We start from the raw sequence: 288,358 nt of genomic DNA, 5'->3' as shown, positions 1-288,358 counted from the left end.
CCTCTGTGTGTTTTAAAATGAGTGCTGAGACCAGCACCGAGATGCTTATTTACGTTCTAACTGTGAAGCAATCCCATTTTGCTGCTTTTTTCCTTGACTCTGTGTGGTACAAGTGTAATGTAATTTTGGCAATCCCACTCTACACTATTATTGCAGCAGCTGAGGCTTTGCCACAAAAGCACATACTTGTGATCAAATTGGAAGATTTAGCAATACCAATTCTTCTATTTCCTACAATGCAACAGTGACTTTCTTGCTGAAGCCATTTTCCTTGCAAAGTTCTCCCAATGAAACTGCTCCCAGATACCTGAACTTAAACTACAGATTGAGTATGAAGTTGGGTTTCACAAACTGTCCCAGGTGACCTTATTTAAAGATTGTAAATATTTTTCTCCTTTTTTTTTGTTACATGTCAAATTAATTTCATTTGATTTGGTAGGGCTAAAAAGCATAAATTTCTCTGTGGCTGTATTTTAAACATGATATTTAAATGTGCTGTGATGTTGGCCTCAGTATTCCTTGAGAAAAATAAATCTGCCCCTTTGAAAAGAGCTGAGTTTTAGAGACTGCAAATGGGAGGGCTATTTCTTGGTGCAATGCACCAAAAGATTTAAATGCAATGTGTTCCTTTGGTTCTGAGGCACAGCAACTTTTAATTAAGTTGGGTTTGTTTTTCTTTAGTTTGTTTTTTGTTTTATTTTGATTATTTGCTTTTTAAGTAACCACCATTTTGCAGTGCCTGATCCTCTGCCAGGAGGTATCTGTGCAGATTTCACCCCCAGCATTTATAGACTTAATGCACCTGCTACAAGGTTCTTTTTAACATGGATGTATGTCATTTGGAGAAGTGGTTTGGTATCACCTCATTACCTCTTGGTTGTGTAACATAACTTGGGTCACCAGATGTGCTGGGCAAGCTTCAAGCCATGTCTACAATAGGGTTAAATATCTCTGGAAAGTGGCTGAACTGGACTTAGTCCCCTTCCCACGTTTCAAACCTTTTAAAACTCACATTCTCTTTTATTTTGGTTTGGATACAGCTCTTTTCTTTCTTCAATCTGTGCAAAAAGTGTAGATTAGCCCAGTGAACTCAGAGTCAGGTCCCTTCTAGGTTTCAGGTATATGTTATGAGCTTAGCCGGTCTCTGCTTTACGCTCTCTGCAGTTCAGCCACTGGTCAAGCTGCAGTGAGAAGCCCTGGGCTATGTAGGACAAAAAAGCATAGGAGTTTCTTGCAAGGCATGCAAATGGGAGAAAATGCCCAACATCTATGCTTGTCCACCTAATTAGAGCTTGCTTTCATCCCATGAATAAAAATGTTGCTAAGCTATTTGTTTGCAAATGGAGAAAATGAGTTTCCAGAGTTCCAGCAGGTTTAGTGGTGTTTTTCCAGGTTTGTGAGAGGGATTGAGCTGGCATTTCTGTGGCAACTCTCTTAATCCCGACCCTGGACCTTGCTGCTGCCAATGCAGTCCAAGCAGAAGGATAACATGGACACAGCCAATGTGCACTTGATGCCCTGCTTTCACAGCCAAGGTCTCTGATCACTAATAATTTGCATGGAAAATGAAAAGGAGAGGTCTGAGTAGCATAGTGCCTCTAGGATTCCTCCTCTCATCAGTGTGCTAATGCTTCATAAACACAGGAATAGGAAAAGGGGAGAAAGGCAGGGTGTATAGCAGGGTTTAACCCCTTCAGTGTGCTCCTTCGTCCTCCAGGAGCTGGAGGATGTTCCAGGGAATATATCACAGGGTGCTCTCGTGTGACTTGAGCTGCTCTGACCACAGGGAGATCTAAGTTTCCTCTGCATTGAGCATCCTTCCGATCCCCTCATCTCGATCACCTCAATATTGGACATTGCACCATAGGAGAAAGAAGATGGGGATGAAAGATGATATGAGGGTGCTCGTGTGATTGTCTCAGCACCAGTTAGCAACTGATTCCTCTGAAGCACCAGAGAACATGATTGTCTTGGGACAGAGGTACCTAGTCCCTATAGAGGTAATGGCCAGAGTAGGGGCGGACATGGGTGAACTTGTTTCTACAAACACCAGGCAGAGTATGCAATGAACTTTGGAAGCCCTCAGAGGACAAAGAACCTCCTGGGTAGGTTCATCAGAAGTATTGGGAACATAAACCACTTGGAAAGCAAGGTTCGCACATACCCTTGGTGCCCCAGAAATTTGGACCCATGGCTGTAACATACTGCTGTGCTTTATAAAGAAGCATGTCCATTTTAAGCAGATGTTAATGGCAGGTCTTTGCACCTCTCTAAATAATTCAGAACCTCCCCAGTGGCCTCAAATCATCTCCTCACCCACATTGAATGTTTTTCTCTGCTCAGCCCCATTCATCTCATTGAGCTCTATCTGCTCTCACATTGTGTTGTTTATGTTCTTCAAAGAACTGAAAGCCGTTATCATATCTTTGCCTTAGTCATTGTTTGGCCAGGATTTATAGATTTCTCCTATTTTTTTTTCTTTTTCTTCTTTTCTCTCTCTAATCTATCCTCTCAAGTTTCTCCCTTCAGGAGATTGGTCTTATAGGCTGCTTTTCTCTGTTTGTCTTGGCCTGGGAGCAACTTTTTGAAATCCTAACAATGTAGATGTTGCAAAGCTAGCTGTGAAGCAGGAGGCTTTTGCTCTCAACAAGCTCAGGGGTGGCAACGTGCCATGGGACAGCTGTTGAACTAAAAAGGGATTATCAGGACTAAGTGGATACTCTTGAGTTGTGAAGTGCTGGTCCCTTGGGTATGTCTTCTCCAGAGGAGCAAATGATGTGATCTAGGAGGTTCCTCCTTGATCAGAATTAGCTGTCGGGGTCATAGCACGCTGCTCAGCAAGAAACTCCTTTGAAAGATGCTTTGAGAGCACGTCATGGTTCTGAGTGGCACGGGAAGGCTGTGTCCAGTCTCTTGACGCCCAGCTAGAGGAGCAGCAGCTCCCTGAGAAATGCATCCTTTGGTGGGGCTGCATAAGGATGGAATTTAGACAGAAGGCAAACCAGCTGACGGCACACTGCTGTCCTCCCCTTCTCTCATCGCCACGTGCAAACAGGGTGGAGATGACAGCTCAGCCCAATCTGCTGCATCTGCCTGGCTGGGGATCAGAGGGAAATGTGCTCGTTGACAGCAGGAGAGAAGGAGGTGGGAACCAACTCTGCAAATCCCTCACTCGGCATGTGAGACGTGGCAGGCCTAATGGGAGTATAATGATGAAGAGACTCTTCCTTTTCTTACTTTGGAGTAGATTGGATCAGATCCTAGGGGTTTAATGGAGTTAGATTGGTGCAAGAAAGCACGGAGCCACTACAGTCCTGGGGTTTTAACTGCAGTTTTAGATCGGTTAATGGTACTTTCTGTCCATGCAGATCAAACCTGGTTGGTATTCTTTCTATGTTTGCAATATCTTTCACCTTTGCAGACAATTCTACCTCCATCAAGTCTCTAATAGATAAGAAGCTGAATGAGAGTGAATGGTACCCAAAGGTCACCTTTCTCACTGCTCTGCTCCTGCAGAGCAAGGTCTTTTGGTGGCATTAGAACAGGGAAGAGATTGTGCAACCTCTGCATGGTTGTGCAATTTGGGAATACAGTGGTGGCCAGGTCTTCTGGAGAAAGTGTACTCTTCTTGAGTCTGCTTAATCCCACTGAAGAAAAAGAAAAAAGAAACTGGCATTCTTGCAGAGTCTGTTTTTCTCCTAACCTATGGGAAAAGATGCAGGAAGGAGGGGTGTGTGATCCCAGAAAGCATAGTCTTAGGACGTCAGAAATTCTGTTTTTGGCTCATTGCAGACTTACTCTGAGGTATTGACCAACTCCACCTCTCTGTCTTTCCCATTTTTGCCTGCTGCCTGTTGTGTCTTAGACGAGACGTTCCTAGGATGGTTTCTCTGCGGGTGTGCGTGGGTACCCACATGTGTGTGCACCATACTCTGCCCTCTCAGTACAATGGCAATATAAATGATATTGTGTCAGATTCTTGCAGTGATAGAATTGGAAGAATATCCTCCCTCAGTGGCTTTGAAAAATAGCTACCAGTGAAATTAAATTAAACATTGCTTCTCTTGGGGTTTAAACAATATACTCCCTCCAACTTGGACTAAAGTTTCCTTTTCACTGTATTACTTTCATAGATTAATATTGTGCAGGAAATTAATTCTTTTTTTTAATTATTTTTCAGTAAGACTCTGCTTTTCTTGCAGATTCTGGATTTCCAATTTACAAATAAAACTTAATGGGGACCTCAGGGAATTTCACGCATGTAAGGAATGTAACCTTAAGATCTGGTTCCTGGTACCTGGTCTGTTCTGCTCCTCAGATCTGCTCTGCCTCCCCCAGCTGATAAGAGTGTTGCTGGCTCTGCCTGCCACGTTCGTTCAATTATTCTTGACACTGTCTTTTGTCTCCAAGGAGTCCAGCACATACACAAATCAAAGCTGTCAAGCACTGTCAAGCCCTGGTTTTGCCTGGAGTGCAGAGATCTCCAAACTCTGCCTTGTCATGACCATTTGTTACTGACCTGAGAGCAAAAAATCAGATGCTTCCTTTGACTTGTCACCCAAAACAGGCCACAAATCTTGAAGGAAGACGTTTTGCAGCACTACATTGGCTGGAGCTCATTCGGTGGTCCTGGAAGTGCATCTGGGAGAGGAAGAGTGAAGTATGATCAGCATCTGATCACAGCAGCAATTTGAAGGACAGAAAAGTCTTTGTGAATATCCTTTTGGCCTTGTAGATCAGCAAATCTCATACAGAGACCCTTATCCTGAGTAGGTACCTTCTAATTGAGTCATGACACACATATGTATTTAAATCTGTGCATGCATATTTGAAGTTGGATATGAGTGGATGTTTTGAGAGGGAGGGCATCATTTGCTTGCTTTGGTTTTAATGTTCAGTCCTTATTAAAAAAATTGCAAATGGTTCAGGCTTCATACCTTGTGACAAGGTGCTCCAAAGGAGTACATGAGTATACATGACAGTCAAATGTGAGATTTTATACAGAAGTGATGTTAAATACTAGGAGACTGAAAACAGATCTTTTGCAGAGTTTTAAATAAATCTAGGATAAAATAAATTAAAAAATAAACTAAATAAATAAATGTCAAGAGCATTTTAACAGAGGCTGGGGATGGGACCATGAGAATGCAAGTCCTGCCCCACTTCCCCAAGCCCCTTCTCATATGTATCATAGCTTCTTCTATAACCGTTTGCAGGCTTTTGATGCCATTGAAACTAAAGCAAAAAAATCCTTTTGAGGAAAATCCTTCTCTGATCTTCCATCTCAGTTTGCCCACACCTTTTCCATTTCTTCCTCCCCCTGTTATCTACCAACGCTGCAAATCCTTCGGGATCTGCTTGCTCCAAGCTCCGTGCCTGACTCCAGCATCCCGTGACACCAGTCTCTGTGGGCGCGGTGACCTGGACCTTTTAGGGGGAAAAGCGAGTGCTGGCAGAAGGCAGCTCGGCTGGAAATTTGACCAGGGATGGATTTGGCGGCGAAGGGCAGGCAGGTACCACCACGTCCCGGAGGTCACTAAAGCACTGCCAATGTTTCCTGTGCCTATCTGGCTTGGGGAGGATCTTTCTGAAGTGCGGAGGGCAGCAGTTTTATCTGTTGCAGTTGGCTATCTTTTAGACGATTTTAATAAATCAGTGCAGATTAAAAACATTCCTCCCTCCGGCCTTCTCAGAGGTGTTTAACCCCATCAGGCTGTGTGAGGAGGAGGAGGGATTTTGAAAACCAATTACATTAAAATGATGAGCTAGTAGAATTAGCAGCCAAATTATTCCTTGAACAAGTTCTGTGCTAAAGGGATGGTCTCATCTTCAAAAGTATCTGTCGGAGTGGTGCTTATATCAGCATTAGAGTAAATAAAAGTGGCAGAAACAATGTGCAAAAGGAAAGGGGTGCATCTGTCCTGCCCTAATTCCAACATGTGTTATCCCCATTGCATGGTATTAGAGAGATTCCTGTCATTAGTACATGTCATGCTCCTCTAAGGGAGTACCTGCGGGATGAACGTCCAACTTCCAACCTTCTAGGTGCAGTAGGTCTGGTTCCTGCAAAATGTCCTGCAAAGAAAAAGCAAATCCCCCATTAATCACTGCTTCAGGGACAGCTTGTAGGCATCCCAAGTTCAGGCCTTGGAGCCCTTAGCAGAGCATGGTGGAGTCCTTGAGCTTACCACAGCACACTGCAGTTCAAGTGACTTTCCATTGCTAGGGTATTTGCAACACTGATCACCCCCATGTCCCTCCGCAAACCATGACCCTGAGCCTTGACCACCCGCGGGCATTATCTAATCATCCTTTGATACGTTTCCTTAGGGGAATGTCCTTCCTTTCCTAGCAAAGCACTTCCACTGACAGAGATGGAGCACAGCTTTTGCTGAGGACTGGGAGGTGAGGAGAGCTCTCACCTTCCTGGTGAGGTCTATGTGGAGAAAAGCCATTTGACATAGCACCTTATTTGCTCTCACTGAAATTCATTTCTGCCTCTAAAACGTCTGGTTTACAATTACCTAAATGGAGTATATTCTGCTTCCACTTGTTCCAGTGAAGCAACAGAAGGTGAGTTTGACCTTGAGCTGAGGGTTAGGTTTGTGTTAAGATGAAGAATTTCCATCATTTGAAAATGGAGGAAAAGTCTGTCTTTTACCTTTGATTGCTTGTTTTCATTGTCCATTGCACCAGGTTCACACTCACATATTGACCACATGTCTTTGGCAATGGTTACACTCAGCTCTGGTTTGGACTTCTTACTTCTGAGGATGGCAAAATTCTCTGAACCAATGTCACAACCGCCTCTGTGAATGCTGATAAGCTGAGGCAAACGACACATCCCTCCATGTGTGATAAACTGCTTTGAGATCTCTCGAACTCTTGCAAATCCTCGTCTCTGCTGTTGCACAGGATCTGAATGTCATTTGTTTTTTTCCTGGAGACAGGTACTTTGGATGACTCCTCAATGTGCAGCCCAGTGTGACTTTTGTAGATGAAGCTCATATCCTAATTAAATGAAGGAATGAGGAAAAACAACTGCCTTTGTGGAAAGTGACCCTCCTTACGAATCTCGTTTTAAAGGAGGAACAGGAAAATGCCAACAGCTGCATGGAATCACTATAATTAAAAAAAAAAAAAAAAAAGTCCCAGTAAGCAGATAGCTGTAGGCATCCTGCAGCGGGGAAAGGTTAATTCCAGCCTCAGCTCCCAGCTGGATTCATGAGAACAGAGGTTAAAGATGAAGCTGTAACATACACATGTCAACACAGCTCAGATCTCTGGGCACCCAGGCAGCACTCAAGCCTATCCCAATTAAACCTCTCCGTCTGTTTCTTCTTCTTCTTTTTTTTTTTTTTTTTGTTCTTTTTTTTAAACAGAATCCATTTTCCAGAGGGCTACAGTAGGAGTTAAAAAAATAGATGTTATTAAATATGAATGCTTAAAAGGTTTTGTCTACACTTGAGACAGCTGGTCTCATACTCTAGGAGATTAACACCCAAAAGGCAGATCCATTGACCTAATGGCCAGAAAAAAAAAACAATACACTGAAAATAAATAACTAGAAGCTGAGGGAATATCTGGAAGAGATATTACACATGCTTGTTCTATTCGTTCTCCTCCTTGGGGGTCTGCTTGCAGCCACTTTTCTGCTGGCTTTCCTTGTAGGGATGGATTTTAGCAAATGAAGTAGCCCTCCTCAAGAAGCAAAGAAGTTAGGGAGAGAGGATGAAAAAATGGAAGAGAAGAAGTCCAAAGACTGAAAAACGGCAAAGAAAAAGCCAACTCTTCCGAAGATGTCTAAGAAGCTAGTAGCCTCCCTCTGTCTCTATCTTGCCACCACAAGTTTGACAAGTCTTGCTTTGGGGCAAGAAGGAGCAAATTAAAGACTAGTAAGGAGAGCAGCCAGAGCCTTAACGAGAAGGTCTGGAGAAGCCACTGATGTCGGCTGCATTTGCTGCACTGCAGAAAGGACACAGGTCAGAAGATGCACTGAGCTGTGCTGTGAACATCCTCAAATCCGCTGCATGTTGGAGCTTTTCTCCAAATTAAGCACCACCTAGGGTGTTTTCTGGCTGGCTGTGGGCTGACGTGGCCCAGGTAGTTAAATATGACTTCAAGTCCACTCATACAGCTCAGTGATAGCTAAAATATCCTCCACCGTGACTGCCCCTCCTGTCCCTGAGTATGGGCCATGCACTCACTGAAGTGTTTTTTCAAGGTGCAGCACTCTCCCCTATGTCTCCTTGCAATTCCTTTTTCTCACGTTTCAAATTTCTTTATTCCCCACAACACGTGCCTCTTCAGGACCCCAGGATCCAATCCCTACACACTCTTTCCCCCACGCAACCCTTATACAACCTGCCCTTCTCTCCTGCTTCCCCACACCAGAAGGCTGTTGTTAGAGCAGTGATATATCAAAGTAACATTGCTTGGTCCAGGATACCAGAAGGACACATCTTCTCTGTTAGAGATCAGAAAGCAAAACTGTCTGCAAAGCAAGCAAACAAAACAGTCCTTAGACATGCATTTCTTCAAGGCTAGCAGGTACAAGTCAGTGCTGGTTCACAGCCATAGGGCTGGCCATGAGCAGATCATCTGCTCACACTCTGTGGGCTTTTTCCCAGCAAAGTGAGATGGCACCTTCTTTGCAAAAGCTCAAGAAATATAATTAAACTGTGGAGTTTGGAAATTGCTTGTTATAAAAACCTCATCAGACTGCAAAGAATAGTGTCTTCCACTGAGCGGATGGGGAGAGGCATTCACTAAATCCTTGCAACTGTGCAGGGCACCATTAATCTTACACCTACTTGAAATTTGATTCCCTTCATGGGGGGTCTGGGCAGCTATTATCTTTGAAGCTTTCCTGAGGACTTTTAACCTCTTGCATTTTAAGCTTTGGACAGCATTAGCAGAGGAGTAGATTTTATCTTATTCCTGGAACTTTGTCGAAGATAAACCAATATTTTAAGTGACTTTTTCCTTTAAAAAAGTATAGATCTTTTTTTTTACAAATGATCAAACTTCTTTCTTTGGTTCTATAGGGAAAAGGTTTTGTTATGGTGGTTTCAGCAGATTATTTTTCTATGTTTATTCATTTTATAAGGCTTCAGAAGATTAAAAAAAAAGGCTGAATACTCTAAAATAAATTTCCTGAAAAGTTTAGGGAGACAATTTCTGATTAAAAAAAAATCTGAAAAGCTCTGATCATGGTGGATATATCTGTGAATACTTGTACACATGCAAGTATATGTATAAGTGTATTTATAAGCAACCATCCATCTTCCCTAGGCACAACTAAGCTAGTGAATAACATACATAGTGACAAAGCTGTTTGATGGCCAGCAGATAATGTGTGGCATCATCCCACATTTCAAGTCTGCAGAACAAAGTAGTCACACTGGGATGGTCCTCAGACGGTACTAGCTCCCAGTGCAGGCCTTGAAATGGCTCAGGAGAGCAATAGCTGGTCCAGACCAAGACCATTTGTACACTTCATTTAACAGGCTCAGTCATCATGTTCCAGTGCTGGTCCTTCAGGATCAGGTGAGACTGATGATGTCTGCATACCTAGCAACCTAAATTAGAATAAATGGCAATAAACTAAATTGTTACCCCTTTGGGGTCTAACAACATGGGTTGATGAGAGGAGAGAGAAAACTCTCAGAAAGAGAGCAACATATCAAGGTATATAAATACCTCAAGGGAGGAGGTGAGGAGGATGGGACCAGCCTCTTTTCAGTGGTGGCCATGGATAGAACTAGAGGTAATGGCCACAAACTGAAGCACCAAAAGTTCCACAGGAACTTAAGGAAAAATTTCTTAACAGTGAGGGTGCCAGAGCACTGGAACAGGCTGCCCAGAGAGGTTGTGGAGTCTCCTTCTCTGCAGATCTTCAAACCCGCTTGGACGCAGTCCTGTGCCACGTGCTCTAGGTGACCCTGCGTGTGCAGGGGGGTTGAACTGGATGACCTCTAGAGGTCCCTTCCAACCTTAAGGATTCTATAATTCTATGGTTCTATGAAGCCATCTACTTCCGAACCACAGAGAGGAAGACCTTGACCATTCATACACTCTTTAGGACAGCATTTTTATATTTTTTCCAGGGGGATTCCTAGGGTCTCTGTCTCCTTTCTCTCTGCTCCTACACCACCCCTCCAGAACCTTCTTTTGCCTGGTCTGTTGTCTCATTTATTGTTCAGATATTTCAGCACCTCAACAGCTAGACCTGGGCTACAGGTTTTGCAGGGCAGAGATTCACACTGAAATCTTGGTGTCTCAACAGTATCTCCTGAAGGACAAGCCCAGCCTCCTTCCTGGTTACTTGTACAACTCCAGATACTGAGAAGATGCAGTTTTCAGGTCTCATTTCTCTAACACAAGGAGAGGAAGAGACATGGATAGTACACACTGCTCCAGGTTGCATTTAGCTTTTCCTGTATAACTTCCATTTAGATTGTCCAGCAAGAAGATCTAGCCTTCTACCCCTCAGCCTTTTCCCAGATGCTGGGAGTCCTTTGGTCTCAGGGCTATGACAGCAACACAACCTCTTCCCCAAGACCTGTGCTGCTATCAGAGGACAAGAGGGTTGTGGCTACCTTCTCCTTCCTTCCCTCCCCCAGGAAATCTGCCTCTGCCCATCCTTGGGCCACTTTGGGTGGCTTCCTCCATTAAAAAAAAAAAAAAAGAAAGCTACAGCATGAAGCCAGGAATTACAGCACCCTGCTAGAGATATCTGCAGTGTCATATTGAGGCTCAGAAGCAGTGGGCAAGGGCATGCACCCTCTTCTCTCCTATAAGACTCATCTTCATGTGTCTGCAAGGTGCAGTGAGCCAGACTATTGGAAATGAAGTCTGCCATAGTATGGCCAGGAGAGAGGGCAACATGCCTGCAACCTTTCGCTTGCAACTCAACAACGGGATGGTTCAAGAGACTCAGACCCTTCCTGCATCACCCCTATAGATAACTCCAACCCTGTTATACTAAAGCCAATTTCAGGTTTCTCTTCAACTCTGGTACAATGCTGTTGTCTTTATCAATGTAAGAAATATAAGGGATTGTTTTGGTTTGGTTTCTTTTCCTTTTAATTGAGCCTGCATTTGAAACAAAGCAAGAAATGAGACCTCACATCAGACGAGCACAGTAATGCAGAACAATAGCAAAGATCAATAAACAATTCAATCCTTTCTGAGAAAACAAGTCTGAGGTAACCTCCGGGAATCAAATAAAGCACACATACACGAAAACAGCAAAAACTAACCACACTTCATATTAATTCAAGCCAACTACTTTTCCAGGGTAGAATTCAAAAACATAAACAAGTTACTACAAAAACAGAGGAAATTGGCTGGCATTTCCCAGTCTTCCTTTCACAGCTTTTGAAGATATTTGATAAGAGATCCTCTCTGCCTTTTGAAGTCAAAAATGGTCCATTTCCAATGCCAATCGAAAGGCAGAGTCATCATTTTCAAAGGAAATAATGGATTCTATTCCCGCTACATAAAGACCAAATTCCATTTTAGGGATCACAGCTCCTCCTCTGATGGGACAATGCAGATCAGAAAATGTGCAAAAGGTGTCAGGAAGGATGTTTTTGATCAAGGGGACCGACTAAAGAACAAATATCCAGAGGAGATGGAGTCAGGCTCTGAGAAAACGACCTCTTCTGAAGAAAGCCTTCTTATCATGGACATGACATATTCAGTGCTTAAAGTCTTTTTCAACTTTATATCCTGGTGGCAAAAACTCATTTCAAGCAGAAGTCTGACTCCACTACTTGGCTATTTCTATTGATTTTCCTTGACAGATGCATAGATATTCCAGTGAAAAGGCTTAGCTCAGCAGTTCCCAAGTTGTAGGAAAATCTTAAGGTTGTTTAGAGTGGTCTACATGGGGATACACAGGTTTAAGTTTGTTTTCATGGATGTCCCCCATCTCCCAGGGCAGGCAAAGATGGCAGCATCTGTACTTGTCCTTCTTGAAAAGCACCTCAGCGAGGCTAGACAGTAGGCAATTTCTGCAGAAACTGAGAGAAAAAGTCCTTGATGTTGTGAATGTTGCTTCTGCTGGCCCTTGTTAAGCAAGTGATGAATATCCAAAAAAGTGTTAGCCTTGTATTCCAGTCTTTGCTGTTTGCACTTGCACAGTAATTCAAATAGTCCTTCATCAGCTCAGCCCCCATAGACAGCATCTCTGTTTCCCAAGGAGCCTCCGGAGTTAATCATGCCACAAGTAGGTTAGGTTTGGAGACTCCATGAGGTCCTACCAAAGTCAGAAGAAAAAGGTCTCACTCACAGAGCTGCTTTTCCCTGTGGCTTCCCCTGAAATTAATGATAGTGGGGGGATCATATCAACCTCCTGCACAGGACAAAACAGTCAACTGAAAAGCAAAATTCATCTCATACTGCAATATGTAACCAGACTTGAGTGGGTGGCCTTGTTCCTGAAAATGTCTATTTCTACCCATTAATTATTACAGGAACAACGATGATTAGATCAGATATTAGCATCTGAAGTTAATCAGAATAAATCCATCCTTATTGCCTTGCCAAGAATAAAAGTTCATTCACTTCCTAAGGATAATTTGCAAGGTTCTTGTAACAGCACCCACTGGAAATGTCTATCAGGAGAGAATCAAACAGGAGATTTCTTCAGTTTAAAATATTTTCCAATTTAAAGGATGTTTATCCCAGTTGCTGTTGCAAAAAGATGAAACTGTTTGTTCAGCAGATTGGATGGGGAGGTCAAAGCACAAGAGACATAATCAGTGGCAACAAAACTGCTCATACATAGCCACAAATGTTAATCTTGATCAACCTTGATCAATGCTAATCTTGATCTCACCACTGTGATTATGTGAGCGCATAAGAAATTGAGACAGTGAAGAAAACGAGGCTTGCATCCCTTCTGCAATTGGTACTCTGATGAAAGACTGCTGAGATCTGACTTAAAGGAGCTGATATTCTTCATGTGACTGAGACACATGGGAGGTAAGAGAGATGATCTGGGAAAATAAAATGCAGACCAAGACCTTGAGAACTTTTTTTAGAAAGGAAGTTTTGGGAGTCTTTTGAACTGTACTTTAGTACTTTATTGTGAATTTCTTGTCTAACTATTACTATTCATATTGCTGTAGTGTGTAGATGCCCAAAAGAGAACGTATTTTCATTTCATATGTATGTATAATAAAAGCAAAGCTTGTTCCCAGAAAGATTCACTTAATTAGAGAAAACATTTAAATCTGAGGAGAATTATAAAGAAAACCAAGGCATATCCAGGTGAAGGCAAAAGAAAATTGGCAGAGGTAGAAGATGAATCCAGATGTTGTCCAGATAGTCTATTGCTTTATTCACCAGCTTGCACTATCTGGCAGAATTAAAAGCATCAAAACCTGGAGAAAAAGACAGACTGGGACATTAGAAAAATAGGAAGGTGTAATTTTTAGAGCCAGTTTGGAAGAACATCTGTTTGCACATGAGTACCAGATTTCCTTATCTCTTTAAAGCCTGAAAACATATTTTTCAGCTTTTCTTTTACTATTAGTATCAGGAGCAACATAAAACCATTGACCCTTTTTTCTGTATTTCCCATCTCCACGCGTTTTGTCCTGACATTGGCCTTGAATACTGAGTGAGCAATCCCATCAGAAAGGCAATGGCCTGCTGTGATGTATAACATTTCACTCTGTTACAAGTAATATATATGAGTGTGAGTATGTGTTTGTTCTGCCAGAGATACAGGCCTGAATTGGGCAGGTAGCAACAAAGAGCCATAAAGAAGATAATTTATCCTTTTCTCAGACACATTCATGAAAGCAACTTATCTTCCCCTTCATCCACCCAGAGTCAGGATATGGCTCTTATCTGCCTGTAAACCAGACAAAGTGGTGCATATTGCCCTTTAAGGTCACCCTGCTGAAAAAAAAAATAAATAAGAGTGAGAAGGAGAACAAATTTCAGCTTCAGTTTTGTGCTAGCAGCCTGGACTGCTGGATGTTCCTGTTACCAGGGCAATGGCTAGGGAATGGGACTTCTGCATGCCTTTCTTCTTCCTCTTTAGGAGACTACACCAAGTATTTGAGCTCAGTTTGCAGGCAAACCCACCTAACATCAGCATAACACTTGGTGGGACTCAGCTCTCTGAAGGTTGATGTCTACCATGAGTTCACAAACAAGTGAACCACAGTTATGGAGCTGATCTGTACAGTCAGTGCCCAACGAGGCATGAGGCATCATGATGCACAAATATTTGTACTGGGTGAGAAGTATGACATGCTAAGTGCTCCAGATTATCTTTCCATTGACTCCAACTTTGGCACCCAGCTGAGGAGTGGCCCCCAGCATGAAAGATGACCACTTCAAGTGAGATGAATTAACTCTTAAAATTAGGTAAGACAAATCCCGCCCTAGTGATTCAGAGAGAAGGAACTTCATAAATATTATCATGTATGAGGAAGTATGTCCTGCTGTTTGTATTCCAGTTTGACCCCTGGCTGGTTATTGTACTCAGTGATTCCTAGTTCCTACATTATGAGTAATAGTGAGCAACCATTTCCTATTCACCTTCTTCATTCCTCATCTACAGTTCATAATTCTCACATTTGTTTTTTGTTTTGTTTTGTTTTGTTTTAAGAAGCTATAATGACACAATACAAAAGGTAGGGACACACCACTGATTTAGGCAGCCCCAAGCTGCTATTTTCCATTTTGTTCATTATTCCTTTCCAGTAATACCTCACATGCAACTCTCCTGAGGCTGCATCTGACTTTATCCACTCTGATGTTCAGATCTCTTTTCTGAGTGGAAATAGCTGCTCTGGAGACCATCACTGTGTATAAATGGTTTAATTATACATTTCCCACTTGTGCATTACTTCACATTTATGAACACTCACTTTCATCTGCCACTTTTTTGCTGGGTCTTTCAAGAGCGTAAGATACTCCTGCATCTCCAGAAGGGGGTATTAGTTTCAATTACTATGAATAATTCTGTGTTATCAGCAAACTTTATCACCCCTTTACTCGCTATCTTTTGAAAATCATTTTTGTTTCCAAGAACACAGTCCCCATTGGAAACCCCTGCAAGACTTTCCTGGTAATGCTTTCCATTATCAAAACAGAGCAATTCTTTGTTTCTTACCTTTTAATCTATTAGTAATCCACAAAAATAATCCATCTCACAATGATTTAGTTTCTTGAGGCCTTTTTTGAACAACTTGTCTGAAAACTCTTTCAAAGTCTCTGTCCACTACACCAGCTGGATCGTTCCAAACCACATGTTCACAAAATACTTCAAAGAAGTTTGATCTGTGAGGAACGCTTTCTCTGTAATAGCAGTGTTGCCTCTTTCTCCATATCTTATATGTAATCTTGATACTACTAATCTCTTCTCTCATTGCAGATTCTACCAGTGTCTCCAGTACAGGATTCACTAACTAATCTGTAATTTCCCAGATCCTTGCTGAGCTTCTCAAAAAGCCACAATACATTTGCTATTTTCTGTTCCATGTAACCAAGGCTGATTTAAGTGACAGATGGCATGCTATGATTAATAGTACGCTAGTTTTATATCTCCATTTCCTTAGATCTTGCATCCTTGTGCATCATTTCTTTCTTTTTACCGATTTCATTGATTTTATATATATATGATGTATTTGATTTTATACAGATATGTATTTTCTCCAGTTATGTATATGTTACACATATTCCCTGGCAGAGTCTACCACCAGTATGTTTAAGAAAAGTTTTATTACCATTCTATTACCTAAAATAGGTCTCAAAATCTCTTTTTTTTGACATGGTTTCATGTTTTTTTACTGTTTCGCATTAAACTGCCAAACATTAAGCTCTTTTTCCAATTTAAATATTTATAAAGATTTTCATATTACTTCAGATAGTCACTTTTACTTTTGTGTTAACTAACTGATTCACTTATCACAATGTTTGAGGAGTGCCTAAGCGGGAGAAATAATTCACTTTTGTCAAATTAGCTACCTGTTGCTAGTATGACCAACATACAGACAGTTTTCATCATCCTAAAATGCACTGCTGATTCCTCTTTTTCTGCAAAGCTGCTTTCCATCCAGTCAATGTCCATGCCAGTGCCATGGAGTCATGTTTATGCTGGTGTGGGGAGTTAATCCATCCCTGGAATAGGACTTGGCATTTGACTTTGTTGAACCTCATGGGATTCCTGTGAACCTGCTTCTATCATCGGTTGAGGTCCCTCTGAGTAGCAGTCCCCCCTACCCTGGATACCCATCTGTTCCCCAGTGTGATGCCATCTGAGAACTTGAGTGTGGTACATCCCAACATCTTTGTCATTACTAAAGATATACATGGGATCAAGCCTAATATTTTCCGGTGATCCCAATAGCCCAGACAGTTTTCAGCTCACCTCATAGCCCACCCATCCAGTCCGTATCTCTGCAATTTTTATATAATGTGTGAGACCATGCCAGAAATCTTGCTAAAGTCAAGATAAATTATATCCACTGCTGTCTCCTGTCCATGGAGCCAGTCATCTCAGCACTGGCGTCAATGAGATCATCCAATCGCAATCTGCACTCATTACATTCACACTTGTTCAGTCATCTGCCCGTCTCCATGTGCCTGGAAATGTTTGCTCCATCATTTCACTCTTTTTCTTGTCCCTCTGAAGATGGGAATAATGTTTACTTTTTTCTACCAGTTGCCACAGTCTTTCAGAAGGACCTCACAGTGACATTAGTCAGCTCCTAAGGACCCATGGATGCATCCTCTCGTGTCTTATAGCCTTGCAAATCTCTAGATTACCTTCACAGCCCCTAACTTAATCCTCCTTCACTGTGGGCAATAGCTCACTCTCCACAGTACATGATATGTAGACCTGGCAGGCTTGTGACAAGAACTTGCCAGTAAAATCACAGAATCAAAAAATGGTTGAGGTTGGAAGGGACCTTTCAAGATATCCTGTACAACTCCCCTGCGCAAGCAATGTTTTCTACAGCACCTTGCACAAGATTGTGTCCATGCTGAGGCACAGAAGGTGTTGAATGCATCAGTTACTAACATCTAAACAGCTCTACAGAGTTTTGTAGAAACGGAGAGAGCAGCTTAATCTATGACCTTTTCCTGTAGCAATTTCACTGAGACCTGCACTTTTAAGGGCAGTTTTTCTGTGCATCATTGTCATCATTAGAACAGCATTAAGAAATACCTGATGATGATATCAGCTTCTTGTTCTGGAGATAAAATTGTTTTTCTCAACATGTTGTGAAAGGCTCCATGCTCACTAAACCCTAACTTTTCCCACAGATGTAAGAGAGCTAGAAGAGCTCTGTTTATACCAAGCTTTGCTAACAGGCCAGCAGTTGATATGCTGACCAGGAGGAGTACAAGAGCAACCTCTTCTTCACTGCATCAGTAGGAGGATTCTTATTTGTCTGTTACTCCTTCCCCTTTGCTTCAGAATTAAAACCTCAGCAAACATATGTTGTATAGGCAACTGCTAAAACAACTGCAATAGGAAGCCTACCGTGCTCCTTTCCCTTTATCATTTGAGCAGGATCAGATTCTTGTCTAGTTACTTTGGTATAACTCATGCTTTGCTCCTGATTTTTGATGAACCTGGAAGTAGAATCTGCCTCTGTGTTTGGACAGGGTTGGACTGTGAGGAAGGTTAATACTGATCTGCACTGACTAATATGGAGGAAAGCTAATAAGAAGACAGATATCCATCCCTCCTTTCGAAGGGCTGAGCCCCCTCCATTTCCGCAATCTCAGTGCCTTCACTCTTCACTGGACCTGCAAGAGCTCAGCCCTTTCCAGTCAGGGTACTTATTTGAATTCAAAGGGAAATCTGTGTTTCAGCTCTTACTCTCTGCCTTGCTGCATACTTGTCTCCCTCCCCTCCCTCTACTCCCCATAATTTACGTTCTTCTGCTTCATTGACATGGCTGGGATTTTACATTTAAACAATGTTCCACCATGTACCAGTTCCTCCTGATAATAAGTGAAGCTCAGTCTCAGATTGACTCAGCTCCTTGGCATGCAGGTAATTTCTCCAGCTTCCTCCCATGGCATTCCTCTCCATTGCCTGAATTTGAGAGATTTCCATGGCAAGCAATCTGACGCACAGATGCATCTTAGATAGTGGATAGCCTTTATGTGCGGTGAACCTAGCTTAGATAAAATGGACAAATTTAATATATAAGCCTCATGGCAGACTTCTCTTTTTTGAAAATCTCTCATTATCTTTCTTAAAAGTTATGGTCCAAACACATAATTTCCTTGTTGGTCATATTTTAGTCTTAGATGTGAGTTTGTGCCACCCAGGATTCAAACCTCTCTCCTCTTGCAAGACAAGGAAGTGCTACTAGTAATTTTGGCACCTGAAAGGGAGATTTGGAGCCCCAGTTTACAAAAGTTACAGGTCCCATTGTCACAAAGAATCACAGGCAAAAGCTAGAGCATAGAATAAAAATCAGGAAGGTTCCAACAAAGATCATTTTTAGAGGTCATCTATTGGAAGGAGAATCCAAGATTTACATCAGGGCCTGGGTGCTTGTATACTCTTATTTGGCCATGTCTGGACAATGTCTACAGCAAGCTCAATAGGAAAGCCTTGGTCTTCTTGTTCAGTATAGGTATATTCACTGACTTCACTGGATACCCTAACAGAAAACTATACCCTGGCTATTTCTTCATTTCTGGCCCATAGTTCTCTACAAGACCGTTTATGTTGACAAATTTAGAAGATTTCTCTATGGCTGTTTTTGATCCATCTCAGTCCTCACCTTAGCAGTTGAGATGGACTGGAACTATCTGTGGAGGGCACTGCCAACACAGATAGACGTCACTAGAGAGTCAGCTGTCCTAGTTTTTAAATTTGCTTGTTCCAGGTTTTTTTTTTTTCCAAACACGTGTTCCTCTTAATGCCATAGCTAGAGAATCAGCTGTGGAGAGCCAAGCAGAGTGTCCCAGTTAAAATAATAATTCACTCCACAGATCTGACAAGTTTGCGTCAGAATTCTTAAGGCAAATCCAAGATAGTTAAGAATCTACAAAGCAATAACGTGCTGATAAAAGGACTGAGGGAGGAAGATCACATTCCTCACAGCTAGGTAGGCTGATAGTACAAGTGGAAATATATACAGTTCACCCTCTGTTCAGCAAAGTATGTGCAAGCCTTATCAGCTGAACAGGTCTCCTGCATCTGTTGAAAATTTCAGTGAACCCAGGCTACATTTTGGAGATGCTATCCCCAGGCCTGGTTTGCTTCTGCTCTGCAGCAGAACCATTCAGGCTCCCGGCACGGAATCCCCCTATCTCCTTTCTCTCTCTCAGCCTCTTATTTCAACATTAGTGGCAATAAAAGATCAGCATTTCTCAGAGAGAAATCTCTACACCCTGAAAACATGTGAGGGGTTAAATTAGCCTCATTCGTTTCAAAAGAGAATACTTTGGGATTCACCTCCTGACAGAAGTTCTAACAGCTACAACGATGTCCATGTTCTTTCTGCAGTTTCAGTGGGTTAAAAAAGTTCGTTTGTGTATACACATATTTGATTAAATGGAAATATCAACTCAGTGACATGACTCCAGGAGTCTGGGCTTTGGGCACTGACATACTCCTTTTTTAGCCGTTATCAGTGTCACTCTGTATACGGAAAAAGGGACAAGTCTTGTCACAGTGTTATCTGAAGGTTGACAGCTCGCAGTGGTATGATCTATCCACCAAGAGACATCATCTTCCACACTCAGCTCTGTTGGTGAAGGCATTTTTCCAGATCCACTGGGGCTTTCAGTCCCAAATATCTGCTACACCACAAGCTTCATGCTCCATGAGCAGCAGGTTTCATTATCCCATGAGGTGATCATCACCTGAGGCACAAAGCCCTTCCTGTCCAAGGAGATTCCTGCAAAGTTTACGTGGGGACTGAGATGTGGTAGCTTGAACTAAGCTGTGGGAAAAAAAAAAAAAAGAAAAAAAAGAAAAAAAAGAAAAAAAAGAAAAAAAAGAGTGGGAGGCACAGGGCAGCCCAAAAGGTCACATGAAATGAAAGAGAGAAGAACCATGCTGCATTCTTCTGACAGAAAGACATTTTCTAAAAGACACAGGTTAATGGGAAGGGGGAGGCAAAACTATTTATGAATTTGTGCTAGCTGCAGGAAAATGTTTCACCAACACACAAAAAAATACGAGGGAGGTATTTAGAAAAACATGCAAATCATTAATTTTCAAATTGAAAGTTTGAAGTGTTAAGTGTCAAAACAGGCTGTGATTTAAATTGACCTTTCTTAAGAGTTTGCAAGGTGCAAGAAATAAATCCACTCTAGTCTAATGTGAAATGTTAGATTTTAAGTCAAAACAAAAATGATGACTCAATCTGAGCTGATTTTGTTAGTTTGTTTTTCTATTTCTCTGAAGGAAAACATGAAAATAGATAACATTTCATTTTGATTCAACTAATATCAATGTTTTGATTTTGACTCTGAGTTTTTATTTTGTGAATATAGTTTCCAAGGCAAAAAAAAAAAAGTCTCCCAGATGAAGATATAATACTCATTTTTGCCAGTCTGGTCTCTGTTAGATGAGGCAGTCACTATGTTCTCTGCCATTCCATGCGAACTAACAGCATCCTTGATGATGGCATGTTTTTTTTGGTTTCTTGTTTGTTTTGAGGAGGAGGCTGTTACAGAAATTGTTTACATTTAGATAGCTACCATTGACACTGGGATATGAACATGGAGACCCTCCTAGCCCACATCTACAGCAAAATCCTTCCTAAGTTCCTAGTACAAACCCTTGCACTCAGCCTGTCATGGGATGACGCTCTATGGATGCACCAGCCTTACACAGGAGACCTACAAGGTCTTCCAAGGAAGGGTTTTGAAAACAGAGATGAGCCTGTGATTCAGCTAGAGAGACTGACTAAACTCGCAAGCAGCACAAGTCTTGTTTTCTTTATTTCTTTATTCTTTATTTATTTACTTCTCAATTGGCTCTATTTCTTATTGACCTTCCTACTCATTATCAGACCTGATAGGCTAACTCCCTCATGCACGCATGCTTAAGAGTTGTTGGCCGTGTTTGCACTATATTCCAAGAGAGACTCTAGGCCAGTTCTTGAAACAAAAACTCAGTGAGTTAGCTGTGAAGGTGGGGTGATTTTCAGGTCATGACTCACTAAAGAAAAATGGATACCTAAAGAGGAGCTTGAGTCTGGCCTGGTTACCTTCATCATCATATGGATGCAGGGTTCTTCCTGGACAAACACAAGAAGGTATCTCCAAGCACCAGATTGGAAGTGTGAGGGTGAACTTAGAGCATACAAAGCATAAGTTCACCTCCTGGCCAAGCAATCTGGACTAGCTCAGCTACTGAATCCAGCAGACCTAAATTTTCCCAGACCAAGGCCTAGGCGCTTTGCATTCTGTTCACCTCTGCTGTTATTTCATTTCAGTGTAGATTTTTCCTTCATGTTTCACTTCAGTTCTTGTCCTTTGGATACGGCACCACACTCGCTTTTAAGCAGCTAAGCCTGAGCTCTGGGATCATACTTACAAGTTTGTGATCAAATTTCACATTGCAAGCCTATCCAGACATCAGGAATGTCATGCTAGGGCTACCAATCTGCATCCCCAACCCTTGAACCTCCACAGCAAATCACGGGCAAGTCTTTGTCAGGGTCTTTTGTAAACAGAATGGCCTAAATGCATACATAATATTGGATCTATTGTAAAATATGAATTCCTTGGGGTAGAAATGCTGAGTCTGCAACACTACTGGAGAAGATATATTCAACTGTTTGTAAATGTGTTATCTAAGCATTTTCACTCACTGATGCTATTCCATGTCAGAGACTTGGAGCTGAGTGCTATTTGCCTTCAAGAAGCACAGCATCAATGACTATTTGCTTTACTTTCTGGCTTCTTTTAGCATCTGCCTTGCTCCCAAAGTAGACCTAGTCCCTGCCTCATGCGCTGGCAAAGAAACGCTGGTGGTAAGACGTGCTCTGTGACTAACCATGAAGAAATATCGCGGCCCTTGGGGTCTGAGTTCCCCATCTGCTGGCTCAAATCTTGTTCCAGTGAACAGGCAGGCCATTTCAGCCCTTGTGACAATGCTTGGCGGAGCACTGCGATGCTGGATCACACCCTCTTAGCTTCCTGCAGACACTGGCACCAAGCTAGCTGCCCCGTGCCAGGGCAGCACAGCAGCTCCTTTACCCAGGTTTGAATTTTTGCTCTCAAATCCCCCTATTCCCTCACTCCTGCAGATTTCCTTATGTGTGAAGCAGCAGAAGGCTGCCCTGGTTTAGGATTTCTGTTGCCCCATCCCCTTGGGAAGCGGTGAAAGACGACTCCTTGCTGCACAATGTCCACTCCTGAGAACCCATGAGCATTAAAATTCTAATAAAATTTGTTATAAGATAAAGTATCTCAGTTCCAACATTTTGTTATAATTATATATGGATGTATTCACCACCTCAGGCTCGCTAGGTTGCCCCTGTATAATTTTGTCTAGGGACTTCTACATGCACAGCAAAATTTTCGGAGCAAGAATTGTCCATTAGGTGGTCTCCAATGAAACTAATGTTCTCAAGCAGTTAAGCTGCGCAATTCGTGTGGCCTCAGTCCTAAAACTGACTATTTGTTCTGGGATGAGCTAGAGGATTTCCACCTGAAGTCTTCAACTTATATTTGCCTTGTGCTGTTGGATAAGTTTTTATGGGCTTTAAGTTCTGAGAGCTGTTTTGCCCAACTGCAGAAATATGACCCTTAAAATTAAGTGTGCAATGCAAGTACATACGTACACAGGTGCATGGTAACACATAGCACTTTTGACAACACAGCTAGAATTTTCCTTCTGTGAGTAATAGAGACACATATACATCAACAAACAAGTGTTAAGAAAGTTTTGAAGTATGACCTAACCAGCTTGTCAAACTTTCTCACCCATCAGTCTTCTGTTTTGAGATCTTTTAAGACAGAAGTCATTGTAACTGTGAGACATTATTTTATCTCCAGAAGAAGGGTTTGAAAAATAACCTTATTTGCAATAATCCTTCTCTATCACCCAAAATGACTTTCAGCGCCATAAATACTCTGGGAATATCAAAAACTCCTGGCCTGATGTCTATTAATTTCATGGTGTTTCTAATTTAAGCCTACACAGAAAGCACAAAATGACAGTGAGTTACCCAAGTAGAAGCAGATGATTTAAGGGAAATTCAGGGATTTAACTCTCAGAGGTTTCCTTCATCCTTTGTCCTGCCTAGCTGGTGAGCTCAAGGCATCCTACAAGATGCTGGTACATCAACTCTTCCTGAAGCCAGAATCACAACAGCACCTAGAAACCCACTTTTCAAGTGACAGTTCAGTTTAGTTAGGCCTAAATCTTGAGCTATCAATACATAGGCTAATTTTTTATTCAGAATTCAGATACTTTAGACTTCCATTAGGAAAAGGCAATGCAGGCTATTGTTGTAACATAGAGAATATGCTGGTCATAAGCCAGACTAGTGAACATTCAGGAAAATGAGATGTAAGACATCAGAGGCACCTCTAGATACACTCAAGATCCTTCTGGACAGCCCACAGCTCATCCCTGAGTCAGAGTCCTGCCCTGATCAAGACTAACTTTCCTCACTTCCATTGTGAAAGCCATTTCACTCTGTTCCATTAGCTGCTCAACAATTCTAGAAAGTCCCTGTGATTTCTTTCCTTATTTCTCTCCACCATTCCCACTTTTTATCCTTCATTCTAGTACTTGAGTTTCTGGTTTCCTTTTTTTTATTAACTTTACACCACTTGAAGTCAAAGCTCCTTTCTGTAGTGCTCTATAGGCCACTGCCCTTCTCTTGTCCTAAGAGGTTTCCACATCTGTTGAGTTCAAACAATCAGCTATTGTCTTTGGTCTGGGAAGGGTGTGGCAGGGGCTTTGTCCACAGGGTGGGGATACATCCATCGAAATTTTCAGGAAGCAGCAGTTGCAGTAAGAATGGTCTTGTAATGTTAGTCAGATACCAGATCTTCCTCCTCTCGGAAACATATCCCCTGGGTAAAAAATAAAATAAAATAAAATAAAATAAAATAAAATAAAATAAAATAAAATAAAATAAAATAAAATAAAATGCCTAAAACACAGGTACGATTTTATAAGGAGTTATAGGGGTGCGTGCAGCATGACCTCTCAGGTTACCCTCCAACCTTGGCTAAAACATTACTGCACTTTTGGAAGTGCAATTGCATAGGCATGGGATAGGTCTTGTGACTTAGTAGCATCATCTTCTGTAAAGTAGCTAGAATTAGCAAAATTGTGACTTAGAGTGTAAATTTTGAGGAGTATCCATGTGCCAAAATGCAGGTGTTTAGCATAATTTTACCCCGTTGGATATTATGGCTGGTCCCCTGCTGCTTAGCTGAAACTATGGGTCTTCTCTAAACTCTATATTGTAGCTGACAGCCCCATATACCCAGTAGGTCTTGAACACCATGAGGTGGCTCAAATAGGTGCGTTAGGATATCTGAGATACAGGCAGCTTAAAAAGGTACCATCCTATGGAGACAGCTCAGATAGTCTTAGAAATCTGTGTTTAGACTGCTGAATCCCACCTGCTGTAGTATGAGCAGTAGTCCAAAAAAAAGGAGCAGCTTGAAGAATGAGTGAGGTTAAAGACACTGGCCTACCTACACTGGCTGGGAGCATCCTCGTAAAGGGAGCAGAGACGGGTCAGGGATGCCAGACATTAGATGGGATTAGGTTACTTAGACAGAGAGACAGCTCCCAAAACAAAACTGGTCTGAATCTCATAACTTTGCATGGGGCAGGTCCAGGAAGTGACTAAAGGCATCACGGCATATTTGAGAACATGTCCTTGACCCACCATGTCCCAGTCCTGACAATATTCCCATCTCTCATATCCTACCTTCTCCCAACACGGAGGCAGCTCCTAAACCTTAGGATCTGGGCACTCGCTTGGTCGTGTTTTGCTGCTACTCGTTAGGCATCAGCAGACCCCCTGCCAGCAGCGATGGAAACTAAATATAACTGTCTGCAGCTCATGGGTTTCATTATCGAGCTCAGAAAAGGAAACACCTGGAGCGAGGGGAGGAGGGGCTGAGCACAGCTAGCTCTGGTGCTTGGATGGACTACCAGCCCCAAAGGCATTGACGTTCCCATCACGGCCTCATAACAAATAACAAATAGACACTGTTTTCCATTCCTGCGGCACGTCCCTCCAGAGCCACTGTCCGGCTTCAAGGGCTGTGGTGAGAGCTGGCCTACCCAGCAGGACCAGGCTGGCCACAGGCACCGTTAAGCCTCTCATCAGACCTGGGTCTGCAGGAGCAATATCTCCCGGAGGGTCCTGGAGAGGATGAGCAGCTGGTTTTCTGCCAACCTGGCATCTCCTGCCAGCCAGAATATCTCCCAGCCCATGCTCTGACTGGCTCCCCAGTTCCTGCCCCATTCCCTGCTTGCATTCAGCCCCTTCTCCCAGGAAAATTTGCGATGGGGAAGATCAACAGCAAGGAGGATAATGGGAGCCGGAGCCAGCATCCTTCCAGCTGCTCCTGCTCCACAAGTAGCCAATAGTGATTTTTCTTTCCCCTCTCTCTTCTCATGCTAATCACCCAGGAGCGATTGGAGTTGCAGCCGAATACGGAGGGAAAGAAACAGAGCTAGAGGCCAGGAGTTTTTCATGCCACTATAAAGTGGCATAGGGAGGAGGGGAGAAATTAGTGGAGGAAAAGCAAAATGAAGCAGGAAAATCAAAATAAAAAAGAGTGGTACTGAAAAAAAAAATCAAATAAAAAAGCAAGGATTTGAAGAAGACTCATTCTTTATGTTTGGTCACGTTCACTCCTTTCAGCACTTGCCCTCCAAGTGACCAGGGAAGTATCCTATTAAAGAGTGCTGCTTTCTTATTAGTATTCCTCCTTCCCAGCCAGAGGAGGTAGCAAAGAGGGGGGAAAGTGGTATGGAAGCGGGTTTAGGGAGAGTGCTTGGAAATTCCTGGCATTTTTCTGCCTTTGTGTCTGGGGGCTGAACTGAAAGGGAGGGATGCAGTGAGGGGACGACGCTGGGCAGAACTGAGAGCCTTTTTATCCTGTTCACTAGTCAGCTTCTTAAAAAAAAAAAAAAAAAAAAAAAACTTTAAATTTGTTGCCTTTTTTTTTTTTTTTTTTTTTTGGGGAGGGAGAATTAGCCCTCAAGGGAGCAGACTCTGAGGTCTCCCGTCCGTCTGCCCCTGATAACCCTGACTCCTTTGGATTCCCACGGGAAAAGCCCTGATCAGATCTTCTCCCGCCAGCCCTGGAGACCAAATCATACCAGGTTTTTGTCTGGGTTCACTCTAAAATCACCATCTGACCCAGCTGCCCCAGCTCCTCACTTGAAACTATGCCTCCTCTCTTTGCTATCCCCAGCTTTGCTCATTGCATTCCTCAAGGCGTAACAACAACTAGAGCGGGTCAGGGCAAAGCCTTGTCTGAGCCACTGTCTTGTCCCCAGAAATGATTGGAAGAGGGTAAAGATGGAAAGGAGGCAGGGAGGGATATTCCTAGACAAGAGAATAAGTACTGCAGTGTTAAGTGGCTTCAGCAACTTCCAGGGCTTTTTCATGAGGGCTTCCACCTAGAACATCACGCATAGGGCTATCCCCTGGGTTTTTTTTTTTTCTTTAACTCCTTTGTCCATCTCATTTATGTTTCTGGTCTCCACAGCATGCCCTAGCTCCTGAGTTATGTGAAGGAAAGAATAGTCTAACCTATTCCCACTACTCAGGTCTCTTGGGGAGCTGTGGCCTGGGGTTGTCCTGCTCTCTTCTGGGGACAATGGAGCCCTAGCCTATTCCCCAGGTAGTGCTTTCACAGAAATGGCTCTGGGGCTGTCATTGTTCCCAGTGCCCTTACCTTTCCCAGCCCTATTGTGTCCTATGGAGATGGGGGGAGCAGAATTGTATGCACCATTCAAGAGGTCAACGCCCCGGAGACTCATTTGGTGCCACAATTGCTTTATTTTACTTTTGAACATTATTCTTTTCCTAAAAGCTCTAAACTTCTGTTTCACCTTTTTGCCTCTGACTGAGTACATATATGATGTTTCATAGAGCCCTTCCCAGGGACACAAAGGTGCCACCCTGGGAAAGGTTAATTTAAGGCCTGTGTACGGTCAGGCTGCTTTTTATTTTCCCATGTGCAGTACTTTATACTTTTCAGTATCAAATGTGAATTGTGCCACTCATTCAGTTACTCCAGATCAGAAAATCTTTCTGCAGTTTCACCTGCTGAGCTTTCAGTCAGACTATCCCGAATAAATCTGTAGCAGCAGCAGCAGCAAACACATTGAAATCACTATTCACTCCTATTCCAGAGCATCCATGAAAAAAAAAGAGCAGAACAAGACTGGGAGATGCTGGGACTCACCAGCATCACATCTCTGCTGGAAAAAAACAGCATTCCATTCCTGGTTTTTTCTCTCGAGCTTTGAACCTTTAACTAATCCATCGTAAGGACCAGATGAACTGGATCAGACTAATTAGACTGGATCTGACTTATGTGCCGTCTCACCCTTTAACCAGAAAGCCCACAGTAGTGGAGTGGCCTGGCTTCTGATGTTCCTTCTACATCTTACTAAGGCTATGAAGAAGTCCCACATGAGGCCTCCGTAGGGTCCACATGGCCCTTGCAAAGATGTAGGCACGTTGAGTGACTCCCTTGAACTCATAGTCCATCTTTCCCCTCTCCACTTATTCACCTGAAGCCAGGATGGAACATGTCCAGGGCTTTGCTTCCTGGAGAGCTATAAACTCTGTCCAGATTTGTTGCGTGGAAAAAAAATATGATGAGCCAGTGCATCCACAGGCCATCTGATAACTAAAAATAGGGAGTAACAAGATGAAAATTTTGGGCTCCGCCTCGGAGCTCCTGCAGAGTGCCTTGCATGCAAACATTTGTTTGCAACTGTACAACGGAAAAGTGGTCAGTGCTAAATATAGGGAAGCTCTTAAGCATGGGTAGGTGGGGTGGAATATGTGCTGTGCCGGTCGCTCAGCATTTGGCTAATAAATGAGGGAGGACAAGAGCCGAGGAACTGAGGTGGGAAGAAGTTTGTTTATTCATAGCCTCATGCTGTCTTGTGCTTTTTCCTCCTGCCAAGAATGACCTCAAAGCATTCGGGAGCTCCTCACCGGAGCCTGCGCCTCTCTTTCCCTCCTCCCCTTCTTGCTTTTGACTGTTTTGCCAAGGCCAGCTGGCCCCTGCTGTTCACAGTCCTCAAAAGATCCGTACGCATTGTACGGTGAGATCCCCAGAGAATATCTCTCATCAGCGAAATCTCAAATCAAATTCAAAGCACACTGAGGAATGAAAGGCAGCATCTGTGGATGATGGGCTGGTGGAGGTTTCCAGCAATCATTTTCCTTCTCATTATTTACTGTGATTATCCCCTGTGCTATTCAACCAGGAATGGCTGGTCAGCCATTATAGCCTTTACAGTAAGACACACAGCACTTATTATAGAGGGCATTGACCACAACCAAGCCTTTTATCTAATAGACACCAAAGGAATGCAGCATAATATCCCATGTCCAGCCTGTTCTTGGCAAGTTTGGAAGTTCAGATCATGGAGTGGATTGATCAGCCAATGTGCAACCAACCTTCCCTCCTTCTCCCCTGTTGCTTCCATATTTGCCAAGTCCATAAGCCTGATTGTTCACCAGAGTCATGGGATCTATGAAGCTTGGTCATGGTTTGTGGAGGGCTTAGTTCTTCTGTCTGTTTACAAGCCTGAAGGAAAGGATTTTCAGTTTCCCTTTGAGTGGATTTGTCATTCCCCTGTCAGCAGGGGAATCGATCACCCACAACTGGCTACCCAGTGGCCAGTCTTGCATATCCTTTTGCGTCTTTTGCAGATGTTCTCGTAGGTGGACCTTAGCTCACATACAGGATGCAGTGACATGATGAGAACTTCCTCTGGTCCCAGAAATTTCAGCCCATGCTCCCCACGTCAGAGACATTTCTACCATGCTTGCTACTGAGCTAACAAGCAGGCAGGAGTAGATCCAGATAAACCCCCTTTTCTTCCTGGAATTTCCTATTATTGTTAATCTCATCAGGATGAAGCAAAGACCTAAGCCAGAGTGTTCCTCTGGACATTTGCCTTTCTAACCTGCAGCCCTCTGCTCTTGATGCTCACTCCCTTCACTCAAAAGAGATTCAAATCCTCTCCTGGGCTAACTGCTATTTAACTGATTCAGGAAAATACTGGTCTGCTTTGCTGTCCCAGAGGTGATGTTCACCCTTCCAGGTTGCTGCACCCCACTTCTACTTCATGTACCCACAAAGACTCTGCTTCAGAGATGCAGTACATGTACCCTCCTGGAGAAAGGGCACCAGCCCACATTCCACAGATTGTTGTAAGGCATTTGTTGCTTTATTTGCTCGTTTTCTTATTTTCTGCTCCACCCTGACTGTTAACTCCCTTCCCTTTATAATCTTCATGCAGCTGCAGCCCATCATACCACAAACAGGGTGTGGGTGGGTAGGTGAGTGGACACATGTGGCTGGTGCATGTATGGGGTTGCATTTCCAGAGCTACCCCGCTAAGACTTCTCAATCACAGAGGCAAAACTGACATTTTATGACAGAGCAACTCCCCAGACTGCATCTGCAAGGCTGTCCCCAGGCAGCCACAGTCTGCATCTGCAAGGAGAATCCCACCTCGTGTAGGTAGCGGAGACCTTAGTATCACCTGCCATAAAAGCGGTGACATGCAGAGGACCAAAGCATTGCAGTATGATGCAGGATTGCAAAGAAGGAGAATGGGACAAAAAAAAAAAAAGTGCAATTTATCTTCTTTAGCCTCTTTCCTGAGCCAGACCAGGCAACCACTGGGAGCAATCCAGGTACTTAATTGATTACTTGTACCTCTCAAAGACATTGGACCTGGACCTGTTTTCATAGGAAGATGCCCTATGGGATGTCTTCCTTTGATACAATCAGTCTTCAGAGAAGTTTGGGGTCCACTCTCCTGTCTACACCATTATCAAGGTACAAGCAGTCCCTGTTTTCTCCATTTGCTTATGCAAGCTGAATTCAGTTGGCCTCTTGCCATTAATTATGGTGGATTCTGCTACATCTTTTCTTTACAACTGATTTCCAGGGAAAACAGACAGCTACTGGATAGGGCAGTGGATGTCTCACCCTTGCTGATCACAGCCATTCTGGGACAGGACCAGCAATGAATTGGTGAGGTTTCAGATGTCTAAAAGCACTCAGCGTGTTTGTGCTTCTTGCCTAGGGGTCCTAGTAGCTATGACATGTTAGAGAGTTTCAGCTCTTTTCCCAGGTAGCACTAAATACTTGAGTGAGTGATACGGGAACAGGAATTTTCCCATCTCCTCTGTGTTTGTCCAGCAGGGAAATACTAGACTTATATCTCCATGGCTAACAACCTTTTTGGCAATGCTGCATTCATTTAAAACAGTATTAATTTCTTCCCTTGCCTCAGAAAGACACTGCCTCAGCCAGGAGCCACCGGCTACTGCTAAGGACCATGCCAAAGAGTGAGGAAGGATGTCTTGCTGAAGCTGTTTAGTGCTGGGCATAAATCATGCCAAATAAAACTGAAATGTGCTGCGATTTTTACTTATCTTCCTTAGACTGAAGAGTTTCAAGGGGGTTCTCTGTGCAAGCGATGACCATGTGTAATTCCCATTACTGCTGATGAGAACGACGCATTTCCACTAACTGGATAAATGCCCTTTAAATTAATCTTTGCTGAAACATGGGAGTAGGGAAATGAAAGTAAGGCGAACTCTTCTCATTGTAGTGTTTCAATTAGCTTCCAGTTTGGTTTTATTCTTGTCTTTAAAGGCTAAAGAAATCCATATAAAAATAAAAAAGTCAGGAAAAAAGTAACTAATAAGCAAGAAAGAGAAGGGAATTTTCCCAGATTCAGTCGAGTATTTTCTTGTTAATCACAGTGGGATGCAAGATGCAATTTACAATTTGCAGTGGTAAACTGAGGCCCTGGAAAAGAAAAACATTTGTGAAAAAAATAAGCATCAGTGTCATGACTGGGATCCATTCTACATGGCTGGAACAGGTGATTCATCTGGCCCAGATTAGATACCTATCAAAAACCCAACCTTCCTTTACTCTTTGGTTTTCCATCATGTCTGGAAAAGCCGAAAGGGAGCAGGAAGGCATGCCATGAAATACTTGCAATCCAAGGCAGAGCCAGCAGAGCAAAGCAGATGGGGTTTGCCCAAGGCCAGCTGCAAGAAGGTGACTTAGCCAGGCAGTTATCCCACCTGCACCTCCTCATAGTCCTAGTCAACGACTCTCACCATCTCTCCACCACATTATCAACTGATTTTTTTCATGCAAGCCTTATAAAGAAAAAGAAAACACATGCAGCGAACTTCCCCCACCCTTTTCTCCACTCCAGGTTCCAAATGATTTGCCCCCTCTCTAATAATTCAGTGAGCTTTGTTATGACAGGGCAATGCAGCTAATGGAGAGTGAAATTGAAGAAGAATGTGTGGAAGTTGCAGCTTTTATCTCTAAAACAAATAGTGAATTCCTCCGGGCGGCTGCAGTCTCCAATAATGATGAGGCTGCCGGGCCTTCAAGTGTTGCCCTGGTAACTCCCAGGCTGTTCAGGGCAAATCCTTGTCCAAGAGGGAAGAGAAGGCGGCAAAACTTAGGAGAAGTGGAGTTGGGGGAGCACAGTGGGGAGTCTGGGAGATGTTTGAGCTGGTGGGACTTGCTGCATTCATTGCCTAAGCTCAAAGGACCATTCTGTGCTCCCAGGAAATTCTCACTGAATCGGAGGATGCAATCTCTAGGGAGTTCTCCAGCTGGGAGAAGTAAGGTTGATCCATCATTCCTCTAGCTCGGAGATGTCTTCTCTTTCACTGGTGGCCCACAGCCATCTGCAAGAGTTTGTGGGGAGGCTGAACTGGGGATGTTGTAGTAGCAGTGATAAAATTCCCTGCTGACGTTGGGCTTGGAAAAAAAGCATGCCTTTTTAGCTGGGGGCAAGCAGAATGACCAGTTTCCACCCAACCACTATTTGTAGCAGTGGAAAATGTGTCTAGGTGCCTGGCTATCTCTCCTAATGGGTGGTTTGTCTTTCTAATGCCTTTCCTGCATCCCTCTGTCTTCCTTTCGTTAAGATATATATACACACATACATATATAAGCAGTCACACTTGTACTGGGGACAATGTTAGAGAAATACAATATAAAACTTCCACGTATCTCTACGGATGCACCGTAGCCTGGATGGGCAGTTTTGCCTCCCCACTTTGCCCTTCCCAATGCACCTGCTATGCAACAGCCTACATTGCAGCTTCCCAACTCCTCTCCAAACCAGATTGGACCACGAACCTGCTTCTTGACAGCTGGATGTCATCCATGCAATAATGCATCAGGGATCTCCCCAGTCATGGTCTTCATTTCTAATTCAAGCCACAGTGATGTTCTGGCAGATCGTGGTGGTCTCTAGTCACTCCTGCCCTGGGAGATAGATGGTTTTGACCTCTTTCTACTGAAGTACAAAGACTGAGGAAGGGAGGGATTTGGGAGTTCTGTTTGACAATAAGTTAACATGATACTGGTTGATAAAAGGTTAGCCATGAGCCAGCAGTGTGTCCTTGTGGCCAATAAGGCCAACGGGATCCTGGCCTTCATTAGAAGGAGCGTTGCCAGCAGGTTGAGGGAGGTGATCCTGCCCCTCTACTCAGCTCTGGTGAGGATGCACCTGGAGTATTGGGTGCAGTTCTGGGCTCCCCAGTATGAGAAGGATGTAGAACTTCTAGAGATGGTCCAGGCTCGATGCATCTCTCTTCAAGCAGTGTGGTTGTGTCCTCATTTCCAACACCTATCTCACATGGAGACACCTATACTACAGGCATGCAGATGTCTTGGTGCATACCTGAAGCCACCCATGGATGAGTATCTGCATGCATCTGTGCATGATCAAGATGTCAAACAAGCATCTGGAGCATCTGTGCTGAAGCAGTCAACTGCTTGCTGAAAATTAGGTTCCTTGTTTAATACTTTGAAAAAACGAAACCCAAGAGGTCTAGAAATTGCAGTTGTCTGTTCGTCCATATCCAATGCGAAGTGGAGGAACAGAAGAACCACTGACCTTGCTCTTAAACATGAGATCACAAATGAAATCAGGAACTTATGTCAGAGCTGAGCACTGAACCCAAACTATGTAAGTCTCTGTACCTTAATTCTAACAAACAGGGTTGTTATTTCTTCACTGTCAGTAATTTGGAAAACCATCGATAGCGGTGTGACTCTTATCCTGGCTTGCTCTTAGCTTTTCCAAGCAATTCCTGCTCATGAGGCAAGCAGCATTCCAGTTTTGCCTGCAGTGTCAACTACAGGTTAAGGAACAGTCCCCACTCCTGACATTCCATCACCATCATCCATAGTTATTTTTGCCTTTTCTTGGGTTTGAGTGTTTTTCTTTGCTTTCCTTCCTGAAATAGTCACCCCAGTAACACATCTTCTGTCATTCATGCTCTTACGCACAGTCCGTGTCCATCGTCCCGTCTTGACCTCAAATTTGAATTCCAAACATTATTACTGCAGGCCCCATTGCACAAGGAAGAGAGGTGATGACATTCAATAAAATCGGATTACTGGCATGTTAAATGATCCCAAGCTGGATCTCAGCCCAAGATTTGCCATGCTGCACTAGTTTCCTTGGCAGTTCTCTGTGGACGGTGGTAAACACTGTGAGGAACTCTAGAGACATCAGGCAAACATTATGACAAATCTGAACACAGCTGAACAAGAATAACATGGCAAGGAAATGAAAAAACCTTCTTTTAGGGCATTCATCCAAGTCCTGTGAAGTACAAGAACATTTATCTGTGTTACGTTGTGCTCCTTGAACCAATTCTCTTCAAAATGTCAGAAGAAAGGGGGTTTCTACAGTCTCGGAGCTTGAAACCATTCCAATGCCATGTGAAATCTCCCTTCTCCTGAGGTAGTTTCATCCCATCTGTAATAATATGCCTTAAAAACACTGGTTCCCTGTCCTGCATCTTCCCCATGTCGGATAAAGGACCTGGGAAAAAGAGGTTGTTAGGAGCCAGGTGTGTGTGTGCATTAAGGTCAACGTCAAGCTTACAGACAACAGGACTGACTTAAAACCATGAGATTTTAAGTAATCGTAATGCTGGTATTAAATTTTAGTGTGAATTGTCAGCTTTTTTGGTTCCTGTTTCCCAGGTCTATGTGCCCACCATCCTTGCCTGCGTTTCTCTGCACCCATGGAGATGCTGTTTTGGATTCAGGGCTGCAAGTGAATGTACTGATGTAATTTCCTAATCCTGGGATACTGCCACTGAGCAAGACCTCTGGAGCTGGGCGCCTACAATAAAGCTCCTAGGTAGGAATGTTGCAAGAATTTGGGTATAAACCACAGCTTAACCATTTCTGCGAAGTTTTAACCTTCTGATCCAAGCAAATCCATCTCAAAAACTAGAAAACAAAACAAGAAAAAAATAAAAATGACTCCAAAGATTTTCTACCTTTTTGCAGCCACATCATAGCAGAGAGATTAAAATGCAGATTACACATTGCCTGTACCTTTGCTGCACAGACTGCTTGGAGGCTCCATGAACTGAAGCCAGAGCTTCCTCATTGCACAACAGAGATGGAAGGAAAGTGAAATTTTTTATCAGATAACTCTTCTCCAGCTGATTCTTAGGCATTTGCATGGGATAGGTTTAACAGCCATTTAATTAACAGCTTATTTGCTTTTAAGCAATTAAAATAAATAGCTCTTTCTTCTTTCTTTCTTTCTTTCTTTCTTTCTTTCTTTCTTTCTTTCTTTCTTTCTTTCTTTCTTTCTTTCTCTTTCTTTCTTTCTTTCTTTCTTTCTTTCTTTCTTTCTTTCTTTCTTTCTTTCTTTCTTTCTTTCTTTCTTTCTTTCTTTCTTTCTTTCTTTCTTTCTTTCTTTCTTTCTTTCTTTCTTTCTTTCTTTCTTTCTTTCTTTCTTTCTTTCTTTCTTTCTTTTTCCTTCATCTGTTTTTATGCATCACTTTTCAGGGGAGGTTTGGGTGGGCTTGCAAGCAAAGGGCTGATTCCCATGCTTAATTTCTCCTTTTTACTAGGTCTTCCAAGATTATATTTATTTTCAAAGACACTCACAACTGCTTCGGTTTAATTGGTTTAATTCAGGTACTACCAGGGCAGCAGGAGTCCTGGGCTCCCAGATGCTGCTGTCCAAGAGGCCACCGGATATTTCTGCAGTTTATTGGAGCAGTGAGTCCATGGAGCTTGACATTAGCATCCTTGGAAGATAAAGTTGGGGCAAGAACAAAGCACAAAAAGAGCCTCGGACAAGCCAAGCCTCTCCTGAAGTCTTCTCTAGGTGACCTTGCAAAGACATGAAAATCTACCTTTAATGGAAGACACCAAGAAATCCAAATTCTGAGAGTGAGTTTGGGTGAGAAGGTTATTTTTTTGCAACACCTGGGTCCAGAGCATGGGTTGCACTGGATGTGCCAGTGCAGGGAGAAAGAGCAGTGTAAAACTCGGAGCTTATTTTTAGTGCCCTGCTGCCTGCAGTGAGCTCTACTTAGCTGAATGTTAGATTAAAAAAAAAAAAAAAAAAAAACTTCAGCACCTTTCCCTCTCAACACAAGAAAATATATAGATTCTATAATGATTTTGTCCTTGCAAGCTTGGGTGCATTTGCTTCTTTTTGGGTGTTCTCAAGCAGATGCAAACTTTCCTGAGTGAGCCAACAAACCAGAAAATACCCAGTGCAGGTACCTGTTCATGTCATCCAGCAATATTTTCAAACGCAACTTAAAATCTGACCCAGCTGAGCATCCCAAATCAACCTCTATCCAGACAAAAATCCCAAATCATCCCCCATCCAAGCAAAAATCTGAAATCAATGCCCCAAACCTTTATCCGGGTGAGAAGCTCAAATACACATTCATGCAGATGAAAATCCCAAATCCACCTCCCAAACCCCCATGGAAGTGACAATTCCAAACCATGCCCTCATGCAAGTGAGAATCCCAAATCAATCCACATTCAAGCAATAAAAGTCCCAAACACACTGAGGCAAAAAGCCCAAATCCAGCCTCCTGCAAGTGTGAATCCCAAATGCACACCCATGGAAATCCCCAATCCTCCTCCCATGCAGTGAGAACCCCAGATCCCTCTCCCACCAAAATGACAATCCCAAATCCCCCTCTAACATATAAAATGTCAAATCCCCTCCACTAAAATGACCATCCCACACTGCTCATCCAAATGACATTCCCAAATCCCCCTCGGCCACATGAAAATTTCAAATCCCCCTCGATCCACATGACAATCCTAAATCCCTCTCCACTGAGATGACAATCCCCAGTCCTCCCCATCCACATGAAAATCCCCAATCCCACCCCAAGATGGCAATCCCAAATCCCCTCCATTCAGCCCATCCAGATGGCATTCCCAAATCCCTACCATCCACATGAAAATTCCAAATCCCCCTCCATCCAGATGACAATCCCAAATCGCCCCCCACGGAAATGAAAATCCCAAATCCCCCCCAATCCAGATAAAAATCTCAAATCCCCCCCACCAAATGTCAAACTCGAATCCCCTCCATCCAGAAGACCCCCCTGACCCCCCATCCCGGTGCTCCCCCTCCATCCTCTCACCCCCTCCCTGTGTTGGGTGATGGGATGCGGAGGAAGAGGAGGAGGAGGAGGGGGCGGTGCAGCCCCAAGGCGGGGAGGGGATGGAGGGGGAGCCTTCCCCGCCCTCCTCTTCCTCCCCGCCTGGCCAAAAGGGGAGGGAGGCGGCGGGTCGCGCAGGCGGCCGCGGCGAGCGCGGAGAGCGGCGGAGGCTGCGCGGGGGCTGCGCGGGGGCTGCGCGGGGGCAACATGCGGGCGCTGCCGCCGCTGCTGCTGCTGCTGCTGCTCGGCGGTAAGTGCAGGGCGCGGGGAACGGCGCTGCGCACCCCCCGGCTCTCCCTGTTTTCCAGCCCCGTCCCCTCCACGCTCGGGAAGTTTGCAGCGCATTTGGCGGAGCATCCACTCCCCCCAAAAAGAACGAAAAGCTGAGATTTCCCCCCGAAAACCAACTTCGGGCACGGGTCTCTAGCGCGGAAAGCTGCTCGTTTCTTTCTGTACGGTCGATGAGTCTTTTCGCTCTTTCATCTGTCTCCCGTGCCTGTGATTTGGGCTCTTGAATCACACTTTTTTAAAATTATTATCATTTTCTAAAATTATGTTTTTGTTAGTTATTTTGCTAACAGAGCCAAAGGGAACTTCGGCTCCATCCCGAGCGCTCTGCCAGGTGCTCCGCTTCTTGGACCCGAGCAATCGGAGCCGGCGCGGGATGCACAAAACCTGGGGAAACGTTGCAAGCTGGGGGATGGAGTTGGGGAGAGGATAAATCTCCTGGGCCTCTCTGGCGCTGCGGATGCAAGGAGGGATCGGGCTCGTCGTGCGCGGGAATTTTGCGCGGTGCTGTCGCGGTGTTGTACCAATTACAAGGGATTTGGTTCTTCGGTGCCAAGTTTTTCTCAAAAGATGTCTCAAAAAAAGCACCCAAAAGTAGTGGGGAAGAGAAAATGCACCACTTATTTCTTCTGTTTGTTTGTTTTTTTGTGTGTTTCCCCCAAAGTGAAGGCAGACAGGGAGGAGTGCAGCATTTCTGCCAGGTATTCAGGGAAGATGTAGAAGGGGGAAAAATAAAAAGGAAAAAGGTGAAATCTTGCTGTCCTGTCTAGCAGTGGAATTGTGGCTGATGTGAATGTGCTTTTATTCAAGGTAACAAAAGCTCATGAGCTCTCCGGAGGTAAGAAAAAAACACAGTGGAGGCAGGGCCCCTGAGTTTTAACTACGGGTTAAATTCACAGAGATCAGCCTGAAATCTCTGCCAGGGGTTTAATTCCTGTTCTTGATGCCATCCATATATATATGTATGTATATTTTTTTTCCTGCTTTTCTGTCAACTCACATATGTTAGCAACACTGAAGTAAAAGAGGAAAAAATTCATGTTCCTTTGGCTTCATGAACTAGCAGGTGTGGGGTCTTCATCCCTCTCATAATGCTGATATCGGCTTAAAAAAATCACTTTTCATCGAAACCTTAGAAGATAAGGGCAGCCTGAAACTCGTTAACCCTGTATGGAGCAGGAGCTGTCCCTACAATTTTACTTGGTTTATACTGGCCAGAATTTAGCTGAGTAACTTCTCAGAAGGCCTTTTATTTAGTTATTTACTCTTCAAAACTGAGCACTAAATACATGGGGATTTGTATGAAACAGGTTTTTAGCTGTAGGATGGTGCCATGGGAAGCTGATGGGAAGCTGTTTCTATAGCACTCTCAACAGATCCTATTACATCTTTCTGGGAAATTACTTGATTAAATTCTTCAAAAAAAAAGAAAGTGTTTCCTGCCATTAGTTGCTACTTCTAGGTTTTGAAATAAGCTACTTAAAGAGATGGTTTTATGCTGCTCCCTGGGTTCTGGCACTGCGGCTTTTCCTTCTTGGTGGTCAAAAGATGGATCCCTCATTCCTGGTTGCTTTGACTTTGTTACTGCAATATTGCCAAGTTTTACGGCTCGTCATGGCAATGCCCAACCCTAAGCCTAGTATCTGGCTGCTTTTGTCGTTTTGAACTACTGAAATTGCATCTCTTATTTATTTATTTATTTATATTCCCCTCAAAGGGGAAGGAGTTGGTTCTGGATGTGAAAATGTGTGAGTTTTTAAAAGCAGCTGGTTTTGGTGCAGCTATTTCACTTCAAGTTCCCGACTTGCTTCCAGGTCTGTGCGGACTTTATATCACCATAAACCTTTGGTTCTGTAGAGATCTCCTGTATTTAGACCCTTCAAAATCACAAAAATCCCAAAAAGAGCAGCAGAATATGACACTGGGCAGATACTTTAAATTCATCCATCTCTAAAGGGGTTCAGAGTACCCCAGAGCTACCACATTCACAGGACACTTACTTACTTTGCTCCATGTAATAGAAAAAATGCAAAATAGATAATCCTATATCCCACTAGAGGCTATGATGGCAAAATAGCATCAGAAAGAGAAAAACTATACTTGTTTTATCCTCTGGGAGACCAACAAAGGGATGCAACTCCAGCCTGTCCTAGGGGCAGAAGAGGGGAATGGGTCTTAGAGGCGATCCTGCCCTTCAAAAAAATCCCAGATGTCAGGATTTCAAAGCCTTGTTGCCAAAACATCCCTCTTCTTTCCCAAAACTGAAGTCAGGGTTTTTTTTTTTTTTTTTTTTTTTTTTTTTCTTTCTGTCTGCAATGAGCTATCAGAAATGCACATTTTTAAAATTCACTGGATCAGTTCAACAAGCTCCTGATTCTGGCAGGAGTAGGAAAATTGCAGTCATCTCTACATTAGGAGAAAAAAAAAAAAGCTGTTACTCAGCATGTTTGGAAATCTGAACTGAAATAGAGCATGTCTCCATGCACCTCTGCTGTCAGAGGCACTTTTACCGTGGACGTTTTGCAGCCTGTTTTGGGGCTGGCCGCCCTCGATGCAGCATTTCAGCAGCCTTTGATTCCCCTGTGGCAAAACCAGACACTGATGATACCTCGTGGGTCTATTTAGGCAGCTTAATTAAAGAATAGTTTGTGAAGCACTTGAAGAGGTTTGGATGAAAGGAGCTGCCAGGGTGCAATGCTCTGATTTCCTTCCGAGTTGCTTAAAAGACTTAGGGTGATGAGGCTGGTGATAGCTCGTGTCAGCATTGGTGGGAAACAGGATGGAAATGTATCTGCTTGCTCCATGCAGATCAAGGAGCTCCTCAAGTGCCACCACATGTTGCAGGTGGCCAGAATCTGCCCGGGTTCCAACACTATGGGGTGGCTTGAAATCTGCAGGGGCTTTGGTGGCCGTGTGCTTCATGGTGTGCAGATCTTGCCAAGTGCCTCCAAAAGGTTTGCAGGTGCCTCTGTTTGTTGATGGTCAGGTTGCGCGGGCTGCTGTCCTGAGGGGTTTCTTCCATAGTCATCCCCTTCTTCCGGCAAAGATGTTCTTCCTGATTTCTTGTACTACCTCTCCTTCATGAGGGGTTCATGTCCAAACCAACCTGCTTCTTTTCCATTCAGAGTGATGCTTGTTGTCCTCATGGTCTTCTCCATCTCGCCGTGGTCAACCTCTCTGCATTGTCCCAGGGCTAACTTTTAAGACCCCAATTGCAGAGATTCAGGTTTGCTGGGCTCCTAAAATCCACCAAGTCTCTGCCACCCCAGCAAGGCTGGACATGCTTTAGAAGACCCTGAGCCAGATACACCTTCCTGTTTTTAATTCCCACAAAACTGCGGGAGCAGCTGGAGCCAGAACTGATGTTTTGAGCCCAACAGGGCCCAAACTCTGCGTCTGGGTGTCTCTATGATCCTCCTTGTGATAATTTGAGCTTCAGGATCACAAAGCTTCCTTTGCACAGTGTCCAACAGTCCCATCTTCCCTGCAAGTCCTGCTGGACATTACTACTGCTAGTGTTTGATAAGCTTAAACGACCAATATTGGCTACATTCCCATGCCCACCTCATTAAAACAAGGCATGGCTGACTTTAGCTTGCTACGGCAGGGTGAAGTCTAGCAGCCCGTTTGGGGCTGAGCATCCCAGATAACCCTTTACTCTAATGCAAGAGTAAAGGAATATAATTATATATATATATATATATATATATGTACATATATGTATATGTATATATATATATACACATATATATACATATATATAAATACTGAAAATGGTGTTCTTTTTGTTTCCTACAGGGTAGACATTGCTGGGGTGCTGAGCTATCTGTGTAACTCCTTGCCCCAGGATGACTTTGCTAGCAATTTCAGGGAGGATGGAGGCTTTCCATGGTTTCATTAGAAGATAACCATGCTGTATGGTATTAAAGAGCATATTTCTGGTGTTCCCCAATTCCTTATTGCCCAACTGTAGCAATCGTAGCTTATTCTGAAGCACCAGCTGGTCACTGAGTGATAGCATGTAGGACTAGAGGTCTTATCTGGACTGACTGTTCTTGGGGGAAATAAGTGTTTTTCTCCTGCAGGAGGACATTTGAAGGCACAAGCTTTTTTTTTGTGTGGGCTTGGCTGGCTCCATGTTTTCACAGTTCTTCCCCCATGCCTCTGGACACTTGCATTTGCAGAAACAACTTGCTTCCCTATCGCTCTCTCAGCTGGTGATGGACTCGTTGCCATCTCCCACTTCCCCAGGGCCTTCTTAGCCTCCTGCAGCTTATTCTGGCCCTTCCACCCCGAGGAGATTCATGGTGGTCTCTCCTGCTGCCACCGAGCATCTCTCCAAATGCTCTGCCAAATCACAGGACAACCACCGTCGGGATGGAACAGTGGTTTTGAATGGCAACTGCTGTTGGAGCATGTGAAACAGCCAGACTTGACCTCAGTACGGTGTTGGGCAGGTCCCATTGTGTGGTAGGACTGGTGGATATTCCTCTAGTCTCCATAAAAATCCCTTGCACTTGGAAGCTTAGCCAAAGAAATGGCCTGAACTGCCCCGGGAACATGCAAGTCTACGTAAAACAGGGACAAGACAGATGTATTACAGCTAGAGTGTGAACTTCTTCCCAGGTTTTGAGATGACCAAGCACTGGGACTAGTGTTCAAAACATCTATTTTTGAGTGGAATGATCCTTTACGAGAGAGTGGACAGGTGTGGGGAGAGACAGATGAGCTTAACTGCTATTTTACCCAAATCCTATGTGTTCAGCTATGAATGGAAGAGCTAAAATGCTGCTTAAGGGACTGGCTGTGCCTCAGTTTCTCTCTTTAGCATGTGTCTGCTTAGATTATGAGCTGTTTGGTGGAGAGTTTTCTCAGAATGTAGTTAGGGATGGGGAACTGGTCTTGCCTGAAGCCTCCAGGTCCGAATGGTATCCACAGGCTCATGGTGAGCAAGGTGCAATAAGAGCTTCCCACAGCCAGGAGTGCACATGGAGACACTGCAAGGTGGAGAAGCAGCAATCTGCCCTCCAAGGGCTTAGATCATGGCATTTATACATCTGCTCCATGCTGCTGTATGAATGCCCCCTTTGAATCATGGCCACCTGGACCATGCTGATGCACCAGAGCTGTTCTTCTGCTGGGCCTGATGCTCCCAGCTGAGAGGGACCAGTGTCCTCAGCTCCGGGAGGAGAGGGACCAGGTTTCTTCCAGGATGATTTAGATTACTTCAGACGGGCTGCCTGCTTTGAATAGCCAGCAGCACTGGGAATAGTGAGGGTTTGGGGGAGTCCTGCAAAATGCCCATGGTGACACAGCAACCATGAATGGCTTGATGTGGTTAAGGAGGTCTCCAGGGTGTCCATCACCCCAGCATGGTGCACTTACTGGGGCTTAGTTTATAGGCATCTGCAAGAGGAGCAACCTTGCACCTCAAGGGCTCTCCTTCATCTTTGTGCCCAGCATCTTCTAGTCCCAGAGCTGGGAAGATACGAGGGGCCCTGCTGTGATCTTCTTCTGCAGAGGTGGGTCTTTGAATAGAGTCTTTGAGGTGAGATATATGGGTGGCCTTCCTGGAGGTGACCACATGCAGACGTTGCTTTGTCTGAGCCATGGCGTGTCTTGGTCAGCCCTAGCTGCTCAGCATCAACGTTGCACCAATATCCCCCATGTCTCATTTGCTCCAACTCTTTCCCCTGGAGCTTTTCCCATTGCTAAACCTGTCTGCTTTGCAGATATTTGTGCAATGCAAGCTGCTCCAGTGGCAGATACTGTCCCACCCTGTAAATAATGTCCACAGCATGGGCCTCTCGGCCACAGGGTGACAGCAAGGTGACAAAGTACTGCAAGGAGGCAGGAATGATGCAAATGGCTTATTAAAGTGTCCTCTGTGACATTTAGACTGAAAACATGTCTTTGGATTAAAAAATATATGTGTGTGTGAAGCCAGGAGGAGGGCAGCAAACTTAAAAATAAGCAGGGGTGACCTAGGTTAAAAATCTCCTCCAAAATAGAAAAGATGATAAACTCTTTTTTCCCTCCCTTTGATTATTCCCGTTTAGAAGTTGCTTCAAGGACTGGCCCACATTCTCAGCATCCATAATAAATGCTGGTTTAATCCAGCAGCTATTTCTTCTGTCTTGCAAGCTCTGTGTGTGCAAGGAGCTTTGGTCTTGCACCCCATGGATAAGGAGACTGACTGCAAGGGGGGAGGAAGGTCTTTTTGCCGGGGTAGGATAAGGCCCTCGCCATTAATGACAAAGAGAGAAATTTTCTCCTTCTCTGCCCTTAATTGATTTTAGTAAATTCAACTGGAGGAGGAGGTAGAAATTGGCTTAGTGCTATTAGGCTAGGGTACTTAAAGATGTATTAAATCTGCATGCTGGCTACTGTAAGAGAGGAGGAGACAAGCTTGCCAGGCATTTATTCTAAATGCCTTCTGCTAGGCACAGTCAAAGGGAAAACGCCAGTTTTTTAATGTGAACAAAGGCGATTTGAAAGACTCCACAGAAGGGTTTGAGAAAGTCCTTCTTGGAAACATAATAGCAAAGAAGTCTTTTTATTTTATTTTTTCTTTTTCTTTCCCCTTGGCTCTAAAAGCAGGAGGGGAGATAAGACCTTCCACCACATACGCAAATAAGGTGAGGCAGGAGGAGAAGAAAAAGGGAAAAAAATTTAAAAAGCCTTTAGAGGAAGGTAATTGCCAGGAAGGAATAGTTGCAGCAATGCCAGCACGGGGATCTGTCATGAGACCACATACGGTGCTGCCGTGAGGTGATGCTTCCCATCAGCAAGGCATCATCACGTCCCCGTCTGCTTTACCCTACCAAGGAGCCGCTGATATATCTAATGATTTTCAATTTAAGGCCTCCAACCGATTGCATTGGAATTCAGTGTAATTGTATTGAATTGTTTGCATTAAAAAATCACAGCTTGCCTGAGCTGCAGAAGGTTTTGTAAGGGTGGGAGTATGTTAGGTACATGCCTTAGAAGACAGGTTTTGTATGAAGCTAAAGGTGCGTGATCAATAGGAAAAAAATACATGTTTTATGCTTGTTTTATTCTGAGATTTAATTGTATAGTTGTTGGGGTAGCAACACGCTTAGAGCTTCTGAAGTGAGTTCTTTAAATATATATATATATATAAATTATATATAAAATATATATATATAAGTATATATATATATATATTTCAAATAAGCAATTAAATTTGTCCTTGCTGGACACTTCTGATTATTTAAGTAACAGTTAAGGGAAGCAAGTGTTCTAATGGGAATTGCACCAGCTAATATGGAGCATCCTCCAACCAGATTGCAGTTGCACTCCTCTAAAAATAGCATATTCTAGCTGATGCTGCTTTCAGCTGATTTCCCAGCTTGGTAGCTGCTAGTTCAAGGCTGGGTAGCCCCATTTGGTCTTGGCGCCCTCTCTTTTTTGCTCGCATGTGCCTGTCTTTGAAAGGCAGAGAAAGCAGTAATACATGGCATTTTAATCTTTATTAGTATGGTATCTTTAATACTGGTGTAGTTTTCCAGTGGATCAGTTCTCTGATCCAACTCAAAGCACTGCTGCCAAAAGTCAGTGCTGTCACGGGGGAGGTTTCACAGGTCTGTGTTGCATCAAAACAAGACCATAAGTGCACCAAAATCACCTACATCATTAGCTCAAAGTTAGGCAAATGCATCCTGGTTGCCCATATCTCCTCTTCTGGTTTTGCAGAAGATTCTTGGTCAATGCACTCCTGTGGGCTCCTGAGATCCTGTGGGCTCCATCCTGAGATGGTTCCTGCAGGTACCGATAAATCCCCATGGGCTATTTTCCATGGGAAAACTTCCTCTTTTTTCTCTCCCCTTCCCTTATTAAATTCTCAGAAATGGTTCAAAAAGCCATTTTATGGCAGAATGATTTACTTTAAATCGATGCAGTTTAAATTATGAATCATAATTACAGTTTAAAATAAGAAGAAAGTCTTAATTTAAGTGATTTGATTTTAATCGCGTCTTTCATCTACATTTCATAGCTGTGTCCCAAGCTTGGTTCTCCTTGGCTGCTGGCTGAAAAACATGTAGATTTACAGCCAGCTCTTGCATTTTAGTTTTATTTTCTCACTAGGTGGGCACACTATGAAGATACTTGCTTAAGCTGTTAAGCAGCCTGTCACAGCTCTATTTTGATTTCTACCTTATGTATCTTTTAAATGCTTCTTTTGTAATGAATAATAGTAATAATTCAGTGCTCATTGCAGACAATCGCTCTTCACTGATGGATGAAAAACTCTGCCAAACTGATGTAGGCAAAGTGTCATTTATAATTCTTTTAAAATACATTAGCTAATCAATGTCCTTGATACCTAGCATATAAACTTTTCAGTGTAGTTTTGAGTTTGAAACTAGCCAATTTATTGAAGGAATTTTGAGCACTGATCTTCTTAGAGGGAGTTAGTACGTGAATTGTTTCATGTCTCTTGAGGTTTTAGAATAAACAGACATCATTCTCTTAAAACTCCCTTTTAGTGTTTAAAACAGTCAGAGGAAGCAATTTGATTTTTTTTCAGCTGCCAGCTCTCCATTATCTGTAAAGGGAATTAAAATGGTTAGTTTAGATTTACATGCTTACCCTCTGAATGTCTAGCTGAAGGTAGGAGAATATCAGCTTCCAGGTACCCTGAATGTCTTCACCTTGGTGTAGACGGAACAGTGATTAACAAAGAGAAAAACAGATGTTTGTGAGGCTTCCTTTAATTAGCTGCCCAGTTTCTGAGTAGAATTCAGACCATTTTGAGCTGGAAAATCCACGTTCCCTGAGTGCAATGAGTGTCTCAGGTGATTTTAGACCCTGTACAATATTCCTAATTTCATCTTTTATGCTAGACCGTGAATTTGGCATGTCACAGGTTGGGAGGAGACCCATAGTGGTCCATAGCAATGTCCTCCCGTGGAATACAGTTGGCTTAGAGCAATCTATCTTACGTCCCAGGAAAGCAAAGCACACAGAATCACAGAATGCTTGAGATTGGAAGGGACTTCTAGGGATCATCCAGTCCAACCCCCCTGCTCCAGCAGGGACACCCAGAGCACGGGGCACAGGGTGGCATCCAGGCGGGTTTGGAAGATCTCCAGAGAAGGAGCCTCCACAGCCTCTCTGGGCAGCCTGTTCCAGTGCTCTGTCATCCTCATAGTAAAAAAATTCTTCCTCATATGGAGATGGAACTTTCTGTGTTTTAATTTACATCCATCACCCCTTGTCCTGCCACTGGCCACCACCGAGAAGAGTTTGGCCCCATCCTCTTTGCATTCTCCCCTCAGGTATTTATATATATCGATAAGATATCATATATGCATGCATAAATATTGATAAGATATTAGAGCAGCCTGACAAGTGCTTGGTGGACCTCCATCCATCCACACAGCATGCCCGTTATGGGGGTCTGGGGAGTCTGAGAAGCCGTAAACTCAATTCCTCCCGTTCTTTCAAAAGTAAAATGTTATTAATGTACTGTTTTGCAAAGCCTGGTGGAGCCTGAATCTCTTCACCCAGCTGTTCAGATGCATCTCACCACTGCTGCTATAGGAGAACATTTTCTCTGACAGTCCTAACAAATAAAACGTCACTGTTCAAGGCAATGATTGCAAACCCCCCACTATGTCTTGACAACTGTCACATCCTTGCTGCAATATGTTGAGCTCCTCACTGTGGGATGCCCTTTTCAGAGGACATGTCCTCATTAAGCAGGTGGCATCTGAAAGTTGTCTTCGCTGCTGAGATGACCACAAACTTCCTTTGCAATTGCCGGCCTGCCATCTGTGCAGTGTTTGCATCCATTATGGCGCTCAGGGTGTCACCTCCACTGTGTAGCCCTATCTACCTTTGCTAAGACACATCAATTAAGGCTGCCAAAGCTGTCTGATATGTTGCAGTCAGCCCATCTCAAGGTGGAGGATGCACTGACATCTGCCAGCCACTAAATCTGTGTTTAGTCAGAGCAAGTCCCTCCTAGGTTGCTGGCAGGAGCAATATGCTGTGGTGACCATCCTCCAAAGTGGGATCTTGGGTAGGATTTCAAAGTCGAGCCTATAATTTACCATCTTGCCCCAAATCCCTTTTCTGTGGGGTTTTCTAGCAGGGATAAGGTTGGCATGAAGGTGAATTAGATGGGGAAGCAATACCTGTGGTGGCAAGGATGGCCAATATTCTCACTGGTGCAGGCTATAAAGCCACCCATCACCATTCAGACACCAAAATGTACCCCAGCAGACTGATTTTTGCCCAATGGACTTCAAATGGCCTTTTCTTGTGGTGACTGTCTTCCGTCCCAGCCTCTCCCTTCAGGATGGGTGCTCTGCCCATCTTGCTTCTTCTTGGAGGTCTCCTCTGGCTCTGTGTTCCCCGTCTTGCTGTTTCTCTGATACATGGTTTTTGACTGGCGGGAGGTGATTTAGGGTGGCTGAGCTGGGGAAAAAAAAATGTCCTTTGGGAAAAGGAAGAAACACAACAAGAGGAAAGGGTGGACTGGTGGGAGGGAGTTGGCAAAAAGTGGACACTTAAGGTCAGATCTCTCTGCAGAAAGAGAAGTGAAGGAGGACTTCACTGGCAGTATATATTCCATGCGGTTAAATAATGCCCCTTAGGATTTCCAAGGAGAACAGCAAGGCACATCCTGCTCCTGCTCCCCGAGACCTAGCAAAAGCTTTGGGATCCCCCCTTGCAGCCCAGGAGCACCCTGAGAGCTGGAGCAGAAATACTTCTGGGACAGCCATGCTAGAGGAATGCCAGCTATTCCAAGGCCGTATTTGGGTTTGAGCAGGAGAAAGAGGATGTCAGTGCTCTGCTTTGCCCTCCCAAATAGCACCATGCTGCCCACGGCAGGTCCTAAGCTCCTTCACCCCTGGAGCAGGCTCTAGGGCTGCTGGCAAGCATGGACCAGCTGGCTCTTTTAGGCCCTTTTAGGAAGGGTTTCTTTCTAATCCAGCCCAGGAGAGGTGTTTTGGGGGCAGGGGTTTATCTCCGTCTCGGCGGGGAGAATTGGCAGCCCGAGGTGCTGAGGGGCTGGCGGAAGGGCAGCGCTGATAACACTGCGGCCGGAGATGGGCGGCCACCGGGAAACCTCCGAAGGCGGATTGGCTTTGAAGCCAATTTTTTGGAAAATGCTTTTAGGATTCCTTTATTTATTTATTTACCTTTATGTTCCCGTTCTGGGGACTGATTCTTGCCACAGTGGGGAGCAGGTAGAAGGGATCGTGCACACCTGAGATGAGGTGTTTCTGCAGAAACCTCTGCTTGCAAGGGGTAAGATTGAAGAGGGTACCAAGATTTTTCCCGCTACCCAAATTCTGAAGTAGGTGAAGGTACCCCTCCCTCAGAAACTTATATTATAGAGGGGAAAACTGCAGCAGAGGCAGGAGCTCAGGTCTCTCAGCTCCTATTTTAAGCAGCAAGATTGCCCTTCACTGTGATGAATGCATGCATGCAAGGTTCCCACGATTCTTTCTGCAAGGGAAAAAAAAAAAAGGCAGGGAATAGTGAGGCTTGTTCTAATGAATTGCTGTCACCTTGACCCAAAGTCCAGGGGCTGCAGATTGTCCTATCCCTGTTCAACCTATGGCTGTTATTACAAGAGTCGTGAAAGGAGGCTCTTGCTCTCCTTGCTAATTCGGATTAGAGCCGATGCGGCTCTTTCATAGCAGTGAATATCAGCTTTTGGTTCTAGTTGGAGCTGGGAGCGCTCAGCCCTTCCGCAATATCTGAGTCCTTGCTAGAAGAGGAATTCCCCCTGCTTTCACCCTCTTCGCAGTCAGGAGGGTTGATTCACACACAGTATCAAGGGACTTGGCCATCAAAACACTGAAGTGCAAAGTGTCTTTTGGGGTCCACGTCTGGTTTCTTTGGCCTCTCTGCTGTACAGAGACAAAGGATTCAGTGCATCACTTTTTTGAGCAACTCTGCTGCTCTTCCGTGGTACCCTGGACCTTGTGGAGAAACTTGGGTGATGGGAAGAGCCTAGTGACGATTGGACAGAGGTGTCCATCCTCTGGGTGACACCAGCCAAGTCACTGGTCCCAGGGAGTCGTGTTTGGAGGAGACAGTTTGGCCATCGGCTCACAAGCAGGGCTTTTTTTTTCCATATTCCAGAAATTGCAGAGCAATGTGTGGGCCTGGGCTTTATCAGATAGAGTCGGACAAACCAGCTCAGCTACAAGGAAGGGAGACTCAAGCTCCCAACCGCGCCCTGGAGGTCAAGTCCCGGCTTCCGCAGAGCTCCGGGATTGTTTCTCCTCTCCTTCCTCTCGTAGCTACTGGCTGCTTCCAGATGTGAATGGGAGGAAAACAACTGACTTGCTCTGGGAGAGGCCGTTCTCACGATTACAAGTATCCAGCCGCCCACCGCTTGGCTCAGCACGGGACTAGGAGGCAGGAGGATGGACCATGGACCTGCTGTGGCAAGTCACCACCTTATCTCAGTCAACATCATCCTCCTGCTCCGTCCTGGCAAGAGCAATCTCTTCTTCTCTGGGGTCTGCTGCCTTCTGGTTTCTTCAAGTTCTTTTTTTGTCTGCATGGTTAGCACACCAAAAGCCTGATTCCTGGAAGCTGGTTGGATTCAAGGAATGTTTTGCTCAGATGACAATTTCTAGAGACTTCTGCATGGGATGGGGCTCAGGGCAACAGAGACACCTTTCCAGATGTCTGGAGGAGTCTCTCTGAACACGGATCTGGAGTGTGTGGGCATTCTCTAGTTGTCCATACCTTGCCATGCCGTGGTAAGCATGGAAGCTGTACCTCATAAAATAGTTTTTGAAGCAAAGGCATGCTCATATCCAGCAGTGATAATTTGCAAACGTAACATAGCATCAGCCTTTGCTGGTGACCTGTGGCTGCATTTCCTCTCCTGCTCCCTCTGCATATCCACTTCCAAGTCCGGGAGCATGACAGGTAGCACCCACTGAATCCCAGTCTGGTGTCCCCTCTGCCACTCTTCTGCTCTGATAGTGACTATCTGTAGGTCCCATTGTGAACCCAAACTGCAGTTCCTGCCCTCTCCTCCTGCCTCCAACACTAGTGCAATTCCAGGCCTTTATTCTAAAGGAAATGTGCAAGCAGAATGTGTCAGAGTTTCACTGTGGTGCCAAAAATATGCTCTGGAGTAGAATAGTTCAGATATTGTCATGGAGCCCAGCCCTGTGCCCAGCCCTTCTGTGTCCAGCCCGTGTCCCAGAGCTGCTGGTTGCATCCCTGAGCCCCTTCTGAGGTGGTAGCCCAGCGAGAGGTTGGCAGAGCTGCCAAAGGTCTTTCGTGGGAGAAAGATGAGGATGATGATGAATGGCAGGGAGGGGATAGGGCTCTGTCTTCCTTCCTGCTTCCTTTGCTCCCTTCCCCTGGCCCGCCATGGCTTGTTCTGTTGCATGGCTACCAGGCACGACTGTGCCACATCACAGCCAGGAGGGGCAAGGATTTGGAGGGCAGGAAGAGGTCCGTGAAGTTCTGAGCTCCACAGTGGCCACAGACAGAGACCTTTTCCTTCCACACCAGGTGCACGCTGTCAGTGAAACTCTTTTCATGCCCAAACCCAACACTAACTGCATTTTTTTGGGAATTGAACGTCGCCATCGTTGCATGTTATGTTTGTCTAACATTCCTTGCTGAAAGATCTCAGCACAAAGCCATTTAGCCCCACTGCTTGACCGTAGCCTGCTTGCACTGAATAGGAAGACCTGGATCCCTGACCAGGCTACAATGATGTCCCATGCTCTTCTGCTCAGCTCCAACCACTCAGGAATCCCACTCCTTGCTGGGAAGCTGGGAGAGCATCATCCTTCCCCTACTGAGTCATAACAATGAGGTAATTGGGCTGGAAAGACAATGTCATTCAGCAGCCAAGAACCTAGCTTGGTTCTTGGCTGCTTGGTCAGCCCAGATGATTGTGTCTCATCTCTCATGACAAAGCCACCTTTAAGTGACTAATTAAAACCCTTGCATGATCTAGCTTGGAAAGGATAACCAAAATGCTCATCGTCCCTGCTCTGTTAAGCCAAGCCAGTTGGCCAGCTAATTAGTAAACCTCTTTTTCATTTTCATTGCTTGCTGTGTAGACCTAAATTCCTGGCTCTGGTAGTGGAGAAACCTTCACAAAGATGTGGCAGAATGTGTTTCAGAGCAAGATCTTCTAGGTGAACCTTGGGCTTCAGCTCATGCCTGGCTGTGGACCTACAAAATTTTTTTGGTGTCTACCATCTACATAAGGATCATCTTTCCCCTTATGGGATGATGCACCCTTTGGACTGTGAAAGAAAAGTGTCCAATGCATGGCAGAAAACAGGAAAATATCCAAGCACAGTGCCAGAAAACTGTATGTACATGGCAAATCTCTGCTTCCCTCAGGTTAGCGCTTCTGCAGCATAGGGACCAGGAACGCAGCCTTCACTGACCTCTGAATAAAGATGTTTGGAGCCTTGAAACCAGCAGGTACTTCTGCTCTAGGCATTTCTTGCTGTTATTGCAATTCTGACAAAAAAAAGATATCATCCTATAAAGAGTAAATACACCTGCCCTAAGGGACTTCCTGGGATAAATTCTGTTTAGTGCTGTTAGGTTTCCATCTCCATTAAACCCCTATATATATATATTTCTTTTTCCTGCCCATGATGTGTCTGTTTTACAGCAGATTAATCTTCTTTTCACTGCCCGGGCCCAGCAGAGCAGGAACACTGGGCGTATGTTTACCGCCGCTCGTGTCCCAGCCCTAAAGCATAGCAGCCGCTTCTTTTGAAGAACATACAAAGCAAGGAAGAGGAGCGATTGTTTGGGAGGAAACTGACCCATAATGTAGTAGACTCCTGTGGGGATTAGGATTAGTAATTATTTGTATTGTTGTGGCACCTAACCAAGGCTGGGGCCCTGGGTAGCAAGGTGGACCGGCACGTAAATGAAGAAGGCTCCTCTCTGCAAAATCTCTCACCTCCCACGTGGGCAGACGGGGCATAGGGAGATGCTAAGACATTTATCCTATAGGAGCATCCTTCCTCATTGGCAGGGAAAAAAAAAAAGGTCTTCTTTTTTTAAAAAAAAACTTATGCTGCTCAAAACTGCTGCTGGAAAAAATCAGCGAATTGTGTCGAAGAATCCTGCACTGAGACAGCTCATCTCTTACTGTCTGTGCCTTTCATCATCCGTTCCTGCGATTATATGCATTATTTTAAGGAGGAGGAGCACAAGACTGTCTGAATTTGAAGAACAGGAGCTCTTCAAATGGGAATATAGTCCCAAAACTCTTAAAAATGAGAGAGAGACAGAGAGACAGAGAGAGAAAAGGAGCTAAAACTGATACTTTATTTTTTTTCTGCAAAACCTCCCATTTCAGGAGAGTTAAATAATGAGGCAATTATGAATTTGCCAACAATAGGGAAGCCGATCTGATTACGCAGATTTAAAGCCAGATCGTCTCTGGGACCATTTGGTGGGAAAGCAGGTCTGTGCCAGACGGGCTTTAAATAGTTTTGAATAGGAGGGAGGGTTGGCCATGTCCTTCCCTTCCTCGATTCTCCCCACCTAAAGAATAGTACGGAGTCTCCTGCCAAACGCGCTGCGTCCACCCCATGGCTCGGCGCGCCTGCACTGCTGTATGAATATATGTGCGTGCATACGTATATGCATGAGTATATATAGAGCTCAGCCCGATCCGGGAAGCCTCCACCCTGAGCTGTGGATGCGGAGCCAAGGATCAGAAAAAAAATAGAAAAAAAAATAGAAAAAAAAGCAGGACTTGAAATAGCACCGACGCACAAAGGCTCTGCGGAGCGCTCCGTGCCGCGCTAGCAGGAAACCAATGGCCGCGGCGCTACCCGAGGTCACGGGGGAACGAGTCCTCCATCCTGCCCTCCCTCTGGACTGAGGCATGGTGGTGGTGGCTTTCATGTCACTGTGGTGCCTTTTGCCCAAATAGTGCATGTTTTGCAGGTGCCCTGCAATGTACCAACAGAGTTAGAATGAGCAGCGAAAGCAGGTGGCACTAAAAAGTGGCTATTAGGTGGGGAATTGCCCCACGTTTTACTGAGGGATGCTTGAGCTGGTCCCCAACCCCATGGGGACTCCATCACTTGGTGTCATCTGTGGCTTTATGAGCCACTAGACCTTGCAGCATCCTTCACCACCCTAGAGCAGCAATGAACTGAGGAGGATCTTATCAACCAGCCCCAATGTGCGGTGGGTGATGGAGCTGGCGCTGTTGGGTCCGTGGCAGGCAACCTGCTGCAATGCCACCAACGCTGCACTTTCCCGTATAGAAAGGTCCAGACTTGCCTCCCAAGCACAAGGAGGTTAAAGACAAAGTCACCAAGTCACCGGCACCCCTGCAGGCGGACCCATCTCTGCAGCGCTGAGGACGTAAATTTGAGCTGGCCCGTGAGTCATCAAAGGCGCCGGAGCGTACAAAGGAGGGTGAGGCTGCAGGTCTTATCGCCTCCTCTCCATCGCTTTTCCGCTGGCACATGCGCTTCCTTTTGCTTCCTGGGGTGGATTCAAGCATCCTCTGAGTGTTGCCTTCCCCTCCCATGCCAAGCAAGAGCCCTCCAGGGCCACGGTGCTGCCTTGGGCTGTTGCCTTCTTGCCAAAAGCCTTGGAGCTTCCTTGGGTAGAAAGCTACCCCTGTCATGGCTCTTCTCGCTTTTCCCTTGGCCATCCCTGTGAAGGGAAGACTGTACCCAGGAGTGTGATTCCTGCTATAAATCTTGGTGAGGAAGCAAGGAGGAAAGGGAGGTACAAAGAAGCAGACACCAGTTCAGGGGCTGTGGGTTGCAATGCCACGGTGGTGATGTGTGCCAAGGTAAACTGACCTTTCGATTCCCTGTGCCTGTTTTTAATATTATTTTTTTTTCCACTGGAGCTTCCTGCAACTTTTAGGGGGTTTATTTCTTTAGATTTAGGGTCTCCCTTCTCATTTTCTACTTCTCAGGGCTGTAGCTCCAACCTTCAGCTTACTGAGCCTCAAACTCATTCTCTGTGGGCTCCTTTTTGCCCTTTACCACTCTTAATTTATGGGCATCAAGTTGGTGAAGTTTTCTGTGCCGATTAGCAACTCTTCGTTCTCTAAAAGTAAAGTGGAAGTGGGACCTGCCTCCTCTAACTTGAGACATCCAGAAAGTGCAAATTTTCCGCTCTGGATTTGAATGTTAGTGAAAGGACGACACTGACATTTCCAGAGGGCAACTTGCCCTGTCCACAGAGGGATCTGCTTCAAACGAACAGTCATCCTCTGGAGATCCCAATGTCTCTTCACTGACTATAGAGGACGCCTAGGTGACTAGCTGAGGTCCTCAGTTTAGATAGCACAAGTTTGGGGATCTGATCCCTGCTGCTAACTCCAGTCCTAATGCCCTTCTATCTCCCATGGTCCAGTTTGTCAGGCTCTGAGGTCTTGGAGAAGCACAAAGTCCTCACTTCTGTACTTTTTAGAAGAGCTCCCACTGTCAAGGGAGTGATGTGTGGTGAAAACAGGCAGGGAGAGGGGGAGTAAACTAAATACGTCCGTTCCCTCAGAGAGCTAGTGCAGCTCTGCATTCCTTCCTCTCGCCTGGCATTTGGGATGAGGACCAGTGCCAGCAGGCAGGATGCACCCAAGCTGACCTCTGCTCTCCCCTGTGTCAGCGTCACCTTGGCCATGGCTCAAGGTGCCTTGTTGCAAGTGTTAGCACAAGCCTCCTGATAAGTGCAAAGTTTTGCCTGCAAAATCTACCCACCAGGAAGGCTGTGAAGCTGAGACCCTCATGTCTTGTGGAGAGTGTTCAGACACACGGTTGATGCAAGATAACGAGTGATGTTGGATGGGACAACTCTCCCCAGGTGCCGTCATGAGAAGTAGCTCAGGGCCAGCTCCTTCCCCACATTGCGCTGATTGCTCAGAGTATGAACCTGGCCAGCTGGAGGGGAGCAAAAGTGAATTTGGCTTCCAGACGAGATTGAGGCTGCTTCTGCTTCTTGCTAGGGACATGCAAGCCCACCTCCTTGGTGGTGCTGGGCTTAGCAGAAAGGAGCCAGGTCCTGCATGAGGTTGATAACAGCACCAAACGCAAAATCTGGAGGTTTACATGCGGACCATCACCAGCTCCCTCTAAAATTAACTTAGTTAAACTTTACCAGCTTCCCTCCGTTGGTGCTCAGAACTAAGGAGACTTCAATTTGATTTCATCCACTTCATTTCAGCTAAAATGAATAGAGCTGATTTAAAGCCGAATGAGAGTCACCACCTGGCGAGTTGTGTGCACTTCACCTAATCCACTTTGGAATCACACCTTGCGTTAATTTTCCATTAATTTTCCTGAGTACCTCTATATAGACAAGCCATCGGGCTGAATAAAAATCAGCTCCGCACTTGACGGCTCCTATCCTCATGCCTTTTCAAGTTGTCAGTCTTCCAGGGAAAGCTGGGCAGAGATGATTCATCCTCCTGGGCTGAAAAGCATGGAGAGGTGGTGAAGTTAACCATCTCCCTGAGGAGTCAAGGTGACATTACCAACTCTGATAGTCTTATCCAGACTCTAAGTCCTTATTGTGGTCTTGGGATTCCTCTCCAGATTCAGAGAAATCTGGGCTTTTAATATATTTACTTTTTTCTAGGGGAAAAAGCTTATTTAGCACTCATGCTTGTAGACCAAAGCATAAAAGAGTATCTTCATGGCTAATGACCTAGAAGTTATATAAGAAGAATCCCAAATTTTTCTATAAAAATACATATGTATTTATTATATATATTAATATATATCCTGTGGATTTAAGGCATTCTTGTGATTTTCAATGTGATTTTGATTCATGACCTCTGTTTAGACCAAAGGTAGTTGGGCTTTGCCTTGCTGCCAAGACAATTTCATGACCCATTTCTCAAGGTAAAGCTTGAGTTTCTTCCAAAGTCCCTAGATGCCTCTTGCAGAAATAGAGAGTTTTCAGTGCTAAATATGCCAGACATCATGTCCTTCAGCTGCTGGCTTTGTGCGGAAAACTCCTACAGGGCTTGTTTGCAGGGGGGAGATTGATACTAGCTTGGAAAAAGAATATGTTGTACTGCCACAAATTTTACTTCAAAGAAGTGAGGTAGCTACAGGACAACTCCATCTTTGCAAATGGTGTAAAAAAGGACTGAGAAGGATATGAGCATGGCTTAGCACTGAGCTTCGGAGGGTCTGGTCAAGCAGGGAAATGCTTTTCTTTTGGCTTGTGCTCCCAGCATTTCCGCTTCAGCAGCTCCGCTACCGTTTCCTGAGCAATGAGAGGGTTTCTACTTGGGCTGTGAAGAGTCCACGGTTCACTTTGCAGCCTGGGAACGGTGTGGGGTTGGAGGCGGATTGGTTCCAAATCTCATCATCACCCAGCGGAAGAGGATTTTTCCAGGCTTCGTGATGAAAAATAGCCGTGGGTAGAATGGAAAGGGGTGTGCATGTGTGCATGTGTCTGTTCACCTCCTTGACAACACCATGCGAAAGGATTTTAGAGCCTTCATTTTCCACACTGGTCTTCCTGTCTCTTTTTTATTATTTTTCCCCTTTCCCTTCACTTCTTAGATAGCTATGGACTGTACCTGGGAAAAGACAGTCCTTCGTACAATGTCCTATGATATCCATGAGGGAGGCTGGAGTAGAACTTGCTGCCATCACCCGCATCTCTCACCTCTGGCCTGGAGTTGGCCATGCAGATGATGCTGCTTGAGATGGGCCAGTTGTGTCCATAGGGATGAAAGATGTCACAGCCCAATCACAATTTCTTGGCAACAAACAGCCCTCAAGGAAAAAATGGGGAGAAATCCAAGGTTGGCATTAATGATGATTTTTTTGAGAGGAACCCATTTCTGCTTCTCCAAATGGGCCATTTAGAAGGACCAAGGAAGAGAGAGGTTCATGGGTTAGACTGTTGCCACTGCAGATTCACATCAGTGAAAATCTAATTGCTCTGAAGTTTCCAAAAGCCCCAGAAGTTGTAAATCAAAGTGTTCTCCTCCAGAAGAGCAAATATCTCCTTGCATACTGAAGAGGAATGTGTCGAAGCAGGGAGATGTGCTTGGGATGATTATTTTTAATAGTCTGTCATACTTCCAAATGAAACAACAGACAAGCTGAGCTGGCTCAAATACTTGCAGAAAGAGATGATAGGGAATTTGTTAATGAAGCAGGTTTCTCATCAGAAAATGCCAGTTCATCAGAACCTGGATATTGGGGATGAGTGTAGCAATTGTGGCAGGAACAGCATCTCAGGCTTTGCCTGGGTTTCTTGATCAAAGTTTTAACTGTAATAGCTTATCTGCAGTGTGGAATGGTGTTTTCTTCTCCCAAACAGGCTATCGAACTGTACAACCTGCTCCTCATACCCCAAGAAGCTGTCTTAAGTAAAGGAAAATAAAGCGAGGCAGATCTAACAGGAGGGACAGAGCAGCAGAAGCTTGAGATCTGGTTCACACACCCATGCTGTGAGAGCCTGAATCCCTTCCATCAGATGCAACAGAGGCAACTAAAAGAGTGGGGTTTGAATTAAAGTAGGGCAGTTTCTGGCTTATTTGGGGGCATGAGTGCCCATAAAATCCTTCAGTTTGCTAATAGTCCTCACATTAAGGTGCCCCAGTTGAGCCATATCTCCAGGATGGTGATGCACAGTGGGAAGCCCCTGGACACTCCAGTCCATCTGGACAGGCGTGATAAGAGCCAAACCCTTCAGGGCTTGAAGCTCATGGCTGTTTTTCTCTGGTGTGCAGCTTATCAGGTAAGTCCTTCTGGGCAGAGGCTCTGGGCAGGCCGTGGCTCCGGATTCGTTCCGTTTGATAGTGGAGCAAAGGATCCTTGTCGTTATTGTTGCCTCCCTTTCTGCCACCCGCGTGCAAGACCAGCACCAAACTGAAAGTTTTTATCAATCAAGCCTCCTTGCAACAGGGAACAAGGAGGTTCCCTGCGGAAAACAAGCTCAGTGGTTTTAAATCAGGGTCCAGACGTACTCGTTTCCTTCCCAAGAGATATTGTAGCCCTCACTAGATCCAACTGTCAGGTTTTGTCTTTAATATTTTACAGTGCAATTCTCTCAAGACTGTGCTAGAGCAGGATTATGATTATGATTATCATCATTATTTTATTCTGACAGAATGTGGGATGGATAAAGGTGCCTGCATGGGAAAGCTGGGCTGATGGGTGAGGGTTCCCAAAGCCTGATGACACTGAGCATTAGACCTTTCCCCACGTTCTCCCTCTCCTGCAGGAGACCAAGTTTGTCTCTGACCCGTGTGAAACCATTTCCTAACAGTGAAGGTGAGAGTGGCAGTGAAGGTGTTGGGTAATGCTGAGGTGAAGCTGCGATTGCAAGGGTGACAAGTGACGGATGAGTAGCGTGACTTGGTCACGGCCTTTGCCAAAACCTCATCAGGTAGCTCAGGAGGCCGGTGCTGTCTGGACCTGTCTTTCTCTAGACAGGAGGAGATCTGTCCATAAGAGAACTCTGAACACCCCGTGATTGTAGTTGGCTCTGGTATCCCAGCTCCCTTCCAGTATAAATAATTACATTTTGTGCTCTTCTGGTCTGCCAGGTCCTTGTGGTGCACCCTCCAAGTGGCCCCTCGCAAAGGCCTCATCACCCCCATTTTCCCTGTGACAAACTCAACCCCTGGCCCTTTCTGGATTAGGAAAGGCTGCGAATGGGGAGGCGGATAGGAACTGGCTCACATCCCCTCCCCTTCCCTGGGTCACTCAGTCTCCCGAGCTTTCTCATCCCGTTGGGAGCTGGTTTCGAGCCCGGCTTGCTGGCCCGCCGCAGCGGGGTGTGTCACCCGCCGTTTCCGAAGTTATTCTTCTGAGCTTCCTTTTCGCACTATTAATAGATTTTTAGCCAATCTTGAGCTGTTTCAACAAGGTGGTAGGGGCTGGCGGGGGCGTTACAGAAGTAGGAAACAGGAAGTTCTGAGGCAGGGAATTAGTTTAGCAACGGGAGCTGCATGGAGAGGAGGAGCAGGACATGTCCTTTCGTTTTGCCTTCTGCACTGACGCATTTTCTTTCTTTCCGTGCTCAGAGCTGTGGCCTTTCCAAATAACCTCCTCCCCTTTGGGCATCTTCCCTAGCCTGCAAAAACCTCATGTACACAAAGAGTTGTCAAAAGTGGAGCAGTATTGGGTGGCATGCTGGAAACAGTGGTCCTCAACCTCCATTGGCACAAAACACCACATGTTTCCTTGCCCTTTTTGGGTGGACTTTTCACATCAAAGCAGCTCCTCATCATGATGCTCATCCTCCAGTGTTGGCCAAGAGGAGACCCAGGGCAGCAGGGACCAAAAGCAGAATCTCCAGGCTCTCAAACCCTGCCTCCTCTGGGTGAAACCAAGCCGTCTTTGTAGCTAGCAGTCAGGGAAAGTTCTCAGCCCTCCGGGGCTCTCCCCATTGCAGAGACGCTGTATTGCAGATGTAGTCATAGGATGCACACATCAGGAAATGAAATCATGTTTTTGCAGTGTATTCATTTCCTCCCAGCTATTTGCTCTCCGTGTGCATGCATGCATGCGTAGAAGGCTTGCCTGCTTCTCCTGGCGATATACTTATCTGTTTATTTATCTATCTATCTTTCAGGCAGCTCTGCACCACTTCCCACTAAGATATGCAAGGATTTGGAGGTTTGGGGGTGACACATTCATGAGGAGAGGGGCAGACTCTGGTTATTAGACTCATATTAGTGCTAAAAGACTTCCCCACATGCAGTCACAAGAGCAACTTGATGGCAGATGCGTGGTCTCATAACTGTTAGTTTAGGCCATTTTTCCATAACTTGGTGAAATGACGATGGTCCAACAAGGGACCCCCAGTAATGGGTGCTGCCCTGACGAAAGCCAACCAGGAAGGTCAGAGGCAGGTAATTTTATTTCTGCTTTCTTGAAAACCGGGTGAGTGCTCCTGGCTGAAATCCAAGTGAACTTTCTTTTTCAGGCTTATAGAAACAATCTCTTCCTGGTAAGGGAGGGGGTTGACGTTGGTGACTTGGCAGAATTCCCCTCCCTTTTTTTTTCCCTTCACATACCTTAAAACCTTTAATCTTTGGGCTCACAGTGTGAAAGGGTCATTCTCACACTGCTGGAGGAAATACAGCATCTTCTGTGAGCAGTTTGGGTGTTAGCGGGACACTGAGCATCTTCTTGTCCTATCTGCCCCTTCTTACCATTGATCTGTGCTTTGCAGGGTTTTTCTCTTCTTTTCAGACCAAATCCTCCCCAACGGTGCTCGTGACCAGTCGTTAGTACCAGGTCCACCACAGGAATTTGGCCAGGCAGGCAGGGAGAAAATTAAAATAGTCCTACAGCTCGTGGAGAAGGAAAACAGGGACTCCTGGCCTTGCATTGCTCTTGCTCTTTGTTTTGCATGTGTTTCTGCTTTGGAATTGGGTATTTGGTAGGCTGGTGGTTCAAAACAACAGTAATGAGCTTGCCTAAGCCAGGCCTTCTGCTGTGGGTGGCACTATTACTCACCAAAAATGCATTTCATTCTCCTCTAGTCTGAAAAAAAATATTTTCTAAGGCTGTCATGAGACAGAAGCTCTGGATAAACTTTTAATATTAAGCCTGAAAGAATAAGGCTTAATTCTTAAGAAATTAAGTCCAGAGACTGCAGCAAGGTCTGACTCGTTGTGAATGGGAGAATAGTTTAAATCAGCAGTGTCCTGCTATATTTCACCATCAGATGGGTGGCCAGTGACCTGGGGTTCACATCTAGGGATATGATCACAGACTTTCCATGGGAGGACTCAGTCAGCAACTGATCTCTCTCTGTCCTGGCCATGGTCTTCAGGTCAACTTTGGGAAGGGAGATTTTTTTTACCCAAGGTTTCTCAATGGTGCCATCCAGCCCATTGGAGCAAGAGTGGGTTTACAGGGAGAGAGCTGTGTGATAAAGTGTTTTCTGGATGAAATAATTTTTGGTGCTGCTTGCCAGAGAGATGCAGGTCATTACCCACCAAAATTGCTACCACTATAGCATTTAGCATCACCTGACCTAGGCCTGGCCTGTGTCCTACAGTGTCCCACATGTCCGCATGGTTGGCACCCACTGAATGTGTCCATTCATCCAGTCACCACTGTTGATGGTGACTCACCTCTCCCAAATCAGGAGGGTGGATGGGCTCCTCAGGTTGCTCATAGGCCACTTAAATCCCCAGGCATGGTTTAAGAACAAAGAACAAATTCATGTTTTAAGATCTCTCAACCTCAGCAGGAGAGGTGCATGAAGTGAGATGGAAGCAGAATGGAAAGATAAACAAATAGTTAAGTTTTGTGGGCATCAACTCAAAATCTCAGTTCTTCTCCCAGTTGCTTTTTCAGGAGGCCTGCACCCATGTTCCTCAAAGCAGGACCTGCTACCCACCTCAGCTGGAAGATCACTCAGATTTCCTCCACCAGCATAGGGACTCCTTGCATTGGGCATTTTTACCTAATAGTTGCTACAAACAGCCCGGTGCAAAAGCTCTTTGATGGCCCCACAGCTCGCTGGGGTGGGATGGGCGAAGCACTGAGTCTGGGCTGCTCTTTTCTTGGCTCACGGCATCCTGGCTAGCCACTGGCACTGGTCCAGAGACAAGGCATTGACCTTCCTCTTTCTCCTTTAGATCGAGTTGAGTCAAATTGCCTTTTCCACCTCTCCTTTGGTGAACACTTGCTTCCTCCCCTCTGGGCCTGGGCTTTGTGGGATGAAGAGGAAGTGACAGCAGTGGGATATTTCCACCTTCCTTCCTATCTTTTCTTTGTTTAAATTTCTTTTGTCTTTGTTCTACCTTTAGAGGTTGCTTTTTCTTGGTTTAGTTGTTGTCAAGACTCTTGACAAACCTTTACATACCTATTTTTGGATAGCAGTTTTCTGTCTTGCAGCAGCCATCACTGAGGATTTGGGCCATCTAAGGAGAAAGAAGAAGACAACTCGATCCTAACTTTTGTACCTGATAGGTGCCCATGGCTGCTCTTACTCCCATGTTTCACTTCATCACCTCTCCACATTCAGACAGCAATTGATTTAATAAGAAATATGACATCCCTCCACAAATGCTCTTTTCCTACCGATGTGGTGGAGATCTTTTTTTTTTTTCTTACAAATCCAAGGTTTCCTCAAGTAATTCACCATGCTGGTTTTAGTTAAACTCATTAGTCATGGTACCTTTTAGACTATGTATCTCAAAACACAGCAGGTGCCCTCACAGCGTAACGGTGGCCTCAGAAACAGTTAGTAGGGAACCAAAAGTAGAAAATATGTTTGGGAATGAGGGGCTTCATGTCCTTTCTCTCATCTTTGAGTTTTCCTATATGGATGCCTGTCTCTACTGGCACAGATCCAAGCCGTAGCCCTCCAATACCCTCCAAAGCCACCCCACGATCAGGCAGCTTCCAAGGGTCCTCTGGTGACCCCACACATTGCCCAGCCTCCCTGTTGTGAATACTGCTCCTAGGTCTTGTCTCTAACATGTTTCCACCTCCTGGATCCAGGTCTGGCAACGCGGACCCAGGTCAGATTTCTTGAGCTGAAGCCAAGGTGATGGTCTCAGAAATTCTAGCTTGCATCAGATCTTTGAACCGCAACCAGTGTGAATAAAGAGATTCTGTAAGAGCAATGGATAAAAATTATCTCATGGCAAGTGAGGGGGCTCTTCCAATGATCAGAAACAAACAAAAAAGTCCCTGGATTTTATATCCAGTCTGGTAATGAATGCACCTCATTTCATCATTGTGGCATGTTTCTTTTCTCACTCAAGCAGTCCTTTGGCCACTTACCTCACTGAGAAACAGCCTCATAATTTGAGAATTTAAAGTATTCTTCAGAAATCAACTGGCAGGCCCATGGATCTCTTTGTGAATGATAATGTGAGATAACCGAGCAATGGCCAGCCCCGGGCATGGCTCTCTACATTGAGCCCGAGCTCTTTTCCCACTGAGGTAATGTCAGCTCTCAGCAAAAGGCTTCATGGGTTTCCTCAAAAACAAATAAGCTGTGATAAAAGCTGCTTTTCTAAGTGATGTTTTAGGCTCTATGAGCACAGGGTGAAAAGCATGTGGGAATTTTATGGTTAAGGTTGTCCTTTCATAACAGTACTGGGGCTTCGTGTGGGCAGTGTAGATGGAGCCCATTGTTCCCCTGCTTGTCCCTGCATTTCTTACCTAAAGGAATATTTTAACTTTTTTTTCTTTTTTTTTTAAGATTTATCTTTGAAATTGTTCGCTGACTTTGATGATTTTTATGCCATTTCCTCCATCTTTCCTGAACAGTAAAAAGAAAAAAAAATCAGCTAAACAAACAAGGAATCATAATTTGGTGATACTGTTTGCCAAGGACAGTAGATTTGAACATCCTTGAAATTAAAATAACAGAGCTACAAATAAGCATGAAAACCTGTCCAATGTTGACTTGTTATTTTGGAGCAAGTAGAATAAACGTTTCCATAGTTTACCCGGTAAGGAATTTTGGTCTGTAGATTGTTTTGTAAATTTATGCCAATGTGCCTTTTGGTGACGTTTTCCTTAGTTCTGATTTTATTTGGGCTTTTTTGCTTTTCACTAGGTGTCCGCTCTCAGGATGACAGTGCTTCTCCAGCAGTCAGTACCAAGCCAGGGGGTGACGACCAGCCTGTCTCTGCCGCAGCCACCACTACAGCCCAAGCAATCAGTTCTAAAAGCAATGCAGGAAACTCACCTCCTGTCCCCACTTCTGTGGTGCCTCCCACCACAACTCAAGAAGCCGTGTCAAAAAGCAACAAGGGAAGCCCAACATCCAAACCTACTACGCCTCCCAGCACATCTTCAGCCATAAGCCCTTCAAACACTCCAGAAAAGGTACCATCTACCCCTGCTGTGTCTTCCAGCATAGCTCAAACGACCAGTCCTACAAATGCCCCAGGGAAGCCATCGCCCACCCCTACTCTGTCTCCCAGCACAGCTCCCAGGATCAGCCCTACAAGCAAGCCTGGAGACCCACCACCCATCCCAGTGCCATCGCCCAGTGCCAACCCTTCAGCCAGCTCAGGACCATTGGTATCCACCACCGCTGTGACCTCCCGTGTGGCTCAGCACCAGAGCAGCCCTTCAGGCAGCTCAGGAAGCTCACAAGCCACCACTGCCACATCTCCCAGAGCAGCTTCAGGGATCCATCATTTGGAGCGACTGTCCAGCACTACAGCCAGCACAACGGCCCCTGCGGGCAGCCTTTCTCCTGGCCTCAAGGACCACATTTCCACCACCAAATCTGCCTCTCAGCAGCCTCATTCTTCTGCCAGTTCTGAAGTCCAGGGACCAGCCTCTTCCACCAGACCTGGAGGTGTCAGCACTTCTGTTGCTCCTTCTGCTGGATCCATCTCCGCTCCCCACTCCCCCACTAGTAAAACGTCTCAGTCTTTAACACCTGGGAGTGTGGACAAGGTCTCTCTGCCAGTCACGACCACCTTGACTTCTGGTGCAGGTACCAGAAAACCAGAACCTTTATTTTCTGGGATGGGGACTGCTTTTGTGATTTTTTGACTGCTCTAAATCTCTTGTGTCATTAGAGGGTATTTTCACCTTGCCTCACCTGGGGACTTTGCAGTGTAGTTGAGCCCATGTGAACTGGGTGTTTAGGTTCCCGTTGTCCTCAGCTGGTGATCAGTCAATGCAGTTAGTGAAATTCAAGGTGAGATCCTCTGACAAAACATAAACAGCTGCTTTCAGATGGACCAAACTGTGCTCTAAGCACCATCGACTGCAATGACTCAATCTTCAGTGACTGCAAAGGGAGCCTATGGTGAGGAGTTTAGTGGAAGAGTCTGACATTGTAGATTCAGAGAGTCAATGAAATGAATTGACAGCATCCTCTGTGCTGAAGGTGGAAGATACCAGCATGGCTGAAGGTGGAAGACCATGTGGGCTTGCACAGCAAACAAGCTTTTTGTGGCTAAACTCTGAGTCTACAATCTCTAAAGAGTCTAAGCAGTTGGGAAGGTTTTGGTTGTGCCTTAGCAGCATTGTGAGTGTCCTCAGGTTGTTTTGAATCTTGCTGAACACCATTAATATACTTTATACCCTTGGTGACTCAGAGTTCATCACTGAAATAAGTGTCCAAGGGAGTGTCCAAATGCCCTGGTAGAGGCACAGCTTCAGGCTCCCCTTTGGTATTTTTGCCTTGCAGAATTTACAGAGAAGCGGTTGCATAGTGGGACTGTGAAGTCTTCATGGAGCCTTTCAGACTTAGGGGAGATTGTGGACACAGCTCATGTCTGGCCCCGAATAAAAGCTGCTGTGACTCTGAAGCTCATCTGTGCCTTCCTTTGGAGAATAGCTGGTTGATCTTGATGTATTTCCCAGTTGCCTGCAGTGTGGAAGCCACTCGTGAAGCCATAGTCTCTCCCTCAGCCTTACAGCTCCTCGTGTTGTCAGTATTACAAAACAGGCCAATACGAGTCCATCTTTACTGCATCCATCCAGGTTGTGCTTCAGGCATGTTACCAGGCAAGGGAAGGTAAAAGGGATATCCTCACGCAGGATGTTTCTTCCCTTCATGCTCCAGAGGTCTCTTTCCCATTGAAGGATAAAGAACAAAATTGTGTTGATTCAAATTTGACCTCAGGTTTGAATTTGAAGACATCTAAGTAGCATTTTTGGTTTTGAAATACGCTCTCTCCTGGAGCCTTCAAAATGTGTGTGAGAGAGAAATAACCATCATCATGTATCATGGAAGCAGCCGAAATCGCCAAAGCAAACCCCTAAACAGGCTGTAAACAGATTATGGCATTTCAGTTCTCTTTGATTGCCACCTTCAGAGAAACTATTACGAAGACCCAAAGCTGCACATACATTGCTAGATACAGGGAGCTTCAAGGCAGATCCAGAGAGCCAAATAAGTGTCACTGTAAATTTAATTTGCAGTTCACAGATGGAGCTGTATCAGCTCTCTCCTCTCTACTCAATCAGTGTCTTTCTGCTTGCTTTCCGGGGACCCAGGTCAGACCAGCCATGGACAAGGACCTACGACAACCAAACCTGTAATCGCTGACCGGAGCCCAACCAGCACACAGCCACTGTCCCCAATCTCCAGTCACCAGACGACGAGCAGCAGGCCGGGCCCTCAGCACCCTAACGAGACCTTCCAAAATGAGGTAATGACACCTATGGAAGGGGGGCATTTCATGACGGTGTCCAAGAAATGAACCAAAAAGGATGCTCTTTCTTGAATGATCTTTCTGACACTGGGAACATCTTCAAGCTATGCCCTCAAGAGCAGGGGCCAGGCATTCCCTATGCACGTAGCAGTTCTCTGCAGGCTTGTATACTAAAAGCTGGAACTGATACCCCAAACATATTAATTTTTAGCTGGCACTCAATCCACATGTAAAGCCTGCAGCTCTTCTCATCATGTCTGAGTTGGAGAGAGACCTGTCTTTAGAAAATTGTGCATAGACGTGAGCCAGCAACACAAAAACAGACAAATCCATTTCCACTCTAGCTTTCCAGCAAGGGGATGAAGAGACTGGGGGGATGAATGAAGACTCCTTTGTTGTCTTCTCTGCATAAAACAACCCACAGATTTTCCTGAGCTGTTTCCAAAGCTCTGGTTTTCGTCAGCCTGTTGTATTAATGATCAGCTGTCCTTCGATCCATGGCAGTGATTTAAGAGTTGCTTTTCCTCTGTCTTTCTAGGTCATTTGTGAAGACCAGATGCAAAATAGCTGGCCCATCATAAGCCTTAAAGAAGCTAAAACCTGTGTAAGTACCCCCTTTCCTGAGTTTCCCTCTTTTTGGCTGGGCTTCTTTGTAGGAGTAGCAGTTGTGCTGCAGTTAGACATGAGTCTTTAACCCATGGAGCTCCAAGCTCACAAGCCTGCAGACACAATAATTATTTCATGGATCTAAGATGCAATCCCTTTTGAGAGGTAAAACACCGTAAATGCAACCCAACACCCAGCAGACTCACCCGGTGGGGAATATGGTTGGTTTAATGCATATTGAGTATTAATACCAATTTCAAACTTATTTCGTAACGCAGACATGCTGCAAGGCTTTGCTGCGTTTGCCATGATGCACTGCTGAGCCAAGGGGTGGGCAAACCTGGTGGCTTAGCATTAATAGCAAATAATAATGAATAACGAGCCAAAGCCCCATGAACACAGAGTGATGGTGATGTCTGCAATGGTGCATCCTTCTAGCATCGGCCTCCCCGGGTGTCAGCGCACCTCCCACCCGTTAGCTTCCCATTCGGCAAACTCCTGAAAACTGTAGCAAATTTTATGCCTCTTGAGCAGAGCAGATAACAGAGAAATGGCACTATCTGGTTTCCCTACTTTGTAGACCTGGTAAACAAGTCTCTAGCCAAATCTTGACAGCAAAGTGAAAAAAAAATCCTTTGAGTTTTGCAACCCGTGGGAAAACAGGAAAGTGTGAGCTCTAAGGAGAAGTGTTCCAGAAATGGCTCAAATCCTGGCTAGGAATAACGAGCCCAAAGAGGGATTTCATTGTGCTAGGTGCACAAACAGCTTACATACACCAAAGCTCAGTGTTTCAGTGACGAGACAGGTAAAGGGTGGAGAGGGAACACAGAGGACCAAGATGATGGATCCCCAGATGATCCATGGCACATCAGTGGCAGAGGAGACCCCACGTTGCCTTAAGGTTTGTTCAGTGCTTTGCACATCAGGGCAGTGCCTGGAGCAAACTTCTTGGGAATGACTCTGGGAATCGCAGGCAGTGCAACCCACTGCACCTTCATTTTGCCACTTGCAATAAATTTTTTATAACTCAAAATCGTATACTCTAAAAAATGTAAAAAAAACAAATATGTGGCTGTTAGTAACACTTTTTGGACTGACATTCCTTGAAATATTCCTAGGATATTTCCCCTTCAGTTGGCACCTTTAATCAAGTTCATCAATTTGGCCAGGTTCATCTGCTCTCTCTGTTGCCTCTTCTTTCAATTATGGGAGGATCTTAATGAGCATGGTTCCCTAATGAGACGCTATTTAACTAGATTCACTTCAGATAGGATGATTTTCAAGGGTTCAGCTAGCACACTGCTGTCAAGTTGGGTTTTAGTTTGATTTTGTTGTCTCTTTGGGGCTCTCCAGCCTACACAGCTGCCCTTTTTCACATCCCCAGCCTGACATTCCTGAAGAAGGGGGTGATCATGTCAAAAGCCAGGGAGACTGCATGGGCCTCAACTCAGGTGTCCTGGCCTGTCTGGTCACCCTTGCCCATGACACAGAAACTGAGGGCAGCAGGGACCTCTGGAGACCTTCTGGTCCAACCAATTGCTCAAAGCAGGGTCAGCAGAGCAGCGTGGACAGAGCCTTGCCCAGCTGGGTTTTGGATGGCCTCAGAGATGGTGACTCCACAACCACTCTGGACAAACTGGGCCTGCATTCAGTCCAACATTACCCAACACTCTCTACAGAGCAAGAAAACCTTCAGGGACAACTCTGCTTTGCCCAGCAACAAGCGGCATTGCTTGCTGGTTGGTTTCCCACATGCTGGTACTCTCAGGATACTCCTTCCCATTGCTGGGAGAAGAAGAATCTGCAGTGCTGCAGGACACCTCAGCAGCCTCCTTCCCTGTCCCCATCTGCCCTGGGACTGTCCCTGCCCCAGGGACCCTTGTGCAGAGCAGGAGCTCCATCCCCGTGGCCCTGGCCAGCTGGCCAGGGCGGTTTGTTGACTCAAGCGCCGTTACCTCATTTGGGGATGTTAGTTTTAGGTCCCCGCCAGTGTGGGAACCGGATTAGCTCAACGCGCCAGCGCCTCTCAACTGCAGCCAAGGAATGTGGCCGGCTCGGGCGGGAGAGCCGACGGGGCCCAGCATCACCTCCAAAGGGAAAAAAAAAAGGGAAAAAATAGGGAAAACCCTCCCATGGGACAGGACCGTGATGGGCAGAGAGGCTTGGGCACCTCTTGGCAGCAAAGCAGTTAGGCACAAATCCCCCCTCAAAGGCTGATTGTCAGCCCCGGGTCTAAATTCCCACCCCTGGCACCTGCCTTCCTCCAAAATTTAAAGGTTTTGCTTCCACACAGCGCGGTAGGGGAGATGCATGACCTGGAAGTTGCAGTGATCTAGAAGCAGGAGATGCCGGAGCTGGGAGGAGACCCGCAGGTGCGAGGATGCTCGGAGGGAACGAGCTGCTCGTGCATCTCCCGCTGCCCCCTCCTCCTCTCCAGGAGCTTTCCTGCAGTGCAGGCTCTCCCGGTGCCGGTTCCCAGGGCGCCGTGGCCAAGCGCCACCGGGGCTCGGCCTGGGACTAACAATGTGGCCGGCGCCCACCGCAGCCCGGGGCTGTTCCTTCCGCCGCCGGCATGTGCATCCTGTCTCCGCTCGCCGCCTCCAGGGTTGCTTCCCTCATATTTAGATAAGATGGGGCACGATTATGTGCCTTCCTCGCCCAGGCAGCTCGTCCTCCTCCTCCCGGGCAGGCGGTGATGCTCACGGCACTGGAGCATCCCTGTTCCGGGCGGTGGGCACGGACCAGCTCGGATCCGCATCCCTCAGGATGCTGCTGTTCCCATAACAGCACAAGATGCTGCCTGCAGATAAGGGCAGTGCAGGGACCCTGGCGGGAGCCAGGGAGCTGCTTTTAACCTTTCCTGTTTGCTCTGCCCCGTCCGCCTGGGCAGAGGGATGTGGGGGTGGAAAGGAGGCTCCAGCTCTGGTGGCAGCATCCCAGGGAAGGGCTGTGATGCACCTCCATCCTCCTGGGTTTCCTCTGCTGAGAACTGCCCGGCTCATTGCATGAAGCTAGAGGTGCTGGGGCAGTGGGGTTGAATAGGAAATGATGAGGTCTCAGCTCCTGACACCGTATTACCCGCACAGGCTGAGTGGAAGACGCTGACCCTCAACGACTCCTTGTTCAAGACCTTCTGCTCCACGGATCGCTACACCTACGAGCCCAGCAGGGACAAGTGCACGGTGACACTGGCGTCCGCGGAGCCGCGGTCACAGCGGTGGGCCGTGCGGGCCGTCGTGCACCGTGAGTGTGCTCCGATCCCCGCGCGGGGTGGTGGGGGCCGCAGGGACACCAGCTTTGTCCCTCGGAAAGTTCCACTGGAGACCCAGCTGGGACTTGGTATCTACCAGAGCTTCCCTAAGGGTCTCTGGTCCCATGGTCTTCTCCATGGGAGGTTCAGTAAGTTCTGAAGGGAGCTACCTACCCACCAGTGCCTGTTTGTCAGCTGCAGCCTCAACCCACAGAAACCTCCTCTCCATTCCACCATATGTCTAGGTACGAGTCACCAGGACAAAAAAAGGTCCTGTAGGGGAAAAGTAGCTGGGGAGTTTCTTGGCCACTTTGAAGCCTTTCAGTGAAATCCAGCTGTAGTTTCTCACGGGAGGAGGCTGGAGACCCCTCAATCTCATACATCAAGGCAGATGCACATGAAGATGAGCCGCTGCTCCCAAACCTTGGAGCTTGGGACAGAGGTGGGAAATGTAGCCTGGGAATGGGGGTCTTGTACCTCCAGCATCGCCACCACTGATCCCCTGCACCTTCTGATTCTTCCTCATCCTTTTGCAAGGAGCCTCCAGGACCTACTTCGGTCTCTTGTGCTGCCCCCCTGCTGGGAAAAGAAGTCCTGGGTCCTTCTTTGTTTTATTTTTTTATCGTATCTGACAAGTTCTAGCCCCTTGTCATGCAGCACCTTCTTGGAAACGGGCCGTGCTTGAGCCTTCTGCTGGGTGGCCTTCTCCTCCACCCAGGCACTCACCACACCTCCTTTCTTCCCTCAGTTCACCTGGACCCTGAGAAGGTCTTCAAGGAGCTGAAGGAGAAGAGGGATGAATTAGAGGAGGTAAGTGCCCATTTGGGGATGGGGTGTCCAGCTGGGGTCCCCCAGGAGCGTCCCTGAAGGACAGACACTCGCTCTAACCCACCCTTCCCTCAGCAGCTTGGCATCACCAACGTCACCTTCCACGACGAGCAGCAGGAGGAGGAGATCAAGGACCGCTTCAGCACACCTCTCATCATCACCATCGTCACGCTGGCCGGCTCCCTGCTGCTCGTTGCCGCTATCTATGGTTGCTGCCACCAACGCTTCTCTCACAAGAAGGACCAGGTGAGCTCTGTCCGCCGGCATGTGTGAGCCCTGATGGGCAAGGGGGAACTTGGGAGACTTGGAGTTAGAGGAGAGGAGGGGACCAGGATGGTCTGGCTGCAATTGGGAAGGAGCTTTGCCCCAAGGTCTCTTCACCCCAGAGGTGCCTGCAGGAGCTGAGGAGCTTCAGCCTTCCCACTTCTCCTGGCAGGGATGTCCACGCTAAACGCCACCCATGAGGATCTCTTAGGCTCACAGGGAAGGACTGAGCTCATTCCTGGGCACTGCCGGTGCTTCCGAGGGGCAGTAGCTGCCCATGGGGCTGCTGGAGAGAGCAGCAAGAGCAAAGAACGGTGATGGGCTGGTGGTGCTGGGGCATGGACATGAGTGACATGGGCTTGAGGGCACCCAGTTCTGACCAGCATCCTCCAGCCAAACCATAATTCTTATGGGAAAGGCCAAAAGAGGGAGCCCGCAGTATTGTTAGGAAAGTTGCAGAGCTCCTGTCAAATCTAGGGCTTTTTTGGCATGTATCTTCTTAACCCAAAGAGCCCCAAACCCTTCCATTCCCTATTTCATCCCGCCGGGGTGAATCCCAAGCTGACGATGGTTCCTATTGAGAGTTGGGCTCTGGAGCCAGGCGAACACAACTGCCAAAACCAACTTTTCGGGAGGGAGCAGAGGCAGCGTCACCATGGGCAGGAGTGATGCCGGAGCATCACTGCAGCATCTGGAAAGCCCCAGTGATACCCGCATGAGCAGGATGTTTGGGTTTTTGGAGAGAAAAAAAAAAATGCTAAAAATGGCAAATTTGGGAGAAGGAGAAAAAAAAAAAGGAGGAGAAGCAAATGGAGAAGGGAGTCCTTGCTGTTAAAGCTGTGCAAAGAGAGGCATAAGAGGGAAGGGAAGAGGGGGACGAGAAGAGCGAGCAAACCACCCTCCCATGCAAACCACTCATCCCCTTCATGCATTTATTTGGGGGTATTTCTTTTCTTTTTCTTTTAAGTTTTATTTTCTTTCGTTTTCCTGCCTCTTTTCAAAAATGACGTGAAAGTTTTGTTTTTTTGTTTTTTGTTTTTTTTTCTTTCTTTCTTTTTTTCTTTTGTGTTTCCCCTCTCCTCCCCAATTTAAACCTTGGAAATAAGCAGCACCTGCACCCCGATGTCCCCGGGTTTGATGATGGACATGTGGCTCTGATCTTTAATGTGAGTTGTTGCCGCCACAGGGCAGGGAGCGGGTCGGGGCCGGAGCCGTAACCCCTGCAGCTTCTTCCCCATCCTGGCGCTTTTAAGGGTCTCGAGAGCTTTTAACAGGACTAAACCCTACTAAACCAGCCTGGCTTTGTGAGCCTGCGTGTGCGGTTCCCTATGAACCGTTGTGCTTCCCTCCCTGCCGAATTTGATCCCATGCCAGCATCCCACATTGTATTATATTTGCAATGGGCAGGCTGCATTTGGGGCAAAAAACAGGTGGATTGGGCATGGAGGGAATGGGGGTGATTTGCAGAAGGTTTAAATGCAGCGGCCAGCACGATGGGGACAAGTTTGATCCACCTCCACGCAGAAGTAGCACCTGAAAAACTGCAGTTTCTGAGCATCACTGAAAATCTGAAGGCAAAATGAGGTTGTGGAGAGGGGGGCGGAAGGGCACGAGAAAGACACAGTTCTGCTGCGAAGGGAGTCCCTTGCTCCCTATGAAAAGTTTCCTAAAAAGGAGGAAGCCGGACTCCCAGCGGGGTGGAAAGAGCTCACCATGGGGGCACCAGGAACCAGCCCTCCTGAGGGGCAAAACCCACGAGCAGCTCCAGGGAAAGGGGCAGGATGAGGCTCCGGGTTGAGGCAGGGAAAGGGGCCAGGGACATCATTTGTGCGGGTGGGAAAAGGGAATGGAGGATGGAGCTCCCGCCGCCCCCTCGCCGAGCCTTTGCTGTCTGCTGCAAGCTGCTCCAAGCACTGACTGCTCCAACTTTCAAATATCTCTGTATATATAATACATACACTTACGTGCACACACATGCTGGCAGCCGGAGCAAGCGGGGACATGCTGGTGGCTGCAAGGGGTGGTTCCCAAGCGGGATGGGCATCCCTGGTCCCGTCACCTCTCACCGGGATGTCCCCGCTTCCCTCCTGGCAGCAGCGCCTGACCGAGGAGCTGCAGACCATGGAGAACGGCTACCACGACAACCCCACGCTGGAGGTGATGGAGACCTCCTCGGAGATGCAGGAGAAGAAGGTGAACCTCAACGGCGAGCTGGGCGACAGCTGGATCGTGCCCCTGGACACGCTCCTCAAAGATGAGCTGGAGGAAGAGGAGGACACGCATTTATAGAGGGGCGGGCGCCGACGAGGAGAAGACACCCCCCGAGCCAGAGACCATGTCGCCCTCCCCGTACGCACACACACGACCCCAACACAAACAGAATTCCCCTCCCAAGCCCCAGAAAAGCCCCCGTGAGCTCCTCACAGCCAAGGTGGGTGGATGAAAAGGTCCTTCGTGGAGGGGCTGGAGCATCACTGATACCCCCAAATTTTTGGGGAGGCCTCGGGAAGCCCTTGGGCTCCCAGGAGCTCCGCTGCCTTCCCTGCCCACGGAGCGCCCCAGGGCTGGGCTTCAGCGGCTGGCAGAAAGGGCCATTTCTGCCTCATTTTTGAGGCCCAACACTGGAAAAATACCAAATAAAATCAAAGATGTGCCGGGAGATGCCAGCAGCTGCGGAGGAAGCTGCAAGAACCCACCCGGCACGAAGCAGCTCCCAACACCCCCTTCCCTTTCCAGCCCTTTCAGGAAGATCCCAAAGCCACCGGCTCCAACGCACAAGGTCCATGGTTGGACCGGACTTGGGAGCTTCCCAGCAGCTCAAGCTGGGAATGAGACCCCAGGAGCAGCCGAAGCCAAGGGGGGAGCTCGGGGAAACCCAAAACACTTATAGATGAAGGTCAGGGCAGTTGTGTCTCCATCAGGAGATGCCGTTCACAGAGGACAGGGTTTGAACCTTCAAACCCATCTATTTTTTTATGTATATATTAAGTGCCATTCATTAGCCATGTGCACCACACTAAGGGGAAGGAATTTGGGAGGGGGAAACTAAAAATAAACACAAACAAGTAAAAAGAGATACAAACGAGTAAAAAGAGATGAAGAAAAAGCTGAAGGCTTTAGGCATGTGCCTAAAATCCCATCGCCTTTAAAGAATCAGGTCCAAAGACTTTCCCAAAGCCACCCCAAGAGCGGGGACTGGCGCTGGAGCAGCTCCGAGTCTCCAGGAGCAGAGAGCAGGGAAGAGATCGACTGCTCGGCAAAGTGCTTATAACAATTTGTATTTGAATAGGAATTGTACATTTATTTATTTTTCCAGACATCGTATTTTTTAAAAGCGCTGATGTTTTATAGCAGATTTTTTTTTCTCCTTCCCTTATTTAAAGAAATATTGTCTCTGAAAACAAACAAACAAAAAACAACAACAACAAAAGCGAGTTTTTATGTCGATACTGTTCGCAAAATGATCAGGTAGGAAATGCAGCGATGATCATCTCGGGCCTTAGTACTCCCCTGGGTAGACTGTAGCCATCCTTATTAGACCAAAATGAAAAACCTGCCCCGTTATCTCCTTCCTCCTGCCCCTTTCCCCTTCCTTTCTCCACCCTCTTCCCTCCCCATCCCAGAGCAGCTTTAACCCAGGCTCGCTGTACAAGAACTGTTCTTACCTCTGGGTGAGGCTCCCACGAGCAGCTCGGACGTCCTCGTGGAGACTCTCGTCTTTGCGGCATCACGAGGACCGTGCAGAGACGTCCGGATGCGCCCGGCCCGAGTTCCTACCGTGACTTTTCCCTCCGCGCGGGGACACGAGCGCGCGGAGCCGGCGGCGGGAGCGCGGAGCCCCGCTGCCGCCCGCGTCCCTCGGGGACAGGAGTCTGATTTACACTGGAATGGACTGAGAAACTGGATTGCAGAGATTATTCTTGCATTTTCCTACAGCTATATTTTGAAAGCACCATGTATTTCTGTCAATAAAGATTCTTATGTAAAAAATTCATTTTTTTGGCAGACTTAAAAAAAAACAAAAACAAACAAAAAACAAGCTTTTAGTCAAGAGCTGTAACCATAAATTACTTAGATGTCATAACCAGCTATTGTTTGGAGCCACCATCACAGGCTTTGCAGGCTCCTGCTAGGGAGAACATGGAGAGACTTGGCCAAGATGGAGGAAAAGCCATCCAAGACCTTCAGGGGGATCCAGCCATGGAGGACTTTGTGCATCTACTGCATAGCAGTGGAAAAACATCCCATAATCAAAAACATTGTAAAACCACAAGGGTAGGATGCTTGGCTGATGCGGACAAGGGTGGCCTGACCACGGCTGGGGCTAAGAGTGTCTTCAAATGACCCCAAAAGGTCTTGGCCATTGAGCATGAGCCATTCCCCCTGCTCCAACCATGGGCAGAGAGCTTGGCGCTTCCTTGGAGAGCTTGCTCCATGGCTCCATGCCATGGGGACACTGGGCATGCAGGGACAAGAGCCAGGAGGCTGCCATGGAGGTGCCAGGGCTGAGCATCCAAACGTCCTTCATGGGGTGGTTTGGATAGGGGACAAGCTCTGGCTGAACTCAGGACTGGGCTGAAGGCTGCTGTTCCACTGAACCATCGGGTTTCTGCAACTACCTCCAAGCTCTGCTCTTTGGCTTCACCTTGTGGTTGGTCACAGCTAAAACCACCCTACGGAGCAGGGCCATTGCGCAGCAGGATCAGCGTGGGCAGCTCGGCATTGCCATTCCTCTTCACGTGGCCAAAACAAAACATTTTGTTCCAGGTTGCATGGAACAAGTTTCCACTTACGCAAGAAAAGGCGGGGGCGGGTGCGAAAACACTCATCCAGTTTGGTTCAAGTATGAAAAGGCAGCGGTTTGCATCAGCCTATGTTTAGCTCTGTGTTCCTTCCCAATAAAAAGTTCTTACAACACTGGATTTATGGGATGCAGACCCAGCTAATTACCAATTTTGTGGGACAAGACACATTCTTGGCTTTCCTGTAGTGCAAAGGGAGGCTGCAGAGACATCTCGGAAGGAGCTAAGTTTGGGGTCCAGACATCATGCATCACAACTGCCTCCAAGAGACGGTCACAGACTCATCCTCATCCTCAGAAACAAGGTATGGAAAAGTGAACAGACATCAAACAAACACTTCTGCTAGCATATGTATTTTTATTAAGAAAAAAATGAACAAAATACATTCTCTCCTTATGTACATTACATACAACATAACTACATCGGGAGATATTCCTCATATCACTCATTCTTATATTTACACAACGGGGCTTACAAATCGACCCAGAAATTACTAAAGGAAAAGTTATGCCAAGGAAGCAAATCAACATTCCAGGTTGGGAAGAAAAAAAAAAAGATAAAAAAGATAATAATCTGTTTACTTGTAATCCAAGGGTGGGAAGTGCAATCACCACAGGCCACCTTGGTGCAACCTGGACCACATTTCACCACCACGGTGCACAAACGTCCCGTGGGCTCCACGTAGGACAAGCCAATATTCTTCCTGCTAAATAAAACATTTTTGCAGGCCATGGTGCTTGTCCCATGCTCCCCTAGTGCCCAAGACTGTTCTTAACCTCTTATTTCAGCCCAAAACAAACCATTGCAACACATGTGCCAAAACCCACCACTCTGTATAGCACTGGTCTCTTCTTCCAGCATAGCCACTTACAGAAGGAAAAATCCTGCACATCCACACAAGGGGGATGGAGGGAGAAAGGACAGGAATGATATGGAAGAAAGGAAGGAAATATTCCGCTTCCACTGATGGTTTGTCCTTCCAACTAGCACAGCAGACAAGAGGGAAAAATCAAGTAAGCGTCTTTATCCAGTATAAGCTCTCCATGCACTCAAAAATCCCGCTTTTGTCAAATTTTGGATGCAAGGTAATTAATTCAAGGTTTCTCAGCATGGACCATGCTGCAGGCTGTCGTCTTTTGACTAAAACAAATTATTGCAGAATAAACAAACGCAGAAACATCAGCTGCTGTTCAGGCTACACACTTTGCTGTGAAGCAGCTGACTCGTACAGGTTTATAAAACCATTTTCCTCTAGCTAGAGCTCAGCTTTTTATCAAAGCTAAAAAGAAAAAAAATGTCACCCTCACAGTCAGTTATTAAATGGATAAGCCCCTTTTTCAACCCCACAGGTGAGTAGATACCAAGCCAGGACATTTGAAGTATTTTTTCTTATCACAGGTGAGAGAAACCTGTCCGCCAGTGTCTATAGTCTATAACCACTTAATCTTGTTTTCGTCTAGCTCTCTGCCCTCATTAATTAAAAAGTGACTAAAATTCCTTAAAATGCACCCTCCTAACACCACTAGCAATGGTCATTTGAAAGCTTGGAGCATTTTTAGGTTTTAACATAAGGACTGCCAATTCTGGCCTGACAGTTGATTAAGTTGCCCAACCTTTTATGTATTTTGATAGTTTTAAGACCAGTTGCTCTCTTGGCGATTGCAGCAGAGGAAGTGGGGAAAAGAAGTCTTTAAGAGGTGTGCTCAATGTCCTCATGAGCTTTATGGTGGAGAGGCCCAAGGCCCAAGGCAAAGCTCCAGGACTTGAAAACACTGGTCTTGTATCAGTCTTGACTGTAAACGCTGCCGGGGAATCCCCGTCGCATGAGGAAGGCAGCTCTCCATGGCAGAGCTGCTTGAGAGGAGCATTCAGAGCCATTCCACACGAGCAAAGCACATCTTAAACGTGCTCAACCACCTTTTATCAAGTCTATATCTTTTCCCATTTCCTCTGACCCTTTCCAGGGCAGCCCTGAAGAGCCTTGCAAGGAAGTCTAGAGTTTGACAGAGAACCTGATGCCTCATAACCACCATCCAACTTTTGCCACCTTTGGTCCCTGAACAGGTTTTCCCTGAAGCTTCAGGAAGTCCAAAGGTGCAGCCCATTTCAATAGCAAAACCTTCATCAGCAAATTTCTTGGGGAGAGAACAAATCAGCGGGAAGGGGGCAACACGTGGAGCCCATGCTTTGCTCATCACACCACCATAAACACTCGCAGAAGATTGTCCTTGCAGATTAGTAGCAAAGCCACAAATACAGCAAACCTTGAGCTCTTCCCTCACCCTTCTTTTTTTTTTTCCAGGAACTAGAGCCAAATTCAGTCAACTGAATTCTGACAGCACTCAAATACTTACAGCCCCCAGTCTGTCAGCTTAAGCCGCGCTGTCTTACAGCAAACACAGCTGGAAGTGAAGACAACACGTACCTGTGTCTCTGCCACGTCTAAATTAAGATTTCAGGGTACTGAAGTGATGCACTGACAGCAGCTTAAGCAAGTCTGAGGCTGTAAATACTCAGAAGCAGAGCAGTGAATTTGGGTCACAGCAGGTAAAACGTATTCGGAGCTCCCCACATTGACATATTGAGTTTGAACACATGAAAGCAAAGGAGACAGCAGCAATATGTTACTTTTAGGAGCGATACTTGTGGAAGATGATGCCTTGTAAAACTCTAGATCTAAATGGAATTGCATACAGCCCCTCATCCACGAGCACTCCTCAAGTGTGCCATGAGTGGTGACAGTTCCGTATGGGACCCTCTCAGATGACAAATATAACCACTAAAACACAGTGTGGATCCATGACCTGCAGATGGAGGTACCTGGAGTCAGTTTGTCCAAGCACTGGGCCACGTCCTGCTAACATTGCTCCATTGCACTAGACACTTTCCACACTTGAGTTTTCATTATCAGAAGCTTCCAGTCTTTTCATTATCAGAAGCCTTCAGCAAAACGGATTTTGCCTTTAACTCATTACCACAACTTGAACAAATTTCTAGCAAAAGCTTTTCCATGGCAGGATATGGTTAGAAGCTCTACCATACCCATGAGTTTATCAATAACAAAAAGCTTCCAGTTCTTTGTCTGACAGTACATTTATATTCATTTTCACCAGTATTTACAGCTTACATACTATAAGACTACAAGTCACACAACTTTCCTTCAATTTGCCTTTCACAGAATAAGTCCTGTCTTCATACCACCATGACTAAAATTGGCCAAGATCTTCAGAGTTTCTATGATTCTTCCCTTAATAAGAACAATAGATTTTATAACTGGGATCATCTGTTTCTATCATAACTACAGTTATACAACAGCACAAGTACTTTGGGAGATGCACATTAATTTTACCATGCGGATTTCTCTTGACAACAACTAAACATTTCTGAATTCTGAGCCGACTGTAACACGCTAAAATTCAAAGCAAACACAAGGACTCAAGCTTTTGACAAGACATTTTTCAACTTCCAAATACAAGGTACCCACCATCTAGCTAACTATTATTGTCATTTCCCCAAAGCAACCACATCAACAGAACTACTGCATGTACCAAGGTGTAAAAGGATTCCAGTTTTAAGCCCACATTAAAACTTTCATTCAATGAACTCCATAAAAGTATTTCCTTCTCAATTCAGAAACCCAGGCAGCACCAAGAGAATTAACTATTAACGTAATCGGTACCTGCTATAATTCTGTATTTAAAAGAAGTAACATTAATACTAACACTGGATAATTTTTTGTTGTTACAATAACAGAAGGAAACAACATGCATTTTTCTCCTCTCCAAAGTCTGATTGAAGTTTTCTATTCGTTTCCTGCAGCATCCACAACTGCAAGCTTGCAGAGCAGGGCAGGAATGGTGCACGACACTGTGACAAAGGAAACTCCCTTCTAATAAGTAGCACGTTAGGAAAGTAAATAAATTTTAAAAAAGCAGCTGTTCTACAAACCTTCACAGAAAACAGTGGTCCATAATACTCTGCTTTGGATGGAGAATATTGTGGGAGAAGAAAGAGTCAACTGAGGCTGTAACGTTTATGGCTTATGGTTAAAAAACACACACACACCCCCCAAGCTATGGTAATTTCTTGTCACTAGTCCTAGGCATCTGACAAGATGCCACACTCTTCCAAAAAGGTATTTCCCATCCTTTGGATAACTCTAACTCAACCATTCCAGCTTTCAGGGTGGGTTATTATAATTAGTGACCAAAAGATTTCAAGAAGCCAATTTAAGCCTGCAAGTCTGCCACCATCCATACTCCAGTAAGGTCTTCGTGCAGATGAAGCTTTAATTCGTTCTTTAGGAAAGCTTCCTTGATTCACTCTTGCTGCCACTGAACCAAATGAGCATCCTGGAGACAAAAATAGCCCTTTTACAGATGGATTTTTCAAAACGAGAGCACAGCTTGGCCAGGAAGGCCACCAGCAGGAGCACCCTGCTTGACCCAAGGGCTTGACCATGCTCCTGTGCACACCCAGAGCAGTCACAGACGAACAGAATCAAAACCCAGTCAGCTATTTACATGGCTGCTATGACAGACTATATCACACACATGGGAAGCTGCCCAGAGAAAGGGCCAACTAAACTATTTTTTGGGTAAAGTTCTCATTCCTCATTGCACTCAACAAGAGGAGGAGACATCTGCACATAACGTGCATTGCAAGTGTGTCTTTACAAGAGCCAAAATGAACAAAACCCAACTGATTTCACTAATCACTTTGGAGTACCTTCTGGATCTCCCTAAGAGTGCCATTACCAAAAGATATCCTCCAAGAGGAGAGCAAGGCAAGGGCTAGTCTTCTTCGTGAGAACATCTAGGTAGATCCTACTGCCATGTCACACTGAAGCAATGTGACGGGCCCTATTAGCACAGCAGCACTTGCTTGGAGAAAGAAATTTGGAAGAACTCTTAAGGACATCTGCCTCATGACCACCTTGAGGGGCTGTACAAGACAAACACTAAGAAAATCGGACGTGAAGAGCTTTATTTCTCAAGGAAAGCCTGTCACTTCATAGGAACAACATTGTGTACAGCACGCTGTCACATTTCCCAAAAAACTCTTCTATTGAACAATATTGCAAGGTCAACCCCTCTGCTAGTGGCAGTGAAGAGCAGCTCACCAATGTCAGAAGAATTTGAGAGGCTAAATGAGGACTGAATCTTGATACACCCATATGAAATTCATCCCCCTCTACCTTCTTAAAGCTTCATAAAACGTACCGCAAGCTTGTAACTTTGGCTTTAAAGACCCCAGTTACTATAAGGTAATGTCTATTTGACAAGTAATTCTAGCTTTTTTTGCAGTGCCTTATTTACAAGCGAACATACGATCTAAACTATTGCCGTGCAAAGACTATGCAGTGTTAGTTTTGTACAGTCACCCGCAAATATAGTACATGCTAATGCCATCTTTTAAGCTACAATGCAGGCATTACTGCACTTTCCAAGGTATAAGGTGAGGTTTTAATACTTCTCAGGTACAGCCTGTGTATTTACAGCACTGCATGCACTGTGCTTTGACACATTTTTAAGTGGTTGCTTTCAGATCAGGTGGATTCCTTTGCGCTTTGTACTTCAGTATTTCCATGACACTAATACCTAATACATTCCTGGAATATCACCAGTATCTTTGAAGATCATAATGTAATTAAATGCAGCAAACTGTCCTTGTAAGAGCTTGTTAATGGTTTAAAGGAAATTTATACCTCACTGAACAGGATTTTTACTTATTATTTTAAAATCAAACAGCATAAAAAAAATAAAGAAAAATTATTTAATTCTGACCCTTAGCTTTAAGCACAGGGAATGAGTGAATACCCTTGGCAAACCTGCAAGAAGTCTGTCTTTTGGATTAACCTCTCTGGCCACAGGGTGCCTCTGCTGCTCCACAAATGCTCACAAGCAGAGAGCAGCTCCTGCTCGTTAATCAGCGCTCCTAATCCAGGGCCCGGGATCCGAGCCGAGATCAATTCGCTCAGGATGAAGGCAGGTCAATATGCGATCACCCCCAAGTGCTCTCATTAGCCAGGATTCAGTCCTACAGAAGCAAGCTCACCGAGCTCTTAACATAAGCAACTCAGTTATGCTATAAGAACTGGGCCCCTCATGCACACCTAATTCAGAGAAAAGTGTTTTCATCAAATTTCTGTAAGGCAAAACAAACCCCAGGTGATACCCTGCTTGGTAGCAACACTGTCCATAAAGCATTAGTTATTCCTGAACTTCCACTGTTCTCTGCTGCTTCTCAAGCTAGTTGTTTCTTTTGGGATTCAGCCTCATGTAGTCACATAAGTGGTAGGAACAAAACTTCACCAAGAGCTGGGTTGGTTAGAAAGCTGCCATAATAAAAGAATAATAATAATAAAAAATAAATAAAAAAGGGAAAAAGCTTATCATCTGGCTGAAGTTGGAAAGAGTATATAGAGATGGAGCAGTAAGGAAGCACAACAGCGTCGTGAATTTAAAATCTGGAGGGCAGAAGTGTTTTAGGTCGGTTGTGTCTAAAGCACTCAGGCCGATTGTATTGGAAACGCCACCTCAGCTGGATAACCTAAGGTTAGCACCACTGATATCTACATTCATCTTATTAAGCCCTACTTAAGTTAGCAAAGAAAAGCCCGCCATAAAGTCCCACAGTGACGTAAAACTTTCCATGCCCCTGGAAAAGAAATGCAAAGTTTCAGAGAAACAATTCGATCGGACTTCACGTACTCCGTGGATTCCTCTGCACAGAGTGCACTTGCCATCCACTGAAGTATACAATTTCTAAACAGTATTAAGTTACAGGTTACTTAAAAGCACTTTATTTGTATAGTCCTCCCTGAAGGAAAGGCAAAGCCCAACATATTGTTCCCTTCTGGAAGATTAAATGCTAGTCCTAGCTTTTAATTTTATTCTCAACGTACTAGAACTATATATGTTGCACAGAACATGTTAAAAAGGGAACACGATGGAATCGAAGCAAGCAGACACTCAAGCTCTGAGAAAGATGCTTCGCTACCTCTTTTATTTACAAAATCCAATTAATCTTTGCAGACATAAGACTTTCATCAAGTTCAACAGCAGTTGTGTAGCCACAGCAAGTGCAGCAATGATACCCTTACTGGCACGACTGTTTCCGGATAAAAAGCTCTGCAGTTTCATATAAATATTTACACCAGCCAGTTTGTACTGATGCTTGCTGACACCGGAGGCGAGCAGTTGCTAATGTGGAGTTATGCATATTCTTCATTCCACTTCAGTGCAGCACCAAGCTCTTACCTTATTTATAAAGGTTTTCTGTAAGGAAGAATACATATTTATATATATACATATATATGTATATATGCATGAGCTTGCTTTTTAAAGAGGTTTCTGCTAAAAAGGCCTCCCTCAAATGCATTAAAAAAGTGAGCTGTACTACGGAGAAGGGAGACAAGCTGTTTGGAACAATCCTCTTCACATTGACACGTTGACAAACGCACAGGCAGAAGCACACACGTAGGTAAACGGAGACAACCTGCTTCGGAAACCCTACACCCAACGGGGCGTCAGGTTGCAGAGGTTCAGCGTGTGCATGGAAGACCCAGGTCTGCAGAGCTCTGCAAGGACCCGTGGGGTTTCCCACCAGAAGATCACAGCAGCAAAACAAAACAATCCACAAAAACGGGTCTGCGTGGACAACCTGCACTCCCGTTTTCTGAGGGCTTCTCTGAGGTCTCCGCTTGACTGTGAGGTCCAAACAGAAGGCTTCAGAGTGAGGAAGTCAGGCATTTAGGCCTAGGTAATGGTATCAAATGGGTATCAAATGCAGTTACATACCGCTGTCAGCCGGGTTCTCACGCCCGAGGACAATCTGTGACATGTGCTCCCCTTCACACGACACACTGCGGTTACAAGACTCGAGACATATATTATTATTATTATTATTACCTCAACACATGCTGGGGTCCTGCTGCCAAGTTACTCAGCTGCTGAGGGTGAGGTTGTAGGGCAAAGCACTATATCATGACTAGCCACAAATGAGAAAGGAACCACCCCCTTTCCCAACGAACCCAAAATAAAACCCATCCTCTTTAACTGCAGACAACGCACAAAACTCAAAAGTTTCCCTTACGGGCCAAACAGATCATGGTAGGATTGGGTTTTATTCTCTTTTCCCTCCCTCCCCACCAGCCCTATTTATTTCTTGCATTTGCTAACTCAAAAATCAAAGTCAGAAAAAAATATATATATTTAGTCGGAAGTATGTCAGTTACATTTTATTAACCTACTCCAAGGGAAAAGCTTCAGGGATTCACCATACAAGTATAAAACCCCTTTCAAACACCTCGGGGCTACTATATTACTTCATCCCAGCAGTCAATCAATGCAGTAAAAAAATTAAAATACTGAAAACGGATGCTTTTCCCCTCTTCCACATGTCCAGTGATTGCTCCGTCACAGCGTGATGAGGTCTACCAGGTTGCCTTTAGGAGGGGTCATGCTGTCTGGGAAGAAGTTGACTAGTGTATCAAAGAGCTGAGTCCTCTGCGCGTAAGTGTGATCGACGTCGGAAAATCCTGCGGGAGGGTGAGAAGCAAGAGCAAGTCAGGGCTCACTGCTTTGAATGCTCAGCAGCCTGCGGAACACGGGGGCCACCCGTTTGGAACGGGTGTTGACTTGCTATCCATCCTTGTATGCAGTTATGGGCACAACTATTTGCATTTTGCTGCTGGAGAGAGGCCAGCGCAGGGCTACAGGGATGATCAGTTGCCTGGAACATCTGCCCTATGAGGAGAGGCTGAGGGAGCTGGGCCTGTTCAGCCTGGAGAAGAGAAGGCTGAGAGGGGACCTGAGCAGTGTCTAGAAGTACCTCAAGGGAGGCAGTGAGGAGGATGGTGCTGGCCTCTTTTCAGTGGTGGCCACCGACAGAACTAGAGGAAACAGCCACAAACTGAAGCACCAAAAGTTCCACAGGAATTTAATGAAAAAATTCTTAACAGGGAGGGTGACAGAGTGCTGGAACAGGCTGCCCAGAGGGGTTGTGGAGTCTCCTTCTCTGGAGATCTTCAAACCCGCTTGGATGCAGTCCTGTGCCACGTGCTCTAGGTGACCCTGCGTGTGCAGGGGGGTTGGACTAGATGATCTCTAGAGGTCCCTTCCAACCTTAAGCACTCTGTGATTCAGCCAATTGCTGGCTCCCCTTCCCACCATCACATATACACGTGCAGAATTTAATCATCAGGCTGCAGCAAGGGCCCACACTGAGCCTTGGCCCAGGCATCTTGCAGACTCCTTTAGCCAAGCGCCTCTGACTGACAGGGCTTGGATTTACCCTCCCATGGAAGCATGTTTCTCCAGATCCCCACACTATAGTCCTCAATGGCCAAGAACAATAGTCTGGGCATATGAGGATTTCCATTCCTTTGTATTTTATATCGCTTCCATCTCAAAGGAATATTTTTTCATTCAGCAAATGCAGCCTTCAATTAATCAAAGTCAACTAAGTTAATCAAAGCAAGGAATCCTCTTTTTATTTCAGAAGCAACACGATGTATGTACCTTCTATCTGTAAAGCCAGTCTGTAAATACATCTTAATGCATTTCCTTAAAATGCTACTACATCATTTTGCATTCAATAGTTGTCTTGAGATACTGTTAGAGAGCATTTAGAGTGTCAAATCAACGTCTGAAAAAATCAAAAGCTGGAATATTTTAGTGCATAAGATAAATGGAGAAACAGATCTATTAAAGCACAACTGAAATGCTAAATATCTTTGACATTATGGGCAATATCTTTTCAGAAACCTTGTTCTGTGGCTACTATAAAGGGACAGCACAAGCCATTCCTTTAAGTGCTACTGTAGCAAAACTAATCAAATTTTCAGAATATTTAAAACTAGGCTGGGGGAAAAATCAGCTTTCGAACTAAGTTTGCTTCCTTTGGAGGGATAACTGACCAAGAGCATTTGCTAGATATAACAGCAGAATAAATAACGAGCTTGGCTCAATTCTCCTGTTTTCGGACCTACATGGCACTTTCTTCATGGGTCTTGACACGCTGCCCGAAGAACTAGTTGTGCAAAGAACAGAGCGAACCAAACTACTCCAGGAATTGCAGTTATCACAGCAAACAGATCTGTAATCCTGCTGTGAGGCTCCTAAGCGACGTGACAGAAGTTATTTTATTCTAACCAAAGCTTCTGTTTATTTGGATAACACTAAAGCATCAGATGTAACAGGAGACACAAAATGATCCATGGAGACATGGATTTAAAGCCACTGGTGACAGATGTTTTCCATGTGGGCCTTGGGGCATTGGATACTGGTCATTGCAAGTGCTCTCTCTCAATCTAGAGGCACTTTGTGTACTTAAATTTAAAAACTATAGAACATTCCTGTGAGCTGTAGGCTTTTGCTGTCAAAAAGTCAGCAGAAAGAGTAACGATCCTTATTACAGTGAAAATATTTAGTATAATTCTTCTGACACACAATACTCACCAAGAGTGGTGAAATCTGAGCCAGACTTGAACAGAGCCGAGGCAAGAAGCTGGAACTGCAGAAAGACATTGAGGAACAAGGGAAAAAAAAGTGTCATTAACTGAACAAGAGAAAAAATAAAGCTGCTCAGAAGCCCCAGTGGCTTGAGAGGTGCTGGTTTTATTTAGCACAGTCTTTAAAACTACTCTCCGTAGGTTTGATGACAGCAATAACAGCAAAATACACTTTCACACCAGTAGAGTTTGCCCCCTTGGCTGAACAAGTTGGATGATTTCTCCTAGGGGTTGTGAGAGCACTTGACAGAGCCCGAAAAACCCTTTTATTCAGCCTCTTCAGCAGGTATCTTTGCCAAGGAAGGTGAACCTTCTTCCTCACAACAGCAGCGTTCCTAGGGACAAAGGGGATACTGTCTCAATGAGCATTAAACCAGGAAAACTGCTCTTGGGGAGCACGAACCTCTTGAGCACAGAGGGGAAAAAAAGAAAAATAAAAGCTTTAAACAGTAACCTTTTTCTGCTGCCAGAACAGCTCATCTCAAAAGCTTGTTTGGGGCAAGGACTTAGAGAAGGAATAAAAACCTCACCCACGCCCAAACCACACACCAAAAATGTTCTTTGCTCGGGATGATAAAACACTTTTAGGGCGAATTCTCAAGCAGCCTGTCCACAGTATTATTCTCCTTTAACGTCTTACTGATAGACAGTGCACGTGGTATCTTCCTCCACCCTGGCTGCTCTTTTCAGTTATTTGTTCTTTAACAAACCTTAGCCCTTTTTTGAGTTTCTTTAAGAAGTTTTCCAGGCCCTTACAGGCTCCTAATCTCTTATCTCCTGCCTGTCTGTGTCTCTGCAGTGCACTGTCCAACAGAAGAAAAAGCAAAAATAAAAAAAAAAAAAAAAGAAGATAAGCAAATACATTAAGTGAGAGTATGTGTGCACAGGTGGAAAAATGGTCAGGAATTACATTTCTGTCAGCTTAACTTTAATTCCCAGGAGAAAAAGAAAAAAGCAAAACAAAAATAAAGGGGACATAAACAATGTGTAGGCATCTAGGAGCTGGAGAAGGTGACAAAGAGCAGCCAATACAGATCTGGCAGCAAACTGTCACATCAATCTGATTTCTTCTTCAGCAGGGCAGCAGGCCCTAGGGATGGAAATATGAGCAATAATTATTATCTATCTTGGTTTCCATAGGGCTTTTGAGGCTTGTATGGTATTTCCAAGGCAAATCAGGGAAGCATCATGTAGATGAAGGTTGCAAGAAACAGCAAACGGGTCAAAAGGGCAGGATTCACCCATTCAACTACAGGCCTCGGACAGACCAGCCTGCTGGCAGACAGGCTTCAGGCTGCTTTTTCATCTCATCCACGTTAGCATGATGAAACAACATGCAATTTAATAAGGCCGGGTACAAAACACCATTCTCCGAAGGAATAATCAGCTACACAAAGCAGTGCAGGGTTACACAGGCCTTGTGAAAATGTATTGAGGAGCTATAATGGCTCAACATTATCCTATGCCCAAATGCAAATCCATTGAAAGGAGCAGGTCTAAAAATAAATCAGGTATTTCTACTGCTATGAAGGCTCATAGGGTCTAATTTACAGTAAAAGAGCCGCTTCTGGATGTCCTGCACTAATTAGCAGCAAAAAACCCCACTAAAAATATTAAGTGATAGTATAAAAAGGCAAATCTAACTGCAAAAAACCTTGAAAATATTTCAGAAAGGTTAATTTTGACATGGCATCGAGAAAGAGACTGCCTAAAGCACAGGCTGCAGTGTGGTGGAATAAATTTGCAGGCTTTTTGGAAGCTATCACTGGAGACATTTAACAGGTTAGAAAGGAAGGACTGACATGCTGGAAAATAGAGGGGAGAAGTTGATTAAGTAGCTCCTTGAGTAGAGCTGATTATATGAAATTAAAAGGGACCTCAATGCTGCTCATGTATTACATTGCTACCATAGCTAAGAGTTGCTCAGCTCTGACTCAGTAATGCACTGAACCCTAAAAAGTTGCAACCAAACTGGTGGCTGAAGGTGTGCAGGTCCTGGTGGCACGTGCCATGTTCTGGCCATCTTCCCCTGATAACACACCAAGCCAGCAAGGGGCAGACCAGGGGGTGCCACACGCTGCAACGGGCTCCCCTCCTTCTCCAGGAATGCAGACCGAGACGGTGTGCCAAGTATCCTGGTGTCACCTGCACTCGGCACAGCTATTTCCACTGCTAGGAACTTCTTTCCAGCCTCCTCCTCAGCCTTTCTGGAGGCCCGTCCCATCTCGCTGGTGCCACCACAGCTCACTTAACACTGAGCTTTTAAAAAAATGCTGTATTTTACATACTGATGGAAAAGCCAAGTGTGTAAGTTGATAAAAAAAAAAACAATTATGGACAGCAGCGACACTTACACCAGCCCATTCAGCATTTGCATTTCAGTGTCATCTAGGTGTATGACATTCTTCCAGAGAACCTTGCCTTTTTCCAGGGAATGCCGGTTGCACTGTCCAGCAGCCCTGTCCCGTCTGGGACACCTGGAAGATCATATGAGATAGGAACAACCTCCTGCTCCCATAATGTCCATGGGCTGCAAGTGCCCAGATTACAGCAAAGAACAGTTCCCCAGCTTCAACCAACGCTATGGGATGCTGCCTCATGATATAGTTGTGATGAGGTGATTGGAGACTGAAGTTTTCTGAGGAAGGAGCTTTTGGTTTCTTGGGCTGAGGTCTGAATTCTGCCTTTTCAAAAGTTCACTGGCTCCAAAATCTCTGCTCACGCAGCACTCAAACACCGAGGCATTACAAAGAATCACAGCGGGGCATGAAGAGGAGAGACACGCTTCTCTTGGCTTGTTCCTAGAAATATTTTTCTTATTTGAACTTAAATATTCCCAGAAATTTCAGTCTAATGAGACCCAAGCACCACATTTTGTCTCCACTGGCTTTATCTGGCAAATTTAATAAAGAAAAAGTCTAAGAAAGGAAAAGACGAAGCAGCCTTGAAGAGAGTCCTTAAGTCCCAGACTAGAAGCTAGTTAAGGCTCCAAGTCCCTGCTCCCTTCTCCTACCACACTCCAAGAAAAACCAGTTGTTACTTTGACTTCTACTTTGGATCTATTTTAGGAGAGGCAGCACAAGCTCTCTCTCCACCACTAGGCTTGTTTCAGCCTCGCTGTACATAATCATCTCATCTCCTTTCCTTGGGCAGCATTTGTCATCTTTTAACTTCTCAATTTCCCCTAGGCCCCACTAAAGAAACAAATATTCCAGGTAGGATCATGCCAGTCTCCAAGGAACAAAACCTTTAGCTTTACAGGCGATTTACTGATGTTTCCACACTTCAATAGCACCTTTTTTCTCTTTAGCACAAGTACCAAACTTGTAGTTTATTCTCATTTGCTATTTTGATCACCCTTATCTTTGAAGTCCTCTCCTTCCAAATTATCCCCAAATGCACATCTGTGTATGAGACAGGAGTGTGAGTGCCAGCAGATTTTTTGTTTCCAATTAGTAACTGAAAAAGCCAGTTATACAACCCATCTCCCCATGATCCAGAGCGCATGGGGGGACTGCCATTTGCTCTGGAGATCAAGCCTCCTCACATACACGTGAGACCTACTAATCTCCGGCCAGTAAAAAAAGACTCCCTGATCTTAAAACTCCCAAAAGAGGTTTAAGTGATTTCAAACAGAATCATTATCTAAGAGAACTAGATCTGTCTCTGCAGGCAACAGCAGAGCCAGAGCTGGCACATAGACAGTGGCTACTAAAACAAGCATCCATGAGATAGCTGGTGCTTGCAGGCATCTACAGTTTCACTGTAGAAGAATTACAAAAAAAGGAAATGAGACCATAATCCTATAAACATGACTAGAATTCACAACAAAGGAGCAAAAATCTGGAGGTATGCTCCTCCTGCCAATCATTCATGCTACTTTAAACAAAATTAGTTACCAACGCCAAACTAAGTTTCGAGAACAGTCTGTTTATTTTCTTTGGCGTTCAGCTCAAAACAGCTGAGGAGACTTGCCTAACGAAGCTAAAAGTAAAGAAATTATCTCTATTACAAAGCATGCAAGCTTTACGCCAATGTGAAATTCTGCTTGTAACATACAATAATTCACCTAGAGCTCAACACATAAAGCATGAAATTATATAGGCCAGTCTCTAAAACACCCTAAGAGGACTGTAACAAAGTCAGGAACCCATCCATAAAGCTTGGTCCTTTCCAAATTTAAGGGTTGCCTAGGGAGAAAGACAAACAGGCAGAAGGAAACGGATTCCCTTAAAGATTTGTCACGCTGCAAAGCCTTGCAGTGCTGGAAGACTGCAGCTCGCTCCAAGCTCATCCATCAGGTATTGAGCCCTTGATATTATTTAAGGCTGCCCTACAAATAAAGACAGAGCGTGCAGGTGTCCGTGCCGAGGCGCACAATTAAATTGCTGCTTGAAATCGGATATGGGATCAAGAAAGTCTGCGTCGGTCCTCTGGAAAGCACAAGAGCTATGTGAAGATGTAATGCCAGAGCAAAAAGCCAACTCGATGCGATAACCGGAAGGTAAATTGACGTCAACTGGAAATACACCCAGGCAGTACCAACGCGGTGGCTGGCGCGAGGCCAGTGTGCTAGCAGCTCTGTTCCAGTGCAGAAAAAAAAAAAAAAGCTCAGAAAGTTTAAAAATCTCTTTGACCAGAGCACTTTATTTATTTATTTATTTTTCCCCGCTCAAAGTGATTAAAAAGCCCCAAAACAAACAAATACACCCACGCGAAAATCCTTAAAATGATTTTGGGAGACGGATGGAAGTGAAGCTGTAATTCTGAGATGAGCAGGGAAGATGGAAGCTGATGAGTTTGGCCTGGATCAGGCATCAGGCCCACAGGGAAACGATGCTGAACGCATTCGCTCTCTCGGTTCAAGGTACAGAGCAGAGCAGGGGCACGTACAAAACATCAGTGTCTTCCAAGAAAGAGGGCGTTTCTTTCCCCTTCCTCTTCTCTTTTTACTATTCTGCACGATAAAGCTAGTACTTTTTCCCTAAGCCTGAGAAATTTGTGCAGTCAGGTAAATTCTTCAGCCTTATAAGGAAGGGAGGTTAAATACTATGCACTGAAGTATGAATATCAGGTGTCTTTAACATATTAAAAGATTCTCCTTGACAGATACACGCTGTATACAGCCTTTAGGGCAATTTCTTTGGGCTACTGAATACAGGAGGCAGCATAACCCGTCCAGCTTTTGCCACAGTTAGAGCAAAGTCGTAAAACAAGGAATAATTGGGCTGAGTGTCCCTCATTACTTCTCTTTTCTGGGCTATAAAAGGCTGGAAAAGATGTGAAGATGTTCACTCCTCTTCCTCATTTACCTGCTGAGTGTTGAATGGCTGCCTAAAGTTCCCTGCGCAAATTAAGGGCCACGTAAAAGTCAACCACCTTATTTGACACTTGAAACTATTTCTTTAATCCTTTTTGTAAAGTGACACGTACTGCGGTAATGGAATCAAAACAGGAAACAGGAACAAATTCCTGGAACGAATCAAAGAACATGCCCACTGGATAATATTCAAAACGCAGAGAAATTAAGAGTTTTAAGGTTAGCAACCAATGTATATACAGATTAGTTCCAGAAACACAGATGATCTAGAGAAAAGGTCTTTCCCCCTCCCATGGCTATTTGGTATTGACAAGCCATGGGTAGCGTTTTATAAGAGTTTCTATTCACTTTCTGCTGCACAACCAATCACGGACTCATGACATTTAAGAGAGTTTACATTTCAATTAAAGCTCCCAAAATACACAGCAGTACGCTGGAATTAAAACAAAGACCCAGTCTTTATCAGTATGAGCACAAAAGCTATTTTATCTGTGTCTCCAATTGTAAAATCACTGTTTCTAAAGTAGTAGGATCTTTAGCTTGGAAAAAAATGTATCATAACGTGTCATAAGCTGGCCGAGCTTTTTTTAAAAAAATAAATAAATACAAGATTTAAGATGCTTCAAATTTGTGCTGGAACTTCCACATGAGAACAGGATTTACATTTCCTTCTTAACTAAAAATTTGAACATTTTCATCCTTACCTCTTTCGTTTCCTCAGGGTCTGAGTGATCCACAGTTACATACAAATCATTCTGTAGGTACTTCAGTGCACTAAGAGGGTCAGTTTGAGCTTTTTCTTCAAATCTGCACAAAAAGAGGACACAGGCAGTGCAACTCTTCATCACTAAATACAGCCAGCTCCACCCAGAGCAAAACCTATCTTACAAAATGTTCAGCCAAATATTTCCAAATAAATATATGTTCGTGGCAGTTCAGTCTCAGTTTTGCTAGTGTGTGTGCTTTCAGGTCAGTCATGTTGAGTGGATTTAACTAGGTTATCATGTTTTGATTCAGTTTATCCACACTGCTCTTTGTAGTGCATAACCCCAACCATTGCATAGCTACTCTGCACAAGGCCAAATCCAACCACAGTAACTGACAGTTGAGTACAATGATTGCTTGCTGCCTCTGAAGTAAAACATCATTTGTAAAAACCTGACTTCTAACCCTTGGCAGAGCTGAATAAAGAAGGATTCTCACCAAGAATGGAGATAGGGATGTTTATTGACTTCAAATCACATGTTAGATCTTGCAAGGCTCTCTCACTACTACAACTTCATGCTTCAGGCAATAGCATAAGCCTGATTTTGAAAAGCTGTTGCACTGAACAGCAAATAAAAGGAGGCTCTGAAATGTCCACAGTGCAAGCACCACATCGCACAGTGTAGCTGAATTCTGTGTGAGATCTTTAAGCAATTTCAAACAGGAAAGAGCCATGACCCAACTTGGCATGAGTCTCAGATGTGCGAATGAATCCAACCTCCAGGCTTCATTAGCATCCGCGAGAGCTGTTACTATCTCCTAGCACGCTGCTTCGGAAGCATACTCCGCTTCCTTGGGAGGCGACAGCACCAAAGCACATGCTGATGAGCAGCAGAGTGAAAAGGAAACCTAAAAATTCTCCATGACTCCCCACACAACTTCCAGATTTTTCTCACTTGTGAAAAACACAGTTAAACCAGAAAGAAGTCAGTTATTACAAGCCTGTAGTTTAGCCCTGATCCCACTACTATTATCTTAATGAACCAGGAAACCTGCACACAATAAAATAAAGCAGGCACTTTTGAGAAACAAGTTGAAGAATCTCTTTTGTTCTTCTCTACCTGTGCTTTCTTATGAGGTATTTGCAGTGTCTTAGCAGGTATTCCTTCGAAGGTCGACAGAGCTTCAGAGACCAGAAATCATCTAATCTCATCTTTGGAGAGCAGGACTTGCCAGGATTCCCTCCAAACAAGTAATGAACCTAAGTAAATGAGAGACAGATCCAAGTTGATTGTTTAACAAGATGTACATAAACAAAGACTATTTACTAAGTCAATATCTTTGAAGAGGTTTGTTCTGGAAGGAGAACTCTCTTCCTTTTAGACACGCTACATCTTATCAGCCTTACCTTGTCCTCTAGAAGTAGGAAGTTTTCTCAGACTGCTTATATTTAAAGATGGTGAAAACACGTGCACTATTAGAGCTTTACTCTAGCAGATTCCCAAGAAGTCTATAAAAGCATCTACAAAAAGATACAAACCTTTTCCCTACAAATAAAATGTTAATATAGAAAGCCCTCAGTTACACAGATATGTGTAGAAAAGAACTCCTGTTTTCTGTGGTTCAAAATACCTGATACAAACAATTCAGCGAGATAACTGCTCAACCTCTCCCTCACCCTCTTGTCCTCAAAGACTCCAAATTCTGATCATCATGAGACAGGGCTAAACTAAAGAACTTGTATTAACACTCTTTCCTAATTCAGGAATTTGTAGATTATAAACCAATAGTATTACTATGACTTTGGCCAACCTAGTTTATGTTTACAGAAGCAACATCAAAGCTTATAAGGAAGCCTCAGAAAAAGGACTTTGAAGAACATCTGAAATGCAACTGTCTCAAAATACATTCAAAGTTGTTAATTTTTTTATTATTATTATTATTTTAAATATGTATTTATTTATTTTACAATCTCACTCATTAAAACAGCTCCATACAAAGCTCCCTAGGTGAAGACACACTACGAAAGTCCCACAGTGCAGACAAGCAGCCCTTTCCTTGGGTCAGGAAAAATCCTTACACTCCCCAAAGCCTGGCAATACGAATGTGAAGTCCTAAGGATGCTCACGAGTGACCAGTATGTTCAACTAATCCTGTCCTCTAGGCTCACAGAGGAAAATATTTCCATAGTGCCTGGAAGGGCAGATTTATCTCACCTCGCAATACAGCGGTCTAGCTGCAAGACAGTCTATGGGCTACCTGGGCAAAAAGGAATGAGGGAACTGAATAAAGAGGAAAGCAGAAAGCTAAAACTGCAAATAGAAAGATATATGGAAGATAATGTTACTCGTTCACAATCAAGAGTCACAGCATTGCTGTTACTGTCTCCACATGAAGTTCTAGTAATACTGACAAACCAGTCATGGAAAGGAAGAACTAAACAAGGAGTTAGGACAGGAAAACTCATAAATCCATTTAAAAAACAAACACACTTGTGTCTTTGTGCCTGCCTATTTAACCAACATGACCTAACACCTCAGCTTTTTCCGTAAGAAAGTAATACGGAAAGGTGTTATTGCAATTGCAAATTGGCAAAACCTTCATACTGAACATCATGTTGATGCCTTCTTCAATCAGCCTGCCATTTAATATGCATGCGACAAAACTCATTTTTTCTTCAAGGTACCTTACAAGAAAAAAGAAGTCTTTAACATCCTTTTGGATGATTTTAGGATACTCTTCTGAAATATAAGGCTAGGTTTACAAGTCTTAGAGAGGGAAACCTCAAGAAAAGTGGAAGCATGAGAGAGAGAGAAAGTTGTTTATTTCTTCACTTTTTTTTCTCCATATCGCTTGGTATTTCGGGATCTGAACCACTGACACTAAACATGACACACAGGATCTCCAAATACTGAGGTTCAAGCAGTCTCATGGGCTACCTTTCTCCACAGCTTTAAAAATAATCACTCAAAACAATGTATTCTACATCCCACTGATGCAGGCTCTCCTTATTTATATCAGAGGACTTTAGAAAGGTCATTTGAACAGAGCTTTCTAAAAATAAGACTCTTCAAAACAAGCACATCAAACAGCTCTTTAGACAGAGCAAAGCTGGGCAACTGCCATGATTTAGAAGCCCTCGCTATAACCTTAAAAACTCTGTTCTCAGTCTCAGGGTAGTTGAAGCTTAAAAGTGAACAATTAAGGGGTAATATTTACATTTCATCCCTAACGCAAGCAGCAAAGATAAACAATACAAACTCTCCATACGTTAGTGGCATCTATTCTTCCTTAAGCTACCTCAAACTTTTATATTAGTTAGCCTTCCATATTGAATTAACATCCTATGGAATGATAAGCCTCAAATATACTTGCCTTTTTCAGTCTAGACTAAGTTTTGTCCAAAACAAAACAATCTTTAGAAACAGCTGATTTTCATCACAGAACACTGTAGTGACTCTGTAGTATTACTGGAGTAAGGGCAAGTAAATGTGTCACAGTAATTTAAAACCATAGGTTAATAGCATTACAGAATCCTAATCTTTAGATCTGGATTTTATTGGGTAATTCACACAAAGTCCTAACTGAGCAGCTATACATACCATAAACAATTCATTTTAACTATAGTTACTAAGCACAGGTGTGCAGCAGTCAGATAATGCTAAAGGATGAGCTTTGCTTCTGACATACTGTTAGAAAAGATTCTTAACTGGTTGCTTAGTTCAATCAAACATATTTTCTTATAGAAGCGCTGGCAACTATCTGTGACCATTTAGAGGGATGGACTTGAGAGAAGAAATAACCTCAAAGTCACTAAAACAGGTTTTGAGATTAAGTCCCTGAGAATAATGCGCCGAGCTTCAGTTGTTCTCAAGTATAAGAACAGCAACAAGGCAGGCACTTGATAAACTCGATAGAGGTTTAATAAAACCCATTGCCTGCGTTTTGGCTGCACCCAGAAGCTATCGCGCCTACTTTGCACTGATGGGAGAAGCACCTCAGCACTTTAATTCAAAAGGCAGTGACAAGCTAACTGAAATTACCTACCACACAAGCCTAAGCAATAAATAAAGAGCTATATTCACTGTACCATGGTTGATGAAATGGAAGCTGACCTCGTAGAAGTTACTACACTGGAAGAGGGACGAGACAAGAACTGCTGCCCCTGCTCCTGAGGGCTCATACCTTGTGCAACTCGTCGTACACCAGCTGATGGGCAAACCTCGGGCAGGGCTCCTCTTCCTGGAGGCTTTTACCTGGATTCTCTTTTGCTGCTTGGTCATTCTTATAGACGCAAGACCTGAAACACATGGCAGAAAATAACTGTCAGTAGTGTCTAAAGGAAGCAGAAAAAGTTACTGAAAGGCTAAATAAATAAATAATAAATCAATTAGAATCATGTGGCATACAACACTTTTCACTTCTCCATATACTGTCCTCTTTTATCCCATTCCTGTTCTTAGCTTTACAAAGAAAGATACCTAATAAACTGATAAAATGCCATCTTGACTGTACAGACCATGAGCACAAGCCAACATCAGCTGTGTGTATCTAGCACACAGATACACAGGAGAGATCTTTAGATCCTACACTGATCAGCTATTAGGAGAGCACTGTCTGTATGAAGAGTTTTCTTTATGCAGAGCAGCATCAGAGATGCATTAGTGCTATGAGAACCCTGGGCTGCAGCTTCTAACAAAGGTTTTTATTTTTTTCCCCTCCCGAGCTGAAGACTCATTTTAAAAGCCATTCTCACCCTTCAATATAATTCATCCCAGTTTGGAAGAGAGTTTTAACAGAGAAACAGTGCCAGCTCTAGATAGGAACAATGTCAAACAACTACCAAGTACCACGCAGCAGACAAAAGGAGGGACATTTTCTCAGGACACTGGATCTAGCAGTTGCCTGAAATGCTACTGCCTACAGTCTGGAGAAAGCTGACAGAACTGGCATGAACTCTTTTCCAGCATCACTCATACAAACAGCAGAACAGCTTCCTATAAAATACAGGAAAAACACGTGCTTAGAAGGAACTCAGTAGCCTTCAAGGCTGCCACTGCTTGGTCATATGAGGCTATAGAGGTACTTGGGAAACATGATCATGTAGGGCTGCTTCCTAGGGGAAGGCAGCATTCGTGTTAGCAATAATTCACCTCTCATCTACTTACCAGCTGTTCCTCACAATGTCATAAATCCAGAAGGAGTTCCTAACGTTCTCCTCCCGCTTCTCTTTGTCTTTACTGAGCCCTGATAAGACGTGGATTTCATTCAGCTCTGGATCAATGGTAGCCCTTTGAGTGAAACCTGTCATTGGAACTGAAAAGAAAAAAAGATTGTTGCACACAGAAAACAAAAGAAGATGCAGGAAAGGATCCGAGAAATTGATCATACATATTTCTATCCCCCTGCAGACTGGCACGGTTATTAATATCTGTGCTACAAAGCATGTAGTTTTGCACAGCTTTCTTCTCAGCATCCTGGGATAAAAAGCATCTCAAGTCTAACCTTGCTACCTAGTTTCCCTATTTTAGTCTTTTTCAACGTTTCATTAGTTTCCCCTCTTCATCTTTCACACGAAAGAGACAGCAAAGCGCTGAGCGATCCCAAGCCGATATTCCCAAGCTGGAATTCCTCTCCTTCACAGCGCCCTTATTTACCACAACTTAAATGTGAAATGGCACATCTCAAAACAGGAGCTGGGCAGAAATCATGGGGCAATTTGCTTCATCCCCAAGTCCGTGAACAGAGGGGGAAAGGGAAGAGGGGAAGACACAACACCCAGAGACCGACTCCTTCCCTCCCAGGGACAAGTTTTCTGCAAGATTTGATAATTGTCCTGCTGCCAGTGACTCCTGGGAGCTCAAAACCCCTGCTGAGAGCTGCTGCTTCCTGCTGAAAGACATGGGCAGTGCTATTTCAGAGGGTATTTCCTCAGAAAGGCATGGGAGGAGGATTAAATGGCCTTGAGATAGAGCCTGGGGAACCTTGCAAGTGACAGTCATTTTGTTATCATCTCTGCAAAAGGAGGCACCAATCCCTAAATGCTCCATTACAAGAGCTGGAAAGCTCCATAAAAAAGCCAAAGACGAGTCTCAGTTAGGCAGCTCACAGCCCCACGTTCCTTCCTTGAAGTATTTGTGCTAAAGGAAGTCTTCTGTATCCTCCGCAGAGCTGTGGTGCAATTACTAAGCTATTCTCCTGCTCCACCTTCAGACTTAGAAACATGGCGAAATACTGAGGATTCCAGCAGTTTTCATCATAATTCCCTGAAAAAAAGGTCATCAAATTTGCTTGGCAGGCCTCGTTGTTTGTTGTATAATTCCCATTTCCTGTTTCCCTAGGCAACCGAGCTTCCAAAATGTATTTGTGAAGAGCACGTGATCTTTGTTTACAGATCCTGTTTGTCTCATTTCTCTTTCTGGGTCAGTTTACAAAGGCTGGTAGAGGTTGCTGGCCCTTAATCAAGATTTTTGGCATGAAAAATTCTCAGAACTCTCGTATTTTGCAAAGTCTTCCCTGCAATTAACTACAAACTGCACACACGCAGCCTAGGAAACAAGCCCCATGCTAATAAGCCATTTAATATTGACGTTGAAGAGCAGACAAAACAGCGTTTTGCAAGCCTGTGCTGTAATAGGTTTTGGTCTTATGCGTCCCTGTTCTCAGCTGGTAGGCCAGGAAGGCAATAAATGTCAGCTTAAAACTTCTGGGCAGCATCTGCTTTGCTATGGCTGCTGTAAGCCCTTAGCAAAATGTTTATGAAAATTGAAAACAAGTTGTTTTCTAGAAAACACTTGATTCGCACGTAAACGTAAGCAGAAAGTGAAATATATGCAAGTAACGCGTTGTCCGAGCCCCTTCCTGCTTTGAGAGCGCTCAGCCGCGCGCCTGCCCATGCTGACCTTTAATTTGTCCTGAAGTTTCCAAGGAAAACTCGGCCAGTTTATAAGCAAATGGGTGACAGAGCAAAGGGGGGGAAAAAAAACCCACAAAGAAGGGAACAACGCCGGCCCAAGAACTACCCCGGAACTTGTTTTAGTTGCAAGCCACAAGGATGCTGCTAAATCCAAATGAGGTGGCACGGTAGAAGCCACCCAATAAGGAAATTGAGAGGAAAAAAAGAAATAATTCTAGACTAAATATCGATTTTTGAAGAATAGCACGCAACACGGTTGGCCTAAGCACTTCCCCAGAAGGATTAAATTCAAGGCGCATTTGAGAGATTTCTGGCACAAGGATGGCCTGCATTTGATCAGCATTTTTAAGGGAAATAAAACCAATCCTTGCAGCCTTATCTGTCACTTTGCCTGTTAAGGACAATGCCAGGTTTAAAGAAAAAGAGCCTTAAAACCTCACTCTCACTGAAATAAAACTTATGATTAGTTTATTCCTATTGATAGGCCAAGTATGTTTAAATCTTGCCTTCCTCCTGAAACGTTGCTAAATAAATTAGTTTTTATGGAGCTTATGCTCATTTGTCTGAAGTTGAAATTATTCCATAAACAAGAGGAGGAAAAAGTCTCCGGTTGAGCATCTTTTCCCACTTTTGGTAATAAGAACAGGATTTATTTGCAGCAACTATAAGCAAAGCCCAAATCAAATAATATTAGGTCTCCCTCCATTGAGCATCGATCTCTTCTTGCCACTGTTCAAAAACACAGTGCACATCCCTGCACTTTTGGGGTCTAAGATGAGGAACATTTATCATAGAAATTAATTGATCAGAGAGGTTAAAGATTTTATGTAGAGACCTTAGTGCCTTAAAGTAGAAAAAGGTGACATCCATTTTTTTCAAAAGCAGAACAAGAAAGTTAGAGCTAACACAACTTAAAAATAATAATAATAAAATGGCAAACAAGCCCCTGAAAATATGACGAGGAAGAACTGAGAAAACACTGCAGCAGCAACTTATAACCATGTAACGTGCAAGATATTAAGAACAGAAACGTCAGAAAGCTCTTTGGCAAGAAAACCTGATCCTGTGAGAGCAAGAGGGTTGCTAATGAAATCCTGAGGAATGACACGCGGTTCCACTAGGGGGTAAGAGAGCTTCACAATCCGCGCGCCGGCTCGCAGGAATTGCTGCGATGCACGGGGCTGGGGCCACTGGAGCCAGGAAAGGTCCTCAGGATGTTGAGTTAACAAAACGCAAGCGACAAAACCGGACCCTGAGCACACGGAATTAAACTGAACCTGCAACAGCAATCGCTTAGGGGGAAATGTGAAGTTTTAGGATGACTAAAAAGCGATAAACATGGGATGAGGAGTGGTAAGGACGGGAGAGCCACTCCACCTCGATCCTCTTGCTCCTCCCCTTCTTTGCAAAAATAAGGGTAGACGTAAATGGGCTTTGGAGCCGATATCCAGTGACTTCACACCTATTCAAATCATCTCTCGGGACCAGGTATCGCTGAGCTTGGCCTCGGACAGAGAGCTCAAAGGACACGAAACAGCGCCCAGGGACTTAACCCAGTTTGTTTTCAATGCAGCAAGGCAGCCAGTCGCACAGCAGTATTATTTCAGCTCCCAGGACAGCACATTACGTTATTAAGAGAGGAAAAGGAGCACAAAGAAAACGCTGAACACGATTAATCCTGTTAGTAAACCCAGAAAATTGTGACTATCCTTCATGTGGCCCTGCATTTCTTCCCCAAACCTCACTGAGCAGCGCAGTGCAGAAGGGCTGTAACTGAAAATCAGATGTCTGAATCCTCTCCCCAAAACTTTTCACTTCTGTTTACTCTTATGTATCAAAAATATAAAGGTTACAGCTATTTGAAAGCCACATTCAGTCAAGGAGGCCTTTGGTTCTGAACATGCAGCCAGTCACACAAACAGGTAGTCATTTCTGACAAAGCTTTTGCAAGATGTTGCCTTAGCCTCCACAACATAATTCCCATTTACATGTAATGTGTGGCAAAGCTTCTGTAGCAGAGCACACAGCACTTGTAGGATGCCCAACTTAGAGGCATTTGATCATAGCGACTTCAGGACCCAGTCTGCAGGCAACAGAGGAGCATTTGGTAGATCAGTAAGTCTACACCACTACTTGTAAGGCATAATAGTGATGCAGCAGCTCTCCTGAACTTCAATGGAGGGGACTTTGATGAGGGATAAGAGTTCAAGAGCCAGCTGCTGACACAGCAAGATAATGCATGTTTCTCCTCGATTTTCTCAGGATAAGACCACATTTGGAAGTCAGCCATGGTCAGGAAGAACTCAGGAGATCACCTGAATAGTTTGGCTGAAACTGCAAAACCTGATGAGCAATACATGTACAGTCAAGTAACACAGGATTTGGGAAAAAAAAATGGGTCATTTAGTAAATCCAAGGGAAACTCTGTTACCAGGCTATCCCTATAAAGCACTTGGAGAAGGATTTGGCAATTGTTTGCTCTGCAGCTCCCCTGCGTAATTAGGGCAAAGTATTTTGAGAGTGGTGCAGAAAAGCACTTTGCAAGACCAAGAGAAGGAGAAGTGCCTCACAAAAAAGGGCCTCCTTGGCACGGGACACACTGGCCATTGTCAAGGTGAACCTTACACTGGACAAAAGCAAAAAGCACATCAGGTGTTCCAAACCAAGAACTGGGATCTGGTAACTCCACAACACTAGCCTGAGCTGGCTCCTGGCCAGGTCGGGCTAGCCATGCTTTCTATTTTGATCAACATTTTTCTGATATCATCCTGGTTTAAATCAGGATTTCCTGGACTTGACTGCAGTCTCTGTCCGTGGTACTTAGTGAACTCACTAGTGTATCTGGACAGCGCATCTGCTACACCATCACCTACCATCGTCTACCATCTGCTACACCATTTGCCATCGTCTGCAAAGCATCCTAGAACCTCACAGGTAGGTGAAAAAAATATATATATACACACATATATATATATTTGGTGTTTCTCTGCCCATGAGAAACAAGTCTTCCACTAAAAGGAGCTACAAGGATATTTAGGGCTTGTTCTCCTTATCTAACACCAAGGGAAATGAGATCTCCATTCTCCTGCAGAAGGAAATTCCACGCCACGTCACCTGAGTCGGGGCCGGACAGCATTATCGTGGGGACGTCAGGCACAACTGTGCGGATCTGCTGATGCTGCTGGAGCTGGAGCAACTGCCTGTGATTAGTCATGGGTTGGTTGCCTGCTCAGCAAGTCGGGCAAGCTGTCAGTACAGGCTCTTAAAGTTGTCTGGTGTTGGTGGCATCTCTAAAACACATGCATGCTTGAGAAACATGCCCTAGAAATGTGCTCTGGCATATATAAGTTTTTTTTTTTTTTTTTTTTTTTTCTTTTCTTAAAAATAGCATCTATCAGCAGACATACACTGCTACTGTGAGAGGGATGCCCACTAACACACACATTCCTGCCTGTCTTCCAGACACAAGTTCTGTTCTTCAGTTGTGCTTCACACCCTTCCATCTGCGCCACGGCTGCCTCTCTCCATACCTGACTCATCCTGGCAGTTGCATTCACTTCCCTCTGTCCCACTTTGCCTGTTTTCTAGCTGATCTGACAAATTTCATTTTGGGTCCTCAGCTGACAGTGGAGAGGAAGCATCAGATGATTTTTCATGCAGTGAGCTGAAAAAAGCACCAATACTCATGCCGTGGCCATGGCTTGGGACAAAAGGAGCTAAAAGGACCTACACTCAAAGCAAATGGAAAAATCGAGAGATTTTCAGCAGGCAAAAAAATCTTAAAGTACTATTTGCCATATACAATTATAGCGTTACTCCAAAACACAAAACTTTAATTATACTTCTCATCCACTATCCCCTAACACATCATCAATACAAGAAACCGTTACCAGGATCAACAACAAAAGGACAACAAGAATCACTGAAGAGCACAAATAGCCCGAAGAACAGACAGCAGAAAAGCAATTCATCATTGCCATCGTTTTCTAATGTTGCAACAAGTCCATATTATTAATACACCTTACCTATTGATCTCTTTTTTTCTCCTATTTTTTTTTTAATTTTTCTAGCTACTCCAACAGAAATTCTAAACAAACACACAATTAAATTCTCTTAGGGTAAAAATCAAAATAGCTCCACTAAGAATAGAACTGAATGCCACATGTGAGCCAGGAACAAAATGTAATCATGGGACTTCATAGGAACATTCAGGTCAGGCATCCTCGACTTGATTCATCACACCGAACAGTGTGAACCTCACAGCAACCAGAGCCCTGTTCTGCACGGAGAAATCAAACAGTGCATCATCCCCTTGCAACAGTATGATAAAGACCCGCTTTTTGGGGTGAAAGTACTTGCTGCTCTAATGTAACAGGCATTTTGTTCTCTTCTTGTTAAAATGTGAATTAATCCTAACGTTTTCTTTCATAAGGGAAGCGTTCAAATCTGTTTGTTGACTTTCTACGCACAGGAGAACAGTAAACTGAAAATCTACTCGTGAATTATTTCCAATGAGTCATTTTCTTACAAAGCCTGCTATTCACCGTGTCAGAGCCTGTGGGAAAGGAGAGGAGGGCTAAATATTGTATTCTCACTTGTTTCACTGAACCTTGCAGAGAACGCACTGCCCTGAGAAGCAGAGCTCAGGGTCTTCCCCGGTTGAAAGGCAAGCTGGGTTTCTTTAGAACATAAGTCATCACAGGCATCAGCTTAAAGCCACAGGTTTTATAGCTTCTGGCTCCCAAAAAACTCAACTATAAACAGCAAAAGGGCAGAATGCTACCAATTCCAGAAAAAAAAAAAAAACTTCTCAGGACAAGAAACAGTGTGTAGATGCTTGAAGATTGTCATTAGGCTACATGCAGACACCTTAATAACTAAGATGGTAAGTGGTGCAGGCAGTCAATAAGAAATCACTCTTGAGATTAAGAGGCTGGCTACTCTTTGCCCTCAGCAGCATAACTAAACACAAAGAGCAAAAAATATTAATTTTACATATAATTTATATTTTTATATGTATAATATATATAGAAAAAAGTTAGAGAACTATATATAAAAATATATAATGATTTCTACATACAAAATATAATTTGTCTATAATATGTAATCATATGTTTTATATGATTATGTATTATATAATATTATTAAAGAGAAATACTTGAAGTTTCTCTCTCAGTGATACAACGCAACACAATTTTCAACTTCCGAGCTACAGTTTTCCCTCAGTAAAAGATACTCTAGAAAACAAGGTTGAGTTCTTCTTTCCTGATTTAAGGACAGGAAGGCTATTTTTAGTTTTGCTGAAAATGTCTTCCTGAGGGGGGACCATGAGGGCACATATCAATTATTTATGTTGTGCTAAAGACTGGCCACGAAGCAGCTGGAAGGACAACAAAACTGGCAGAAGCATAACCTATATCTTGTGGAGTTTGCTTGCCTACATGGGGTTAGTTAGGGACACTAACCTGAAATGCCAGAACACTAAAGTTGGCCATTCACCTACTTAATATATTTAAATCATCTGCACTGACAGGAACAAATTAATACACAGTGAAGCTCTTACCCATCCCTGAATCTTTCTTCGTGCCATCTGATATAATATCCACGTGGTCGCTGTCTACATCATAACTGAAGAAATCATTCAAATAAGTCTTCGATCTCTGGCCACCAAACACGTACAAGCAGCGATTTTTCTAGAAAAGAAAAAAATAAAGTCATGCATCAAGTCAAGAAAACTTATCGGCCAAATGTGGCCATTCACAAACACATTAACGAGAAAACAGAGATGTTATTCTTGTAAGTTTAAAGTCATTTCATAACTACCAGTTCCGCTAACCTTAATTGGGTAAATATTTTCTCTTTTCATCGTCAAAAAGATTCACGGTGGAATAGTAAGGCCATGGAGTTCATATTATTGTCAAACTCAGTAAAAACCTCAGGAATTCCTGATTTTTCTGTTTCAAGAGCTAAGCACTTACACGCTCACCCAAAAAGCCCCTTACACATGCAACTTCACAGACTTCATTTCCATGATCTGTGTATGAGACCACAGGTTCAGATCCAAGAAAGAACAGCAGCTTTGGGGGTGAAGCTTGCAGATTTCACATACTTTACTGGGACGGTCACACCTGATCACAGTGGCTTTAGCACACATATATGACCATTCATTTGTCGAGTTTCATATTAAAGAACAAACAGTTTCAATGTCAAAAACTCCCAAGATCATAATTTCACCATAAAAAAAAAAACAGGAACAAAAGACCAACTGTAAAAGAAACTGTTCAGATACCAGCAAACTTATTAAACAGAACAGGCAAACAGCAGGCCAAGAATACCAGGTTTATTACTTCTTTCAGTTTTGCCAAGTGGAAAGTCTGCAGAAGACAGATTATTTTTCTTCCAAACAGTAGAGAAAGTTGCAGAGGATCTAAGCTGCTATGAAGTGTGCTATAAAACCCTGCAGTCTCGTGTTCAGAGACATCTCACGTTCTCAGGTACCTATGCAGGTACCTATGCAGAGGGCATCTTTTTGTGCCCTCTCTAATAGATTGCGGAAAACTTAAAAGGCGACCAAAACAGAACTGAAAATGGTAAAAGCACAGTACCCTCTATACAAATTCTAACCTCTCATTTAAAGGAGGACATGAAAAACCTCAGCAAACTGTTAAAGACGAAAATCCGTAGCCAATTTTCAAAGGGCCATGTCAGAAAACATGCGGGTGTCACAGTCTTCAGTTCTCTCCCAAAGCCCTGTTTAAAAGTTCAGGGCCAGCAAAACTCTGAAAACACCCTTTGCTATCAGAAGATGCTACCAAATAGTTTCCACGTGAAACACCCATTGCACGACTATGCAGGCAGCCCTATTTGACTTAAATCCCCTTTGCACTGCTACCCTACTGCAAGTGCCCACATGAAATGCTAGTGTAGAACAGACAAGACACTGACCATCCTCCCTTTCCCTTCATGTAATTCCCATGTTCTGTGAATAAATACTCATGTAATTGATGAGCCCAATTGGACAGGAAAAATTTTTGAAAATACCTAATACTGTCAAGGTGTTAAAATAATAATAATAAAAGAGTAAGAACAAAACAAACCTCAGGTCTGACTTTCCGTTGGGCTCTAGATGAAATGCCTGCAATGTCACCTGTGCCCAGCGCAGGAAAGAGCATCAGGCCGATGCAATTACACACTTGCAATAAGCCCCTGCACTAATAAACTAGCAGATTCCAAGATGCTGTACTAACTTAGAAAAAATTATATATCCCTTTAGCTTAAATTGAACCAGTGGCCTCTGGTCTACTTATGATTAAAATCAACTATTTATTTTTGAAATTATACTCACAGTTAAACTAGGGAATGCTCTGACTAGGACTTGAATTAATACCACCTACATTAACCCAAAAAGGCCTCAGAATGTCAGCGAATATAAAACCAAGCGAGCCGACACACTGATGAGAAGATTAGAAAGCTTCAAGCTTGCAAGGAAATTAAAACCAGATGTTCTCCTTAAGGGCAGGCATCATGAATCAAAGTCTAGCGTGGATACTTACAGAATGGAACAACATACAGTGTCCTATCCGGGACTGGATATCCTCAGGTCCAGCATTACAGGAATCCTCTCGCAAAAGTTTCCACGTCTGACACTGGCAGTCAAAAGCAAACAGCCCGCTGAACTGCGGCTCCGTGGCTCTGCTGTCGTCAACGCTGCCGTTGCAGGTCAGAATTCTGCCCCCAAACGTGTAGATCATGTGCTTTTCGGAATCCATACACATCTGTAGGAACAAGAAAACCACTTTTAACAAGTCAGTACCTCCAGACTTAACACGAAACGTGCCTCTCCTATAAGCGTTACCCAGCAAGTTCAGCAGTGCACTACACATCTCCTAAACCTTTAATTAAAAAGAAAATAGCACAAATGTCTTTACGGCTGACAGGTACTAAAAACACAGACCCTTTAATTTACAACATGAGCCTGATATTATCTTGCCCTTATAATATTTTCGCATCTAAAATCTGCTCTAGTTGCTTTTTCTTTTTTTTCCTTCTTAAAAAAAAGTTTTTCACTAGAATCTGTGGCCAGTTCTTCCAGAAAGTACATTGACTACTGCCCTTGACAGTAACTATGAAAGGGAAAAAAGCAAATTCATTGCTTATTTACTGAATGCCATCCAATCAATCCAGAACAGCATGAGATTTGTTACTTGTATTCCATCTCAGGCATATACTTAATGTTACCCTAATAACTTCAACTTCAATTGGGGTTGTTACACAGACGAGGATTTTTTGGTGATACTTCAAGCAAAAAAAGAGGAAAAAAAAGAAAAAAAATCCGCAAAATATATCTGAATTCAGGTTATGGTAAACAGGATATGCACTGCAGTGCAAATCAAACAAGACTGACTCCACACGATGCTTTCAGACACTGCAGCAAGAGTGTTACAGAGCACGGGGGGATAAAAAAGACCACCAAGATTACAATGAGACAGAGATGCTACTCACCAACATCTATACAACACATTTTTAGTGCAGCACATTTCTGAGAAGGTTAAACACAAACAGCTATCCCAGGGGGTACAGAGAGAGAGGGCTGTAGGCTGATGAAGACTTCAGGAAGGATATTCTTTTAGAAAAGGCAGGTGGAAAAAGGAAAACATTTCAGTCAGGAAAAAAAGGTAGCAAGAACAGCCTTGTTGGCTGATCGTTTTGTTTTGCCTCTTAACAGAACAGAAAAATGGACTGGCTTTTGTTTTGCAGATAACGTGCTGACAATTTCCAGTTGGGCAAAAAAGTCTATTTTGCTGGTAAGACAACAGCACTGGTTACAAAAGGCAACCCATGCTAATAAAAGTAATTCCTAGACTGTTTTATAAAAAAACAGAAAAAAACACCATTGTGATGTTATTTCTTGGCCTTTTTTTAAAATAAAGAATGAAATACCTTTTTTTTTTCTCCAAGTACAAACAAGCCATTTCACCCCATTCAAAGAAAAAAAAATGTTCAATTTAAGTATACGAACAGGTCTTAAAAAATATAGTAGCCACTCCAGAAATGTGTTCAGCCTCTACACGGCATACAGGTTTTACAGCATTTGAAAGGTCAAGATTTTGACCCTGCTGGCCTCATTTCACTGCCCTGCTTATTGCATCCTCCTGAAGGCAGCACAAACAGCTTGGTGACTTGCTCCCCAGCATCCACCAAGCAGGCCGAGCTGCAAAATCTAGTGCAAATGGGTAAATCTGGCTTCAGCTTTAATAGAGCAGTCATCCGAATGAAATGAATTGTTTTGCAAAGTTTTTTTTGACTCAATTTCTTTAGAATACCAGTATTCAATGGCATTAGACAACAGCACTGCCAGAACTTAGCTGATGGGCAAATAGCAACCGTGCCCTTCGCTGCTGCAGTACCAGATGGAGCCAGTAAGTTCTAAGCAGGCTGTGATTGAATGATTGATTCAGATACGGAGGAAAAGGTACAGGATTATCAGCGTGGACTATCAGTGCAGCTGACCTGATGATCAAACACCAGCTTCGGGCCTCCATCCGCCGCAGTGTCCTCGCTGAGCAGCATCCACGTGTTTGTGTCAATGTCATAGCGATAGAAGTCACTTTTCAGAGATTTACTGTTCCTCACGGAGGAATCCAGGTAGCGCCCCAGGGTGTAGATCTGCCTTCGCTGGATGTCGATGCACATCTTGTGGCAAGATCTGGCACTAGGGCCATTCTAATAGGGGAAGCAGCCACAGAAATAGAGAAAACTTTATTAAACATTTAAGATTGTTCCACGTAAACTAACGCACGCTCGCTCAGGGAAAATAGGTACCATCAGCAACTGGAAATTCCCTTATTCAAGAACATCTGCTTATAATCACAAATATAGGACAAACATATATCAACATCTTAATAACAGGATATTCTATATACTATTTGTGTTTTAAAAAGACACCAATATATGTTTTTAAACAAGCTTAGGACATGCAGTCTTTTTGTAAGGTATCTTAGAAGATGGGCAGCTTCTTCCAGAAGTGATTCTCAGAGGCATGTGAAAGCTACTTGATCTTTTAAAATAACAGAAGTTGATGCACATGAGCAGCAAGTTAAGATGTCATAGCCTATAAATAACTACATAGGAAGGAGATTAAGGAGTGCTCTATTACAAGAGGCTCTGTTTTATTAATAGGATGTTTTCTAACAGATCATAACCAGACACTCCCACAAGCAATCAGATCCTCTAATGGGTCTTTGGAGGTAACAAAAGCACTCCCTGTCCTTCACAAATAGATACGGCCATTCCAACCTCCAGCTCCAAGGAAATTTCCCACGGTAAGCACAAGCACCACGGGTTAGGAGCTTTAAAGAGAGACCCAGGGGAGCGCTGCCAAATTATAATGACCTTATCCATGCAGGAGTGCTCGGCTTATAAGGTGTTTTATTCAAGGAAATTAAGATGATGCAACACGGCAAAGTATCCTTTCTGCTTCAGCTGAACCTGCATTTGAGAGCTTCCAAACATTCCCTATGAAGCACACACACATAAAGGTTATGGTCATGTAAAGGTTATGGTCATGTACTCCGAAATACTGCAAGTCGAGAGGTCCAAAGCGTTATTTATAAAAAGAAAATAAAAAATAAAAACGAGATAAATGCGGGGTGTATTCTAGCCATGTCAATGATAAGTTTAATAGGACTTTATTTAATGTTAATTGTGCAATTATGGTGTTCTTTAAGTGACGGTGCCAAGAACAAGGCTGGCTAACGTAGGAGCCTCCCTGAGAGTCTACAAGGCCAGAAAGAACTGCGGAAGCAGAACAAAATGTCAAGCATTAAAGTTCAGTACTGAGAAACTCAAAAAGGTGGTCTGAAAATCAACATTAACACAGAGATTTCAAATACCAAATTAAAAAAGAAAATATCCACGGAAAACTGAAGTATGAGACTAAAAACAAAACATTAAAATCCCCTGAAAAAATAAAGGCTCTGCAAATAGACACAGAGGTAATATATATTATAACTTATTAAAGGTCCTGCACTTAAAGATAGCTATTTATATTACACCAAATAACCAGCATAATGTCTGCTCCATGTGCTAGGAAATACTACCTTCTGTATAAAATCTTGGTATCTGCACTATTTCATGTAATAATATTCCACTGAAACTATGACCAAAACTTAAAAAAGACTACTGGAACATAATTTACTGAGCTGAATCAAATATGGAAGGCAACGTGGCATTTTTGTAATCAAGAGACTTTAATATTCATGTTATAGAATTCAATTTTTTGATTAAAGAAGAGTTACAGGAAACAGTTTACAGTAACTCGAATGGCTAAAATATCTGAAGAGGTATACTGAATTAGTCATATTTTGTAAATATGAAGCAGAATGTCAGCAATGATCACAGTTTTGAGGATTAGTTACTCCATGGCAATTAACATAATTTACTTTTCTTTAAAGGAGACCAAAAGAAGTGAAGCGTTAGCATAAAATTCTGAAATGCAGCAAAAGTTCATTGCCTTTGGTTGCATGGAGGGGGAAGCTGGAAGCAAAGGAAGCAGCAGACTCAGTCTTGTTTCTAAAAAATCCAAGTTAGTAACAGTATTTTCAAAAAACTGCATTTAGAACATATGAGGCAGTCTCTTTGGATGAGTAGCAGTGACTTCTGTATCAAAGGTTGGCCCCGATTCCAAAGAAAGCAACCCCAGCAGACAAAGTCCATCTCCACTTACCTAACTGGGACACTGGAGGATACTCCACTGTTCTCCTGCCAAAGAGCACACATTTGCTTTGGCACTGCCACCTTTTAGAGGAAATGTTAGGATTTTCCTATCTGAAATAGGTGCTTTCAGACATTTCCTTCTCTCATGTCCCTGCATTTTTTTCTAAGCAATATTTTTTTTCTCTGTCTCAAAATGACAGTCTCTCTATGCTACATAAATCTTACCAAACCTGCTCAAATACAATCTTTAGCACATTCGGGAACAAAACTTCCATTTAACCAATTTCTAGACCTGTCTCACCTAGAAGAAAAAAGTCACCTTCAACCGAACACTGTTTGGGCGCAGGGACGAGACTTAGTCACTTCAACATCTACAATACCAATTTCAAGCCACAGGCATCAAAATCAAAGTTATAAGGTTGGGTATGTTTACAACATAGGAACATCATATTGTAAATCATATTGTAAAATGCTGTTAAAAAAAAAAAAGGAAAAAAATCAGGAAAGTGGGGAAATATGGAAGCACCCATTTTTAAAGGTAAGAGCTAGACGTTGGTCATGCCTCGCACAGCAGCATCTACCTTTTAAGGAGCTCCTAAAGACCTCGGCCTGGACCATTTCATCTGTTCAGATTGGAGGCACAGAAATCTCACCGTCTCAAGCTGACTTCAACACTTTTATCTTTAACTTTATTATCTTGCAGAAACTAACTGCATGGTCTCTCTAATACAGAAAGCTTCACCCAATCCACAATCTTGTTTTCAGAAAAACCTTAAGTTATTCCCATATACTGCTTATAAGGTCATGTGAAACCTGGCAAAAGCTTTTAGCCCCATGTTTACCAATTTTGGTAAACAACTTCTTAAAAACAGGGCTACATATTTCTGTCTCAAATGTCAAAGTCGAGTGGAAAAGCCTAAACCTGTATTTAATGTGAGGGCTACTAAATTTTTCAGCAGAAGCCCTTGCAGTATGAATATACTTCAATGGGAGACACAGGGTCCATTTACGAGGACAGATATGTACAGACACTGAAAATGAATCAAACACTTCCAGGAACACATGATTAAATGAATCAAGAGGCTGTGGGCGGTTGCGAATGTTCATCCAAAGAAGTGTACTTCTCACAGCTACAATAGCGAGCCTGTTGTTCAGACACAGAACACACTGGAACAACTTGTTATGGAGAGAGTGACCCACCAAATTCAAGTGGGGAAGAGTTTGTCGATTCCGGAAGCGTTAAAGAACTCAACCGGTTATTAAGCAACAAGAGAGAAAAATTTACCGTGATAGACATGACTTGCCTTGCTTAATTTACAGTGGAAGACATGAAGCATGGGTAGTTTGCCCCCAAAATGCAGACTCAATGCACGAGCCAATGGTCCCCACTGATGGGACTGTGCTACATCTCTACACCTTCTCAGAAATGTAGGTCTTACCACCAAAATAGAAGCCAAGACTTTCAAAGGGCCTCATTTAATGCAGGCTTCACTACTCTACTAACTTGTCATTGACAAACACCTGCAGCTAATTAAGGGTTTCATCATACTTTGGTAGCTACCAAGCAAACAAGTGGCAAGTGGTAACCACCAGGTCTTCAGCTGCATTCTGCTCACAACCACATCTGCTCTGAAAGCAAGAGCTGGCTCAACTGCTTCCTAAGCCACGCAGCTCTCGCTTGGTTATCTGACAAGAGAAGAGTGCCCACCACAAAGAGGAAGAGCACCCAAAAGATGGGACACAAGACTAAGAACATACCAAAAGAGAGCAGCACAATGCAAAGAATAATTCTGACTAGCTTGCTTTATTTGATCTGGTGAGTATCTTAAGTGATAACAAATTAATGCAAGACTCCTCACTGCTAAGTACTTCTTTAGAGCTCTTTTTATTCAATGCTCTTGAAAAGTTGCTAGCACACGGGATCTACATTTTGGCAGATGAAACTTCAAGAACTACTTGGCTGACTTAGCGGAGGTATCACTTCCCAAATAGCACGTCTGGTTAAAACAGGCTCTAGCAAGTCCCATCTACCAACGGTTCTGAAGAAGGACCAACTTTGGGAATTCTTTCGAGTTCTCATTCTGAAGCCTTGGCCTTCAGACTGCAGAAACCACACACGAAAGCAGCTGGTGACTTGGTTAAGCTCTTATTCAGATGGCAAACAGCATATTCCTCCTTTGGCCAGCCCCCTGCATTTATGCCAAGGGGCAGTGGCAGTAATAAAGCATTAGCATATCACATTTCTAATCTACGGGGTGCTGAACAATACCCAACATTACTAAGCATCATGAGGGCTCAATTTCTATGGACTAAACAAGCAGCCACCCGGAGCTAGGACTAACCTGAACAAGATGGCTTTCTGCCACCCAGCACCACTGTACAATTAGCGCAGCATAATAACAGCTAAGGCAGATTAAACACTATGTGCAACGGCCTCCTTTTGAAGCAGCACTGAATACAGAGCTGCTTGGCCCCGCTCACTCGTCTTCAAACACGTTGGTCTTGCTCGTAACTCTTCCAGTCTCCAAAATGGAACTAAACGCCATGAAGAGGATGAAGGGAGGGAAAAGTAGAAAGTACGTAAACTCGGGAGGGCAGAGTATTTTAAGAGAAGCGTTCAATCCCTTAAGGGCCCGGGGGTGACCAAGGGCAAAGAGGATTTTTTTTGGTTTCGTCAGTGCTCCACGACGCTCGGTTGGGCAATGCCAAGTGAATACACAGTATACTTTATGAAAGGCCTTCTCGACATGCTAAGCCACTTTATAAAATCTAATTAGAGCTTTCTTCATTTAACTTGCAAATGCTGAAAGCAATTATCCCACTTAAGGCCTAACTTACAAAACGTTTTCAAAAAGCAACACAAGAGCACCCAGAGACACTGCTGCCTCCACGGAATAACTGATTCATTGGGATACGGAGCAGAAAGGATCGGCACACAGCGCCTTAGGGTAGGGTCTGCTCAAATCATTTATGCCAGCATCACCGTGCATCATCTTTTTTTTTTTTTTTTAAATACACGTCCTGTGAACCTGATTTAATGCGAACAAGACTGAGGTACGCCAGACCCTCCTCCTTGCTCCCCTCAATCAACAAAAATAGGGGGGAGTTTGGTTACTTTTGGTTGTCATAACCTTTAGCAAATAAAGAGTTTTCGGTTGCAAGCAGATCTGTTTTATTCAGACAGATCCAGATGAAAAACCTCAGGAGCGAGCCTGGACCCTGTTCAAGAGCAAGGGAAACAAAAACAACGAACAGCTGACTAATTCTGCCGTCTTCGTGCTCTGAAAGCCTGAATGGAATGTGAGCGCTGCCTCCAGAAGAAAGTTCAGAAATAAGCGTCAGGAGGGAAACGCTCTTGTCCTACAGCGAACTAGGACGAGGACATAAAAACGACACAAACAACCTACTTTGTTGCTGGTTCTCAGAGCCAGCTGTCATGCAACAAACAGGCCCTCCTGCCTACACGCAACTGCAGAGATTAAGTGGTCTCATTTCCCAGTTTCAGGGTGCGTTTCAGCAGATTCAGTGCGAGTTCCTCCCCATCGCTCTTGCAGAAAAAAAATAAAGTTCTCCACAGTCTTGAAAACAAAAGGAAATGCGTATAGTTCTTGGCATGCACCCAGGTCTATAGGCTCTTGAAGATCAGAACTTGTTAGTGCTTTTTTGAGCCTTATACACGCTCCCAAAACGTGTAATCTAAGCAGCAGTTCAAAAAGACTGCGTGTTACAGGCAAGACCTAAAGTCAGCAAGAGAAACATCTACAATCATCCACAAGAAAAACCTCCATCCCACATAAAATGCTTTCTGTGAGCAACTGAAGTTTCTCACAAAGAAGATAACCAGAAAGCTATCAAAAGAACAAGCAATCTAGTACTTCCCAAGGCAGCGCGGGGCATTTGCACTGTCTGTCAGCCAAAAGCACAAACTAAAACGAGCGGATCCGGATAATTTTTAAACACCCAAATGCCAAGTCACGCGATGGAGCGGCATCCAGGACATCCAACCACGCAACAGGAGCCCCGTGCCAGCTCTTGTGACTGGAGGAGGTGAACGCAGACTTCATTACCTTCAGCTACTCCACAGATTTACCTCAAGTTAAGCTTAAAGCAGCATATGCCAGGTCAGCAACCGTATATTTTTAACCCTGCAATGTTCTTGCCGTTATCTCTGAAAGCTACCAGATATTTCAACTTACTTTTACCGCTCCTGCATCAGTTACAGGGAAGAAATTCAGAGAATACACAGGTTAAAATGTGTTCCATCAGTTAATATTTTAGTAAACCTATTAAACAGGTCAGAACCTGGCCAAGAATCATGACATTTAAAGCCCCCAGGATCGTTTTTGAGAAGCAAGGCTCTACACAATTTATCCCACACAGAAGAATCAAGTCTCTTATGACAAATAAGAAGTTCAGCCACCAAAAAGCTTCTCACAAGTATTTGTGAAAAAAAGACCACTAAATGCATCTAGCCACAAGTCAGGACGAAGATATCCTTTCGGTCAAGCAGTTGACACAGTATTTGAGCTCTGGCTAATCTGCTTACAAGCGTCCTCCTATAGCAATGCAACTAAATAGATTTAGTTGCAAAATCCTTTCTGGGCATCTGACTCAGACACGATGGAGCAGATTAAAGCCAGAGGCAGCTTTTAGCACACAGTTCTGATTCAACTGCTCTGCCTGCTTTAGGAAGGAAACAGAGAATTAAACAGGATGAAGCCACATGGCCACGTCTTAGGTGTTTCTGAAAGCGTGTACGTGTTCCAGATGAGCCAAACTTCTCAACGCTGGACACTTCAGCCTCATGCTGAACGCTCATAAAGAAAGGTCTGCCGAGACTAGAAGTCAAAAATAAATGGTCTGGTGTTCTACTTTCAAAAGAAGGTTCAATGAGCTTATAACTCAAATGATTAAGCTCTGAGATCATATGATATGACCTTTATGATAGCAGTGCGCTGGATTTGATAACCTAGGCGGGGTCATCCTCTCCTGTCCTACATGGGAGTTCACTAAGACAGTCTGTTCCAGCCCTCGGGGACCAGCACAGGTTCATTACGGCGTGGATGAGCCTATGCTTCAGCACACGTGAACGCTGCCATGAAAAGGACTGCATGCTTGTGCTCACCTCTCGAGACTACCTGTTAAACATTAGTCTCTCAGCAAGCAGCTTTCCAGAAACAAAACACGGCCTGTGAACTGATTCAGGAACTTACCAAGGCTTCACAATCCCAGAATGGCTGAGGGTAGCAGGGACCTCCAGGGATCCCCCAGTGCAGCCCCTGCTCCAGCAGGGACACCCAGAGCACGGGGCACAGGGTGGCATCCAGGCGGGTTGGAGATCTCCAGAGAAGGAGCCTCCACAGCCTCTCTGGGCAGCCTGTGCCAGAGCTCTGGCACCCTCACACCAAGGAAGTTCTTCCTCACGTGGACATGGAGCTGCCTGGGCTTCAACTTGCACCCATGAGCCCTTGTCCTGTCCTTGGCCACCACCCACAAGAGTTTGGCCACTCTTCACATCTGAGGGGAGAATGTGAAGAAGATTCTCCTCTCAGGCATTTCAATACCCTATTTTTGCACGAGTTTATCTACAGCACAAAAACAGCTCTAGTAACAGAACCCTGAGCTACGGCCAGTGCAGGAAGCCCCATTCCCAGGTCATTTTTGAGCTGCATGTTCTCCCTTGACTCGCTCTCACACCTAGGTACCTTCCAGGCCTTTCAGCACTGCACAAACTTGTGGATCTCATGTCACAGTAAACGAAGTCATCCTATGACCAAGGGACTTTTCTAGACAAGTAAGCGGAAAGTAAAAGACACAAGACTTCAAGTATGCAAAACAATGGGAAATTAATCTTTCGCTTAGGTAAAGTAGGTTACAAGAACGCTACTGAAAGTCTTGGTCAGGCTTTAATTTACAGTCAAAAATAAGTCATCCTGCCTACATGTTTCAGCTTACATATGCAAACAGGAGCAGCAGTAAAGCCATGTCCCAGCACACCACAGAAGGCATTGAAAGAATATTAACACCGTAATACTTTTAAGACAAGACATAATTTACCTGCAAAGCAGACATCATTCATTCACACTGATGAAAAGTGAGTAAGAAGAATTACAGCCTGTTTTATTTAACAAGGAAACACTTTGGTTGCTTTACACGTCAACTGCTCAGCTTTGCTTTCAATAACGCTGATGAAATACAACAGACAACCTACCGCAGACCCAGAGCTTTCAGCAGCTCCAAGACAGGCCCTCGGGACAGAATCCTAGCGAGAGGAGCTTGAATAAACCCATTAACACTGCAGGAGTTGAGCGAGGCCCTTTGGACTCGCATCCTAAATTCACGCTGTCCTCTCACTTCCAGTGCAGTAACTAGGGAAGGTCCAACCACGACAGTTGAGTTTCCACAGATGCCACCTCTTCAGTTTAGCTAGAGCTATACGTGGAGACCAGATAGATGGCAGACTCCTTATCCACAAAGCCATGTGAGATGTGTTATGGTTTCTCCAACTGTGTAACGATATAACAGAGCTCCAGATAGCTAAAGAGTTAGTTTTCCAGGTTTTGATTATTTTTGAAATGCTGGCGATAGATCAATATGGAATTAGAAGCCTTAATGCAGAATATGACAGGCTCTAAGATGCCTCTGTAAAGGTCAGTGTTATAGAGGATAAGGAGTACCTAGAGCTTCTAGAAAGGGACAAAAGTGGCCGTGTACTTTTTTCCCCCCTCTTCAAGCAACTCCACAACTATGGGACTACATCTTAGCACTACAGATATTGTGTGGTCTCACAGGCTTCTGCATGGCAAGAGGGTTGGGGACATGGCATAATGACCACAAACCAAATATTTTCTACGTTGAAAAACACAATGCCGTGGAGTTCATAGGACCTTTCTTCTGAACCAAGCGGCAGTCTGGGCCAGTTGTGGTTTGTGACATGTTTATACCACCTTGCAGCTCCCACTGCAGGAGCTGCGCCAATTGCCACAGGAAGCGCAGCCCAAGGCTAATCTCTGCTGTATCAAAGTTTTAGGACTGAGGCATCTTCAGTTTTGCAGTCATCTACACAGGAAGCCACACGAAAGAAAAATCAACCAAAAAAACAGTGCAAAATATTTTCTATGGTCTTCTCAAAAGTCTATGAAGCATCACGGTAAAGTCCTTCTCTTCCACGTATTAAAGACAAAAGTAAAAATAAAGTAAGTGTGCAGAAAGAAGCTTTTAAAGACAGAGCACTAAAAGCAAAGCACACCCGGGGCACTGCAAGGATCAAGACCTAACAGTTCCTGAATTACAACACGAGAAGGATTTTTGGCCACCTCCAACATCTAACCCGGGCACAAGTACCCTGGAACATTCATCAATTAAGTCCTATCAGGCCTTGTCAGGGCAGAAAACTCACATCAATGTACTTCAGCCAGCATTTCCTCTATGCAGAGCCCTGAAAGCTTAAGCACTAGTTACCTTCAAACTGTGGTGCAAAAATATCCATTCTGAGCAGCAAGAAACCTTGAATAAATCTTCTGGAAATGCTTGAAAGTCTGTTAAGTATTTGTCTATAATACTACTTAAGAGAGCTTTCCCTGTGTTACCATCCTGAGGTAACTGATATTTCTTTGGGACTTTCTGTATTTGTACAGCTTGAGCAGGGCTAGTGTAACGGAAGTCTCTCACTGCCTGCTTGAAATAAGAGACTGCTCCCGAGGCAGAGCTGCCTGCTGCATGAGGCTGTTTTCACCTTGCTGATCAGAAAATAAGCTTTCCTCCCACCTCTCCTAACGCAGCTCCCTCTCCTGTTTCCTTAAAATCACTTCTCCTGTGGTATTTAGTGTACAAAGCACAATTCCAGGAATTCCAGCTGGTTCTTGTCTTACAGGTGCTTATTTAAGTCTTTAAAACCTGAAATGGCATAAATCAGTGTTTCAGCCCTATATACACCTCTTCTCTACATTCTTACCTGAAAGTTTTGTAACCCTTTAAACAGCATGAGAATTTTGCCTTCCCTGCAAGACATTTATAACGAGGACAGCAGTGGGAATGTGCCAGGGAGAGTGTCCTGCCTGATCCTTACTTTATTGAGGATAGGGTGATGCAATGACTTACTAAGAAAATACATGCACAAAAAGCTATATTCCTGATGAAGGACTAGAGCAGTACACCCATCATAAGCTAAAAGTGGTGATTTTTTAATGAGGATATAAAATCTATGAATCAACTACCCATGATATATTGCTAGAAGGTTTAAGAGCAGTTCACAATTTTGTAAGCAATACCCCTTTAAAACAAAAAGCCTTAGGATATTTTGAAACTCTGTTTTATCTGAAGACGGGCACATTCCAGCTCCATCACTGCCAGGGTTCTGCAGCCTTCAGAAGACCAGGGTCACTGCATTTATCTAGCTACTTCTTCCTCTACAAGACCACCTTCAATATCTAAAAGGGATCTACACACATTGGTGTTAAGAATAACAGGAGCCTGGCTCGCTTTCTGCTGTTTTTTTTTTTGTGTTGGAAGCAAGAGCTATGGGTATTAACTGATAGCATCAACGAGCTAAAGATCTACAGCTGTCTTACTGTAAGTATGATATTTTCTTTAGGGAAAATTAAGAGACAAACAAGGATTAGGACAACAGAGTTGCTTGGGCACACAAAGTAGCACAACCAAATAAACAGTCACCTTTTAAAGCTGAATAAGCGTTTTTAAAAATGCTTAGAGTCAAGATAGTTTTCAATGGGGTCTTTTTTAGACTTCCTATGTAGAAATCGATGGAAAAGCGAGTCAAATCCATCTGAAAGCGTCTCTAACATCTTGGACAAAGAATACCAGCTAGAACACTTTAAAAATTATTATGCTATTAAATAAGGAAAAAATTAACACAAGATACTTAAAAACAGTTGAGAATAGTTTCTGTTGGGTTTAATGACATGTATTTGCCCTCTTTGCCTCTCCTTTTGCAGGCATTTGCACTCTCTAGGAAGCTGGCTCAGAGGTACATTTGCAGCATCCAAGTTTCTATTGTAGGTTGCTCAGGACAGCTGCTTTCTCCCCATGGGTTTTTGCAATACCAGGCATCGAGTAAAACTGAACACCTGCACAACCAGTATTTCTGAGAAGTAGAAAATGGCAGATTCACTACACCAGATTTCTAAGGTGCATAAATATCAAAGTATTTGAACCAAAAATAATGCTTGCAAGTTACTTCAGGCATCTTCCAAACTACATGATTTGTAGGAAAGAGTCAATTTTTTAAACTTGTTCAGCTCATAGATACGCTCATATAAAACAGGAACTTCATATATACATATATATCTCTGCCTCTATACACACACACACATATATATATGTTTACATATTTCAGGAACACATCCAAAAACAGCCATACATGTCACAAACGCTTACAAAGCATAAAACACTCATGCAGTAACGTGAGGTTGGAAACTTCGGGTAAGTTAACCCATTTCAACTAATGCAAATCAATGCACAGACCCGCTACGGAAAGTTTAATCAGAAACATATTAGCAGATGAAAAAGCACCCTGCCTTCTCACTAGCTTTCTACGTTCATCAGCTTTTATTTTCAGTACCTCAAAAGAGTGTTAGCAGCCAACCATCTCCTTATAATACACAGCTTTTCCGGACCATTTTGAAGCTACTGAATATCAGACTCTTGTTGACCTAGGCTTTGCTTCTCGTAAGTGAAAATTTACCCATCTAACTGGTTCACCTATGAACAGCCCTTCGCTTCTACCCATGACAGCTTAATTGAGGTGTCTTTGGTGAGAAACACCATCAAAAAGGCTTTAATGGAAAAAAAATAACCCTAGCCTGCTTACCCCATTTCTATATCTCTGATTTGAAAGACAGGATTTCCCTCTGAAAAAAGCCAAGTGGGATGAGTCAACACACCCTATTTATGAATGTGCAGGGCAACAGAATCTACCAGTTTGCACTATGCAGAAGTCAAACTTTTTTCATCTGCTATACTTTGCATCAAGCCTGGAATTCATTTAAAAGAGAAGTGCCAGATGGGAACACCTATAGGTCTACTTGCTCTATTAAGGCTAGCCAGAAGCTTGGCATATACTTAAATCAAGTTCCATGAATTCAATCCTAAAAACCCACATTTACCTTACTGTTCTGTTACCCATCTTGGACCTGCTCCCGAACAAGTCAATTTTCCTATACCCATTTCCAAGTCTCCTGGTTGCATATGTTGCATCCTTCCTCAATCCATTTGTGTCTTTTATATTAAGATGAAAAAAAAAACAGTTTGAGAGGACATCTTATCTGAAAACTACTAAAACAAGTTTCAAAAATACTGCTGACAGAATATACCAACTATCATGTTTCTCACTTATCAAATCTCCAGAGCTAACAACATCCTTCATCCTTTTGAAGGTATTTAAAAGGCCACACAACTATCAATTTACACCAAATGAAAACTTTCTGACCATTACCTACTCATTAAACTGCCCTCCTGTACCAGATTTCACTAAAGTAGCATTTCTAAGAGAAGGTTACTGCTTGGAAGTAGAAATCGTAGAACCCCAAACACACACATTAAGTTCCTCTATCCACTGGCAGTGGCATAAGAATAAAACGCCTGGAGAGTGATAGTGTTTTTTTCCAAAACAAAACCTCAAATCCCAAATCCTCAAAATGTCTCCGAGGTTGATTAGCAGCTGTAGATTGGCAGACAGCAGCACTTGTCAGAACAATTCCCTTGGTTCAGAGTATGAACTCTCAAAGGCTCTTAAAATTCACGTGGCTTGGCCCTGCCTCCTGCCAACTGATCACTTGTAGAGCTGTTGCATACTCAAAAATCAGCATTTCATGGAGGAGACAGCCAGAAGGGCAGCATTTGTGGGCTACCCCATGTTGCATCTCTCCAAGGGATGTAGGCTCAGAGCAAGAAGATCTGACAGGGACTAGAGAAGCGCTTTGGGCTCTGACGACCAAAGGAAGGATGGGGAAGTCTGCTCCACCTGGCCACAGGGGCTGAGATATCTATCCTGGACTGACAATTATATAATGTACATAACTATATAATAGAGTAGAACTCCTGACAGTTAATACTTGTGATCAGCTACCTCAGCAGTGCTGCTGTAGCCCATGGGAAATTTCGAAACCACAGCTGGAACAGCAGAGTTGACCAAAAAGGTCACAAACTTTTCGTAACACAGCGCCGAGGGGAAGACAGTAACAGACTGGCCCTGCACCTTTATCCCACAAGCGGGAATGTGAGCCACCCTTAAGATGGCACAGTAATATGTAACATTTCCTACATCTCGCTCTTGTCCAAGTCTAGTTAAGCAGTGGCTAATTTAATCGGTGTCACCGACTATCTTGGAACAAAACAGCTGGCAGCAGAACAAGCACAACACAGAACAAAACCCAAGACTACATTTCCCTGGAATCTATTTCACATATCTACAGAAATTCCACGTCAACAGACATTTCCTTTTAGCAACTTGTTTGTGAATATTTGATGCTCCTATTAGAGAAACATCTGAAGTCTTTGTTTTTGAATTTACTTCTCCATTTGAGCTTGACCTTTTCATTCCTAAATGGTGGTTTATCCAGAAAAAGCACTATCCCTTCACAAGATCAGCAGCAGGCAGTTCACTGCACTTAGCAGGAAGTTACAGGATTGTGGCCTGTGCCTTGGCACAAGGGTCAATGTAAAGGAGCTCTACTGTCGGCCTACTTGCCGATGCCATCCTAGGCTATATCGGGGGTAGGTCATTCCAGAACCCCATAGGTTTCTTCCCACTCTTCTTCCCTTAGGTATCCTTCTCTTCAAAATCCCCAATCTCCTTTTTTCTCCCCCAAACTTCTCCAAGACTCTTCTCGTCTTTCACTTCCAGCCCTTCCCTGTCCTCATTTTTTTTCCTCCCAAGGTCCCCTGGTAGCCACTTTACTGCATCACCTCACAACTCCTGGACTGTCTCCTCCAGCTGCCCCTTGTGCGTTGCCGCTCTCTCCCACCCCGGCTAGCAAAGGGCACGAGGACCTTCAAGAGAAAACACAGGCCGTTTCTGGCGCAGATCGTTCCCTGTGTCCTGGCCAGGTCTCCCAAGCTGTACGGAAACTCTGCTGGGTAAGACAGGATCTCGTCAGAAAAGGAAATGAATCCCTTTAAGGACAATCCAAGCTCTCCGTGCTTGCCGGTGCGGGAAGACAACGTGGTAACTTCTTTTGGCAGGACGTTGTTACTACGCTGCGTGCTAAACTGGACAAATGTACATACTAAACTGCTACAAAGCAGGAGAAAATTAAACCAGGGACACAGACATTACTCACTGCCCAACATGCATTTGAAGGAAGACAATGCAGAGAGGGTCTAGCTGTTTATCTTGACCATATGAGTTGATAAAAGAGAAGAATCTCAACTAACTCTTGTTATTATGTCACAATCCTCCTTAAGATATGGGCACATACTTATTGGTTATGTCATTACAATGTTTCTTCAAATAAAATCCACAATTCAAGATTTAAAGAGAAGTTATACAAGGCCAGCTACAGAGCATGGGAGGGCAGGTCCTGAAAGCCTAAATTCTACTTCAGCATCACCGAACGCATGAGTAGCTGTCGGTAACACAGAGTGACAAACGCGCGAAGAATAACCAAGAATAAATTAAAAAACCCAAAGATGTCCAACAAAGACACTTTTATACAGTGCCATTAAAATGCTGAAATAATGTGTTCAATTTTTTTTTTGCTATTTTATAAAGGATATTGGAAAAAAGTGCCATGCACCGAGATTTGAAGGGTAAGGGATGTGCCTTACTGACATTTTCACTTTCGTTATTTGCTCTACCTCATCACAATTTCTAAACACCTTTGCCAGGAAAAAACAACAGTACTAAAGTTTTACTTAATCCAGTACAAAAACTTGTAAAATGGGTAGTGGCAAAACACTAGAGAGAAAAAAAAATAAAGATCAAATGGGAACTAGATCTACTCCTCAATTTTGTTGCTACCAAAAGCAGCAACAAAAACTCATATGTTTACTCGCCCGAAGAGGTGAGACAAATTTCCAGAAATTATGCTCTGACAAATCAGAAACCAACTCAAAACACAGTAACCATGTGAAACTAACATTTCACAGCATAGTGATGTGAATTACACAACACAAGGGTCCCGGACTTTTTTGTTACCTCATATAAACCAAGCTGCAGTCATCTCAGAGGTTTTATACGTCAAAAACTGAACAAAATAGGCCAAGCAAGATGGTTCAAGCAAACGCCACAAAAAGCTCTTGGGGACTGTGTGGCCTCTGGCAGCTACCCTTGCTCTCTAGATTTCAATCTGTTAGCTGCCCATCTTGACTAAAGTTAAAAGAACAAACAACTCATTTCTGAATTCCAACAGCAGCATCGGGTCCGAAATGTTTATTAGGCGTCTGGTTGTTCAGTCTCGTCAAATTATTTAACTTTTGCTCTGCTCACTAAACTAATTTTTGGCTGACTAGACTGCTCTTGAGAAATAACCCTTTCGCCTGCAGTAATTGTAACTCTCCAAATTCGCACCTATTTCACATTCTCCCACTGTAAGCAATTCAGAAGACCTTGAACGTCTAAAATCTGCGGCTCTTACGACACGCTACACATCAATACAGGCACTTGAAAAGCACGGCATTTTTCTGTGCAAAAATTCGCATATTAGTAATGTTTGTAGAACATTAATTAATTAATGGATGTTTGTAGCACTTGCCTCTTTCTCGGTATCTCTGGAGATACAGGTCCACTGGTTTTCCTTCACACTGTACGCCCAAAAGTCAGCCAGATCCTGAGTCCCATCCCAGCCACCAAACAAATAAACAGTTTCTATTAAAAAAAGAAAAAAGAATATATTAGTTTTATTATTAAAAAAACATGCCTTTAAACAGGCTAATACATAGAAAAGCCCTGACAAATAGACAGCAGGTCTTAAAGATTACCAAAAGGGAAATTGAAATGGACTCCTCTTTGAATGTTATACCAGCCATAGGAACCAAAAGAAAGACTTTTTGGTTTAGCAATGGAATTTTTCAGGATAGATAAATGTACAGCCAATTCTGAAAGAGTCATTCTCTATTTCTATAGACACACACAAGGCAACTGAATCTATACACGCGTAATCAGGATCTCAGAGAGGAAAATTAACAATATTTACTATTTTGGACATTAGGAATTACTGCTATTTACCGAGATCTTAATTTGTCCCTTGTTTGGTGCAAGATTTATAGATGAGAAAGATTTCCTAGAGAACCATACTCTTGTTTCGTCCATCGCTTATAAAAGAAGATAGATTTCAGTTGCAAAATCTATGAGGGAAATGTTTTGTTAAGAGGATAAAGTAACCTATCCAAGGTGACAAAAGCAGGCAAGTGAAAGAGTAATGGATTAAAGTCAGTATTTCCGGCCCTTCTTTAGAACACGTTACCTTACGCCCATCGCCTCTCCAAACACCGACAGGACGGCAAGTTCAGTCACTCTGATGGAACTGAACTCGGGAAGGGTACAAGGAAGGAGAGGTCTCTGTTCTGCCATGCAGAGGTACCTAAGTTGCTTCCATTCTAGAAAACAACTACTTGTCTAAAACGCCTAAAACAACTTTACTTTTAGACTACATTAAAATGCAACACTATGTCAAGTCCAAGAAGAACAAGCCACTGCAAACTTCCAAAGTTTGGAAAAATGTCCTTAGAGTCCATAAACCGGTTGTATTATGAGGGCAGTGGCCATTTTTTAAGCCAATACCAATTAAAGAGCAGAGTTAGAAGTGTGATTTGAAAACGGGAATAATCCCCGACCCTTACCTACCATCAGGATGGTGGGCATCACCATGGAAAGGTTACCCTGGTTCATTAACTTTAATTACCCTTCCTCCTGGACTCAGGGCTCCCAGTGTTCCCTGCAAAGAGCAGGTCCCTTTGTGCTCATAAATTCTCACAGCTCACAAAACCCACATTACCACAACAGCTTCATTGATAGCTGAGGAAAATAAAAGATTTGGCACTGCCTAAGTATCCTATTGGGTTCTTGCCAAAATGTCATGCCTGCCTGTAAAGGCTTTGTCCGAGATGAAATTTAATAGCAAACCTGAATGAATCTGAGGAAAACTCAGATTTAAAAAAGTTACCTAAATCAAGCTGACAGAATTAGACTGCATGTAAGCACTCCAAAAGAGGCAGAACCATACACTCAATGTGAACTGCATCCCTAGAGTTTCAGAGGAACGACGACTACACAAGTGTACACGAACAGGGTGCCAAGTTTATTTTTAATGCTGGTACCGAACTGTAGCCTAGGTGAAAGATAAAACTCCATCATTATATAGACCTAGAAAAAATAACGTTTTCAATTTTTCAACATTACCATATCTCTATATAAAGTTCCTTTAAAAATACAAAAACTTTTCTCAAAATACTAACGCATCAGTTGCCAATAAAGTCATGAAAATGTCTTTTTCATAGTTCTTCTAAAGCTTGCCATTGTTTTCCCATGGTTTAGGTAAAATTACTCCAATTCCCAGCTCATTTCACATCTCCCGCGTTATTTTTTCCATGTATTTTTTTGGAGGAAGGGCTATTTTTTCCACCCTGCAAGCCAAGCTCCAAGCACAATGGGCTCTGGGGTCCATAACTCCGGCATTCTTGGATATTGCTGCAACAGCTAAACAACATATCAGTAAACAACATGCTCTAAGGAGGCAGCAGACAGAGGGGATGGACTCCCAACTTTCAGGCAGGAGTGGGAAGCTTGAGGGGCACAGGAGCCTCACATTGATATAATTATTTCCATCTTAGCAGAAACAGGGAATTAAGTTCCTTGTTCTCCTTTAGGGGCAGCCAGGAGGAATTTTCAATTCTACCTGTGGGGCAGCAAGACAAACATGAAAGCCCTTCCATTTTTTCCATAGCTTTCACCAGCTGCATTTCGGAAATCAAATTTCTCCCCCAGCCATCTTATCTTCACCTCCACTATGTTTATTTTTGAATGTGTATTCAAAACAATTTGAATATGTTCTATGAATATTTCTAAATTGCTTGCTCAGTCAAAAATGTTTCTATAATGTGAAAACTCTTTTATTCCCTTACTGTCCAAAGGACTAGAAGATGCCACTGCACTCCTCAAAGTATTACAGAGCATACACGGAAAAGAAAAACATTTCTCATCAACCTGAGCCTAGACTGGCATCTAGGACATGTTCTGACATTTTTTCCTGCTCCTGTTAACTCTATGCTCTCTGCACAGTGAAGTCCTTGGTAGCATTCGGGCATTGGTCTACACCAGCAGAATGCAGCACAGCAAACTCGCAACGCTGGGCGGATGAAGGATGTTTGATCTCCTGGGGCATCCCCATGGAAGTCTTCTTCTAACACAACACCGGTGAAATGGATACGTTCCATCTCCAGTGACATATCGAACCAAGCAATTTGGTCAAGTACCAATTTCACGTCTGCTAGAACAAGAGTTAATTTAGCCTCTAGATGATCATCTGGTCCAACAGGCATGCCCATTCCCTCCCCAGCATCTCACAGTGGAGCTAACTTAAGAGCCAGGGCATGTTGCACATCTCAGCTTTGACTGTCTCCCAGGATGGAGAACTCTCCTTCTTCTGAATCCTTGTTTCAATGACTGGCCATCTTCATTACCATTTCTTTTTCTTCATTTCTCACTGGAATCTCCAATTTGTGCTCACTGCCCCTCATCTTTTCCTTCTGGCCCTCCAGGAAGGGCCTGACTCCTCCTTCTCCACACCCCTTGCTATAGAGCTGTAGTATAAGTTCCTCTTGGCCTTTCCTAAGGAATGCACCCTTCTTGAGTGTCTCCTTGAAAAATTACACGCTGCAGCCCTCTGCCCTCTTGGTGGCCCTCCACTGGGACTCGCTTAGTTCAGCAACATCCTTGATGCAGCAGGGAACTGAAAATGGACACAGTATTCCAGATGCGGTCTCAACAAGTACCAGACAGAGGAAATTTCCCTAATCTGCTGGCCATACTGTAGCTAACGCAGCCCAAAATGAGGCCATAAGAGAAGATTCAGACTCCCAAAAAACTTCAGGAGAAAATAAATAAATAAAAACAACTCTTGCAGATAAACGTGAACCCCCAACTCCTTCAAAAGCCAAACAGAGAAACAGGAGTCACTCTTTGCATAAGAATCTACAGCTGCAGATGCTCAGCTTCTTCCACCACCCACATCGCACAGGAGCATGACCAGGTCAAGATCTCCCCGTGACAAGTTCCCAACCCCTGCACGACAGCTCTGCTTCCTCTTGTACTCCTCTTCTTATGCGAGTTCTCTGTTCTTGACAGGAGCTTCAAGAGGTCCTACCTGCTACTGATCCTGCCTATTAAGGTGAGCACTGAGATTCAGGGTCCCTTCACCAGCCTAAGACCACCTTTCTCTCCGAAGCAGAACACCTAGGTGTAAAAGACCTAAAAAGTCTTCTGTGAAAGGGCAGCATCTTGTCATAACCACATTTTAAAGCTATCTCCAAGCTGAAGTTTGCACTTTGCGAAGAGCACTTGGAGCACAGCTACAAAGCCAGACCTCAAATTTGCTTGAAGCATCACCCCACTCAGTTTCCGGATCACAATTCGGCGCAGATGGTGGCTAAATGCAAAGTTGTTCAGGCTGGGGCTGCTCTCGGTAGGCACAGAATGCAGATACGTCTTCCTCCCTAACGTGAAGGCGCTCTAAAGTTGAATAACCTCCAGCATGCAGCAGCTGTTTGCATTTTGGAGCCCTAAAAGCCATCTGTGTTTTGTTTCAGAGATCTCTTCATCTTGTATACAAGTCCTATCTTTGAATAAAATATCTTATGGATAGAAGTGTTTTCCTCAGGCAAAACAGCGACTTGCTTCAAGTCTTTGCTGCTTTCACTCGCTCCATCTTTTTCATCTTAACTCTGCTTCCTCTGAGCCAACTCCAGCATCTCCCCTGTGCCCCCTGCTTTGAATCTCCCACTTCACTCAGCTCCCAGACTTTGTTCTCATCTAATACAATGAATTAAGCAGAATGCCTCACCACAGAAGGAAACACAAAATAACATACCTCCAAAATTACAACTTATTTTCTTTGCTGACTGAACAGAGGTAACACTTTCATGAAGACCACTGCACTAATATTTCCTTTAGAAAAATATTTCACTTGCCGTGGCTGAGAAATTCAGACAAAAGCCGTAAGGTTGCTCGGCCATTACTAACAGATTCCCCACAAAAATCTCAGGGGACCTACGCAAATATGTAGCAGTATAGTAAATACGTAAGTAGTATAGTTTTTTTCATGACTGATGTTTAGAGCACTTAATATCCTCATGTACCTTTTGAGATGTTTTCACTATTGGCATTTTGAGGGCTTGTTTTTTGTTTGTTTGTTTAATCTGTGCTTTTTTGTTAGAACTACCTAAAAATATTTCCTCCTACTTCCCTCCTCCTAAACAAGGGCAGAAAATATTCTTGCTTCCCATGCAGAAAGCTACATAAGATATGCTCAACTTGCAGGAAAAGGGGGAAATAATCTAAGTATTTGATTTTTATTTAGAATATAAAAGACTAAGTACATAACAGTGGTATCCCAATTGATACTAAGAAAGCCTCTTAAGTATTTCTCTACGTGCACAGTAAATTCTGCAACTCAACAGTCATTCCAGTTGGAGCATCAATATGATTAAAAACGAGGAAGATATTTTGAGAATTAGTAATTCTCAAATTCTTCAAGTTTTTGATTTGGGAAGATCTCTGGCTATATTCCCAGCGTTGTATCCCCAAAGGTTTATACCTCCCCTTCAACACACTCAAGCACTCCAAAGTCCATAAAGATACTACACTTAGATGTTAGGTCAAGTGCAGTAACTACAGAGCACGTGAATGTGATCAGATGGAAATGAGCTACCCCACAGGTCACTGTTTGGCAAAGAAGCCATAATGGTTCTTTTGGTTACTCTAAACCGACCCTCATTAGAAGATAAGACATATTGAGAAGTAGCTTGGACCAAATTAAACCACGTTGTATCTGACACTGAAACACAGAGCCAGTCACTCAGCTCACTATTAGTGATAAGCAGTTCAACTACTTACCAACCCAAAGCCTCTCTTCTGACACTGAACACATGCACCCAGCAGGCTTAGTACTATTACCAAATTTAGTAAAAATGAACTCACCTTCTTGAAACTAGTAATAATTGGTTATCATTTACTGGAAGTCAATCAAAAAGCAGAAGTGCTTATAATTACATCTACAGCACATTTGCACACTGAATATTAACTTGCTTCCAAGAGTATTCTATACAATACAGAACTTCAGGACTTCTCAACAACTCCAATTATGGAGTTCTACTTCTTCTCTAAAACATGGAATTTGAGGAAAATACTCATTTTTGAGAGGACTTCACCCTTTCAAAAAGAGATGCAAAATGAACTAGTTTTTCTTCAGCTTCCAGAGACTTCTGAGAAAACAAGAAGCGTGTGGGTAAAGAAGGGAATTGCCTTTGGGAAAACTGTACACTGCTGTTCTTTTTTTTTTCCATTAACACTGGATTTGCTCAAAGCTAGCCAGGAAGACTAGCTCCAATTTGTAAAACACATACTCACACAACTGGCCAGATTCCTCGTCTCATTAAGTGATACCTACACTTGAAAGGAAAATTCAAGCTGTCAGCAACAGCAAGTTTCAAGAACACAAACAGTTCGAGGAACTGTCCTGGCTGGCTCATAAGCCAAATCAAATAGCAAGAACAAATCTCAGAAATATATGGGCTTTTACAGGCCTCAGTGGGCTTGGAAGCAAAACTACGTACAACTCTCCAAACACTCCAGAGCAAAACCTCTCTTCGGGTTATTCTGTTACCAGTGGGTAACTCTGCAGCAAGAAAGAGGTGATTTGACAGAGGGAAATCCAGCTCTCAGAATATGACTCTGCATCCATAGGTGCACTCCAGCCAATTCTGTGCAAGGAGAAGATGGTGCTTTTTATTGCCGTGTTGAAAGCAGTGAACTTAAGTCAAAATAATCAGCTTACTCGGGCTTCAGAGATCAAGTGGAATGGAAATGAAGACTCACGCTACCATGAACATATTACACTCAGCAAGTCCAAAGGAATCTCATTCTGAAGTTGGGAAGCCTCTTCTCTCTCCAGAACACCTGTGAAACAACCAACCTTTCTCTTTATTCTCTAGGGTGCCACTAGGGTGCGTTTCATGGCTTCTTTTGTACACAAACACCAGCAATCCCATGACAGCACTCGATTCTAGCAAATCTCAAAATTCTGCCATTAAGAAAAAGTTTCCTTTCATATACAACATAACTTGAGCGCTTTCTCTAAAGTAGTCACTCCAGTCTGGGCAAAGGCCAAAAACTAAACTTCTCCTGGGGAATTTTTGCTTGTTCACTATGACTTAGCAAATTACCCTTAAACGTAATATCTTGTCACATGCTTCAGTCCTGGTCCATATGACCACAGTAGGAAAAAGTAAAGGTTTAACCCTCTCAATGTTACCCTCTCCTCTTCTTTGCTACGCACAGCCCTGATTCTTTCTTCTTTTTGCCCCCCCCCCCCCTTTTTTTTTTTGGTAAATTCCATTATTTATAGAAGCCATTTGTGTTCCAGAGAAGATATCAGCAAGGAAATAGAACAGTAAGGAATGAAGGACCAGAGAAATCTGACACGCAAAAGACAGATAAAACTATAGAAAATAATGAGGTACGATGATCGAAACAGACTGTTACTTCTGCCTCCCTTTGCTTTTCTCCACAGGCTCTCTGGAAGAAAAGCTGAACCATCCTTTTAACTGCTATAGAAAACATTTTTGTAAGAGGAGTCAAATAAATTATACTTAAATACAGCTTGTTGCACATTTATTTCGAAAGTTAGAAGCCACTCCAGCCAAAACAGAGGGAATGTTTTAACACATCAGGTCTATTGCTTGAGCACTACCCCAAAACACAGAGCAAGCAGCAGAAGGGAAAAAATGTCTGTAACTTCTGTAGTCTAAGGATCTGCTCAGAAACAAATAAAAAAGCAACTGTTTTAAGTCTCCTTCTTTGGCTATTAAGACACTAGAGTCTAAAGTAGAACTAATAGGAAAGAAAGGAGTAAAAAGGTCAGTTGAAGCATAGTTCCAGATACTGAGAGCAAAATACTTAATTCAGCTCTATTAAAAAGTAGAGTTTTTACCCCAGAAATTAGTTAAGACACTCTGTGAAGTTAGAACACCCTTGCAAATTCCACTATGCTGTGTGTTCATTAAGGAATTTAGCAACTGCTACTCACCTGTCTGAACATCTATGACCATCTGGTGACCACCTCTCATCCCTGGTCGGCTGTCTTCTCCATCACCTTTGAAGAAACAGAGAGTTTTCTATTAAAACCAAGCAAATATGCAACCCCTGAATATTACAGAGAAGCTATCAACTTAAGAGCTCAACATTCTTTACGACACTGACAAAATACCTTCTCTACACAATATTCTTATTTTGTCTATGCGTTATAAAACTGCACAGCTATTATAGCTAACTAGAGCAAATGCAGTATTATACTGCTATTCTGAGAGACTTCTAAAAGGAACTTAAGAGTTCCTGAAACATCCAGGTCAGCTCAAATGTCAACCATTCTTATGATCTGTGCCTCCCCCATGCTGGGCACACAGATAATCTTTACTTTCCCTTTCCATCTATCCCCACCTTCCAAATTGCCTGAAGAGAGAGGAGTCAGAAAGGATGTTCAACTGAAACAGCAACCTACCCACAAGATAGAAGCAAAGAGCTAGCAGTATGGACACAGCACAGCCAGCACTGCACCAATTATTTCTTCTTCTGTATAAGGAGAATTCCAACTCCCCAATTAAAACAGCTTTCCAGACACCTTCCATTTTTTTAAGCATTCAGGACAGGTCTCATCCATGGGAAACGCATTAGAAAGGCAACACTTATTCTGCTGGGAAGAGTAGTCTGCCTCTACTCATAAATTACACTTCCCAAGGGATGTGGGGTATGTACTTGACACATTCATTAATTTCCACCTTGAATCCCAGACATGCTGTATGACTAATATTGCACTGCATAGTCAAAGCTGTTGTTACGGGATTTCTTTAAGGTAGAAAGTATAGAAAGTATTGAAAATAGATTCTACTATTTGGATTCATAGTATGATAGACCAAAACAGCATAGCTGCTTGTCATTCTGAACTGCAGATTTCCAGATGTAAGTTTATTCCATGCATTAAATGCAGTTTTACGAGTAATTGAGCTTAGTTTCCAGATCTTAGACTTGTTATTGAACTGATTAGCTATGCCTGAAGTTACAGCTAGTGTTCCCATGAAATGTTCCTTCCTCAACTATAGATCAATCTACATTTCATTATTTTTGAAGATGAATATAAGTTTCTCACTGACTACAGAAAAATTGTCCTGCAGGAGGCTTTCTTGCACCACTCTCTTGCTCTATGTTCACAAAGCAGCATCACAGCACTAGCAGTATCTTCAGACACTTTAGGGCTGTATCTTTATAAATAGCCTTACCTTTGGTGCTTTTGGGGATAATCTGCCCCCAGCGAGGTTTGTATTCTTGCTGACTGATGTACTGATTGAATAACCCATCTGCAAAACAAAAATTAGGTTGTTTATACCTCCATTACTGCAAAATCACTCAGAGAGGGTTACTTCAGTCTAACTCAATACTGAATTCTTCTCCAGAGCTTTCATTTTAAGTAAATTCTCTGTATATGTCAGTTATTTTGTTCAACTTGCTAATGAACTAAATGTGCGAGCACTGAAATAAAAAGGAATATTCATTACTAGATCAATCAAGAATTACTCTGCTTGCCTGCCAGGTCATGCCAATTGTCTATAAATCCCCAGTGAGATGTATTTAATTAAGAATGAAACCCCTCCTCCTTATTTAAGCCAAAGAATAAAGTTGCTAGTGCATGTAAAATTCAACCATTTTAGTACATGCTAAGTTTAAACTAGGCCAGATAGTATCTCTACGGCTTCATCTAAAAAGAAAAGGGAAAAATGGCAGATTGTTCAAGTATTAGGATACAGAAGAACCAAGTTCTGGATGGAAGACAAAATAATAGTCTATGTTCTCCTCAGAGCTGAGAAACAGAAGAAACACAGTATTAGGTCACTGACCAGATACGCCAACCGCAGCATTTCTGTAAGTAAGAAGCATTAACTCCAGTTAATGCTCTGCTCAGGGTCCTCACGTGCTTTCCTAGCTTCCTCTGTAAACCTATGGCACAATCTGCTCAGCATCAAGAAGTTCATTTCAAATTCTAATCAATGTGTGTTATCAGTGTGTCACAGAAAGGTTCATTTTTGGAAGAGGAAATTTATACTCCCCTTGACTGCCCACATCAGTTTGGAAGGATTTAGCAAACGTCTTCTCAAACTACCACCTAATTTTTCACGTAAGTAAGAAACTGTTCGACTACTCATGTCATGACACACTTGACTTTTTTTTTTTTTTTTTAAATAAAACAGTACATTGCACATACACTGTTCAGTCAAAAGGAGGATATAGGATGTGTTCAGCAATCCCCAATCATATAACACTTGCACAGCTTTGCATTTTTAATAGAAGTGAAAAAGTAGAAGTGAAGCTAAGTAATATTTATATACTTCTTGCTTCTCCCAGCCACGGTAATAGTGGCTTTGAGGTATGAATTCAACAGATTACAAACACCTCTGTTCATACAAAATCCCCTGCTTGGCACACAGACAGAAGAGGAGGGCTTCTTACCGCGTATGTCCCTGTTTATCCACAAAAAGCTAAAAACTGTTACACATGACACAGAAAACACTCAGAGTAGATTTTAAAGCATTTCCTGCTGTCTTATAGCTTGTCATGACCAAGATCCAGGCTTTAACCAAGTCAGCAAGAATTTCCTGGGGGAAGATGGATACTCGAGTGATAGTCTAGGAGGTAACTAAGGGCACTGCAGAGCCCCAGAAAGAAGCCGAATCGGTCCTAAAATGCAGGACTGCTTCCAATCTTTATAAATTCAGCTGTGCAAGTTCTGCAAATTCAATATTCTGCGAAAGCAGAGCTGATTCTGCTTTCTACTATCCTAGTGCCAAAAACATCAGCTCTATGCAAGCATTAGTTAATTGAGGAAAGCCAAAAGTTTGTTCTAAGTACATAGAAAAAGTGGTTTATTTTGGTTTCTTAAAAATATGGTTCTTAGATCAGGCTTCTTTAGCATTTATAAATCTGGGACAAGACGTGTGAGTGAATTTTGGCTTTACAGTTAAGACTTCATGAATTCCAATTCAGAAATGCCAACTTCAAATAGAACAAATATATGCATTGTAAGAAAACCCATACTGACTCAGGCAGATTTTTCTAACCACAAACCTAGACAGAAATCCAGCCTTTTGGATAATGTTAGAGTCTCGGTCTTCGAGACAAAATGCAAAACAGTATTTACCCCTATGGCAGCCAATAGATAATTGGACATAAATAGCTCAGGAGGATGAATTACACCGCATATGATCCGAAAGGGTGATTAAACTTCTCTCCCATACTCAACACCCACAGGCTGCACTTGTCAAGATAGGACTCCTCTTCCCTACTGTGCCTTCAGCTTCTTTTAATAAAGCTTCTTGTCTTCCATGGGACAGTGGTTTGGAAAGCATCCAGCTTGCTTCCCAGAAATGTTTCTTTCTGCTGGGAGCAGTTCCACATTCATTCTACTTGCACTACAAACCAGCAGCAGCTTGTTTTGGTAGCTGAATCATCACCTGTCTGACACTAGGGGAGAACAGAAAAGAGAAGAAAAAATAGGAGGAAGATTTCGAGGTGGATTCTGCACCTGATGCCAAACCTATTCCCCTGCACTGCTTGTGCTACTTGCCAGGACTGCACTGCTGAGCAAAACCTGCCTGAAAAGTCTCCAAAGCTTCTGCAAGACACTGAAGATCAGATCTAGGCATGCTCAGATCTGTCGGTTCTTTCCAATGAATCAGTAGTTTAAAAAGACGCTTCAAATCCACTGCAGAAAAAAAATATTAGGAGCGAATTTTTCAAGAAGTCTTTTCTTCTCAGCCCCTGAGGCTCTCATTGCAATGGTCATGTTTACACTTAAGGTTACAGCCAAAGATGGTACTTTTAATATTGCCCTATTTCCACATCTTTCACAGCAAGCTCTGGCACTTTTGGATGCAACAACATCCAGTTCATAATGGCTGAAGTAGTAAATTAGTAAATTCCACCTAACAGGTAACTCAAAGCACCTGACTGACAACTCAACTTCATTTTGTCAGCCAGCTACATGTTGGAGAGGAGAGATTAATAAACACTTTTGTTCTCAATGTTTGTAACTTGCTGAATTTGCATGAACAACTAAGAAGCCTTAAGTTTCTTTTTAGATAACACAAATCTCTAGACAGAATTACTAAAATCTACTCATTTTACAGTCAACAGCAAGACAAACTTTGGAGAGACATTTAGCCTGTAATTTCAGTGGTTTTCTATTTTTGTTTTGTTTTGAATCAAAAAAGCACACAAAAAACCTGAAACAGACTGAATTTTTACAGCCGCAAAATCCTTCCAAACAAAATCTGCAGCAGAAAACAAAGGTGACCCGAGAGGCAAGTCCAGCCGTTCCCGAAGAACTTCCGCAGGACTGAGGAGCAGAGGGAAAACATGGAATTTTCCAGCCTCAAGGCTGCAATACTCTCTCACATTTTTCTCTTAATAGGAGGAAAACTAAAACACACTACAGGGTTGGCTCTTAGCTCTCTGCAAGGGTTTGTACCATCACCTGCCTGACACTAGGGCAGAATGCAAGCTTTGATAAGCAGATGATAGGGCTTGCACAAAAGAAGCATTTGTGCTTCTTCTGAAGCATTAGGAGAAATGCTGCTTTTGTGCAAGCCCTGTCATCTGCTCGCCAAAGGTTTCAGATCCCTGCTAAGCTTCTTCCCTGCATATACCCCTACTATAGTGGAAACAAGCCAGTACTTATACTTTCTCAGAATAAAACTCAACAAACACCAAAGATGTAACTTAGCTCGAAGTGTCCACCTGGAATTTCCCGGAGGAGATAGCTGCTCTCCCATCCCAAACTTCAGCAGACCTTCGAGCACTGCAGGCAACTCAAAACATCCCGTTTGTCACATGGGGCTGACTTGTCAACAGATAACTCATATGTCACACAGCGACACAATCACAGCGCCGGAGGAAACCTCCCTCTCAGGGAGGCTAATAATTAACCAAACTATCAGAACTTCAGCCCATTTTAAGCAGCTCTGCCCATCTACACTAGTTGTATGTGGTTCCATTAGGTAATTTGCACTCTGCATATCCTCTGCAGAAATATTAAGCAGATTTTCCTACAATAATATAGGCTGTCTGAAAGCTATAGGAATGAATCCAAATGCAAAGCATTTGAACGAAGTCTATGAACCAGCTGAGATTTAGGGAACCTTTTATTTTTGAGAGGAAGTCAGGCAGCTGCCAGGGTTTCCATTTGCCCATTTTCCAAGCGTAATGCACAAGTCAAGAGAATCTGCGGGAAAAGTGTGGCTGCCTGCCACTAGGTTCTCAAAAGAACTGGTGATGAGGTGGGAGACGACGTTCATTAGCAGGGCAGAGGAACAAGATTTGAGCTCTGCTAGCCCTCTTTCTTGACCACCTACTCTTTTTCTATATGACTAAGACTTTGGAAACAGGCTGCACGGGGTATGTCACATTTCACATTTTAAACAGCTATCGCTGCAAACATTAGCCTCTGCAATAGAGCCTCTACGCTGAGCAGATGGAGCTGCATCTCCATCAACCTCCTCTTGCTTCTGTTTGTTCCTTAAGGCTATGAGCCATCAGATCAGAAGTTCACATATTCACGTCCAGCTATCAGGGGACTGTTCCCTCTTTGAACACTTTCGGGATCGTAATAATTTAAGGATCTGTATATCTCAATTAACTTCATACTCCAGCTATAGGGCACTGAACATACAGGACTAAAGTTACCTCATTTTTATTTTAGAAGGCTACACATCTGCTAGGCATTCAGTTTTATGAACACTCAAACCGTAGGGATTCAGTAGCAAGTTATGGAGCCTACCCAACGCTGCCAAGAAGGTAAAACACTGGGTATACAAGAGCCTCTCAAGCAAAGGGGCCCAAGACATGCAGAGCAGAGCAAGGACAGCACTGTGCAAACAGGAGCCTTGCTACAGGCAAATAAAAAATGCAGAAGGGTGCAAACATCCATTCCCATGCTCCCAAGAAGAATTCTGTTGTTAAGGATCAAATAAGTTCAACTCCCTAACTTTCTACAGTCATCATGTAGAAATACAGACAAGCTATTTAAAGCTGCAGCTTCGGTCCTTTCGTGGTAACCAGAAAGTTGCCTTATCCCCTTCCCCATGCTAGCCTGACCAGAAGAACCAGCTGCAAGTCAGATATCAGAAACTTGGCCGTAACCTGGTTTATCAGGTGGCATCAGGAGGTCCACGGACAGCAGAAGTGCAACGTCCTGGGAGAAGCACCATCCCATAAGAAGGATGGGACTTCTGTGGCAAAAGCTCATGGGTCCATCAGGTTAGGACAAGCACAAAACACAGCCTCAGTGTCTCAGGGTAGGTAGCACTTCTCTCAAAAGGGTGTTGAAAGGTGATAAAGCTTTACCTGGCCACAAAAGCTGAAGACAATACGGAATTGCAGGGGGACATGGCTGGGGGGAAGTTAATACATTCAAAGGCAGGTAAATGATTAAGGATAAGCAATGGAAAATGCGTATGACTACATTCAACTTTGGCTAGCTAGGTGCCGAATTAAAAGGAAACAGCATAAAGATGATCACACATATTCTGGGCCACAGAAGCAAGGATAAAACCTAGGGCCTTCAAACAGTATGAAGTTTTCTATACAATACTTGCTTCTGTATTTGCCCAAAGAAAAAAAGGCGACTGATAAAACACTACTGAGTATTTCTCTATTAGCTTAAACAATTCTGAATTCTCCAGGCTCCAAAGAGACATAACTACAATTCAGGACCTGGGCAATGAGGATTTTTCACCTCAAACCCACAAGGAGGAAGTGTAGTCTTGTCAGCTAATACAATATCCAGGTTTTCTATCACGCCAACCTTGGCCAGTACTTCCAACCCTGGAAAAGTTTACATTGCGACCAGTAACTTCCCTGTCACGGTACAAGGGGAGGTGCAGCAGCAGCACCTCAACTCAAGTGAAATCCTGGGAGAAAAAGAGCTGAATAAACTCAGTGTACTAAATATTAAAAGATAAAAACATGCAACACCTGAAAAAGTGTGACCATATACACTAATTTCATCACTGCTTAAGGAGAAAAAAGAAAAAAAAATCTATTTTTAAGGGAATTAACTCGGGGCATATGAGATTTCTTGCTTGATGCTGTTCAAATTCCATTCAAGAAAAAGTTTGTGCTATTATCATGGAATCACAGAATGCTTAAGGTTCGAAGGGACCTCTAGAGGTCATCTAGTCCAACCCCCCTGCACACGCAGGGTCACCTAGAGCACGTGGCGCAGGACTGTGTCCAAGCGGGTTTTGAAGATCTCCAGAGAAGGAGACTCCACAACCTCTCTGGGCAGCCTGTTCCAGTGCTCTGGTCACCCTCACTGTCAGGAAATTTTTCCTTAAGTTCCTGTGGAACTTTTAGTGCTTCAGTTTCCGATCATTTCCTCTAGTTTTTTCCTTGGCCACCAGTGAAGAGGCCAGCACCATCCTCCTCACTGCCTCCCTTGAGGTACTTATAGACACTGCTCAGGTCCCCTCTCAGCCTTCTCTTCTCCAGGCTGAACAGGCCCAGCTCCCTCAGCCTCTCTTCATAGGGCAGATGTTCCAGGCCCCTGATCATCCTTGTGGCCCTGCGCTGGCCTCTCTCCAGCAGCTCCACATCCCTCTTGTACTGTGGAGCCCAGAACTGGACACAATACTCCAGATGTGGGAGTATTGCTTGCAACAAAGTGGAAGGAGGATGGTCTCCAGGTGCTGGTGGATTAAGCTGCAGCCAAGGCAGCAGACTGACGTGCTAGCAAAAATCATGAGCATTTAACACATCCCCCTGGCCTCTGCAAGGGCTGCAGATCCTGCAGCAACTCGAGTAACACTCAAGCAACCCCACTCATCAGCTCCAACTGCTGCTGCTTCCTCCCTCCTGGAGCTCAGGATGAGCGAGGGTTGTTGCAAGAGGAGAAAGCGGCCGGTTGCAGAGAGCCCCTGCACTGCAGGGAGCTGCTCGCGCCCCATTCCCAGCCAACGGCGCTGCAGTGTCTCCGGAGCGCTCGAAAGCGCGCGGAGGAACACGGCGCTCGCTCCATCCCGGTGCCTGGAGCTGCTCGGGGAGGTCAGCACAGGGCACAGCAAAGCTGTTCTGCCTGCACGGCTGAGAAACCTTGAGCCAAAGCGCGTGGAAACAGGTGCTCACTGCTGCATTTTGACAATTTGCTGCAATATACTCCCTGTTAGGCACTCAGTTTAACAGCTTCCTCAAGGATATGCTGATTTTAAAGGAATGCGAACTTTAAAATTAAAGCTATCATTTCTATCCTACCTATCTATTCTATCCATTAGTGACATAAACCGTGCTGACGTTGCCCAGCAGGTATGCTGGCATGTGTGCAAAGGTATTACGAAAGCAACAGGTTAGACCAGAATAAGGAAAAAAATGGCAATGAATAAAACACACAAATATACCTCCCTCTGGTGCCAGGCATCCACTAAATTCATGCCCTATGCCAGTATGAGCTTTTCCCAAAGAGCAACTGTACACAGTCAAAAAAACTCTTCCCAGAGCCAAGAACACCTCTGTTCTTACAGAATCCAAAAAATCACTACAAGGGTTTCAGAACACAAATGAAGTGTCCTGCCCCGAAGTGTTTTTATACTTCCTATCAATAGATTGCGCTCTATCTCCCTCATATTAAGATTTGATTTTATTTGTTCCAAATAAAGTAAAATATTTATAGCAGTAACAGTGAAAGTGTCTGCTAATGTCCTGCCCTGGAGGCAAAGGAAGCCTCTACTCCCATTCACCCTGACACCCTCAAAGCCATCCTTAAAACACTTTTTCCCCCCCTATAAGCAGAAGCAGCACGCTCTTAAATACAACTGAAGATTTACTCTGGCCAAAATACCAACAAGGTGGGTGTTAAGCTCTAACCAGAAATTGTGATGCAGGTTTTAACTGAGAGTGCACATGGTCTAGGCTTCCCTGCTCCCCTTGCTCTCTTCATCACTAGTGATGCTCCTGACAGCGTTAGAGCCACCTTCAGCTTATCAGCTACCAGAATGAGGAATTTGACTTTTAAGTACATCATATTGTCATCCTTGAGGAAAACAGGGGCTCCAGAAGCAGTGGTGATAAGAGCTTTCATAACTAGCTTTTAATGTCTCCTTATGCACACACTCACAAGTCCAAAGACTGATGAGACAGCATCACTACACATAAAGTACTTACAGTATATACGGACACGCCAATCCTATTTCTATGCACATGAACATTTAAATAAGCTTCCAACGTTGCCACCCAGGATAACAGGCCACGCTTACCGTTCACTGCTTTTTCTATCAGTTCTTCGCAAGCGTCGAAGTCGCCCTTCAGCACTAGTTTGTCGTGCAGGTCTGTCAGCATTGGGTGCTCCAGGGCGATCTTGGTTTTCTTCTGCAGCGACTCGAAAGCTTCCGTGTAGTTGTGCTGACGAAAATGCTTTAGGCAGAGGCGAATGGCTTCCTGTTCACGGTACTACTGGAACACAAGAAAACCTATGAGACATGTAGGTTTTTTTTTGACTAGCATCACGGGGAACTACCCATGAACCTGCCTGGAGACAAAAGGAAAGGATCTCTTATGCATAATGTACATAAATTGCTCGTGAGCTTACACAGAAATGCTACCAGAAAAAAAAAAAAAAAATAGAAGTTATCCAAGTGTTTACTTTCCAATGGTATCGAAATTATACAACTCACTATTACCCAACTTAATAAACATACAAAAAGAGATTGCACAACAGCCCAGATCTCTAAAGCAACCGCTATTCTTTCTCCATCTGGTTGGTCCTGCTGTTTGAGGCCTACATAAGATACAGAAGCAGGAAAAAAGCCTTCGCTATCAGCATTACATAATTTGATTGTATGACTCTTATGTAACAGAATAATTTAGAAGAGTAAGTAGGTCACAGCTTTTCTAGAAGCAGAAAAAAAAAAAAAAGAAAACATTACAACAGGAATTCTCATAATGACCATCACTACTTTACTAGAGAGGCAAAAAAGAATGGCGAGCCAAAAAGCCGCAAGCCCACCAGGATCTCAAAGCAATGATGGTATTTGGACCTGCACCAAAGTTTTACATTCAAATTATTTCCACGCATCTTACAGCTGAACCCCACTTTCATGCTGCAGAATGGCCAAAGCTGCCTATTCCCCACTCCAGGAAAGCGTGGAGAAAGAGCTAGAGAAAGCCAAGCTGGATCAAAAATAACAGTACGGAAACACTGCAAAAGAGCACGTTCCGGATTGAGAACTGCAGCTCGTGCTGTTATCCTACCCAATGACCCACTGTACAATAAGAGATGCTAAAAAAAAATCATGTAAGGAATGTGAATTTTTCTGAAGTTCAAAAGTAACTTGGACCTTCAAATATTTTCAACAGAACCTCCATATCCTTACCTAAAAAGTCTCCTCCTGACTTCCATCTTTAACAGCTATCATATACTATATAAAAAAAAAAAAATCCATCCGAAGCATGTACAAGACTGCTCAATTTACAGATCAAGAAGGGGTTTATTTTTGAATGGATGCCAACTGCTGAGAGTGAAGCTTATGATATTTTAATAAATGAACATGGCTTTCAAAAGCCTGGAACCAACACTAACATTAAACACAAGCGAGTGTTCATGAAAGGACTGCATAGCAATAACTTCATAAACTGGAAGAGCTAAAGAGAAACACAGCCACATGCATTATTTTTGGTTCTTAATCCATCAGTATTTCACAGCTGCAAAGAGACAGAGCTACGCATTTTTTGAAAATCAGTTCCCAGCCCACACGAAAAGGCCAAGGACGTGCAGTGATAAAAAAGCAAGACTGACAACAGAATACCAGAGCTAGAAACACAGCTTTGCAGCAAAACTGGAAAACAAAACATGTTTCCTTCTTTCAAAGGGATACCCAAGACACCGTCGCTTACATCACTGAAGTCTAAAACCACATTAGACTCTTAGCTGTCCAAAGGGCCAGCAAGCAAATGGATGGCTGCACACCAGTAATAGCCAACTTGTGCATATTCAGTTCCTCCAATTTAGCCATGAGACGAAATCCAGACACCTAATGCCTGTTGGATGCAAGTTGGCTGCTCTTAATGCGATATAAAGACCTGCATTTAAGCAGCACCACTGCAATACCACTAAAGCTAAGTGTAAAAATGTTAAGGCAAAAGGCGGGTAAAAAAAGTGAACAGAGGGCTCTATTTTACATGCTGTCACACAGCTTTACAGAGACAACAATCCAAAAAATGTTTTTGATTTGCGGCTGTGAATATGCACTTTGGTTCCAAAACATAACCAGAGCATGAGACTAAAATATTAACATTATCAAAGGTAGGAGTCAAATTAGAAATACTTCTCTGACAGTTATGAAAAACAAAGGGATAACCACAGATAAAATGTCAGTTTTGGGTTGACAAAGTATTCTCTCACACTGCACGAAAGCCAAAGTAGTAAAGGCTTTCGAGAAGGAATCGGTTCAAAAGGACAGGAAGGGAGAAGCAGTTAAGAGGAGACCAAGGAAGGTACCTGCTACGTCTAAAGCCTTGTCTGGTACCTCCAGGAACATCCCTTAAGGGAAGTGGGTTTTGATTAACACACACAGCACAAAGCAAGGCCAGCTGAGTAGACTTGGTCTGCAATAACCTCCTTGTCTCATGCTTCAGGGAAGAGAGAACTAATGGACGCAAGTTAGGAATGGTTTTGGGGTGCAACGGCAAGGACCTGCTGTGGGCACACTTGTGCTCCAAGCAGCTGCTTCAGGTCCAGTAGCGGCATGTCAAGGCTGTGCAGATGTGCTCTGGCTTCCCAGGACCCTCACGTTCTCCAGTTTCAAAAACCCACGGTCTTCAAGACTTTCAGGAATAGGCACAAAAATATCCAAAACACCTCAAAGAATTAGAAGCAACTCAGACCAACCTTCCTGCGACCCCTCAAATATGGCTGTGCACACAACCAGCTACACTGCTCCAGCCACAGCAGCCTCCCAGGGCTGTGGGAAGACAGAAGATCAAGGACGTATGTCCTGCTCACCAAAACCTCGGCAACCGAGCCACACAGTGCTCAACCATTGCAAACAAACCTCTGCCTTGCTGCTTTAGGACTCCAAGTCTTAGAAGAATGAAGCTGGCACCCTTAAATAAGTCCTTCTAAGCTTCACTGGAAACACGCTGGCCATGAAGCGTTGATTGCACAGGATATGACCAAGCAAGACAGGCTTTGACATCATCAGATAGCTCTTAAGTGGAGAAAAACAATAAACAACTAACTTAACTAGAGCAACCACTTCCAAAAATGAGATTAAACATCACTGCACATAAGTGTCAAGGAAGGAGCATAGAATGGCCCAGTTCCATTACTCAAGCTCATGCTTTGCCCCATGACCAACTGACAAGTCACCCATTCAACAGCCTCATGATAAAGTCTGCAAACACCATGAGCAGCCTGGACTTTCCAGACGTGGACACCTGTAATCAGAAGACCAAAGGACATTGACACTCCATAAAATTAGTAGCTACTGCCAGCTTCCACTGTGACCATTACTGCTGCTTTTCAATCCTCCACAAAGACCACCGTGAACTTGGTACCAACACATATGAGCTGGACTGCAGTGTCACAGGGTTTTTTTTTTAATCCCACTGAAAGTTTAATGCAGTTGGCAACACCATAAATTAATGAGGAAGGTCTTAGTACTACCTTGCCCAGACTTCACTCCATTTTGACCTTTTCCAACTCTAAGCAGACACACGCTCTCTACTACTCAGCCTTATTCAGCTGGGAAGGAAATCTCTTCTGCAACGCAGCATGAATCTCATGAATTGTTGCAAGAAAACTATGTGCAAAAAGCAGCAACAAAATTAACTCTGGTTGTGAATGTGCACTTTCCTCCCACAGTAGGGGCATCTGTTGTACTCGATAAGTAATTTCTACAAATAGTGTGCAGAACCCTTTGAACTTTCAGTCCAAACTGACAGATGGCAAAGTCATCTCATCTCACAGTCCAGAAGTGCCAGCTCCCTTCTCTACTGCAGAATATTCAACAGAAAGATATTAAGAGTGAAAGAGCAGAAGCACAAGGAGCTACAATAGGTAGGACATCAATGTATGTTCTCCTTAAATATGCAGCAAGAGGTCCTTTTCAAAATCCCACAACAAATAGCATATATAACCCAGAAATACATATGCGCAGTGTATATTATATACACATACATTTACATAAAATAACTTTGTCTCCTTTGACTCAGTACTCCTTACTTATTGGTCTCTTTCTTCCTTGTGATGTCTATTTAGGAGTTTTTACAGAACCTGCAGATACAATTCAAAAAGATTTAAAGTCAGCAACCTGCTTTGAATTTTAACTATGTGTTTGGTGCTTTAACAGCCAACATTTAACTGATGACAAGGTCACGTAATTCTAGAAGTTCCACATGATTTTTGAGGCTACACATCTTGGAATAAACAGGCACCTAAAATGCAGGCCTACCTTGCTGTACCAGTTGAGGCACGGTTGGACCACATCTGGATCATCAATGCCATTAAGTTCAACATACCAGATACTAAAATTGAAGCTAGGTCCCCAGGATAAGAGTGGAACTGGAGAAGAAAGGAAAAGGAGAAAAAGATGCATAATATCAAACAAGCATTGCATTAATTGTTTAAGGTTATACATAGTACTATCTTAACAAAATACTTCTGAAGGTTAAATCAATTTTTAATCTCATGTATGTTCTAGCTTGTTTAGTAAGCTTAAGAAAAGTACTAAATATGCCATTTTGGAGCATTTAAAGCAACTTGCACTAAGGAAGCATCAAAATAGCAGATCTGTTCAGAGCAGAAGCCTGCATATATAAAAGCAAAAAGTCTATCATTTAAAACAGCTCAGCAGATGCAACAAGCTTTTAGATGAATGGGAGTCACATGAGCATGCTGGAGACAATATTTGCTCCTCATTGTACATTTATCTCAACATTTGTCAGCAACAATTATTTTCCCCTAATGGCGAAGAGAGGAAGCTTGGGTATTTAAAATTTACAGAATTAGCAACTTCAAGTTGTGGACAAGGGAGGGAAAACTGTCAAATTTCCAATTTAAAAAGCCTTTCTCATTTTTATAAATTGAAAGCGTGCAGCTGTTCTGGCTAGTGTTCATCTACCTAGGTACCACAGCAAACACACTCAGCATTAGAAGAGATCTGTGAAGTACACTGCAGCCTCTCCAGGGCTTCTCTATCACTGTTAACATCTATGATCCTGCATTCAGCTGTCAGTAAACAAGTAGATTAAAAGTTGCTTTTGCTTCTCAGAGCAACTCCAAAGCTCAGAAAGCTTACATATATAAAATATATACACACATTCTCTTAACTCCTTAATACAACAGTGAAATCAAATAGTTCCATTTCAGATACTTTCAATCTCTTTTTGACTGTAATTGATAAACACAAAAGGTGGTCACCATTAGAAAGTAGTTACCAACACCAGCACAGGTAGCCCCCCAATTCCACTCTCCATAAACTGTTCCTGCTGCAGATAAATTGTCCATTGTCTTTCACAGCATGAGGAAATGCCACTTAGATTTCCAGCTTGCTGAACTAAGGCTTTCAGATCTACTCTGAGGATTAAAACCCAAAATTCATCTTAAAGCTGTTACTAACAGCTAGAGGTTCTTAAATATTTAGATTTTTTACCAAGCCGGATTGATTATTTTCTGTAATGTACTTGGGCCCAGAACATCTGTTCAAATGCATGACATAAATTTTAAAGAGTTTTCCTACCAGCGTTATTGGTGAAAACTGTTATGATAACTTCCAGCAACAGCCATCGGGAGAACAGATTTTTAGGAAAGATCCAAAGAGATTGAGAGTCTGCGAGTCTTAACCAATTTTAATGTGCATAACAAGGTACCACAAAGATAGGGAAATGCTACTGAAAACTGGTTCCGTCTCTCTACATCAAGAGTAATCAATGTCACTTTAGAACAGGAACTATTTCCTTATTAATGCAGCTGGCATAAACGCTCCAATCGCCCCATTCAAGTGGTTTGTTATTTCTCAGTTGCTCAGTACTCAAGATGAGATTTTTTAGAACTATTTCCAGTAGATGCATGCTCTTAGAGACAGAAGAAACCCAGGAGTCACCTGCCTTTAAACAGCACTGGACATACCCTGCCCAAGCAGCATCCTTCTTGCTGTCCTAGTTTTGCCTTCTGGACAAAGGATCCAAGGACAAAGCGTACCCAAGTACCACAAAACATTACTACTTATAAATCTAAATCTATAGACAAGTTTAAAATTGTTAACAGAGGGACTTTGGGACTTGACGAAGTGATTGATACAAGTTCTGTAGGAAACAATATTGAGCTCAGAGAGCAGGAACAGCAGCTACATCAGGCTCTTTTCTCATGGTCCTTGGAGGACAGCAACCTGCCACCTGCTAGAGCTGTTGGACAGTCTGGGGCATCCCAGCTCTGAAGGCAGCAAGCTGACAAAACAGGGCACCTTTCATTTGTCCTCATGCCTAAAACAAACCAACCAAGGCCAAACTGAAGCTTTTATTATTTGCTCAGCTGCAAATATAAGTCTATTCATCAGCTTTTCACACTGAAGCCCCAACCAAGGCTATAGGCAACTTAGCGTGGACCAAGACTATAAATTTCCTGGTCAACAACCCACCACAGTTTCATTGGGCTTATAGGGGTGAAAACCAAACCCAAGTAATACTACCTTATTTCAGAAAAAAAAAAAAAATATCTCTACTTCCATTTCTTTTCAGGCAGTTTCAAAAGCTGTACTAACTTTTCCTGGAAAATTTTAACAGTCCATCCATTCGTTTTGGTGGCCAACTACAACCCGAAAGAAGTACCTGGATTTCTTGGTAGCTATCACCACAAAAATCAGAACTGCAAAGCCACCAATTTTCCCCCACACAAATGTTAACTCTTTGAGCTTTCAGCTTTGTTCATAAGAAACTAAACGCCAGAAATGGTGATGTTTAACACCGAGACCGCCACAGGAAAACCATCTACCTTAGAGACAGAAGTTGCAGAGGGAACGCAAGCATTTCTCCAGCACTGCACAAGCAAAGAAAACCTAACCCAACCTTCTCTGACCTGCTCCAAAAGAGGGGGAAAAGAAATGAAGCACAAATCCTGAAACAGCAACACAACTTCTCCCCCCTTAGCAAATATTATTTTAAGCATTTTATTAGAACAACTCTCCATTTTTGTATCTCTTCACCGGCTCGCAGATAACATGAAACCTGTCCTTCATCCCTCCTTCCACAGTCTCTGCCCTCTTCTTTTAAAGCATTTAAGAGGTGCATTTAGTGCTTATAAAACTCCTTTTTAGAGCAGCTACAATCTAATTTAGACCTGAAATAAGGAAACGCACAAAGTAGAGCAAGGAAATAGCAATATCCACACAAACAAGAGCAAGTATTAGTAGCATCACTTCTTTCCATGACACGGGAAGCTAAATTTCTATTTTTAGCTGAGGCAAGAGCACTAGGGAAGGAAATGGGTCCTCCCGTTGGGCCTCCATGTCTCTTCTCACCCTCTGAATGGCCACACACGCCTCATTTCCCCTCCTTCACAAACTTCTGATTTTATACCGCCTCCTAGATTTGCACAGACCTACTCAAGCTGAGAAATATTCCTCTCAAGCAAGCAACAATTAAAAAAAAAATAATAATAATAATAATAAGACCCTATTCTGCAACTGCAGTTGCACAGGTTAAGCCTTATTCTTTTCCTTATTTGTTAGTGGTTTCCCTCCCCCAAATAAAACCCAAGGTGGGTTTCCTTTGAGGTGGAAAGATGCACGATCTGAAGCACTTAATCCAAACACTAAATTTGTAGTATTCCCAAACAGTTTAACATAAAAGCACCTCAACATATTTTTTCTTGCTGTATGCACTACAATAAACCCTCCTGAAAAGCAGTAGGGACCAACCGAGCCACCACTGCAGAGCAAGAGGTGCCCAGCAAAAGAGAAATCAATACCCCTTTTAAGGGAACAGAAGGTTTTTAGGTCACTTAACTATTTCTTTATGCACACAAGGATGGATCTGGGGTCATGTTTTTCAATAACTGCAGGTTAAGCCTAGAGAAGGATTGTAGCCTTGTATGCTGCAGAAGATAGCACGAGCAGCATTAAACACAGCATGCAAACATTTCAAAAAATCTAATTTCTGTGCCCCTCACTACACACACGACATACTTAGGTGCACAAACAACCTGTCTAGAAAAGCAGGTAGAGACGTAGTCAATACACTTATACATTAAACCCTATAAAGAAAGCACTGCTTGTTTCTGTTACACTCAACTTTAAGAGTCATGAATCCTAGCTAGCAGCTCCCGTGCTCCTAACGGACTGGCACGAGGATTAATACCAGGCACTTCAAGTTATTTTCCATGACGACCTATCCTTAAAACATCATCTGCTTTCAAGGGCAAGCTCAAGGAAAAGAAATAGCTGCAAAACAAACAGAAAAGCACAGAAACAAAGCTGATGGACATGAAGATCCCTCCTTGATCCCGATAAAAATCTTATCCTGATAAAAATCTTCTCTTCCACACCAAATTCTTTAGTGAGGTGCTACATGAAAGGTTAAGAATTATTTGGCAAATAGGTCAAATGCCTGCACAACTGGGCATCTCCATTCTAAAGGGAAGCTGAACTAATAAAAAGTGAAAATCTCTTCTTGGCAAAAGACAAGGAGCTTCATTTCTATTCTTTCTACCTCCTACAAGCCCAAGATATCATTTACTATCAGAGGAATGGCAGTTTTACAAAGTCCTGTCCCTCTGCCCCAATGGAAGCTTTACTGTTCTGCTGTTAACTATAGGATATATAGATCAGCACGCTTATCTCGGGAAGTATAAAGCAAATGCCTGATGCAAGCAGCAGCCCAATTATATAATGCCTTCACCAAACACGTAACCCTCTCCGATAACAGTAACTCCCGCGGTGCAGGTCTCTGCGAGTCCAAAAGGGCAGATTTTGGCCCAACGTTGACTGGCAGCGTTACAAGAAACGCGGTGCCGCATTTCAGAGTTTGAGTTATTTTGGCTAACGGCTCGGAAATTTTAACAAACTCAAAACAGTCAAGCTGTGAATCCAAAAAAATAAAAGAATTTCCCAGCATCATTTTGCAGTTGCTTCAAAGTAGAGACAAACTTCCATGATTTTAACAAACAAGACAGTGCTAGTAATCAATCGGAAATGTTAACAGGTTTTAGTCAAAAGATTGTTGCAATAATTGTCCTCTAGCATTAGAATTTAATCAGGAAAGATAGTTGCAAGAAATGAAAGACTAACTGCAGCTGAAAAGCAAAACTCATCCTAAAACGTAATAAGTGAACAAGTGACATTGAAATACAAATCAAACATTAATGCACATGATGCCTAATACTTGTCACTATGCAAGGAAGCCATTCCAGCAGGAGGGCGGCATCGCTCAAGTATTGACACTCCGTGTGTCAAGTCTGAGGATAGAGGGTCCTATTTGGAGGCATTAATAAGTATTTCACTTGCCTATCAGCTCTCAGAATGTAGCTGAGCTTCATAACAAACGAGCAGGAGAATGCATTTTGCAGGGTTACAAGTTACACTTTCCTATCTGTAACTAATCGCCTTTATTCACCCTTTCAGCCACCCAAAACTATTTGTCATTTATTAATTATTAAAACATCCTCAAAACTTCCTCCTCTTCTGGAACAGCAGGACAGGACACTGGCTATGACATACGAACGATTACTCGATTTCTAGACTCCAACTCTCACTTCCCAGGCAAACACAAGCGGTGACTGGGAAAGCTGCAAACACTGGAGCAGTACAACAGGCTTCCAAAGGGACCCCCCGAACAGCCCAGTCTTGGCCAAGAAATTACCCAGCACTTCTAAACACTCCCAAATTACTCAGAATTAGACATCAGAATCCCCTATCTTTTCTTTAAAGCAACTATCTCATTAAAAAAAAAAAAAAAACTTTAAACAGTTACCATAAAAACAATAATTCTTTAACTATCTCAGTACGTAGGAAGGAAAGGATAAAATTACTCAGCTATGTAAAGATAAAAGGTTCTAAATTCTTGAATTTAATCCAAGCAATATCTTTAATGGCTAATGCAAGACATTTGGTCTCTCTGGCATGCCTGAAATGAGGAAGCTCTATTCCCGCTCCCACCGCAAATCCCCCCAAATTGGCCTTCATTAGCACCCCTCCTAGCAAGCTTCACCCGAGACACAAGGCTAGACATCGTGCAGTGCAATTTTTCTTTGCTCCTGGATGCCATCGTTAGCCAAAGACAAGAATTGAAACAGCCAGAAGAGAACAAGGAAAGTTTCTGCTGTTGCTATATATGTTGCAAGCATGTTTGAGGAAAAAAAAGAAACTTTTTCTTCAAACTCTAGGGCTGTCCATGTTCAAACTTCTACCATTATTTAGCTTAATGATTTTTTTCTTAAGCTCCATATAGTGATTTACAGTAGGATAATATGCAGCTTCTCCAGCAATTAGTTGGCTCAACAACTGCATTTCTGAAAATTACTGTATTCTGCTTTTCAATCTCTAAGATCTAAATTATCAAGCTATTATTTCTAAGTAACAGGACTTCACTGTGTTCCAATCTAAGCAGTCTAAAAGATCATAAAATGGAACAGCTATTGTGGACGCTTTGCCTGAGTACAATGAAGTCACAAGTGCCAAGACTGGCACAAGTATAAGAGATTATTTTCTACTCAGAATGCTGAAAAAATGCATTTACCTATCTTAATGAATCGACAGGGGAACATCTGTTCATCAATTTTATGCTTCAAGGTGAATGTTTCTTTGTTATAATCATTCTTTAAGCCACTGTGGGAAAAAATAAATAAGGTTACTAAATCTTACCTTGTATTTTAGGACTAGCTAATAAACGCAATCTAGGTCATGCCTGAAATGCGATGCTCGTTTCGTATTACTATGAATCATGAGTATGCATGCTGGACCAGAGCCTGGACTGCTACATCTTAGCTCCCTAAGAGGCAGCACTGGCTGGTGGTTTTGGGGGGGAAACTGGGGACATATCAGTGACATTTGACTGTGCTAGGAACCCTGCAGGCAACTTCAGAGGCGAGTTATCCATCAGAACCTCACTTTTTCTTTTAAAAGATGAAGACAGAGCAGCTCACAGAATTATTGTACTGACATGGTCCTTTAAGACTCACCTGAATAATACTATTAAAAAGTCAGATATTTAGTATAAGGTATCAAAAGTCCTTTACTGAAGTTGTACCCACAAAATATGACTTTTTTTTTAAATTAACTTTGGTGCAAGTGAAATGACATTAAATATCACTAACTGTTACACTACTAAAATTTATTCTCCTACAATTCTACTAGTAGCAATCTCAAATCGCAAGACTGGTCTATCCTAAGTAGGAGGGCAACTAATTTCAATATGTTCTTTAAGGATACCAGCGACATGAAGAACTTGCTCTCTTTGTCCATGGCTACTCTACTTGACTAAAGATGAGGTGCACCGATTTATTCCCTGGAAGTGGCCCCTCCTGGTAAGCCTCCAAAACGAGACTGCCTCTTGCTACTTATTCCTCTTGTACTCATAGATATTTAGATATCATTTCCCAATCTGAAAGAGAAAACTTCTTAAAAAAGGCCTTTGCAAATTTACATTATTCGGAAGCTCTGGATAAAGCACTGAATTGCCAAAAGGCTCTTTCATTAGTTCCTACCCATGAAAGTAAACTACTAAATGAAACTAAACAAAACAAATTTTCTATCTGCTCATTAAATTTATTTATATATTTGAAGGAAAGCAGAGCAGCTGGCTAGTTCAGACCTTCACAGCTGCAATGAGATTCTCCACACAGGCAGACTACTTGTCCTTTTAAAAGCTACTTTGAAGTTACCCCAATCGGGAATCATTTCTACTGTGCCTCAACCATGTAGGGGAAAAAAAGGGAATGACAACCCAGAAGTGTTGCACCTTGCTCTCAGCTCTTCCAAACCTCCAAGAGTTCCCTTCCCACAAGTCGTCTGTGGTTAGACGAGGATAAGGAAGGCTTCCTGGAGCAAGAGTTGGGACTGCTGCTCTGACCTAACCTTGAACACAAGGGCAGCTAATTCCAAGTTCACAACCACAGCTCTGTTATACTGTTAGCCCAGTGTCTGCTTGGGAGTGAAGGGGAAGAGCATTTTGGTCCAGCCAAGTGATTACCGTAGCTGATGAAATCGTATCTTACCTGGATAAGAGATCTGTCATGTTTTCTTCATTCATCCCACCAAAGACTTTAAACTTCTTTAGATTGCAGACATGAGTTTTCTCGTATTTGCCAAATGTGATACTCTGGACTATGGCAGGTCTTTCAAGTTTCAGAATCAAATACTGTGGAAGAGATAACAATGAATTTCAGTATTAAAGTCAAGGCTACAGCACACACCATGGAGAAGTACGACAGCCTTCAAATATGCAGGTTAGAAGGCCAGGGAATGAAAGTTAAGATGATTCCTATAATTATATTCTCTCCTTTCTTCCAAAGATGCACAGATAAGGAAGAAATCCTTTGTAGAAGTACTGCAAACAAACAAACAAACAGCTATCCAAGAAGAATATTAGGTCCAACTGTCTATTTCTAGCATTGCTATTCAGGTCTTGCATATATTCCTTCGAGCTGGATACAAGACTTCCTGAAATCTGGCAAGTAGGCTCCAGCTAAGGAGAACCACAATTCAAACTCCCACTAAAGCCTGAAACGCAATCTAAGCTGAACACACAATTAAATAAATACAGGATGTTCCAGATGCTAAGAGAACATCAAATTACTTTTCCTCTCTGGGCTGACACTATTTAACCACTGAGCACAGGCTATGTTTGATTTGTGGCTAACAAAGGAACCAACTACTTATTAACTGCACCAAATATAACCTAGACATTTAGCTGGCAATAAAGGGGATTTATGCATAAAACAAGGAGAATGTTCTAGCTCACAAACGTTTGCTCACCCATATGCAGATGTCCCTGACAATGCATAAATAAAGTCAGCAGGGTTTCAGCTTTCAGGACCAAGCTACTAACTTTACCAGCACGAAAAACTTACGTAGAGAAACATTTGCATCATTCACTAGGGAGAATTGAGCACCAAGTTTACTTAACCTTCTTTTACAAAATGGGTAGTATCTGGCGTCTTCGGATATCTTTCTAACCAAATAGTTTGAAATTTTAACCTAAAAAACACATTTAATTCTCTTTTGCAAGTTTAGTGAGCATTAATCCTCTGCTTGTGCTAACCAACAACATGAGCAAGCCAGTCTTATCATAGAAAGGGACCTTTTGGGGCAAAAATAAGAAAATTTATTCCTGACTAGCTAGTCTGTTGTGGATCTGCAAAGCAACCAATCTTGAAGCTAACATGAATACTGATGTCATTTTAGGGAGCGTTAGGATAGATACATGATCTCAAGGACAAGTTTTCACTATGCTTACGAAGACCTTAGCTCAACAAAAGTACTTTAATGCAAATCGCAGCTCAGGACTGGACAGATACCTATCTAGAATAAGGAGGAATTGATGCCAAAGATGTTTCCAGCAATCCAGTATGTTTTCAGAACGAAGAAAACAAACCAGTCAGCGGTGCTATGGTGCAGTGGAAAAAATTAGGTCCAAGAGGTGGGTGCAGTCACGAGAACGGCACAGTGAATGTGGCACAGCCCGCTGCCAAAATTCCCATGCAGAACAGAGAGTACGTAACAAGGTCCAAGAACTCCTCCATCAGCGCATCTTCTCTGAAGATTTTTCCTCAGAGCTAAAATAATGACACTAGCATTACCAGTATCAGAAAGAGCAGTTCTTAAGAGCAGTTCTTAATGCTGCTGGAATAACAAGCCTAACATTTAGGTCATGAGGATGCACTCCTGCGCCAAAACTACATTAGGTTTTCAAAAGCTTGGGGCAAGCTTCATACAGCAATATTCAATTTTTACCTCAAATTAAGGGGGAGAAAACCAGAACTGAAGTTAAAGCCTTTATCATGAGCTACAAGCCTAGAAGGGAACAAGGCTTGGAAGTTGCTCCACATGCTTGGCAGTGGTTTCTTAAAGCTACACATATGCAGGGACTCTGCATCCTCCTTGTTTCTGCACATCCCCATCACCTGCTAGGCAGGCATTAAAGAATATCGAAGCATAAAAGCTGAAAACTGCTTTCTGTGAAGTTATCTGCTTACATGTCTGCTTGGACTCAAGATAAAGGAACTTCAGCCCAATCATTAAGCTTCAAATGACCACACTTATAAAAAAGATGGTATTAGAAGTATAAAAGTATTAGAAGAACAAGACCTCAGGTCTACAATTAAACACATTGGTAGGTGCATATGCACAAGGAGCAGAGTAGAATAAGTCATTGCTGGCATTTCAGCACCACAACTTGTTGTCTGCACCCAAAAAGCACCCCAGCCACATCCCACAGGGTTGGAACACAGATTTTGTTGGAGCTCTGGCCTGTGCTGCTATTTGGCAACAACCACACGCATCCTTTTGCATCACACAACTGAGCGTAGGTTTATACTAATGTATTTTAAATTAGATCCCATCTACGCAGCAGGATGAAGATCAAGAGGAAAATTGGTCTTTAATTCTTGGATACAAAGAAGAAACCAGTTGTTTGGACAAAGTGACACTAACATTATACATGAGTGCTTTACTTTCAAAATTTGTATTGAAACTCCACATTGAATAAACTGAAGCAGATTGTACAACCAAGCTGTACTACTCAAGCCACTGCTGGGATTAGATTCGCATTGTATTCTCTGCAGTTTCTCCACTTCAACCTTTTCTTTCATCCAACCTTCGTGCCACAGCATGATGAAGGCTTTTCATTAGGGAGTAATGAAAGTTGCATCGCGCATGAAAACACAAGCACAAAATAATCAAGATACTCGATAGGGGCTGTCACTATACAAATGTATCCTTGTTTTAAGTTAAAATTGTGTCTAAATATTTAAAATTGTGTCTAAATATTGTCTTGTGCATTACTGAGATGCTCAGAGGAATTAAATGTTAACGTGCATGAAATCTTTCAAGTCAAAGTATCATCATTAGGATGAGCATTTATTACAGGGGCCTGGTCTTCAATATTACTGGCTTTATTGCTCAACACTTCCTGTAAGCCTAGGACTAGCTTAAAAATAGAATGATCGGCCATTTTTTGCCCGAATAGGTTACTACATAACAAGTTTATTATTGAATATATAATTTCTAGGTCATTCTATTTCAGGCCTTCGGAAAGATATCTAGTTTAATAAACAGAAAAACAGCTGTCATACGTATTTCCTTTCACTGACACTCATTCATAAGCAACTCGTGGCTTTCACGGCCACAGGAATTATTTAACTCTACCCCTGCCATATAGCCAGAAAAAAAAAACACCTTTATTAACTACAGTCACGGGGCAGTATTTCAAGCAGTTTTCATTTCTCTTCCTTTGCAAAAACCTTTACTAGGGACTTGAGCACACTTGCAACAAGGCCACTCTTTCTTCCTGTGCAAATTTGCACATTTTAATCTATATTCTTCTAGATGCTCATCATAGTGTGAATGCTCTGAATGCAGAGAATGCTTAATTTGTTTTTTCTAAGTCACAAAAAAGGTAAAACAGAGGAGGGAACAGCTCAGAATTCTCCAGGCCTCAACTGCCCATATTTCTACCCCTGAATCAGCATAAACCACCAACTTGGCAGGGAATTAGGAAACACTTATGTTAAGGCAATACCACTCTGATGAGATAAATCACTAATAGGCCGTAACCTATTCGAGTTTGATTCACTTCCCATACTGGACTACTGTGCCCACCTACACATTTTAACAAGGGCACCACGGCAAAAGCGATCAAGTTTTAAATGGAGTGATATCAACACATAAAGATGTTGTAACTTTATTTTCCATAGGCTTCCTGATGGTTACTTTGAGGATAAAAAGAATCCTAAGCATGTGAATACATCATCACTTCTGTAAAAGGAAAACCCAACCTTCTAACAAAGCAGTTAAGTTGGGAGAAAATTATTTCCTCAAAATGCTTATCATTTGGTCAACAACTATTTCAACTGAAGTTTCATGAATCTGCCTCAAATGAAAAATATCTTCAACGTTTTTTTGAAGAAGAACTTGAGTCATTTCCAAGAACGAGGATTCAGAAAACCTGCACGAAGGTATAACAAGAAGGTACAAAAACTACCCATTTTGAGCAAAACACAGCCTCTCAAATCCAGAGCATCTTTTCTCAAGTACGAGACAACGCAATTTGGAGGATTTTCTGTATTCACAGGAACAGCAGAGATTGCATTATTTGAACACAAGTCTCTTCTGTAAGTTTCAAATCCCCATTCTCTCTTCCCTATTTTCAATACAGAAGTTAAACTGGCAAAAGCACTTCATATGAGTAATTAAACACTCATGTTAAAAGCATGAGAATTAGCTTAAGTTGATATCAGAGACACTCTAAATAGATTTTCTCTCTTTGCGACTGCTATTGTTGAATAAACAACAAAGCAGCAAAGCATCATTTTATATCCTCAGTGATTGATGTTGTTTACAGAGCAAAAGGCATCCAGCAGGATGGATGGTGATCTCCACTCAGGCAGCCAGGTGCTGCCTTTTGTGTTTTGAAAGAAAAGAGCACAAAACTCAAACACTGCCTTGACAATCCCAGCCAGGACAAAGAGTAACTTTCTACAAATCACATTAAAGAACCTAGTGTAAATGACTGGCTTGGCAAGAGGGGCAGTGCCCTGCTCTCCAGTAATAGATTTGGGTAGTTTTGCAACAGCTTCTTCATTTGCAAACTCCTTGCCACATTCTATATGCATACAATTGCTGCAAAACAACTGCCGAACAAGCTCACACTTTTCTATTTCAAGTAATTCTGGTTATCGTCTGCTATACTCTTGATAACTTACGTTGCTGTCAGTTTTAAAAACAGGAGGAGCATACTCTATAGCACTCAGTTTCAACAGAAGGTTGTCCTCAGAGCAACATTCAGGCCAAATGAAACTTTCAGATTCACAAAACAGCTCACCAACTTGAAAACAGATGTTTATCTCAAAGAAGATAAGCTCTCCAATTCTGTCCATGGCGTCTTTCCTACACTTGTCACACCTCTCCCATACTGCACATTCCTCACTACAGACAGCTGATGTAGAAATAAATAGTTCCAGCTCCAGGAGTGAACTATATTATCTTTTCCCAGTAACATTCAACTATGCACATAACTCTCTTACCTGGGTAAGCTTGCATGGGCAGTTTAGATTCTCCAATACATATACTAAGTTTTAGCTTTATTCTTAGAGTTTTACTTACTACAGACACTTAAATACACTTCAATTCTCTGTAAAATATATTAGTTTTCAAAGCAGTGAGGATATGTGATGGTAAACAACAGTACTTTATGCTTTCCAAACCTACTCAGCCTTTAAGAACTCTGGCCTCAGAATTATAAAGCTTTCTAATTCAAATTGAATAAAAGAATTACTTCCACACATCACAATCTAGATGACAAAGACAAGCATTATATATGTACACATATATACACACACACATATATATACACAGTGTTTCATGTACTCTACATGAGAAAGAAAATACGTGTTCCAGCCTCTCAAGAAGTTTTGTTATGTTACCTTTAAAACTGAGTAATCGTCTTGAGACACCTGCAGCAAGGCTCAGTGATTCACACAGAACTTAACATATCAAACTGTACTCAAGCATGTAGATCCCCTCCCAGTTTTCCAGGGAAGATTTTCAAAAGAAAAAGAACAAACTCCCACCTGGGAGAGGTAAATGAACATGTCATGCTTCTGATATCAAATATATAAAAGGATTTTTCTTGACAAATGAAATTCCCATTTCATGGGCCAAGAGTGAAGCTCTTCTAGCAGCGTTTCCAAAGTCAGGTTAGAAAGAGACTAATAGTAGCAACAATTCTTTAAGACCAGAATATTTACCCTGAGAAAAATCTTAAACTATCTCCTTAAGCAAATAAGGAGCATTGACTGGACAAAAAGAAAGTGCCTCTAAACCCCTAAAGCCTATGAGCACTTACCAAACCCCTGCGGGCAGAGATCAGAGGTTTGAACATAAAGTTTCAAATATTACAGAACCAGGTGTTCAACTGCCAAGAAACCAAACACTGAGTCTCCTAATAGATTCTCACAATCAAAACATGTTTTATTAAACCAGAAATTAAAGAGCTGATTTGGGCATCAAAAGAGGAAAAAAGTGCTAAAGTTTTCAACACAGAATGAAAGTCAGGGAGAGAAGTTAGTTACAATTAATTTGTTTGGTTCTTTGCAGAAAAGAACTCATTACTGATTAGTAATTGGTAACAGCATAGACTGAGATAAAATACATTCAATACCCATTATCTACAATCTATTATTCTTAGACTAATACTGCTTTAAGTTACGGATTATACTGAAGTTGTTTATCAAAATACATTAAAGATAAAAATTCAAATTAAAAGATCAATAACTGCACAAAGGAATCAAGCAAATCTAAGCATGGGAATCATTATTACTTTTCTAGCATTCGTTTTTAATGAAAGACTGTTATGGAATACAAGATAGTTTTCTATTCTTTATTCCTGAAAAACTCTGCACGTATATGGAAATAGTACTGTAGTATAAACATTTTAATTTTGTTATTTAGTGATTGAAAAGATAATCAAAATAAAGCCTTTCAAATGAACTGCATGATTATGCTTCAGAAAAGAACAGTCCAGACTCCAGGTTTCCAAATGCACCTTCAAAGCAAAGTAGCAAGATCTGCATACAGAAAAACGCTTTGCAATTTAACTTGCAGAGAATAGTTGGATGAAACATTCTTGTATCTTATTTTACGGGGAGATAAGTAGAATAAAACTTCATGATAAATATTTTGCCAAATGTGCATTAGTATGCATCAGTAGCTAAAGAAATTATTTTAAAACACCCAGTGTAATAAAATGCAGGAGAAGCTGATCAAACAGAGCAGCAATTTTACGGTATAGATCTAGAGAAAAGAAAACAATTACACATTTATTGGAGAAAAAGTTTAAGTAGAAGAATAAGCTCTTTTTTGCCGATAACCTAAAAAATGCGATAAATAGTGAACAGGCAAATAACGTATGAAAAATCAACACAAGTCGTATTTTCGTACGACGATTAACCAACAGAAGAGGTGACATTCACCTTCCTCTAAAACAGCTTAGATTTATACGTGTGCTGCTAAGGGTAACAAATACAAGTTCCTTAGATGCAGGATTCAAGGCCAACAGTCTACAGTAGTTTTCAATAGTGCTGACACAGGGAGGCCTGAACGCCTCATTAGCAACTTAATCTACCTGTGAGGTTAGATTGCTTCCAAAACAACCAGGATTTTGAAAGATGAAGAGCCAAACTCTTCCTCTCCTCCTTCTCTCCAGCATTCCTTTAAATATCACAAATTGCTGGAAAAAGCAAATACCTAGCTCACCCACATACATTTTGCTGAATTAAGAGTAAGTAGCCTATAAAGACTGCCAATATAAAATAACATCAGCCTAGATTTAAAATAAAAATTTCAGAGCACGTTAGTTTGCAACAGAGCTGAACAGTAACATTAAGCTGCTTACCTGGGGAGGGTAATTGCTTTCTGAAGACCATCTTGAGGACTGATCATTGGGTTTGTCCACCAAAATATTCCTAAAGGAGGAAGAAAAAAAAAAAAAAAAAAAAAGTAATTGTACATTGAATCTTACATCTCCAACAGGAGCCGTCACACACACAGCTGTCAAAAACATTTTCATGCAGCTACTCAAATTACTGGGCAGAGACCAAGGTTCTCCCCCTCTTTATTAAAGGAGGTTTTCTACATTCTCTTTTACAGGACCCATTAAAATGCTCTTCCAAGACTTGTGGTTGTGCAATGGAACTCCAAGTTGCGAAATAAAAAAAAAGTGCAATAAATACAAAACAGATGAACTGACATAGGCGCAAGCCTGCAATTAAGTGGAAAAAAACGGTCTCATTCACCTCACTGGGAAAAGAACTTCTCAATGAGGTTAAAAATGAGTAGTATTATGGTTAACAAGCCAAAAAATGTCCTTTACTAGACCGGAGATGATGACGTAGAGGGAACAAGCTGCTAACCTACTTTACAAAAAAAAAAAAAATGAATAAATAGATGACCACCTAACTCATCCCAAATTTAAGCAAGTGCTTTTCACATATGCTGTGTCTACACCAACGCAGAGGGAAGCAAAAATTCAGCTCCTCACCCCAAGTTCCCCCCAAATTGCCTTCTTACCTTTTGAAATACTACTATTTAGGTGATCAACATAATGAATTCAGAATCGTTTTTGGCTGAAACGTGCAAGATCAACCAATGTCATCCTACAAATAACCTGCCATCCTCTTTCCTATAGCCTATATCCTCCAACCCACCCCTCAGATCAAAAAGACAGAATAATACACTCCGTTATTTATTGTGCTCTCTCTGTTGGCAAGGTGACGATGCACCAGCTGGACAGGGCTTAAGACTGCCATTAAGTCTAACTAAAGAACTTGCCGGTTCCTAAAACTTGTATAGAAAGGAGGAAGCAGTCATCAAAAGGCTCATGCCATCTCCATCTGCTGTGTAGGAGGAAGAGCACACAAGCATCTGGACTGCTACAAAGGAGCGCAAAAGAAAAGCTCGTATAAAAGCTCAAAAGGGACCAAGGTTAAGGCAGAGGTTGAGCATTAACAGCCACGTGGGAATTAGCTCGTTCCTTCCGCATCAAGAAAAAAGTATCATCACATTAGCAACGGTGTCCAAGCAGAGCAACGTGGCGGCCGGATTGCGGTGGCTCCTTAAAATCTGGCTGCACTTTAACGGAGCAGCACGAGCCGCTGTCCATCTGCTTGGGCTTCGCAGGCTGCACGTCACAGTTCGTACGTGCCCCAGGTTAAGGAAAACTCAGGTCCTCCCCTTCTTCCTTTAACTAAGAGAGCGGAAAAAGGCAAAAAATTATGCTGGGGGCTCAACAGAGGTCCTGAAGGACAAAAGGATGGGGCTAGTTCAACTGGCATTGAGTAACGCAACTAACCGACCTACGGCTGAATTTGCACACATCTGCAACACAGAAAAAGCATCTGAAAAGCACACGGACATGTAGGACTCTTGCACTAAACCAGCTGAGCCCCATTCAAACAGGAAAGGTCAAGTCGTAGGTCTGGATAGTTAAATACCCAATAAGGATCTTGCAATTTGGTGCATGAATGGGCTCAACTGCAGAAGGAAACTTAGATCCTGCCTTCCCCGACTACAGGAGGGACAATAAAACAAAACAGAAAAATACCTGAAGGGGAGAATTTGGGAATAGCCCAATTTCTACCAAGGTTGCCAGTCTCCAAGCCAAGTCACCCCTAGAAATCAAGTCGCACACAGTATTTATCTTCTGCTGGGAACTCTGAGCAAAGCAGGTCTGGGAAAGCACTGCAGTTGTTTCTAATAGCTACTTGTAGCATCTCATCTGCCATCTCTGACTAGGGTGACACTCCCATATCTTGGCCTTTTTAAGTGATTGTAATGCCACATTTCTGGGTTTCTTTCTCCGGTTTATCTGCAGCACCAATAGACACCAGGAAATACAAGAGATGAACTCTGCTTTTTCAGTCTCAAAACTCCAGCCGGGGCAGAAAACACTCAACCAAAACACAGTCTAACTGGAAATAACATTTGCAGCAATGATGGATACCAAAATACCTTAATGAAAAGCTTAACACTTATTTTTTTGGCTGTATTTTAATGGTTCCTCCCTTCTGTTACAGCTCTTGAAAACTAAGGACTAAGCAAATATTTTCAACACGACTAAATTATGAGTATGAAAGTTAGCATTTGAGAAGCCTTGTGCTTCAGACAAGTGAGAGGAAACAAACTGTACAACAGCCTTGTACAGCTTTGCTTCTTTAGAGAGCTTTATCCTAACATGCAAGAATACAATTCACCCTACAGAATACATTTTATTTATGCCTTTATTGTATCTGTTTAAACATGAGTCCCTCGACCCCTCAGAAGTTGAGCAATATTTGCTGCAGTTGGCACCGTTACATGGTCTGATACTGCCCTGTTGGAAAGAGACATTTTATAACTGGGACAGATTCCAAAGATTGTAATTTTAGAAGTAAATTTGTTTGCTCCTCCAGATCAAAGATCAGTTTGCCACAACCGAAGAGGACGTCAGTCAGTGCAACAACCACACAAGATAGGAATCCTTCTGCAGAGGCTGAGGAGGGACAGGTAGCCCACACAAAATTAAGGCTGCGGAAATCCAAAGCAGCAAAAAGCAGTGTCAAGAGATTTATAAGTATGCTTAAAAATACATGGGTTATTAATCTATTAAGATTAAACAAATGTTGAAGACAGAAGTCAGTAAGCATGAAGTTAATTTACCACAACATTTCAAGAAAATTTATGGGCTCAAAAGCTTGGAAGAATTCAAACATTCCAGCAGTCATGAGACAGTAAGAAAAACAGATGCGTATCCTAATGACAAATGACTCTTTCCATATAAAGCTCTTCTGGGCACTATAGAAGTCTTAAAGTATCTGAAAATAGGCTTGTCAGATAGGAAAACCTGGACTAAAACCTTTGAGAAACTTTAGAATTGAAAACTCTAATAGCTTGATGATTTTCCATGCAATTTTTACAACACAGTATTTGTAAGCCCCTGAGCTACTGCAAGTGCCAATTATTTTGTGCAAGCTTTTCCTGTGAAAAAGCTGCAAATCATTAGAGCTGGTTTCAGTCGAATCGTATTTTTAAACTATAGATACGAGTTCTATTCAGACATGGATTCATAACACTGCCAAAAGGGACTATTTCACCCACTTGTGCTTGTTTCCCCCACCCCAGCCCCTCAATCCAGCCGCCAGACTAAAAGTGACTATTATAAATCATTGGTTTTCAGTCAAATCAGCTCTCCAGCTTACCACATAGTTACAGTAACACCAGCGCCAGCACAAAATCAAAAAAAAAGATGAGCAGTTGGACGGGGACCATGGGTTTACACTGGGACAGAGTCACATCATGCCACAGTCCCATCAGACAAGCGACTATTAGAGAAATTAGACGTTACGGCACGTCAGCTATTTTGCTCTAACCAACTCCGTGGATATTAGAGATGTTGCCACTCTATTTTCAGAGGACTTTTCTATGCAACGAGCTCTGTAGCTGAAGACAAGACAATCACCACGGGTGAGTTTTTGTTTGCTCTTGAGAGAAAGAAAAACAGGATGACTCTGCAAAATACACTGGAAATCGAATGTCATGCTGATATAATTCGGATTTAACCTAAGTAGCATAAAGGCTGCATTAAAGAAATCCACCATTGTAGGAATAAATCCTTAAGAAATGAAAACACAAATGTAAAATACTAGCTTTGTTTGGCACGTTCAGAATTACTGCTCTGAGAGCAGCTGGGTTGAGCAGAGCACGGCGTTCTCTGCGTTACTTGGAACTGAAATGCAGCTCTTCTAGAAAACCACTGAAGTACCGAGGCATTAAAGAGAAAGAAACACTTGGAGTGCTATGAAAACAGTCTGCCTGAAAGCTGATAAAAATGTTTTCTTCAGGGTTGCCCACAAGAGGACACTTTCATTTTCCCTGTAACCACCTAGCAGTAAAAAAAAAAAAGTTATATAAAGCATATATGGACTGCAATTTCAATCAAGGCCAGACACTTTGCAGAGGACTAAAAGGCAGGGCCAACTATTTCAGATGTCAGGAACCATGAACCTAATCAGTAGAAAACAACAACTGAGATGCTATGACCCCATGTAGATTCAGTGTCCTTGCCTAACAAGATGCATTGGTATAAGTACTGGAACATGCACACTCCCTGCAAATACATACATACATACATTATATATATATATATATATTTATATATATATATATATATAAATATAAATATACATGCATTCTTCCCCTGAGCTGGAAAAAAAAAAAAAAAGAAAGAAAGAAATTCTGTGGAAGTGAATGAAGCTAATGCTAATTTCAAACTGTTTGGTTTGGGATGCTTAAACAACGTTTACCTACAGCTCTTTCCATTTTATTATAAAGTTTCTCTCTTCTGTTAGGGAAATTCTCTGCTTAAAATGAAATAAAATCAAGGAAGTCTAGTGAATGGAATCAATCAATTACTATGCAGTATAATGACACACTCAGGATGCTTTTTTCTTTTTTTGGTCCCCCTTTATTATCACATAAAGTAATCCTATCATAAAGGACTGGGTGGGGAGGGAGAACCTTCTTGCATAATATAGGAAAAGAAATTTGAGGTAATTGTGTATATAAAAATGCAATTTTAAAGTCCAGATTGTTTCAGCTTTATTAGCTTACTGCTCAAATTTGCTTCTACCTACTCGGACTGAATTTCCCCCACCCCTCCCACTTACTATAAATTAAAATTACCTCTGTCAAAAGAAAAAACAGCTAAGCAAGTGTGATCATATAAAAATAAAGCAAGCAATTTAGAAAACACTTTACAGAAATGAACTTGGATCACAGTTGATTGCACCAGACAATGAAACAGGTATTATTTTGCTCCAGCCTACAAACGGGGCCATTAAAAGCCAGTTTCTCAATTATTTCTTGCAATGATCCGTTTACCCCCTTAGCCAGCCTAATCCTTTAATACAGAAGGATGATGTTACAGACATTTCCAGGAAAACAAGTTAGAAAGTTCTCCTTTTACCTCCCACCCTTTAGTCAAGGCATTTCTGATTTGTCAGTGCTTCCTCCAGACATGCCAGCACTTAATTTGGACTAAAACTGCAGCAGGAGAGTGAATTCCCAACCAGTTATGGGAGGCCTGCTAAAGAGCTGCTATTTCCGTAGCACTCAGTAACCTTAAATCACACATTCAACTTCTGACTGTATCACAGCACTGAGCAACCCAAATCTCAGCCACAAGAGTTTCCAGGTCGAGACTGGTAAAAAAATCAGTATTAGGCTTACAGAAAAACAATTGGAGGGGAAAAATAAAGTCAGACATACCTGCATAAATTGGTAACCAGAGTGACTTCAAATATCAGAGGGCTGCAAGCTTAACTGTCCCTATCCGGTTTAGGGATTATAGTTTAGATGCAATTTAACTGGTAAGAGGTTCTGAACCTTTCCGCTTGAAATTTGCTCTCTCCCCCAGAGTCTTTAGACAGCAAGCTTTTCTTTTAAAGTTAAGAACTGATCAAGATCTTGGTCACCATGATCTTTTCCATGTACTTTCTTCTCAGAAAACAACACATAAACGTTAATTTAAATAATTTTTTTTGGTTTAAACCAGCAAATACAGAAATCAGCAAATACAGAAAGACTGTTTCATCTAAATGTGCTATACTGTATTTCCTCCAATTTTGACTAGTCATTTTAGCTTTGGAAAATTTTCTTTTGCCCCTTTCTTTTTATGTTTAGTGCTCATTTCTATATTTCTAAACCACAAGGATATTTGAAAGTCGGTCTTTTTGATGATCAGCAAGGTACTAGCACAAGCTACATGGTATGAATGCAACTTAGGTGAGGTTCCAAGAGGTCCGCAGCAGAGAAATTAACCCTAGGCTTCATGGAAAGATTGAGATTAATATGAATTGAACCCTAAATATTCAGGAAAAAAAAAAGATGGAAATTAAGTCTTTAGCTCACTGAATCTGCATTCAATAGAAAAATTCCAGAAAGTTTTACTCTGCTCTTAAACAACCACCAGCCTTCAGCTACTTAATAAGAAATTTTAGTTTTTATTTCTTGCAGGGAAAACAGTTTTTTGAACTTCAAAGAGATTCCTACTTCCCATATTCATCAGAAAAGTCACTAAACCTAAACACTTTGCAAGCCTTCCAGAAAACTGGTAGAGTAGCACCCTCCAGTACTTCCTTGCTCTCTCTTCCAAGAACTAGTTGAAAAACATCATACAAAGTCACTCCAATATATTTCCAGCCTTATTCATCAACAATTCAGTTTTAAGAGTCACATATCATATTAGTATAGGAGGACCAATTTCCATAGGACATGATTTCTGCTTGAGAACAGTGACCATTTCAATTCAAAGATCCAGGCCTTCCTTTCCATGGCTAAACAGCACAGGTAAGACAGAAGGCTTTAAAGGAAAAGAGACACTAAGTTTTCCATAAAACACTCTAAATTACTAGTGATCCATTTATAAAAACAAATAATCTATCTGCTGCTACAACAACATACAGTGTATATGCATTTTAGACTTGATCTTGCCATGTATAAAGCCTCAACTTCAAAACAGACCATAAACCAATTTAGGTTCTTGTGGAATGTACATTCAATCTGTTTCCAATACGATCACATGAATCACTTAAGTTTTTGCATCTCTAATAAGCACACATTTTCTCCTCAAAAGATCAAAGTTTATCCTGACATGCGGCACGTTCTAGGATCTCATGGAGAATGATTCCTCTCCTTTCTTTTTCTCGAGACCCAAACAAAGCTAACATGTCTCAATTTCATAACTGATGCACCTTGCCAAGCACATTTTAAAACCAATAAATCTAGACTGAGAATGACATTCTTATGTATTTTATACCAGAAATAAAAATAAGTGCAGCATAAGAGACAAATTTCATCACTACCATTTTCAAATTAAGATTTTGGCTTCCTGCAGTTACACACAAAACACAACAGCCAGGCTGTAGAAGTTCCTTTTCTGCATCAGTTCCATCCCTGCCCCAATTTTGTGCTTTTAAGTACACACTAAGCACATCTCTCTTCATATAACAATAACTGTAGATCAGGGACTATTTTGACAACAGAGGACTATGCAAGATGAGCAGTCTCAACCCTTCATTTTGTATTTTGGAAGAGGATAAGCCTATTGCAAGTCAATTAGAGGAATGCAATGGCTAACATGTGTGTGCATCTCCCATGTTATATTTTAGAGGCATAACAAGTTCACTGGGATTTTTTTTTTTTTTAAACAAACAGCCCATGTGGAAAAGCTTTATGAAGTCCAGGAAGTAGCTTTACATCTTTCATGATTTCACCAATGTCATAAAACTACTAATATTTCCACTCAAAAGAGGAATCCACAGAAAATCAGCCTAAGTGGTTACACATAAAAATATAAATTCAAAGGGTAAGCCATAAAATACCCATCAGCACCACTACTTCACACTTGGTAAAAAGTTCACCCAAAAGGCCTATAAGAGAACTTAAAGCTAACTCTGAAATATTAGAGTTATGTTTTATGTTCAAAACAGATGTAAATCCTTCACAATAAGTTAGTGTCAAGTATGGATTTTTTTTTTCCACCAACGTTCTGTGAAAAGAACCATCTTTACAGTATCAGCGTTACTCTCAAAACTAAATGGTACCTCACTAGGGATGTAATGCTACTCATTGACTCCAAAAAAACCCAAAATGTTGACTTCAGAAAACTAAACCAAAGAAGTCATACTACCCTGCTTTTAAGTATTGGCAATTTGAGGAATTCTGTTCCAAATCGGAAACATCTCCCCTCTTTCCCTAAAAAAGGCCTTATGGAATAATTCCTAACTTGGGGCAAAGTAAATAAACTCATGTTAAAGGGTACAACATATCCCAAGCCAACATTACTTTCCCATTTGGCCGTTTTGGGCAGTTTTTTAGAAGACCAAAAAAATAGGTGCAGTAGCACCCTGTCATGGAAGAGAAGGGTGGGAACAACTCCCTACTTGGAGGCAAATTTATCTATTCCAAAATTTTCTCTTCCATTTTAACATTCTGTGTTAAAAGTACTCCTTTAGTAATACAAGTCTCAAAAGTTAGAAGAAGCTAGTGAATTGTTATTTAAATAGTTATCATAAGGTGCAAGTGCTGTTTAAACTAAATAGCTTCAGAAAATCATTTAAGAAGAATGTTTCCCATACTAACCAGGACCATCTCCCACAGCTTTTAGTAACATTATCAACCCAGTAGTCAGCCTGGGGAGAAAAGCCAGAGCAGATGGAGGAAAACACCACCAAACCAAAAACAACCAACGCACAACTTTTATCCATTACAAAGATCACAGCATTTTCCAGGAATTACAGAATATGCTAGCAGAGCAGCAAGTTCTATTAACCCAAATTTGCCTTTGCAATTTTAATTCCAACATATCAAAAGCTATTCTCAAATATCCTGTTGAACTCCAATTTAAATTGATCCAGGAAATAATTTCTCAAAGATTATGCATACTGAGTTTCATGCAATGACTGCAAGAACAGCTTTCTAATGGTGACTAACCACTCAGCATCTTAAATGCTTGTTCCTCTCCCCCTAACAAAAACTAGAACATTATTAAATTCAGAACAGATTATTATAACCCACTGTTCCTACAAAATTCTCTGGGCTAAAGTCAAAAAAGAAAAGCTACCTTCAATTTTAGAGCTTTGTATTAACATGTTGTTAAAACAAGTTGGACATTTAGAATATTTTGACCTCTAGAGAGATTCTCAATGAAGAAATGCTAAATATTCCATTTACCTTAACATAAAAAGCTTTTTTTTTAATGGTGTGATCAAGAGTGGAGATAGAACAGTGCATTTTAACGGTGATGTTCTAAAGAGAAGATAATTTTACAGAAGAAGCTACATACCTGCTATTTAAAAAAAAAAAAAATCAGATTGTACATGCCGTCTTGTTATTCAGCAATAACACAGGTAACACAAGGAAAATGTGTTGTGTGAAATAGCATTTTACTCATTAAATGAGTAATTAGAAATCAGAAGCTATTCTTAATTAAGCTTGCAAGACAAAGCCATATATAGAACAAGTGATCCATGATCTAATGGTGTTAACACCTATTAGAAAACTTTTACATTCTTAATACTCCCCCCAAAACATCAATGCAGAAAGGGCTGAGCAATTAGATTAATACAGATTCTCCCAACTTAATCGCACCAGGGAACTAAAGCAGATTAGCTGTTTATCTTCACCCTTCAGCCAGAGGGAAAAAATAAATAAATAAATAAAAATGTCCAAACCCTCCTAAATACAGACTACTTTAACTGGAGTCTGAGGAAATTTATTCTCCTAGAACAGCATATGTGCATTTATCTGGAAAGAAACTTCTCTGAGGAGCAATCAGACTTCTAATGCCAGTGCATGGCATGAACAAGTTTGTAATTCTGTGATAGTGGCCACCCTTTCCACTTTCTCACTTTTTCACTGATGTAAGGGAGGCAAACAGTATTACTTAAGTATTAAATCCATAAGTTACTTTTTCTTTATAGAAATATTTATGCTTGGAAGTACTCAATTACAGGCTTCACAGAAAAATTCTAGGCTATAAAAGTGATGGAAGCAGGGGAAAATCAGGACATCTGGTTTTCTAGAACCATCTAGAAGAGCCATATGACCAAAAAAACTATTTTCCATAGGACTCTGAAGAGAATGACGCAAAACTGTCTCCAATTATTGGTACCCGATATTGGTACCCGATAACCAGCAGGCCTATGAACACATCTTCATAGATCCAAAGAGAAACAGCTAGAGCAAAGCAAGTGATTTGGCTAAAATAAAATGCTGGAGTGAAATACTAACGATCTTCCCAGGAGAAAAGTGAAATTAAGCTTCATATGTGACACAAAAAAAAAGTGAATCTGAGGTTCTGTAATAATACATAGATGATAAGTTAGACTGGGTAGAAGCTTACTGACCTGCACTCCTAATTAAAAAAAAAGGCACTAAAAAAAAAAAAAAAAAACACACACGCTTCTTTCTCTGAAAGGCTACCAGTCATCTCTAATTTAGCAGATTTTTTTTTTTAATCAATGTCACCTCTCCTGGTTTAGCAGAGGAAAAAAAAAAAAAAAAAGAGACAGACACACACACAAAAATGCCTAAGTTGAAAACATCAATCAACTAGGTCTTTCTCTGTATTGGTATGTTTTCTAGAAAGAAAACATAGCACCGAGTAAGACATGAAACTGGAAAAGAGTAGGATTACTAGAATAACTGAAGCACAACTGAAGTGCCCAGCAAAATGGATAAAAGCATAAAAAGGGGTTGCAGTGAGAAAGTGACTATAAACCATGAGGCTACTCATGAAACTCAATTAGTCTCAAAACAAATCTTATTTTATATTTTATTAATGACCTCAGCAGAAGAAATAATTGCATAAAAGCTCTAATCCTTCTCCATAGAGCTATCATACAGGAAGACCTAAGGAGTAGAAATGGGGCAAAACTTCCTAGCGAAGGTGCGTGACTAACCAAATAACAGTAAAAGAAATTCTATAAATTTTTGAAGTAGGAATTCAGCTGTTTAAACAAGTAGCACAAAGACCTGAGTGCATTAGCCAGCTACAAGATGAGTCACAGATCTGATGCAACCACAAGAAAACACGGTCCTTGGATACAGTAATTCCACGTTTTCCAGCAGAAAAGGGTACACGACTACCATTGTGCAGAGCACAATGCTTCACTCCTGTCTAAAAGCAATCATTTAAGCCAGAGCAGACACACACAAACTATTAAAAAAAAAAAAAAAGATACAAAATGTTTCTCTCAGAATACAGAGAAATAACTTTCACCAAAAAAAAGAACAGTTTGAACAGGTATTGCATTACCACCTATAAACTGTTTGCTCACTTGTCAAAATAAATAAACAAGTTGGACAGGCTGGAGCCTCTCAGTTTGTTGCTGCCTCTGCTGAAGCAGAAGTGACCCCGGAAAAGTGAGATGTCCCAAGAACAAATTTGGTCTTGGATAGCTTTTCTCTCCAAAGGGCACAACCTTCTCCCAAAACACAGAGTGAACTAAGTCTATCTCATAACTAAACTGACTCTTTCACCCGCAGAAGTTTGAAGTAAACATCCTCGTTAGCCCTGCTGCTAGTAGCCACAACCCAATGGAGGGCAACTCAGTTTGAAGACAAAAAAATGACACATTAGAGCTATTTTTTGGTAGATTCAAGGATTCATTTCACATTTGGAAGGGTCTTTGCAAACATACAAGTGATTGTAGCAGTGGTAATATAGCCAGAACTTGGGTTCAGCACTAGCTAATCCTTCAATGCTGCCACCAAACAGAACAGAAAGGATGCTAAGGTTCATTAGGAAAAAAAAAAAAAAAAGTCTGTATTTAAAGGGAAACTGGCATTTTTAAATTATAATACTGATTCTAAGCCAGAAAACTCTGAAAACTTACCACTATTATTTTATGAAAACTAATATTTAATAGGTGACTTCACTGTTTCTGTGGGTTGGAACAGAACACAAGTGTCAGGATCAGTTTTCAGATAAGCAGATCCCCCGAACAGCAGGGTTGAAATATTTGTATTTCTTAGGTTTGTTTTACATTTGGAGTCACAATTACTTAAGAAGCAAGTTTAAATCACATTTAGCTGCCGCTGAACATGGCTAATCTATTTTGTTCCTCTTCCAAAAAACATTTTGCTAGCAACAGTAAGCAATGATGAGCAACATTAAAGTAGAATCCCTGCATATATTATGCAGGAATCTGTTTTCCACTTCAAGATGGAAGTGGTTTCTTCCTACTTATTCTTGTAAACATCCTTATTTAAACTATGGTATAACCAGAATTCCCAATACCCCTTCAGAAAATCATAATTCTGACCTGTGTATTAAAGATCAGCAAAACTTCTTGCTGCATTTGTATATTCATCTTGCAGCATGTTATATACATTTACCAGCAATTTTAAGGATTTCCATGAGTACTCTCTTTCTCCATCTTCCTACTGCCCATTTCCTACATTTTTTATTTCTCCTTTTGAGAATCTAATTCTAAGTCTCAAGTCAGGACCTTCCCTTTCCATTTCACATCACAGTTCAGTTTTCTCTCAGAATATAGGAGATGGAAAAACTAGACATCAAGAAAAAATAATAATAATAAAATGAAATAAAATTTTCTTAAGGGGCACTTTCATCATAACACAATCTACTATTTTCACTACAAGCCAGAAAAAAGAAAGCACATAAATATTAATAATAAAATTCCTTGGACCAAGGTCAGCATGAATATAACCCCATAATAACAACAACCACCACCCTATACCTGGAATTAATGAACACAGTTTAAAAACCTGTTCCAATTATTGTTATTGGATGACGAGCACTTCCAAACACAATCACATGCAAGGTCACACACCTGCAAAATGCCACCCATGTTATAAGACACAGAATTGTATCAAGGAAGAAACTGACATTAAGGACTTTGGGCAGTGCTGCAGGTACCACATCAACATTAATTCCTCACAGCTCCATGGCAAAAGGACTAACAGGAACCTCACAAAGGAATATCAAGGAAAAAGACAGTTTTATCTCTCTATTTTTCTATATATTTCATGTTTCTCATCAGTGACATCAGTAATGGACTTTTCCACATATCAATGCCATCTTGGAAACCCGAGACACCGCAGAAAACCTACAAGAATGATCACAATTTTGGAGGACATTCCTTCCTGTGCAAGCTAGGTGTTCCGAGTAAGGAAAACGGGTGACTCTATTGCCAAGGACCAGCAAGGAGAAGAGAGATCCAAGCTCTTTTCAGTATCCAACCAAGCAAAAGCATTAAGAAATGCAGCAATTACAAGTCACAATCAGGAAAACTTCCAGCAAAGTTTTACTTCCTTTCAGGGCATGGAGATAAATCATGACATTTAAATAAAAAAAAGGAGATGTGGGGGGGTGGAAAGCTACTTTCCCACTTGTTGGAATAGACTTCATCTCCACCAAGGGGTGGAAAATTCAAGGCCACCCGCGACCAGCCGGGGTCTGTGAGGACTGAGGAGTCCCCACGGCACATCCCAACGTGAGAGTAACGCGGAAAAGGAGGATAACGTGGATGGAAGTGAGACCCGGCCCCAGCACGACTTTGCTCTGTGGACCGGGGGCGCAAGGGGGTGCGAAGGCCCCTCCGCAGAGCCCAGCTCCAGGGTCCTGCCTCAAAAAAAGGCATCAAATCTCCCTCAAAAAAACCACTCAGCACTCCCAACACACAGAGGAAACCCCCCAAAACGCGATTATTAAAAAGATAATAACTAAATCAATAACATCAAATCTGCCCACAAACTTAGGGGCCGACCCCTCTCTCCCTCCAGATTACGGGATTTGGAGGGGGGGGGGGTGTCACGAACACATTCCCAATTCCTTGAAGCGACCTCGATGACCCGCCCCTCCCCCACGCACACTCCCTGCCCCCCTCGAAACGCCACGGGCCGCCCCTCCCCCACGGCGCGCCCCTCCCCCACTCGCTGCCCCTTCAGGGGCCTCACGACGGCCCCGGCGACACCGACGCGAGGACGACGCGCGCGGCGCGGCCAGGCGCGGCCCCGCCGCGGGCCCCGCGCACTCACTCGGGCAGGTAGGTGGAGGAGAAGCTGCTCCAGCGGTGCAGGCTGTAGCCCAGCACGCGGCCCTCGGCGCCCGCCGGCCCCGCCGCCGCCGCCATCTTGTTGTCACCCGCGCCCGCCGCGGCGCCGGCTGCGGCCGCGCACGCGCGCGCGGGGCGGGGACCGGCTCTTAAAGGGGCCGCGCCGGCCCCGTGTGGGGAGTGTGGCCACCCGTGGTCGCCCGTGGCTGTGGGGACGCGTGTGCGGGCGAGCGCAGCGCGGTCACCATGGGGCCGCCCCACGGCTTGTGCGTGGCCACGGGGTGCCGCGCTGGAGGCACCAGTGGGGTCCCTGGGGGCCACGCCGTGGGGCAGGGGCGGTGCCTTGTGTCACCCGTGTGTTTTTTTTTTTTTTTTGGCGATTTCCACGGCAATTCCTGGCGCCCCCAGAGCTTTCTGTCCGCTTTGTGCCACGCAGGGAAGTTTCGTCTCCCTCCGTCCTTCACACCAGGCCAAGTGGTACCAGATCGGCACTTATTTGTCCACTCCTTTAATTTTGGGGGGAGGGAATAATCCCGCCCATCTATCTTGAAGGTGGATTAAAGCAATTAAATAAAAGTGTTATAATAAAAATGTCAAGCAAGGAAGAAAAAGTAAAATTAAAATATCTCCCTTTTTGCTGTCTTTTTACCCTTAGTGGCAATTCCTTCCCAGCAGAGATGCATCCATGTGGATTTAGCAGTGGTCCCACTGCGAGCAGAAAGGCAAGTGGTTGGGAATGCTAGAATTAGTCAGAACGTCTTTTTTTCCCCCTGTTTCTTTTTCTTTCTTCTCCGTTTCCACATTTCCTGCATCCTCTTACCCATCCTGATGGAGAAAGTGGGTGTTTTTAGACAGGCAACTCCAGGAGGGATTTTTCTGCTTTATTATTATTATTTATTACTATATTTTTAGGGGACCTGTGGAAGGGAGATGGTCTCACCCAGGACAAGGTGAACAGGGACAAGGAAGGTTTGGGACGTGGCCTCCAAGCTGATATTCCAAGGCTAGGGAAAGCCAAAAGAACAAGCAAACAAACATTTGTGGGTGGAAAATGACAGATTGGGGAGCTATTACCAGGCAGGACAGAGATGCCTGACGAGATTAAATTAACACAAGGATTTTTATTTAGTTATTTATTCATTTATTTTTCACACACTCCAGAATAAGAGATGCTGTGTCACCACCAGGAGCTGAGAGGAGCTCTCAGCGATGCCAAAATCCAGCCTGCAGCTAAAATTCCTGGAATTAGGATCATCTGGAGATCTCGAGGTGCTCATGGAGTGCCTGAAGGAGAGCAGCTGAGCAGAAAACAGCGAGCAGAGGAGAGGAACTCTGTGCAGGAAGCCTCTTCTAGCAGCACAAACGGGTCTTATGGTTGTTGTTGTTATTTTATTCAAGGTTGGTCCTTAATTCCCAAGTCTCCAGCTGCAAAGCGGTGTGTCCCAAGCAGTGCAAGAACAGTGCACCCGAGTCACAAAATGCCATAAAAAACACCCAAGAGTCTCCAATCCAAGCACAGAAAACAGGATCACCTGGTACCCTGGGGCAGTGGGCCCCATCCTGACCAAAACGGGGTGCCCAGAGGCAGGATCTCAGGATCCTGATGAGATATTCCCAGCTTTATGGCGGGCTAAAGATTCTGAGCGGTTAGCGCCGCTTTTCCCTTTGCCTCTGCGTGGAGCGGGCGCGCTGGCATGATTTCTCGGAATCACCCCAAGAGGATGCTCTGTCCTGCGTTTCAGATGCAAAATTTGTCTGGGAATTCAATAGTTGCTATAGTGCCATAATTGTACGTTTTACGGAGTACTTAGTCACAGTGGCTGGAGCTCTTATGGTGGGGCTTGGACTCCTTCTGCTGTGTTATTTTAAAGACCTTTCTATTAAATGCCACCTACCTTCATGTGTTAAAATTAGTTCATTTTGGCTCTCAGCCCTCACCAAAGGTAGCCTCAAACTGTGGTTTAGATGGAAGGCAGGCGCCTTGGGTGCTCTCCCTTTGAGATGATGCAGCCTATCGCTCCATGGGGCACATGGTCCTGTTGAGATCTCTGGATCTTCTTTTTCCAGCTCTGGAGGATGCTCCACAGCAGGGAAGGTGGCTGAGGAGATGTTGTCACCTCCCTTGCTCATCAGGCACCCCATAGACCCAAGGTTGGCCTCTCCTCTATGAACCTCATTCTGCACTTGGGTTTCCCCATCTGGAGAATGGAGCTCTCTACTCAATTGCCTACTTTGTAACGAGTCAGGCACGATAATTAGCTAATGTTTGGGTAATGCTTCACAGGATAGGAGTGCTGAGCAGCGCTGCTGTCAGCAGCACAGTGGGGAAGGAAGGGCTCAACCTCGTGTTCAAAGCACCAGCGTGACGGTCCGCACTAAGTTCATTGTTCCCGTTGGCTGCTCTGCTGCCAACAGAGGACTTGTGTTGAGTGCTGGGAAGAAGAGGATGCCATGGAGAGCCGGGAACTGCTTGTGATCCAAGAGCAGAGCTGTGAGAACAAACTGTGCATTAAGGTCTATATCCCGTGCCATAAAATAAATATTGAAGAGCAACCAACTTGGAGACAGAGAAGAGCATCAGGGAAGGTTTGCTCAAGTGGCATTTATTGCCCACGTGCAGCACAGCAGGACCCACAATGTGGACACCCATCCAGCCAAGCAATCATGACCTAAAAGACTATTTTAGGTGAAAATCTCGCATCTTTTATGTTTAAAATTCTGCAAATTATTTTAGGGATGACCTTTGTGGCCTTGTCATGTCTGCTGGTTGTAATTGATGCGATTTCTGCCGTTTCTCCTTCAAGTTAAACATGTAAGAGACGCCTGGGTTAATCGCTTGCCTCTCGGAGCGGTGCATTTGCTCTCTTGTGCTCCTGTCCGCTTAATTTGCAGTGAATGCCTGAGAGTGGTGCAATTAAGAAAAAAATCTTGGGCTTAAGCTCTCGCTGCTTTCAAACGACCGGCAAACCTTTCAGCGCCAGCTTGTTTATACCACAACTGGAACAGCCCTGCCTGTGACTCACTGCTAATTATGTTCCAGGATTGCAAACGAATGCTCTTAACCTCTTGCTGAAAAGTGAGTCAACTGTCAGCGCATCCCAGAGAGCTGCTGCAATGGGGAAATAATATTTGGGATGGGGAAATGTAATGTTAAGGTCTCTTATGAAGGTCGAAGTCATGTAGGCGCCAAGTTCCCGGTATTTCACCCCAAGAGCTGTCCCAGTGCTATGGGGCAGTGACTGGTGGTGGGGACAACCTATGGGCCACCCTGGCCAGTCTTCTGCAGCAGGAGCTGTGGATGGGACCAGGAGGTTTCTCCTTGGGTTAGAAGGGTGAGTTTGGGGGTTGTATGAGGAGATGGAGCGGGGGATCTATGGCACTTTCGTCACCTGCTCCTGCTCACTACGTCTGTGCTGTGGCCAGCACCAGACTGCTCATGGCCCTGGGTCCCGAGGAGCTGGTCCCACCATGGAGCTGCTGTGGAGCATCAAGCAGCTCTTGGCCCAAGGCTCTTGCGTGGAGTCACGCCAGCCCAGCCAAGATGCTGCTTAGTCATTCATGCACATGCCCTGGCCTTTCAGCTCTTTCCTAAAGTTTAGGTCCTGATGTCCCTTACGATGAATCCAGCCCCACCAGGGTCAGGAGTCAGAAGCACTCAGTGTTTTTACTCAGAAAGGTCTCCAGCATCACCTGCGAGAAGCCTGGTCCAGAGATCACCATGCATTGGAAAAAGGCAAGTTCCCTTTCATAGAATCATAGAATCATAGAATCATAGAATGCTTAGGGTTGGAAGGGACCTCTAGAGATCATCTAGTCCAACCCCCCTGCATACGCAGGGACACCTAGAGCACGTGGCACAGGACTGCATCCAAGCGGGTTTTGAAGATCTCCAGAGAAGGAGACTCCACAACCTCTCTGGGCAGCCTGTTCCAGTGCTCTGTCACCCTCACTGTTAAGAAATTTTTCCTTAAGTTCCTATGGAATTTTTGATGTTTCAGTTTCCGGCCATTTCCTCTAGTCCTATCAGTGGCCACCACTGAAAAGAGACCATCCCCGTCCTCTGCACTCCCTCCCTTGAGGTATTTATATACACTGATTAGATCCCCTCTCAGCCTTCTCTTCTCCAGGCTGAACAGGCCCAGCTCCCTCAGCCTCTCCTCATAGGGCAGATGTTCCAGGCCCCTGATCATCCTTGTGGCCCTGCGCTGGACTCTCTCCAGCAGCTCCACATCCCTCTTGTACTGTGGAGCCCAGAACTGGACACAGTACTCCAGATGCGGCCTCACCAGGGCTGAGTAGAGGGGCATCCCAAGCCCCCACCAGGGCTCCGTACAGGCATCCCAAGCCCATCCAGCGCGGATGCCACCCTGGCACTTGCCAAGCCCATGAGAGGATCTGGCCCCGCAGGGTTTTCCCTTGCTGTTTTAGCCTGCAGCACAAGGCAGCCTCCACGGTCAGGGAGCTCTGCCTGCCCCATGGGCATTGCCACAAGCCAGCTAGCGACTGAAATGACAGTAATTCCAAGAAAACCATTCTGTATTTTAGGCGTGTGCTCCAGATTGCTGAGGGTGGAAAAGTGGCGGCAGCAGCAACCTTTTTTTAAGCAATGGAAAAATGGGGAGATAGCAGGGACCTTGGGAAGGCGGTGAAGAAAGGGGAAGAAAAGCAACCTCGGAGATTCCCACCTGGCAGTTCTGACCTGGTTTCCAAATAAAGCAAGGGGAAAAGCAGGGCCCAACATAAATCTCTGATCCTCTGAAGGGTGATGGAGGAATGAATACGAAGCCACAAAGTTATGAAGAACGGATAGATGCATAGAGCTTTCTATCAGTCTATAAAGCAGTGGGACCATGCTGAAGACAATATATCAAATCAGTTCTGAAATATTTGATCTCATGCCTCATAAAGCCCCTTTTTAAAGCTTATTTTCTCTTGGCCTGGATCTAAACTTCATCATACAGGTCAACCAGCGCAATTAAAAGCTCCTTTCAGATGACCAAGCAGGGTCTTGATTCAGCTTAGCCAAAGCTTGATCACATCTAGGACGGTCTCCATGGCTCTGCTGGAGCAGTTGCTCTACAGACATGAACCCCCTGCACTCCTCTGCTTTCCCTAACCTCAGACTCTGCAAAAACCGCCGGCACGGAGGCGGGGAGGCGAGAAAGCCGGAGCATGAGTCACCCAAGCCTTGCAGCAACGTTTGCCTGGATTCTGCTCAGCGCAACCACACGTGGGGTGGCCACAGGGGAGGTCAGGGCTGCTCCTGCAGAACCTCCCGAGCTTGCCCGAAGACCCCACAGAAAATGAGACCTTTGGGAGACCTTTGGGAGGGTTGTGTTGACGTTCCTCAACCCATCCTTGGCTCGCGCTCTTGTCCTGCAGGACCTCAAGCCCAGGGGTGATCTCTGCTGGCTTCCCATCAGCAGAGAGGTCTTCTGCAAGCAGGTGGCCACCAGCCGTGGTCGGCATCCCAAGGGATGGCAATGAAGGACACAAAGCCAGGGAAAACGGCCTTCCTGCGCCTGTGCGTGGCCTGAATCCGTCGTGGCCATCCCTTAGAGCCTGCCCAAGACCCCATTAGGTCATTTCCCTCCCCGCTTCCCCAGCGTGCTTGGGAAAGGGACACAGTAATTAAAGTCCGAATCTCATTATAGCTCCGAAAGTGCCTGGCTTTCTGAGCATCCAATTATCACAGGCGCCACGTAATGCCAGCCAGGGCACCGCTGGGGATTGGGCTTTGGGGTTTTTTGGGTATTTGGAATTATTTTTGTTCAACCTACAAATATGACATGAAATTACGTTTTCTGGAGGATGCTGAAAAACCCAAGGAGGGAACGGCTGCGAGGCCACCTGCTCCACTCACCAAAATACCAATTTATACTGAAAGGAAGCGGGAACAGGATGCGGAGCAGGGATGGCAACGGGACCAAGTGATCCGCGGGACAGGGGACATGGTACTTCATGCCTCAGTTTACCCCACTGCAATTTCCCTCTAGAAGCGCTGCCAACCTGGGGGAAAAAAGTGCTAGTTAAGTGCAAAATACTCTTAATGCTTATTCCTTCTTTTTTTCTTTTTTTGTGGCGCAGGGTGTCTGCCATACATTGCACTTATGTAACGTTACTGAGCACTTAGTCGGCACTTCACATCCTTAACTAATTGCACACAGTCGAGCCATTTATCAGCATGAACGGAAAAACATCCCGTAATGGCTGATCCTGAAGCTTTGGACCCATTTCCAGCTCCCTCCGTGAGCAAGGCTGGCGCAAGATGTGAAACGCGTGAGAAAAACCAACCAAACAAACAAATGCATTAAAAGAGAGGGGAAAATAATCAAATCATGTGGCCGGAGCCAAGGGCTTGCAGCATAAAATAGCACCTTGAATTTTATCATGGGATCAACCAGCGAGAAAGTTGGACGGGAGCCTGTGCGAAGGACTCTTGAAATTCCCCTGCTCCTCCTCCTTGCAATTAAACACATTCTCTTGCACCTCGACTTTAAATAAATAAATAAATAAATAAAATAAAGACAATTTTTAGCACCACCAATTAAAAGCGCTGCTGTTTACATTTTAATTAGCTCTTGCACCGTGGCTAGCTCAGCTCCTTTCCAGCAGAATTGGATGCGCTTGGAAACAAGGCAGCGTTAAATGTTGCTGGTTCTGGGTAGCCTGGCTCTGCTGCAGGCTCGCGGGGTGGGAGAGGGAGCAGGGAGGCAATGTGCTGCATGGAAAACTCCACACGGCTTCTCTTCCCAGTGGCGCTTCTCCGTGGGAGTGCAGGAAAGGAAGCTGATTTTGGAAGCGAGAAAAATAAAGCAAGATTTTGTTCCTGGGGAGCACCAAGAGAAGCAGCATCTGTGTGGCTGGAAGTGCTTGTACACCCCAGCGGGGAGCGTATTTCCAGCCACGAAATGCCAGGTACACTTCTCCATCCTGGAAACCCTTTGGAAGTGGTACCAAAGCAGGGACTGAAGCACGTTTTCTGCCCGTCCATGGCGTGTGCTGGCAGAGTCGTAAACTGTATTTCAGCTCAGTGTCATCTGCAAACGTTCACTTTGTGGAGCGAGAGTCCAGGGAACTTTCACCACGGTGCCAGTGGGGAAAATCCATGTGATTCGTTTTTCCCTTTCCCTGCACTTTCCCCAAGCTTTTTTCTGTGATGCTGGGAATGTCCAAAGCCTCGCTAAGTCATCTGATCTCTCTCCAAGCTTGTCTCTGCCTCAGTTTCCCTCTTTTAAAGCACTAACTACAGAGCTCCCTGGCATGAAGGCATGCAAGGAGAAGGTCCTCAAAGAACCAGCTGCTGTTATCTCAGAATTGGGAGAGAAAAAGTTAAGATGCTCCTGAAGAATGGGGAGTCATGGACAGATGTGCGCTCTGGGATCCAGCTGTGCTACTGGACGTCCTCCCCTCTCTGTGTGCTCCTCCCAACCAACACAGCTCCCACAGCATCCACCGACTGCAAAGCAATGGACACAGATGGTCTTGGTTAGCAACAGCTCATGTGATAGTGTCCATTGCACAGGCTGTCATTTCCAGGTGGGAACAACAAGGAATAGTTGGGATGTGGTGATGTTTTTTAGCTGCTCGTGGGGTGAACTTATGCCGACTGCTGCAGAGGAGAGGAGCAGGGAGGAGGTCCATGAGCCATGAAGCAAAACTAGCTGGGCTTCACTGAAGACATAAAAAGGGCATTTTATAGCAGAAATTGTACCAGGGATGTGAGCAGAGAGAAAAAAATAAACTATTGACAAGCCCCAAATGCTCCTACCCTGAGTCCTCTTTAAAATTTTGTCTGAGAGAGTGCAGAAAGAAAGGAAGGGGGATGCTCTGCAAGCAGCTATTGATAAAGAGGAAGAAAACAATCTTAATCTGAAAATCTTATATGTAATAAATCAATCTATGCATGTTACAGTCATCCTCTGCATCCTTGGTTCTTACTGGGATGAGAGTTAATAAACATATTGCTCCTCAGATAGCTAGTTTTTAAGATCTTTGGACAACTCAATCCTGAGAGGCAGAGGAAAGGAGAAGCAGTGGTAATTTAAGACAAAAAGGGGAGAGGAGCATCATCCTGGCAATCGCCAGCCCTATAAAAATAGTAGAACACGCAGAGAAAAAGTCATGATGAAGTAATTAGACCCTGGTTCTGTCTGCACAGTAGTGTCAATACTAAGAAACTTTGCAGAAGCCAGTGGCTGAGTAAAGAAACCCTGAGATCAGAGTTGGACTCCTGGGGTGATGGGCATGGACTGATCAGGTTTTTTTCTTTTCCTACTTTTTTTGTTGGGAAAAGAAATGCTTTTGAAATTGCACGGCCAGAGGATGAAGAGAGTACATCCGGCCTTTATAAACACATATTTGAATTTGGACTAATGTATTTGCTTCTTTGTCATAGGAAATAAATCTTAGAAGAAAATGCACTGGCCTAAAATGTGTTTTATGCGAACTGAAAACATTCTGCAATGTGATGACTAGTCCTAAACACGCAGCACTGCGCGTTTATCAGGGCTAAGGATCAAAGTGCGTTACCATCTTTGATAATGATCTGGAAGGATCATGCCAGGATCAAATGAGATTCCCTTGAAACTGGAAGCAGGTTGGTAAATAATAATGAGTTTTGTGATGTTCAGATCCACTTTCGTTCAGAACACTTGGAAATTTCCATCCTGTGTAAAGCAGAGTTTCGCACACTGAAAGACCTCACCATGCTGTACTCACCACTTAGAGGAACCAGGGGCTCTTTTTAACCCTCTATATTCCCTTATGGGGTTCTTCCACAGGGCTTTCTATAGACCTTTCCTAACCCTGCTCATCTTTAAACAGTTTGATATTTACAATTTTTTATTGGATATTTTTAGTATACTCTTGTACCTGCACTGTTGGTTAACGAGCTACGCAGACCCTTCGAGATGGATATCTACTGATGAATATTTACTGATACCTTCAATGTTTCCTCATCTTGAACAGTAAGTTTCCAATATCTCCTCTAGCCTTCCTGAGCTCGCACAGGTCCGTGTTGGCTCACCTTGCACTCTGTCTCCAAGATATCCATGCAAACCTTGCACATTTGAACAAGATGTTTCACTCACGAATCCCAAAAGGCTAATATGGTTTCTCTATGAGCTTCACTTTGCCAGGGCCGGAATGCAGCAGTTTCTGGAGCAAGCACAGCAGTGCATCACAGCATCGCACAGCCGCCCTCTCCACGTTTATTGCCTGCCTCCTTCCTCCGCATGCAAAAAAAACCTCAAAAACAAAATTGCTCAAAAGGCTTCTGATGACGAACAAACCAGCAGGCCGCAGGAGAACAGCATCATGCATCGAAACACATGCTCCGCTTTTAGTCCTCAATGCCCTGACCCACTAACATGGATGGAATAGTTTTCATGAGAAAAGCTCTCCGGTTTGTGCTTGCCTGGAGGATTTAGTAGAGAGGATGTAAAAACCCTGCAGGGCCTGGGGGAAGATGTCCTGGGGATGAGCCTGCAGCCCTGTGCTATGTGGGGCTAGGAGCAGATGGCAGTGGGTAAAACCTGCCAGGGAGACAGTATTTGTCCAGCTGGAGAATTCAGTCCCGAGGAACAAAGCAAACAGAGAAAAAGAAATGCATATGAATGTACCCAAATGTCTGCTTTTTTCTTAATGAAATGCGTGGATTTTGTGCTAGAAGCACGTCAAGGCCAATTTTTAGGCCTGTGCAATTATCTTTTTTAAGAAAACAAGCGCTGCAGATACCCTGCAGAACATAACACGTGTTGCTCAGCCCCGAGCGCCGATCCGTTTCTCTGCTGCCAAAGCAGCGACACCTCCCAGGGTGGCAGCGCAGTCTGGCTGCAAGGCCGCCCCACCAAACACATCCTCACATAGGGCAGGGGACCAAGGAAAACTGCTGCCTCCAAGCAGAGAAAGGGAATGCAGCCCAGGACCTGCTGGCATCTCCAGGCATCCAACAGACCTCCCAGGTCGGGGGACAACATGAGGCACCGGGACCTGTCCCCTCCTCTTCAGCTGTTATTCCAGGCCATGCTGGAATGGTCTGTGTCTGCCTTCCTCTCTGACTCAGTCATTATATCTAGGGAATTTATGGCCTTTCCTCCCTTGCCAGCCTTGTAAATAATCCTGTTGTCTGACTGTTTTTTGGGAGCCTCCCAGGAGTCTCAGTCTGCCAGGCAGGACCTACATCTGAGCAGCAAACATGGGGTGAGGGCACCTGAGCGGGAGCAGAGGCCACCCGAGATGCTCTCACCCAGGGCTCCCATAGACCCAGGAGGCTGAGCAGAGGCTGGAGGCTCCATCTGTCCTACACGGAGCCTTGGGCTATGCCAGGCAGCCCCGAGTCACTTCTACGGTCCCCGAGTAGAAGGAGACACCAAATTCAGGCATCCTGGCTTGCCCCCTGGAGGCAGCCCCATGCACCGTTGATGGAGGCAGTAAAAACGCCATTAGTGATAATCAGGATGATTAGTTGATGGAAAAACACGGCGTGTGCCCAGAGCGCGTGTCCGTCGAGGGGAGGGAGCACGGCACGGCGCCCGGCTCCGGGCTTCTCCGCGGCCCCTCTGGGCCCTCCTGCTTCCAGCCTTGCCGGAGCACTTTCCTCCCCTAGGTTCTGCTCTGGTACCACGGGCGTAACAGGCCTTGCCAGCAGGTAGGTTAGGCGGGCGTTTTAATTCCCCTTCATTAAGGTGGTTAGCGCAGGCCTCTGGGAATGCCTTTGAAATGGTCACCTTGGTGCCGGGAATTATCCTCCCGGTCCATCTCCTTTCCAGGCTGCCCACTCCCTTGTCATCAGTTCTGCAGGCTTTGAGGACTGCTCTGAGACACCCTCCAGGTGCCCTGGTGCTTTTGGAGCTTGGCCATCCATGAAACACAGGTTGGCCACACATCTCCATGCCATGGAGACATCTGTTTCAGCTGCTTTGTCCTGCTCAGTCATGGCCTCCAAGATCTCATCTTCTACAGCACAGAGGACGAGGAGAGCATCTCAGGACTGCCCATGAAGGGCATCAGCATCACAGGGGATCTCCAGGTCCCTCAGGAGCTCTGGGGTTGCTCTGCACCTCCTTCATTTGCACACAACTTGCTCTAGCCATTGCTGCAACCACATCCTTTAGCAGCCTAAGGTCCATCTGCTGTTCCTAGAAGACCTTCTTCTCACATGCTAAATTGGATGAGCACTCAGGAGCACCGTTAAACCACACGAGTGCTGCTCTCCAGGTGTGGAGGGCTGGGGTGGATGCTCCTTCCTGCGAGCAGAGCTGCAGGAGTGTGAAGTCCTCTCCATCTCCTGGCCCAGCACTCATTTACCTTCCTGTGAAGGGCTGCCTGCAGATACCACATAATTAGTTTTGGGTCTAGCGCGCGCTTATCTTGCCGGCGTCACTGGCGCATTTGATGGAGCGCTCATAAATCAAAAGCTCTCAAGAAGTCTTCTGCTCAGGAAGGCAGCAGACATTTTCATGAACAAGCAGTCCCCAAGGAGACTGGAGAGCAGGGCTTAATAATAATCATCTTTCCGTTTATCTTGGCTTTTTTAGGGCCATGCAAATTAATGTTCCAATAGACCTTCCACAGGATTTATAGTTCAGAGGAACTTCTGATCCCTAGAAATACCCAGGTAGAAAGTTCCACCTCCATGTGAAGCAGAGCTGCAGACAGATGAAGCTTAAGTATGAGCCACCGGTTTCAAAACAACTACAAAAAATAAACACCAAAAGGATTGCTGGAAGTCTGGCAAAGCCTCTGAAAGACAATACTCCTCAAGGCAATCAGCAAATTGCCGCTCCGGACGAAGACACGGAGGCGGCCGCTCATCATCAGCGTAATGCAGCGCTGCCTTAGTCATGCCTTATCGATCCGCTTCTCCCGCGCCGTGAATCATCACTTTCTCTCGGAGAGCAGCTCTCCGCCTCGGGGGAGAGGCACAAATTACCCGAATACACGTCAGCGGGTGGACGGGAGGAGAGCTGCTTGAGGTGATGGTCTCATCACGTGCCCGGCAGTTTGGGAAGGTGATTAGCCAAATTCCTATAGCAGGAAAATAAAAATTAAAAAATGAAATAATTAAAAAAAAATCAGTGATGATGTCTAAAGAGGACCCAGACAAGAGGTTGGCTAAAGAAGAGAATCCTGCTTTTGCTGGGGAGGTCCAGTCAATCCTGCATCTCCCAGCGCTGGTGGAGCAGGTGGGGATGGCGCTGAGGGATTCTCCTCTCCAGACCATGGGCTCTGCCCCGGGAGCAGATGAGGCTCCCTAGTCTCGACCCACATCGCAGCATCCAGCAGCACTAGGTCCAGCTCATCTACATTGCTCTGGCTGGTGTTACTGCCCTTCCTGCCTCCCATCCCCTTGAACACCTGCCCCGTGTCCTCTCCTGCCCTCCCCCTGAGACTCACTGACCCCAGAGAGCCCAAATTGCCTCCCCTGGCTACACAGAGACCCTTCCCAAGGATATTTGCCCTTCTCTGGTGCATGGAGCAGGAGGGAAAGCAGCAAAGGCAAATGATGGAGACCAAAGCTCCCTTGTAGCTTTGCAAACCCACACAGAAAACAGAGACCCGAGCCCAGACACCAGCCAAAAACCCCGGGCGTCCCGATGGGAACCCCATGAGCGCCCCATCGCGCAGCGCACCGCGCGGAGCAGCGAGCGCTGCCCGCTCCCTGCTAATTGCATCCGCATCCCCCGGCCCCGGGAGCCAGATGCCAGCACGGAAAGGCAGAGGCGCGCGAAGGAGAGCAGGCGCTTCCGCTGCCAGGGAACGGGCTTGAAAGGGATCCAGCGGATAAAGAGATATTCAAAGTTCAGCTAATGAGTGGGATGACTCACTGGCTCAACAAGACAAAGGTTAGAGCGGAAAATAAAACTCCGCGCTGAAAAGGAGCAGGGCTGGAGGAGATGCGCAGAGGGGAGCGCAGGGCGGGGGACAAGGTGCAGCCCAAATGGGCTATGGGGGAGGTAATTTGACTAAAAAGCTCCACTTTGTGCCTAGATTCACCCCTTTTGAGTGCATTGGGGTTGCAGCCCAATGGCAGTCTCTGCACAGGGGGAATCGCGCTGCTTTGGATGCAGCACAGCAGGAGAAGGATGTGGGATCTTTCCGGGGGTCTTCCAAGGGCTGTGAGATGAGGAGACCACCAGCAGCTCCACGGGCACCAGCGACAAGTGACTGGGTTGGAACAAAACTTAAAAAATCAGTTTATTATTCACTGGAAAACATTGGCCTACAGAAAACTCATCATTGCAGTCGGGCTCAGGGAAGCTACGATGAACACGGATCCTGCTCCAAAGCAGCCTGCAAAGGAAGGTATGAAAATCCAGCACATTCCCTGCTCGATGGCGAGGCTGCCTACCTCTGTTAGGGCATCCTGGTGTCGAGGTAGGCAAAATAGAGAAAAAAACATCCCTGCCCTGGGCTTAGCAGCTCAGAAACGTGAATTGTTGCAGATAGGGAGGCATCATGCAGCACTTGGGGTACCCAGTGTGCAGCTAATAATTAGGAGTTTATCCAGCAATCCTGTGACTCTCTTTTTTTGTATCTGTTTTTTTCTACTGGTGGGAGAGTGAGGCTAGGGTCAGATGTGGAGTTCAGGTGCAAATTTTCCCGGGATGGGAAAGGGCAGCGCAATGCCCATGTGCATGCTTTGGTCCATGGTGAGCATCAGTCAAGTGTCCGGCTTTTGCTTGGGTAGTTCCTCATGGTGCTGCTGAACCAAAAGCAGCTGTTCTCCAATGTTTCCTCTAAAAGCATTAGTTTCAGCTAAAAAAAAAACACTCAGAGTGGAGAAGAGGCTCGTTGGCTTGTCCTCTGGCTGATCCCTCGGTGGGACACGGCTGCGGGGATAATGGCTTCTGGTAGACCTAGCTGTCGGGTCACGTTCAGCCAGAGCTCTGATCTCACCGTGGGCATCTCTGAATCATCTACTCGACTCCTTGGGTTCAGCTGAGATGCCGCTTGAACCGATAAACTGAAGAGAAACGATTCCCTTCCTCCCGGAGAAGCAGAGAGCGCGATGTGCAGTCACGGGGATGCTTCTGGAGGAAGCAGGGCAAGGGAAAGCGGGCAGATGGAGATAGGGAAGAAGCGAGGTGCTGCTCAAGGGTGATGGAGATAGAGGCGTTGTTTTTCCCAAAACATCTTTCCCCTCACAGTCTCCTCCACGGGCAGATGGACCTCATGCCAGCAGCAGCCAGGGCCATAGTTCGTCCCTCGTCTCTGGCTCTTGTTTGCAATTGGTCCCATCTCCTCTGTGCTCTGCCCTGCTCAGCCAAGCACGTCGGGCTGCTCCTCGGCATGCAAGTGCTAATGTCATTGTCCCCCTGTGTCACACGTTGATAATCCCATTCCCAAAAGCCTGCACAGCAATGTTCCTCGCCGTTTCCCACAATGGGGGAATGGGATTATTCTGAGCGAGGCGGGGAGCTGTGCAAATATCGATTTGACAACACTCACGTGCTTTTTTTCTGCTCCTCAGCATGCTTTGCAAGCGTTAGCTAATCCATTGCAGGTATGTAATCCATTAAAACACATTCACTCTTATGACACGGCTTCCCTATCCTGCTGAGAGCCCCTCTGTGATTTGGGACCTGGAGGATGCTCAATGGACGCTGGTGAAGGGCACATGGATGTTTTACCCAGAACCACAGTCAGATAGGAGTAAGCTCATGGGTCAGGATGCGACACAGAAGCATCCTCAGCACTTAGGAGAGGGATCATTTCCTTGCTCTGGTTTTGCACAACCCTGAGCCATCGGAAGGTTTTGTCCCATTTGGGGGCCACCTCTAGTAAATAAGAATAAAATTGCACTCAGGATGACAAAAATAGAGCAGGGTTTACAGTTTGCAAAGCCTCCCTGCATGAAGTTGGGCTGCTGCACTGCTAATTGCCCATGTCTGGAGTCAGAGCATCAGAGAGTCTCCAGGATATTCTGCCCTTTGCGCTTAGCGCTGAGGACGGATCGATACACTGGTGCATGCTCCTCAGCAGCAGCCGACCGTAAAAACGACCCAACGCGGAATACCTCCCAGATGCAGCGATGCAACCCAAAATAGCAGCAGCCAGCGCCGGGTCGAACTGCGGACCGAGGAGCGTTACAGAGGAAGAAAGAGAGACAGCGCAGTGGTCTGCAGGACGACTTGCTACTCAGCTTCTGCTCCAGAGCCCAGGGTCCACCTGAGCTGGAGCTTGCACCTTGAGCAGCCTGAGGGATCAGCTGAGACTTGAGCTTGGCTGAGGGATCAGCTGAGACTTGAGCTTGCACCTTGAGCAGCCTGAGGGATCAGCTGAGACTTGAGCTTGGCTGGGGAGCTTTATTTTAGAGGTAGATGCATGGCTAGGTGCTGAGCGTCAGCGCTGAGCTACCCAAAGCACAGCACCTACATGAAAAGCATTAGAAAAGCCATTTCCAAGCGTTATATGGCCTGGTCTAGGCCTGGATGCTGTTATTGCTCTCAGCTGTACGTGCTTTTTTATCACCAGAGCTGATGGAAATGCCTTGCAAAAAGTCAGGGAATGTCCATCTTAAATAACAGTAAATGGATAAAGTCATCAGAAGATTCTAAGGAAACAGTGATGCAACATTTTTTTAAAAATATATTTCCATTTTAATGGTCAAAGAATGCCAAGGATTTTTCTCAAAAGCCCTTCTGAGAGAGGGTAAATCAACATAATGCTTTCTGGTGATAAAAGCTTTGCCATTTCTAAGGCTGTGCAAAGAGATCCAGCTGGCCAGGAAAAGATATTTATTAAAATAAGACAGCCCTGGGGCTGATTGGTGCTTGCAAAATGTAAACATGGCTAAAGGCAAGTGGAAAAAACAGAATGACTCTGTTAGCACCAAAAGAAACTATAAATAAATGAGCTCCTCAAAGCAGACAAGCAAACACAAGGGAATGGGGGCACAGGTAGTATATTTTTTCCTGTGTAAGAAGGAGGATGAGCTCTGCTGATACATAACATCTGTATAACTCTGCCACCTCAGCTGGCAAGGATTTGGCTGTTTTGGTAAGAATTCCACCCAGGGCATGAACAAAATAGCAACTGGCAGAAATTCATGTGCAGATGGGGCTCCAGCAAAGTTTCACCCGCATGTACGTTGTAGTGCGTCTCAAACTAATGTGTTCCCAGGGCGGCACCGAGGAGCTTATTAATTTTACAAGACCGTCAGAGCTACCAAAATATCCTGCCTGCTTTCCTGTGGCAGCACGAGATGCACGTAGCTAAAGCAAAAGTGCAGCAACTTCCACACAGGGCAAGAGAGCAAACGCAGCGGCAGCTTTGGAGGTGCATCAGGAGCATCCTGGAGACCCCCATCCCTAGGGAGGTAAAAGGCACCTTAGGAAAGCAGGGATGAAACGTCACTTGTAAATCTTGTGTCTGCATGCTCAGAGTAAAGGTGAGATGGGGAAGCAAAGGGAACTGAGGAGTGATTTATGTGCAGCTAACGCGGCCACCAAGCTGAGGGTTGACCTGGTCTCTCACCACGGGCCTGCAGGCTGAGTGGTGATTTCACGCAGGAAGAAGAAGATCTTGTGTTTTCACTCACCGCAGGAGCCGTGAATCCATTCTGAGTCAGCTGGAGCACCTGGGAAAATTTAATTTACCCAGGCGATGCTCCCAGGCCAAGCAGAGGTATTAGCACAGTCATCCCTTTAACACGATCTATCTGGTTGGTACCGTAACTCCTCTGTTATTAGCTGGGAAACGAGCTTTGTGATGGATTGCAAAGGGGATAAACAGGAATAAAGGGAGGAAATTAAGAGAGTGAATGTTTAGGTTGAGTGTTGAGGCTTCTCCAGCACCTTGACAAGGCTGAAGACCTGTAAACACATAAGCAATTGTGTGCTGGCAGGGACAACGGATAGGTGACCCTATCTGTACCTTAACCACAAGTATTTTGCTTTAATTGGCCGTAAACCATCTAGTTAAGTTCCTACTTTGGCTCCCAATGGTCTAGTATCTAAACACCATCCAACCTTTCAATCTGCTTTTACTCACACTGCCCTGCAGGAGCAGGAAAACACTAGGACACATTTTGCACTTAGGAAACTGAGGCAAAGAGAGGCAAAGAGCCTTAGCCATGTCTTGCAAGGTGGACATGAGCACAGAGCTCATGCATGCAGTGTTTCTGTTAGGGAATGAGGAACAGGCAGAAGAAATCACATTTTCCCTCTCCTAGGTGAGTGCTCCTCACAAGGTTGCAGCCAAGCTTTGCTGACCTTAGGAGCTGTAACTATAGTGGAACAGCTTTGTTGTGGGGTGGGATACGGCCTCCACTCTGCAGAAAGAGGCCAATAGCAGAAGACTCCCAGGAAATGGGGGAAAGTGGGCAGAGGAGGACATTGAGTGCCACTGAGGTGGTCTAGGTGCTGGAGCACAATGCAACAAAGAAGTGAGGGCATGTAGAGGAGGGCATTCTCTCCTTGACCATCCTCTGAATAGAAAACAAGATGCTCTAGCTCCCCGTAAAGGCAAAGCATAAGGATACCTAACTCTGTGGGTGAGTTTGGGTTGTGAACTTTGACTGAACTAGACCCAAAATAGCTCCTCCTTTGAGCTTGCTCAAAGTGCACATCCTGCACAACCCCTTCTAAGAGGTTTTTCTCTTCCCCGTTATTATCATAGCAGGTACAACACATATCAGCCAGGTTTGGAAGATCTCCTATGGGCCCAAAAGTTGTCGTGTAGCTTGGCTTTGCAGCATCCCTTCTTGGAGACCATAGGCAACTGTAGCAGAGAAGGAAAATGAACCCGCATGTTCTGAAAGCCTGGACACAAGCACCAACCGCCAGACCCTCTGACCATGATTTAGCTTGAAACGGCCTCCTGGTGCTATAGGCATGAGGCTTAAATGCCTCATGTCTCAGCTTCTTTATCTGTCTATATGTGCCATTTATGCTCTCACAGCTGGGGTGTCACTGCAGTGGCCAGACCCACGTGGCCATGGTACAGCCTCCATACATGCCTTGGTCTCAGATCCTTGGACAGGAAGGGATGACACCTTGGTAACCTCCCTATTTTGGAATCCAGCGCATGCACACTTGATCCCAGTGTCTTGAACAGGCCAGGACATGTCCATGGTGAATTTTAGGGTGTTGTTTACAGTGTGGGTTCATCCAAACACACCACATGCGTGTGAGGAGTGCCCCATTACCTGAGAAACGCTGTCTTTCCCAAATGCTGAAGTATGCTGCACTTCACATAATTCACCAATCTTCCCTCTGCACAGCAAGAAAATAATGTCGTCAACTTAGATGAAACCTCCAGCACCTGTAAGTCACTCTTCAGTAGCATCCTTCCCTTGGGCACATATTGCAGCACAGTTGACCACAGGACTATTAGAGCCAGGTTTCATGCCAAGCTACAGCTTGTGTTATCTCCATACCCTCCTCAGCAAGCCCATCAAGGACATTGCTCCACAGCACACTCAGCAAACACCTGCCTGGAGAGCACTGCTCAGAGCTGAGATAAATACGTTCTTCAACTCCCTCAACAGAACATCTATTCACTTGGATGTTCTGCATGACTTGTCCTGCTGCCAGATTTTGAGCCTTGGTCTTAATCCAGGAGAAATAGAGACCAAGTTTGGCGGCTTTTTCCTCAGAGCATCCGAGCGCAGATTCCAGGTGTTCTGCTGACTAACTGAAGGGAGCCACATCATCCGCAGAGCCAAGGTCGGTGAAGGTCGCTCTGCCGCCGACAGCAATTCCTGAGCGATGCGTCAGCTGTTCTCAAATCCAGGCGATGGCACAACAGAATGGCATGGGGGAAGCAACTTTTCCAGGCGCCAGCTGTATTACTGAACCACTACCCCCGGCCCCCGTGGCCTCTTCCCTTGCAGCCATGTGAAGGTTGCGCTCTCAGCAAGATCCCAAAACAGTGGAGTCACCAAGGAGGGGAGGGAGGTGATGCACTTAAATCCTGCTGTATCTTCGCAAGTAGTCCAGGACAAGGTTCACTGTCCAGAAGTGACCGACTGGCAGTGAATCAGGATTGTTCTGGGCAATCTTTGCAAGTCAGCAGTGACCGGGGTTTGGCAAAGAGAAAGCGGCCAAAGCCTGGTGCAGGACAGACAGTGACGCGATTGGACAGCATCCTCTGCAGCCCGACAGTTGACCTTTTCTTTTGCGCAATGAGAAAGCAATGTCCCCCCTCCATCCCAGAAGGACTATGCCAGACTCCAGGCAAAGGGGCAGCGTTCATATCCCCTGACGACGGGTATCAAAGGCATCTACAATGGCGCTCTTCGTCCTCAGCTCCCTTTAACCACCCTCTAATAGAGAGAAGAAGGTATATCTAGGAGTCGCTCTGTCATTTTTGATGTATACATTAAAATGAAACAAATTGGGCCCTACCACCGGGATTGACAGTTATAGCGGCCCTACCTCATTCTATAAACATATACCCTGCTCCTTCAATATATCAAAAGCTAGGCAGCTGGTTGAGGGCTACAATGTGCCCATTGAGCTCAGGAGACAGTAGTACCAAGTTAATCTTTACAACGGCCTTTCATTGCTGGAAAAGGAAGCACCTCTGCTTGTGTGTTATAACAATGGTCAATTCACATATCCCTTGGTATGGTACATCAGAAGAAGAGTCTCATGAACAAGTCCTAGCCTGGCTCACCAAACAGCTCTGTGTAAAGCAATGGTCATGTCTTCATTTATGTTTTGCCCTGAATACTTCTCAAGGATCTTGAGCACCCTTCGGAGCTTTGCTTTTTTGCCTCTGGTATGCATTGGTCAACCTTTACTGCTCAGGATCACAAAATGAGTGGTGCTATTGGCAGATATTTTACTGCTCGTGGCTCTGGCGTTGCCCCATATATCTTCTGTATTGCAGCAACATCTATCCTGTACTTCCACACCTCATGGTGAGGGATGGAGTTGTGTTGAACAACTTAAAAGCTTCGCAAGACTCGTTTGGTATGGCAGGAAGTAAGACTGCACAAAGATGATGAGTTGTGTCATCAAGTTTTAGAGCCATTGATGACTTGACAGGATCTGATGACTTTATTCATGAAAGCCATAACACACCATTTGCGCTTTTCATTCAATTTCTTAGTTAATGTATTGGCAAAAGCCCACCCTCTGAATTAAAACTCTACATTGATGGGATCATAAGGGTATGGAAAAATATGAAATATTTCTATACTTGTACTAGATATTTCTAATTTCAGTACTTCCTTGTTGCCCTTCATCTTGTAAAGCTAAGATCATGATTTATTTAATAATTCTTTTAATTTCCTGAACTCTTCAGATATCCTAAAGAAGCTGAATGTTACGATTTTCTGAAATCTTTGATGGGCTGTTTCTTTGAAAGAGTTTTGGGGAAGAACAACGAAGCATCTCTGAGTCTAATCTGGAAATTGGATCTTTTGATGCGTTCCCCTTTCTGTTTGCCAGTGAGCTGAGCTAAGCTGCTCTCCCCTTTTGGACCAAGTAATGCTATTGAGTGAGGGAGATGGATTTTTTAACATTTAGGTAGCACTTCAGTATGGGCTAGTAAATCATTCAAGACTTCCCATTAGAAAATGCATCCAGTTACCTCTAATGTGAATGCTTAAAAATCTGGGCAGACGTTTTCTACACTGAGTGCTTCGTATTCCTTTTCTTTAACTTTGAGCCAAAATCATTTAGCCATTTCTCAGACCAAGAGCATGGAAATGTAAGCTGTTCCTCTCTTTTAAGAAAATTTCTGGGTGTGAGATTGAACTTTGGAGTGGTACCGTCCTCTGAATATTCACCCATCTGCAGCCATTTCAAAACCAGCATTTGGGCTGTGTTCAGGCTATGTGTCTTAGATGTCAGCAGTCCCCAAAACACACCAAGTGCCCTCCAGTTGGAGAAAGAGCAAGATTATTCCTGTAATCATTGGGCTATTCTGGGCTGTGAGGCCTATTGTCCAGTTCTGTGAGGTTCAGCAGTGAACAGCCAAAGAAAAACACTGATTAGCTGCTCATTAACTGAGCAGTGCACATCCTGAGCACCGAGCAAGGCAGCAGCTCAATGCAAAAAATAGCAGGCAAGTGCGTAATTAAAGGCTATCAGAACGCACCCACACAAGATGGATCATTGCAGGTTGCATGGATATTTTTAACCCAGGGTCTTCCCACCTTGTGCTTGCCTGTCTTTGCTCAGCTAAGGTGTTTTACTGCAAATTTGCCTGGGTGTGAGCTTCTGCAGATTTATTTTTCAAAAAATGCTAAATCTAAAGACAAAATAAAAACGTAGATGAGCACAGCCTGTTATTAGTAAACACCAACAGCAGTGATTTCTTCTTCTTCATGCCCTCAATGAGCTTGTTTCACTCCGATAGTTTGGCAGGGTACAGCAGGAAGGAGGGTTGGTGATGCTAACACCAAACCAACCATACTTGTTGCTTCCAGTCAGGAACAAGATAAGGGAAATACCCAGTTCATTCCCATCAGTACATCCTAAACACCTGTTTTATCACATTGAAGTATCTGTTGCAAGCTCCTATACGGTGGCAGGGATAACATGACCCTGCCCTCACTGCTGGGGTTCCTCACATCACCCCGTGCCAAGCTGCTGCTCCAGTTTTAGGGCAGTCATCTGGCGCTTACTCAAAGGGGATGAGGTAAAGTTCCTGTCACCAGTGACGCCACCACCTTCTCTGTAAAGCACCCTTCTTATCACCCTCTCAGTCATGTTTTCCTGGCCAGCAGCCCAGGCATGGGATATAGTAATCTCCCAGATGGTATCAGCTAGGGCAATCACTGAAGCTGGAATAGCTCACTGTAATGTTAGGGTGACAGTGTGCATCCTTATACAGATGAAGGCCAGCAAAAGAAGAGATTTTTAACTTTCTCACGCCTGCATTTTTTACCTCCCCTCATTCCCTCTCTGCCATTCCCATGGCTTCATGTGGCCAAAAAGTTTTCTCTTTGCCTTGTCCCTACCCATCTTCTCAAATTCACCTAGATTCAGTCCCTTTTCTGGGGAGAGCCTCACAGAGCAACAGGTCCCTCTTGAATGCCCTCTGCTCCCGAGGATTTCCAGAAATCCAGAGTGTCTCGTAGGATGATTTCTGGTCTTGTGTTCAAAAGGAATAAACACTGGCCAGAAAGTGGCTGTCAAGGTGGCAGTAGGAGAAAGCTTATGTTTTGCCTGGACCAAGCTTGGTTTTGATGTGGTATCACTCTCTTGCCAGTACGTGCAGGATCTTTGCTTTGAGACCTCTTCATCTTTGGAGTTAATGGAACCACCCTGGGTGATCACTGCTTCCAGAATGACACACAATGTAGATGATGTTCATAAGGATCTTCAATCATAAGGATAGCACAGGTAGTACAGGTATTTTAGGTAGTAAGGGTGGAGTCTACACAAGGAGAAAAATAAAGAGGAAAAAAAATTCATCTGCTGAGAGAACAAATCATCTTCTCATGAGTCCTGAGGAGGGCTTGGAGACACCAGCCACCATGAGGCCCTGCTGGTCTACTCAACCTTCTGCAACACCAGGCTGAAGATGGCTGCTGCTTTTGGATGCAGGAGCCACCAGTGTCATGTCACTGCTTCCTTGCTGGACACCACCACCCCACCATGAAGACCTCTCATGTGTCCGTGACCTGCTGCGGCTTGGGTGAAATCAGCTCCCACCGGCTGATCTTCAGAGCAGAACGAGGCCGCCAGCTGGGACAAGGCAGCCCACACACTGCGTGCTGGCAGATTGGCGGAGGCGGCAGCCGTGAGCTGCATCCTCCAGCACGGCAGCTGGATTTGGGAGCGGACATCCGTCTGCAGCGGAGCGGGCTCTCCAGGACTAATCTCATCGCCCAGGTGGGAAAGACTGGAATAGCATTTAATTCAGGGATGAAACAACTTGCTGCAAACATGCACAGATCCACTACAAAGTCCAGTTGTGTTAAACACACAGCCCGGTGCTGAACACGCTGGCTAATATGTTTTTTAAAATGAGGCTTGTTCCTGTCTGTATTGCGTATTTGTTTCTCACTGTAGGGTTCAGCGTTGCTGACTCATGTAATTTTGTTATAAATCTTGTGATATTTCATGCCATCTTTGACGCAAAGGCTCCTTGTGTCACGTGGCACCATAACAAGGAGCTTTTATTAGGGGCAAAAATAGAAAAGTAGATTGTGGTCCTCATGCTCTGCAGAAAGCATGACAATATGCCCCCTAAAGCTTCAGAAAATGGTTATAGAAGATAAAAACAAACTTCATTATCATTTTTGAAATCCCATAATTTTTTAACCTGCTGTGATTTTTACTGATGCTGGTTCATATCTCCTGCTCTCCCCTGGGCAGCCTCTGTAGCAGCTTCCAAGCTGTTCCCTGAAATGTGGAAATCCCCCTTACACAAACAATGGCACCGTTAGTCTTGCTGGTTTTCTGGAAGCACAAAAACATGTTTGTTTTCAGCCTCGACCCACTGAGGGAATTTCCTCACTGATTTGGAGTTTGGGGATTTTTTTAATTCCTATGAAAGCCATTTTGTTAGTTTCCAAGAACCTTAATAAACTACAATTACCAAGATTAAGAGCGTTTGCGGTTGGCATCCAACCCAGAAACAGACCCTGGGTTGTGATCACTTTGATGAAAACCGGCAGAAATAGATGAGTGCAATGACCCCTTTTCCTGCACGGAGTCTGAGAGCGCGAACTGAATGTGCCCCTGTTGGGAATAATCATTCTGCCTTTGGCAGAAGGTTTGTGTTGATGGACGTGCAGGCGGCTTCCCAAAGTGCTACGCTTGTCTGGTGGGAGCTGCTTGCCAGCTGCTGTGACGATGTCAAGTCCACAGGAAGGAGGTTCAAGAGCATCTCCCCATCACGAGCTGTGGCAGGTAGACAATTTGCACCAGCTTCCAAAGGGAGCAGAGGTCCACACCTCGTTTCTCGAGGAGGCAAGCTCACTGGAGACCCTGTCTCTTCTGACCATGCCCCAGATGATGCCTTCAAGTCCCATGTGCCCTCTCCCCACCACGGCACAGGGTATGGCTCTGGGTGCGACCTAAATGGAGTGAAGGAAGAAGTGGGTGAAGAGGAGGGCAAGTGACTCAGATTACAACACGTCCAAGTCACAGGAATGAACACGGTGTCCCTGCGAGGAGTGCTGGAAGGTCATATGGGGAGCTGGTGCTGGGTTTGAGGACGTGGGTTTTATGACTCATCTGAAAGACGATCTGTCCTGGGACATGGATGCTGGACACACTGCTGCTCCCTGGAAGACCATCTCCAACTGCATCACTGACAAATGTTCGTGCAGTTCCTGGAGCTTTGTGCCCATTCTTGTATCCAACTGTCTATTTGCCCCTGTCTGGAGGAATTTGAGCAATATTTACTTCAGACCTGACAGGGATGGCATCATGTCATCAGTGGACAACAGGTCCTAACCCATCTCACTGAGTTTTTTTGGAGCCAAACAATGTGGAGAACGTGAAGCTCCTAGTGATTCCTTTCCCTCCTTTTGTGTTTTACTGATGATTGCTGCCACCTTCTTCGTGTGCTCCAAGGCTCAGTGGCATGTTGAACTGTTTGATCCCTGACAAACAACCGAGCGGTGACAGCGAGCAGAACATCTTGTCAAAGCCACCTAGACACAGAGCATTGACAAGCCAGCTCTGGGAGAGAACTTAGAGCATCAGCAGGGGAATCTTTGCAGCATGGAAGATCTGAAGTGAGGTCCAACCCTTCTGGGAGCTGTGGAGATAACAGGGAGGATAACAGCGCTCCAGGCACGTTCCTCATGTAGGAGGAAGACGCTCCTCTGTCAGTTTTACGTGCAGATCTTCCCAGCAGGGAAGGCAGCGGCTATTCAAGAGGGAAATCTTTGAAGTCATACTGTGCTGCAAGTATCTAAAAGATCCTGAATGACCCTAGGCTGAATATGTAAGGAACTGGTTTTTCTAGAAGAGCCTGAAGGATATGTGGAATTTCTTAAATTCATCAGCAAGGGGCGCGTTCATATTCGTCTGAGAGACTCCTTACTTTTGATTTTCCAGCTGGCTGCCACATTAGCAGCTCAGCACGTGCATTGGCAGTTGGCAATTGCTGCTGAGCCTAGCAGCCCCTTCCACCAGAGATGCTCAGTGAGACACAGCAGCTGCTGCAAATTGGGTAGCAGCCATTCTTATTCAAGCATCTGCCACCATGTGGCTTTACAACAAGCTCTACATGGGCTCTGAAGATTGTTCCGAGGACAGCACCTCTCTCTAGCTCCTTAGTCACTTCAGCAGCTTGATGGAGACCCCTCATTCCCTTCCCAACCGTCTGGGCTGGCCCTGGATGCTCAGCACCCATCTCACAGCATCTCACAGACAACCACGTTGCTTTTCCTGCCGCGGGTTCCTGTGACGCTCCAGTCCCCACCGGCACGAGAACAGCTTCGCCTGCGAGGGAGGCAGGACTTAATTAGAGGAATCTGGAGAAAGGCAGATTTTGTCATGTAAATGATTCCCGTCATAGGACACAAGCTAAATTTGGATTCTGGGGCTGAGCAGAACAATCTCTGCTGTAGCAAGGCAGCTGTCAAAGGTAGGGAGAGGCTTTGAATACCTACAGGAATGATGACTGGTGCCTTTTATTTCACCGTTGGGTACATTTCATCCTCCGAACACATCCTGTGATTATATATTGCTGGACAGGAATGATCTTGTGAGACAACCTCTATCATTCTCATTTCTTGTAACTAGGGTGGCCAAAAACCCAAGAGTTTATAAGCAATAAAAATGACATGTTTTGAACCTGGGATTTCCAAGCTCCCAGGCCTGTGCTTCGGCCACAAGCCAATATCACAGCCTGTTTAAAATTTTCTTTCCCTGCCGTTCAGTACTGCACAGCATCACAACAGGAGGCAATGCTTTCTGCTGAACTCCACCTGGTAATTGTGTCTCTCACTGTGTTTTTCTTCTGATGCTGCACCACACGGTCTCTATTACTTTAAAATAACAGCTCCTAGAACAAAAAAAAAAAAAGTGGTTCTGATGGCAGCAGAACTAAGATGTCTGGACTCCCATAGGATGTATTTTGCATGTAGATTCTCTGGTACCTTGTAGGATGTGGGCTCAAGCTGAAGCTATGCTTGCTGGTGAAACTTGGGCGAGAATTCCTTTCCGTGTGCATGGCAAAAATGTGCTGTGATCAGGTTGCCCAGGGAGGTTGTGGCGTCTCCTTCTCTGGAGATGCTCAGAACCTTCCTGAACGCAATCCTGTGTGACGTGCCTTAGGTGTCCCTGCCTGAGCAGTGGAGTTGGACTAGATGATCTCCAAAGGTTCTTTCCAACCTCAACCCTCCTGTGATCAGTCTGCAGACTTTCTCTTGCCCACCATTCTCCATTACCTGCTTGCTTGCTTTCATTAAACCTTAATTAAATTTCATGTGTCTAACTAACTTCTCCAGCTCTCCACCAAACTGAGCTGAAATTGTCCACCAGCTTCCCAAGCTGTTAGAGGAGTCAGACAGCCACATACATAAGCATGAACCTGAATGCACAGAGCTTGCCTTGCTTCCTTGGGAAGCCAAGCTCGGAGGGAACAGTGAAAATTTACTTTGGAAAATTGATGGAACAAATCCCATAAAATGCATAATGTGAGCAATCTTCCTCTGGCTAGGAGAAGTGCTGCGATAACCTGATTATAGAGTTAAAGTGCATCATTTATAAGCACCAGATTCTTTAACAAATGTGGCTCCTTATTATGCTCATGAAATATACATGAAGAAATCCGAATTTTTGAGGGTGTTCAGCATTCACAATTGCTCTGTTCGATGATTTAACTCTGCACAGACCAGGCAGCAGCACCGTTTTGGATCGGATCCCATTTGGGATAGGTTTGGTTTGGCTCCCCAGAAAATATGGCTGTTCCTCGACTGACAGATTATTTAAACAGCTTCAGCTTCCATGTAAATTCCTCAGCTGGGAAATATTCAGGTTGTAAATTTGACATTGAGTTTCTATATGGCAGTAAAATTTGACCTAGACCAGTAAAACTGTTAATGAGCTTAAAAATATATATATAATCACAAACCTAGCAAATCTCCTGGAGTGCGTAAGGAAAGATGGGCAAAATACCATTAGCAGCATTTATCCAGGTTTTTTTGAAGGATCTTCATCTCCACCTCCAGCTCTTTAACTTTTGTGACCCATAGAGTATTTCTGCTGCATATAGATCAAACAGACAGTCCTAATATGTTGTTTTGCAGGATTGAAAGCACTGTGGAATAGGTCCACAGCCAGATCAGGCTATGGCCAGTACATATAGTGATCCAGCCTGTCCCTGTCCCCTCCACGTGAAACAATTGGCCCACCAGGGCGGGTATTTGTTTTGGGGCTTAATGACACCTCAAGAACTAAAAGTTCAGATGCAAATCCCATCTCATTAGGAAACTTGGCTTGACTACAGCAACCAGCAGTGATTTGAACCATAAGGTCAGGCTGAATTTGCAAAGCAGAAAAACCTGGTGAGAGGCAGCGGGAAAGCGTGCCCTAAGTGCCCCAATCACAAAGTCATGGCTGAGCCATGTGCAGGAACTCGAGACACTGCGTCTGGGCCTTGGCCCATCTCCCATTCGAATACGTGGTTCTGAATTTGAAGATCCGATTCTGAATTTGGCTCGTCTCCAGAGTGGAGGAAATGACTCAAGTGACTCTTTGGCAGCAGCAATAAAGAGGAAATAATAAAGAAATCCTTGAAAATAAAAGAGACGCTATGATTAGCAATGTACAGTGAAAGCCCGGTAGAGTTTTTAGGAGTCTTTTTGCAAGGCCCCTATCCTGGTTGAACAGTCAAACCCAAGAGGAAATTGTGCATTGTGCGTATTCTTCCTGCAGCTGGGGATGGTCCAAATGAACCAGGACTCTGGATCTGTGCAAGGAGCTGCACAAATCCAGAGCAAAGGGACGGTCCTTACTCCAGTGGCTGCCTTGACATTCTGTGTGTGTGTCACACAGGAGCCGGCAGATGGACTCAGATTTAAGGACAGATAAGCGAATACAAGATTTCAGTGACAAAGCCATCTGACTAGCCAAAGTCACCCACTTCTGTAGTCTGTGAGGCTTGGATCCACCCACTTGTGTTGTAGAGCCAGACTCTAAGCTCAGTAATTTTGCTTATGTTTAAGTATGGCATCTGCTTTATGGTGATACGAATTGCGCCCTAGAGGAATTTGCTTCACTGCATTGACTACAAAGAGTGAGGAGGGTTTAGTTGTGATTTTCTCATGTATAGTAAGCTATAGCCAACGTGTCCCAGGCAAGTGTTCACCCAGGTTCAACACATATTGGTTCTTCAGCAGAAATAATAACTTTGCTTGTCATCTTGGCTCTCTTGAGGCTTCAAGTGATGGTCAAGCAAAGGGCCAGCCCTGCAAGCTGACACCAAGGCAAAAAGGCCAACACTCGGAAGGGCCAGTCCTACCTACAAAGCATCCAAGTAGCCCCCATTGCCTCTGGGTTAGGCTGGCTTCACTGGGAAGTCATGCTTAAGAGGGCTTGGGTTCCTGGGCCTGGGTCTCCACCCCACAGACAACCTCTGGACCAAAGATGGAGCTGTTGGTGCAGGCTGTTTCCTTTCCTCCCCTCCTCTGCCCTTGCAAGCAGTTGGACTGGCAAAGGAAATGAGCTTAGGACTGCTCTGGTCCCACGAGCCCCTCATTTTGTTTCACTGCATCTTGCAGCATGGCCCGATGCAGTCCTAGGGATGAGACTAACCTCTTTGCAGTTTTGCTCTGGTGGCTGGAGGATGCCCAGGGGGTCTTTCCTTCAGGCAGGGCTTTGTGTTCGTGTTGTTGCTTTGAAACACAAAGGCCATGCTGTATTTTGATGCTAAACCTAGGCAAAAACACCCAAACCACCTGTATGTGACAGGACGAGGCACATGCAGAGAGCTAGGGCCAAATTTTGGCATAGCTTTAGAGGCTGCAGCCCGTGACAGGCTTGCAGAAGCCAACTGGAAGTCTGTGTCTCCGTGTTACACTCAGGAAAGGCGGCAGCTCCGCTTCCAATGTGTTTCCTTTGCTGTCCTCCCACCCTCGTTCCTACGAGCTCCTCATCATAATTTTTACAGCACAGCTGACAAATCCCTCATACATTTTCTGTCCCTGACATCTCTCTGTTCAAAGCGCTGGCAAGAACTGCCAGGTGTTTAGAGCAAAGCAGCACACAGGTACTTCTTAAGAGCCATTTCTCCCCTATTTACCAGCTTTCTGTGGTGAGTGGGCAAAGGTGCTTTCCCCCTCTGGGCTCCTGGTTTTTATTTTTAATGGAATGAGCAAAAAAATCTCCAGCCTTTCAAAGCGGGGCTGATGCTCCTGTGTTCAGAGCTGCTCGCAGAGGCGCTGCTGTCTCCTCGTTGGCAGCGATGGGCTCGTTAAAACACGGGTTCCCTTCACCTGCAGCTCGGCCGGGAGCGCTACAGGTGCCTCGCTAGCCCCGCACGTGGTCCTCTTGCAAGCGCGTTGCTTTTCCCTTGGTCTGGCTGATTTTCTGACCCTGCCCATTCACTCACTGATGCTTTTAAGCAAACAGCAAAGCAAACAAACAAGCAGAAGCAAACCCAGCCACAACCCCAAAACAAAACACCGAACAAAACCCCCAAGCCTCATCAACCTGAATAGTTTAAAGCCAGAGAATACATTAAAAATTTCCGTCATGGAAATTTCCTAGCACAGCATGGAGATTTCCCAGTATATTAGACTCTTCTGTTTTTCAAGGCTGCAAGCAAAGAATGGAAATTTCCAATTACTGCATCAAAGGCTGCTGCTCTCCTGACAGTCTGCTTAGCAGGGGTCATCTGCTCCTGTAGGACATTAAATAATTTAAGGGAGGGACAGGGAGGGCTTGCTCAGCCGCACCGTTTCCTGCACTAAGCACAAGCATTTCCTCTGGTGCTGGGTGGAAGGGAAGGAGCCCAGCAGCCCGCACAGGACCCGGGGGTCAGGACCTTGGGGGCTGCCTCTTCCCAGTGTCCGGACACGCTGGAGAGCTGAAACCTCCGGCAGCCCCGTGGCTTTGATGGATCCGGAGCTGTCCAGCCCTGGTTGAAGTTACAGGCTCTGCAGCGACTTCCCACAACCCAGAAGTGATGGCAGGAAACTCTTTGCTGACGCCGGAGCTGTGTTTCCCATGAGCTAGGATGGGGGAGAGCGGAGGAGGGAGGGATCACACTGCTTCCCCTCCCCAATTTGCAGCCCCCTACTCGTGCCCGTGAATCTCTGCTGGCCATTTCAGGACACTTTGTGGCCACGTTGTGCCATGGAGGGAGGCAAGCGGGCAGGAGAACGGATCCTTGCCCCGTCCGCCTGGCTCAGGCACCAGTTTGCAGCATGGGGCGAGCAGAGCAGACCAAGCAGCATCTGGATTTGCTCTTGTAGACGGCGTTGGAGCTCCCAGCCGAAAGGTACTGTACAAAAGCACAAAGTGATGCCGTTGCATGGGTGATTTTCTCTGTCAAGCCTTGGTGCTGCAATCCGAGAAACGCTCAGGGTGATGCCACTAACGATACCCAGCTCCTCTGCCTTGACGTTGGCAAGGGGCAGGAGGGGAAGGAGAGAGGGAGGAGAAACGAGGCCCTGGGGGAATTCAGAGGATCAGTTCAGACGTGATGACCGATCTGCACAGGCCACGTCTGATCTGCATTTGTAAATCTCTGCCTCTGGTATTTACGGGAGCTCTCATGTGCTAATGCTTCCTCTGAACTCCAGCAGTGACGGTGCGTTTTTCGCAGGTCCCAGCTCATTACAGAGGTAATCATAGGAACCATTTTATCGAAACGTGGAACTAGAGCTGAGTGTTCCCAAAGCCAAAAACAGCTCTTAAGTGCATGAGTCTGCAATAGCAACTGCCTGCAGTTCTGCAGCCTTTTGCACCCAAGAAGTTCAGGACTTTCTGCAAAGCTAATGCTGCCATCTCCCCTGCAGTGATGGGAAGTCTGAGGCACAGGGAGACATAGCAATTTGTCTCTAGATTTCTCTGTTAATTATTGGTAAAATCATGATTACAGTCCTGGTAATGAGACCCATACGCCTTCTATAGCCTCTCAGATTTTAAAGTGTATCAATCCTGTTGGTTGTAGCCAAGCCCAAGAACATGTATTCGTGGCATCTGAGAACAGCATGGGTCATGGAGTTGCAAAACAGATTTAAAATATGCTTTCTGCAAGTCCATCTCCATAACATGTTTCATAAAATAAAGCTCTTGTTAAGGGGAACATCAATATGGGTCAGGTATGCGACTAGTTTCATGCAACTAACAGGTAAACATCAGCAAGTCCTATAAAAATTAAATATCATTTCCAAAACAAATGGTTTTGTACCAAATATGAAGCGATTCTCATTCGGACACCATCACGACAGATAAAATTACATTTATCACCAGACTGGAAACTGGTGGCTGGCTCATGAACGTCACCAGTGATAGCATTTGATACGAGCTAAAAGAGAAGAGTCTCAAAGCGTTGGTGGATCTGTAGGGTCTGGTTTCCCAAAGCTGGGGAGAGGAACGGGGTGTGAAAAGAAAACTGTGACAAAACCCACTGAACAGAAACTGGAAGACTTCAAAGAAGAGTTTTTTGGATTGATAAAAAGCCACAAGGTTTGGCCTGATACTCATCTTGGGTGAGCAGCAAGATGAAGGCAGCAAGAATAAATAAAAAGCAGTATATAATAAACAGAAAGCCGAGGGAAGAGGGATACAGATACCAGGTAGAAGGTAATTCCTGCAGGGAATTGGTAAAAGAAACTGGAGCTGTCAGGGGCGACATAGTGGCAGCTGGGCTAAGGAAGATAAGGAAAAGGTTTTTAAGGTATATAGGGAGCAAAAGGAGTCCTCGCAATAGTTTATGGAGATGGTAAATTCTTACAAAAAGCGAAGAGGGGGCAGAAGCTTTAATATACTTTCTCTTCTTTATCTAGAAAGAAGCAGTTCAACATGTGCGAATCACATGACAATAACAAAATACCTTCTGGTTTCCTATGGTGGCTATCAGGCACCAGCATCTGATCCAGCGAGTTATTTAGCTCTTCTAGGCAGCTGATGGAGAGAGACAGATCTTCTGGAGGGTGATTCAGGCTCTCCAGAGATAGGTGGGATGAGCTGCTTTCTAAAAGTGCTTCCCTCCATTGACTAGAGAGGGGGAGGCCAGACGCTTGGCTCACACTGAACACCTGATTCAGGCAGCTAAAATTAGGTGAGGTGAATCTCATCTACCAGCAGAACCAAGGAGCATATTGGATACGTACTACAGATAAATATTTTTAAATCAGTCAGTGGGAAAATTGCACCATGGCGTCCTTAAGAACTGCCTCCACGGCCTCTGGATTGCTCATGGTAATTTCACTGCAAGCCTTAGCACTTGGAGGAGCTCCAGAAGGTCAGGAGAAAACTAATGTCTCAATAAAAAGGCAAGCAGGACAACACAGGTAGCTATAGATACAACATCAAACCCATGCGAAACAGCAAAAATGAAGATACACAATTCAGTCGATACAGAATTAATCAATAATAATAAATCAATGCCAATCAGGTTTATTTTGGTAGAAAACCCAAATAAGACAAGTATTTAAGAGCCTTCCTTGTCATGCTTGGTTGAGATTACAAATTTCTTTTATAAAGGCAATTATATCTATACAATATACTCAGGCTTTTGTCCTCGTACCCCATACTCCATACTTACTCATTGATGATACATTTTCATTTAAAAAATGGCACTCATAAATTATCAAATAAATGCTTGTAAAATGGATTAAAAACAGTCTGCTTGACAGATCTCAAAGGCCATCCTCAGCTGGGAATCATCACCAAATGCAGTTTTGAAGATGAGGCATCACAGAGATCAGAAAGACGCCTGACAGTAAACACAAAGTGACTGCCAGGGATGTGCCACGTTGAGATGACGCATGGATTGATGAAGAATAGGGGAGGATTTAGGCTCCCTATCCAAACCATGCTCATTCCAGTCATTGCCAATGGAAAGTTCTCCAACTAGGGATAAGGAAGGCAGACCATCCCTGTCTAGTGAAGGATTATATACTGAGACTGTTCGCTGAGGTAATCATTCATCCATACAATATTCTTATCCATATCATATGATGTCCTATATTGGTTGAAAGGGCTATTGCAAATTTCATGTAAGAAGCATGTACTCTTCCCTGAGCATGATGCAGGTGAGATGGTAACACAACCCTCTGCACAGCTCTTGTACATAAGGTTGTTGTCAAATAGGTCCTGGGACAGATGAGAAACATTGGCATTGGCCATGTGCTGGAGACAAAGCCTTGGAGAGGGAGGTAGAGGAAGCCCTGGTTTTTAATCTGGTTGTAAACTAGCCTGAGAAGTGATTTACTGAACTTCATGTGCACTTCCATGGGAAGTGGCATATTAGGCTTTCCTGGGTTCTTTAAACAACGAAATAGTCATAACAAGATCTGATGAGCCAGACAAACTCGAATCAGAGAAACTGCCTCCAGATCATAGCAGGAAACCTGATCAGTCTCTGGAATGAGAAGCAAGGGGAATGGTGGTTTCTTCCCTGCATGATGCCTTCTTCTTACTCGCCTTCCTGGGCTGCAGAGGATGCTTTAGCTGGACACGCTCATGGTGCTCCACAGGGATAACCAGGGCAATGTGTGGTTTCGTAGCGTAGGAGAGGTCCAACTGGATGATCTAATACGCCGCTGTGACTCTGAACCACCCAGATCTCTCCCCAAACGGGCACAGCCCAACTGGTCTCCCCTCAAACGGGAGCTCTGTGTCAGCAGAACCAACTGCAAGGAGTCCGCAGTGCCTCCTCCGAGCCAACTGTGCGACACACTCTTGGGATTTGCTCCAGGACTTTGGGCTTTTCAGTGCTTTCCTGCTCCTGGTCACACGCCTCTGACAAGGACCTGACTCATGATGGGATGCGCCTCATGTGAATGACTCCATCTGCCTTCCTGAGGCCCTCATGTTGATCTACTCGGTGGTATCAGGGTTTGGATGTTTCCTTTGCACCAGCTCAGACTCTTTGGAGATCATCTGGCCCATAATGTTTCCCGAATCCCATCTTTTTTTTTTTTTTTTTCCCTGCCAACTGCTGCTGCAGACATTTCAACACCGGCAGCTGTTTGGCAACGTGTGTGCTGCTGCGGTCAGGATGAAGGACACCGACTACACCAGCAGCAAACTTTGGGATTTGCAGCCCGTGTTGTGGGCTGAGATGTTGCTCCTCAGCCTCCCCATGCTGCCTGGGCTGTACTGGCCCTTGTGTCGCTGCCAACAGGATGATTCCTCACGAGTGCTCAGCTCACCAGGGAAGTCATTGTGGCACCCTGAGTCTGAGAAAGGAGGATGCTCTTCAGATGGACTTGCCTCACAAAGCACCTTCCACCCAGGGCTCTCCCACCGCTCGAAGAACCAGATTGCTCTGAAGATGGTGATGCTAACAGTTTTAGACCCTGCATAGATCTCACAAGCATAGTGGGATCAATACTCCTCATGACTTGGAAAGGAGACCCAAGGATATTTACAAACCAGGTGCTTTGGAAAATACTGTGTATAAATTATTGCTCAGATTATTACTTTTCCCTGATATGAGGGGAAGTTTATGAGAAAGGAGTAGGGAAGGAAGATGGCATTAGCTGTAATGCTCAAGTAGGGAAATCAGAAGAGGAGCTACTCCATTCTTGCTAGTCTGATGTGGTGGGTGGCAGTAAGTCTGTGTGCCAGTCCTGTTGTGCATGCCTCCGTTTCCCTTTCGTTTTGATGCAATAGCCTTAGTGATTTCAATGCAACAACCTTAGTAAACCGTGCAGCGATCTCCATGAAAAAGTCAGTATTTGCATACGATGTAGGGAGAAGATGTGCTGGCCACAGACTGCAGAGGGTCATCTTCTACACATTCTTCATGGCTGGACCTGCTCGTTCCTTCAGATACCCTTTGAGTATATTGTCACTCAGGCATAATTTCTTGTCAGCATCCATGAGGATAGTAAGGGGATTTTCTCCCCACGCTGTACAGGCAAATTTTGTGCAGCAGACAACACAGTGCAGGGTGGAGGCCTTCTACGCATCAGTGTAATTAACCATTCTATCTAATAAACAGATAGCTAGATTGTTATTCTAACCCTTAAAATTCAAATGATGTTTTTTGTGTGTTATAACACAGCTTTTGGCTAGACCCCACTGCTCACCTACCTTGGACTTGCAGAGATAGAGGATACAGGAGTGGAATGGAATGGAATGGAATGGAATGGAATGGAATGGAAAGGAATGGAGTGGAATGGAATGGAATGGAATGGAATGGAATGGAATGGAATGGAATGGAATGGAATAGGTAGCTTCATGTCAGCCAATGACTCTTTTAGAACCAAGTAAGAGAAGTTGGCAAAAAACTGCTCCAGTAGCACAAGAGATGCATTACACTATTTTTTTGTCATGTGATGCCCAAACTGATGCAGTCTGACACCTCTTGCAGCTTCATTACATCACACTGAGACAGCAAGACAACGTCAATGTACTGAAAGAATCCAGAAGTCCCAGGTTTAAATCCCAGTAAAGTCTATAGCAGAATTTCTATCCATTTCAATAGAGGGAGGATCTCATCTGTGAGAATCCATTAGCAGCTCTGCTGGGTTCTGGGTCTCCAATTTCTCTTTCCATGTTACCCATAGAAAAGACATGAAACCATTGGTTTGACTCGTAGGACTGTTAAGCAGTTTAACTCACTGATGTTTGCACAGTGCACTGGGATGCTCTGTTGCAAGTGTGAAAATAACCTCATTATCACCTTTGTCTCCTGAATTTCTGCCATGCTATAAAGGCTGGAAAAACTGCACATGCCAGATCTGTGCTGAGCAGTCAGATATGAAGTCCTATGAGCAGCATCTTAGGTTGATAATGGAGCCTGTGAAGCTTATCCCTCTCCGTCTTGGAATTGCCTATCACTACAGGATCTGAGCACCTTCCATAACGAGTCAATACCAACATTGGGAGATTGCTGGTGGCTTCCTATGGAGAGCAGTGTCCCCACCTTCCAGCCTGGGGCATAGGCACAGTTTCTAGTCAGTGGGGACCTCTGGGTTGGAAGGGCTTGGAGCCAACGTCATGTCCTGCTCATACTGGGGTCCTCTGCCCACCTGCTAACCCTCTGGACAACTCATGCGTTCAACTGTTTTACGTTTCCTGGTTCAAAAGCAGAACAGAGCCCAACATATGAATTTTTGGACCTTATTACGATTCAGGTTACTATTTCTCTGTGTCCCTCTTGCCCCTTGGGTTTATATCCTGGAAAAAGCAACAAACTCAAGGTTCAAATTGTGCTGGAAGGTGTTTTCTCTGAAAAGACTAGAGAGATCCTTACTGCCAATGGCCTGAGACAAAATGTGTCTGGAGACGTCTGCGCCGTTTCAATGTGGTTCCCCATGGAAATGAGGGTTGAAAATCCCCCCAAATCAAAGGCGACTGGGAGGGGTGTCCTGAAGGGCACAAGCAAGGGAGACTCGTTATCCTGACAGAGCATCGTGCCTTTCTTCCTGGAAAGGTCACTTACGTTTTTTTAATGCCAGAAGGGACATTTTCAAAGCGCAGGAGAAGCGCCACGGCAGCGCGCAGAGCTGGCAGGAGAGCAGGGCTGAGCTTGGAGCCCAAAGATGTGAAGGTGAGGAGGAGACCGTTGCTATCATGAGCGCTGCACTGGGTAGTCAAAACCAAGGAGAAGATGATCCCGTAGCACATAGGAATGGCAAGAAGGGGAAACCACAGGGCAAACAGCAGCCTGCCGGGGAGGGAGGTGACACCAGCACCGTCTGAGCTGGGTTCACACCTCCTTGGATCTCCCAAGCAGAGGATTTCTTTGCTTGTGCTCAGGGCAGGCTCAGCGTCGCACCGAGCTCCTGCAGCGGGAGCTTGCAACCCAACACCGGTGGGATCTCTTCCAGCCTTATCTCCTGCGCGTCCTTTGGGGGCCCACATTTTAAACACGCAGGACTCCAGCTCCCGAGGTAAAACGTGGGGATTATTCACCGCGCTCTGCTTGCACGGGAATGGTATCTAGGAGGAACAGCATCCGCTGCGAGCGGCCGGCGCGACCGGGCTGCGCACACGCGTCGAGCAAAGCGCTGCCCGGGAGAGCTCACACACGGAGTCACGTCAAATATTTCCCAAAGGGCATTTTTAAGGCTTCATTAATCATTGTTTGCAAAGCAAATCCTTGACTAGAAGGCACCCAGGTAAGAGGCAGCTGCTCTGCTTCTTGCATGCAAAGCTCCTGTGTGTTATTTTAGCCTGATTGCACCGTCTTCTTTCTCCTGCAGCATGGAGGTGAAGGCTGCCAGGAGTTTGTAAGTTTTAATATTACTCCCAAACGAATAATGGCCAGCAAGCATTTAGTAATTCAGTGCCCAGGAGTGTTAGACGAGCCCTAAATGGATGAATTGTTACTTGCACTGAAAGAAGCAGGCATGATGTTTCCAATTATTCTTCATTGCAGACAACAGCTAGCTGTTTTCGTTTATTGGAGCAGTAGTCGGGTAGAGAAACAATATTGAGTAAACCCTGCTGAAAAAAAAAAAAAAAAAAAAAAAGCTCCGTGCAAGGCAACAAATTTTTCTGACACAGACCCAACCTCACTTTGCAATATTGCTGGCAAGTCAAGAATAGGTAGGGTAGAAATCAATCGGTAATAATGTTGCAAATGAGGCAGGGAGCACAAGAAGTCCTTTCAGCACAATAAATAAATCCCTGCTTGTTCAAACAAGTAGCATTTATGACATGATACGGGGCTTCCAAAAGCAGATATTTGTGCAAACAGAAAAGGACATTAAGTTTATTAAGCAGAGTAAGTGGAACACAAATAGGCAATGTTTGCTTTTTTTTTTTCCTTCAACCTGTAGAGATAAAATTTTTGAAACAAAATCCAAGCAGAGGGATCTGAAGCTAAAGGATTTTACAGAGAGATGCAGTTGGGAGGAGGCATCTCCTGCTCAGAGAAGAGGATCTCTTGGGCATAAAATTATTTTTAGGGGACAAACCTATGGTAAGATCCTGAAAATTTTCTTTTGCAGAAAATTATACTTTTCTATTGAGCTTTTAGATGTTATTAAATCTATGCAATAGATTTTTAGAGGTTATTAAAAGCCCCGTAGAAATTAGATTATTCTCTGTTTAACTCTACAGCATTTAAAAATAACTTCTATAAAACTGAGTAAAATTTCTACTGACTCCCACAGCTTTCATTGCTCTACAGATTTACAAGATTTTTCCTGTAAAGGTTCATTATGTAACATTATAATTGCAGTTGATTTTCATTTGTATGTGGACTCTAGTCTTGTTTTCCTACTGTGCTGAAGACCATAGCAACTCTAGAGCCTATATTTAATACCATCAGTAGGGTTAAAATTAAACTTTTTTGATATTTTCATCTCACATCTTGTGTCAGCACCCTATTTCATGAGTCAGCTTTGCAAGAAAGGGACATCCAAGTTTGAGAATAGATTTTTTTTAAAATGTCAAATAACTTGTTGAAATTTGGCTGTGACCAGTACTGAAAACTTGAATTAATCATTTTTATTCACTCAAAGGATACATTCCCTCAGGGAGGGGCTGTTAAAAATATAGTTCAATAGTACTAAAAAAAATAGGAGCATGACACAAAAATCTTATAAAAGGACAATTCATGCGTGCATATAGAAAGAAAAAAGAGTTCAGAGATCTTAAAATCTTTGAAAACTGAGCCCTGTAAAACTTAGAGAGTCAGTTACAAACTGATGTTGAGAAATCAAAGACAGAATTCAAAATGTACACAGCAATGGGCATGAGAATAAATATGAGAAGTTTTTAAATGTATGAGAGAGAGTAAGGAAATCTGCTAGGAAACTGGTGGTCTGACAGCCTATCAGAGAAAAAAATAGGATCAATTAGGGTGTTGCATGGACAATAAATTATTTCTTTGCGTCTGTTTTCAACTCAGAGATTGTCACTGGAATCCTTGTTCCGCGCTTGCTCAATGCATGTAATAAATCTGGGAATAGTGTCAAGGAATTAGGCTAAACCGATGCTTAAACATTTTGCCAGAATAACAGCGTCAGCAAAACCTCGTGCGTTTTTATATTAAACCATCAAAAAGTCAGCAGAATGCAAGGATGGCCTATTCTGCTAGAGGAAGCTTGTTCATCCCAAATTAACAAAAACTAAAATGCCGACAAAAGACCAGTATGCGAAATGTCTTCATTAGGGCTGGGCAGGCCCAGCTTTCCAGGACAGGTCACAAAAGGCCTGCAGGGTTGAGTGGCTCCTTCCCCATCGCTGGCTTTTCACTAATTAATGACTGCTGGGAATCCGTCCTGCGTGAGTGTTGGGGTGCCAGGGGGGCTGGTGTTGGCCTTGGAGGACGTTCCTTGGTAGTGTTTGACTGGGAGATGCAGAACGAGCGAGGAACTGGCCTGGGCGTCATTGGTGGGACCTATGGTGAGAGCTTGACGGCCTAAGGTCCATCTGGACTTTCCTGCTGGAGCTGGAGCATGCGATGACCCACTGCAGGGTCTTGGTCACCTCATTGCACAGAGCATTGACCAAGACTCCTTCTCGCCTTGGGTTTACTTTCCATAGAGGACAGGCTGGTGCCTACCTGGGTCTTTGATGGATGCACAAGTAGGATATGGCCAGAGCTTGCAAGTCTTCTTGGATGAGCAGTGCTGCTTCCCTTCTTGAACACCAGAAGCATCCAAAACTTAGCATAATTGTATGCAGGGAATGGAAAGAGATTGTTGTCATTACAGAGAAAATGCTCGTAATGCCTAAGTCAGGTGGTCAAAAAAAGCACATTTTTGGAAGTTCTTGAGTGACATGCATGAACGGTCCCCAAGGTGGAGAAGATGAATGCTCTGGGCTATGTCCCAGTCATTGGGGGAAGCGAAAAGCAAGGGTCACAAGTGCTGTCTGCAGGTCTGCTTTGTAACAACCTCAACCACCAAGAACTTCCTAGTACCCCTCTATGTGTGTTGGCAATTCCTTCTTTCCTAGAGGAAACCATGAGAGAGCAGAAAAAGAGATGCTGAAAAAAAGGAAAGAAAAGAAAAAGCATGAATTAAAGAACAAGAGGTCCTCCATGTGTTCCAGGGACACTTAGCCCTGAAGAATTATGTTACTATGAAGAATTACATGCCTTTTTGTCATTTAGAACTCTGATGCACTGAAGGACTGGGAGCTGGATAACGCGTACTGACAGCAGCTGTCTGAGCACCAGGACCATATAGCCACACTGGCCATATTCCCTGGCCCGGAGTCCAACTGGCACAGCCTGGCCACCAGGCTAAGCTCTTCCACTCTCCAAAACAGAGAAGTTATATTCAAATTGCCCACTGGGAATATTAAGCTCTGAACTGTGCCGAGACATTGCCACGCTAAAAATTTAATAACAGGGACAGCATTTGACCCTGTGCCCTGGTGCTGCTTAGTCACAGCGCAGACGGAGCCACTGCACCAGACCAAAGGTCCAGCTAGTCCCAATATCCTACCTTCAAGGGCAGCCCTGGAGGCAGCCCCACGCTCCGGGCCATGGGGCTGTTTGCAATTCCCAAGTCTCCACCCAGGAGAAATTAGTGGCTGCGGGATCTGTCTCATGCCCTGCAGCACTGCACGAAAACAGGAAAGCTGTGCAGTCACCGTGGCTAAAAGTAAATTCATGATTAGCTAATATGTTTTGCTGTAAGAGTAGCACAGTGATGTCTGGAGCTAGCTCAATAGCCAAAAATGACTGGTGATAGTTACACCCTGTGCTTTGCGCAGAACGATAAATAAATGATCCAACAAAAAAAATTGCTTTGCTTGGTTTGCCCTGTTTCTTTACTAAGGTGCAGGCAGAAGTGACAGTCTAAGCTCTTGAGGACGGGATGTGTCATGTTCTATGATGAGACTTCCACCATCCTCCATCCATCACTGTCCTCGGCGGCTTTCAAAAATCCCAGCTATGAAGCAACCGTCCCAAGTGAATGTAACATAAACAGTGGCGCTGGTGAGGGCTCAGCTTGTGCCCTGGCTAGTCACTGTCAACAGCAAACAGAGCGGCCCGCCACGTCAAGGGAGGCTTCCTCCTAAGTGCATCTTCCACCGCTGCTCCTGAGTGCATGGGGAGGGAAGAGCTTGGCCTTCAGCTCTTCCTTGCCTTGCCACCTCCCTCCAGCAGGCCCAGGGTGATGTGATCCCGGGTTTTCCCACACAGGCAACCTCATAAAAATGACAGCAGCGAAGACCCCTCACTTTATTTCCTCTCCCGTTTCCAGATATTGAGCACTTCACCAAGGAGCCAGGAAGAATCCGGGTCAACGTGAGCAATGTGGCTTTTGACAAGCCCTTTTCACCTGTGACTCTCAAAGCATTTGGCAAGGCATTATCTTCCTTTTCTTATAATTGCAACAGTCTAAGCAATGCGCATAATGATTCACAGTTTTTATAATTGCAAACCTTTGTCCAAATATCCCCCACATTTGCAAAGACACAGTACAAAATTTTCTTCCTGCAGCACAAATTAATTTCCCCTCTTGAAGTTTGGATTTAATTGCACAAAAAGAAAATGCAGAAGACTTCAGATGCTATCCCAAGAAATTGTTGCTGTCATTCATCCAGCTGGTCAGGATGTGATGATCTGTATCAGTTATTCGGCATCTGATCTGGCATTGGTCTCCTTTGATTTGGAGTCTTGTAGACTCGCTTGAACTTGCACACAGAAATAAGTTCTCCAGAGGACATGCAGAGAAGTATCTCCTCTTGGAAATGAAGTATTTCTTTGAATCCTGGAATCCCTTTGAATTGGAAGAGCTTTCCCACTGGAAAACTGGCTGTGTGTGAAGCAGTCTTCTGGGGAAAAAAATGCCTATAATTTAAGTTTTAGGTAATGCGCAGGATGATCTTTTAGAAACTTTGTGATGCCACCTAAAAGTTTTGATATTACAAACCTCAGGCAAATAAAAGGAGAAAGAAGAACGGCTTCAGAAAAGTTCCGTGGGGCTGTAAGTCAGAGACTGTTCCACAACATTTTATCTTTGAAATGTCATGCTGCACTGGCCTCAAAGCAAGAAGAACAGACGGTTCATCTAATACAATTATTTTAGGATCCTTTCATCATAAACAGTGTTCATGCCAAAATGAAAACGTATCATGGGAAAGCATTTCTCATTGAAGGCTGAATCTCCTCCCTAATGTTTATTCTATGTCATGGAGAACACTGGGGGCCAAATACACCCTGTGTTAAAAACACTGGCATAAGTTCTTGCAAAATAAATCTGGCAGGATTCAGGACGTGACAGCCGAAGGAGGCTGCAGCCTCCCTTGTACCAACAAACCAGCTGATGGCTAGGAAAGGAAAGGGGGAAATGACGAGAAACACGGAGTGCCACGTAGGCTCGTTCCCTTCTGCAGCAGCTCTTGGCTGATACCCTGTGTTGCAACTATTAGCTGGAGTCGTGTCCCAAGCTCCTGGAGGATGATGAGTAAGCAGGCAGCAGCAGTATCGTCCTCTTGCTTTGATATATGTCTTCATGGGGGTAACCTGCAGCTCCCTGCAGCAGCTCCTTGAATGCTCTCCTGGGTTTTGGATCAATCTCTATTTTCAAGAACATTATGGACTCCTTATCTTGCAACAAAGCTCTCATTGCTCTTAGCCGAATTGGGGTTATTGCATAATTCTCTCTTTTTTTCTCAGTGCGTTCCCATTTAGTTGATTATTTAGGCTGTTCTGTTGTTCCCACATTTCTGGGACATTGTCTTCTGGCTTGCAAACATGATCTGTAGTGTTAACTATGGTGATTCTGCACTTGGTTGTATATATATTCATTTTAAGAACTATCAATAACTTACAAAAATCTAAATAATTTATAACAGACTTATCTTTATTAACCAAACTTCCACTTACCTTAAAAAATATCCATTTATTTGACATGACAGACTTCCCATAAAACTGCTCAGGCGTATCAGTCAGGCTACCATCCTTTTATTTATTACAAATTATAGACTGTACATCAGATTTTATTTGATACTGTATAGGCTTAGTGTTAAAATAATGAATTTATAATTACCTATCATTTTCCTATTACATGAAATACAGTCTTCTTAATTCTGCAGCATATTCTTACAAGTTAATACATCCAGAACCAACATTCTGGGGCAACCTAGCACTTTTGTTGGCAATCAGTTGGAATTATGTGTACTGCAACAGAGCCCTCCTAGGCTTATCCACACAGGATCACAGCATCCCAGAATAACTGAAAAAGAATCTCCAAAGGTCTAATCCCCCTCTAACAGGCTAACTTCAAGGTCGTTCAGGGATTTCTTCAGATGAGTTTTGCAAGGCTGGAAGTCCCCAAAGTTTTTTGGGTCCCTCTCCCAATATTGGAACATGCTCACTGTAAAAACCATTACCCTGATATCTAGTTGTTCCATCCTTTGCTGCAACCTGTGTCTGCTGCCTCTTGCCCTATCATTATGCACCTCCAAGAAAAATCTGTTCAGATATTGAGAACTACTTTATGGTTCTCTGCTGCAACAGAGGTTGGTGACTACATTCATGTGATTTAAATTCTACTTCAGTCCTTGCACCTTTTCACTGGAGGGGGCTAGTGAGTCTGGAGAGCCCAGGGAAGGTCTTGTGCAAGAGTCACTTGTGTTTAGTGAACACAAGGGCTGGATGGACTTAGGCAGAATTGCAGGTATGATGCTCCTGGGACCTTGCAGGTTCAGATTCTTCCATGTTGAGTGATGTAGCCATTTGACTAAGAACAGTGACCTTAAGAGTTGGAGACCTAATTTAAAACATTTCATATGGGCTTCCATTTTTTTTCTGATTTACTAAAAGATATCAACACGATGAAAAAATACCATGTGTGTACTGAATACTGTAAATCTCATAGAATAAAGGGATATTTCAATGTACAGTAAACTCAGACCTTTTAATTGCCTTTCCTATATGTTTATTCAGTCTCCCAGTGAGATGAAGAAGGGTGCCTCAGCATGCAGGCAACCTCTGCAATGCTTACACAAACAGTCATATTAATCTACCACTTTACAGTAGTTTTAGATAAAGCATTCTTAAAATGATTTATCTAGGCTTGATTCTCTAAACCTAGGTACTGGAAACAAGCAGGCAGGAGATGACAGTATCAGGAATGTCTTCTGGTTAGGAGTAGAATGGCAAGGCAAGGACACAATCATTGTAGACACAAGGATTGGCTTGAGACAACTGTTTATTAGATCTGCAGTAATGAGCCAAATTAATGGTTTGCTACACGGCAGGTTTGCAAAGAGGGACAGCACAATATTGCCTTGAACGCTCAGCAGAAGGACTTCAACATATTTTTGGAGTCAGCTGGCAACAAAAGTTCAAAAGACAGAACGAAGTTTCAGTGGGAGGTGGCAGCTATCTGAGATCAGAGTGACTGACGGGGAGGAACTTTTTGAGAATAGGAAGCTGAAGGTTAATTAAGCTAAAAGTGATAACAAAATGATGTAGTTTATTCCTCTAAAGAAAGGAAGGATGAGGGAAGCTGAAAAGAAGAGTGGACGTCAAGCTGTACAAAGACTGAATATGACTACGACAAAGTGATGTCTATGAAGGAATAGCATTGCAGTGGATGATATACTATAATGAGAAAGATCAGGGACAAAATGAGTTTCAATTAACAAGGAATGTAAGGAGGGATAAAAGAATGCTCTGGAAAGGTACTAGAAATATGAGGAAGGCAACGGAAATTATATGTAAATGGCAACAGAAAATCAGGGAAGACTGGAGCATCCATTCCTTTTTGTGTTTCAGTCATTGGGAAAAAAAAAAAAAAAAGAAAAAACAAAAAAGATGATGAACTGATATTTATCAGAACTACTTTTTCCGAACGGGTAAGACAGTCCCAAATAGAAAGAAAAACAGTTAAAACTATCTGAAGAAGTTAGACAAATTCAAGTCACTGCATGATGTCCCCCTCAGAGCACATTAGGAACTAGCCAGAGCAGTCTCTGACTCATTACTAATTATCTGGGAGAACTCATGGAGAACGGGGCAGATCCCAGAGGACGGGAGAAGGGCAAACACGGGGCCTGATGTTGAAGAGGGGGAAGCAGGACTTAGGGAATTGCACAGCAGTCCATTGAGCATGTAAGGAAGAAAAAACAGAGAATAAACAGTACAGGAGTCTGTTCTTAAGCACCTCCCTGATAACAGAAATATATAATCAATCATCTTGGAACTGTGAGAGATGAATAATGTTAAAAAGATCTAATCTCCATTTTGAACCAAATAACAGTGTTGGGGAACAAGGGAGAGGCAGTACATGATACAGTATATTTTGAAATTAACAGGCATTTGGACACTGCTTTACATAACATTCCCATAAACTGACCAGGAACTATGAATAAGCTCTGTGAAATCATCTTGAGACCAAATCAACAGAAAAATAGCTGTATTCATATGAGAGTTACTAATTCCTCTCCTTTGAATTTAGAGGGCTTTCCAAGTGGGCTCCCGCAGGGTTCGCTCCTGGACTTGACTCTAATATTTTCATTAGCTATTTGGATGATGGAATAAAGAATATACAATTACTGTGGAGGATGTGTTCCAAAATGTTCTTGAGAAATTGAAGTAATGGTATAAAATCAACCAGATTTGGTTCAGTAAGGACCTATGCAACAAAATACGTAAATGCAACGTGGCAATAACTGGTCAGGCAGCAATTCAAAGGAAAAAGAGCTGGGGATGAGAAACTGAGTAGTACATAGTTGTTACCAAAAAAAAATCTTGTTCTGAGATCTATGAACAGGATTGTAATAGGTGAGACATGAGATGCAATTATTCCATTCTAATGAGAGCTCAGTTGGAATACCAGGTGTGGGTATGGATGCCTTAATAGAAGAAAAATTTAAACAAATTGTCAAGGAGCCAGAGGAAAGCAATGAAGATTATAAACAGTTAGGAAACTTGGAGGAGAGGCTGAGGATTTTTATTTGCTTTGTTATTTAATATTTTTTTAACTAATTCCTAAATATTATTCTCTAGAATTTGATTACCTCTCTCAGGAATGGTTTGATTCTGCTCAGGGCACTGAGAAGGATTTCAGATCTCTAGAGACCCTTTATGGATCTCCCTTGGCTGGACCGTATTCACTAGCTAAGCCAACATTTCCATCTTCCCTACGCCTATCCGGAATGCAAAATATGGATGCAAATCTTATGTTTGTTCTTCAGGCACTCGATGTGCTAATTAAATATCCAACAATAGGAAGAGGCCAATGATATCATATAAAACTTGGAACTTTCCACTCTCAATGACAAAATCACTCCTTCCTCCTCTGCACTGCAGAATTTCACCTTTTTTTTTTATTTTATTTTTTGTGTATCAGTGCAACTCCATAAAATCAAATGAACAGATTCCTTTTCCACTGGACTCAGAGAGCCTGTCATTGACAGTGGGATGAATGTCATGCTCCTGTAGTCCTCACTTCTAAGGTTACAAAAATTTTGAAGTGGGAAAATTTTGTTAAAAATGTTATTTCTTTCCCTCTGCATGGATACGTTTCTATGGACATCTTGCTTTTTGGAAAATATATAGTTCATTCCATACAAGTAACACAACCGTTGACTGAACTGAATGTAAATATATAGCACAGCTTTGTTGAGAGGAAAATGAGGACTGGAACCAGTCCTGGAAACCAGACTGGAATCTATCCATACTCATGATAAAGGAGCAATGAATTGGTGCTCTTCCGCAAATAATGTTAACAGGAGCCCATTAGGGCCCGCAAATTTCTTGCCATATTTACCAAATACATGTCACTTTGGCTTTCAACTTAAAAAAAAATCCACTTTATGGGCATGGACGCTGCTAACATTCTTGTTTGACAAGAAAATCATTCCCATTTTCCTGAACATGAAACTGAGGTGAGGAGTTCAGTAATTTATGGCTGGCAAATTCTGACAAGCTTTGAAGGTGAGAATCCCCTTATTCACTGCAGAAATGAGGTCCCAAATGACATTCGTGCGGCTTCTGCATGGCTCTATTTGGGTGCTTATGGGACGTCCAGGAGGCTGTAGCTAACGCACTTCATGCATTGCTGAAAAGGTGCATGAGGAAATGATCAGTGGGGGTAGGATGTGGTTAAAGCCTCGGTTTGCAAACTGGAGCTAATGCGAGGGAAGTATATTACATGTCACATCCATTAAAGGCCTCTAGCAATCACCTCCCACCAAGAGGAAGGAGCTGCAGAGAGGGAATTGGGACTTCCTGAGTCCCGGTAGCTCCTGGAGCTGCTTCTGTTAATATTCAATTACGTCCTGCCCTGGACTTGGAGCATGAACCTCGTCTTGCAGCTCGGAGGCTCAGCTGCAGCTAACACAGATGCAGGAGGCAGAACCACAGAGAAACAACCCCCCAAACGGGGTTTCCACCCCTGCAGCTGCCTGTGCAGAAGCAGCAGGTAGGAGATACCATGCTGCTGTCCATGTCCTTCCATCTCCATCCCTTCCTTGCAGGCTGTATAGGATGGGGGGAGAGGTAGGAGCTGCTACAGGTAGGAGCTAGCAAGAACTTTTCCGCTTTTTTCAGCCTGGATATGCTGGTTGACCCTATAATCCTCCACGTATGTTTTCTTTCCATTATACGATTTCTGCCATGGCTTTTCCCTCATCTCATACCTTCCACTGAGTGTTTCCCATCCCTGTTGACCTGTTCGCTCTCCGGTAAGCCCAGGTACCCCTTCCACTTCCAAATCCTGGCATTAACTTGACATTTGTGAAAGGTCACGGTGTTTGCTCTGCTGGGGAGTATTCCTGCTCCTTTGTCTCCTTACTCTGCAAGCTCTTCAAGGCAGAGGTTATCTCCTAGGGTACAACTGTGCGCTCTCCAGGATGGAGAAGCCCCCTGATGTCAGTTGGTATCCAGCAGCTATAACAGAGATATTAATGCACTCCTTATGTAATGGACAGAGAGGCTGCTTTCAATTTCAAAGATTTCTCATCAGAGGTTAATGAATCTTAACTTTTACGCAAAAGTCTTGGCCCCCAAAAGAAATCCGTACACCGTAGCTCATGGTAGACCAACAGAAATCCTAGTTTCAAGGAGACCCAGTGCCAGATTAATCCTCTATTTCAAAGAATTCACAAGGAAAGTAAGGTATTGCTGACGTATATGTCATTTACAACTGCTGTAGGAACAAATGGGACATAAGGAAGGTGGCACAAAAACGCACATTTTGTACATCCAGTTTATACATATGAAAGCATGGCTTTTTTTAGCTTCTGGTTTCAGTCATGCTGAAACTGTTTATCACATCAAATAAATTGCAATTGAGATGAGGGTGTGCATTTTGCTTAGCATTAGAGTAACTGTTCTGCAGGGGCTGGTCCAAACAAGGTGCGCCTGGTAAGAAAAGGGACATAAAAATTCAGCCTGTGCAGTTAGGTAAGAATGGGCCCGAGCTCCTGGTTTTCATACCAGTTCCCAGGTATTCATTTTTCTCTTGCATGAATGCAATTCCTTAAACTCCACCATTTTGCTTTTAAAAAAAAATGCGTGTTCCTCGAACTTTCCCATTTCCTGTGGTTTCCCATGACATCCCTTGCCCAGAAGGGAGAACTATCCTGGCTGGGATGCAGCAGCGTGGTGGCTGGGCAGAGATACGTATAGATTAATAGGCTGGTGCCCATATGGGAATAGCTGGGAGGAGGCTACCAGCGCTGATGTGCTATGGCCACGTCCTGCCCAAATTCCTGCCCACGTGGCACCAAATTGGGTCTCCCCACCTGAGCACGGCTTTTCATGCAACTTATGAGAATCCTCTATGGATTTCGGCTGAAATTCATTCAGGGGCTTGGAAGCTTTTGGAAGAGGGGGGTGGACGGGCACCCGAGCAGAAAAGCAGCACAGCTAAAGCGAGAGCTTCCTTAGAGAAGCACCCGGAAGAAACGCGGGCGCTTTCCCTCACCTGCCGCCGCGCTGGAGCCCAGCACGAACAGCAGGGAGAAGCGCTCGAGCTGCCGGCTGCGGAGCGGGAAGAGGGAAAATGACTCAGCAAGCTCCGGTCTGCAGCGAGCGCAGGTGTCTGGCATCCCCGCTCCCCACGGCCGGCCCTGGATGCAGCAGCCTGAGGGAGATTTGCATCCGAGGGAAACCTCGGATAAAGGATTTAGCTCTTCCCTCAAACAGCTCAATACGGGGACGGTAAAAGTTGAATGAAAAGTCTCCCATGGCCTTTTAAATATCCTTTTTTTTTCCCCCTCCCGCTGTTATCTGTTGACAAATAGCTGTTGAATTATAGCTTCACGCTTTGTTCAGCGTCGTTTTTCCTAAGATCAGTATTTCCTGCTGCATCACCTTAGAAACTTGATCAACAAACACTGTGCTCCACACGTAAACAAAGCTTTATTTTACTTCATTTTTGACAGCAGCCGGCGTTTTGGAAACCAGACCATTTCAGGTCCTCTGGGCTATTTGCCTCAATTTCACAATTTGGTTTTGTTTTCAAGGCCCTGTCAGCACTGTTTATACACGCATCTGATTGAATGGTAATGTTTTCATGTGAGTGGCAAAGAAAATATATGGCTGTAAATAGTTTTCTGGAATCAGACTTTCTCTTTTTTTCTCTCTTTTTAAACTGAGAACCTAGATGAAGCCGCGCTGTTCTGATACATGGGAACTAAAGAGTGAAACAGCCTAGAACGAGAAGTGAAACGAGAAGATTTAGTTTCAGTGGCTAAGGCAGACAACGCGCAAGAAGCCAAGAGCACATTGGTACATTGGCAGGACCCCCTCCAAAACCCCAAAATCTTAGAAAACTCAAGGGTTATCCATAACTGAGGGATTTAAGAACAACTTCACCGGGTCTTTTAAGCATTTCTTCTTGAGGAACAGCATCGGCTTTAGCCCTGCCAGTGGCCTTGTCCATGTCCATGCCGCATGAAAAAGATCTTTTTTGGGAGAATAAATATAGGACTGGAACCATATAAAATTAAGCTTAGGGGTTAAAACCGATCAAGTTTTTCTCACTTGCTTTCACTGGATGAATATTTCACAGGTAGCCACTGTGAAAACCCTTATAAATTAATCCCATGGTAAATTATTTTGCATTTGCGGATTGGGATTGTATTCGGCAGCTTTAAAAAACTGCCCGGAAACACCAGCTACTGAGTCCTCTGCAACCTGCCGCAGCACAGAGGCAGCCTCCATCAGTTAGGGATTAATTTTAAGGCAGATATTAAAGCCTATCACATGGCGAAGGATTTTCCTATATGTGCATTTCAAGGGGATGCACGTGTCTGTGCACGCCATGGTTTATTTGGGCCTTTTCCATTCACAGCCAGACACAGCCTTAGGCTTCCTCAGGCCTTTCCAGGGAACACAAACTTGGGAGGGTGAGAAGAGTTGTCTGTAAACCTCGCGTTTTCAGGAGTAAGTTTTGGAAGTAAATAGGCTCACGTGGAAGCAGCCAAGGTTGGAAAGATTTTGCTGCATGATTTTTAAAGGGAGGCAGAACTCCTATCTTGCTTAGCCTAAGACCTAATTACAGGAATTCAAAGCAAATGCTGTGGAAAAAAAGTCTCTTTACAGAAATGCATTGTTTCCTTTTGGGCTCAGCTGTGACCTAAAGCGTTTGGGCTTGACAAAATGAGATAAAGCTGTGATGATGTGTGCGTGTCTCTTGCCATGAATCATTTGCTGCCGCCGCCGCCGCCGCTGCTGCTACCTCTCTGCTTCTTGCAAATCTCCCAGCGCCGTGCGCGGATTTCGGAGCCGGGAAAGGCAGCGGCGACTTCTCCTCGGAGCCTAAACCTTGTGCCAGAGCCGCTCGCGCTTCGGGTGCGCGAACCGGGGAGCTGGGGCTGGCCGCGATCGGTTGCGTGCGAGCGCGTCTGCTCCAGCCCCCGTGTTCCCGAGCGTTCCGACCGGGAGGCAACTCTCTTCCCATGACACAGCAGAACAGCGGCGGCAGCAGCGGGAAAGAGATTGGCTCCGGCAGCGCTCCGGGGAGGCTGTTTTATATCCCAGCTCCCAACTCCAGCCCCTTGCTCCGTTAGAAATCGCATCCCCCTCTCCCCCTCCTCTCCAAAAGGGAATATGGAATGAAAAGGAGATTAGTGACGTAGGCAAAAAAAAGGAACGGGAGAAATAGAAAGTGAGGCATGTTTGAGCTAGACGGCAGTAGGACAACCTGGATATAACAGCAGGGAGAAAAAGAGAGGAAATCCCCCTAAATTGGGTGGGAAAGGGCAGATAAGCATCCATGAGGCACAGGGTGGATAGAGGGAAGAGTCTGAGCCTTCCAGAAGAAGGAAGGAGAGGAGAGGGAGCTGCGTCCCTCACTCTGCTAACTATTTTGAGTTGATGTCATTAAGAGCTTCTCCAAAACTCCTGTTTCTGTCCCGAAAAAAAATAATAACGGTAGCTGAAATACTTACACGCATGTCCATGCGTGTATACAGCTCACTGAGTGCTCGCTTAGTTGAAGGGGACGTTTCTCCTCCCGAAACGCAGGTTGGGAACAGCACGGACATGGCCTGGGACCACGGCCAGGATCGGGCCTAGGCTGTCCAGCGCGTCGGCCCCGATCCCATGCAGGGCCGATCATGAGGAAAACGCAACTCCATGACTTGTGGGATCAGTTACACAGATGTGGGAGGAAAAACAGGGTTATTTATAAGATTCCTTTCAAAGTAGAGAGCTTTAGGAGGTACTGGATAAGCATGGTTCTGAAGGCAGGAGTTTTTAGGCCGTGCTTTGAGCTGCCAAGGAAGCCTTTAGTGCTCTGCAGGGTGTCTTCAGAGGGAAGCGTGAGGAGGGAATTTTTAGTGATACGAATCTTCCCCAAATAACAACTTGGGGCAGGAGCAGGGAAGGAGTTCAGCACCGAAGGCAGAACAGCAGCCTGACACGGGTTAGCTGGGTGGGCTGAGCAGATAGCTGTGGGGTTATTTTAATTATTGTATTTATTTTTATTGTTTTTAATGTGATGATTCGGCTGAGCTGCAGCTTTCGAAGCGGTGGGGCGCGCAGCGCTCAGCGTCGTCCCTTCGTGCTGCCGCGTGCGACGTGGGACCATCGTGGCACCACAAGCCAGGCAGGGGGTCCTGCTGGGGTGACGATTTGAAAAAAAAAAGGTGGGGGAGGAAAAAAGGGGGGTTCAGAAAATGAAAAAGGGGGGAAAGGGGGAGAAAAAGGGAAAAAAAGGGGGGGGGGGGAAATAAGGAAGGGAGGGGGGAAGGAAAACTAAATACCGAAGCGGGCGCGCAAGTTTGCAGCGAGCCGCAGCGCGGAGCGCCCGCGGGGTGACGGAGGGGAGGGAGGGGTGACACCGGCGTGGGGGGCGCCGCGGCCGTCACGTGGAGGTGCCCTTTAAGCTGCCACCGCGCGGGGCCCGCGCCTGTCACATGATGGCCACGATAAAACGAAACAACGTCGCGCGCAGGGCAGCGCGGAGCGGCGGCCGCGGCGGCGACACCCCCGCCCGCCCCCCCTCCCTCCCTCCCGCCGCGCTCCGCGGCCCTCCCGTCCGGTCCCCCCCCCCCCGCCGCCGCTCCCCCCCGCAACGGCGCAAGCCCGGCCCCGCGCAGCGCAGCCCGCCCCGTCGGGGCCCGGCACCGCGCGCCGGCACCTGCCCGCGCCGCGGGGCAGCGCGCGCGCGCGCGCGGCGCCCGTGGGGCTGCCCCCCACGCAGCAGCAGCAGCAGCGGCGGCGACGCGCGGGATCCCCCTGCCCTGCGGTGAGTTGCGGGGGTGCCCGCGCGCGGCGTGCGCTTCCCCGTGTCTCTCCCCCCCCCCCCCCGCCGACGTTTTCCTCGCGTTTTGGGGTGCGCGGGGGTTTGTTGTCGGGGGGCCGGGGGTGCTGCGCGACGCCGCGGGTGCGCGGGGAAGGGGGTCGCGCGCGGGGCGGCGCGTGCCCCCGCGGCGCGGGCGGCGTGCGCGCCGTGCCCCTCCACGTCCGCATTCCAGCTCATGTTGCGCAGATAAAATTCAAACTCGAGGTAAACACAAGCGGCGCGGGGGGGGGGGGGGGGGGGGAAGAGGAGGAGGAGGACGCGGGGGGGGGGGGCAACCAGGCGCCCTGTCCGCACCCCCCCTTCACCCCCCCACTCTGCCCCCCCTCCTCACCCCACCGCCCCCCTCCCGCCCCACGGCGCTGCCCCCCCCCCCCCCCACGGTGAGGGGCGCCACGCAGGGACCCGATCCTGGAGGGGGGGGCGATTATATCCGCCCCCCCTGCAGCCGCCATCACACCCCAAACCAGCACCCCCCTCGGCTTCCCCCCCCCAAAAAAAACAGCTACGCAGCGCGCTGCGCCCTAAAGCGAAACCTGCGTTTTTTGCATATGTGTCCTGATTTTTTTTTATATATATATATTTTTGGGGGGAGGGGGGCTGTCTTCCCTCCTCCCCCTCCCAAAAAAAGGAGGTTTTGTGCCGCGTGCGGCAGGTGCGCGGGGGAGGGTGGTCGCGGGGGGCGCCCCGAGGGCAGCGCCGCGCGCGTGGGGCCGGAGCGCGGGGGCCGCCGCGCGGATATCCCGGATCGAGATTTATGTTAAAAAAATACATATATTATATATAAAAAAAAATAAACGCAGCAAGAGTCCCCCGGAAAACATCAGGAGCACTCGGGTTGCCATGGGCGTGTGTGGGGTGAGGGCGCCGCTTTATTTTTGTGCGTGGGGGGGGTGCTGAGCCGCGAGTTGGTCTTGAAGGAAGGAATTTTTAAAAAATCATTTTGAAGTGCGTATGGAGAAAACAAAACGTGGCCGCACTGGTGGTGGGGGGGAAGCGCCTCCCGCTTCGCCAGCGCCGGGTGAGCGACACGACACGACACGACACGACACGACACGGGCGGCGCAGCGAGTATATTTAGCGCTTCCCCGCGCGAGCATCCACTAATTAACGCAATCCACTAATTGACGCAGACGGGCGCCGCGGGGCGGCCTGCGGCGAGGGGGCGGCGGGCGCCCCACAGGTGGGTGCGTGTGTGGGGCAGGGCCTGGCGGCCGTGGGGTGGTTTTGGGGGCTTGTTTTGAGGGGCTGTTTCTTGGGAGGTTGTTTTAGGAGGTTGTTTTTGGGGGGGGGGGGTTTTTTGGGGGGTTCTTGATTTCGTCGTGGGGCCGCCTGGAGCAGCGGGGCCTGAGGGGAGCGCCAGGCAGGCTGGCGAGGAGGGGGGTTGACGTGTTGTCCATGATGAGGGGGGTCGTAGGGGAGCAGCGGGGCGCCCGTGGCGGCGCCACAGCGTTTTTATTTATTATTAACAGTATTTATTTTTTTTTTCCTGCGTGGCGCAACTCGGGAGGGCAGGTTGCGCGGGGGGCTCTGCCCGCACTGTGAGGCCCCGGGAGCCCTCCCCCGCTCCTCGCCCCAGGCAAAGGGGACCGGGTCGAAGCGAGGCGCGCGGGTCGAGCGCCGAGGGTCGCCGCCGCGTGCCCCGGGGCCGCCGCGTGTCGCCGTCGCGGTGGGCGGGAAGCGGCCGCGACCCCTCGACGCGCGGCGGCGGCGGCCCCCGCCTGGCGCCTCCTCAGCACTGCGCCAGCGGCCACGCCCCCCCCGCGCGCGCCGCAGCCAATCACCGCGCCGCTCCGCCGCCTCCCCCTCCTGTTTGTTATGGTCGGGGCCACGTGCCGGCGCGCGCGTCACGCGGCCCGGCCGCCCCCAACCGCCGCCCCCAACCGTCACCAACCGCCGCCCGGCGGGAAGGGCGCGCTAAATCCCCCCCGGCCTGAGGCGAGGCAGGTGGGGGTCGTCTGTTGCCCGCCCTGGGGGGGCCTTCTCGGCCTCGCTGCTGGACCCCGGGCCTGTGCCTATTTCAAGGATAGAAAGTAGAAATACAGGGAGTTCCCCCCGCCTTGCGGCTGGCGAGTCTTTCTCCTTCCTGCGTAAGTTTATTGCGTTTATTCCTGTGTAAGTTACCTCGCTGAGGGTGTTAAGCCGTGGCTGCTTTCCTGTAAGTAATGCGAGGCAGTGCGGCCAGGATCACGTTTAGACACCGGCTCTGGAGCCTGAAGCCCAAGGCCTATTTATAGGTGGGCCAGGCAGCCTTTAGCACCAAGGGCTCATTTGTCCTCTGGATCCATAGCCAGGCAAGAGATCTTTAAAGGATGTGCTTCTGCTTCCAACAATTCCTCCTACTCTTTTTTTTTTCCTGGGGATAATATTTTCTGGAAGCCTCTGGAAGAATGACAGCTAGTAGCCTATATGGAGAAAGGCTAGTCACTTTGAAGCCGAGGTGGATAATTCCACTTTAATGTAGCTTCTCAGGTAGCACAACAAACAGTAAGAGGATACTTCTGGTTCTAGACCAGTGGCTTTCAGCTTGCGGGCAGCGAACCCAGCCTTCTGAAAACAACTTAAAAGGGGTCGGCAGAAAGCAAATAAGGAGAGAGTCCCTCTTGTCTGCAAGCTGGTACTCGTTGTACTTGCACCTGCAAAAAGTTGAGGGCTTGGCAGGTTGAAAAAAAAGGGAAGATCACTATTCTGGCTCTGTAAGCTATTTTGGGGTTAGAGTAAGTGGAGGAGGGCTGAAAATGCAAACTGTGTCTGCGTCTTCTGCAGTGTAAATTTGAAGAGTAGTAGGGTATAAAAATATCGTTTCTTACATTGCTAAGAATTACATAAGTGGTAATAATATTATGATTTTTTTAATGCTCCCCCCCCCCCCTTGCCCCAAGAGTTAATGATGAGATGATAAGCTAGAATGGGTTAAGAAGAGGAGAGAGGGGTTTATAGCTAATGGTGAGGCTCATGCATGGATATTTAAAACTGCTTCAGAGTTACACTAGAAAAGAGTCATTTTTTGGCCATAGTGGGATTCTAATGCCCTACAAATACAGGATATGAAAAAAAGGATGGAAAGATAAGGTGGAGAGTGTGTGCTGGTCTGGTTACGTAAATGGATCGGGGACAGTTTATGCTGCCTCGCATGCTTTCACGTCCGTTCCATCATAGCGTACATGGAATATTTTGCATCTGAAATAACGAGGATTTCCAGATACTAATTGGCGCAAATGAGGAGGAAATCTGGTCTTAAAATAGCAAGGAGGATGATCGTGCTGAAAGGAGTGAGGACCGATGAGAGAGGTGAAGGACTGGGGCAGTGATCTGCTATACATAGCATATGCCGTGGAGATCTGGTACGTCGTGCAGGATACAGGCATCATTTGCAGTGCTGTTAGGTACAGAAATATGTTTAAAATATATGTATTCCCTCAGGAGTGTTGACCTGCTTTGTACAGGTACAGCTGCTTATCGATGTATTTTGGAAGAGAACGAAAACAATTTATGTTAAAACAGGAAATTAATAGGGAGCAATCGGCTTGTTACAGATTTGGGAGCCGTGGAAGGTGCATGGTAACAGAGGGTGCCGCTGTCTCTGATTTCTGGAGCGTATGTGGAATTGCTGGTGGAATTGATGCACCAGGAAATTGCTTTCTCTATTTTTGTTGGTGAGATGCAGTTAACGTAAAATGAGCCCTTTGGATCCCATATCCCGTTACTCTTTAATATAACTAAGATCATTTATCAGGCCGACGGCTAGCGGAAAAATATCTCATTTTGTAACTTAGTTCACCTTCACTTCAATTGCTGTCAGTTCATGACAAGGCACAATGTGTACAGTACACTGTGTTCTGCAGCGCTGTTTTGGTGATGAATACAATGTATATGAAGAAAGGGCTATGAAAAATCAGTATTGTGCCAGTTCTTTTCATTTTCCATGTAAACAGTACTGATTTATCTCTTATATAAGAGGTACTCTGAGTTTCACATTGGGTTCTAGTGCCTTGCCAAACTTCAGTGGTAAAAAGGTCACTTTTTTGCAGTTGGTAAGTGCTTAAGAAGTGACTGAAAAGGAAATAGCTAAACTACAGTTCACACTAGTTTTGCAATAGGAAGTAGTAAAACCTTTTTTTTTTTTTTTTTCCTCCTACTTTAACAAAAAGGGAAACCGTGAACTTATTTTAAAAAATGTTTGTTTATGCTGCTAATAACCTATTAAAACTGAAAGGATCTTCGTAATCTATGTTAAGATTCCTTACTACTACATTTCTTTGGCATTCAACAATAAAAGCATGGAGTGGTGTTTTTTTGTGTGTGTGTGCTGCCACATTTATACTATGACCAAGCATGGTCAATAGTTCAGTATAGGTATTTTTTTCTCCTACGTCTTGCTCCTCGAATTATGTGGCAATATTGGATTCCCAGTTCAAAAATACTGTCACGTAAAGTGCAAGAAGTACTTAGAAACATAAACACCCCTAAATACAACCTAAAATCATTTTGCCCCGGGAGTTCTTCCAGGTTAATTTCATGGTAGTTTTGGGTCCTGACCGGCAACTTTAAGCGATTGCTGCTAGATGTAATGTGTCTGCAACTGTTCACTATGAATTTAAGTGTAGGTGGGATTTTCCTTTTGGTTTGGATTTTATGATAATCCAGTATAAATTTCACTATCCATTTTATTCATTCAGGATGTTGTGCCTCAGCTAGCAGTAGTAATATTGTTGTCTAAAAGCTAGAGTGGAAACTACAATTGTATTCTGAGTTTTGCCATTGTCAAGGTCAGAAATTTCATCCTTCGTACTCAACACTTACAGAGGGTATTCATGAACGTTCATGAACTGCCTTGAGTTCTACAGCGAATGTGTTAAACATCCCCAGTAACAGAGCTTCTGTACCGAAGCTTCAGAGATCTTTGCAGGAGTCATGTCTATACAATAAACTATATCATGTAGACTTATGTCAATATAAATAAACCAATAAGGGCAGTAAAACAATCAAATTGAAAATATCTTGAAAGTTTTCTTGTATAAGGTGAGGTATTTAGCAGGACTGTCAGAATGTGATAATTCTAGAACATGCTTGCTATAGATAGTTTTAATCAATATGGACATAGAAGTTTTGCCACTGACAATAGCTTATTTATGGACAGCATAGTCATAGCTTTTGTGTGGGAATAAGGTGAAACAGTACTCATCTTGAACTGAGCTTCATGACAATCACTATTCCACTGTACTTCTATTTCAGATCTTTTTTGGTGGTTGTTATTATATTATGAAGCATTAATGGGACAATGCTGATGTTGAGATGCTTTATTCTTGCTAGGCTAGAAGTGTGTTACTAAAGCATAAACAAAAGGCATTAAGAAACAATGAATGGTTTAAAGGGCTTTTGTAACATCATTTATAAACCAAAATTTTGTGAACACTACTCTGAACATAAGTCTTGGTGAAGCAATAAGTCCTAGTGAAGAAAATAAATTGAGGCGTTCCGCAGAAGTAGGCAGAGCTGGTGAGTATGACAATACTGCAGCAGTCATAATATTTTTCTGCCCTGCACTTTGAATTCTTACTCTCTTGAGTAAGAATGACCATGACGTGCTTCTTCTGCTTCACTATACTTCAGTCCTGCTACGTTAACTTAACAGCTCCTCTCTTATTAAGGATACCTGGTATTATCTGATAAATTGACCAATCAAGTAGATGGCCTGGATCAGAAGTTGGGGTAAACAAAGCACGGAGAGGGAAACTTGGTTGGTATCATGCTCGGTTTTTACAAAACAGACATTTCTGCCCCCCCGTTCTGTGGGTGTTTTACCTACAGGAACGTGCTTGTTTTGCCTATATGCTTGAGACAAAAAGGAAGAGAGATGAATGCAGTCATGCAGTGTCAAGTCTGATTTAATATGTATTTCTATGTAGTGTGTATTAACCTGGATTGAGCACTGTCCACAGAACTTCCCATTAGCTCCCAGTACAGAGTGAATTTGGATCTCTCTGGAAAACATATCCTGAATCTGGCCTGGTTCTGAATTTTAGTCAGGTATAATTTTGTTAGTATATATGTTTTGAGAAAAGAAAAACAATCTTTTCCTTACATAGAAACATTCCCTATAAAAGCCATGGAGAATGTACTAATTGGCAAAATACCTGTATTACATTCAAATCACCTACTTCTAATATCTGCAGCAGTTACTGTAACAAATCAGAGTTGTGAAACAGAAGGTGGATGTCAGTTCAGGAAACTACAGTGTGCGGAGGACATATAGTAGAACAGGCATTATGTTCAGATTTTATCTTTAGGAGGAAATTTTTTGTGTGTGTTGCCATTTATATCAGTAGAGTAAGATGTTTGTTGTGACGTTGATTGTCTGGTGATAGTTCATCCAGAAGAGCTGTCTTTGAAGCTGAATGTATCTTTGTGTTTGATTACTGGAACTTTGGAGATTCTTCTGTACCAGCTGGTGTAATCAGATTTGAAGTCTCCTGAGGATGAGATGGTGTCTGCAGTCACAGTGTTTGCTTTGAGCAGGAGGGGAGGAGAGGGATTTCTAGCTATTCTCTAGAAGAGTTTGTAAACAGCAAACACCATCCTGTTAGGCTTTTTGCAAGACGCGATTACCACATCGCTGAGTTCTGCAACTTGGTGTTTTTATTTACATTTCTTTACATGTTAATCTGTTAATTTATGCTGCGTATCTGTGTGTTGTCTGTACTCTTCCAAAGATCTTTATATTCTGTTTTCTGTGATGTTAATTTTATGGCTGTGCCGCAGGCTACTCAAGCCATCAGCTTTATTGTTGTACTGATACTGAGCAGGATTGCAAATCTGAAGACGTATGTAGGGGCACAGAGGAAAGTGCAAAGGGAGCACAAATGTTAAAATACTCCACCATTAAATTTTGCTTATGTTTTAAGGAAGTGATGTTTAAGGTCATTGATGTTCTGAAATGCATTAAATACTGCACTCCGTCCTAAGGAGCTTTCGGCATAACCCGCTGATGAGCGACTGTCATTGCCCTCTGCCGGAGGAAATCAAAAGTACAATACTGTGTTGTAGGCCTGAACAAAACTACTCGGGTTTGCTTTGTGGGCTGTATGATGGAATTCCCATCTTCATATTGCTGTATTTCCTCACTTGTCATTCCAACTCCCTTGACAGTTTGAGTTCAAATAAAACTTCTTTTTTACAGAGTTTTAACAGTGGTTTCGGTTAGAGCTAGCCAGCCTAATTCCTTCTTTTTTGTATCCATCTCTGTCTATGCACATCATTGAAGCCTTCCGGTATCCGCATTAACAATCAAACAGATGGATCCCACACAATGGGACTTGCTAGTTCTCCAAAATTCAGCAGCTAGGAACTGTAACCATACTCTGATACCTTAAATAGAAAACTGTGTCCTCTTCCCACAACAAAGAAAATATCTTGGTTTTAATCTTTGTGTTGCTAGCACTCAATCTTGGTTGATCCAGAGACACCTGTAAAACAAGGATGGCCTAGAAATCAGTATTTGGAATGCAAAAAATACTGAAATTTGAATAATCATACATTATGCAACAGAAATGCTGTTTGACCGACTTTATATATGTGGCTTCAATGTCACAATGTATGTGCTGTTTTGATTTCTTTGTCCTTTTTTTTTTAATGTTCGCTTGCTTCCCTCTCCCCTCACTCCCTGAAAGAAAGCTAAACAGCAGTTTTCATATGTTGTTGGAGTTGAGTTTAAAGGGACTTACGAGGAGAGAATTCAGCTTACGCTTTTCCGGTGAGAACCTCTGTTCTCCCCGTGCTTCTTGTTGATGGAATTACTCACATTTGTAGGTAAGTCCTTTCTGAATATTGGAGGGGAAAAAATCAGAACTAGTGACTGGGGAGAAGTAAGAAGGAATCGTTAATTGAAGTACATTTATGGAGTGAGAGTGAATTACTTAAAAAGCAATATTAGCTTAGTAGCTAGTTCTGCACTGTGGCATACAAGTGTGTGATACAATTATTACAGCAGTGTTTTTATTTATTTTTTATTGTTTTCAAACTTTAAATCAAAAGCCTCATTGGTTCCTCTCTAAAAGCAATTCCATATTTTAATTTCTTCTTCTTTTTTTTTTTTTTTCTTGGAAGCCTAAGTCTAAATTCTAGCTTAAATGTGTTCATTCTGCTTATATACTTTTTTATTATATAGATGCTGTCCTTTAGTATAAATGCCTCCTCTTCTCCTTATTGCTAAGCACTTACTGCACCTGTAGGTAGCAGTTGCGTTCATTCATAACCCTTATTCTCGTTCAGCAATTCATTTTTTTGCCCTTCTTCCCTCTTCAGGGTGTATCGCCTCTCTAGTTTAAAGACCACTGGTTTAAAAAACAGGCTCTTTTGGTCTTTTCCTGTAAAACAATCTTTGTTTGCAATGGCTGAAGTTACTTTCAAGAAGGCTTATGTAAGATTATTCTCACAGTTGCAGGATCAGGTAATAGTCTAAATATTATTTGCCACGTCTAATGTCATCCTAGTGGTAGTCTTTGTATACCTGATTATGCTTATCACTTTCATCCACATTTTCCTTTGAAATTACGAAGTACTCTGTTGTCATGGACAGGTTTAATTCTGTTTAGGATGCTGTTGACTGGTAAATTAGTGATGTGTCTTCTGGCAGTTTCTGATGAGATAGGTTATGCATTAACCTGAAATACAAGGTATACTTTAAAGGACAGGTTTGTGATGTGCACAAATGTTTATAATAGGCAAAGGTTGTAATATTTTTGTTTTTGCTACTCTGCTACTTGAGAAAAGTCTTCCTAGCTAAGTTCAATTTGGAAGTCAGCCCTGACACTTTGAGATACAGTTTATTTGCCATCTGTGTCAACATTAGTTATTGTATATTTCTAATGTTGCCATATAAATTGGTTTATTTTCTGGTCTTCAAAGTTTATTATGGGTAAATAATGTTTGGTTTAGTTTATTTTTATATTTGGTCAGTGAATCTTTACAAAGACCTTCACAGATATTGGTAACAATTTGCTGTTCTTTCTTACAATGTGGGCAGAACTGCATAGAGGTTTTGAAAGAGGCTGCAGTGTTTCCTTTTAACTTCAGGATTTTTGTTTCATGCATCCCATTTTTGAAATGTTACTTCATGTCTGCATCTATCATCAGTGTCCATCAAGGTCTTTCTTCCTCTTACTGCCTTGCAGGTTAAAAAAAAAAAAAAAAAAGGTGTGAATGAATCCATCATTATGAATCCATTCTTTTCCTGCAGGTGGCATGATTCTTCTATTTTCATTTGTTTTTCTGACTTTCCTACAGCAAAAGGAGGTTGTTAGGTTGTTACGCCTGAAAGCAAGGTATCTTGTTGGTTCTGGAAATTTAAGTAAAGAATCTTCTTGGAGTAGAAAATCTGCAAGGAAAGGTGTCAGTAGGTCCTCTTCATATATCTTGTTCTTGATGTGAATGGTGGGCCTTGTGTGGTATCCTGTTTTGTTAGTACAGTTCTGTAAAGCTCAGCCAGACAGATTGGGTTGAGCCTTTAATCGCAACACGTGCTTGCTTTTGTGTGTGTTCCTCACTGGCACTGGGCATTTGAAACATGGAGATCAATGTGTGTTTTTATTTCTTAGTTATTTTTAAGAAAATCCTTCCACAAATTGAAGGTATTTTTTTCATGATTTAATGATTTCTTGAGTGAGGAATGAGATAGTCTTTTTTTTTTTTTTTTTTTTCTGTAGAGCAGGTCCTGTAAGTAGACAGCTTCATTCTGTCCTTTTCCTGTACAATATGTTTTCTCAGGCATGGGCTCTGCATTCTGTAATTGGATAGAACTTCTCAGGATACTTGCTTTTCAGATAGGCTGTGTAATAGCATCTACTTGCAGAATTGACTTCAGAAAGTAATCTTCTGTGCTAGCATTATCTTAGCTTGAAAAGGTTGTAGGTTCTAAAGATCTGTTTTTTAGCTAGTTACTCAGCTGACCCTTCTGCTTTTACATTTTGTGCCTCTCAAGGGTCTTGTTAAGTATTATTTATATTAATAGTACCATCTACAGCTGACTCCCTCCTGTGGTTTATAAGAGCATATTTAAGTATTACATTATGTTAACAAGCTTTACTGGTAGCTCAGGACTCAAGTTTCTTATTTGCAGTTCTGACACTGCTTTATAAGCATTGTAAATGGCAGAGGTTGGGAATGCCTAGAAGGAGCCTTCCAACAACCCCAGCACCCGGGGCTAGGGTGCTCCAGCCCTTCAGGGAAGGAGTTAGCTTGGACAGTCCTGAGATGCCCCCATACACCCACAGCTGGCATGGTCTATCTGGTCTATGTGCATGTGTGTGAGAGGGGCAATAGCCAAAAAAAGAGGGGCACAGAAGTGGAGGCAGCCAGCATTGGCTATAGGCAGCAATCCTTGAAAGAGATCGGAAAAGGCAGAAGCACAGAAGCTACTTCTACGTAAGACTGAAAATTTGAGACCCTGAAGAAGAGTGAGTATTAACATGGGGGCACCAGCGTATGTGATGTTCTTTTTGAGCAGTCGCATATGAAAAATGAAGCACAAATGTTTATACACAAAAATCAAATTTGATCAATTTGCAAAACTTCCATATATCTCATCTAGTTATTAGTAATATAGTATATAGTATACTATAGTAATATAGTATATAGTAATTTGTGTGCCTAGTATATGTTATTACACACTTTGCTGTATTAGGAGGCTTATAATTTTACATACCGTTGATTATATGATGCAACTCTTGGTTGGGGAGGAAAGTAGGGGATCCACATATAGAAGTGTTCTATCCATTTAGTCAGCCATAGATAAACTCTTATGTACACTAGTCTGTATTCTTAAACATTTACTTTCGTTCAGATCTTCCATAATCCCCATGTTTGGCTGTGTTACCTGTTTATTAGCTTAATGTCTTTCCTTTGTGTGCTGGTATCTGAACTGCCAGTCTAGGTTAAAATAGGGGAGCACTGTTCCTCTTGAGAGTATAATTGAAGGAATCATTGAATTGATGGAGGGGTTAACTTCAGAGATGTCGGTATTTGAAGTTCTGGTGCAGAAGCTAGCTTGGAAGTAAAGGAGAAATCTTCAATTGAAGTTTCATGGTAAGATGCCTTGGTGCCTAGATAAATGTGTTGGCCCAGGATAATGTTGGCTTTTGAAGAGCTTGTCTTCAAATGTTTAAAAATCTGTTCCTGTGTTTTACCATAAACTGATGTGGTCCAGCAGTCATCTGGCTCGCATACTGGAAATATTTTGTTTTTCTTTTTAAATGACGCATTACCATGCATTTGTGACTGTGGTTATTTTCTATTAAAGAATTCCTTCTGTCCTTGATTTACCATGGTTTGGTGCGTTCATGATTGACTTACTACCAATGTGAGAAACTCCTCCAGAATCGCCATTTTCTAAATAAAACCCCTTAGAGCATATGCCCTTAAAATTTCCAGTCCGATTATTACTTCTGAATTAGTCTAAATTAGGACTTAGTGGGGCTATGTTTGTCGTCTGCATGTGTGAATCCTAAGCTTATTTTAGATGCTAAAGTGTTGCTCATAATGTGTTGTGGGGTTAGCTGCTAGATTTGCTCTAGTTAATGTAGTAGTGGTGTGCACTTGTGCTGTTTAAATAGTGACTGGACGACTCACATAGCGTATGATATTACTAATATTTCAGATTGCACGTGGTTTTGAAGAGCAAATACTTTATCGCTCAAGAAATGCTGCCAGCTTGTGCTTATTTTCATTGTGATATTCCATTATAGGTAGTGATTGTTTTCCTTTCTTCTTATGTTATTAAATACCTAGTTTCTGTTTGTTTTGTTCTATTTTTGTTCAGGAGAAATTGTAACAGGTTTTCTGATAAAGCATCGTGCTGCAGTTTCGGGCTTGCTTGCTTGATTTTTGTGTCTACTGGTAAAGTGGACCAGGCCCATTCACGCTAGCAAGGTTGTCAGCTGAAATGGAGTCGGTGCCACGTGTTACCGTTTCCGGTTCATGTTAGCTCTTCTTCATATCCAAGTCTGAATACATCTTCCTTAAATATGGCATGCAAAACATCAAATGAAGTCTCCTTGCAGCCTTTTAAATATGCCTGATAAGCCAAAGAATTAAATACTTCTTTTTAACCATGGACGTGTCACTCCAGTGACACATGGTTGTCGTGTAACGAGGCTTTTGTAGCATCCATGCGGCAGAAATACATATTTTACTGAACATATATAAGGCTGTGCATTTTGTGCTGTTGAAATTTCCATTTCTACTGCTAAAGAACTTGAGGTCATCCTGTTCTTTCTATATTCATCCTATTTCTCATTTCCTCAGTTTTGTCAACAAATATCAACACATCGTTACTTTTTATGACAGCATCACATTAAAAAAAAATCAGAAGAAAATCCCCAAACTTACCTGGTGAAGCTTATAAACCTTTCCATCAGCAAAGATCACACAGTTATATGTAAACTTCTTTAGAAAAGAATAATGCAGTCCATTTATTATAAGAAGTGTTTTTATATATATTTTATCAAGATTTAAAGCGTGTTCAAGGATATTTTTGTGTCTGATTTAGAAAAAATAGATGGCTGGGTACAGCTTCCTATAACTGCTGATAATCCTGACCACCACGGTTCTCTTCTCCTTGAAGACATTTAAAGTCACGCTGAACTAGTGAATTTAGTAAAGTGGTATAAAACCAATTGCATTTTGTATTAATTGCAGGGGAAAAACAATGAGGACTGTAGATCCAAACATTTAGATAAGTATATTAAAAAAAGAAGCAATACAAGGAATGGGAAAGGCTAAGCTGCAAAAATAAGTCTGCTTTAGAATAAAAGACAACAGAATTTGCAAGCCAGTTTGAGGTAAGACATGTCAAAGCAAAAGATTCTTCAGTCGTTTGAATTAATAAATAGGATAAATAGGAAAAGGAAACGAGGCTGTCATTCATGGAAATAGGCCTCAGCCAAATGTTTAAATTGTTTTGCAAGGACATGGGGAAAAGGTATGATAATGATTTTTTTTTTTTTTTAAAAAACCAAATCCTAGAATGACATAAATATTTTTTTCTTTTTTAATCACCTTTTATACTACTGTTTATTGAAATACCTAAAGTAGTATGCTTCTTCTGAAAGGATTAAAAAAAAATCCCCTAATCTGGCTTCAGTAAACTTCTAAGTAATTCTGGAGAGACACTGAGTACATGGTAAGAAAATAAAATACAATTAGCTTATCAGAAGCAAATCGTGCCAGGCTAGCCTGACATTTACTTCAGTGAGACCTGCTTTTTTGAATACCCGTATTTGTCAGGTTTTTGGTAAGGCCCTTGATGCAGATCCACATGAAAAAAATACTGTTTAAGCTGCGCAAGCAAAATGTGATATATCAGAAGAATTGCAATGCTGGTGAGGAAATGACCAAGAAAGGAACAGTGGCAGATAGTTTTGGATGTGGAAGGACAGAATTGGAGGGCAGCTGTTACAGAATATGCCTTCTTTTTTTCTTCTTTTTTTTTGATAATTGGTTTAGATGAGAGGGTGACCTCTGCCTGTTGGAGCTTTTCACAACAGACTTAAAACTTTTTTTTAAAGCATTGAGGATGTCTCGCTGTTTTCAGTGACACAGATATTGCTTTTGTCTTTTAAATCTCTAAAAATCTTACTGCTTTAATCGAGGGATTTGCTTTGGCAACTGGTAAGCTCCAAGTTAACAGTTAACATGTGAATATTTAAAAGAAAGTGGTAGCAACAAATACTGCTCTCTTTCATTCTGTAATTGTGCGGTATTTATAAGAAACTGTGAGGTCATTGGCTTCCGGTATGAGCCGCTTCCTGAAAACCTTGTTTTACATGGTAAATCTAAAAATGTATTTCTTAGAAAAACTCAGCTGTGTTTTGTTTTTTTTTTTTTCCTATCTTGCTTCTGCCTGCCCATCTCACTTTTGTTTCTGCTTCAGAGCTTATATATATGCTGCCGAATAGCCATGCTTCATAATGCAAGGCACACTGCAGTGAGCACAAGCTGTATTTGTAGCGGCACTGCAGAGAAATGCGGTTCATAAAAGCACTCACTGGTGGCATGGAAACAACTTAAACATACAGTCGCACACGTAGAAAAGGTGTTGACGGTCTCAGACATTAGCAGGCTGAGTCATACATCAACAAATAATCAGCTTATGCTTAAAATGAGATTTAAAAAAACAGTGTCAACAGAACTGTTATGTAATTTGCCTGATGAGTTCCAAATATCTAAGGGACAATAGTCATTGAAATTATTATTACTGTTTTTTTTGAATGCAAGGTGTTCTCATTCAGTCAGTGGTTTCTGTAAGCAATGGGATTTAAAAAGTAACCAGCAGGTTTCGCAATAGCCTAGATAAAAATTCAAGAATTCGACAGTAAAAGGAAACGAGGGTATGTTTGTGTGTGCAAAAGGAAGGAGGCAGCCATGCTTTCTTTTCCCAAAGCATATTATTAAATATCACGTAAAAGAGATTATTTGAACAAAAAAAATGTATTCTTTAAAAGATGGAAATAAGAGGCATAATGGAGCAATGCAGATTAAGCTGTATGAGGTCAATGTGTGTGGGAACCAAGCAAGACACATACTTCATCTGAAGAAAAAATAGAATTTGAGGGTGGTTTGCAAGAGCTGTGTGTGGTTTGCAGTACAGTTGGAGGGGGGGAATAGCTAGCAAATACATGTGTGTACCTATGTGTCTGTCTTTGAATATGCATATATACATATATATATATATACATGAAGGCACACACTGCGCACATTTAGAGAGACAGTAGAGTGGTAAGGCTTTTGCTTTTCACCAAATCTTTTTTAGTGTCAGATTAATTGGTTAAAATACTAACTGAGGCTAATACCTAGTCTGGTTGGTTAAAGATGAACTAGAATGACTTTGTAAGGGAGTGTTGGGATTAATAAATCACCCAAAGTTCTGCAGTATATGAAGATACGGATGTTTTGCTATGAAAATGAGTGAGAACCGTGTTTGAATATGAAGGCTGAAAATGAATATCAATTTCCTGCTTAACTTTATACTCTGTTTGAATCAGGTATTTTATTTGATGACTGTGAAAGATATATTTCACAGAAATAGAGCGATTAGAAATTCTTAAATATACAATTTTTAAAATTACACTTGCAATAATGTGATTTATGAGAGTAATGTAATACCAAGTTGATTGGCTAAAAGTCCTCTTTTCTATCTGTATATGAAGACATGATGTCTGTAGTGATAAGTTAAAATACAAGTGTATATGTATTTATATATTCGGCAATATTCCTATAAGTTTCCATTATATGTTTATTGGCAATGAGCATCTGTAAATAGCATAGCTCTTCCTAATAACTCTTCGGCATAAATTTTATATATTTCAAACCTCTCCTGTCTATACAGGAATTTGTCTGCAAGTTTTATAAAAGCATGGTTCAGACCTCAGGCTTATGTGGCTATTTTTTACAACTATATGAAGATTGTAGGTTTTGCTCTTCCTTTGCTTAGTTGTGTTCATTATGTTGTCAGTGGAGTGTAGAATTTTGTCATGGCATTGCACTATGTCATGTAAATACACTATACAACTGTGTATGTCCCTTTTTTCACAGGTCTTGGAGTCTAAGAGTTACCTCCAATACAATAATATGAATTGGAGCTCATTTAAGACCTAGGTATTCAGCATGTACTTAGGGAAAACTAAATAATTATTCAACTTCAGCCGTTATACTCCAGGATCACAACATTTTTTTTTTTTTCTCCCTAAAAGGGCATTATCTTTTACCACCTTCCCTGGAACATGAGATATTGGTCGTAGCTACAGGGAAGATTTTGAAGATAACAGGCAAGATTTCTAATCTAATACATAAAATACTTCCTCTTCAGTGCCTGGGTAGCATAGCTTGCCTTGCTGACAGTTGCCCTGGTTGTCACATTTCAGGTCTGGAAGGAGTTGCCTTTAAGGCCAGCCTGCTAGAAACTATTAGAGTTTTGACGTTGTCTGTAGTTTGATATCGTTATTCACCTACAGAGATAATCTGAGAATGTTTTACCTAATTGCAGCTTTGTCCAGTGCACACCTGGAAGATGAAAAAAATCAGTTACACAATAGCTTGTGATCAAAAAGAATTCTAATGTCCACGAGGCACCTGGAGTCAGAGTGTAGCTGCTCTGTGGAAGTGTATTTGGGGATGAAGCCTGTGAGTTAACTTTTAAGCAATTACTGTATTGAGACTACTGCCTTTTCATAGTTAACGTGGCCAGTCTTCCACTGGGTAGAATTTTCAAGAAAGGCACCTACACATATCTGGAAGTTCTGTTGGGATCTGTTTCTTCATTTTCTACATTGCTTCAAAACCTAGGCTTTAAATACTTTGCAGAACACCATGTATAACCATTGTGTGCTTTTCTGAAAAACAAATTTTGCTTTATTGGTTTTATATCTAGAGGACAATAAGTACTCGAATATATTTCTACATCTTTATTATATCCCTAGTTCCATACATAGTGTTGAACTTTTCTTTTCATCATAAATATGAGCAAGATTCAGCTTGTCAGCTTCAATTTCCCTGAATAAAAATAAAATGAAATAAACAGTGTTGAAGAAGAACGCAGCACACACTTGTAATTTCAGATAGTTATCACTAGGAGGACACATAGACCGCAATATTAAGGAACTTATTGTTTACTTTTTTTCTTGTTAACAAATCTAGTGCTAGTTGGCAAAATCCAGAAAATGATATGTTGGAAGGTTGCCATTATAGTAATGTATGTATTCAGGTATTTTCTTTTACTCAAACTTGAAAAAAACTAACAGTTGTTTAATAGAATAAAAATAAGTGTGATACTATTTGGAAATCTCACAGTGACTATTTTGTCAGTGAATCAGATGAACACTTATGCTCGAGGGCTTGTGCCAACCAATGGTTGATGGCATTTAAGTGAAAGAGATTCCTTTTCTGATCAGTTATATTATGCTCTTCTATTGCACGACTTTTCCTGAAAAGCTTATGATAGCTAATTTTGGGATGGATACTATATAAGATGGATTTTTGCGTGAGATATGGTAAAGCATTTGCTTTCGTCTTGAATTATGCTTAATCTTTGTGATTTTCTACAATGTTTGCAAATAGCTTCTGTTCTAGTTGCTTGTAAGTATTTAGTTAGATTATGATATACAGTGTCCTTATGAGATTGAGTAATATGGAAATTATTACAATTGATTTAAATAGTTTTTAGACTGCCCATATTGCTAGGATAAGCTAATGTACAGATTTCAGACTCTGACTGTAGAGGATCATTTTTGACAACACATATGCAGACAAAAACGATATTTAGAGCATATGCTTCAGTTAAAATGAGTTTAAAAAATGAGTTAAAAAAAATCGAATTTGAGTTTTGTTAAGGATGCATGGAAATATCACCAGATGGAAAGAAAGAAACTAAGACACAAATTGCTAATAAGTATGATATATTACAGTTATGTTAAAATAGAATCTTACATGCTTCCAGTATATGTAAAGCCCACTCTCTCTTGGAAGAGGTACTCTCTTGTTTAAATCTACCTCTCCTAAAATAGTGATCCCTGCCTTTACAAAAAGAGTACAACCAGTCTAAAGCAATTCATAAAACTTAGAAATTGTTTTACCTAGTAGATCTGAAGAAGATTGAACAATTTCAATTACAGAAGATTCAATCTGAGAAGACTGAACGGCATCTCAAAAAAATGCAGACCTCTAGATTCCATTACTTAATGCACTTCGAGACATGTTCAGTATTATTTTTGTGGGAATCTGTCCTTGCTTTGCCATATTCTTCTTGGTACTGCCAAAAAACCAAGACCCATATCCCAAACTTTGGTCCTCTTGACAGTTTTATTTATTTATTTATTTATTTATTTTTGAGTATTACAACTTGAACTTCTGCAAAGATTCTCTTAATGTATTAGAAGTCTAGAGCAGGACGTGACGCAGCAAAATACTTGAAATGTTTTACTACACAGCATTTTAAAAGTAAGGCTTCTCACTCTCTCTCCCTCTCTTTTTTTTTTTTTAAATTTCTCTTGCCCTTAGGTTTTTTCAAAGGTTTTCCATTCCGTAGAATTTAAACAATGACTGAAATATGAGAAATACTTTATAATACTTCCCCACCCTTGTCTTGCTATGTCAGTGGAGGTCTGCATCATTTTTTTTAAATGTTCCAGGTGTATTTCTGAAGTATTGAACAGAGAAGGTTAAAACTCCTACTAAAGTCCCCAAATGGAGCAAAGGGTCTCTCTATCTGTCTCTCTTTTTTTGGTCAGAAGTTGGCTGCAAATGCTTTAAGAGTTACACTGGATGACAAGAAGGAGACAGGCTGCTTTCAGAATGAATAAATGTTGCATAGTTCCTGTCTGTGCTAAAGAATGACTGTTAGTACTACGAGAATATGCACTGAGTAATTATACTATCACAGGATATTTGCAGTATCGTAAAAATGCAGTGTTATATTGACAGTGAAGCAAGTTTTTGATGAAATACTCATATTTTAAATGACAGAGCTACTTGGTACAGAATATTAATAAATTACACAGCGTTATTTTTGTTTTATCTATGAAGCAGCCCTCACCCTTCAACTTTTGAGCCATATAGTATTGTGAGCTGCAAAAAAAAGTGTTCTAAATTAAAATGAGACATAGGCTAAGAAAGTTTAGAGGTACTAAAATAGATGGTCATTGCATATAAGCTTTTCTCGCTGGTAGTCAAGCAAACAGAATGCTTCTACAAAGAATTACCAGAATTATATCCAAAACATACAGAGAATGAAGGGTTCTTTTCTTTTAATCAAAAGACCAAAAATTAGCAAATTTTCATCTCCAGAAAGTAATGATACCTATAATATTACTTCAGTCAATATTTGTTAGATTTGGCACTCATTTGCTTTTACAGGACATCTGCTTTTACAGAGCTTACAGGAGCTCTTAAGATTGAAAACGCTTTTATCTTCATTGGCCACTCAATGTGAAGCCTACACAGTTTGCTTCTAGCTACAGTACTGCTATGTTTTAATGGAAGTACATTTCTGAAATTCAAAAGATACCTTGACCTTTCTTGGAAAGAAGTGACTCACACAAATGTACATAAAAAGGTGGGGAAGAAGAATGTCATTCCTAGTGTAGTTCAAGATATCTTCCTTTTCTGTGGAATACTTGAGGGACTGTTGAATCATTAATAGGAACGACTAGTTTGGAATTTCTGAAGGAAATGCACTGGTGACACTTGATGGGTCAGTTAAACCCTTCCCTAACATCGGTTTGAAGTCAGTAAATGAGCACATGTTCCCTTCTGTGTTTTTGTGTCTCAAATATTCAATAATATTTTGTGTCTTTGGCTAAGGAACCTTTAGAGCTGACTTATTTTAATAGGAAATGCTGCTTGGGCTCTTTCTTAACCAAACACCAAATAAAGTCTTTTCAAACTGATCTGTGTTACCAGAATAATTAAGAGTAGTGCTAATTGTGTTAATCTCACTTATGTCATGTAAATGTTTCACAAATAATTTGTCTTTGCATAAGTTGCATTATAAATATAGTCCATTTATAAGAAGAAAACAAATAAAAAGGATGCAAAATGACCTGAAGGTGGTAAATTTTTGTATTTGATAGTAGAATATAAATACAAATCTGTATAAAATGCTTGTAAACTGACCTTCCTTCACTCCTATACTGTAATGTGAAAGATCAGATAGGTTTGATTTTATTGTCTACCTGCACAATTTAACTGGACGTAAGTAAGCTGATTTTCATGGATTTAGAGCATATATGAGACAAGCTGCTGTGTATTGTGCATAAAGGGTTGCACTTTTCTACATGGCCTTCATTACCTTCTATATAAAGTTAGTGTCTGTGTGTTGTTCTCTGGTCAGATATAAAAGACTCAACAGTTTCAGGAAGTAAGATGAGATTTGATGGTTTATTTCTCTCATGGAATGATGAAATATCATCTTTTCAACAAAAAGGTTGTGGTCAGGCTAGAAGGGCAGAGTGTTTTTGATGTTCTCAGCATCATTTCCTTGTTTGAAGACCAGAGTCGTGAGGTTTTTAATATTTTGGACCGGTATGTATCATTGTTGGTTACCAAAAATACAAAACGAATCATTTTGTCAGGGAGTTGGCTAGAAGAAGCCTAGGGTTGCCGACAAAAAGGCAAGATTGATCTTTGTAAAATCTAGGTATGCCGATGACTTCATCTGAACAAGTCACTGTAGACTCCTCTTTTTAGTCTTTGAAGACCTAGCTTAGTAAGTGGGTGATGTGATTCTTCTTTTTTCTTATACAGACTACGTTTAGCCAGATGAACTGTACTTTCGGCTCTGCTGTTCTAACTAGATTTAGCTCCTATGGGAACCTAGACCAGATGATCTGGGCTTAGAGCTCAGATGTGGATACTACATTGTAGAAATTGGGTGAGGTAAATTCCAATCCAGGATAATTTTATGTGATTCTAGTACTGTTCTCTAGGAGAAATCTTGATTTTTATGTAGATATTCTGCCCCCCTTTTTTTTTTCTCTGCTGTGGAAATGGTAGAAACTAGGATTTTATGTCTTTGGAGTCAAACTGAAATACTCCAAAATATGGTTTTGTAGTCATACTGGGAAATTACTAGCATCTGTCTTTTTGTTCTTTTTAAAAGCACACGTGTACATAGCCTGTTTCTCGATTTGTATGAATTGAATAGTTTCAGGGGAATAAACTTGGCTGGAGTAAAATTAGTCTGTAATATTAAAGTCATAATAAGTAATAGCATTATGATGTCTACCTCAGTCACTCTGCTGTTACAATGCTGAAGATAAACTTGACAGGTAAGTCAAACTGCAGTCGCTGTCTGCTAGTCCTAAAATAATTCCAGGCTAATTAAAGAGATACTGAGTTTATAGGGGTCTATTCCTGATGTTCCCAAATTGCTTGGCTATCCCTGAAAAAAAATACCCCCTGCTTAATAGGAAAAAAAAATACAATGCTGTCCCATTATTGACATTTGCGTACATCTGTTTTTATTAGTACTATAAATGTCCTGCCAAATTGATTAGATTGCATTTTGCCCACTTAATGCTTGCACCTACATGTAAATTGTAGCTGCCGGTTCAAGCAGTCTTCCTCAAGCTATCTGAGGTTAATGTGTAAAGACTGGAGAGAAAAGGATGCTTTGAAGGCCTCTGGAGACAAGTCTTGCCTGCTAAGTGAGATGCATGGGACACACATGCTTTTCTTTATTGATGCTGCTAATTTCTGTAGCCTGGGTGCTTGCTGCTTACCTGGCTTGCCATTTTTGTCTTGCAGTGTAAAAGTGACTGAACCCTCCGGAGAGGACACACAGCAAACCTCTCTATGCAAAACGCACTGTCTTTTGTTAATAACAAGCATATAAGTAGAATGATTCCTGTCGGGTATTTGCAAAATAAGGTCGTAGTGATTGTGACTTCAAATTGGCAAGATTAAGCTTTAAAGTTTTTAGAGAGAAGCTCCTAATTTATAAAAATATATTACTGTATGTAATGTTTTGTATGTAAAATATGGTACTATATGTGTTTTTAGACAAGTTAGACTACCAAGTTAGGCATAGTGTAGATATTAGAGTCACTAAGTACTGTTCTCTTTTTCCTTATAGCCCTCTGTCTTTCTAGTTAACATACTGTATATTACTACTTGCATTTTTTTAAACAGAAAAAAATCTGGTTTCTTGTTGTCACGTCCTTTTGTGTCTGTTTTGCAGTCTCTTCAAACTGTCAAACAAACTTGTAATTAAACTAAACTTACCTAGCTCTACAGTGCAATGTATGATTCCTCGCATCTTTTCATAGCCGAATCAGTGAAGTTTTGTGGGTTAGATGATGAGACTTCCCAAGAGACAGGGATTGCTTCTTTAGTGGATGGCACAACTCTCGCATAGGCTTTTACTTTTCTTTGGTTGTTGGTAGTGTTCTCCTAAAATTACTTGCTGCTTGAGTAGGTTTCTCCTGCATATAGGGTAACTGCTCTGGGTTATTCTGGGTATCACACTGATGACATGAGTGAGGAAAAGGAAATAGAACGGGGTTGCCATGGCTCCTCTTTTTTATTTTTTATTTTTTTATTTTTTATTTCAGTCGAAAATATATCTATAAATGTTAGAAGTAAAAATCTGCTTCACAGCCTGTAAATAAATGCTTATTCATCAGAATCCTCCTATTTATCAGATAGATTTTTTTTGAAGATATTTTGTTGGAAATCATAAATCAACTCATTTTGCAACGTACATTAAGGACAATTAGGTTAATTTAATGATCATGTAATAATCAGCTACTGTTTATGTAGATTTCAGTGTTCAATAAGGACGTGATTTGTTTCAAATCAGGTGGTTTTACATAGAATTTTTTTCTTTGTAAATATTGTAAAACACAAATGGATTTTGTTCAGACTAGTAAACTTCAGTGACCTGGTACCTACCGAAAATAGTAATTTCATTGACGTATTTAATTAATGTAATTCCTTATTTTTCCATGAATAGCTCCTCTAATATTAATGCCTTAGTTGTGGTTAAAAATGGTTTTAGTTGTGGTTGAAAATGGTGCAGGCCTGTAATTACTGTGTAGCAGAGGGAAGCCCGAGATATTTTAAGGTATTGTTACTCATTTGAGGGGGAAATAATTAACTTCTTAGGGATCAAACAAGTTGATATATTACTCTAATTTGAATGAGGGAGCATCTTATTTTCTGGTACATTCATACTTTATGTTTGCATTACTTGGACTAGAAATGCTTCAGTGTAGGTGCTAACTCAGTTTAGTATTTTTGTTCTGTAAGTGCAGTATCATTATTGATCAAGTCAAAATCCATTTACAGTGAGTGACATCTGTTTTTCAAACAGAATTGCTTCCTATTTTAAAAATTTCTTAATTTAAACATGTATGAGCGTGTCATTAGTACCTAAATTGTTCATTAACGGATTTAAGGCTGACTTAGGCTTCTGGCCCCTTCTGATTGACTTGCTGTGCAGCAACCCAAGTGTCTGCATCAAGCCCGGAGATTCCCAGGCTGGCTGTAGTTTAGGTATTGGTAACGTGACAGCTCCAGTGGAGAAGGCGTTAGTTTATTTTTTTTGCTGGCCTAACAAATCGGCCCAAGCTGCATGGCCTGTTACGTGAGGAGGCTGCCACTTGTTTCCAGCTTGAACTGCTTTGCAGTTGCTGTCAGGACTAAGCTGTAGAATGATTATTCTTCTCTGTTTTCCTTCGGTTGCAGGTGTCTCTTAATATTTTCTGTGCATTTACTGGAAGTTGGTAATTTCAGTTATTCATCTGCTATTAGAGGAAAACGCTTTTATTATTACAAACTGTTAAATGCTGAAACAACTTTGCCGTGTGAAACCTATTTAATATTATTCATATGAACAGCAGGATAAATGAGGTGTTCTATTACATTTTGGTAGCTTATTAGTTTGCCTGTAAGCTGTGTGCAGCTCATTCCGTGTCTGAAGTCCCACAACAGAGCCACTTAAAAGAGCAAAACTAAAGCAGAGGATGTGAATCTGTAAAATGTGTAATACAACTTTAAAGACTGCAGACTGTTGCGCTTCTGTGATGTGCAGTGTTTTAATTATCTAGATTCTTACAGTTAGCTTTCAAGGTTAACGTGTGGTGTGAACAGGAGTGCAAGCAGGAGTTGCATGTAATCAGTGACAATCTTTCATCCTCCATCTCCCAGGATTTCTTTCTCATCCCCTGTTTATGCAGTTCCTTGACCAGCCGACCACACGTTTTCAACCTGTGCACAGTCCCTGTGTACTGGATTTAAAAGTGGAATTAGCCAGTAATGTCAGTTAATGCCACTTTGCTGAAAGGCGCCAAGTGCCCAGAAATCAGCAGAAGAGAATGTAAGAGAGTCCTGATTCTCTGCTCTGTTCCTTCTTGCTCCATTTCTACTTTCCTGCCAGACATTGCTGCATAAGTTAAGTATCTTGTGGTTAAATCAGTGTAATCTTTATTTTGAAAAGAAAATGGAATTTTGGCAGAAGTTGGCAGCACTGGAAAAATGCTCCTACTTGCCCTGAGTAGATTTCTTTTTTTTCTTTCCTGGGAGGTGTGTGTATTTGTGATGGAGACTGAGAGAGAGGGATTAAGTATGTGTGGGCAAGGGCCGCAGGCCATGCTCTTTAGGCCATGTGCTCTCATCACCTCCTCCTCTTCACGGTTTGCCTTGTGAAACATGCAGGTATAGCTATATAAAGTAACATGTTTTTCTCAAAATTCTGCTTAAGGACCTCATCTTAGACCATGCATCAGGACACTCAAAAGTTGCAGAATAGTGCCAAGTGCCACATAGCTTGTAAAGTTGTAGGTGTTTTTTTTTGTTTTTGTTCTTTATATTAAACAGCTTAATGAGGCAGTAAAAAAAAATCCTCCTTCACCCATAAAATATGAATGCATGTAAAAGATGCTCCAAGTGAAAAGGCAGGAATTCTAATTCAACCTCGTGCTTCTCACATGAGCAAAAGGAATTCTCCTTAACCCGCATCGCCTGCTCGTGCCAAGCAAAATTGTCATTCAGCACGTTCGCAGCTGAGAGCTTTGACAAGGTCAGTAACCAGTTCTAGCACCTTCCAGCTCTTTGTCCCTCACTTCTGGCTTGATAACTTGAAAAAGTGAGATTTCTGCAGCTTCCATTCTGATAAGCTAGGTCCTCTAGATCACATGCTACGGCTTCTTGTTTCTAGATGAGGAAATACTTGGTTGAGCCCCTAGGTAGGCTTCAGATGGGGATATCATTCATTAAATCTGAAGCTGTTGTTTCCAGCTGGTAAGAACAGAGAGAACTATTATAGAGACGAACGTTTCAAAGGCAGGAAGGCCAAAGAAACTGTGAGGTGGCCTGCCCTTGCATTTCGGGTGTCACAGGGCCTTATGTGCAACTGTTGCCCCTTGCAGTCTTTGAGGTAATTTGTGCTTGACTAAAAAACGGGCATTCTTTTAAAGATCTGTTTTTCAAAAAGGCATCCCGCCATCTTTTGAAGATTCTAAGAACTGGAGAATTCACCATCTCTTTTAGTAATTTCTTCCATTAAATAAACGGCATGCATTTTCTTCTTTGTTTCTCTCCCTTTCCAGCTTGAATGTGCCTGGTTTCTCTTCTCCGTAGTTTCGCAGTAATTTTAAACTGACACAAGCTGATAAAGCCATTTGCAGAAAGAAGCGATTGGAACTTCCCCCAGTCCCCCTGTCCCCTGCTCTGATGCCAGCTGGCGTGGTCAGAGCTCTGGCCTCAGGTGCTGCCCTGGTCTTTGTGCAGCTGCACAACGAGCTACAGGAGAGGAACACCAGCAAAAATTGTCCAGAATCAGTTCCGAGGTGTAGTTGGTAGCACAGCTGCATGAATGATGCTAGTACTAAAAAAAAAAAAAAAAAAAAAAAAGAGGTGGATTGAGGACAGGAATGAACAGTTAGGGATGAGAAAAGGGTGAAGCCGCCTATTTCGGTGGCTTTTCTAGCACCAGATGGTGAAACTACAGGGTAACTTAAGGCTGTTGGCTCCCAGACGTTTCTGCTAGAAATAATCACACTGGAACGATGGCTTTTGCGCAACCAGCAGTAAAATGTATGACGTCTCTGCTATAGATTGGTGCTCTTGATCTCAAGTAACATCATGAACTCACTGTGAGGTGGCTTCACAGGCCTTGGCCCCTTTTGATTATGGTTTTGCTTTCATGTTACTAGTTCATAATTTACTGAAGACTCTTCATAAGTGGAAAATATATGTAAAGAATCCTGAAATAATAATAATAATAATAACACAATTATCTTATAGAGCAAAAGTGGTGTATTGGATGCAAATATTGGCACAGTATTAATGTGTATTTTAATGGTAAGTTTCTAGTATATGTGCTGTGGTAATTGAAAAGTCATGCTCCAAGGAAACCCCTTGGGAATGCAGTGAGTTAGTTTTGATTAAGTATGTTGAAAGTGCAAGTTCTGTTTAAATGAAATCTGTACTTAGTGAACAGTCTCAAAAAATACAGTTGGACTTAAAGATATAAGTGAATAATTCTTAGGTAACAGGATGTCATAAGACACAGTTGTTGAGCTCATCTGTCTGTTGACTTCTGGTTACTAATATTAAGCCAGGCAAACTCCATGGTAACTAGTAAAATGTTGTTTTCTCTCTAGTGAATGTCTGTCTTATTTGACAGAGCATTTGCTAGGCAATCTCAGTTGCAGCCCTTCCTTCCTAACTGCTCTGTCATGCTGTGAGGTAAGAGCAGAGTGTCAGCAGCCTTTGAGCATCTGAGAGAGAGAGGGACAACTCGCTTTATGTATCTGGTCTTCCTGCGTGGTCTGTGGAATGACAGAGTTTTCTGAGATAAACAAAAGGAGATCAGTAAGGAAGATCCTGGAGCCAAGTCAATCCCAGTAACACAGAATTTGTCCTGCTGAGCGCAGGATAATGTGTGTATTCATCAAGAGTTGGCTTCGTAGGTTCTCCTAGAGAAAATAAACCTCCCCATTTTACACACGGAGCCTGAAATACTAAGGTGTAAAGGGCTGTTTTGCCACAGTATTCGACTCTACGTTTTCTCATCTTTGCCTGTAAACTTCAGTGGAGAGGAGGGAAGCCAGGTCACTTGTGAGCCAGCGGATTGCATTTTGTTATGAGCTCTTTGAAAGCAAACAGCTGAATTGATTTATCTTAAATGCAGTTGCTCAGAAGATGCTCAGCCACAGTTGTCCAAAGAATCTTCCACTGTTGCACCATTTCCTCAGTTGTCTGTTTCTACTTCACTGAGCCTTTTGTTTCCTGTCTTTTCATTTCCCTTCGTGCTACTTGGCCTGCGTCCTTGTGCAGTCGTGACCCAGACAACTGTCAGGACACAAGACACTTTCTTAACATACATTTTGTATAATTTTTGCTGAATCTTTGAAAAAAAAGCTTTTGGGGTGAAAACTTCCTGGCCACCTGTGGTTCTGCGGGGGAAATTTCCATATTTCTCATTTAAAACTCTCACTTTAGGTTTTTATTGAGCACCCAGAAAGATGAGTTTTCTCTTTCACCATTGATTTCAGTACTCAGTGTGCGCATGTAGATTAGCCCAGTGCACTGTAAAATAGCTAAGTTCTGATGAGCTCTAATGGAGATGGAATAGGTTAAAAACACTGAAGTTTTAGTTGTTTGTAGCTTGATATAATGTAAGAAAAAGATGACTTTTTACTTACTGAATGTGCAAGTAAATCTTAAAAAAAAAAAAAAAAAAAAAAAAAAAAGTACAGTTAGGAGTAGCTAATTTCACAACGTAAGGTTTTTTCTTCTTTTTTTTTTTTTTCTTTTTTTTTGGTTAAAAAATATGTGGGAAAACATGGGATTCTTGCCTGTTACTAATTTTCAAAAAATTATTTTATATTTCTCCCTTACTCTTTTTAAGATAATAACATGTAACAAATTATTGACCAATTTTCTCCCCCAAAAAGTTATCCAAATTTGACACACCTTGCTAAAATATCGTTAAACTTACTTTAATCAAATGCCACTGATGAAAATATTGTAACTGAATTTTCCTTATACCTACTTTTAAACAACTTTGTTTGCTTACTGTTTTGGAAAAACCAAAGGAATTGTTGCTGGATCCTTAGGCAGTGGCTGTCGATGCCTGTGGGAGCCTTCGCTCTGTGTTCCTGGGAGCCCTGGGAGGTTCAGTCTCATTATGGTGCCCCTGTGTAATATGTTTATGTTGGAGACGGTGTGTAAAATATTGAAAATATTCAAAGCAGAGGATAAACTGCAGATCTCGCACTCAGTAAAGGCAGACTCACATCTCTGGCTCTGCCTCAAATGCTAAAAGTACAAGTATCAAGAGAACACCAGCTTCTCAGTTTGCTAAGGAGTGTAGTAGTTTCTCTATAGTAGCTTTTGTGCATGGTAAATTTTAAGGACTCGTTTTGAGAGACAATGATTTGATAAGAGGCAGAGAAGCTGAATTTTCCAGCACATCTTGAGAGATGGTCACCAAATCTATACAGCTGTGGGTGAAACCAAGAACAAAAGGAAGAACTTTGCGTTTAGAAGCATGGTTTTAGCTTGAAAGTACCTTATTGACGTAAACTCAGAAGGAATTTCCAGAGAAGACAAAGGGAATTACAAACTCAGATTGTGTTAATTAAGGATTCTGGCAATCTGAACTTCCTCGGTTGTTTTTGAAAACCTCATTTTTAGGCTGCATCATGAGTGGTGTTTCATTAACTTGTTTTTTCTTTTACTGCCTACAGACTGTATGGGAGGAAGATTCCCTGTTCGCACTGCCCTAGCTGCTGCATTCTCAGTCAGGGGAAGTGTCTGGTAGGAGGGACGTTCTGCTTTTCCTGGGAACACCGGAGCTTGTTTTTGAGGGGAAGCTTTTCATGCGACAGGGTAATCTGAAAGGATTTAGGAATGGCATTAGGAATGGAGCCTGAGGAGAAGAACAATCTCAGCCAGTGTCCAAACATGATAGAAATAAAGATTTTTTCCTTTAGGGATACGAAGGGATTCTGCAGAATTTGGTTGTTGGATTGTGAACAAACCTGAGATAGTTGCTGTGAGGACACAGTGGAAAAGGGGAATTATTTAAAAGCCTTTTATTTATGCTGTCTTTCTTTTTGCTATTAGACTTGTCTGCTTTATGTATTTTCTGATTAAAGCTAGCTTCGGTATAGAGATTTTGGTATCTTGTGGCTATTCACTTTGGAGAAAAGTGCACACAGCTCCTAAATCACATGGTAACTCAGGAATTCATGCCAGGGATGCTGGAGATGGGGTGGGAACCTGCACGCGGCAGGTTTTTAATTTATATTTGCTGAGAAGAAGAGTGGACATTAATATAGAAATACTCAAGTCTAGGAAAGAGCTACGGAGAAAGTTCAAGGAGCTGGCCAAAACCTCACTAATGGAGCCGTTGCTGGTCCAAGTGTCCTTGTAGCCACTGAGGGAGAACAACTTAATAAAACCTGAAAAACAGAAGTCAGGCACAGGGTTCATCTGATTTACCTTCATCTCCAGGGGAGTAGTAAGACAGCCCAGGAGCCTGAGCACCCAGTAGGATCACTCGATAGACAGTGAGATGGGATTAAGAAGCTTGAACATGTGGAAAATGGTCAATGACGAGTGACTGCATGGATAAGTGACTTGCAGAAAGAAGATACTGGAGGAGAAAACTTGCTAAAAGTAGTGTGCATTTAACATTCTTACAGCCTTTCAAAAGATTTATCTGCTGGGGTAGATGCTGAGGGAAGGAAGAGGTTGCAATAGCTGCATCAGCTAAAAAGGCAAAGACTTTTATTAGGCTAGTTTGTCAGGGATGTCTGTAGAAACCTGTAGCATTTAAACCAAGGCAAAGTAAGCCTTGCAACCTAAGTTTGAAATAATCCAAGAAATAATCCAAGTCACACTGTTCTATATTTAAGACAAAATTGAAGGAGGATGCACCTTTTGAGATTTTTTTTTTTTGCATTTTTTTTGCAACATCTCAAAAAGAGAATTAAAAGAAGGAGCTAAAACAGGAATCACTTATGTAGCAGATTTGGTCTGGAACAAAGGCAGATTAACACTGTGAGCTGACAGGGTAGATCACGTTCATCCTTCTTCCCAATGAGAAGCAGGAAAATGGGTTGATGAGTACAGAGTGGGATGTGTTTGAGAACAGTGTCAGGATATCTGATGTAGGGGAGAAGAACTCACTTTTTCTCATTAGGAATGTTGCCATTTGTGATAAAGGTTTCAGTCTAAGACTTGGGAGACCCGGTCTCTTCTCAGAGACACTTCTGAGAACCAGGAGAGAGAGAGGTTTTCCTTTTACAGGAACAGGATATGCAGATGATGCCCATGAAGAGGAGGGACAGAAAATGCTGCCAATACTTCGCAGTAATTGGCACATCATTTCTATAGGCAGAATCCTCAAGGATGAAGAGCAAAGCAAACCTGACTAGAAAGGGAGCAGGTTATTGCAGAGAGGATGGCAAGTATCCGCTTGGTTAGAGGGACAGAAGAGCTGAGAAAAAGGTTGTTCGTCCTGAGTTCAGCCAAAGAAAGGATTAAACAGGCCACAATTCTGGTATTGCTCTGGAATGAAGGAAAGAAAATGCATGTTTGTTGTCAGCTCATCTCTCAAACCTTGCTTGTAAAGGGATGAGTTACGTGAGTAAAAAAGATGCCCAGAAGGAAGAAAGCAGAAACCAGATACCCCACCAGGAAGAACCAACCTATTTAAGGCTACTTTAAACATGTTTTGGTCTCAAAGACATTGGCTGCTGCTACAAGGGAGAAAGAGGAACCATGTCCTGTTCTAATTTAAACAAGAAAGTAAGGCAAGAAGGAGATCTGGAAGCGGTAGAATTCGGTGGTTAGCTAGAAAAGCTAGAAAAATTAGGTCAGAATGGTTCTGAGAATTGCTGTGACTTTGGAAGTCCCTGTCAGGAGCGCAGTGCTAGGAGGCATGAGTGGAGCAGAGACGACTGCCGAGATGGGAAGGGATGGGCACAGAACCAGGTCTGGGAGCCCATGGGAGGAGAGACCCTTTTTCTTGAGTTGCCAGGTTGTGAGCACGTCTGAAAGAGGACTTGCCCTGGGAGGACAAAGTGGGCTCAGTGGGGACATACTCACAAAACTTTCTATTTCTGTTAGCTTATTTTTTTTCTCCATGAGATAAATACATCTCCTCTAATTTGCTCTAGTAAAAACAATTTTCTAGAGTTTACAAAATCACTTTTGGTTTCAGGTATCTTATTAAGGAAGGAAGTGAGCAAAGGTACCTTAAAGCTTGTCTTAACTTGAGGTGCTGTCAAATACTCCAATGAGGTGGCCAGAGACCACTGTTCTCTTGTAAATATTAAGAGATCCTTCATCTCTTCCATATCTCATATCCTCCTGTCTTTTCTTTCTGTGTTTTTGAACTTCTTGATGTGTCATTTCTATTTTGATTTTAGTGATTTTTAGTAAAAAATATTTTCCAAGACTTATTCTTAACCTATTTGTTGCTAACAAATATTAGAAAGTCATTGGAAAAGGCTTTTGGAAAGTTTAAGTTCAGAACTTTGACTAGTGATAAAAATATGACTGAAGTATATAAGTGTTCTTGTTTTCCTAAGTGTAAATGGTCAGATTTTGAAATAATTGGAAGTTGGAAGAAACATTTTGTATTTTAGATCCATAAAGTATGTGCAGGCAGTATTAGTGTTTTATTAAGCTGCTAATCATGTAGTAAGTAAATAAAACACTTTCCCTAAATGCTAAATGAAGTTTGAAAGAGTTTGCTGCATGATTTTTTTAAAAATCTTGTGTTTCAGTGCTCATGCTGAGGTCCGTTTATTGTTTTTCTGCTTTTATTCAAAGAAAAGCAATAGCGCTAAATTTCAGGCAATTTGACCAGGTCTTTAGGACAGTCTCTGTTAAAGCAGAGGAAAATCTCCAATTGCTTGATCCTGAAACCTGAACTCAGGTGTTCCTTTAGCATCAGCCCTTTAACGTTTTTCCCCCAGAGGTAACATACACTGCTGTGAAGGACAGTTACATAACCCGTGTTCCTCTAAAGCCTCGTTTGTATTCCAGTGTGATGCCATCATCAACATGCAGCATATTTGATTTTAATTTCTAATTGAGCAATAAAACTCTGCTCTGTTCATTTACCTTTTTTTATATATATTTCTTTTCAAATTTTCAGGATCATTTTGTCGTGTTTCTGCAGCCAATGCAGATCCAAATGCTGTGGCTACAAAGGCTTGCTGCTTTCTTGTGCTGGATCTTGCAAAACCAAGAGCTGCTTGGCAGTTTCCAAGGCAACCACCTGTGGAATAATTAGAGAAGATGAAGCATCAATATGTCAGATACAGGGAATTCTTGCCCGGGGAGAGCACTTCGTTTTCATCTGTCTTGGAGAACCGAAGCATTTCTGCCAGCAAAGTTAAGGTAGTATAACTAAAGAGCAGTGCTTTATTTTCTGGAGAAACAGAAAATTTGACTAAGAGCAACATTCCTAGTATTACTATACGCTGTTGACTTAGGAAGATGATTATTATTTTATTATTTTTTTAAGATTTGTGGGCATCTCTTGATGAGCAAGTGCTTTAGACTTTATGTAGAAGGTTAGTGTGTAAACTACTTGTTTTTATTTTCCTTCATAGGAGGTCTTTCATTGGGTTGACAACTTTTTTAAAAAAGAACATCACAGTTCTAGATCCCCTTTTTAAAACAGGAAAAGTATAAGATTGGTTATTTAAACAGAAAATCCAGCAGAAAGTCAATGGAAAATCAGTAATTGTGAACAGTATGTCACCCAAGTAAAACATTTGCATAAACTATTCTGCACTTTTTGTCATCTTTGTTTTTGTAAGTGATTTTCAGCTGGTAGAGACTAATATGCAGCATGTGTTAGTGGGACCTTAAGGATGGGAAGTGGAGCCTTCATACCACGGACATGGAGATTTCTTTGTCATTCAGTGGAGAGATGACTATAAAAGGAATGTGGTAGTGAGCTTACTGCACATGACAGGCAGAATCAGGGATCTTATTTTGCTCTATAACTTGATGTTGATGTTGACACTGAACTAATGTTCAGTTTTAGACTTTTTGGTGAAGCAGTAAACCACTGTTAAGACTTGGTTTGCAGAGCTGAAATTGCAAAGTGGAGGGAATAAAAAATAACTTGAACATAGTTACGATGGCAAAGAGAAACTGTTCTGAAAGTTGAAAACAGACTAATGCAAAGGCTTATGGAAAGCTCTTACCATCTAGTTGACTTGAAAAGCTCCTCTTAAAGTATAATATGTTACAGGATGTATCTGCTTATTATCTATTTCTTCTCTGCCAGTCATTCAAATATATTTTGAATAGGAAAATATTATTCATTTCTGACGATGCAGTTAAATGGAGAAAGCCACATTCAAGTTCTTCTCATAATCCAAATAACTGTTCAGTTAAGTCTGGTTACCTAGCCTAATGCTTTTGTGTAGCTAATTTTACGCCTTACGCTTTTGTGTAGTTTATTTTAAGTAAAAAAAAAATAAATTCTAAATTTTGAAGTAGAAATATTTGGGATGCCATCTGGACTTTACATAATAAATTTTTACTGCCAAAATGTTTGTGGGATTCTATTGGGATGTGGATGGGATTTCACATTCCACCCCTTGCACAGCACAAGAGAATCATTGTTTTTAGATATGGTGGGTCCAAAGAGAAATACGGATTCCTTGATGGCAGCTTTGTGATTTGAGGGATTACAAATAGAAGCCCAGTCTATGCAGTAACCACCATTACCTTTTAGAGCAGCTACAGAATCTCGAGTGCTAATATTTGTAGGCACCAAGTGAGCAACACTGTATTTTCAGACTCTAATTCTTGATTTCTGGTTTTAGGTACACCGTCACCCCAGTTTATTTGCTATATTAATTGTATTTTTGAAAAAAAAATAATTCTGGCCATTCAGTCTCTTTCAACTTAAGAGTTGAAGATCAGTTTTAAGGAAGGAAGTGCTCTTTTCACACAGAGAAAGCAAAATTACTGGCAAAGTATCTGCACTTCAGTCCTCTATAGTTTAGACTTACAAGCACTGCTGAAGCTGATGTTGAAAAACAGGTAAAACGTGTAGCTTTCTGAAGGTGCCTGTTCTGGATGCCTTTAAAGGGGGTGATTTGTCTTAAAAAGGGCTCTCTCCCATTTATGAGTCAACATGGACCACAAATCCATACTAGGCATGGAACATTTCGAGATTTGGGGGCATGTATTTGGATGCATTAAGGTTGTGAAACCCACATACACCAACTCTTTTTCTCCTCCCATTCCAAGGCTTGAGTTTCCTGTGCTAGGTGGTGTTGGGCTTGATTACTTGTATAACCCAGTTATTCCTTCTTCTTTTGCCAGCTCTTACGTTTGACCCTAGTGAATATTCCAGACCTCATAATGTGATTCAGTATCAAGGATATTAGAGAAGCACATGGAGATTTCAACATAATTTCTAACAGAAATAAAAATATACGTGTTAAATTTAGGCAGCTGAACTATGCAAAAGAGGATTCAGTGAATAGGTTGAATATATTTATAGTTGCTATGTATATAGCTTATCTTTTGCTATATCTTTATCTTTGCAGATCCTTTACAGGACTAAAGGAGGGTGTAAGAACATTGATTTGTTCAGTAATTTTAATTTTCTTTAGTGATTTGGTACACGGAAAAAGTTTTTTCCACCTTGGATATTAAGAGTTGATGTTGTATGTCCTCATGAAAAGTTAGAAAAAAAAATCTTGGTGTTCTTCTTTCTGTATGTCAGGGTAATTTGATGATCTCCTTTCAAAGAAAATGATTAGTGTGATGTGTTAATGTCCGTAAAAATTAGGGATGTGGACTAGATGATCGCTCAAGGTCCCTTCTAGCCTCAATCATTCTGTGGTCCTGTGATTATTTTGATGCAATGATTCTAGTTTTCTTCTATTTCTACATTGCCAGAGCAACTCTTATCAAAGGTGTCTGTTACAGTGCTATTATCCAGAAGTTTCATTAAAATATTGATTAATTTTGTCATGCAAATAAAATTATTTCCTAGAAAAGCTATTAGTTTGTGTCTTAGAAGGCCAGGTAATTTTTCTGGATGGAATTTTGCCAAGGGAATTCTTTCATACACTAGAAGTTTAGAATTGAAATGGAAAGGTCTTGAGGAAAAGACCTTAACAGTAAGTCAGTCTGCAGTCCGTGAAAGAGGGAACTCAACTATGGATTGAGCCTTAGCGAAGGTTTTATCTTGAAGAGCTAATCCCTGTGTGTTGGGATTTCGGAGTGTATGAGGCTAAGCGGACATAATAACCATTTCAAGAGGATGGTGTAGGAAAGATTGTCATCTTCCCAGAATACATGAACAATATTGAGAAATATCATTGAGAGGGACATTGTGTCAACTTGCAGGTCATAACATTTTTAAGACCATCTTTTGCTCTGTGGCCATTCAGAGATCAGAAGAGTAACCGCAAGTCAGCTGCCCAAAGGTGGCGAAGGGACCTGTTACCATAATCAAAATCTGAAGCTTCTGTAAATGCACTGTGATCCACTGTGTGTTTTGAATAACTAGCCACAGCAAGCCCAGCACGTTGTCAGAGTGAAGATACTGTGCTTCAATGGACAATAGTTCATGAGGATCAAGTCAGCATTGCAACTCTTAGGGTTTTGCAAGTAAAACTCTCTCTGCGATGATACACCCTTTGCTCAGTCATGAGGGTTTTCTTCCTGCTGACCATTACTGCTGTGCATTTTGCAAATGCTTTTTCATTGTAATTGAGAGGATTTTCCCTGGGGAAAAAAAAAAAAAAAGATTTAAAAAGTCCAGAATAAAGTAGAGAGGTCAGCATGTGTTGTCATTGTTCTAGGGCCAGCTAAGATAATTGATTTTGAGAATTGATGAAATAAGTAGCAGAATTGAATTTCATAAGAGTAGAGTGATTCATGTTCACATGTATTTCCAATTCTCCCTTTATACAAAACTTAGTGTGAAGAATTTAAAGTATTGTATTTTAATTGTATTAAAAAAGAAATGAGACTTGTCCTTAGGGTCACAGCCTTGCATTTGGTTTAGAAGTGGAATATGGCTTTAAACTGCTACCCCCAGTGCACATTTGTGTTTGTAATGGTCTAGGAAGAAATGCAAACACCTGACAATTCTTAAGAACATTATACCTGGCAAAATTATGTTATACTAGGCAAAATGTCTCTGGGAAATGGCCTAAGGTAGATAACTGAGGACTATAAGAGTACAGAAGCAGAAAGAGTGTATGTATATGCGTGCATATATATATATATATATATATATATACATACACATTCACCCCTCCATTGTCCATGCATAGATGACATATGTATGTCTATATATCATATATATATTTTCTATTTCTGCACCCTCTAAATCTCCAGACAACAGTAGCTCTGGGTTTTACTGAAAGGGAAGTAATTTCTCTATATTTTATAATGTTTCTGGTGTTTCTCATCTGAATTTATCAAATGTTCCTTTGAGCCCATTAAAAATTTTAGAAAGTGTAACCTTTGGTGGAGTTCCACAATTTAACTAACATGTTGAATGAAGAACCATAGGATTTTGTTAAGTTTTGAACCTGACAACTTCTAGCTCCATTTGACATCTACTTAAACTGGAAGAGATATAAATAATTAATCCTTATCCTCTTTCCATGACACATGATTTTCTGGACCTCCCCCTGCTCCGGAGTGTTCAGAGTGAGGACCCTTTTGATCTGTCTATGAAATTAGGCCACCTTTTCCCCAGCTGCACGATTTTACACGTAACTGGGCTGATTTTCATAGAGGTATCTACCTGGCCAGTCTGTATAACCTGCGTAGATTCCTTTTTAAGTTCTTAGTCAATCATTCTTTGCCAAGGAGAATAATTTATTATCAGCAGCAGATGTTGTCATCTTGCAGTTCAGTCCTTTTCGTGTCATTTGTGAGTTAACTGAACAGTGCAAATCCAGGCGAAAATCCCTGTGGAAGCAAGGCCTGAAATCGTACCAAGTCTTACCAAAAGCAAAAGCGGATGTGCTCACTTTAGCACAGGACACATTTTATTTTGTAAGAATTTCACTGGATTGTTTTGGTATATTCCTTTATGTGGGACCGTTGTGAAACTTTCTGCAGCAATGGCTGCTTTCATTTGCAAGCTATAATTTACTGCCATTCTTTTCGGATGAGTATTTACAATTTCACCTTTGAAGAAAAATAGATTGGGGGGTGGATTCACCTGTTTGGATGACTGAGAGTGATTGCCTTAGTGTTTGTAAGTGTCTAACCTATCTGGTTTACCACATATGGTTTTTCCTTTTTTAGAAAAGCCATTTTCTGACTTTCTTAATACTTAAAACCAAGTTATTTCATTCTGTTTACTTGATATTCTTTGGAATCTGCCTATTTATTACTGTCTAAATTAACAATGCATATATGGATATGAACATGCTAATTATAGGAAATCTAATATATAGTGTGTGCGCGTATGTATGTATATACCCATATATAGACACGTACACACACACACATATACACAAACACACAATTTTAAGATGAATTTAAGCTCAGGAAATGGCACTAGCAACTGAACTGTTACTTGTTCTTGTTTGCTCAGCTAAATCGGAAAGCATCAAGTTCTGTGACTAGGAAAATCAGAAATGTCCATAGTGGGTCAGGCGGAAGGAGCCTCTAGCGTAAAATCCTTCCTCTGATGCTGGGCTGTGGCTCGAGCCTGAGAGGGATGTGCAGGAAGAGGCGAGTCGTGGCTGTGCCAGCACCCTCCCAGCAACCTGCAGTTTGGGGATTCCGGAGCCACAGGCTGCACCACCTCTTCATGCTTAATAACCCTCTTGGATTCTGCTTCCATAAATTTGTCTAATTGCTATGTAAATAGATTTTCTCTTCCCTGGTAGCCTACAGCTGTGACTTTTACTGGTTAAGTATTCACCTAAAACATACGCTTCTTTTTACTTTAAAGTTCTTGTGCCACACACCTATTTCTTTCTGATACAGTACTTATATATTACTGCTATTACGGCCCCATCCCATCTCCCTTCAGCTATTTCTTCTGTAGGCTGAAGCACCTGACTCAGTTTCATCTCTCCTCGTAAGGAAACTGCTCCGTAACTGCAGTCGTTGCTGCTCTCTATACTGTTGTGTTACCTCCTCTCTGAGACGGGGGAACGCAAACACTATGCAGCGTTCAGGATATGAATGTGCCACACATTAATACAGTGTCATACTGCTGCTTCCTGTTTTGGTCTCCGTTCTGCTCCTAATTACTCCTAGAATTCAGTTTGCATTTTCACTGTTACTGTTATCAACCCTTGTGAAAATTGTATTTTCATACTGCTATCCACAGCGACTCCAAGGTCTTCCCTAATCAGGAAGAGCTAATTTAGAACCTGTCATTTTCTATGTGTAATTAGGGTTATTTTTTTCCCCAGATGCATGACTTTGCATTTATCTACTTGAATTTCATCTTCCATTTTCTCTCCCAGTCACACTGTATAATAACTAGCTACAGGGGGAAAAAAGAACCAAGAATAACTGCTTTGACTTCTTCTCTTTAACAGACCTGTTATCGCACACTGAATCCTTAAAAGTTCTCTCCTGACACAGCAGTGTGAGGCAACCCTACTTCTTTGCCCTTATGAAGAAAGACTCCAGGCTGGAACATTGCTGAACTGTTATGTATCGAGCAGCAAATTTGCTCGGCTTTGCACTTGGCGAAGAAGTAGTTCTCTCCCTTCCTCCTCCTTCCCACCTTTGCCTCTTTTTTTTTTTTTTTTTTTTTTTAAATCACCTATTGGCCCAACAGACTGGCTGACAAGCCTCATCCTTTCTCATGTGTATGATTAAAATTTTCTTCCAGCATATTAGTTCTCAAAATCTTTCTTCAGCTTAAAATAACAACGGTTTTGCCTTTAATTTGTCAAGAGTTTGTATTTTTTCCTAGCATCCCGTTATGAGTTCACTTTTGGAAGGGCATGCTTTTGCTTCTCAGGCACTCCCTTGCTGTTTCACTGTGCACCTTCATTTTTTTAAGAACAAAATATGTTCAAATATGGGGGTCTCTATCAAGCTGTCAGCCCCCAAAAGCAGGTCAATTTTGGGCTGTTCCTTGTAACTTTCTTTTAAGAAACTTGCTCCCATCTCCCCCACTCCCTTTTTTAGTTATATAACTCAAAATAGAAAATGTAGTGTTTAGAATACTGAACTGGAATGTATTGCAATCAGTAATGCACAGTGGCTCTTTGGTGGGACTATTTTGAGCAAAATCTTAATCTTCTTTTGAAGCTAGATTCAGTCTTACTTCTGTTGCAGATTTTCAGAGCTGTTTTAAGAGGTGAAAATTAACGGTTTCGCGTTTGTATTACACTAAAGATCCTTCCTGGCAGTTTGATTTTCTGAATTCTTACAATTTAGCCACCTTAATATCAAGAGATGGTGTTTGATAACTGTCATCTGCCGTCATGGGACTGTGGTTGTCACCTTCCTCATTAGGCTAATAATTATATTATGCATGGGACAGATAGGTGGGAATCTTCTTCCTTTTGCTGGACTTGTTTCTGTGTTTTTTTCCTTACTGGAGTTTTTTTTAGCCGTTCTTTTAAGTTATGGATAGACAAGTATCTCCACAGCTCGCTGCTTTTTCACTATGGTTCAACAGCCATAATAGGATAGTATCAGTGGCCTCAGTTCTTGGTAGTGCCTGTCTGTGGAAAGAGTCTAAATGAATGAAAATCCCCCAAGGTTTTGGCAAATTAGGTGAGATGACTCTGTCCTTAAAGGTCAGCTTTAGTTTGTGTATCAACCACTTTTTAACTGTTCCTTGTGCTTAGTGGCAGCGTATCAGTTGAGCTGTTTTTTGAGTTTTTAAGATGAGTTTATGTCATTCTGGACTTATTCATATGCTACTACAAAAATACCTTCTGTGCCTGTCTTTTAGCATATTAGATGTTGGTGATTGTTCATCCAGCTGCCTGATCTGACTGGCTGGAAATTTCGGGGTGCTTTACCTTAAACGTTCTGAGAAGGCAGAAGCTCCGCTCTGTGTGGGTGAATGGACAATACTGAGTAAGTGTGCAAATGCGGCCTTGCACGCTGTCCTGGGCTGAGGTGCATGAACTTCTGCTGTTCCTTGCAGCATCCTCAGTTTTGTCCCTCATGAGAATGCAGATAGGTTCAGAAATGGATTATATAATATGAGACACCGTTTTATTGCATCTGAGTGGTGACTGTTTCGTAACTGGCCTCAGCTTCTCTCAGATTTAAATAGCTTTTCTGCCTACCAAATGATATGGCTAGGCCTTAAAAACAGTGTTATCTTCAATAATGACATTTATGGATCTCTCTAAAGGAATTTTGGGGAAATACAATTTTTTTTTTTTTTGAGAACCAAATGATGCTAATAACGACAGAATTATTTTTTCTCATCAAAAGTGCCTAGATTGCAAGGATATGCTCAGGAGTGATGTGAGGACAGGGATGATGAGGGGCGTTTTCATTTAATGTTGCCAAGAATTAAGAAAAATTAACACAGAATTTTTGTGGTTTCTAAGAATACCCGTATGAAGAGTTGTTTGCTGCACAGATGAGCTGCACGGAATACTTGGGTTTGATTCACTGTTTTGACAAGAGGCTTCCAAACACAGTTTGCAGGGGGATGTTTCAGGTTTGGGGATTTTACTAATTCACAGTTCAGCTTTTTGAGTACTTCTCATGGTGATTCCCAAGGAAATGGATCTATAGTCCTTATTAAGGCAAAATTCTCACTGAAATCAATAGTAAGGATTTTTTGTTGCTACTGGAGCCTGCAGAACAGTAGAGGGTAACTTCACACTGGGGATGAGCCAATACTGCTCAGCAATCAATAAATAAATCAGGTTTCTGTTTATTCAGAAAGTTTGTTTCCTTCCAGTTGAAATTCCACCTTCCATAGGTCCCAATGTTGTTTCAGGGCAGATGTTTCTAGTATTTTCTGTTAGTCTCTTAAGCAGCATTTCAAACCGAGGTGCTGTTTTCAGTGACACCAGATATATCTTGTTTACAGTAACTCCTTCGGAGATTTCTAATGCAAACATCACATCTGTAGACCTCAGAGCTGTGGCTCCTTTTGAGTCGGGGATTTCATCATTTAATTTTCATCATGAAAGGTAGTATGCACCTAACCAACCTGGAGGTCTTTACAAGACAGATGTAAGAGGAGGTACAAGCACATCTACAGTGCAGGGAATATAACCTCTTACATACAGTGTGAGCTAATTTGGAGCTAGTGAATATATTTCTTTGCAGGTTTGATGAAAATAGAGATATCTGCACTATAGACATCCTGTAATGGACACATGAATTATCTTAAATGTCCAGTCACATTAATCTCCCCTGTGTTCAGGCCTTTCGTCTGAACTAGTCATGTTGGGGGCAGTGGTTTCTTTCTCAGTGGGGATTTGCTGGCACTTCCAGATGGTCATTCAACCTCTGTCTCCCATGTCTGTCTTCAGTGGGATGAATCACCTGCTGGGGACAGATTGTCTTTTTTTTGCATTGACAGGAGGAAAGGTCCTCATGATTATTCTCATCTAGATATCTGATTTTAAGAGAGTTGAAAGTTGAGAGAGATGGGATTCATCCAGACTCTCTTAATTGCAGGATTAATTTCAGACTGCAAGTCGCAAGGCCAGCTCTTTGCATGATAGTTGTTTTAAAACAAGCACTTAGGCTTCTTTTACAGCTGCTGTTCCTTGGTGTTCAGGCATGAAAAAAGCAATTTAAAGATAATAGGGGAAAGGAATTTTTTGCTTGACTGACTTAGAGTGGTATTGGTGAAAGAGTTAGCACCCGGAAGACTCATATATACCATATTTGAAAAACCTTTGCCTTTGTATATAAACAATTTTTAGAAAGATACTGATTCTCTCATGTATTAAAAAAAAAAAAAAAGCGTGCTGCCATATGCTAGTATGATATCAGTTCCACAAATTGTATTAACATACAAATTAGCAGAATTGCAATTTGAGGTTCTAATTCTGGAGAAGGACACATTCTGGAGCTCTTACTCACTCCACGAAAGACTGTGGAAGTTAGTCTTATCACCTGCCTACGCAAGACATTTTGGAGGCTTTGGGTCTAAAATACAGAGGAAGAGGTGGAGAAGGAGCGAGGAGAAATTGTTTTGCAATTTCGGTGTCTAGCGAAGAACTGGAGGAGGGGGCCCTGAAACTGCTATCAGAGAAGATGCATCACTGAGGCTAAAACCTCGTGCGTGTGCTGCCCAGCTCACTGTGTTGTCTGGGACACTGTGGTAGAACCAGTGTTCCTTTTGGTCACTTGACCTTTAGGATTGCTGTGGAGTTGTTGGTGCTGTTCATGGAAACACCAGCTATGTCTGTCCTGGTAAACCAAACAAGGCGAGTGGATTTTGAACAGTGTCCTGTTAATTCGCACTGCTTCGGCCTGCTGACATTTTCCCAGGCAATGTACAGTTTCGGGGGATAGTAGGGGCCGTTCCTTGTAGGAACTCTGGATAACTCCCTCTTCTGCAGGCCAAATTCACTATGGATGCAAGTTGTGCAATGCCACCTGCTCCTAGGGCCAAAAAAGGGCCCCAGTATTTACAAATATTTAGTGACTTGCTCTCCTGAATTCTATATATAGCAAAGAAGAGTTGTAAGGTACACTTCTGTAAGCAGCTTAAGAAATTTGGATAGCAAATTTAACAGCCAGTTCATCACGATGGCTATCAGAATTGTAGCCAAGAAACACACTCTCTAGTGTTTTACTCATGGTAACACTATTTAAAACATGGAGCTTTATTTGTTTGGTAGGATTTGGACTTTGGAAGCAATAAATAGCACCACGTGTTGCCATCGTGCATAGTGACCCTGCTGAGGTTATTCTGTATGCTGATCTGATAGTGATTGATGCAGTGAATTCACACGGATTTTTTTTTTAATTCATATTTTATTGAAAGGAGTAGATATTTTAGTGAGAACACTAAGTATTTGTCATCTTGAAAGAATTGGAAAAGTGATGTAAAAAAGTTTTACTCAATAAACCTGACAAATACTTCAAAACCATCAGCATTTCTGAACAAGTATGCAAGCACCATTAGACCTCTAGTATTTTGGGAATTAAGGGTAATGAGACAAGGATTGTGGAGTTATTTCTATATGCCCTGTGATGTTTTTGAGTATGTCGGACACATTTTCAGTCATTTCTGTGCTACCTAGGAGACTAGAAAAATTTTTCATTGCCGGCATTTGGGATTCTAATATAATCTCACAAGTCTGAGAACCAGAGATTTAAGAAAAAAATGGTGAATAGTTCAAGCTTTCTCATAAAATCACAAGTTTTTGAAACATCACACTAGATATTTCCGTGATAATTTCATCAGGAATATCAGCATTCTGGGCTCTTGGAGTGTCTTTATTTCACTTAGAATTAGGATCATGTCCTAAAAAAATTAAATTCCGATCTTACAGAATAAATGAGGTGCTTTCCATTATTGCCTAAAACCTTTTCAGCTTCATGGAATATTACAATAAAATAACATTGATTTGTAAGCGAACAGTGAAAAGTCTGACCCCGGCATCATGTGCAAAACCAGTAATGGTTTAAAATATTAGACACTCTCAGTACATTCTTTGGGATGTGATTTGCTTAGTGCAACGTGCTCAGCCCACACTGCAGGCCTGGGTGAAGGCAGTTCCCCTAATCGCCTACTGCTGTCAAGAGAATTTTTGTCTTCCCCAAGCCAAGGTCTATAGTTAGAACAGGAGAAGCCAGGAAGGGAGTTACCCTGTTTTTATCTCCAGAGAAGCACAACGTGGCCCATCTTACCCAATCTGCAAAACTCTTAAGGACTGAGTGGTTTATGGATTGCCTTTTTTTTTGCAGTTACTAGATACTGTTGCTTACCTTCAAGTTTTGCTTGAAAATGCAAATCCTGGGATTTTCACAGTGGTTAGGAATCGCCATATTTTGGTATTTCACCAAAACAGAGATGGTCCACAGATTGAGGATGGCTCAGGAGTTAAAAATCAGTCAGTTAGGCTCTATTTTGTTTATTCTGGCAATAATTTCTTTCTTGAACAGCATAATTAGAAGCAGGTAGTTTATGGTACCTGGTCCAGGGCAGTGTAAATTCACTTGCTGTGTGCAGTTCAGAAGAAATTTTATTTTCAGATGAATATGATTTAAGAAGCCTATAGCAAGTGCAGTAGAGTGACAAATTGGATACAGTGGTGTAATGATCTGCGCTCCTGAACAGAGCGGTGCAGAATTACACACGTCCTGTTCTGTAGAACAGGTTTTGAAGAGCCAGCATGAAATAATACAAAAGAGAAAGATGTGAACGCTGACAAGATTTTATGTGTAGTTTGCCATGAACAGCGTGTGAATTCTCAGTGTATATTGTCAGACATCCCATTTTGTATAGCTTCTGAGAGTAAAATATTTCAGTATAGATCAAAGGTAAAATATAAGCCAGTGCTTGCTTTTCCCTTTGATTTATTTTATTTTCACCTTCAGGGTTCAGAATGTTTTTTCTTTCTCTTTTTGCCAGCAAACAATATTCCTTTCACACAGTATTTCTTCTACAGTTAATTCATTTCTCAGGACACATTTGTGATGTTCATCTGTCCTTGTTGTGGGTATTTTTTTTTTTCCTTTCAGTATTTTAAAAATGTCTGTGTGGATATTGTACACTGCATAGTACTGCACACCTAAATGACAGAATTTTACAAGCACATGATATACTCACTATATTATTGAACCGTATAAATTATTTACTTTAATATCCAAACTTTTACTCTGGAATTCATGTTCATGACGGAACGGTGCTAATCAGTCTTTCTATCATCCAAATACTTAAAGGAGGGAGTTGTGTCAAGATAGTCACAAACATAAATGTATACCCTTCTTGTTAATTATTTTTTGTGCTAAACTTGTGTCCCCTTTGTAAATTCTCATAATACTCTAATAACACACAGTTTAAGTCACCATGTACTTTGCCCCATAAAGCGTGTTCTTAAATACTCTTCCTTTTCTATCTTAACTCTAGTTAACTTCTTGTTTTTTTAAAATCACAGGGAAAAGGCAGAATAGTAGATCGTGTGTTTTCCATGTTTGTATTTTTGCAGCTCATTTTCCTAGGGGAAAAATCATCTTTAAAGTACTCTTTCAATTCAAAAAGGAACAGTCTGTCTTTAGGCAGAGTAGTAAAACATTTGTCTTTGAGTTTCATATCTAGATTTTAATAATTTTTTAGATTGGTGTCTCTAAGCCAGGCTGTTAATCTAGTCTGACCTCACATATCTAAAGACTAGGTTTCTACTGCAGCAGTGGGCATTAAAGTGCCTTTTAGAAAGCTGTCCTGTCTTAACATGTCAAGTGGGGGCAAATCTCTTCCCATAGTAAAGAGATTAAATATTTAGTAATTCTACTGCTATGAAAAGGCATCTAATTTCCAAACTGACCCTGTTTGGCTTCCAGCCCTTGTGTCTTGCTGTACCTTATTCTGCAACGTGTCATATCCACACGTGAAGCACCTTCAAAAGATGAGGTCGTGCATCCCTTTAATGAATGGAATGGGGTTTGTACCTTGGCACCAGCATTGAGAAACCTGCATTCCCTCCCCGTTGGAATGGCAGCTGTTTCCGAGGGCTTCCTTTGAACCCTCTCCCAGAAGATTTCTGTGTCTTTGAACTGTGGATGTCAGGGCTGCACATGAGTTTTTACTTACAATTTGCTTCATTCATTTTAGAAATGGTGAGAGATGATGTCGTTGGCCCAGGCCCCAAACCCCTTGGCAGAGCCTTGGCACATGTGTCACGGGGATTCGCTGCAGGGACCGCAGGGCCTTCTCTGGGTCGTTGGGCAATAGACAGTGTCCCAGTCGCAGAGAAGCAGCCTGAGTTCCTTCTTCAAAAATTACTTTGATGCTCAGGATTAAAATAAATTATTTTCAACCCGAACTAGGCTCCATCTAGCATTATGAGATGTTCTATATCATTTATCCCCCTCTGATTTTTTTTGGTCGTTTCCAAACTGAATGGGAGGTGCTTTGATTATTCAGACTGTTGATTAAAATCACCAGGGCCCAGTCTGATGTTTCTTCAAACTGCACATGCAGGAATATGAAAACCTCCCTTCCTCCCACTTTGCATAAGAAAGCGGTTTAGCAGCTTTGGAAAAGATGAGGGGGCCCTGGGTATCCCAGGTGATTATTCTTCCGGATGGGGTGAGTCATTTTCATGTGGACTCTAACACGTGGGTGAGTGAATCATCAGGTGTTCAACAGATGAAGCTTTCCAATAGGACAAACACAAGTGTTTTCGCATAGACACCTTGTACCTGTTTAAAGAAAATCCAAGGGAGGCTGAAAACTGGGGGGCCTTTGAACTTGTTGCTTCTGGATGATCCATAGAAAGCCCAGGGTTGCTTTCCACAGGCCTTGGTAAGGGCACGGGGGAGTGACCTTCAAAGTGCTGTTAAAAATAGAAAGTTTGAAGCAATTGACTGATGGCTAAGCAAGAATTTCAGCCCAAGTTTGACTTTCTTGTGAGCTCATCTCACAAAATGGCTCTGTGGAGGTTGTAAAAAAGTGCACAGCATGTGATGCTGGTCCATCATGTATCTAGAGCTCAAGAAATGATAAAACATGGCTCCATATATTTGTCTGTCTGAAGCTAGGACTGTAACCGTGCACAAAACTGCAATTTCAGCCCCCCCCCACCCCGGCCTAGTTGTACCACCCAGAGATACTTCTGGTTTGGGATTTGACTGAATCTGAAATCCATTGAGCAAAACCCTCTGGCCGTTGTGACTGATTAGAGATAGAAAAAGAAGTCGTTGTGACTGATTAGGGATAGAAAAAGAAGTCGTAACTTCAGACCTGAGTGTCAATAGGGCATCGAGCTTTGAAAATGCAGCACAAGTTTACTTAAGAACTGGTGATTCTTTCATGGGACTTGAGGAAGGCTTTAGCATTGTAGTAATTCTGTGAGTTCAGGGAATGCTCCTGGTTTTAGCTTTTGTTTTTAAACGTTTTTCAGCCTTTTAAAAGGTTTTGAAGAGTTAGGAATTACTACAGACACGGACCATTGGATAGACAAAACTTTAAGCAGGTCAATTTTGTCTTTAGTCAGGGCTAGAGGTTGAAAATTCAGAAAAAAACATCCCATTCAAAATTTCAGACATGAGAGTAAATTTGAAGAGAGAGGAGTTCATTTGTTTCAAATGAAGTTGAAAGAGCTCTCAGGATCTGAACATGTATCAGGAAGTTAAAGTATTTTCTTCAGCCCTATAGATTTCGGGAAATGAATTTCGTAGAGTTGAAGGGTTCAGCACTAGAAGTGCAATAATTAATAATAAGCCACCCCCACTGTTCACACACATCCCTTCCCAGCTGTCTAGCTCGATAAACTTCACACCATGGTTGCAAGGCCGTGGTTGTTACAAATTAAGGTTAGCTCAGAACCTAGTGTTTTTAAAAGGCTATAGCAATTTGCTATAAGGTACAGGCTGAACTTTCTCAAAAAACAAGCATGAAAAATGCATGAGGACATGGAGATCAAGCTTCCAAACAGTTCATTGCAGCAGAAAGTGGATTTTTTTTGTTTCTTAGACTTTGACCCTTGCACTTACTACATTATTGTCTATATTTTTACTTCACTCTTGACCCTTGCATTTTATTCAACACCTTACAGTCTGACCTTCTACAGAAGACAGTTACAAGACCTTAAAATTATTCCATGTCAAGTAAGAGGATCAAAAAATATTGTCCACTGGATAATTTTGACCTTGATCCTGCATGTGCCTGGGTGCAGTGCCCCAGCTGGCCATGACCGAATTCATGGCAGTGTCTGCGTGAACGATAACGTGTATGAAGAGACGAATTCTTAAGCATGACCCTCTTGTGATGCACTTAGGTGGGTGCTGCTGCCTTTCATCTGCCTTAACTAGGTAGTAGAGGGAAGAGCTGCACAGGGGGTCTCTAATAGCAGTTCTTGAGCCATGAAGTCGTTAAAACTTGCCCATGCATGGCAGCATACACTTGGTTCTCACCAGTGAACTTTCATTTTTATATGTGGATCTTTGATTTAAAATTGATAGGAGATCGCTTGGAAATATTTTTATGGACGGGTATTATTTGCTCACAGGTTTTATAGTAATTGATGGTAAAGATCACAGTTGAATTCCATGTGTGTACTGCATAGCTTCATGCTCTGGCCAATCTCACTTATATTTGCAATTTTCTTTTTATATTAAATACTTGAGCTAAGTCCTTTAACGATCGTTATTCTGAACAGTAATATCAAGTATCAGAAGAATAAGCTTCTTAATTGCTGCAAAGGAATATTTATGGAAATATATCAGTTGCAGTCTCTCTGCTGATTCTCCTGTTCTTAAATGAGTGGGATAGCTGTGAATGCATCCTTCACTATTTCGGTCAAGTGCTGATACATCCCTTGCCTGTGCCAGAATACCTCAGGATGTCTTAAGATTTAGTAACATCCTCAAGAGACAATTTAGGGCTCCTCCATAAATGTACAGATAAGAAATCAAAACCAATTTACAAACAGAAATAGTTATGATTGCTCTCATAGCTCCTACAAAGTCTATTTTAATTTTCCTAAATAAAGCTTATTGATAGAGATTAATTTTGTTCGTTTCCCCCTCCTCTCTGTGTCTGCAGATCACGACATAAGGAAGGGGTTGAGTTCTGCACAGCACTTGCAATTGGTGCTCCCTTGTCTTGCTCCAATTCTGCTCAGTATGGCAACTGTTACGAACATACTGCACTCATGGTATAAAAACTTACTAAACTTCATGTTTTAATTCATTTGGAGAGAGTAGCCAGTGTTCTTTCATATAATAAATCACCCATGTGAGAATCCACAGGGGTGATTTTCTAGACTTAAGATTTCCCTCGAACTTTTTGTTGCGGGTAGGTTGCGTTACCGTAGGCTGTGTCAGTGTGAGTCACTTGTAAGTGCCTGTTAATCCCATAAATCTGACCAATTTCCTATGGAAATACAGCTTTCTGATTGCTGTTTATACTGTGGTCCTGGCCTTGCAGAATCCCCACAGACTTCCCTGGAAGGCATCTCTGTGGAGAAAGCTGCTGTAGCTGTGGGCAGTAACGGACATTGCAGCGAATCAGTAAAACGAAAAATAGCCTCAGGTCCTTAGGAAGTATTTTAAAGTTGTTAGTGTTAATTGTTTTGTTGCATATTTTTCAGACTTAAACGCTGAGAGTAAAACTAGTCTTCAAAGGGGCCTTTTTTTATTGGCTTATATGGAAGGTAGAATAGATTTGTTACAGTCCCCCACTGTCCTGGGAATTGGAGAGTTTGTTTCCATTGTTGCCACTGCCCTACTTTGTGACGATAAAATGCCCTTTCATCACTCTGCCTTGATTTCTCACTCATAATGTATTCAGCTCACCTGAAAGCTGCTTCAAAAATCATGCATCAAAAAAAAAAATGTGTATATATGTATATCTTTTTTTTTTTTTTTTTCCTTCTTGTACACTGACCTATAGTAAGTGGAGGCAGAAGGCAAACACTCTGTTTGGATTTTTCCTGAAATATGGTAAAGCTAAATAGAAAGAACGTTTTTTTGATGGTTTTTCCTCCAGACTAAGCTGTAATGTCCTTCTATTTGAGAACAGAGGGAGATTCTCACCAGTCTTTAAAGATGACTGGTAAACCAATTTGGAACAAGAAGGTGCAGAAAATCAATACTGACATGGCACAAATTGGGTCTCCTTTGCTTAAAAAAAGACATACGTGTTTCATGGAGGTGGCTGGACAAAATTCAGTCTGTAACACATAAAAACTGCTGATGTCCTAAGGCACCAGGATTTCCATAATCTTAAATTTACATGCACCTATCAACTTTTCAGATACCTTTCTGACTTCGCTGCTTAATTTTGCTGTGAGTGGCATGGGGGTTAAAGCTCAAAAATATTTTTATGACATGTTAAGACAGAATTCTGGAGATTTTGATGCCTGCTTGATCGTATTAGCTTATAATGACTGTTGTGTGAAGTAACCATTGCCTCAGGGGCTGGAACCTAAGTTGAGGAGATAAGAAATTATAACATTTACTTTGATAGATTCTGCTTCTAAATGTTTGATGGCCTTCTGGAGAGACAGCTCAAAATTACAGAGATAGAGATTTGCAAATTTTCAATTTGTTAGTCTTGGTAGTTTACTTGAAAACAGCTTGAGATCCTAAATTACTTGGGGTTTCAGATAATTTTGTTCAATAAGCCTAGGGTTTCTTGAGCAAATATTCAAAAGAGTAGAAGTGTATATGGAGACCTGAGAGTTAATAGAGAAACTGTAATAACTATAATAAAATTGCAAGAGCAAGCACTCCCAAAAATAAAAAAAAGAAATAGAAGTTCAAGTTTTCAAGAAGTTTTCTTGGAAAAAAAAATGGTATGAACAGACTGTGAGAAGATTGAAGACATGGTTTACTTAACATATTGTTAGCGCTTAAACGCTAAGCATTTACAGTTGTTGAAATGTATATACTTATGTTTATTACAGTGAATTTATGCAGAGTTGACCAGCAATTCTCATCCAGATGTATTTGCCACTTGCTGTCTTGTGGTTAAGCCGGTTGAGCTTAGGACAGACTGCTGAATCCGACAAAAAAAAAATTGCATCAGCTGGAATGTGCAGCAGGGAGTAAAGGTCCTGGTCTGAAATAAATGCGTGGTTTGCCAGATAAGTCTGCTTCTATAACCTGCTTCTATTTCATGCAAATTTATATAAATATTAATTTATACAAAATATACATTTTCTCTTTTAGAGAAAAGAACTTGGTGTGGATTTCCTGAGCCTCCCTTTTACAAAGAACTGTTATGGGAAGGGCCTGGAGCTGGTGACAGTTACTCATCCTGTAGCTCCGTCCCTGGCACAGCTTTCGCCTGTGTAAACTAGGGCGCTTCCAGACAGCGCTTGGGCATCATCCAGATGTTCGCTTGGTCTAGGAACTATTTCTGACTGACAGCTGGCCTATGGCTGGGCTGTTTTAGGAGAGGAAACCTTGGCTAACCGTATGGATACGGGCCGTGACCAGCGTCTGGGCTGCACAAGCCCGTTTTGTTTGCTGGACAGCCCTTGTCCTAAAGGCAGGAATGTGAGATTCCTCCTCCCATACAGTTAACTCTAGCCTGGTAATGAGAGAGAAAGTTCTTCATTTAATTATCTCTTATTTTTTTTCCCCCTTTTCCCCCTGTCTTCATGTTTGCAGCCAGTAACACAGTAAAACCTTGCCAAGTGCTGCACTGGAAGTTATTTTCAGGTCCCTTCCAAGCATGTGCATAACCATAAAGCCTAAAATCAATTTAGTTTAAGGGTTTGGGGCTGGTTTGTCACTCTTTGTGCTCCTTTGTGAGTGTTGGCAGCCCAGCCGAGGGCACCGCCGCAGGGTGCCAGGTCAGTCCCACCAGTGTGCTGCAAGCCTAAGCTGAGGTTTCCTGCTTACCACGTACAGCACACCAGGGAGGCTGTAGTATTGCTCATGGGGTACCTGTTAGACAGCCTGAATTGCAAGAGCACACAAGCCTCTACTCGTTTCCTGTACTCTAGAAAAATCAGGCAAACATCCAGCTCAAGGAGAGGTGCCGAAGCTGAATCTAATGATTCATTCCATCCGAATCAATCAGAATCTCCCTTTTTAGGTTTTCAGACACGTCTGCTTCTCTCCACTGGTGCAAAGGGTGTTGGAGAGATGGGTCCGTAGCGCTGAAGTTGAGCACCTGAGTCAGGCTGAGCACACTCACTCCATAGCTTGGCTGGTTCGGACTCACTCTTCAGCAGAGGCAGCAGCAGGACTCGTCTCTGTTGTTGTTTCGGGAATCACTCTGTCTTGTGGTCCTTGCAGAGTCGCAGAAAAAGTCCCATTTCTCAATAAAGGACATACCTGCTCATTAGCAAGGCCAGACTCAGTGTTTCTGTCCTGCAGGCAGGATAAGCGCTTCCACTGGCCGGGTGATTTCTCCCATTGGCAAGAAAAACATCAGTATTTTTCAGTTTCTAGTAATGGTGAAACTCAAACTGATTTCTGTGAGAAGTGAGGAAACATGCAGTGTTTGGGAAAGCATTAAGGGTTTGATTCCAGTAGGAATTTGATAGCAGCAGGAATTTGTATATTGCCCAAGTAAAATGTTCAGTTAATAGGCTATTTTAACAAGAACAAGAAAAAACGATAATGTTTTGCAAAGGCTGCACAAAGACCCAATGTTCCTGTAAGCGTCGCATGCTTTAGTAGAATGATATATTTTCTTTTCGAGCAACAGGTACAATTTATATGCCATTTTACAAGAAGATACTTACACATTTGTTACTTGATGTTTATCAAACACTGAGAGCACTGTAGAGAAAAAAAATGCAATAGAGGGAGATGTTTTAGTAGTTAAGTACCGCTTCTTTTGTATAAGAATTGTTTCCAGCACATCAGGGTTGATGATGGAGTTACAGAGTGAGTATGTGTTTCTTTTCCTACTTCTTTTATTTGTCATTAATCAGTAAGGTAGGAAGAACTGTCCTTATACTACAGCATTTTTCTTAGAATTGTTTTACATGAGTTATTTTTAGTCTGCATTTGGTTGTCCATATAGCTTGTTTTCAGCTGTTTGGAAGTTTTGTGCTATCCAAGAAATCATATTTTTGTTGTTTCATGTTTTGGATCAATCTCCAGATGACTTAAAGGTGTGTGTTTTTTTTTTTTTTTTTTTTTTTAATTAAAACAGCTTATGAACATTTCCTATTCATCTTATGCTGGTTGTATGCCATGCAGTGTGAATTTCTTCAACTCTTAGCACAGAATTTTTCCTCTGTTCATATAATCACACAGTTTTTGTAAATGCTGATTACATACTTTCATGCAAATTAATTTAGACTAAATGAAAGGAAATACTCTTCCCTTAGAGTATATTCAGCTGTAGGACTTCATTGGGAGATCTATTTTCAACTGGAATTTGTAATTTGGCATAAGAACCCACTGAATTAAGCATTGTTGCCAATTTGAAAGGGCCCTTAGCTAGCACAAAATCACACCCATCTCTTAGTATTATAGTCTGTTTAAAATCTGGAGGAATATGATGAAATCTTTACTTGTCCTTTTACTTCATATATTTGATTGTACCTTGAGTTTATTTTTTCCTTGATTTTTCTTCTTCCCCTCATTGGAGGGAAAGCATTTTGAGAAAAGAAATGACTTTTTTTTGTAATTGAATAGCTTCACGTTTAATGATGCGCCTTTTTAAGAGAACTGGACAACTCAGTACATGCTAATAGATACATGTCTGTGTTTAATTCAGTTGAGAGTTTCCAACTAATGTTGATTAAGGCAAGAATCAAGAGCATTCTCTTTCAGGCATAGTTTCCTAATGAACTAATGCGCTCTTCTGTTTTCTTCTGAATATCTTGGTTTTCTCTGATGCCAGAGCTTGGGTACCACAAGCCAACAGTGATGCACAGTCGCTCTTGCAAACCTGTAATAGTTTTATTGACTGAATACTTCTTTCCCTCCAGTGCTCACCAATTCTACAGTAACTCCAGGCAGACCATACTTGCTTTGTTGGTTTGGAAGATGTTATGAAACACAGTAAAAAAAACTGTCTTGCTGAAGTGAATGTGATAAGTGCACCTTCTCCATATCTCAGGGCTTTTTAACTTCAGAAGGGTAAATTAAGCAAGCTTGATAAGATTGGTTTGACATTTATTTATTGTTTTTTTGTGATTCCCACCCAACTGAGGGAATAAAATAATACTTTTTTTCTTTTTTCCCCAAAGTCTGGTGTTTTTGTGCTTCCATGTCTCATTTTTGCACATTACTGGTTTCAGCAGAGTAAGAACAGTGCCAACCTTCAGTGATGAAAGGTCTCTGAAGTTCATTTTCCACTACATGCCCTGTTATTTAGTTATTCCATTATGTGGAACATACCAGTACTTTATAGCCCTTGGAATAGTTCTCCCAGGTCAGTACTTGGCATAGGATGGGAGGCACAAGAGGAACATTTTGCAGCTTCTGCTGAAGGTTTCCTAATTATGTGGCCAAATAAACGATACAACCTAGGAGTGCTCTTTTTAAGGACAGTATTCTCATAACTTTACTTGTAGTGTGGCAGTTGGTAGGGTTTTTGTTAAATTATTTACAAATAATGAAGACCCAGTAAGATATGGATATACTTTTCTTTTTTACAGATGTGAATCCAGAGCATAGAGCAGGACTCAGTTGCTGCCCCATCCTTGTTAAACACTCATTACGGGCATCTGTATCTGTAACTGTTTTCAGTGCTGAATAAAAGCAAGCAGTAAGCATCAAGCTGTAATTAACAATATAACGAGGTTCAGGTACATATATTTTTTAACAGAATATCTTTTCTTTGTATTGCAGAAGGAAAAATAGTGACTGAGTTGTACCAAGGAGAACTAAGACACTCCAAAAGTAAGTCGAAGATGACTACTCATTTCTCTCTTCTGTAAGACATAATCCACCCCCTTATATATAATTATGAAATCAAATAATCCATTTTCTTGGTTGCAAGTGGAGCATATGCAGTCTAGAGGTGTTCTGCATTAACCGGTTTCAACCCAAATGCTTTAGGGCAAGTTGTTTTAGGTAGATAAAATTTTCTCCCTTTCTCCTCACTGTGTCTGTGCATAAACTTGCTCCAGATTGTGTCCTGTAATGGCTTTATTGATGTCGCTGTAGCCTTGATGGTCCAAGGATGTGAGAAGCAATGAGTTTGTAGGGAAAAGCTTTACCTCTTCTTAGGCTGTGCCTAAGAGTCAGACCAGCTACAGCAACACGAGGGGCTGGAAAGGGTTTTTGGGCTCACAGATTTCTTTATATTCTCAGTGCTACCAATGGTGTAAGGAAAGCTTTAATTTTTGCTATGACTGCGTGCTTTTGAGAATATTTAGAACACTTATTCAGAATACTGTGTATATTTATGGCCTAGTTGAGTTTCTTCTGTTTTGGGTAAGAAATACCGGAATGTTTTTCAGTAGTATTTTAGATAGGAAGCTTTAAAGCTAATCTTCTCTTTCGGAATCAGTTATGTAAGACCCTGGCAAATGTTGAAGACACAGGCTTTGAAGTGTTCTGAACAGACCATTTCATATGAGGTAGCAACATCTACATCACAATTGTAATAACAAAACCTAACATAAATCTGAATTTAGTTTCGCATTGGCTAACAAGTGGACTCATTAGGAGATTATGTGAAGTTTTCTCTATATTGTTGAGTCAACTTTAAATTTCCTATAACTCTCCAAATTGCTGCTGATTTTACTTTAACTACTAAGGGATGAGTATGTTTTTAACACTTGGGTTTTGAAATTATTGATGACTCCAGTTTGTCAAACAGCCTTGATACGTGGGACTTTATTTACCATTTTTCTTGCCATTTTAATTGATACCCATGTTGCTTTTTTAAAAAAGTCTAAATAATTTTACAGATTCACTTTTATTTAATGGAAGCTATTTAAAAAAAAAAAAAAAAAAAGAAAGAAAAAAAAAAAGAAAAGCTGGTGAAACATGTGTCAGGCATATGCAATTCCTTCATCATGTTTTCCACACTGTCTTAATAGCTATTGAGTTTCTTCAAATACTCTTAGTTCCAAGACCTGTTTTATGGCAATAAATCTTGTTTGCTGTAAAATTCCTGAAATGATTCAGTGTGATGACTGTCTCTTTTGAAAATTCCCTGAGAGTTCATAGTTAGAAATGCATAGTAGAAAAGTAGTTCAGTTTTCTTCTCTGCGATACAAGTTTTATAGCTCTGGTCGAGTTCGTTCTGAAAGTTATAATCAATAAATTGCTAGTGTTTGCCCTGGCAAACAACTGTTGTCCAGTGTTCCTTTTTCTCCTAATCTCCATGTTAGTAATTTGTTTTTATTATCATTTTCAGTAGTAGTATTATATTTTATTATTACTATTCTTATTCTTTTATTATTGTTTTAGTTTAAGAGCACCATTCTGTTATGTTAGCTATACTTGTAAATGCCATGCCGAAGTATTGACTAGTACTGACTGGTACCTAGCCAGGCAGGGAATAAAAGCTGTGCACAGTGCGAGACAAATCCTTGTTTTTGTTTTTTAAGAGAGCAACTTTTTCTTGAAACTGATGCTGAAAACCTTAAGGAAATTCCTGTGAGGCTGCTGGATGGGATGATGTGCACTGTAGGCTTTTTCTTCTGCTAATACAAAAAGATGAATCTCGAGCAGCTTTTAATATCTTCCTTTTGTACAGTGGGGATTAGTCGTAGCTCTGGGGCTCTCAGGGTGAATATGTTGGTCAATTTTTAAATTGTATCGACAATTAGTTACTTCAGTTATGCAGTCAGAATTCTGTGTTTCCAGTTTGTATTTCTTTGAGATTGTCATCAGAGACTTGTTCAGAAACCACAGGACCATATGTAGAAAAACTCCCAAATGAATGGCACAGTCTTTGGTGTAGCTTAGAATTTAATAACTTGCTAAGTGTGTGAGGACAAATACATTGTAATACCTGTCCTGTCATTCCTGGAAGGTGGCCAAAGCTTCCATAATCCTTATGGCATTATGACAACCGGCTGTTCAAATCAGACTTTTTTAAATGGTAGTTGCGTAAGAAAGGAAATCATCAGTCCATACTGAATATTGGATATTGGATTTACCAAAGGCAATCCGTGAGAAAGTTCGTCTGGAATATAGTATATGCAGAGAACAGGGAGCTGTGTATTTGCCAAAGCCTTCAGCACAGATGGAGAATCTCTGATTAAAAACACCCAGTGAGATGCAGAATGACTTGTTGACCGTTGGTCTTAGGATTTCTAGCTTTGTTAAGTACTGCTGTTTTCTTCCCTTGATGTTTTTAAGTTGGATGTCACATACAGCACGTAACATTTCAGGTTGTTCCGCATCGAGAAGAACGAGCTATTTTTGTTCCGGCGTTGGCAAGGCAGTTCTGCCGTTAACTTCCCTCCATCCCCCTTCCTCCAGGGATAATCGAGCAGTACCCAGGCTTCCTTAAAACATTCAGGATTTGAGCTCTTATATCCCTGATCCTTTTTCAGTACCTCTGGATAGAAAAGAAAGCTTTGCTGTCCAGTCCAGGGTTTTTAGTAGATTCCTGTAGGCAACCTGGTCCTGTCTTCCCTGTGGAAAAGGGAACCTTGTGGAGTACTGGCTCTGCAGAGAGAGCTCTATGTAAGCCATGCATTTCAATCACGTGCTTTTCTTGCATGGTGTAAGATTTGTGATTTCAAATCTTGTGCTCCCAGATTATCCAATAGCTTCGGCTATGATTTTAGATGCTTTTAATCATAATTCCTCACTTAAGGAGGATTGGAGGTTCCCTTTGCTCTGTGAGGTCTTGATGTGAATACGTTGTGTCATGTCAAAATGTTCATTCTTGCTAATGCCTTAGGAGAGAATCAGTAATTTGGGGAATTATTCTGTACCTAAGTGTAAAAGCACAGGCATTTTTAGGATCGGCAGGAGTCTCCTCTATCAGAAATCTATTTCAAGTGTTGGCTGATCACGTAAAGAGCTGTGGTGATCTAATAACCTCAGCAGATGAAGGGCAGCTTTTTACTGGCGAATGAACTTAAGTGCCTGTGGGAAGGCAACTTTATCATCCCTGTTCCTGCCTCTGGGGGTACCTGGTGTAAAAGGAGACAAGCCACCAAGAGGTCAGTGTTATTGGAGTGGTGTGAAGTAGCCACCAAGACGGGCTGAGTGCTAATCAAAAAGAAACTCTTCGTTTGACAGTGCTGTCTTCTAGATGACTTGCAAAGATAAAACCACAACTTATTTTTAATAAAGAGCACTTTTAATTTTTGTCAGTTATGAAAGTACCTGTAAGTTTAGCGTGTGCTTTGCAAAGAATGTGCTAAGTGTAGCTATTAAATTTCCATGTATAGAAATATGGAAATATGCATATATTTCCATAAATATATACATATATTTAATCAGTCTGTGCCTGGTGGCTTCCTATGTGGAACTCTGGCAGCCCCGTGGCCCTGGGGTATTTTTATGCACGCTTTTTAGGAGTGCTGCTCTTGTCACAAGAACAGGAGCTGCGTTGCTTTAGTGAATCTGTCACTGTACTGCACTGTACTGGGGCCAAGGATGGGATATGCATCAGGGTTTTGATTCATCCTGTCTCCATCTGTATCCGGATCCAGGAAGCCCCAGGGAGCAGGACTCCTGTTTCTTTTTTGCCCCTTTTCCATAGAGTGCAGCTGTTACAGCAAAGCTTTCTTCAAGTGGGGAAAAGATGATCTATGAGGCAATATCAAAAAGCAGTTATTTTCAGACCACTCAGCCTTTATTTATTTACTTTTTTGGCTACTTAAAGTTGCAAGTTTACCTGGAAACAGTTTTTCCCCTGAATTGCAAGCTGAAAATTTGAATTCAGAGAGCAGACAGGCCATTCACAGCTTAGTGGTGCTCGCTCTCAATGTCTCTCTTAGTCCTCTAAGGCAATGCATTCCCAGGGACACACGCAGAATAACGGGCTGAAATGTGCTGTTGCTTCCACCTGCACAGGCTGCAGTGGCAGTCGCCTCTCCATGCTGCAAGAGTGTCAGGCTGGGTACTCATCTTAAACCTCTTTCTGTGGTGATATGGGGTGAAAATGTATATTCTTTGTTATGTGCATATCTTTGCATGGATGCCACTTAACATGAAACTCTAACAACAGAGATTAACAAATCATAATTTGACATTATTTAGCTTGTGTTTTCCCCTCTCTGAAGCTAGTGTCTATAGTTCAGGGTATGGGAACCTGTATCCTGAAGGCTATATATGACTCACAGCTGTTTCGTACAGCCCACTATCACATTTTCTTTCCATGTTAATACTGAGTAGTACTGACATGCCTGCTAACACACAGCCTGCCAATTACTTTTAAAAGCTTTAGCCCTTAGCTAGAAAAAAAAAAAAAAATCTGATGTTGCTCTGAACTGTTAAATCACAACCCGTTTTCCCTCGCAGGGGCAGCAAGTGCTTGCGAGTAGCCTTAGTCCTGGAGTCCCACACGCTTCTGGGCCAGCCGGTATGGGTAGAACGAAGTCTCTGTTCCTACCATTGGCCTGTCGAGGGTGGAGGTTCTGCAACCTATTTACTTAGAGCTCTGAAATGCCTGGCTCAACCTTGCAGGTCTGCTTATCTCTGTGTTTATATCCCACAGGCTTTCGTTTTTCTTTGGACTTTCTGATCTGTTACAGGACAAGAAGAAACTCAGGAGTAAAAACAAATTTGAAACAGCAGTTTGTTACACGTACAGGGAAATGGTGCATGCTGCTGAAACAGACTCCTTGTTAGTGTTCTGCACCTGTTCTGCCATACTGGCGTCTCTGTGGTCTTTCAGATAAGAATATTTTTTGCCTTTTTCCCCTTCACTAAGGCTGCCGTATTGTAATGACAGAAATGACTTCTCTTAACAACACAAGGACTAGACAACTGCTCAGGCTGCAGAACTCAGACTAGCTCCAGGTCTTGCAGAAAAGAGAAATATTGTCCCTTTAAGCAGGACTAAGTCAGTCAATCTGTATGTTCTTGAGGTCTGTTGAGCTGGTATTTCTGCCCATGGCACCTTATACACTTTCTGGGTGGGACAAGGTTTAGAATAAACTCACCTTGTCTTAGTTAAGTTGTTATGTTAATATGGAACCAACCTCTGCATTAAATGAAAGGGAACATGGGATATAAAAAGGAAGTTTACATCTTGGTAAGTGTATCTGCTGCAAATTAACAACCCAAAAATTCAGTCTGTATTGCGGGTTTAGAAATGTCCTTGGAACTTTAGTGTTAAATAAGGGTTCAAATATCCCAGATGGTTTTGGGTATTTAAAGTTGCCTTGCATGCAAACACCTATCCAATTTAATGTTTGCCTGAAGAAATCTAGGAGATTAGACATTAGAAACTGTATCAAACACTGTTCAATGTGGTGCTCCGACCAGTCCATCTAGCCAAATATATTAGTGTGAGAAAAGCACAGTGTAGAGGTGCAGGTGCTGCTTCTGTACCCGAGAGAGCTCATTTACAGCTACCTTACGTGTCTGTGAGTGCTACTGTATTAGGCTGTGTTAATACTCCAGTCGTGCACACAGTGCTCTAAGGGCAGAATGTCTGTGCATGTTGTAGAATGGGTATGTAAGAAAGATTTGTTATTAAAGTGATAATCTTAAAATTGTCCTTTTTTATTTTTGATTTTGAAAAATAAATCTCCTCCCTACTGTGTGTTTGTAGAGGAGAAGTAATGGGCCAGATAATCTAATTTAAGTTGGATAAAAACTTATACAGACGGAACTCACAATTAACACTTAACCTCACAGAAAATTAATGTAATTCAAAGTATGTCTTTCAAAAGGGGCAAATAGGATTCTGCCTTAGAGTCCAGAGGACTGCATTCTGGTTCTGCTCCTGATCTGGAAGCTCGTGTGAGTTGCTGTGCATTTCCCTGCTTTAGTTCTCCAGTCAGAGAAATGTACGGTTTATTTACTCTCTATAAAGCACTTTATAGCTAGACTAGAGCCATTTATCTTAAAAGCTAAGAATTACTATTTTTATGGACTCCTATAAGCTTGCTTAACATCTTTTTCTCCTCACCCTTCACTTCACAAAGACAGTCATGAATAGACTTCTCTTCTTTTCCAAATGATGAGTTAGACTGATGCTCTGTAGCTACCTGGAGTAGTATTTAACTCAGGGCTTCTTTTGTCCAAGCATCCATGAAAAGCTTCAAATCAAGAAAACTGTTGTTTACTCCTTCTAATTCTATTGTATATATTCTTGCAAGAAATACTCTTAGTCATTTTACTGAAATGGGTGGTGCTGCAGAATCGTGGACTGCTTTACATTAATACTGGTTAGTCTTACACACTGATCAACATGATGGACAGATGACTCTCACTGTGGCCTGTTGAGCAGGGCAAAATGATCCCCGAAAGGGAGGCAGTCAGTACTGTCCTGTGCACCGTGAAGTTCCGGGGCACCCCGTACCCGCCTTCTCAAACAACTGATCACCTCTTCAGAAGAGAAGACTTGATCAGCCAACCCCAAACTGCTGCCCCGCAGTAGCAGTTAGGGTTGCCACGTTTGTCACATAGCTTGGTAAGCATGCATGTCTGCAGAGAGGAGTTCTTGGGCTGAAATGCAGTGTTCAAAGGGTTTGGAATATCAGGAGTTAATTCAAACACACATTAGCCTATGTGGATGCAATGTTTGAGAAGGCAAATGCATTGATCTTGCACAGCTAAGTGGTGCAGAAGCAGTTCAGTTCAATATAGTTAAATCACTGCACTTAGAGGAAATGACTATCCAGTGAAGCATCCTTGCTTAGACACAGCCTGATGCACTGATTTGTAGCTCCGAATCCTCCATTAACATTTATCAACATCCTGGCCAGAATCCCACAAATGGAACTGAGGAAGCAGATGATAGAAAAGGCAAAGTCCTTGGGCTTTTTGTTCTGTGCTGGTCCATCAGTGATCAGAG

General features: G+C 43.1%; 2 protein-coding genes across 2 annotated transcripts; one reads left to right on the top strand and one right to left on the bottom strand.

Moving 5' to 3' along the window:
- Positions 1 to 57,530: 57,530 nt before the first annotated feature.
- On the top strand, positions 57,531 to 73,466 carry PODXL (podocalyxin like). Its single transcript, XM_088531829.1, has 10 exons — positions 57,531 to 57,725; positions 58,028 to 58,115; positions 63,528 to 64,421; positions 65,936 to 66,090; positions 66,632 to 66,697; positions 69,786 to 69,942; positions 70,698 to 70,759; positions 70,856 to 71,023; positions 72,151 to 72,207; positions 73,136 to 73,466. Exons 1-10 carry the CDS (start codon positions 57,531 to 57,533, stop codon positions 73,328 to 73,330), a joined length of 2,037 nt encoding a protein of 678 aa, XP_088387955.1. The 3' UTR covers positions 73,331 to 73,466.
- Positions 73,467 to 84,070: 10,604 nt separating this feature from the next.
- Positions 84,071 to 174,692, bottom strand: MKLN1 (muskelin 1). Its single transcript, XM_088531808.1, has 18 exons — positions 174,592 to 174,692; positions 160,886 to 160,955; positions 153,489 to 153,631; positions 152,012 to 152,100; positions 145,735 to 145,844; positions 141,541 to 141,733; positions 133,522 to 133,599; positions 132,276 to 132,341; positions 124,728 to 124,840; positions 108,811 to 109,023; positions 106,854 to 107,075; positions 104,864 to 104,993; positions 97,553 to 97,700; positions 96,570 to 96,684; positions 93,506 to 93,645; positions 92,384 to 92,486; positions 86,307 to 86,361; positions 84,071 to 84,385 (listed from the first exon to the last, which is right to left on the bottom strand). Exons 1-18 carry the CDS (start codon positions 174,684 to 174,686, stop codon positions 84,264 to 84,266), a joined length of 2,205 nt encoding a protein of 734 aa, XP_088387934.1. The 5' UTR covers positions 174,687 to 174,692; the 3' UTR covers positions 84,071 to 84,263.
- Between the last annotated feature and the right edge of the window lie 113,666 nt (positions 174,693 to 288,358).

Source organism: Tinamus guttatus, unplaced genomic scaffold, assembly GCF_059628265.1.
Source record: "Tinamus guttatus ecotype Peru unplaced genomic scaffold, ASM5962826v1 Tinamus_guttatus_pri_ptg000434l, whole genome shotgun sequence".
NCBI lineage: Eukaryota > Metazoa > Chordata > Aves > Tinamiformes > Tinamidae > Tinamus > Tinamus guttatus.
This window is presented reverse-complemented; position numbering and strand designations above follow the sequence as displayed.

Bases quoted from the DNA above. Each gene is read 5' to 3' on its own strand.
- PODXL (XM_088531829.1), top strand. From the start codon at position 57,531: ATGAGTGCCCATAAAATCCTTCAGTTTGCTAATAGTCCTCACATTAAG. The intron at 58,116-63,527 runs GTGCCTGCATGG...GCTTTTCACTAG, and splicing joins AGAATGTGGGATGGATAAAG to GTGTCCGCTCTCAGGATGAC. The intron at 69,943-70,697 runs GTGAGTGTGCTC...TTCTTCCCTCAG, and splicing joins CGTGCGGGCCGTCGTGCACC to TTCACCTGGACCCTGAGAAG.
- MKLN1 (XM_088531808.1), bottom strand. From the start codon at position 174,686: ATGGCGGCGGCGGCGGGGCCGGCGGGCGCCGAGGGCCGCGTGCTGGGC. The intron at 160,956-174,591 runs GTGAGTGCGCGG...TTCCTCCTTTAG, and splicing joins TCCTCCACCTACCTGCCCGA to GAATATTTTGGTGGACAAAC. The intron at 86,362-92,383 runs GTAAGGATGAAA...GTCTTTCTGCAG, and splicing joins ACCCTGAGGAAACGAAAGAG to TTCCAGCTTCTTGCCTCGGC.